The sequence below is a fragment of the Dipodomys spectabilis genome, unplaced genomic scaffold (assembly GCF_019054845.1).
Source record: "Dipodomys spectabilis isolate Male_0828 unplaced genomic scaffold, ASM1905484v1 ptg000499l, whole genome shotgun sequence".
In the NCBI taxonomy this organism is placed as follows: domain Eukaryota; kingdom Metazoa; phylum Chordata; class Mammalia; order Rodentia; family Heteromyidae; genus Dipodomys; species Dipodomys spectabilis.
Window position 1 is genome coordinate 533,090 of NW_024871176.1, and position 258,708 is coordinate 791,797.

The following is a 258,708-nucleotide window of genomic DNA, read 5'->3' on the forward strand; positions in this document are numbered from 1 at the left end:
GATGGAAGACAAGATTGATGAAATATTGCACTCAGATAATAAACTCAAAACTAAACCTGTAGGAACTGTGGAATATGATCAAAAAGCCTATACCTGCACGTTCATGAGATAGAAGAAGGAAGCGAAATACAAAGTAAAGGCATAGGAAACCTATTCAAGGAAATCATAGCAGAAAAAATTCCAAATTGTGGTGATGACACTGACACGTGTACAGGAAGCATTTTTTTTTTGTCATTCGTGTAGCTTGAACTCAGGGCCTGGGCACTGTCCCTGAGCTCTTTTACTCAAGGCTAGAACTCTACCACTTTGAGTCACAGCACCACTTCTGGTTTTTAAGTGGTTAGCTGGACATAAGAATTTCATGAGAACTTTTCTGCTGGGCTGGATTCAAACCATGATCCTAAGATCTCAGCCTCCTGAGTAGCTAGGATGACAGGTGTGAGCCACCAGCACTAAGCTTACAGTAGGAATTTTGAACTCCAAATAACATGATCAGAACAGCTCCATTTCCCATTATAAAGTGTCAAGAATAGAGAATAAAGAAATGATGTTGTAGTAATAAGAGATAGGAGCTTATGTACAAACACACAACAAACAGCACCAACCCTATAAGATAAGAAAGTATGCAATAATATATTTCAAGTCCTGAAAAAATAAGCCAACTAAGAATATTATATCCGGCTGGGAAGGTGGCTCAGTGGTAGAGCACTTGCCTTGCATGCTCGAGGCCCTGGATTCGATTCCTCAGTACCACATAAGAAAAAAACCAGAAGTGGCGCTGTGGCTCAAGTGGTAGAGCGCTAACCTTGAGCTGAAAAGCTGAGGGACAGCGCCCAGGCCCAGAGTTCAGGCCCCACAACTGGACCCAAAAAAAATTTTTTTTGAAAAAAAAAAAAAGAATATTATATCCAACAAAGATACCACTCAGTTTTGATGGACAAATAACCCTGTACATAAGAATAACACTGCTAAAGCAGTATTATCTCATAATGAAACCAGAGAAAGAAACAGCAACAAAGTAAATAGGCCAAATTATTTGATGAACATAGATGTAAAAACTCTCAATAAAATAATTGCAAATCCAATCCAACCATGCATTGGTTGGTTCCTCAAAATATGGTCTTGCTATACTACGCCTGTGCATATATCCAAAGGAGTAGCAATCAGTATACAAGAGAGATGCCCATATTTATTGTAGCTCTGTTCAATATATATATATGTATATATATATGAGAGAGAAAAAGGGTCTATATATAGTATAAATACAGATATATATATACTATAGAATATTACTCATTTGTTAAAAATTATGCCATTTGCAGAAAACTGGATGGAATTTGAGATCATAATGTTGAGTTTAGCCAAGTTTAAAAAGCCAAATGTCACCTTTTTTCACCCATTTGTGGTATCAAGACTTGAAAGGTATATACACACAGATATATAGGTAGGAAGACAGACAGACAGACAGATATATAGATTAGTGGGATAGTTGTGGAGATAAGGAAAAGAATGACAGAGTGAATCATATCAAAATAATGGCATTGCTGGGTGCCAGTGGCTCAGGCCTGTAATCCTAACTACTCAGGAGGCTGAGATCTGAGGGTTGCAGTTTGAAGCCAGCCTGAGCAGGGAAGGCTGTGAGACTCTTATCTCCAATAAAACCACCAGAAAAGCTGATAATAGATGCCTATGTGAAATACCATGGTGAAATCCCTCTATATAATTAATATACACTAAAAAGAAAAGTGACAGGAAAGTAAAACAGGCTCTGCTGGGGAATGAATACCAGCAGGAGGGTGAATATGATCAAAGTAATTTATATACATGTATGAAAATAGAATGCTGAAAGCCATTGAAATTGTAAGAAGGATGGAGGATGAGGGAGACTGGGGGAGGTAGGTTGACAAATTTGTTCAGGGTACAGTGTGTGCAAGTACAACATTGCTCAATTAACCAGAGTGTAGCAAAACCTTGTCTTTGTGGAGGAACTTCCTACCCCAGGACCTTAGCGATTCATGTTGCCCTTCACAGCCAAGGCAGTCTCCATGTTAATGGTCTATGCTTACTCCTTATCACACACCCCATGGCTGCCTCCTGAGGCCCAGCAGACATTTTCCCATCTACTAGCTGGCCATGCTGCTGGTAGCTCAGAGAATTTGTCTCTGGGTATAACATCTGTAAAGCTTAGCTGACTCCTGACTCTCAGAAGGTCTGATTGCATACCCCTCTGAATTAGCTTTTAATTTAGTTTTGTCGCTTGTAGGGCTTGAACTCAGGTCCTGGGCACTGTTCCTGACCTCTTTTGCTCAAGGCTAGTGCCCTACCATGTTGAGCCACAGCACCACTTCCAGTTCTCTGATGGTCAACTGGTGATAGTCTCACCGATTTTCCTGCGCAGGCTGGCTTTGAACCATGATCTCAGATCTCAGCCTTCTGAGTAGCTAAGATTACAGGCATGAGCCACTGTCAGCCGACTTAGCTTTTTATTTTTATTTTTCAGTTGTGGGGTTTGAACTCAGGGCCTGGGCACTGTTCCTGAGCTCTTTTTGCTCAAGACTGGCACTCTACCACTCTGAGCCACAGCACCACTGAAATAGCTTTTTAGACTCCTTCCTTCCCACATGTTTTTGAGGGATGGAAGGTTCACATAGATGCCAGGAATAAAACAAGTAGTCAAGGGTAGGCTTCTGCCTCTGGAAATAAAGCCCAGAGGATCTGAGAGTCAGGATAGACTAAGGAAAGTGAGGCATGGTACACGTAAGGTCTGCCCAGGAAGTGCAGGCCCCATGCAGCCGGCCTCCCTCTTCCTCTTGGTTAAGTACCTGCCCAGTACCTGCGTTACCTAGCTAACTGGCACACCTGGAGGCAGTTACCCCCCCTTTCTCTGACGTCACACCTCCCATCAGACCGTGGGAGAGTCCCAGCCTCTGAGGTCACATCCGAATTCCATGTGACATCACCTCCCCCCACCCCCACCTGGCCACACCTGGCCACACCTTCTCCCTGCCCCGCCCCACCCCCCTTTCCCTACTTCAATCCAGGTGGGCCATCCGCCAGCCCCCTTCAGCCATGTGAGTCTCTACCAAGCATGGCCCGGAAGCAATTCAGAAATAAAACTTCTCTCTGTGCCTAAATGCCAAGTGACGTTCTCATTCATCGGCTACCTAATTTAAACCGGACAGTAAGCAACTGCCAGGGATTCCAAAAGTCAAGCTTAAAGCAAATACAGGAGCTACTTAATTCATCTTGTGATTAGGGACCAAAGTCATTTAGGAGAAAATGAGGCAAATAAATTGAAGAAAATGAGGCCTAGAGAAGGCAACTCAGAAACACGGTATTTAGAAACAAAGACTCTCTTTGCTTCAAAGAGAGACAACTGGATGCATTCCTTCTGTCACTGGACAGAGGTGAGGTTTAGTGAATCTTCCCTTTAAATGTGGTCCCTCTTCACGCAGGGTCCTTGGCTGTGATTGCAGAATAAGAATTTCTGGACAATGGGGCTGGGAAGGTGGCTCAGTGGTAGAGCGCTTGCCTTGCATGCATGAGGCCCTGGGTTCGATTCCTCAGCACCACATAAGCAAAAAGAAAAAAGCCGGAAGTGGCGCTGTGGCTCAAGTGGTAGAGCGCTAGCCTTGAGCTGAAGAGCTAAAGGACAGCGCCCAGGCCCAGAGTTCAGGCCCCACAACTGGACCCCCCCCCAAAAAAAAAAAAAGAATTTCTGGACAAGTCACAATGGTAAGAAAACTTGGCGGAGCTTTATTAAGTAAACGAGACAGCTCAAACTGGCAAAACAGGCTACTTGCCACAAGTCCCCAGCTCACTACAAGTGCTGCTTTTACCTCACCTATAAAAGCTCTGCTACAACTATACTCAGTGCGACCTCTCTGATCCCCACCAGGGAGTTTGCCCTGGAGCATACCCCAATAAACTTTCCTATCAATCTTTTTATTCTTCTCTGCGTGGTCCCTTCCTCGCCTATAACCTTACAGGAGCAAGTGGACAAACACACAAGAAGGGCAGGAACACAAACTAACAGAAGGTGGATGCTCTCGTGGAGAGAGACACGCAGCTCCTTGGGCTGTTGGGGTACTTACAAGGTAAAGGCAGGGGGTCTGGCTTCAACGTTATGTCAAGATAGGTGCTTTGTTTTTGCTTAATCATACCTGGTGTTGCTGAGTTTCCAGGTAAGAATGCATCTACCATAAAACAGAGCCTTATCCTTGAGACAAGGAAGGTGTCCTACCATCTGCATTTTGGGGTAGGAGGTGGCGTACGTTTGGGGAAGCATTTTTCTCAGAAAGGCACACATCCTGTCAGACAAGTGTTTCCATTCTCTGAAAAGCACTGGGGTGGGGGGTAGAGGGGCGGGCAAGAGGAAGGAGAGTTGTCCTATCAGAAGACATACAGTGGTCTCTGCCCCATCCCTCCCCCCCACACCCCCCCCCCACCCCCAAGCAGAGGACAGTAAATACCTCCGCATCCCTGTCTGTCTCCAGCCCTTCAGCTGCTGGAAGACCAGGCTGAAAGGTACCAGGCAGCCTGGTCCTGCAAAGATGGAGCTCTCCCGGAACCTGTATGAGACCCCTGGGGATATGCTGGGCACCTTCCTGAGTCAAGACCTTCAGCCCCAAAGGGTTTGGAAGGAGGAAATTCAGGATGTATGGCATAGAATCGAGGGGTTCTTTCTTGAGCAGTGCTTCCGTGATGAGCTGGTTCTGGACCAAAAAGTCAAGGTCCTGAAGGTGGTAAAGGTGAGCATACAGGACTCTGGGGTTTAGGTCTTAGCTGGACTCCTGTGGGATCTTGGGGGGGGGGGGGAGGGGGCGGGGGGAGGGAGTGTATCACTTTATCTCTGAGCTCCGGTCTCCTAGGATTCTTATGAGCCATAAATAGAAAAAAGCTTGGGGAAGATGCAGTAAATGATTCCATAGAGCTGAGGGATTATGGTGGTGGTGGTGGCTGGCGGTGATGAATTCAGTGATCTCAATGCCAAGGAGTCTGGTGGAAAATGGGTAGCAGGACTCTATAAAATGTTATGCTTGTTTCTTGCTGAAGAAACTCCACTTTACCTTCAGTCATAAAAAAAAAAAAAACTATATTTACCTTATAAAATGGTACTGACAGGGGCTGGGAAGGTGGCTCAGTGGTAGAGCGCTAGCCTTGAGCTGAAGAGCTGAGGGACAGCGCCCAGGCCCAGAGTTCAGGCCCCATGACTGGACCCCTCCCCCCCCCCAAAAAAAGGAACTACCTTGCAATTAGGTCATACCAGAAGGCATTTGGTAAGTTAAATGGGTTTTCAGGGCCTGACCAGCTAATTCAGTATTCATAAATACAGTTTACCCTGACAAAGTACTCATTTGTAACTCAACATCTTTGTGTGTGTTGGGGTAGGAGGGAAGGATGGGATCCTGGGGCTTGAACTCAGAACTCAGAGCACTGTCCCTGAGCTGTCTTGGTGATTAATTAGAAATAAGAGTCCCTCAAACTTCTTGCCTGGGCTGGCTTCAAAACAGGAATATCAGATCTCAGCCTCCTGAGTAGCTAGGATTATAGGTGTGATACAGCACCTGGCTTATCACTCAGCTTTTTTTTGGTTGGTCATGGGGCTTGACCTCTGGACTTGGGCACTGTCCCTGAGCTCTTCAGCTCAAGGCAAGTGCTCTACCACTGTAGAGCCCTAGCAAGACCATGACCATTTTGTGCATAAAAACTCCAATTTGAGCCGGGCGCCAGTGGCTCACACCTGTAATCCTAGCTACTCAGGAGGCTGAGATCTGGGGATCGCGGTTCAAAGCCAGCCCAGGCAGGAAAGACCTTGAGACTCCTATCTCCAATAAACCACTAGAAAACCAGAAGTGGTGCTGTAGCTCAACTGGTAAAAGTGTTCACCTTAAGCTGAAGAACTGAGGGACAGCGCCCAGGCCCAGAGTTCAAGCCCCATGACCGACAAAAAAAAAAAAAAAAAACTCCAATTTGAGACCAGGCCTATTTCCAGCCTATGAGCTTAGGTCACTGAAATGACCACAGATGTCCCACTTGTACCCTACCCGATAAGTTCCACTAGCAACAGCCAATGAGCGAGAGTCCCCAGAGCCCTGAGACCACAAGCATTGCAATGCCAGCATATTTTTTGTGGTTTAGCTTGCTGCCCTATCTTAATGAGACTGTTACAAGGCTGTTGTAAAACACTGGCTAACCATCTGCTAAAACTGGTAAAGAATAACCAATTGTACTAGCCAATAAGAATGTGACAAAACCTTTTTTTTTTTCCTTTGCCAGTTGTGGGGCCTGAACTCTGGGCCTGGGCACTGTCCCTCAGCTCTTCAGCTCAAGGCTAGCGCTCTACCACTTGAGCCACAGTACCACTTCCAGCTTTTTCTGCTTATGTGCTGCTGAGGAATTGAACCCAGGGCCTCATGCATGTGAGGCAAGCCCTCTACCTTCCTAACCCCAATGTGACAAAACTTACTAACCCTTAGCTATGCAATTGTTAGCCAATCATGTAACTGCTAAGTTGGAAACCCCCTTCCTCCTGCTCTAATAGTGATAAAAACCCTGCCACCCTGGAAGGCGGGGCTCTCAATCGTGACCCGCTGCAGAGGTGACAGTTGGGAGTCGACTCTTGTGTGCTTGCATTAGAATCGGCTCCTTGGAGGTCTTTGGGGGTCCCTATCTGGGCACAACACCACTTGAGCCACAACGCCACTACATAACTCAACTTTTAACATCAATCAAAAATTAGCCAGGCACTAGTGAGAGAGGCTGGAATGTAAAAATCCTAGTTCAAAACCAGACATGACTTTAAGGGAGAGTGTGTTAAGGTCCTGGGAGGGGCAGGGAATTGTGTTTTACATTTCATTTAGATCCTTTGAATTATTTACCAGGTATTTAACTTTTCTAAATCAAGAGAAAGCCATAATATAGATTGACTAACCCTTACCCAAGACATTTATGGACTCAGAGAGTTTGGATTTTGGATCCCTGCCACCGAGTTTAGAATATTTACCTTGAGGATGGCACCTCAAACAAAGCATGAAGTGTGTGTGAATCTTTTCTGTGTACCTTTTTTTTTTTGTCGGTCGTGGGGCTTGAACTCTGGGCCTGGTCGCTGTCCTTCAGCTCTTCAGCTCAAGGCGAGTGCTCTACCACTTGAGCTACAGCGCCACTTCCTTTTCTGTGTACCTTATAAGCATCATTTAAAGCGGTTTAGAGTAATATTGTCAGTGCACCTGTATTCTCACTATAGCTCATCACTAGCTGGAATTCCTCACCTGTGTTGGTCAATACCCACAGTTTGAGGTTTGGGAGCATTTCACTTTTATTTTTTGGTCGGTCATGGGGCTTGAACTCTGGGCCTGGGTGCTGTCCCTCAGCTCTTCAACTCAAGGCGAGCGCTCTACCACTTGAGCCACAGCGCCACTTCGGGTTTTCTGGTGGTTAATTGGAGGTAAGAGTCTCACAGACGGTCCTGCCAGGGCTGGCTTTGAACCATGATCCTCAGATCTCAGCCTCCTGAGTAGCTAGGATGACAGGCGTGAGCCACCGGCACCTGGCTTGTATTTCATGTTGTTGAGGTTTAGAGTTGGGATGCTCAACCTCTTTCCACAGCAATGGCTGCTATGTATGATGGAGACCATCGATTCCTTTGGGCGGGCTGTACACAGGGCCCTACCCACGGGTGCTGCTGGGCTTCACCGTCACCCTGGGCGTCAAGTTAAAGCTACCTTTATCTTCCTCCACAGGGAGGTTCCTCAGGGAAGGGGACCATACTGAATCAGCACTCAGACGTGGACATGGTTCTGTTCCTAAGCTGCTTTTCCAGTTTCAAGGATCAGGCACAGCACCGAAAAGACATCATCGACTTCATTAAGGAGAAACTGGAGCGCTGCGGAAAAAGCCTGGCCTACAACATCAGTGTGGTCCAACACAGAGAGGGGAAAAGGACCCCGCGCTCCCTGACCTTAATGGTCCAGCCCAAGGAGAGCAGTGACGTCATGCGGGTGGATGTGCTCCCGGCCTTTGATGCCCTGGGTAAAGATGGCGCGGGGTTAGGCCCAGAGAAACAAGTTGGGGGAAGAAGGAAGAGAGGGTGGGAGAGAAGGGCAAGAGGGAGGGAGGGAGGTGGAAAGGAAAGGACAAGGCCAGGCGCTGGTGGCTCACACCTGTCATCCTAGCTACTCAGGAGGCTGAGATTGAGGATCACAGTTCAAAGCCAGCCAGGGCTGGAAAGTCTGTGAGACTCTTATCTCCAATTAACCCACAAGAAAAACGGAAGTGGCACTGTAGCTCAAAGCCATAGAATGCTAGCCTTGAGCAAAAGATTCAAAAGTTCCAGCCCAAGACCTATGGGAGAAAGAAGGGAAGGAAGGAAGGAAGGAAGGAAGGAAGGGAGGGAGGGAGGGAGGGAGGGAGGGAGGGAGGGAAGGGAGGGAGGGAGGGAGGGAGGGAGGGAGGGAGGGAGGGAGGGAGGAAGAGAGAAGGAGAAAGGGAGAAGGAGGGAGGGAGGGAGAGGGAGAGAGGGAAGGAGGGAGGGAGGGTAAGAGGAAGGGAGGGAGTTCCTGGAGAGAGTGTTGCAAGAAACAATTGATGCATATGTTATAATATGCTAGATGATATGCATATCTTCCTGTCTTCCTCTCAGGATCCTTTAACCCAAACTCTAAACCAGCACCAGAAATCTATGAGAATTTAATAACTAGCGAGGGCCACCCTGGCGAGTTCTCATCAAGCTTCACAGAGCTACAGAGACACTTTGTGAAAAGCCGTCCAGTTAAACTGAAGAATCTTCTTCTGCTGGTGAAGCACTGGTACCTGCAGGTAAGAAGGTGCTGGGCCAAGGGAGGGGGATGCAGGGACAAGTTGTGACTCGGTGGTAGAGCACCAACCTTGAATGGAAAAGCTAAGGGACAGCACCCAGGCTCCAAGTTCAAGCCCTACTAGTGGCACAAAAAAATTAATTACTTAAAAAAAAAAAAAGATAGCAAGCTAGATGCTGGCAGCTCACACCTGTAATCCTAGCTGCTCAGAAGGCTGAGGTTTGAGGATTGTGGTTGGAAGCCAGCCCATGCAAAAAAGTCCCTGTGAGATTCTTCTCCTCAATTAACCCACTCAAAAACCAGAAGTGGTACTTGACTTCATAGGTAGAGCGCTAGCCTTGAGCACAGAGAGGCTCAGGGACAGTGCCCAGGCCCTGAATTCAAGCCCTACAATGGAAAAAAAAGAAGAAAAAAATGATAGCAGATTAAAAAACTTAAAAAACAACAACACAACAAGGACTGGGAAGGTGGCTCAGTGGTAGAGCCCTTGCCTTGCATGCATGAGGCCCTGGGTTCCATTCCTCCACCACATAAGCAGAAAAAAGCTGGAAGTGGTGCTGTGGCTCAAGTGGTAGAGAGCTAGCCTTGAGCTGAAGAGCTGAGGGACAGCGCCCAGGCCCAGAGTTCAGGCCCTAAGACTGACAAATATACACATGTATATACATATATATATATATATATATTTAGCTCAGTGGAAAAGCACTTGCCTGGCAAGTGCAAAGCCCTGTGTTCAGTCCTCAGCTCTGCCAAAAAAAATTAATAATACTATTACCAGTCCAGATACTTCAGCCACTTCTAGCTCATTATTTATCTTGACATATAACTTAGGTTCAAAAAGTTAGAGAATGCTAGGTGCTGGTGGCTCACATTTGTAATCCTCAGGAGACTGAGAGCTGAGGATCACAGTTGGAAGTCATCTGGGACAGGAAAGTCTTGAGACTCTTAGCTCCAATTAACTACCAAAAGAAAAAAGAAATGGAGCTATGGCTCAAGTGGTAGAGCACCAGCTTTAAGCAAAAACAACCAAAGAACAACGCCCAGGCCCTGAGTTCGAGTCCTAGTACCAGGGAGGGAGGTAAGGGGGAAGAAGGGTATAAAGAAGGGATTTTATTTAAGATTGTGATATGTTTTGAAATTTTTTAGAAGGAGTTTGGGCATTTCACATTAATCATTTGCTTTCATTTTTCAGTTTGTTCTCTCTCTCTTTTTTGGGGGGGGGCTGCGGGGCTTGAACTCTGGGCCTGGGCGCTGTCCCTCAGCTCTTCAGCTCAAGGCGAGCGCTCTACCACTTGAGCCACAGCGCCACTTCTCATTTTCTGGTGGTTTATTGGAGATAGGAGTCTCACGGTCTTTCCTGCCCGGGCTGGCTTTGAACTGCAATCCTCAGATCTCAGCCTCCTGAGTAGCTAGGATTACAGGTGTGAGCCACCGGCACCCGGCCAGTTTGTTCTCTTATGTCGTCTGTGTGTTTTTGTTTTTCTCCAATGATGTCCTACATTTGCTATATTCTATGACTTCCTCCAACAGCATGGGTTGGTGAAGCCCAAAAGGTCCATTAAAAAAAAAAAAAACTTGTTGGGCTGGGAAGGTGGCTCAGTGGTAGAGTGCTTGCCTTGCATGCATGAGGCCCTGGGTTTGATTCCTCAGCACCACATAATCAGAAAAAGCCAGAAGTGGTGCTGTGGCTCAAGTGGTAGAGCGCTAGCCTTGAGCTGAAGAGCTAAGGGACAGTGCCCAGGCCCAGAGTTCAGGCCTCACGACAGACCCCCCCCAAAAAATTGTTCTTCTTTGGTTGAGATTTTAATTGCCAAGGTCATAATTCCCTCTAGATCTCACCATTTCATGGTTTGTGCTACATCAGAGAGCAGAGTGACCCTAAAATTCTAAGTCATCTCACCTGCCCTCCCTCCCTCCCCTATTCATATGTGCAGTACGTGAAACACAAATATCGAGCACCATTGCCCCCAAAATATGCACTGGAGCTCCTGACCATCTACGCCTGGGAGACGGGGACAGGTGAAGGAGAGAACTTCAAGTTGGAAGAAGGGCTTATAGCTGTGATGAATCTCCTCAGAAATTATGAAAACATTTGCATCTACTGGACCAAATACTACGATTTCCAAAACGAGGTTGTCGGAAACGCCATCAAACAACAGTTGAAGAGTTCCAGGTAACTGTGTTGATTGTATCACCTTCAGCTTTAAGGAAAAGCCTTAAAAAAATAATTTTAAAAAAAGAAAGAAACATACTAGTTTCTTTGCAGCTGAAAAGCTCAATGATTAAAAACAGCTTCAGGTATGGCATGATCCAGCTCCGAGTCCCTTCCCATGAATTGTTCCAATCTGCCCTCTCTAGGGCTTTACCATTACATTCAGGTTCACTCCTTCAAGGCTGTAAAATGGGAGGCAGTTCTAGACTTCTCATCTGGACACATACCTTCTGGTACAAGAAAGAGCAATCTGGCCAAAATGTGAGATGCACTCTGGGCAGACTTAGACAGGTTATGCCTTCTCTCCAGAACTAAGAGCTTCATATCACCATCAGCTCTTCCTGCATGGGGCATGCACAATCCCAGATATGAATGTCAGAGGTCACTATTTCCTTTCTCTCTCCAGGCCCATTATCCTAGACCCAGCTGACCCCACCAATAACTTGGGAAGGAGACAAGGATGGGCCCAGGTGGCTGAAGAAGCTGGTAACTGCCTACGGCAGGTCTGTTGCTTACAAAAAGTCCCCAGGCCAGGCTGGCAAGTACAGGTAAGACTCCATTCCATAATTAGGACTTAGTTCAGACCTCATACTAACCCTACATGAATTTTCCCCACAGCACCCCCTAAATTCCCAGGACAGGCAGCACGTAGACATCCCAACAAACCACGTGACATCCCAACAAACCACGCGAGCAATTCTTCCCTCTGCTCCAAATGCCCAGGCCTTGGTGGTGTGCTTTGTTTTGTTTTGTTTTGTTTGTCCATCGTGGGACTTGAACTCTGGGCTTGGGCACTATCCCTCAGCTCTTTAGCTCAAGGCGAGTGCTCTACCACTTGAGCCACAGAGCCACTTCCGGTTTTCTGGTGGTTTATTGGAGATAAGAGGCTCACAGCCTCTCCTGCCCAGGCTGACTTTGAACCGTGATCCTCAGATCTCAGCCTCCTGAGTAGCTAGGATTATAGGCGTGAGCCACCAGCACCCAGCTTGGTGGGTTTTTTTTTTTTTAATCTGTAAAATGGGAAGACAATCTTCCCTATTCTGTAGGCAATTCAGAAACATGATCTGAGAATTCCTCACATAAACCTATCCTGTGTTGCCTCTTTTGTGGTTAGAAAAGAAAATGCAGCTTCTTGTCTTCTCAACAAGAAATGTAACAGATCTTTCCACAGACACACGTGAGGATCACAGGCCTCCAAACAATCCTAGCTGCACAGGCTCCCTGGTATGGTTTTGCACACACACACACACACACACACACACACACACACACACACACACAGATAACTGCTGTCCTGGATCTGTGTTCAGAGGAATCCAGTGTATGAAGGAATTTAGTGTTCAGAATCCAGGGCTGAGCCTTCCAGCTCCCTGGCAGATTTTAATCTTCCCAACTTGCTACTTCGAGAGACTCTTGTCACTTTTCCCACAGCCCACAACCTCGTGGACAGCGAGGAAAGCAAGGCAGGTAACGAGAGCCTCGCTCGGACCCATCAGCCAGCCAACCATAGGCAGAGAGTGCAGCAGACCAGGAGGCTTCTGGGAGGGCAGCAAGAAATGATGTGCCTCCCATCACACCTCCTCAGTTCCCCAGAAATCCACCCCCAGGCATCCACTTACCACCTCCTTCCCTGGATCCGACAACCATCTGTGCCTGTGTCTGCATGTGTTTCCACTTTACTTAAAATGCAATGGGAAGTTGGGCACCATGGCTCCTAGCTCCTAGCTACTCAGGAGACTGAGATCAGAGGATCATGGTTCAAAGCCAGCCTGAGCAAACAAGCCCATGAGACTCTTATCTCCAGTTAACTACTAAAAAAGTCAGAAGGAGCTGGGCACTGGTGGCTCACGCCTGTAATCCTAGCTACTCAGGAGGCTGAGATCTGAGGATTGCAGTTCAAAGCCAGCCCGGGCAGGAAAGTCCATGAGACTCTTCTTTCCAATTAACCACCAGAAAACCAGAAGTGACACTATGGCTCAAGTGGTAGAGCCCTTGCCTTGAGCTGAAGAGCTCAGGGACAGTGTCTAGGCCCAGAGTTCAAGCCCCACAACCACCACCACCAACAAAAAACCAGAAGGGGAACTGTGACTTAAGTGGTAGAGCACTTGAACACAAAAGCCCAGGTCCTGAGTTCAAGCCCCAAGACCAGCACACCTAAAATAAATGAAGAAGAAGAAGAAGAAGAAGGAATAAAGGAATGGAGGGAGGGAGAGAGGGAGGGAGAAAAGACTTTTTTAACCACTACTCTGTAGACTTTTGCAATAACCATACACCCCAGAGCCTGACACAGATTTTTCCATTTGACCCCAAGCTCTAGTCTCTCAAATATCAGTACTGTAATGTGCCATCAGAGGTACTAATGTCATTACCACACGACAGGTGGAGACTTGGAATAGGTAGTTCCGCACAGGAGCATTATTTGGAGATCTGTTACCAGTTGTTTCTCCAGCTTGAGTGAGTCCAGGGACAAAGTTTGATTCAGTGCTCAAAGCTCAGTGTATATCTAGGATAACCAAATAGCTTCCTCTGCTTAGGATAGCCTTCTGCCTTGTTGTCTGTTGTAATTATTAATAGCTCCTCCTTTTTTATCTTTTTGTTTTTTGTATTGCTGTTGGGACTTGAACTCAGGACTTGGACCCTGTCTTTTAGCTTTTTCACTCAAAGCTGGTGCTCTGCCCCTTGAGCCACCCCTCTATGTTGGCTTTTTGCTGATCAATTGGAGATAGTCTCTCTGATTTGTCTGCTGAGATTGGCTTTGAACCGCAATCCTCAGATCTCAGCCTGCTGAGTAGCCGGGCTTACATGCTTGAGCCACCAGTGTCCAGCTCAGTCCCTTCTTTTATTTATTTTTTGACAGTGTCTCAGTAAGAAAATAAATTATATCACCAATAGGCAGAAAGGAGAGGCTTTGGAGAGAAGGGACCGTAGACGGCCCTGGCTCATCTGTTTCTCCCTCGCCTCCAGCCAGCAAGGGACATGCCGGTGACCGTTAAACAGAGAGACATGGAAGCACCCGGCGCCAGTGGCTCACGCCTGTAATCCTAGCTACCCAGGAGGCTGAGATCCGAGAATGGTGGTTCAAAGCCAGCCCAGGCAGGAAAGTCCTTGAGACTGAAGAATCCCAGCAGTCTTGCAAACCTGAATATCAAAGACTGTGACACCATCATTCTCATTAGGAGAAGCTGAACCTCCTCCCCCCTGCAGGGGTGCTCACATCTGGATGCTCAGGATGTAGCCTGCCCCTCCCCCACTCGATGATAACTGTATTCTCTCTAATAATGAATATATCAGATACATTGTACATAGGCCTCTATCCCTCTCTTGCTTAGAATTCACCTGTGTCTCCCCCATCACCTAGAGAATGAAGTTCACATGGCTTTGCTTGGCATTCGGGGCCCTGGATAATTGAGCCTGAGACCTTGCCTGTCCCTCTAGCGTCTTTCATTGCTCAAAAGCACATCAAATATTCCCAGGTGCTTGCGTTGCTGAATGCTGGGTCACAACTCCATTGTGCACAGTCAACTGCCTTTTCCCCATCTCTTGTATTTTTATCTTTCAACATTCCAACTCTCAAGTCTTTCCATCTCCAACTGTGAATCCCAGATCAACAGAATCATTGGTAACTTCTTAGACTGGCAAAATTTCAGCAAGCCGGGTGCTGGTGGCTCACTCCCGTCATCCTAGCTATTCAAGAGGCTAAGATCTGAGCATAGCAGTTCGAAGCCAGCCCAGGCAGAAAAGTCCCCATGAGACTCTTATCTCCCATTAACCACTCAAAAAACAGAAATGGCGCTGTGGCTCAAGCGGTAGAGCACTAGTCTTGAGCACAAAGAGGCTCAGGGAAAGTGCCCAAGCCCTGAGTTCAAGCCCCACAACCAACAAGAACAACAAAAAGTTTTGGCAATTCTCCCTGACTGACTCATATGAAAATCCCTTTGTACAATATATGTGTAACCGATGGCACCATACAAAAGGAAATGTACTTATTAATGATGCATGTAATTGTAACCACTCTGTATATCACCTCTATACTAACAAATTAATAAAAAAAAAAAATTTAAAAACTGTAAAGCCCTGTGAACATGAGCTGATATTTAAAAAAAAAAAAAAAAGTGATAGCTCAGGCTTGTAATCCTAGCTACTCTGGAGACTTAAATCTGAGGATCAAAGTTCAAGGTAGCCCAGGCAGGAAAGTCTATGAGGCTTTTATATCCAATTAATCATCAAAAAGCCAGAAGTGGCGCTTTGGCTTCAATGGTAGTGCCAACCATAAGAGAGGAAGAAGAAGAAAAGAGAAAAAAAAAAAAAGCAACTGAGGAACGAGTGCCCAGACCCTGAGTTCAAGCCCCAGGACTGACACAAAATGACAAATTGATATGGGCTAATTGGGAAGGCAGTCCTACATTGGATCCTCAGAGCCTAGAGGAGAGGGAAAACCTTGACATGGTCAAGAATTGGCAGAAAGGCTTTCTGGGAAGAGAGAAGTAGAGACAGGCTTTAGAAGGTTGTTGGTGGTCTAGGGAGACATGATGCTAGTTTGGGCTGGAGCTAGGCACAGGAATAAAAAGTGGATGCATTTGAGGCCCCAAATGATAGACTTTAAACCACATGAGCCAGCTATTATTAGTTCTCTCCAAGTTCCCCCTTTATAGCCCAGATCGGAATAGCAGGAATTCTGTTTTCCTGTCTGCATTTGGCAATTTACTCACTCCTAGTTTAAACAGCAAAAACAAATAATAGATGGGCATGCAGTTTCTATTTTCCTCCAATATCCTTTTCCCTTTCTTCTAAGAATTTTTAGGTAAGTACACTGCTACTACACTAAGTACACTGCTAAAGACTACATTTGCCAGCCTCGTTTGCCGCTGGCTCTAAGCCATGTGTTAAGTTCTGGGCAATAGAAGTCATTTCTGTTTTATCCACAAATTTTGCATATTCATCCTGACATTCATCATGACAATTTCCATTTATCTATTATGCCTGGAATTCCTAGGAGCAGTTTCCCTTCTGTTTTATTTCCAGGGAAGCAATGGAGAAATCTTGTAATATTAGGCACTAAAATAACATTTGTGAAAGTTTCTGACGTGTGTTAAGTTTCCTTCCCTAATTATTGCAGGGGAAAGTGTATAAAAATCCACAATCCTGGGAGCTGATCCTGCTTTGTTTGAATAGAAAGATGTGAATTTTGATGATGGGGCTCCCTAATTTGCTACCTCCCAACAGAGGATTTCTGGGAGCCTGTGGATCAAACAACCCAGTATCACTAGGGGAACCCAAGAGGAACTCAATGACTTTGATCAAGTGCCAAGGAGAGAATTATAGGGTTTCAAGGAGGAAGAACTTCGAACTGCTGACTCTTGGATTTCCTCCATACCCTGGCTTTATTCCTGTTTCTGTCCAGCCTGGGCCTGAACACCCTAGTGGATTCCTTCAACTTTGTGACCAATTATCCATTCACTCTTAGATCATAAAAACACAGGTTTACAAGTCACAGAGACTCAATTTCAGTTAATTTAGGTTAAAAAAAATTGAATGGCTTGTAAGAGTCTAGGGATAACCAGGTGCTAGTTTCATGCCTGTAATCCTAGCTACTCAGGAGGAGGCTGAGAACTGGGGATCATGATTCAAAGCCAGCCCGCAGGAAAGTCCATGAGACTCTTATCTCTAATAAACTACTCAGAAAAAACTCAAAGTAGCACTGTGGCTCAAGCGGTAGAGCACTAGCTTTGAGTACAAAGAGTCTCGGAGACAGCACCCAGGCCCTGAGTTCAAGCCCCAGGTCTGGGGTGGGGGAGGGGGAAGTCCAAGGATTTTAAAATTGGGCATAGCTGTAGGATTCCCCAGAGAACAGCTAATAAGAAATATATGTAGCTATGAAAGAGGGGATTGATTATGAGAATTGGCTTATGTGATTATGGAGGCTGGGGATATCCCATAATATGCCACCTGCAACCTGGTGACCCAGGAATGCCAGTGGTGTGATTTAGTGTGAGTCACACCAAGGGAGCCAATAGTGTGAGTCCAAAGACTCAAGAACCTGGAGTTGGGAAGTCTGAAAACTTTTCCTCATTCCTTCACCTCTCTTTAAGTCCATCATAGATGAAATAATGCTCACCCAACAGTGGTGAGGGCAGAGGTTTCTTTCTTACTCTAAAGCCAGTCTTTCCTGGAAACACCTTTATTTACTTATTAGTCTAGAATTCCAAATGATGTCAAAGGGGAGTGTCAGTTAGTTTGTGGTGAGTGTTGCACCACCCCCAAAATATTTATTTGGTGGAACCCCTAATCCCAGGATCATTCCCACTTCTCAGTCTCTGCTCTCTTCTGCCTGGCAGGATTCTTCATCTTTAAGATTCACATGCAGGTGGGGGACCAGGGGAATGTGGCTCAAATGGCTAAAGTGCTGCTGAGCAAGTGGGAAGCTTTGAGTTCAAACCTCAGTACTGCCAAATTAAAACAAACAAACAAAAAAGCCTGGTGCCAGTGGCTCACGCCTGTCATCCTAGCTACTCAGGAGGTTGAGATCTGAGGATGGAGGTTCAAAGCCAGCCCGGGCAGGAAAGTCTATGAGACTCTTATCTCCACTGCACCACCAGAAAACCAGAAGTGGTGCTGTGGCTCAGCCTTGAGCTGAAGAGCTGAGGGACAGCACCCAGGCCCAGAGTTCAAGCCCCACAACTGACCAAAAAACAAAACAAAACAAAAACAACAAAACCCTGTAATCCTCCGATGTGAACCTCCTAAGTAGCTAAGATTATTGCAGGTGTGAGCCACCAGTACCCAACTGGCAGAATGTATTCTCTGCCCAGTGTTCTCAACCCCATCAGCACAACAAGCTTAATGGGGGAGAGTTATTATTAAATCCACCTTTGGAATAAAGAAAGTGAAGATCAGAGAGGTTAAGAGTCTGGCAAAGGCCACACTGGAATGCAGAGTTGAAACTTCATTCTTCAACTCCACCATAATCCAGACCTTTCGCTTTCCAATCTTTGGTTTTTCTTATAGCAAAGCTGGGACAGTTGGAGATGATGATCTGGGCTAGATCTCCCTCCCTTCCTGACAGGTCAAACCAGAACCACTTTCAGTTTCCAAACATCATGAAAAGGAAACTCCAAAAGCTAAGAATCGAAACCTAAGACCCAAAGATTGGCTGGATGCCAACTCTGTTAAGGTGGCCTCAAACCTGTCACCCTCAGTCCCATGTCACTAAGCACACCTGACACAATAAAAGGTCTTCAAGAACAGCAACCCAGTCAGACAACTCATCCCCCTGGATCCTTTTCCATTCTGCTCCGTTATCCCACTAGGAGCTGAAAGCCAGCTGGAGAGGAGCCCCCTTAAGAAAGGAGGTGTGTACTGGGAGGCTGGGGAGTGTGTGGCTATATATGACCAACCAGCGGTGGTCCACTCCACAGAGATGGCCCTGGCCCAGGAGCTCTACAGCATCCCAGCCTCCAGGCTGGACTCCTTCGTGAGCCAGTGGCTACAGCCCAGACATGAATGGAAGGAAGAGGTGCTGGAGGCTGTTCGGACTGTGGAGCAGTTCTTGAGGCAAGAATGTTTCCAGGGAGATCGGAGCCTGGGCCAGGAGGTGCAGGTGCTCAAGGTGGTCAAGGTGAGATCTGGCTCTTCCATCCCCAGCCAGGCAGGGGATGCTGGGAACACCTTGCTTCCTTATCCCTACCATGCTACAGACAGCTGGGAACAGTCCAGCCTACCACATACACCTCACTTCACTGCTGTCTTGAACCAACCAAGGCTAATAATAATAATAGGTTGCAATTTGGGTTACAATAGCCTAATTCTGTCTGTGAAATTTTATCTTGTTCTTTTGCCCAAGTTACAGATGAATTCAATAGAAACACGGGCAGATTCCTAACTATCAAATGCAATCCAAGGTCTTTCGTTGGGTCCTGGCATGCTGTTTATAAAATATGGTTTGGGGACAGCTGGGGAAATTTTTGTTGTGATTTTTCCAGTACTGGTGCTTCAACTCAGGGCCTGGGCACAAACGCTTAGGTTTTTCACTCAAGGCTAGCACTCTACATCTTGAACCACAGCTCCACTTCTGCCTTGCTAGCAGTTAATTAGAAATAAGAGTCTCACAGACTTTCCTGCCTGGGCTGGCTTTGAACCATGATCCTCAGATCTCAGACTCCTAAGTAGCTAGGAGTACAAGTGTAAGTCACTTGGTACTTGGCCAATTTGGGAAATTTCTACATAATCTGGATAAAGTGAAGGAGTTGCTGTTGATTTTGTTAGGGGTAACAGTATTCTTGGGAGCACAAGAGAGAATGTTTTGTATGCTAACACTAAAATATTTCAGGACAAAGTTCCTAGATGTCTAAAAATGTTCTTTGGGCAGTTTAAATGTTGCAAACGTAACAAGTGTGGACCTGTTGGATCTGACTGGTTGATTCAGATGAATTATTCAGATGCATAAATGCTCTTTGCATTTTCTTTCTGGTTTTCCATATGCTTTATCTTTTTGATCATAAAAATATTTTTATAAATGGAGGCTCGCGGTGATTTGCACAGGCTCACATAGCTAGCATTGGAGCTAGAATTTGAATGTTAACTCAATGGTCAGGGATCAAGCCTCCTCGGCTGAGATTTGTCTCCAAGCTATATCCAGCTGCCCCACGTCACTTAACTAGGTTCAAAATTCAAGAGGGTCAGGCCTCAAAGTCAAAAGGCCCTGGAGAATTAGATAGTCTTAACCAATCCTTCTTTCTTTTCTTCCTTCCTTCTTTTTCTTTTTCTTTTTAATGTGCGTGTGTGCGTGTGTGTGTGTGTGTGTGTGTGTGTGTGTGTGTGTGTGTGTGTGTATGTATTGGTGTGATTTTGAACGTCCACTGTCAGCCACCACCTAGAATCTGATTCCTCCCCAGCAATTCCACCTCTCTACTCTGGGTAAGAAATAAGTAGGCCAGAGAAGGACAGGCGTTGTATAATAGGAACAGCAAGGCATTGGAGATCAGGTCTAGGAGACCTGAACATCTAAAAGGTACCTTCAAAATCATCCAGCTCGGGGCTGGGAAGGTGGCTCAGTGGTAGAGCGCTTGCCTTGCATGCATGAGGCCCTGGGTTCGATTCCCCAGCACCACATAAGCAAAAAGAAAAAAGCTGGAAGTGGTGCTGTGGCTCAAGTGGTAGAGCGCTAGCCTTGAGCTGAAGAGCTGAGGGACAGTGCCCAGGCCCAGAGTTCAGGCCCCACAACCGGACCCAAAAAAAAAAAAATCATCCAGCTCAATCTCCTGCTGTTACTGAAGCCAGACAGCCAAAGTATTTATCTGAGTCTATCTGATTAAAAAACAAACAAACAAATATGACAACACATAAATTGCTCACTTCCTGTGGGCCATCACCGTACCAAGCTCTTGGCATACAGTATTTAATCTAATCTTTCTAGTGATCCCATGATTCATTACTTTCATTTTATATATTTAGGGCTCTGAGGGATCATATGATAAGGGAAGAAGAAAAAAAAAAAAAACAGAACCAAGAGTCAAGTCAAGGTTAGGCCTTGAAGCCCAAGGTTGGGCATTGTAGAGCATTTGCCCAATGTGCTTGAGAATCTAAGAGCATTTACTGAACAAGTTTGAACATTTGGGACTCTATCCCCAGTAAGGAAAAGAAAAAGGAAACAAACAAAAGTCAAGGTCAAAGTCAGATGACTCATGACCCATTCTGCAGCTCATGGCTTGTATGCACTAATCCACGAGACCACACTACTGTGCTTTTTTTTTTTTTTTTTGGTTGGTCGTGGGGCCTGAACTCTGGGCCTGGGTGCTGTCCCTCAGCTCTTCAGTCCAAGGCTAGCACTCTACCACTTGAGCCACAGAACCACCTCTGGCTTTTTCTCTTTATGTGGTACTGCAGAACCAAACCCAGGGCCTCATGCATGCCAGGCAAGCACTCTACCACTAACCACCTTCCCAACCAAGTCTAAGTTCTTGCGAGACATGCAGTTGAATAGCCATGAAGCATGAAGCCAGGCATGGTAGTGCATGCCTATTATCCTAGCAATCACAAAACTGATGCAGAAAGATCACAAGTTTCTGGACAGTCTAGGCTAAAAGCTGCAGAGTCAGGCAGAAAACTGAGCAACTCCCTCCTCTAGGCATTTCATTTTTTCTGCCTGTTTAAGTGAGGATGTTGCAGTACATACCCATCCCTCAGGAGGGCGGTGTGCATGAATTAGCTATCTCCTGTGAAGTGCTGGGGTTGCCCTGGCATGCAGAGGGTCTCAGGGTTGACGGGGCTCTGTCTTCTGCAGGTGGGCTCCTTTGGGAATGGCACAGTACTCAGGAATGAAACGGATGTGGAGCTGGTAGTGTTCCTGAGCTGTTTCCACAGCTTCGGGGAAGAGGCCAAGATCTACCAAGCCATCAAACTCATGCAGAGGAGCGTATGGTGTTCCAAGGACCTGCTGGCCCTTGGGCTCAGAGACGCGAGGATGGAAGAAGTCCCCAGCGCTCTGGTGCTCACCATGGAGCCCATCAATGTCACCATCATGCCTGCCTTCAGGGCTCTGGGTAAGGGGAAGAGAAGCTTGCCACTCACACCCCTGCCCTCCACAGGAGACTTGAAACCCCTTCACTTGTCACATAAACACTTTCATTCCTTCCTTGTGCCCAAGTCCTGGGCTGGGGCTGAATGGCTGCCGTGCAGGCAGAGCTCACATGCATGGCGATCAATACACATGGTGATCAGTGCTTGGGGGTGAGGGTGAGAATGAGGAGTCCTAGTTAGTAGCTCTTTCTTCCAATTACCCAACACAAAAGCCAGAAGTGGAGGTGTGGCTCAAGTGGTAGAGAACCAGCCTGGGACCAAAAACAAAAAAAGCCAAGTGAGAGTGTGAGACCCTGAGTTCAAGCCCTAGTAACAGCACAAAAAAAGTGGGGTGTCCTAGGCAATTGCAGAAAGAACATTCAGGAAGGAGCTGTATGGAAAGGGGGAGGGGTTAAATTCATATATCTCCAGTGCTATATTTTATCCACCAACTTCCCACTGGTCATTAGCACTGACAGCTGCTTTCTGGACCAGTTTTGTTCACGCTCAGGCAGAGAGTCCTAGGTGTTTGAGTTAAGCAGTGTTAGTCAGCTTTCTAGCACTGTGACAAAATTACCTGAGAAAATCAACTTACAGAGCTGAAAGCTCATGTTTCCAGTCGTTTCAGTCTGTGGCCGCATCACACTTTAGAAGCATAGAACATCATGATGGAAGCACATGGGAGAGGAAGCCTCTTCACCCTCTGGGAGAAGAAGCTTGTTCACCCTCCAGGAAGGAAACCAGTGTCTCTGTAAACTCCTTCAAGAGCCTTCCCCAAATAACCTAACTTCCTTCCACTAGGCCCCGCCTCTTAAAAATACCACCACCTCCTCGTAGGCTGGCAACCAAGCATGAGCCTCTTACTATTATTGTATCTATTATCATATGGACTTTGGAGGATATTTAACAGCCAAACCATAATAGGGTTTGTCTCAGGTGCCATCTCCTTACTCACCATAGGACCACCTTGAGTTGTTCAATGAGGACTATGTAAGAGACAGGATTGTCTGCCCTAGAAAGCAGGAAAATCACGTGTCCCTTGGCCTGCCTCCTTCCTATGACTATTGAGAGGATCTAATTAATCACCTAGAAAGAGATCAAAGATCGATGCAGTAGCCGGATGCTGGTGGCTCCTGCCTATAATCCTAGCTACTCAGGAGGCTGAGATCTGAGGATCGAGGTTCAAAGCCAGCCCGGGCAGGAAAGTCCATGAGACTCTTATCTCCAATTAAAAAAAAAAAACAAAAACGAGAAAACCAGAAGTGGTGCTGTGGCTCAAGTGGTAGAGCACCAGCCTTGAGCTGAAGAGCTGAGGGACAGCCCCCAGGTCCAGAGTTCAAACCCCATCACTGACCAAAAAAAAAGATGCAGGAAACTGGAAAGGTTTGCGGGGAGGCCATTCCTAGAATGGCCTTAGGAAAGAAAAGACCAAAGCTGGCTTTCCAGAGTAAAGTAATCTCACAAGCAAGGCAGAGCCTTAGTGTCTGAGAACGTGAGATCTCAAGTCTCCCTGGAGAGCTTGTCCCCAATAAATGAGTGGACTCTCCTCCAAGGAGAGTTATTCCCTGACTGAGCCCCTTGACGGGCTTCCTGAATCCCCAGCGTCTGTCTTTGCTCGCTCCCACTTCAGGGCCTTCAGTTCAGCCACCCACTGAGGTCTACGTGCGTCTGATCCAGGCTTGTAGGTACCCTGGAAACTTCTCCCCCTCCTTTGGTGAACTTCAGAGAAACTTTGTGAAACATCGACCGACGAAGCTGAAATCCCTCCTGCGCCTGGTGAAACATTGGTATTATCAGGTAAGGGAACCGCCAGGAATGAGGGCAGGAAGGAGACTGGGAGGAGGGAGAGAAGGAGAGGAAGAGTTAGATTTCATTCTCGGAAACTGCATGGAGGGAAATGAATCCAAGTATTGGTGGCACCTCTAAATCCCAGCTACTTAGAAGGCAGAGTTCAAAACCAACCCAGGCAAAAGTAAACCCCCCCTTCTCCCCCTCCCCTGCCAAGCTCAGCAAACAAGCTGGGTATGGTCATTCACACCTCTACTCACAACTACTAGGGAAGCACAGGTAGGAGGATTTCAGTTATTTTCAGACTTTATCTGAAGATAACTAAAAAAGCAAAAAGAGCGGGTATGCTGATAGCTCACACCTATAATCTTAGCTACTCAGGAGGCTGAGATCTGAGGACCACAGTTCAAAGCCAGCCCAGGCAGGAAAGTCTGTGAGATTCTTTTCTTTTCTCCAATTAACTACCAGTGGCGCTGTGGCTCAAAATAATAGAGCACCAGCCTTGAGCAAAAGAGCTCAGGGACTATACTCAGGCCCTGAGTTCAAGTCCCATAAGTGAAAAAAGCAAAAAGGGCTGGGGGCCTGGCTCAAGTGGTAAAGTGCCTGCCTAGCAAGTGTGAGCTTATATTGAATTCAAATCCCAGTATCATCCAAAGATGGGACTCCCGGGGCTGGGAAGGTGGCTCAGTGGTAGAGTGCTTGCCTTGCATGCCTGAGGTCCTGGGTTCGATTCCTCAGCACCACATAAGTAAAAAGAAAAAAGCTGGAAGTGGCTCTGTGGCTCAAGTGGCTTGAGCTGAAGAGCTGAGGGACAGCGCCCAGGCCCAGAGTTCAGGCCTCACGACCGGACCCCACCCCAAAAAAAAGATATGGAAACAAAGATGGGACTCCCTAGACCAGTTGCCCCCCAACAAATAAGTGGGCTGTGTTCCTAAGTATCATGGTCATTCCTGAGTGAATAAGTTCATGGCAAGTTTTTGTTTTTGTTTTTGTTTTTTGCCAGTCCTGGGGCTAGAACTCTAGACTAGAGCACTGTCTTTGAGCCTTTTTTGCTCAAGGCTAGCACTCTACCACTTGAGCCACTACACCACTTCTGGCTTTTTTCTGTGTATGTGGTACTGAGGAATCAAACCCAGGGCTTCACACATGCGAATCAAGCACTCTACCACTAAGCCACATTCCCAGTCCCAATAACTTTTTTTTAAATTTCACACCCAGCACCCACACAGAATCAAATAGAGTTCAAAATGTCCCGATGAAGGTTTTTGTTTCTTTGGTTGGTTGGTTTCTATTCTATTTTTTGTCAAATCCTAAAATCATAGTCACAAATTAATGTCACCAGTAGAGACCGAAGTAGGCTATAAAACCAGCTAGGTGCTGGTGGCTCACACCTATAATCCTAGCTACTCAGGAGACTGAGATCTGAGACTCACAGTTCAAAGCCAGCCCCTGGCAGGAAACTCTGTGAGACTCTTACCTCCAGTAAACTGCCAAAAGATCTAGAAGTGGAGCTGTGGCTCAAGTCATAGAACTCAGGGACAGTACCTAGGCCATGAGTTCAAGCCCCAGGAACCAGCACACACACAAAAAGAAAGCAAGAAAGAAAGGAAGGAAGGAAGGAAGGAAGGAAGGAAGGAAGGAAGGAAGGAAGGAAGGAAGGAAGGAAGGAAGGAAGGAGAAAAACATAAACAAGAATCAGCATCACAAATAACATAGGTAAAAAATTGGATTTTCCATCTTCTGGCCCAGTACCATCTTTATATATAATCTTGGATCTCTCTGTCTGTCTGTCTGTCTCTCTCCATCTATTTCCACAGTATGTGAAAGCCAAATGCCCCAGGGCCAATCTGCCCCCTCTCTACGCCCTAGAACTACTGACAGTCTATGCCTGGGAAGAAGGAACAAAGGAGGAAAACAATTTCCGGTTGGAGGAAGGCCTCACCACGGTGATGGAGTTGCTCCAGGAATATGAACTCATCTGCATCCATTGGACTAAGTTCTACTCACTTCAGAACCCAATCATTGGTGACTGTGTCAGAAAACAGCTCAAAAAACAGAGGTACCTGCCCAACACGTCCCTTTGTGGGGGAAGATAGAGACATAGAGAGGGAGAGAGAGAGAGGGGGAGAGACAGACAGACAGGCAAGCAGGCTTCAGGGAAGCCTAGTTTAGAGTTTTATGGATCAACTTTATTAAGGACACAGTAAAGCTACCATAGCAGCTAGTGTTGAAATCTCCAAAGGAGAGTGTCTCAAGTTTGCAGCCTGTCAAGATCCTGGGGAAGGGAGCTTTCAGATGCTTTGTGCCTTTTTCTTGTTCCCAAAGCTAATCACTACTTTTCATTTTTAGCCCTCTTGCTCTCAGAAGACCATATCAGTGCTTTGTATTTTCTGTGCTGGTCCTGGGCTAGAACTCAGGACCTAATGCTGTCCCTAAGCTTCTCTTTGCTCAGGGCTAGCTCTCTGTATTTGAGCCACAGCACCACTTCCAGCTCTTTCTGAGTCATTTATTGGAGATAAGAATCTCACAGACTTTCCTGCCCAGGCTGGCTTCAAACTATGATCCTCAGATCTCAGCCTCCTGAGTAGCTAGGATTACAGGTGTGAGCCACCAGCACCTAGCTGCTGAGTCTTTTTATACAAGAGAAAAAAAAACAGGGATCCTACTAAAGGATTTATTATAAAGATATCCAGAAAATTGTAGTTAGAAATACCTTCGGCAACCTACAGACATTCTCTACTTGTTTCCTCTCCTTACTCTTCTCTTTTTTTCTCTCTCCTCTCTTTCTTTCCCTTCCTTCTCTCTACTTCTCCCAATCTCCCTCTCTCTCTTTCCTTCTTCCTCTCCTGACTCTCCCTACTTGTTCTTTGCTCCTCACTGCCTGGGCTTTTCTACCCAGGGTGGCTTTAAACCATGATCCTCAGATCTCAGTTTCCTGAGTAGCTAGGATTACAGGTGTGAGCCACCAGCACCAGGCTTAAAAATAATGCTTAGCCAGCTCAGGAGGCTGAGATCTGAGAATCGCAATTCAAAGCCCTTCAAAGCCAGCCCAGGCAGGAACGTCCTTAAGACTCAGAAAACTGGAAGTGGCTCTGTGGCTCAAGTGGCTTGAGCTGAAGAGCTGACGGACAATGCCCAGGCCCAGAGTTCAAGCCCCACGACCTACAAAATAATAATAATAATGATGATGATGATTATTTATTTATTCAATATTTATATAAAGGAGAGACGCTTGGAGGCTGACTAACCTCTTCTTGTGGAGGCAGGAGAACTAGAATGGCTGAGAGCCCCCAGCTACTGGCTGTGAGAACTTAGGGAAGTCTATGCCTCAGTTTCCTTACCTGTAAAATGGGGATAAGAACAAGAACAATCGGGCTGGGAAGTTGGCTCAGTGGTAGAGTGCTTGCCCCGCATGCATGAGGCCCTGGGTTCGATTCCTCAGCACCACATAAGCAGAAAAAAGCCAGAAATGGCACAGTGGCTCAAGTGGTAGAGCGTTAGCCTTGAGCTGAAGAGCTGAGGGACAGTGCCCAGGCCCAGAGTTCAGACCCCACAACCAGACCCCCCCCCCAAAAAAAGAACAAGAACAATTGTAATAATTGTCCCTCACCTTACAGAATTGTAAAGGTCAAACTTGATCTACATGGTTTGAAGTTCATCGAAGCCAGTTACTGATGGCTCACCCCTGTCATCCTAGCTACTCAGAAGGCTGTGATCTGAGTTTCAAAGCCAGCCCAAGCAAAAAAAAGTCCATAAGACTCATCTCCAGTGAACCACCAGAAAACTAGAAGTGGCATTGTGACTTGACTTAAAGTAGTAAAGTGCTAGCCTTGAGAAAAAATAGCTCAGGGACAGTGCCCAGGCCCTGAGTTCAAGCCCCATGACAAGAAAGAATGAAAGAAAGAAAGAAAGAGGAAGAAAAGAAAGAAAGAAAGAAAGAAAGAAAGAAAGAAAGAAAGAAAGAAAGAAAGAAAGAAAGAAAGAAAGAAAGAAAGAGGAAGGAAAGAAAGAAAGAAAGAAAGAGGGCTGGGAAGGTGGCTCAGTGGTAGAGCGCTTGCCTTGCATGCCTGAGGCCCTGGGTTCGATTCCTCAGCACCACATAAGCAAAAAGAAAAAAGCCGGAAGTGGCGCTGTGGCTCAAGTGGTAGAGCGCTAGCCTTGAGCTGAAGAGCTGAGGGCCAGTGCCCAGGCCCAGAGTTCAGGCCCACGACCGAACCCAAAAAAAGAAAAGAAAAGAAAAGAAAAGAAAGAAAGAAAGTAAGTCATCCTTGTTACGCTTATCCAAAGACACTTAGCACTCAATCTGACCTTGTATTTGAACAGCCCACTGTCCCTTTGAAAGGTCACCTCCCCAAATGCACATCTGTTATTGCTCCAATATGCCTCTTGAGGCCTCCCACTCCCCACTCCAAGAATTCTTGGAAATCTCATTGGCTTCATCCTCTTGCTCTTCAGCAATGTCTCTGGGCCCTCCTGGACCGCCAGCTCTGGGCTGCATAAAAGGTTGCTGAGAGGTATCTCCTGGCTTGAGCCTCCAAGCAGGAAGAAGCCTGGGCACCTCTCTTCCTGTGTTACAGGCCCATCATCCTGGACCCAGCAGACCCCACCCACAATGTGGCAGGTGGCTACAGATGGGACATAGTGGCTCAGAGGGCCAGCCAGTGCCTGAAACAGGACTGTTGCTATGACATCAGGGCGAGCCCGGTCCCCAGCTGGACTGTGCAGGTAATGACACTTCCCCACACTGTCAGGGGCTTGACGCTCTGAATACGATGACTGCAGGGTTGGCTTCTCCGTTTCTGTACTGATGACTTGCAGCTCGGAGGCAGGCAGCTTGAGGCCCTACTGCACCATCATCAATTCTGTGAGCTTCAGAAAATTCTTGAGATCTGTTTTATTTTTGTGCTGGCACTGAGATTTGAACTCAGGGCATGGGCACCATACCTTAGCTTTTTCATTCAAGGCTAATTCTCAAGGACTTCCTTGAGAATCTTCCAACTGCAATCCTCAGATCTCAGCCTCCTGAATTGCTAGGATAAACAGGCACGAGCTACCAGCCCCAAGCATTCTTGGGCTCTCTAACTTTACATTCTTCTTCTCTTTTTCCTTCTTTTTTCCCATTACCAACTGGAAAAGCAGTTGAATATTCCTGATCATTCTTTTTTTTTTAGGGGGGGGGGCCTGGTCGTGGAGCCTGAACTCTGGGCCTGGGGGCTGTCCCTCAGCTCTTCAACTCAAGACTAGCACTCTACCACTTGAGCCACAGTGCCACTTCCGGCTTTTTTCTTTTTGCTTATGTGGTGCTGAGGAATCGAACCCAGGGCCTCAGGCATGCAAGGCAAGTACTCTACCACTGAGCCACCTTCCCAGCCCTCCTGATCATTCTTTACATGAGCTAAACCCAGCCATGTCAATCCTATCAGCTCGGGTGCCAACCCTCCACTTGGAGTTGGAGGCTGGAGGAGGGGGAGGCCCAAGAACCTCACTGTAGGCTACTAAGAAACAATTTCATTAAATGCATTTGCACAAAACTGCTAGGAAAACTATCAGAGATACTTCTAGGTAAGGCAAAACACCCAGCAGATGAAAAAACTAATATTATATAATATTACATGATATATATTATATAATATATTATGTATTATATTATATATTATTATATAATCAGATATTATAATATCAGAGGCTTTATAAGGAATGGATTGCAAGTAGAGGACCCACTAACCAAATGAAGCCTATGAAAAATATGTCTCTAGATTTTTCTAGAATACAAAAAACCATCATGCATGGGGCTGGGAAGGGGGCTTAGTGGTAGAGTGCTGGCCTAGCTTGCATGAAGCCCTGGGTTCTATTCCTCAGTACCACATAAACAGAGAAAGCCAGAAGTGGTGCTATGGCTCAAGTGGTACAGTGCTAGCCTTGAGCAAAAAAAGCTCAAAGATAGTGCCCTGGCCCAGAGTTCAAGCCCCAGGACTGGCAAAAAAAAATCATGCAAAGACTGAACCCAAGACTTTGTGTCTGCAAAGCCAACATTCTAATGCTTGAGTTACAATCCCCAGTCCTTTGGTTTTTGAGACAGGATCTTCTGGCTACCTTTGCCTCTGCTGGTCTTGAACTCATCATCCTCCTGCCCCTCCTCCTCCTGACTGCTGAGATAGTCTTTTTTTTTTTTTTTGTCGGTCGTGGGGCTTGAACTCTGGGCTAGGGCGCTGTCCCTACGCTCTTCAGCTCAAGGCGAGCACTCTACCACTTGAGCCACAGCGCTACTTCCGGTTTTCTAGTCGTATATTGGAGATAAGAGTCTCACGGACTTTCCTGGCTTTGAACCTTGATCCTCAGATCTCAGCCTCCTGAGTAGCTAGGATTACAGGCGTGAGCCACCAGTGTCTGGCTATTTTTTTCTTTTTCTCTTTCTTTTTCTTTTGAGACAGTTTCTCCAAATAGAGCCTGGCCTTGAATTCACTATGTAGCCCAGGCTTCCCTCAAAGTCACAATCCTCCTATCTTAGCTTCCAGAGTGCTGGGGTTACAGGCATTGCCATCCTGCCTGGTGTTGCCAAGATTTTTGTCTTGAAATAGCAGAAGGCTTTGAAATGCTCGGATGCTGTTTCTGTGGCTGTGGCAAAAATGACACAGGTGAAGGAAATGTGTGTGTGTGTGTGTGTGTGTGTGTGTGTGTGTGTGCCAGAGCAGTGTGAGCTTAGCCTCTCTCTCTCTCCCCCCCATCCCACCTCTCTCCCCCCCACCACCCCCCTTCTGCAGACAGCACCAGACATCCAGGTGACAGTAAAGCAGTGGGGTCACTCGGACTTGATCCTCTGGGTGAACCCTTATGAATCCATCAAGAAAGTTAAAGAGAGAATCTGCCGGAGCCGAGGCTACTTGGGCCTGCAGCGCCTGTCCTTCCAGGAGCCCGGCAGCGAGCCGCAGGTACTCAGCAGTCACTGCTCCTTGGCCTTTTATGGAATCTTCTGCAGCACCCACATCTGCCTGCTGGACACAGTCTCCCCAGAGTTTCAGGTGTTTGTGAAGAACCCGGATGGTGAGAGCCACGCCTACGCCGTCCACCCCTACCACCCCATTCAGAGCCTGAAGCAACAGATCGAAGACCGACTGGGGCTGGGCAGCGGGCAGCAGCAGCTGGAATTCCGGGGTCACGTGCTGCAGGACTGGTTTGATTTTGCCTACTATGGCATTCAAGACAGCGTCACCCTCACCCTCTCCAAGAAGAAGGCGGAAAAAGCTCCAATTCCACGCGCCTAGTTTCCTCTAGAAAGTTCCTGTGCATCCCTGCGATGTCATCCTGAACTCATCCTCTCCTCTATCATTCCGGTTCTGTGCTGGGGCAGCCCTACGGCTCCACTGACTTTATTAATAGTTGTCCAGCCATGCCAGTAGGGCACCCAAAGAGATGTGAGACCAAATAGACAAATGGACAATGGCCAGACCCTATGTACCAGTAGAATTCTGGTCTATAACCTTCTTTAGCAACTACCTGAGAAAGCAAACCACAGCCTTCCCAAGAACCAACCAGAAAGCAAGTCAGGACTCAGTCAACTGCTTCTGGCTTCTCTAATTCCTCACTTCATCACTTCCAATTTAGGGCCAATCAAGGGAGACAAGTGAGCTCTCTAAACCTATCCCAAAGCAGCCCTCTCCTGGCTGGCCCACCTCCAACCTCCCTCCATCAACTCCATCAACTCCCTCCTTCCCTTGTTTGGACTGACTAGTGAGCTTTCTGTTCACCCTGCCTGGTCTTGGACTCTTGGTCAAATGTAAGGGATGGTGGTTGGTTCCTTCCAAGGTTTTTGTTTGTTTCTTTTCTTTTCTTTTCTTTGGTGGCTCAATCTTTTTTTTTTTAATTGTGAAAAATTGTGTATAGAGGGATTACAATTACATGGGCAAGATAATGAGTACATTTCTTATCAAGCATTGTTGCCTCCTCCTTTGTTTCCCTTTCCCATTCCCTTCTCATCTCCCACCCCCACCCCGCCCTCCCCCTTCCAAGATGTGAATAAAGAGCCCCTGTCTCATTTGGATGGTCCATTTCCATGAGTACTAATGCTGTTCTAATGGTTTTTACTTAATCATTTTGAGCCTCTCAACTCTGGAGATTTGAAGATGGAAGGAAACTGAAATAAAAAAGAGGCCAAGTCTGAGAGGCTGAGGTTGAGGCAGTTTAAAAACTCCCCTTAGGGGCTGGGAATGTGTCTCAGTGGTAGAGTGCTTGCCTTTCATGCATGAGGCCCTGGGTTCGATTCCTTACCACCACATAAGCAGAAAAAGCTGAAAGTGGCACTGTGGCTCAAGTGATAGAGCACTAGCCTTGAGCTGTAGAGCTGAGGGACAGCGCCCAGGCCCAGAGTTCAGGCCCCATAACCAACAAATAAATAAACAAAAATGAAAACTCCCCTCAATGGGGTAGGAATGTGCTTTAGTGTACCTTAGTGGTAGAATACATGAAGCCCTGAGTTCAATTCCTCAGTACAGCATAAACAGAAAAAGCCAGAAGTGGCACTGTAGCTCAAGTGGTAGAGTGCTAGCCTGGAGCAAAAGAAGCTCAGAGACAGTGTCCAGCCCTGAGTTCAAGCCCCAGGACTAGCAAAAAAAGAAAAGAAAAGAAACCCACGGGCCAGGAGCTAGTAGTTCACAACTGCAATTTTAGGCTGAGATCTTAAGATCACAGGCCAAAGCCAGCCCAGACAAACAAATCTGAGGGATGTGTGTATGTGTACACATGTGTGTGCATGCGTGCATTCATGTATTGGCATGCACATATGCCAGTCCTGCGGCTTGAACTCAGGGAATGAGTGCTGTCCCTGAGCTTTTTTTTTTTTCTCAAGGCTAGCACTCTGCCACTTGAACCGCAGCACCCCCCTCTCCTTTTTTTTTGGTGGTTAACTGGAGATATTCTTATCTTGTGAATATTTCACCTTCGAATTGGAATCCTCAGATTTCAGATCTCCTGAATAGCTAGGATTAGGCATGAGATGTGTACACCAGGCTCCGGTAACCAGCAAAAAGCCAAAAGTGGAAGTGGCTCAAGTGGTAGAACACCAATTTCTAGTAAAAAAAAACAAAACAAAAAAAAAATCCAGGCTAGAACCTGGCCCCTGAGTTCAAGTCCCATTATCAGCACACACAAAAAGCAAAACTCAACTCTTGAAACACGCACACAAACAGTATGTAATAGCCTACAGACTTTAAAAACATCTTTATTATCAAAGTACATCGTGTGGTAGAGTTTATGCCAATTGACGAAAGCTTCCCTTTCGCCCTCACGTTTGAGTACTGCAAGACAGCTCCTGGTCTCAGAGTAAGAACTACAATTCCCACAATGCCCCAGGCCAACAGCTCGCACCGGGTCACGTGGGAGTAACCACGCCGGAAAGCGTCCTCCACAATCCTTTGCGGCCGTCCATGATGGCGGCGCCCAGTGGCCCCTTGAGCGACGCAGAGAGCAGCAGCAGCAGCAGCAGCAGCGATGGAGAGGAGTTGGCGCGGTGCCGCGAGGCGGCGATGCCAGCCTGGGGCCTGGAGCAGCACCCGCGGGGAGCAGAGAAACCAAGAGCTGGTAGGGAATTGGGTTCGGTGAGACGTCCCTGAAGACGCGGGTTCTTCACCCGAGGGGCTCGCTCGCTGCGAAGGCCGCCACCTCCTCAGCGATCTGCAACGCCCCGAACGCTCACCTCCCTCCTTGCCTCGTCTCTGAGCTGCGCCCACGGCATACTGGCTTTTTATCATTCCTCACCTTTCTATAAGGCTCCCCTCCCCGGCGCTCCTCACCACTCTTCCCTGCTTCGTTTTTGGGTTTGGTTTCTCATAAACTTACCCCTCCTCCATCGCATGTGCCCTTTACTGGGTCTGTCATGAGTCTCTACCCATGAGGACGGGGATACTTTTGTCTCAGTTGCTCAGTACACCTGGTTATGATTGATAGGCGTTAGGTATTTGATTGTGTGAGACATGCAGACTGAGCATCTCGAACGTTTCGCTTAAAAAAAAAAAAAATGTGATCATGGACCCATTGCAACAATGAGACGTACAAGTCGTTATGTCGAAAACGAACTTTACAACTTTGGTGGGGGGGGGGGGGGAGGTAGAGGATGGGATGGGATGGGAAGAGAAGGGGAAACAAAGGAGGAGGCTACAATGCTTGATAAGAAATGTACTCATTATCTTGCCCATGTAATTGTAACCCCTCTGTACAGTATTTCCAAAATAAAATAATTTTAAAAAATGATCAGCACAAAAAGCCACCCTTTTTCTTCTTCCACAGCACTTAGCCCACAGGCAGGCATGGAGTAGGCACTCAGTAAATTGAGGGCCGGGCATAGTGGTTCACACTTGTAATCTCAGCTGCTTGGGAGGTGAAGATAGAGGCTAGCCAAGGTAAAAGTGTGAGAACCCCCCCCCCCCCATCCCCACCCCAATCTGAAAAAAACAAAACAAAAAACCTCTAAAAAAGGGTTGGGGGCATAGCTTAAGTGCTTTCCTAACAAGCATGAGACCATGAGTTCAAAACCCTGGTACCACCAAAATTTTTTAAAGTTCCATAACATTAAACTTGGACTTAACCTGTTCTACCTGATGATGAAGGGGCCTGGGTCCTCACCCCAGTGCTGTTTCAGGTAGCCACTAGACTCTGGCCAACATTAACTCTCCTTGACTCTTCTTCGTCTTCTGTAAAACGGAAATGGTGGCCAAATCTCCAGTGGGCTTTGGGAAGATCCACCAAGTCATAGGAATCACTTGAAATGCTGCCTGGCACTCACAGTTGTTTTTGTTCTCATATTCTAACTCCCATAAATGCTTCAATGTTCATCTTCCACAGATGCTGCAGGTAACCAGTTGCCAACCTGTCGGCCAAGCCTCAGGTACTGTGGGCTTTGGGTAGCAGCTTCATGCATTCATTCAACAAATATCCACCCCCGTGTATATCTAGTGCTAGGTGAGACCCTGGGATATCAGAAGAGAACAAGACTCATTTATAGTCCTTGTCCTCATGGGGGACAGCTGCTGATCACACAGGAAGTAACACGCTTTTGTGTGTGTTGTAGACACAAGGTGGATGAGCACGAGCAAGATGGCAATGAGCTGCAGACTACCCCTGAGTTCCGAGCCCACGTAGCCAAGAAATTGGGAGCCCTGCTGGACAGGTGAGGCGATTACCTCTCTGCTCTTACGCAAGCAGGAATTGGCATACGTAAGCTGTGACTTCTTGCTGTGTATCCCATATATCCTGTAGTGACCTCCGGTCCTATCTAGTGCCTAAGCCCCATGGCCTTTACCCTGCCTGAGCCTGCTACCATGAGAACAGGAGGAGTCCTGGGAAGCAAAAGCTTGCTCGCACCACAAGAGGACAAGGATGGCCAGACAGAATCTACCATTCTTCCTGTATGCCAGGCACAAAAGCCTGTTCTCTGCTGGCCATTGCCAGCACAGGGTGAGGGTAGTATGGGAAAGGGCTGGCTTAGGAAGGCCAACCTGTGCTCTGGGAAGGAAGGTTCATCTGTCCTTTAGGATAGGAATTTCAGGTGGAACATGGTCCCAAATTTTCATCTTCCTTTCCAAGCCTGCCTGGGCTCTGTTGATGAGGCATGAAGGTAGACCATTCTTAAAACCCCTTGGGGCTGGGAAGGTGGCTCAGTGGTAGAGCACTTGCCTTGCATGCATGAGGCCCTGGGTTCGATTCCTCAGCACCACATAAGCAAAAAGAAAAAAGCCGGAAGTGGCGCTGTGGCTCAAGTGGTAGAGTGCCAGCCTTGAGCTGAAGAGCTGAGGGACAGCTCCCAGGCCCAGAGTTCAGGCCCCACGACCGGACCCAAAAAAAAAAAACCAAAACAACAACAACAACAAAAAATGCTGCCAATACTACTACCTGCCACAATAAAATACCATGAGGGCTTATACACACAAGAGATATCTTCCTCGTGTTTTAAAGACTGAGGAGTACAGGATCAGGACACCTATAAACAACGCCTAGTGAAGGCCTCTTTGTCTTTCTCTTCTACAGCCAATGCCTCACCGTGTCCCTACATGGTAGAGGGGACAGGGAGTCTTTGTCATACGTCTTGTTCATAAAGGCTCCACCCCTGACTTACCTCCTAACACCATCACCTTGAAACTTATATTTTGACATAGAAACTTAAGAGGGACACAGACATTCGACCTTACTACTAGCTCAGCATATGGCTTTATAAAAAAGGGAGTCTAGCCAGGTGTGGCAAAGTGAGACTCTGTCTGAAAAAAAAGCTGAAAACAAAACAACTTAGAGGTGTGTCTTAAGTGGTAAATTACTTGTTTAGCAAACCCCAGTACCCTAAAAAACAGTGCTCCTTTGTGCAAACCCAGTGTTGCACTGAGTGCCTTTCCTACCTTCCCTCCATCTATGAGCTGAGTGTCACCAAAGAACCTAGAGAGGGAGGAGCAAAGCCATCCAGGCACCAGTCTCTGTTCTGACACAGGGTTGGTGCCAGTTCTTAGGGACATTTGGTTGTAGAAGATGGGGTGAGGAGTGGGGAAGGTAACTGAGGCTTGAACTTAGGGCCAAGGTATGCCAACTTGGGTTTTTTAAACTAGTACTCAGAAGGCTGAGGCAAGAGATGTGCCAGTTTAAGGCCAGCCTAAGCTCAATAACAAGTCCTTGTTTGAAAAGAAAAAGAAAGAAACATGTCTCCCCTGTTCCCAAGGCTGACCTCTGGACCCCCTTCTCTGAACTGGTCATATTTCCCTTTACATACTTGCTGCTAGGAAGCTCAGAGCAAAATCTGTGCTCTTTCACATTTCATGTTTCTGGCTCTTTCTACCCCTCGCACCATATTCCTTTTGCAGCTCAAAATTCTTCAATACTTTCTAGAATAAAGGCATTTAAACAAATGAGGCGCTGCAGTTTGAGTGGGCAGGGATTGTTGGGCAGGTTAGCGGGATTGGATTTAGGATCGTCTGTGTGTGTAGTATGTATGTGTGTATGCATGTATGTGTGTATGCATGCATGTATGTGTGTATGCATGCATGTATGTATGTGTGCCCAATACCCTCCACTTTAAAGCTTTTTTTTTTTTTTAATTTAAAATCACATTTGATTTTCACTGTTACCCTGCATGTCGTGCTGAGTCTGCCCGGTCCTCTCCCCTTAGCTCCATTACCATCTCAGAAGTGGTGACAGAGCCCAGGAAAGCTGAGAGGCAGAAAGTGGCCCGGGAGGATGATGGTGAGTAGCTGCACCCTTCATGATAGCTGGCGTTTGGCATGTGCCGGTGGCCTATGTGGGGCTCGAGGTGCAGCTGGGCCATTCCTGCCCAGAGATGCCCACCCAGTGCTGCCCCTCCCACCACCCAGGGAACTGAGGCCCTGAGAACCCCCAGCCGCCTTCTGCCTCCAAGCCCCCTCCTTCCAACTCAGGCCTCTGCCCAGCTCTTTAGCCTCTTTGGAGGCTGGCTTAGGTAGAGACTCAACCCCAGGTTTCCAAAGTCCTCAGAGGACCTGCCGTCCCTTTAGCCCCCTACCTTCTGCCCTCGGTGGTAGGTTGGGCAGACCTCACGGAGACCTCAGCCCTAAAGCAGAGTTCCTTTGGGACAGTGGCAGGCAGCCCCAGGCCCAGGAGAGCAGGGGAGCAGGGTCTCCCCAACTGACTGTCGCTGTGGATCCTAGGCTTCCGCCTCTTCTTCACATCCGTCCCTGGAGGCCCTGAGGAAGAAGCTTCTCCCCGACCCCAAAAGCGAAGACCCCCCAGCTCCAGGTAAGGAGCCCACCCTCTCCCTCCTTTGTTGTTTCTGTTCTGTTGTGGCCAATCTCTTGGAATAACCAAGCAAACCCCAGTCAGGTCTAGACCCGATGGGTCTGAAGTCACTGAATAAGTAATGACCAGCAGGAGGGGTTAGGTTTTCACTGCTTTCCAAGCACCTTCCTAGGCTAGATTCCTCCTTTTCTGTTGGCATCCTGTAATATCTCTGTTAAGACCCCTGTTTTACAGATACCAAGGGTCAGAGACCTATCACTCGATGAGGTCACGTGGCTGGTGGGCGGGGCCGTGGAGTGCAGGCCCACCCTCCCTGTTCAGCCTGAGTCCTCACTGTCTTCCTCTGGGCTTGGCTGAGGGAGGCTAGGAAGGGGAAGCCTTGAACCATCCTGACTGTGGCTGCCTGTCCCCCAAGCAGCAGCGAGGACAGCGATGAAGAGTGGCAGCGGTGCCAGGAGGCAGCCGTGTCCGTGTCAGACATTCTCCGGGAGTCCGCCATCCACGGCCCTGTCAAGGCGGAGGAGGAGTCCAAGCAGAAGAAAAGGAAGTTGAAAAAGAAAGCCACAATGGTGGCCAACAGTGACTGGGCCGTGGCCACCACCCCCACCAGTGGGCCCCAAGGCCAAAAGCAGGAAAAGGAATCAGGCAAGGCCAATGGGGACCAGGTGGCACTTGAGACCCAAAAGAAGAAAAAGGCCAAGAAGAAAAAGGCCAAGTCTTCCCCATGCCCAGCAAACTGACCCCACGCTGCAGGTGCCGCCGCCACCAGCTGCAAGGACCTGGCACCCCTGGAGGAGGAGGCATCTCCAGGCCACGCCTCCCTCCAAGGTCCAGGCCGGGACCTGCCGCTGCCACTCCACAAGGTCCCAATTGTGACTATGGTCTGTGCAAAGTCCCCATAAAGACATGGGAAAGAGATGCCTCAGGAAGACCTGTGCTTCTACGACATTCCAGGCCAAGTGGTAAAGCATCCAATATCGTCTGAGGGGAACAAAGTAAAGGAAGACCTCTCTTCTCCCAGGCCTCCTCAGCCTGGTGTGGAAAAGACCCAGAGAAACTTCCGTACATCTCCCTCAGCCACACACATTTGAAAAGACATTGCCTGGGAAAAAGAGAGCTTTTCTTCCTTTCCCCAGTTTTTCAGAATATCCTTTTTCTATATGTATGAATACGCAGAATGTGTCTAAGCCAATTAGCTTTTCAGAACTGGTCTGAGGGGTGGGAGGTAGCTCAGGGGTACAAGGCCCTGGTTCAACCAATAACATCAGGGGATGACAAAGAAAGAGAAAGTAAATTGTGAGAGATTAGAATGACTTGGATGCTGCCTTCCTGTCAATGCTCAATCTCTCTTTTTTTTTTTTTTTTGGGGGGGGGGGAGTCCTAGGACTTGAATTCAGCACCTGGGCACTGTCCCTGAGCTGCTTTTTACTCAAGGCTAGCACTCTAGCACTTGAAGCCACAGCACCACTTCCAGCTTTTTCTGAATATTTTATTGGAGGTAAGACTCTCGCAGACTTTCCTGTTTGGGGTGGCTCTGAACTGTGGTCCTCAGATTTCAGCCTCCCAAGTAGCTAGGATAACAGATCTAAGCCTCTGGCACCAGCTCTTTTTTTTAATTTTTGTTGTTTTTTTTCTTGTCACTGCAAGGATTATATTCAGGACCTTGTTCTCCAGTCCTTGAGCTGCATCTCAAGTCCTTTCTTTTTGTTTGTTTCTCAGATAGGGTCTCATGCTTTTGCCCAGTCTGGCTTCAGACTGTGATCCTCCACCTCCAGAGTGGCTGGGATTACAGGTGTGTGTGTGCACACACTTGGCTTATTTTTTTTTTTTTTTTGGAACAGTCTCAATGTGTAATTCACATTGGCCTTGAACTCATAATCCTGTACCTCAGCTTCCCAATACTGAGGTTATTAGTATGCACCATCAATGTTAAATCTTAACATTGTTAAATAACATACTTGGGGTCCTGCCCACGCCCTTGAGATATACTCCACTCCAGCTTCAGTACTTCAGGAAGCATCACAGCACTGGGACTAGGCCTTGTGCATCCGGGGTCTTCTAAACGCAGTAGAAGTTCAAGGCTAAGGTAATTCTGGCAGCATCCCCTCACCTCAGGTTCAGCAGAGCTTGAGAAGTAGGTGGGTGTAAACAGGTTTGGCTGGAGCCTGTTTCTCTGCACCTCAGTCCCCTGCCCCAATTCAGCCACCCTCTTCCTGCCCAAACCCCATCATGTACTCCTAGACAAGCAGGAACTTTCTCTGCATTTCTCACTGACTTTGCTAATAGTTAAATAATTGTACAGGCTCACCCATAACTGGCTGTATGCTGCAAGGGGACGCAGGTTCTCAGTGGCAGCCCTGAGAGATGAGGTCACGCGTACCCGGGGGTCTCACGGCTGCTCCTTCCAGGGCCACTCAGAACTTGAGGCTCCTCAGGGTGGCTGCTGGCTCCCTGCCCCCAGTCCTGAGCCAGCCACATTCCCAAGCTTCTGAACCTCAGTCCAGGGCATGCAGTTGCTCCCCACCTTCTTGTCCTCCGTCCACCTCGGTTCTGCCAGCTCCCAGGCCTTGCTACTCCTGAGCTCTGTGGTTTCCTGCCAGTCTTGGGGTCCAGAGACCAGAAGAGCTGCTACCCTGGGCCTGGACCTTGGATGAGTGGGCCTGACCTTTCTAGAAGGGGCAAAGGTAGCAACTTGGCATGAGAAGGCATGATGGTCAAGAGGAACAAATAATCAGGAAAATGGCCCTAGAATAAGCTCAGGATACGGGAGGCCAAAAGAACCCAGCCTGCTTTCCTGATAGCCCAAGTTCCCCAGTAGCTGGGCATTTGAACACCAGCCCTTGGCACACAGTAGCCACTTGGATAGCTAGAAGGACCGCAGCAGTGGTGTCAGGTGACTGTGTTGGTCTCTGGCTTCACAGTTCAGTGAGTCTGGTGTTGCAAGAAATGTGGCGCACCAGTGGGAGGCTGAGATCTAAGGATCGCAGTTTGAAGCCAGCCAGGAGAGTCCATGAAACTCTTATCTCCAATGAACCACCAGAGAACCGGAAGGGGCACTGTGGTTTAAATGGTAGAGTGCTAGCCTGAGCAAGAAAATCTCAGGAACAGCACCCAGGCCCAGAGTTCAAGCCCCAGGACTGGCACACAAAAAAAAAAAAAGAAGAAAAAATGTGGCTGCCAGCAATCCCTCAAGACCCCAGGGTTCATTGTAGACTGAGGCAGGGGGCTCCAGAGTCGAAGGCTGGCCCCTCCTGTGTTCTAAGTCATAAGGTCTTATCCTGAGCAGCAGGCATTGTCCTTCCAGAAAGAGGCTCTGCCTCCCTGTTTTCCACAGTCTCCCCTCTTGCTCAGCCAATACCGCCCTCCTCAGCAGGGGGCCTCTGGGAACTGTCCCTTTCTCATGCTGGCAGAGTGGCAGAGGGACCACGTGGCAGCAGATGCATGGCAGGCCCCAGTGTCTTCCAGGTGAATGGCAGTGGTCCTCATCACCCCCCAGGCAGGCTCCAGGGCCTGAGCCCTGGGAGGCGGTTGCCATGGTTACTGGGAGGAGGAGGCCATCTGTGTGGAGATGAAGGTCTCGATGACCCCGTGGTTGGATGGTAGCAGGTGGCCATGGCCGTTGGTGGCATCGGAGCTCTGATACAACACTAGGCTGCTGGAGGACACTGCGGAGAGAAACCGAGCTGCTGGCTGGCTGGCTGGACCCGCCCACCTGTCCATCCCTAGGGGTACTCAGACCTCGCCTAAACCCCAGAAGATCAACCAACCCCAAAGTCAAGCCTCTACCTTCATGTCTTAAGGGGACCCTCCCAGCTAGGCTCTGGGGCCACCAGGTGTGGCTTACCTCAGGATAGTTTGGAAGTTTGGGGCAGTATTGGGTTTTGAACTCACAGCTTTGCACTTGTGAGTCAGGTGCTCTACCACTTGAGCCCTGTCTCCATCCTTTTTGTTTTAGTTTTTTCAGGTGAGGTCTTGTATTTTTGCCCAGGACTGGCCTTGGACTGTGACCCTCCTACCAGTGCCTAACACATAACTAGGATTAAAGGTGGGAGACACTGAGCTCATAGAAGGCTTTGAATTTTTTTTTTCTTGCCAGTCCTGGGGCTTGAACTCAGGGCCTGGGCACTGTCCCTAAGCTTCTTTTGCTCAAGGCTAGTACTCTACCGCTTGAACCACAGCACCACCTCTGGCTTTTTTCTATTTATGTGGTACTGAGGAATTGAACCCAAGGCTTCATGCATGCTAGGCAAGCACTGTACCACTCGGCCACATTCCCAACCCAAGGCTCTGGATTTTTAAATGCTAGCCATTCAAAGAATAATCAGTCCTGAGCCCAGCCAAACCAGGCCCATCCATGAATTATTTCCGGCCTGCAGTAAGCCAAGTTAACTTCCTATTGTCTCAGCTGTGTCTCCCAGGTACTTCTTTTCTTCCCTCCACTGAGTGAAGGAGCTATGCCTGCAAATCCAGCTCCATTCTGCAGCGCACTCACTGCTTGGCACCTCATGGGTGCAAGGGCCGTGCCTGGGAGGCAGGAAGTACTGCCCCCATCTGTCCCTCCCAGGATACAGCAAGATGAGGGCGGCTCACCTGTGGGGCTGGCACTGAGCCGGTGGGCAGGCTGCAGGTGCTGGATGCTACCAGGGTCCTGGCTGGGGATGTGGATGGTGGTGGCTGGAGATGCCGGGGCATGCAGCCCAGACTCGCTGGAGGCCTCAGTGTCCGAGGTGAAGACCTGGGGACCAAAGCAAATCCCTGAGTTCCTGGGGCATGGAGTAGGGGCTTTGGGCGGGGCTGCCTGAGGACCAGGGCCTTACCTGCTTGGTGGGCGTGAGGCTGGCCAGGGCACTCAGGTTGGTGGTGTCGGTAATGAGCATGGTCTGGGGCAGGAGGCCTGTGTGCGTGTACTGAGCCACCTCTGGCTTGTGGCTGTAGAGGGCTGGCCGGGAGGAAGGGTGACAGAGGACAGACATGACACCCTGGACCAGGTGCCTGGCTGAAATGGCTTGATGGGCCAGGGTCCCAAGGAGGAATGGCCCACTCAGCTACAAGGGACCACCTACAGCTCCCTTTGTCTCCCAGAAGTCACAGGTAGGAAAGGGAATGAGAGGCATCGGTGCTGTGGTACTAAGCACAATTTTATACCAAAAACTTGGGTTTCTGAACTAAGTGAAGGTGCCATACTAAGTGTAGCCCCTTAGCATACTAGACATGAGCAGTGTTGTGCTTGGTACAAGTACTCCTTGTACTAAGCACAGAGGTTACTGTACTGAGTTCAGGCTCTTGTAATAAATACTGGTGCTGTTGGATTAAGTACAGGTGATGCACTAAGCATAAGTGCTACAGTACTAATTGCTTACACTTGTACTAAGCACAGGGCCTGTTGTACTAAGTGCAAGTACTTGCTGTACTAAACACGGGCTATACTAAACACAGAGGTTACTGTACTAAGTGTAGGCTCAGATATTGTACTAAGTGCAGGTCCTGCTTTACTAAGTAACAGGTGATACACTAAGCGTGAGTGCTACAGTACTAAGTGCTGATGCTATTGTACTAAGCACAGTCCCTTTTGTACAGGTGATACACTAAGTTCAGATACTGTTTACACCACAGGCCTCAGAAGAAAGGCACGAGGCCCCCATCAGCATGTGCAGGTCAGAGAGCAACAATTACTCCACCTCCAGACACCTCTAACATGTAACCCTACCTTTCCGCCCTGCAAAGGTATAGACCCCCTCACACCCTGCCTTAGAACCACATCTCCCCAGAGCCGGTAGGAGCATAATGTGGAGGCACAGACTGGTCTGCCCACCCTTGTCCCAGCGCTGAATCCCCGCAAGATCTGAACCCAAAGCGGCGGGAAGGTTGGCCCTGGGCCTCCCTCAGCCAGGACTGAGTCTCTGTGGCGGGGAGTCCTCTGCTGCCAAGCACAGGCTGGCATGGGAATACACAGCCCAGCCCGTGTTCATAGCAGTGCACATGTCCTCACCGCTGCCCATCCCCACACACACACGGCCAAGTGGTGGCCCACAGACATCTGTCACAGAGCCCCAGAGACCACACTTCCTGCCCTGCGTGCTCCCATAGCCAACCTCTACCTCCCCCACACACACGCCCACCCCCAGCGCAGGGTCAGGGGTACTCACCGTGGGGGCTCTGCAGCTGAGCCATGGTGGCCATGAAGGGACTCTGGGCCATGTGGCTCTGCACGGGGGGCATGAGAGGCTGCTGGTAGGAAGGGTGCAACGGCTGGGAGAACTGGACGGGCTGCAGGGTGGTCAGGCTGCTGCCCATGCTGTTGATGACTGGTACGCTCTGTGCCTGAGTGGAGGCCAGGCCTGGGGCAGGAGAGGCAGGAGTCAGCCAAGCCTCCTTCTATAACGACCCACCCCCCACATACACACATACACACACTATCTCCCCAGACCCAGCCCAGATCCCTGAGGCGGGAGGGGGTGAGAGGAGGCACCATCCGTTCTTCCCAGAGCCCAGGGGTTAGAAGAAGGAGTGGGAGGGGGGCGAACTACACACACAACCTGAGATGGGCCTGATAGTCCATGCCTGTAATCCCAGCTATGGAAGAGCAGAGATGGAGATGGAGGGAAGATCTAGCTCTGATGTCAGCCCCAGGCAAAAATCCATAATAGACCGGGCGCTGGTGGCTCATGCCTGTAATACTAGCTACTCAGGAGGCTGAGATCTGACAATTGTGGTTCAAAGCCAGCCCAGGCAGGAAAGTCCCTGAAACTTTTTGTGTGTTGGGAGGGGGAGGGGTCTTGAACTCTGGGCCTGGGCTCTTCGGCTCAAGGCGAGCGCTCTACCACTTGAGCCACAGCGCCACTTCCAGTTTTCTGAGTGGTTTATTGGAGAGAAGAGTCTCGCGGGCTTCCTGCCTAGGTTGGCTTTGAACCATGATCCTCAGATCTCAGCTTCCTGAGTAGCTAGGATTACAGGTATGAACCACCAGTGCCTGGCTCCTGAAACTCTTATCTCCAGAAAACCAGAAGTGGTGTTGTGGCTCAAGTGGTAGAGCCTTGAGCTGAAGAGCTAGTGCTCAGGCCCATGACCAACAACAAAAAATCCATAATAATAACTAAAGCAAAAAGGACTGAGCTTCAAGTGATAGAGTGCCTGCCTGGCAAGCACTAGACCTAGAGTTCAACTCTCAGTACCACCTGATACAGAGAAACAGCCCTGGCTCATAACTTCCCTTCTCTCAGCCTTTAGCTTATTATCTGGGCTGGTGATTAGTTCTCTGGGGTTGTCAAAGGATTCCCTGAAGCCTCGGGGTTTCAGAGTGTACAAATATCCTGGGCTTAGCTTTGTTCTCCTCACTTCTTCCTTCCTACAACTCCCTATATTTAACACTGAGTGGCTTTATTGTTTTGTTTTGTTTTGGTGAGCTCCTCTTCTGGCTTTTATTTTGGTGATTAATTGGAGGTAAGAATTTCAGACTTTTCCCAGCTTCAAATCATGATCCTCAGATCTCAGCCTCCTGGATTACAGGAGTAAGCCATTGGCACCCAGCCCTGAGCAATATTTCTTTAAAAAAACACACACACACAGTATTTTCACAATAAAAAAGACAATAAAAATAAATAAACACACACACACACAAAAACAAACTAGAAAATGCCAGGCGCACTGGTGGCTCACGCCTGTAATCCTAACTACTCAGGAGGCTGAGATCTGAGGATTGCAGTTTAAAGCCAGCCCTGGCAGGAAAGTCCAGGAGACTCTTATCTCTAATTAACCACCTGAAAACCAGAAAAAGTGGCAAAAAAAAAAAAACAACTAAAAAACATCAATTCCCCCTCTTCACCACTTTACCTGACTAATTTTCCCACAGACTTCTTGCCTTCTAAGATGTCCTGTCATCTCTATATTGTGTTCATTGCCTACTTCAACACTTGGAACCCTTAAGGTTTTGATCTGATTCTTCACATATCACTGATACAGACAGGTGCTTGGCCAAGAATAGACTCTACTCAGAAAACAGGTAGTGCATAGCCTGTAATCCTAGCTGCTCAAGAGGCCAAGGAAGGAAAAGAAAGGTCTAATGCTGGGACTGGGCAAAAGCACGAGACCCTATCTGAAAAGCAAACTTAAAAAAGCAAAAGGACTGAACACGGCTCAAGTGGTAACAAGTACAAGGTCCTGAGTTTTATCCCCAATACCAAAAGAAGAAAGGAAGGAGAGAGAAAAACAGGTGTTGTACACAAGAATGATTGAGTCCTGAGGGCTCTTTCTACTTCCTAGCTTCCATGAGCCCTCCCAGAACGCTTCCAGCCCTGACAGCTCACCAATGACCAGGGTCGAGGCACCGGTGTTGGTGAATGTGGGCCCCAGAGAAGCAGGCTCCCCGGGTCCAATGGTCATGACCCCGGGAAGCGAGGCCATGATGAGGTTCTGGGGCTGCTGGTTGAGACTTGGAGATGTCTGCTCCAAGCTGTGCAGTGCGGTCAGGGTGCTGACGGGAGGCAGGGAGCCTCCAGCGGCTGAGACCTGCGAGGGAGAAGCCAAGCTGAGTCAAGGGGAGGAGGGCCTCCCATCACCCCCACAACCCTTAGGACCACTTGAGAGCCTCCAGACATGGAAAACAGGCTCCCCGCCAAGAGGGGACACTCACCAGTTTGGCTTCGGTGCTCAGCAGGCTGTGGCTGGGCTCCAGACCTGTGGGGGACACTTGGTGCAAGGGTGTGGACACGGTCACTAAAGGAGCACCGCTGCTGGATGGCACCTCTGCCGCCTCGCTGCTCGCAGGCTGTCCGTAGCGCACACCTGTGGTAGAGACAGCATCCAGCCTCAGCGCCTCCTCCACGGCCTTACCCCATAGACCTCCTTGCCTCATATCATGCTGCTATGCTCAGGCCACACACCCACCTTTCCTCCCATAGCCAACACTGAGCTGTTACCTTGTTGGCTCAAGGCCCACACCCCAAGCTGGCTGTGCCCTGGTCCCTCCAGGATACTAGGACTGCTTAGTGCTGGCAAGAAGGTGCTCTATCAAACACAGTGTGGCCAGGTGCTAGTGGCTCACGCCTGGAATCCTAGCTACTCAAGAGACTGAGATCTGAGGACTGAGATTCAAAGCCAGCCCAGGAAGGAAAGTCTGTGAGCCTCTTATCTCCAACTAACCACCAAAAAGCTGGACGTGGAGCTGTGGCTCAAAGTGGTAGAGTGCTAGCCTTGAGCACAAAAGCTCAGGAATGGGGCTCAGGTCCTGAGTTCAAGCCCTATGACAGCCAAAAAGAAAAAAAGCTACAACAACAAACCAGCACAGTATAAACCAGCACTGTGGCTCAAACCTGTAATCCCAGCTATTTGGGATGCAGACACTGGAGGACTGTGGTTCAAGATCACCCTGAGCATAAAAGTTCACAAGACTCCATCTCAACAAATAGCTAGCCATTGTGGCCTGTGCCTGATATCCAAGCTACTGGGGGAAGCAAGCACAATGGTAGGAACAGTGGCACACACCAGTTATCCCCAGTGACACTGGGAAAGCACAAACAGGAGCATCACAGTCAGTGCCAGGGCCTGGGTATAAAGTGAGCTTGTTTTTAGTATCTGGGAGTTCCTGAGATCAATCTCCTGCAGACACCAAGGGAGGAACTTACACAACATGAACTGAATTCCACTGAACTTTGTTGCACGAGACTGCATGGGTTGGGTGGAAATTGGTTGAACGGTACCAAACTTCAATGAAGTGGGAGAGTTTGCAGGAGTGGGTAGAGTGGGTGAGGCAGAGCATGGGGTGGAGAAGAGTGGAGTGGAGGGAAGGGACTGTGGTCAGCGGAGTGAGTGGATTGAACTGGATGAGTGGGCATGAAGGAATGGACAGAATGCATGCAGTAGGGTGGAGCAGGTAGAAGAGGAGGAGACTACCATAGAATGCAACCAAACGTGCTGACAGACGAGGGTGGTGCCTGACAGTGGGGCCTCTTACCTACCCTCTGTCCCCTCCACATAGCCTCTGTCCCCTCCGCCTGCCCTCTGTCCCTCTGTCCCCTCTACCCACTCGCTGTCCCCTCCAGCTCCCAGCCCAGCCTTCCCCCCCCCCCCCCAGCACACTCACCGTGGACCTTGCTGGGGGAAAGAGCAGATGGGGGCAGGCCAGGGGAGCTGTGGGCCGGCAGTGTCGTCCCAGGGCCTGGCCCTGGAGGGGGCCCGCTGTAAGTGTCCATGGCCAGCTTGTGCCGAAAGGCTTCTTCCTTGCGTCGGTTGGCAAACCAGTTGTAGACGCGCACCTCCGTGACAAGGTTGGAGCCCAGTCCCTGGGCCTGCGAGGGGGACACGCCCCTCTGGATGCACTCCGCCCTGCAGAGATGGCCACCTGTGAACCTCCAAACCGGGCACGGAAGAGCCCTCGCCTGGGCAAGGGAGGTGGAGCCTGAGAGATGGAGCTCCGCCCAAATGTCTGAGGCTGGCAGATCTGGCTTCTAACCCCAGTTCTTCTGTGTGACCTTAGACAAAGTGACCTAACCGCTCTGATCTCAGCTGTATATGAACAGCATCACCATCAGATTGTCATTCACCTCAGCCCTCACCAAACCAGCACTCCAGCCATGTACCTATTGCATTCCTCCACCAACGTCTCACGTTCCTCCTTGCTGGGGTTCTTCTGCCTCTCGTAGGCCTGGAACAGGATCTGCTGGGACGCTGGGCCCCACTTGAAACGGTTCCTCCGCCCCTTCTTGGTCGGCAGCTCATCCCCTGTGGGCTCTTCGATCAGCCCACCCTGCCCTGCGTGGGTGAACTCTGGAGGAGAGAGAGCTATAAGTGGGGCACTGGCCACACCCACCTCCCCACATCAGCTCACTTGACCGAGACCTTGATTCTCTCTCATTCCAGTGCTACCCCAGAGGAGCCTGCAGCTAAACCTAGAAATCATCTGAACCAGTGATAACACACACACACCACACAACATACAAGCCATCCCTTTCTTAACCCGTGACTAAGGCAGACATCACTAATCGACCCCTGCACACTTTTCTAACAGAGCCAAGCTAGACGCTCTCGATTCTCAATACAAGATTCCAGGTAAGCAGTAGCATAAGTTCAAGCTTGGAGTATTTACTCTCCCCATTTTACTAGTAAGGAAGGTGAAACTCAAGGAGGTTACACATCTCCCCAACATCTAGGGGGTACACAGTAGAGCATTAACTTGAACCCTGTCTCCTGGGAAGATTCTGAGATATTATCAATTTTCTAGACTTGGAAATTGGACTTTCTAGGAAGAAAAAGACCTAGCCAGCCCTCATTAGCTAGTTGGTCCTCTGCAGATGATCCCTGAGAAAATCGCCTAAGGAATGGGGGAGACCCCAAAGCCAAGCCTTATCCCAGGCTAGAAGCTCACCTGTGCAGCCGTGGCTCATTCCCACCTACCCACCCACATGGCCTCTGAGACTCTATCTTGCCATCTACCTACTTCTGTGCTTGGCTCCAGGATGGCAGGCAGGGACAGGACCCAAGACCTGCAGTGAAAGACACTCCAGACTTAGCACTCCAGACTTAGTATATCCTCCCTAGCTGGGCACTGATGGTGGCTCATACCTGTAATCCTAGCTACTCAGGTGGCTGAGATCTCAATATTATTGTTCGAAGCCAGCCCAGGGAAAGAAAGTCTATGAGACTCTTATCTCTAGTTAACCACTAAAAAAAGCCATAAGTGGAGCTGTGGCTCAAAAGGCAGAAAAGCTCAGAGACAGTGCCCAGGCCCTGATTTCAAACCCCAGTATCCACACATGCATACACACGTACACTACCCCAGCAAGGACATCAAAATCAAGGAAATCCTAAGAAACCATAACAATCAAAGGGCCTTAGGAGACAAAACATTAAAATAAAGCAAGTCCACCCCGATGGGATCCAGAAACAGAAAAAAGACCTTAGAGAAAAGCTAAGTATATTAATAATATATTAATGTTGGTTTGGCAATTGTGACAGATGTAGCCAGTACAGACTGGGTAGGCGTAGTATATGAAAATTTTCAGGAATTGGAGGCATAGCTCAAATATCAGTGTGTGCATGCATGCATGTGCACACACACACACACACACACACACACACACACACACGCCTAGTCTAAAGGCCATGCTTGGCACCAGAACCCTCCTGAGACCGCTGCCTCCCTAGGTAGACCAGATGTCTCTTGTCCACAATCAGTTCATCACTTAGAAATATTTGTATTGCTAGGCACTAGTGGCTCACGCCTGTCAACCTAACTACTCAGGAGGCTGAGATCTGAGGATCACGGTTCCAAGCCAGCCTGGGCAGGAAACTCTGTGAGACTCTTACCTCTAATAAACCACTAAAACCCGGAAGTGGCACTGTGGCTCAAACAGTAGAGCACTTGCTTTGAGCTGAAGAGCACAGGGACAGCGCCCAAGCCCAGAGTTCAAGTCCCACAACCGACAGAAAGAAAGAAAGAAAAGAAACACTTTATTTTCTGTATTAGGCCTACCTAGCACATAGCAGGCGCTCAGTAAACACCATCCCACAAAAATGTAAGTCTCAGTGTCTTGTGCAGAGCAAGTGAGCAATGTTGCTGGAGTCCCACGGGCAGAGGCCCAGGCCCTGCCAGGGAGGACACAGGCTGGGGTGGTTACTTACGCTGAGCCACCTCTCGCTGCTTGCGGACGTACCAGGTGTACAACGCCGCTCGCTTCTGCGTCTTCATGGGGGTGCCCTTGTTGAGGTGCTGCGACAGATGGGACTGGTTGAGGCCGGTGGTATCCACCACCTCTCGCTGAGGGATGTTATGTTGCTGTAGGTAGGATTTGACCATCTTTGCCACACGCCATGGGTCCTCCCTGGGAGAAGGCAAGGACAGAGCCTGCTCAGTGGACACCCACTGGCCCTGTTGACCCTGCTGGGGTCCTGGGCCAGCTAGGGAAGGGATGGAGACTGTGGATGAAAGCAGGCATGGAGCCCTGGGCTGAGGAATAGGGAGGACCGGTCACCCACACTGGACACAAGCCCAGGTGCCCATAGATAGAGGGTCACACGTAGACAGGGAGGATCAGACAGGAGGACGATCACACCGGAAGTACAAACCAGATGGGGAGGGGTGTCTCCTTCATACCTCCTCTAAAGTTCCTCCCCTCTTCCTGTCTGGGGATAGTAAATATGTCTATCTACTGTGAGAAACTAAACGCAACTCTCTCACCAAGAGCACTGGCAAAGTATGTCCCTGATAAATATACAAATGGTACCGGGGGCCAGTGGCTCACATCGGTCATCCTAGCAACTCAAAAGGCTGGGATCTGAGGATTATAGTTCGAAGCCAGCCTAGGCAGGAAAGTCCATGAGACTATTATCTCCAGTTAACCACCAGAAAACTGGAAGTGGTGCTCTCTCAAAATGGTAGACCACTAGCCTTGAGCGCAAAGCTCGAGACAGAGCCCAGGCCCTGAGTTCAAGCCCCATGACCAAAAAAATCAATTGATTAATTAATTAATTTAATTTAATAACTACACAAATTAGTGGATAGATGGATGGAGGTGGATGGGTGGGTGGATGGATGGGTGGATAAATGAGTGGATAAATGGGCAGAGTATAGTCTATCTGGTATACCTGTTGTACTGTTGCCCTGCTGTTTCAAGGATTGCTTCCAACTCTCCACCCTCCTGCTTCAGCCTCCTCAGTGCTGGGATTATAGGTATTCTTTACCACACCTGGTTCCTCTCTTTACTTCTAATTTCCTGCCAGAAGCAGCACCACAGTGACACCAGACAGGCCCTCCTACCCGGCCCTTCCCTTGTCTCTTGCCTGGCACCCTGGGCAAAGCCGTTCTGCTATGGGAGGACACCAACTATTATCAGCTTTGTCCCCTCTCTGACTTCCTTTTATCTTTATCAGATGAGAAAAGAAGGTGGGGTAGATCAATTTAAATTGGTCGGCAGTAGATAAAGTCACACAGGAGTATTTGCTGCCCTGGGCCAGCCATTTAAGCCTTGCAGTAACTTGAGGAATCAGAGCTGACTCAGATACTCAGGCCACAGGACAGAACACTGAGGCTCAGAAGGGTGAAGCAGGTGACCCAAGGTGATGTAGTAAGGTCTCAAGAATATGTGTGTAGGGGCTGGGAAGGTGGCTTGGTGGTAGAGTGCTTGCCTTGCAAGCCTGAGGCCCTGGGTTCGATTCCTCAGTACCACATAAGCAAAAAGAAAAAAGCCAGAAGTGGAGCTGTGGCTCAAGTGGTAGAGCGCTAGCCTTGAGCTGAAGAGCTGAGGGACAGCGCCCAGGCCCAGAGTTCAGGCCCCACGACCAGACAAAAAAAAATAAAAAAGAATATGTGTGTAGCCAGGAACTGGTGGCTCATGCCTGTAATCCTCGCTACTCAAGAGGCTGAGATCTGAAGACCACAGTTCAAAGCCAGCCTTGTAAGGGAAGTCTGTGAGACTCTCATCTCCAGTGAACCACTAAAACACCGGAAGTGTGGCTGTGGCTCAGGTGGTAGAGCACTTGCCTTGAGCATAGAAGCTCAAGGACAGTGCCTAGGTCCAGAGTTCAAGCTCCAGGACCAGCGCGCAAGTACAGCTCCAGCTCCACCTCCCCTTTCTCTGAGAAGTGCCAGGCAGGACTAGGAGGGAAGGGCGGTTCAAAGTCCAGGTCTGGGCTTTGGGCAAACATGTTTATCTGATGGGCCTTTCTCCTCTCCTGAGGACACTCCCGCCCCTTCCTTCTCTCCAGGGAGTGTGAGTCACCTTTCCTTGTACAGAGTCTCTGGGAATCAAGAGGCCCAGAACTGAAGACTGACTATGTGCTCAGCTCCCTCTCTACGTCTTATCCTCCTCCCCCCCAAAAAAATCACAGAGGACAAAGACCAGCACATCCTCACACGCCCCATTACTGGCTCAATATAATCATCATAAAGTGGCAGATGCCACCATCTCGCATGTGCCTACCCTGTGTCTGTCCTGTGGGCTAATCTGTGGGCCTGCATTATCACCTTTTCCATTTTCTTCAGAGGCTTGGCCTCTGCTAATAGCTTGGAAAGGGACAGAGCTGTGTTTAGAACCCAGGCAGACTGGACACCCAGAGTGATGGCAGATACTCCATCTTACACCCAATACTACTGTCTTCCTGGGGCTCACCCGTGCTCTCGTGTTGCTTGATGGGAGGATCAGAGAGCTTTAATTTGGGGGTTTGAGCTGTTCAGAGACCAGGAGGACCCACAAAGGACTTTCACACAGAAAAGGGGCCCCAGGTCCCAGGTACTCCTATTAGCTGGAGGAATCCTAGGCATTCACTCTGTGGAAAGCAGACATCAGGAAAGATGGCTGTGAGGAGCAGGAACAGCATATGCAAAGGCCCTGAGTGGGATCCACTTATGAATATGTGCGTAGGGAAAGACAGCAAAGTCAGAGCAGAGTAGAGCAAAGTGAGGGAGAGAGAGAGGTCAGGGAAGAGATCAGGGAATGAGGCAGGGCTGAGAAGATGGAAGCAAGGCAGAGAATTTGGATGTCTTTCATTGTCTACTTAAGGAAACTGAGGCAGGGGAAGAAAAAGAACTCATCTAGTATCATACAGTAGACTCAGTGGGAAGATGTAGAGAAAAATATCTCCAGTTAGTGCAATGGGACTTCAAACTTGGGGACTGGGGGGGGGGGGCAGCACAGAAGACCTGAGACTTCCCATCTCTTATAGGCTGGCCATCTTTCCACTTGGTGCCCCACCTCCTCCTGCCTCAACCTCCCCACCTGACAAAAAAGGCCATCATCCAGGGTCCTCCCCATCCCCAGTCGCTTCCTTGGGGGACTCTTGCCCCTGCTCAGAGGCTAAAGGCCCCACGTTTTTCCCCCCTCTAGGGTGTTCACAGATCTCTTTTGTTACCTGAACAATAAGTAACCCAGGTAGTTAGTTATCAACTCCACAGGGACAAGGAGCTGGTTGATAATTTATAGCAACATCTCAAATTTAAATGGAAAGTAAATAGCATGCTGTTAGCATTAAAGAAAACCCAATTGGTGGGAGGGGAGCACTTAGAGCCTCCTCCGGCTAAGGGCACCTCATTCTCTCCCTTACCCCTTCTCCCCGCTGCTCGGGGACCCTCTCCCCTTCTGTTTGGCTTCCCTCCCTCCACCCTCCCCGGCTCTCCATCTCTTCCTCACTACCTATCCTCTGATCCTCATCTCTAGGTCTTTCTGCTGGTCCCCAAGGAGTACTTTGACCTCTGCTCCCCCCTTCCGTCAAAGGCTGTGGACCAAGCCTCCCCCTGCCTTACCACCCCACCAGAGGGGCTGCTGATCAAGAGTCCAGCCAGGTAAGAAGGAAGGCCCTTGGGCCCTGAGTCTTTAGTCTCACCCCTAAAGAAAACCTCCAGTCCCACCTGAAGCAGGTCAGGCCCAGCCCCGCCCTGTCCTGGTTACCCTGGCTGTAGGTCTGGCATGGTCTGGCTCTTTGCCCCACCCCTGAAATGAGGCGGCCTTTTGCCCTCCTCTTCCTGCCAAGTCAGGGGGCCTGACTGCTCCCCTGCCCCCTTCCCTAGGGCCTTATGAGTCTCCTGGACTTCTGGGAAGGCTAGATCCACTCCCGCCCCCCCCCCCACAACCCCCCATTCTAGGTCTGAATCAGGACCTTGGACAGAATTGAGGCATGCCCCCTCCCAGACCCCCCACAACCACCTCCACCAGGCAAAACATCTGAGCATTCCTTTTAAATCCTCTACCCCCCCCTTGGACCCCCCACCCCAGCCAGAGCTCCCCTCCCATTCTAAGCCTCAGTTTCTCCCTTGGGTGAAGCTAAATTATCCCCAGCTTCCCCTTAGGGCTCATCTCAATTGCCATGATGGGAAATTAGACAAGGAATCATCTAACAGTAGTAAGAATTCTCAGGCAGGTGGAGGTTGGGGGACATGCTAGGGCACCTTCTTTTGGAGGGGTACTCCCTGTAGCTGGCCCCCCCAACTCACCCTTCTCCCCCAGACTAGCATGCCCCCCCTTCTCCACCCCCACTGGGTGGGAGGTTGTTTGGCCCAGGTCTCACCAGGCCACTGGGCCTTACAAGTTAATGATCACAGGCCTTATCAGAGCCTTTTGCCATTTATAAATTTATAAAACAAAAGAGAAATAATAAAGTGCATGGGTAATTAGTAACCAGGTCAGTTCTTCTGAGGAGAGGGGAGACCTGGAGCTCCGGGACCCACCCAGTTCTCCTGGAGATGGGAAGGCAGACAGCAGATGGGGAGACCCTCAGCTCCCCCACTTCTCCCCCAAATGGAGTAAGGCCTCTCTTGCCAGCCTGTAGCCAGGTTGGGGGATTCTTGGTGGGGCAGGAACCCAAGGTTCCATCTACCTCAGGTAAGAAAGTCTCGGGCTTTCCCAACCAAATGTCTGAGGTCCTGGAAGATCAGAGAAGCTACCCCACCCCACCAAACCCCAGGTTTGGTCCAAGCCACCACTCTGCGCGCTTAGCAGGGAAATTACTTAGAGAAGTTCAAATGGCCAAAGGTTTTCCCCTCACCCTCTGGCTCTCTAAGGCGTTTGAATTGTGGCTCTCCCGACTCTGTCCTCCATCGGAAGGTACCTCTGGGGCCTGACCTATTTCCTAGGGACTGGACTGGAGGCCACCGGTCCATCCAGGTTGTAGACTTGGCCGACAGACAGGTTACAAGCTCCGGCCCCCAGCCTCCAGATCAAGGACCCTCTGGAGTTCACCTGGAACTTGTCCCCCTGTCACCCCTCCAACCCCTGCTCCCTCGGCTAAGCTGAAGGCCTGGCTGGAGTGGAGATGGCCACCAGCGAGCGTAGGCCCCTTGTGGGCTGGGCTGGGGGTGAGGGGGGGGTCCTTACTGCAGAAGGGTCTCCACCACGGCTTTCTGGTGGGCTGCCTCTTCGGGGCTGAGGGTCTCCAGCTCTTTGAGGATGGGTGGCGTGAAGTCTTCCCCATCGTCGTCCGTGTCGTCTTCCGAGCCCCGGGTCTCCCCTAGCCCATTGGGCAGCTCGGCCAGCTCTCCTCGGCTCCCTCCGCTGGACGCCCCCTTGTCCAGGGGGGCGTCCGCAGCCAGCAGGTAGGGACCCGGCTCCCCTAAGGCCTGGATCAGCGCCTCTTTGCTGAGCCCCGATTCCAGCAGGGCCGCCAGGAGCTCGCTCTGCAGCTGGCTCAGTTTCGACACCATGGCTGTTGCGGACACCCGGCCACGCGGCCACCCAGCCACCGCCTCCCCCACCCGCCACCCGGCCGCCCGGCGATCAGGAACCAAGCTCCAGGTACCCACCACCACCCCGATCCCCCCCCACTAGCCAAGCCCTAGTGGGCACCCCCCAACCCCCCAATCCTGGCCCCAGAGGCCAGTGAATCAGGGCCCCTGCCTGCTCTGTTTACATTGGAGCTGGGGAAAATTCTCCAAGGTTCATATTTATCCGTGTGCTTAGTGAGGGGACTGAACTTTGGACTTCAGCCCTGCAAAGTACAGGCCTAGCGTCTAGCCGGCAGGAGCCCCGGGGAGCCATGGCCTTCCATGGGGGTGGGCAGAGGGGAGGGTGGGGGAGGTGGGATCGGGGTCAGGGGGGCAACTGGACGCCAGGGAGCCCATCTGTGCACGAAATGCTAGGTCTCACTCCCTCCCCTCCAAGGGGCCTAGGAGAGGGGGTCAGGCCCAGGCCTGTGAACCCCTGAAGTTTGTTTCTTAGGAGAAACAGAAGCACCAGGAAGTTGTAGGCCTCTGGGCCAGTTCTCAAGGGCAGAGCTAGGTCAAGTCCATTTCAGGACCTTCTCATCCCATTCCACATCTCCTTCCAGGAAAAAAACAAAAAACACGTCAATCTGCTGTGGGCCAGGGACTGGCTAGGTCCGTAATGTGCGGAAGTTGATGGGAAGTCTACCTGCAAGCGGAAATCCAGGCTCAGATCCCCAGGTGTGATTTTTTTTTTCTTTTTTCCAGTGTGAGGCTTGAACTCTGGGCCTGGGTGCTGTCCCTGAGCACTTCAGCTCAAGATGAAAACTCTACCATTTGAGCCACAGTGCTCAAACCATCAGTTTTCTGATGGTTAATTGGAGGTAAGAGTCTCATGGACTTTCCTTCCCCGGGCTGGCTTTGAACCTTGATCCTCAGATCTCAGCCTCCTGAGTGGCTAGGATTACAGGTGTGAGCCACCAGAGCCTGGCTCCAGGTGATAATTTTAAGAGGTACCAAAAAGTCATGGAGACCAATACAACTTTTTTTTTTTAATTTACCCAATATAGTTTTTAACATTAAAGTTCATGCCAAGCCTTTTAGAATGAAAAGATGATGGTCCATACAAAAACACCCTGTACCACATGAGCCACAGCACCACTTCTGGCTTTTCCTGTTTATGCTATACTGAGGAATTGAACCCAGGGCTTCACGTATACTAGGCAAGCACTCTCCACTAAGCCACATTCCCAGCCCCATCTGTATGAAATTTTGTATGTGAATATTCAGAGCTGCATCATCCACCACAACCTAAATGAAGAGAAAGCCATGAGCACGCCCCCTAGGGGTGAATGAGGGATAACCATGCAACAGTAGGTCATTCTTCTGTTTAAAAAAAAAAAAAAAGGCAGGCTAAGTGGCTGATACCAGGCATCCTAGCTACTCAGGAGGCTGAGATGTGAGGATCGTGGTTCCAAGCCATCCCAAGCAGAAAATTCCCTGAGAAACTCTCATCTGTAAAAAAAAAAAATGTAAGTCTTTGGTCCAAATGGTACAGGACCAGCAGCTTTCTTTCTTTATTTTATTTTTCAGTCGTGGGGCCCGAACTCTGGGCCTGGGCGCTGTCCCTCAGCTCTTCAGCTCAAGGCTAGCGCTCTACAACTTGAGCCACAGCGCCACTTCTGGCTTTTTCTGCTTATGTGGTGCTGAGGAATCAAACCCAGGGCCTCGTGCATGCAAGGCAAACCCTATACCACTGAGCCGCCTTGAACAACAACAACAAAACTAAGTTGCAGAGCCTGGGTCCTGAGTTCAAGCCGCAGGACCAGCATGCACACATACACACAAAGATGTGTAGTGAAAGGGGGTAACTCCAGGGGCCATGTTCAATTTACATGAGATGTCCAGAGCAGACAGATCCATACAGAGAGAAACAGACCTCTTGCTTCAAGAGGCCTAGCTCTGATCAGGAGCAGGAAATGAGGAGTGGCCATTCCATAGGGATGAAATTGGGGGAGGTGAGAGACGATAAAAATGCTTAAGAGTTGCTTGTTGGCCTGGGAAGGTGGCTTAGTGGTAGAGTGCTTGCCCTGTGTGCGTGAAGCCCAGGATTCAATTCCTCAGTACCAAAGAAACAGAAAAAGCCAGAAGTGGCGCTGTGGCTCAAGTGATAAGAGCACTAGCCTTGAGCTGAAGAGCTGAGGGACAGTGCACAGGCCCAGAGTTCAAGCCCCACAACCAACAAAAAAAAAATTAGCTAGGTTTTGTCTGGCGAGGTATCCCAGGTAGCCCTTAGGAGTCTGAGGCAGGTGAGTTCAAAGGCACCTGGTCTATGGAGCAAGACTGAGGGAGGCCTGGGCTACATATTGGAACCCTGGGGAGGGTTAGGATGCTGTTCAGAGAGGGTTAAGTGTGCACATAAACACTTAATGCACCACCATTTCCCACCTGCTAACAGAAATGCTGGACCCACTGCGTGGTCCAGTGCTACAGCCTTCAGCCACGTGTGAGATGAGGCCAGTGGTTCTTGTGGAGTTGATCATGTTGTGGGGGAGGGGGTTTAGCTGGGAGTTTTGGTTTGGTTTTGAAATAGGATCTCACTATGCTCCTGCCTCTGCCTCCTTGAACTCTGGGCCTGGGCGCTGTCCCTGAGCTCTTCAGCTCAAGGCCAGTGCTCTACCATTTGAGCCACAGCACCACTTTCATTTTTTTGTTGGTTCATTGGAGATAAGAATCTCACAGACGTTCCTGCCCAGGCTAGCTTTGAATCGCAGTCCTCAAGTCTCAGCCTCGTGAGTAGCTAGGATTACAGGTGTGAGCCACCAGTGCCTGGCTCAAATAGCATCTTTTTTTTTTTTTTTTTGCCAGGACCTGGGCATGTCCCAGAACTTCTTTTGCTCAAGGCTAGCGCTCTACCACTTGAGCCACAGTGCCACTTCTGGTTTTTTTCTGCTTATGTAGTGCTGAGGAATTGAACCCAGGGCCTCATGCATGCGAGGCAAGCGCTCTACCACTCAGCCACCTTCCCAGGCCCCCAGCCTAGACTTCTATCCAATTTATTACAACCAAGAAGCTGGTATTGCAGACTCACACCACTGCACTTGGCTCATTATTGACTATTAAGGTGGAGCATCTTAATTTTTTTTTTGTGCAGGCCAGCCTCAAACCATAATCCTCTCAATTACAACCTCCTCAATAGCTAGTCTTACAAGCCACCCCATCTGGCAAAATTTAAATAATATTTAAATTAGATGGGTATGGCAGCTCACACCTGCAATCCCAGCATTTAGGGAAGCTGAGGCGGGAGGGTGATGCCAATTGAGCGACATAGCGAGACCCTGTCTCAGATATTTTGTTAATAACTGGGAGTGCTGGTGGCTCACGCCTGCAATCCTAGCTACTCTACTCAGGAGGCTGAGATGTGAGGATGGCTATTTGAAACCAGCCTGGAGCAAGACAGTGTGTAAGAGCTTTTATCTCAAATTAACCAGTAAAATGCTGGAAGTGGAGCTGTGGCTAAAGTGATAGAGAACCAATCTTGAGTGCAAAAAAGCAAAGTGAGATTACAAGGCCCTGAGTTCAACCTCCTATGCCAGCACAGAAACAGTTACATTGTATATGTGGTCTGGGGACTGTGGTTAAGTGGTAGGTACAGTGTCTGTCTATCATTTGTTAGGCCCTAGGTTCTATCCCCAGCCCTACCAAAAAGGAAACAAATCTGTATACATGGCTTCCATTTTTCCACTGGACATGGCTACCCTGTAATTTGCTTATGACATGGATGGGTTACAAGACTGCTTTTTCCCTGCCACACTCCCACCATCCCACGAAGCAAGGGCTTTCCTCTGCTTTTGCTTTGTGCCCTGCTGCGTAGCATCTTGAGCATACACACCCTAGGTGCGCAATAACTTTGTTAAATAAAGGAGTAACTGTATTTTATTGCAATTAACCGTGTGTGCGATTTTCTTTTTCATTTGTGTGTATGCTTCCCCGTGTACAAGAGCAAACCCAGCAAGCTATGGTTTGCATGCTGTCCTCTGGGTTCAGGTGCTGAAATGTGAACCCTCAGCAGTGTTGGGAGGTTGAGTCTAAGAAGCAGTGAGAAGCCAGGTGTGGGTCATCCTAGCTACTCAGGAGGCTGAGATCTAAGGATCGAGGTTCAAAGCCAGGCTGGGGAGAAAAGTCCCTGTGACCACTCAAAAGGGGAAATAGTACTGTGGTTCAAAGTGGTAGAGCACTAGCCTTGAGCAAAAAGATGCTCAGGGATCATGCCCAGACCCTAAATTCAAGCCCCACAACTGACCAAAAAAAAAAGAGGCAGTTAGGTCCTGAAGACCAGATGCAGGTGAATGGATTAAAGGCCTTATCTGGGAAGCAGATTAGTTAGGAGTGTTAATCTGGCATTCTTTTGCTTTTCTTACCCTCTGACAACGCAGAATATATATATATATATATACATATATATATAAAGCCAAATTTTTATGTATTTTATATATGTAAATATACAAATATATAAGTATATATCAAAAGCCAAATTTATATAAAAACATACAATCAAAAGTCAAAATTGTATATTATATAAATATATATCATATAAATATGTTGTTTTATATCAAATATAAATACATGATTATATATAAATATAGTGGCGGTTCTAGGGCTTGAGCTCAGGGCCTGAACACTGCCCTCGAGCTTTTTCACGCCAAGAAAGCACTCTATCACTTAAACTACTGAGCTCCACGTCTGCCTTTTTGGTAGTTAATTGGGGGTAAGAGTCTCATGGATTTTCTTGTTCAGGCAGGCTTCAAACCACAACCCTCAGATCTCAGCCTCCTGAGTAGCTAGGATAACAGGTGGGAGCCACTGGCGCCAGGCTGCTTCAGAGTTGCTATCAACTTTCTGTCATTCTCCCCATTCGTCCTTTCTCCTTAGGGGTGTAACTCTGGAAAGCCCCTGGTTTCTGCATCTCTGGAGAGAACCCCATGCTCCTCTGCGCCTCCAGGCCCTGGTCCCAGCCCATCACCAGAGCCTTGCCTCCTAGCCTTTGACAAAGGGACCCTTGCTCCCGCCCTTAGATCACTTCCTCATCCATCAGCGTCTCCCACAGACTGTGCACTAGCCAGAGTAGACACCACACAGAAATCACACTGCATCCCCAAACACCAGCATCCCACTTGCCCATAGCAGGTGTTCAATAAATGCTCCAGGGATTGAATGGATACAACTGGATAGTCAGAATTGTCTTCCTGAAGCTCAAAGCCACACCCCTGCTCAACAGCCTGTGAGAACTTGCCCATTTCCAGCCATATTTTCCCAACTGCAGGAACCTGCGCTATTTGGGTTTATTGCTTGTTTGTTGTTGCTATTGTTGGCTATATTTAATCACCACCTGAAGCATTGTTTTTGTTTGTTTGTTTCTTTTTTTGGTCGGTCGTGGGGCTTGAACTCTGGGCCTGGGCGCTGTCCCTGCACTCTTCAGCTCAAGGCTAGCACTCTATCACTTGAGCCACAGCACCACTTCTGAAGCATTGTTTACTTGGCAATTTTTCTCCTACAAACACACTTCGATTTAAACAAATTCATTTTAAAATTAAAAAGAAACAAATCCCTTGGCATAAACAGAAAGCAGTCACTGAAACATAAACGTGACTGCCTAGTACTGGTGGCTCATACCTGTAATCCTAGCTACTTAAGAGGTTGAGATCTGAGGATCCCATTTGAAAGCCAGTCTGAACAGGAAGTCCTGTGAGACTCTTATCCCCAGTTAACCACCAAAAAGCTAGAAATGGAGCTGTGGCTCAAAGTATTAGAGTGCTAGCCTTGAGCAGAAGGAAGAGAGGGAGGGAGGGAGGGGCAGGCAGGAAGGCAGTATCTCATGCCTATAATTTCAGCTATACAGCAGGATCCATAAATCCTCCCATTTCAACTATGGATTGTGGATCACAGATAATCAAAAACCCAGAACCATCTATTTTAGGGTGCCCAGCCTTTATAAACATTGATACTTACAAGCCTAGAACTCCATACACTACATATGCTCAAGAAATAGTTGCTGAATGGAGCCCAACAAACAATTTCTTGAGTTTTTTATGATTTCCTGAAGATATCTTATGGATCTAGTTAGACCTCAAACTCTGGGAGACGAGGGAAATGTTGACCTTTCTTTTACTCCCTTTTCTCCTGCCCATAGTACACAATCACCCTGAAATCCTAAAGCAAAGGTCTTATTTATTTGTGGGCTGGGAAGGTGGCTCAGTGGTAGAGTGCTTGTCTTGCATGGATGAGGCCCTGGGTTTGATTCCTCAGCACTACATACACAGAAAAAGTTAGAAGTGGCGCTGTGGCTCAAGTGGTAGGGCGCTAGCCTTGAGCTGAAGAGCTGAGGGACAGTGCCCAAGCCAGAGTTCAGGCCCCATGACCAAAAAAACGATTTTATGTATTTGCTTATTTTGTCAGTCATTAGTTTTGAACTCAGGGCCTGAGTGCTATCTCTGAGCTTATTTGTTCAAGGCTGGTGCTCTACCATTTTGAGCCATAGCTCCACTTCTGATTTTTGAGTGGTTAATTGAAGATAAAAAGTCTCATGGGGGACTGGGAAGGTGGCTCAGTGGTAGAGTGCTTGCCTTGCATGCATGAGGCCCTGGGTTCGATTCCTCAGCACCACATAAACAGAAAAAAAGAAAAAAAAAAGCTGGAAGTGATGCTATGGCTCCAGTGGTAGAGCGCTAGCCTTGAGCTGAAGAGCTGAGGGACAGCGCCCAGGCCCAGAGTTCAGGCCCCATGACCGGACCCAAAAAAAAAAAAAAAAAAAAAAAAGTCTCATGGGGACTTTTCTGCTCGGGCTGGCTTTGAACCAAGATCTTCAGTTCTCAGCTTCCTGAGTAGCTAGGATTACAGTTGTGAGACACTGAAGCCCAAGACTTTTTTTTTTTTTTTTTTGTCGGTCATGGGGCTTGAACTCTGGGCCTGAGCACTGTCCCTCAGCTCTTCAGCTCAAGGATAGTGCTCTACCACTTGAGCCGCAGTGCCACTTCCAGTTTTCTTGTGGCTTATTGGAGATAAGAGTTTCACACCTTTTCCTGCCCGGGCTGGCTTTGAACCAGATCTCAGCCTCCTGAGTAACTAGGATTACAAGCGTGAGCCACTGACACTGGACTAGGAGCCCAAGATTTTGAAGTAGGAAGAACCCCTGGTACAAAGGAATTAGAGCCTGGACATCCTTCTGTGTTGTGCCATCCTCTCTATCAACACCAGAGGGTGCTGGACTTCCATGCTCCATGCTGAAAAAGCAGCCTCACCTTTCACCCAACCAGTCATGAGGGGAAAATTCAGATACCAAGTTCTTGTGCCTGTTTTCCCTGGGTCATACTCACCAGCCAAATGCCAGAGAATCTCTCCTTTGAATTAATACCTCAAGCAATTTTTTTCAGGACCAAGCAAGTTGCATGAACTCTAGGCTCAGATGCCCCTAAACGTTTGCAAGACAACCTGCAAGACAACAAGGCCAAAACCAGAGGTGATAGGAACATGCAAATCAGATAAGAAAGTAAATAATGAGTACAGGCTCCTGAGGCAGATTGAAGGCACTGCCCACAGAACAAGCAATTGTGAGTTCTGCTTTGGGCTTGCTAGATAACCTTGAACCAATCCCACAGCCACTCTGAATTTGTTTCCTCATCTTCAAAGAAGAGATAGGATGGGTTTTGTTCACAGGGCTGCTGGGTTTGTACCATTTAAAACTTCATCTTGCCTGCTAGGCAAGGAATACATTAAAGCAGAAAGTTGGCTAGGATGTGAAAATCCAGCCTTGATCTACAAAGGGTTGGATACAACCATGCCCACCACAAGCTCATACTCCAACTCTCCTCCAGCGTACTAGGTACCAGGAGAGCCTGCAGCTCCTAGGGTGTGCAAAGCTACTCTGTGCCTCAGGACCTTTGTGCATACTGTCCTTTCTCTGAACCCTCCTCTCCCACACTCCTTTCCAAGGGCAATTTCTTTTTCATCCTTTCCTTATGCTATTGTTGAATGTGTGTGTGTGTGTGTGTGTGTGTGTGTGTGTGTGTGTGTGTCCCCAACAAATTCATATGTTGAAACCTAATTCCCATGAAGAGGTGAAACATTTGGGATGTAGGATTAATACTCTTACAAAAGAGATCCAAGCTCAGGAGGCTGAGATCTGAGGACTGCAGTTGAAAGCCTGCCTAGGCAGGAAAGTCTGTGAGACTTATCTCTAATTAATTACCGCAAAACTGGAAGTGGTGCTGTGGCTCAAGTGGTAGAGCACTGGCCTTGAGCTGAAGAGCTCAGGGACAGCACCCAGGCCCAGAGTTCAGGCCCCACAACTGACCAAGGGGGAGGGGGGATCCAAAGAGCTAGGAATGTGGCTTAGTGGTAGAGTGCTTCCTAGCATTCATGAAGCCTGGGTTCAATTCCTTAGCACTATATAAACAGAAACGGCCAGAAGTAGCACTGTGGCTCAAGTGGTAAAACACTAGCCTTGAGCAAAGAGAGGCTCAGGGACAGAGCCCAAGCCCTGAGTTCAAGCCCCAGGACTAGCAAAGAGAGAAAGAGATAGAGAGCGATAAGGGGGTGGGCCGGAAGGGAGTGGGAGAGGGAAAGGGAGGGAGGGAGAGAGAGAAAGAGAGAAACAGAGAGAGAGAGAGATCCAATTAGGCAGCATATAATCCCATTTGGGAGGCTGATGCTGGAGAACTGAGAGTTTGAGGCCAGCAAGTTCTAGGCTATCTTGGTCTACATAGAGAGACCCTCATCTTAAAAAACAAAATAAGGATGGGAAGGGGAAACAAATGCTTGATAAGAAATGTACTCATTATCTTGCCCATGTAATTGTAACCCCTCTGTACAGTATTTTCACAATAATAAATAAATAATAAAATAAAATAATAAAAAGGTCCAAGGGAGTATTTTCACTCCTTTTAACTAACCCAGGCAAAATTAATGAAATTGCTCCCTGCCAACTCAGAAACAAAATACAAACGAAGAGATGGGGACATCACTCAAGAGGTAGAATGCTCACCTTGCTGAGACTCCTGGGAAGTCTCCTATAGTACTTTTCACTCGTTCATGGAACAAAGTGTAATCATGTGTACGTGTGTGTGTGTGTGTGTGTGTGTGTGTGTGAACACACAAAATTCAATTCAACAACTTGTTACTAAGGAAAAAGTGGAAGAAACGTAAACCTTAAACATGCAACTAGCTGGGGCTGGAAAGGTGGCTCAGTGGTTGAGTGCTTGCCTTGCATACATGAGGCCCTAGGTTCGATTCCTCAGCACCACATAAACAGAAAAAGCCAGAAGTGCCACTGTGGCTCAAGTGGTAGAGCCTTGAACTGAAGAGCTGAGGGACAGCACCCAGCCTAGAGTTCAGGCCCCATGACCAACCGAAAAACAAAACAAAAACAAACAACTAGCTGCAAACAGTAAGAATATTTGAATAATGCTTCCAAAGTACCTACTGTGTGGCCACAGTGCAAACACTGAATCCACATGGCCAGTGTGAGCAAGACCGTTCCCTACCCTTGCTGTAGCCAAGGAAATCAGCCACCTTCGCAGGGAGGGGTTAATGTCCTTGCAGGACATAAAGTCAGGTCAGGATTCATGAAATTAAATCAAAATGTAGTGACTAGAAGGAGTGTGGAAATTCCCACACAGGAGTTAGAGGATCCCATTTTCCAGAAGGAAATTGATCTTCAGAGTTTGAGGCACGTTTTGATTTTAAATATATTGAGAGACACTCAGCCAGTCTCAAGCTCTACAGCTTGGAGAGCTGCGGCCACGCCCCTTCCGGTCTCCCTGAGGAATCCACAAATACGTGGTGAGGCCCCTAGTTCCTCTCTTCTGGTCAGCAGAACAGGGTAAAGAAAGGGAGGAGGCCCCCAATGGGCTCTGGGAAATGACTTCCTTTGCAGTTTACAAAAGGGGGTTCCAGGCTTTTGCTCTCCTTCCTTCTCCCCTTTCTTTTCCTCCCCTCTCCTCTGCTTTTTCCTCCTCTTCCTCTCTTCTTTGAGGACCAGCTCTTACTACCTTGAAGCCCAGGCTGACCTTGAACCCTCAATCCTCCTGCCTCGGCCTCCGGAGTACTGAGATTAAAGGTGTGCCTCACCACACTTGGCTTGCAATTTTGTCTTTTTTTTTTTTTTTTTAACACACAGGGTGGCTTCTCATGGGAAGTTCTTACTCCAGGACTGCAGATGGGGCTGGGCAGTCCTGAGGACCGATTGTCCTGGGCAAGACCTGGAGATGTGTGTTGGGGGGGGGGGGGGAGGGGGGAGAGACAAGATTCTAGATAGAATGTCAAAGTCAAGGTTAAGGGCACAATCTTCCCACCAGACTGCCTTGTCAGCTACATGTTTGGGAGAGGTCTCAGGCCATCTTCTGACAATCTGGCTCTGAATGTGGGGGTTCCCACCATCCTATCAGGCTCCATGCTTCACTGAAGCAGGCCCCAGCACTGAGGAAAGTACCCTGGTGGATTATCCTAGCAAACCTACCCACATCAGAACTTTCAGAGGAATGGGAAGGCACGGGGTGAAGGCTGGTGGTAGCTCACATGCACAGCTGGCCCTCATCTTGGGTACTGCTCCCTCCTCACCGCTCAGAGGGCTGGGCCAAGCTAAGAGGGCTCCCTGTGCCTTTGGGATCCAGAGAAGCCCCAGGTCTGAATCCCACGGTGTTCATGTCACGTGACTGGGCGTCTCTGTATCCAGCAGTTTGCATCAGGATGGACCTAGGGTGAGTTCTCAAACCCTGGTGATCAACGTGGTGGAGAGACTGCCCTGCAGCCCAAGTCCCCAGCCCAACAAGAACCCAAACTACTTCGCTTCCCAACAGAGCAATTCTGGGGCAAAGAGATCACCTGTGAGTCCTGAGTGCAAAGGCCAGACTTCTTTTTTGGGCAAAGATAATTCTTCAGTAGCTACCTTCTTCTTCTTCTTTTTTTAATTCCTCTCACATCTTCAGTGTTAAAGATTATGTCTTTAATGTGAAGCTGTGTGTTCCTTTTTCTTTCTTTATTTTTTTTAAAGTTAGTCAGGAGGCTTGCTCTCAGATCTTGGGCACTGTCCCTAGGCTCTTTTGCCCAAGACTAGTGAGCCACAGCTCCACTTCCAGTTTTCTGGTGGTTCATTGAAGAGAAGAGTCTCATGGACTTTCCTCTCTGGGCTGACTTTGTTTGTTTGTTTTGCCTCCGATCATCTTCAGGGCCAGGTGGGGGTCTTCAAAGATAGTGGCAAGAAGTCTGAATTCCGCAGGTAGAGCTCAAGTTTGACAGCCTGTTCAAATAGCATTCAAACCTTTCATGTGGCCAAGACTTGGGGGCAAGTTGTTCTCTGCCTAAACCTGTTTCCTCATTACTACAATTTTGTTAAGGTTCTTTAGAGTGTCTTGGAGCTAATGTGAAGATTAGATGAGCTAATTTATCATCATCTAGGGGTGCTGATTCATAGTCTTTCCTTCCCCACTTTGGAAGGGAGCAGGAGTCTGTCTGGCCAATCTCCATACCACTCCTTCCCCTCCCAAATGGACAAAATGTGCTGAATGCGAAAAACCTGGGGATCCTAGCTTCTCTGGGAAGAAATTATGAGGAAAAGAGTGTTTGTTGGTTTGTTTTTTTAATCAAGAACTTGCTGTGTAGTCCAAGTTGACCTCAAGCTCTCTATCTCCTGAGTGCTGGGATTACAGGCGTGTCACACCATGTCTAGCCAGAATGTTTTGAAAGTCTTACCCAAGTGGGTAAGAAGGTCATGTGTGCTGGGGATGGTCAGTCCTGCCTGTAATCCCAGCACTTGGGATGCCACGGGAAGAGGATCAAGAGTTAGATACCAGGCACCATGCAGCTCATGCCTGTAATCCTAGCTACTCAGGAAGCTGAGATCTGAGGATAATGGTTCAAAGTTACCCAGGCAGGAAAGCCCATGAGACTTATCTTCAGTTCACCACCACAAATCAGGGAGTGGAACTATGGCTCAAGTGGTAGAGTGTCAGCCTTGAGCAAAAAGCCAATCAAGGGGTAGGAGGCATGGCTCAGTTGGTAGAGCGCTAGTAAATGAGCTAAAGTGTTAGGTACTGAGTTTGAGTCCTGATCTCAGGCTAAAAAAGGTAAAAAGCCAAGCAACAGCTTGAGGCCCTGAGTTCAAGTCCAATATAGCGAGTGTGCGTGCATGCTCATGCACACACACTCACACATTCACACAGTGCCTGTAATCAGATGAGCCAAATCAGGTTTCACCAGCAGTCCAGTCTGGACTAGTCCCAGAATAGAGAAACTATACAATATTGGGATCCAGAAAATCTCCAATTTCGAGTTCTCTCCTTGCCAGCTTATTTGCTGTGTGTTCTTGGGTGATAATGTCTCCTCTCTGAGCTCTGAATGCAGTGGAGTTATGCATGTCTGTAAGGCCCAGAGCTGCCTTTACAGTCTTTCTTTCTTTCTTTCCTTCCTTCTTTCTTTCTTTCTTTCTTTCTTTCTTTCTTTCTTTCTTTCTTTCTTTCTCTTTCTCTCTCTCTCTCCCTCCCTCCCTCCCTCCCTCCCTCCCTTCCTCCCTTTCTCCCTTCCTCCCTTCCTTCCTTGCTTTCTGCTGGTTGTGGGGCCTGAACTCTGGGCCTGGGTGCTGTCCCTCAGCTCTTCAGTTCAAGGCTCTACCACTTGAGCCACAGTGCCACTTCTGGCTTTTTCTGCTTATGTGGTGCTGAGGAATCAAACCCAGGGCCTCATGCATGCAAGGCAAGCACTCTACCACTGAGCCACCTTCCCAGCCCCTTCATAGTAGTTCTTAACACATTGTAACCAAAATACGTTCTGACGGGGCTAGGAAGGTGGCTCAGTGGTAGAGTGCTTGCCTTGCATGCATGAGGCCCTGGGTTCGATTCCTCAGTACCACATAAGCAAAAAGCAAAAAGCCGGAAGTGGCGCTGTGGCTCAAGTGGTGGAGCGCTAGCCCACGACCAGACCAAAAAAAAAAAGTACATTCTGACATTCCCAATGCTGGCAACTACCTGAGTTTTCATGCCTCCTCCATGTGACTTCAGAGCTCTGCCTGGCTGTGTAACCCTAGCTCCTGTAAGGCTGCAACATGCTTCATTAGAAGGACTATTTCCTAGCCAGCTGCCATGGTGCATACTTTGGAATCCTCCTAGCTACTCAGGAGCCTGCAAATAATTTACTTCTTTTTTGTTGTTGGTGCTGGTGGTAGACCTGGGGCTTGAACTCAGGACCTGGGCACTGTCTCTGAGCTCTTTAGCTCAAGGCTAGTACTCTACTACTTTGAGTCATAGCCCCACTTCTGGTTTTCTGGTGGTTCATTGGAGATAAGAGTCTCAAGACTCTCTTGCCCTGGATGTCTTTGAACTTCTATCCTCCGATCTCAGCCTCCTGAGTAGCGAGGATTACAGGCCTGAGTCTCTGATGCCTGGCTTTACTTTTGCTTCTTTAGATAATAGCTATTCTTGCTTGGGTGAGATGATCTCACTGTGATTTTGCTTTGCATTTCCCTGATGATTAGTGATGTTGACCATTTTTCACATGTGTTCACCCATACGTCTATCTTTTGGGAAATATCTACTCTAGCCATTTGCTTAGGTTTAAATTGGATTATTTTGTTTGTTTGTTTTGTTTTGCTGTTGACTTGGGTTCTAGGGGTCTTTTTTTTTTTTTTTAACCTGTCCTGGAGCTTGAACTCAGAGCCTGGGCACTGTCATTAAGTTGCTTTTGCTGAAGGCTAGAACTCCACCACTTGAGCCACAGTTCCTGTATATATGGTATTGAGGAATGGAACCCAGGGCTTCATGCATGCGATACAAGCACTCTACCAGTAAGTCACATTCCCAGCCATAGGGGTCTTTATTCTGGAAGTTATTTAGTTTATTTTAGTTTTGTTTGTATATGTGTGCGCCAGTACCAGGGCTCAAACTCAGGGCCTGGAGTTCTCCCTTGGCTTTTTCTACTTAAGCTGGTATTCAACTAGCTTGAGCCACAGCTCCACTTCTGATTTTTTTACTGGTTAATTCAAGAATCTCATGGATTGGTCTGTCTAGGCTGGCTTCAAACCACAATCCTCAGACCTCAGCCTCCACTGTAGCTAGGATAACAGGCGTGAGCCACCCACTATGGAATATGAATAGGAGTGGGCAGGATGCCCGTCCACACCCCCTGATTTGAATAAGATGAAAGGGAGCTGGAGTGACACCCTGTGCAGGTGTGTGAACTTGGGATTCAGACAGGTCCAAACCCAGCCTGCAACTAGCCCAACAGGCTCCCCGAAGATGAAGGGAGGTTCCCAAAGGCCCCAGAGAAGGATGAAGGCATCGGGTGAAGACAGGCTGGGAAAGGTATGGAGAGAGAAAACAGGAGTTGAAAAAGTTACCAAAGCTAGGGGCTGGTAGCTCATCCCTTCATCCTAGCTACTCAGGAAGCTGAGATCTGAGGATCGAGGTTCAAAGCCAGCCTGGTAGAAAGGTCCTTGAAATTATCTCCAATTAACCACTAGAAAACCAGAAGTGGAGCTGTGGGTCAACTGGTAAAACACTAGTCAAGAGCAAAAATGCTCAGGGATAGCACCCAGGCCCTGAGTTCAAGCCCTGAGGCTACCAATAAGAGGGGGGAAGGATTTAAGGCTTACAGAAGTGGGAAGAGGGCTTTCAGCCTGCAAATGGCAAGTGAAGCTTCTGCTTCAGGCCTCGAGAGTCCTGCACAGAGCCTACATCCCCACCAGGCCTCCCAGCATCCCTGGGCGGCTCCGTGAAAGGCACGCAGGTGACTTTCTGCTGGTCGGTTGGCAGCTGAGGTGTGAGGATGATGCTTATGACTATGCCCTACGGTCCCTTTTATGCTCATGGCTCCTCTGTCCCTGCTCAGCATCTGTTCCGTGCCCTGCTGTGTTCCAGGGTGAACAGTGAGGAAGAAGAAGCAAGAGCTTCCAGGGGCACAGAGGTGACAAGAAATAATCAGAGGATTCAAGGCCAATGGGAAGGGCGGGACGTGAGTCCTGAATGGCTGAGATGGAGAGGGTGGGCAGGGGCAGAGGGAGTCACTTGTGATTCCTTTCCTTGGGAAATCAGGTCCCCCGATCAGAAGGGTGGGTCAAATCTATGGCTCTGGCATAGGGGTGGGGAGGGGGAGAATCGGGACCTCATTTTAGGAATGAGCAGGAGTGGGAAGGGCAGGTTAGCCTCTGATGCATTGGTGAGGACCGAAGGTATTTGGGATGTGCTCCTACGTGCCCCGGGATGCCCAGGAACGTCCAGGCTCCAGGCTGGGGTGTCACCTGTGACTCATCCTGGTGCCTCCTACCACAGACACAGCCCACAGTCCTTTGAACAGGCTCTGATCACAAGTGCTCGTGGCTCTGGCCACTGGAACATGCCCCGGCCCCCCTCCTCATTGCACCCCAGCAATGACCAAGATGATGTTTGAAGTTCATTTCTGCCTATTTGCAATGGGGAAGAGGGCGTGGTCCTTGAGGCCCTGGTGGCAGCATTTCTTGGGGAAGGAGCCTGTGGCCATTGACTGCATCTGGGACACTTGCTGTGGCCCCACAAGACACTCGTGGGCCTTTGTTCTTTTCCTCCCAGAAGCACCTCCTACACCGCCTGCTCAGTTTCTCCTTTTGTGCCCTCGCCTCATTTTCTCATAGACCCATTCCCCTTCCCCGGGGAGCCCTGTTCGCTGCATGCAAAGCCTGGACTCACTGTGTATGTAGCATTTATTTCCTATCTGCTTTTCATCCACCTTTCTTTCTTTCTTTCTTTTTTAAATCAGTCATGGGGTTTGAACTCAGGGCCCGGGTGCTGTCCTTGAGCTTGCTCAAGGCTAGTGCTCTAGCACTTTGAGCCACTGCACTACTTCTTGTTTTTGAGTGGTTAGTTGGAAATGAGTCTCTAGGGGATATTTCTGCCCATCCACCTTTTACCATTACAGGGTTCCAATTTTCTCTATAAGAACATGGGTAGAAAGACCTAGCCTTGGGGCTGGGAAGGTGGCTCAGTGGTAGAGTGCTTGCCTTGCATGCATAAGGCCCTGGGTTTGATTCCTCTATACCACATAAGCAGAAAAAGCCAGAAGTGGTGCTGTGGCTCAAGTTGGTAGAGTGTTGGCCTTGAACTGAAGAGCTGAGGGACAGCCTGCAGGCCGAGTTCAGGCCCCACAACCCACAAAAAAAAAAAAAAAAAAAAAAAAAGATCTAGCCTTGCTAGGTGCTGGTAGTTCATGCCTATAATCCTAGCTACTCAGGAGGCTGAGATCTGAAGATCGAGGTTCAAAGCCAGCCTGGGCAGGAAAGTCCGTGAGACTCTTATCTCCAACAAACCACTAGAAAATCAGAAGTGGCACTGTGGCTCAAGCGGTAGAGTGCTGGCCTTGAGCTGAAGAACACAAGGACAGCACCCAAGCCCAGAGTTCCAGCCCCAGGACCTACCAAAAAAAAAAAGCTCAAGGACAGTACCTAGACTCTGAGTAAAAGCTCCAGGACTGGCGCGCGCGCGCACACACACACACACACACACACACACACACACACACACACACACACAGAGATCTGGCCTGAAAGAGTTATCCTTTTGTTGTTGTTGTTGTAGGGCTTGAACTTAGGGCTTGGGCACTGTCTCTGAACTGTTTTTCCTCTAGGCTACTGCTCTACCATTTTGAGCCACAACTCCACTTCTGGTTTCCTGGTGGTTAATTGGAGATAAAGAGTCTCTCCTACCTAGGCTGGCTTTGAACTGTGATCCTCAGCTTTCAGCCTCCTGGGTAGCTAGGATTATGGGTGTAAGCCATAGCTCAGCTATCCAATATCTTCCCGTAGTTAAGAGATAGGGGGATCTTCTAAGGTATACAAGTGCTCAGTAAGTAGTAGCCATTTTCCTAGGATCAAACGTTTCGTGAGTATCCATTCTGCAAGGCCCTAAGGAGTCAGTGATAAGAAAACAGACACCATAGTAACAGCTAAGGCAAAATGAAGGCCCCTGGCCCAGGCAGAGCCTGCTGGAAATGCAGATCCTCCTCCTTCCTCTCCAGCACACCTGGGCTCGGTGAAGCCTCATGGGAACCTGTAGGAAACCTGACGTGTGATGGAGGCCGGCAGAACAGTCTTAGGAAGAAAACTCAGACAGGATAAGCTTTGACCTATCTTCTCTCCTATCTTCCACCTACCTGCTCTCCTAGTGTCTAAAATTGGGGTGTTGAGACTTTACCTTCCTGGGACCAGGTGTCTGTGGGTCACGCCTACAGTCATAGTCACTCTGGAGTCTGAGATCAGAAGATCACAGTTCCAAGTCAGCCCAGGTAGAAAAAGTCTTAAGAGGCTGGGTACCAGTGGCTCACACCTGTAATCCTAGCTGCTCAGGAGGCTGAGATCTGAGGATTGTGGTTCGAGTCCATGCCAGTCTCTAATTAAGTAGCTTTTTTTTTTTTTTTTTTGTCGGTTGTAGGGCTTGAACTCTGGGCTTGGGCACTATCCCTCAGCTCTTCAGCTCAAGGCGAGCACTCTACTGCTTGAGCCACAGCACCACTTCCGGTTTTCTAGTGGTTTATTGGAGATAAGAGTCTCAAGGACTTTCCTGCCCGGGCTGGCTTTGAACCATGATCCCAGATCTCAGTCTCCGGAGTAGCTAGGATTACAGGCGTGAGCCACTGGTGCCTGGCAAGTAGCTATTTTTTTAAGCCAGAAGTAGAGCTGTGGCTCAAGAGGTAGAACTCCAACCTTGAGCAACAAAATTCAGGGGGTAGGCCCAGACCCTGAGTTCAAGCCACAGCACTGGCAACCAAAAAAAAAAAAAAGGAAAGAAAAATGTGAGGGGTTGAACAGAAGAATGGTGAGTAGGAAGAACAGAGAATTTTTAGGACAATGACTAGCCCCTAGAACTCTGTGATGGTGGGTTCACACCATTATACATTTGTCTAAACCTAGACAAAGGGCAGATCTGAATACCACATATGTGTTATTCATCAATTGTAACAAAAGTGCCACACTAAGATTAGATGGAAACTATATAGGAAATTGTGTTGCAAGAGACTAGATGGGAACTCTCCACTTTCCCATCAATTTTTCTGTAAGCTGAAAACTGCTGTCAAAAATACTTAAAATAGGGGCTGGGAATGTGGGCTTAGTGGGAAAGTGCTTGCCTAGCATGCATGAAGCCTTGGGTTCAAATCTTCAGTATCACATAAACAGAAAGAGCTGCCAAAAAACCCCACAAAAACCCACACAAAGAAAAAAAACAAAAACAAAAAACTGTCCCCTAGCACATGAACTCAGGGCCTGGGCACTATCTCTGAATTTCTTTTGCTCAAGGCTAGCACTCTATCACTTGAGCCACAGTGCCACTTCCAGCTTTTTTGAGTAGTGTGTTGAAGATAAGAGTCTCATGGAGTTTCCTGCTCTGGGTGGCTTTGAACCATGATCCTCAGATCTCAGCCTCCTGAGTAGCTAGGATTACAGGCATGAGACACTGGTACCCAGCTTAAAATACATTTTTTGAGAAATGTATTTTAAGTCACTAGATAGATGTCTCCAGGTCTAATTTTTTTGTTATATTTTGTTAGTCATGGGGTTGGAACTCAGGGCCTGGGATCTGTCCTGAGCTTTTGTGCTCAAGGTGAGCACTCAACCATGTTGAGCCACAGAGCCACTTCCAGTTTTCTGTTGGTTAACTGGAGATAAAAGGCTCACGGACTTGTCTGCCTAGGCTGGCTTTGAACTAGGATGCTTAGATCTCAGCCTCTTGAGTAGCTAGGATTATAGGCGTGAGCCACCAGCACCTGGCTTCTTCTGTCTTTTCAATGCTACTAATATATAGATTTCTCTGTCCTCAAACTTCTCTCTCTCGCAGAGGAGAGTTGTGTGAGGAAAGTGACTTTTCTATCAAAGTATGAGAATCTTACTGACTTCTGCCTTGGCTAGCTTTGAATGCTGATCCTCAGAGCTCAGCCTCCTGAGTAGCTAGGATTACAGATATGAGGCACTTATTCCACAAACATTGACCTCTGTCCGAAGTCCTGTGCTGAGGATGTCAGCTGTCACAAGCCATGATTCCTCCCTCAAGGTATTCACGGTCTAACGGAGCAAATGACAAAAGAGGATGATAGTTCAGGATGCGGTGTCAAGAAAAAGGGCCTGGATTACACAAGAAGATTCTAAATTAAAAAAAACAGTTAATGGAGCCAGGTGCTGTGGCTCTTGCCTGTAATCCTAGCTACTCAGGAGACTGAGATCTGAGAATTCTGGTAAAAAGCCGGACTGGTCAGACAAATTGGAGAGATTCTTGCCTCCAGTGATCCAGTGAAAAAAGCTAGAAGTGAAGATGTGACTTAAATGGTAGATTGCCAGCTTTGAGTGGAAAAAGTTAAGCAAGAGCATGAGGCCCTGAGTTCAAGCCCTAGTACCAGCAAACACACACACACACACACACACACACACACACACACACACACACACACACACACACACACACACAGAGTAAACCAAAATGCCTTCTGGACTTGGTCAGAGACTTAATTTGCCAACAGGTTGGTGGAGAACATGGGTGCGTAAGCATGTGTGCAGTATAGGTGGGCAGGACAGAAATGAACAGTGTGCAGGTGCTGGGTGTGGTGACACACCCCTGTAATTCCAGCAATAAATTAAAAAAAAAAAAAGAGGACATTCAATCAGGAGGCCCTAATTTTGTGCCCCAGTGATGTATGTAGTGGGATGGGGGGAATTGGAGGACAGGTGGTCAGACCTGAGCCTTTGATCCTCTCAAGAAATAGCCCAGCCAGGCCTGGCCAGGGAGTCTACGCCTGAGGCAGCCAACGCTCCCGCTCCGGTTCCCAAGTCTCTTTTGAACACTCTAGGTGGAAGGAGCCAACCTGTAATTATCGTGGTGATAATTAGAGGCACTTCCATGGCTTCTTTTCAACAAACATTACACAAGCTATGGCTCTCTCCGTTGGGGTGGGGGAGGAGGAGAGCCAAGCACCCCTTGTGGGGGAAAGGGGAGCTAGTGTTCCTGTCTCCTGCCAAGTACACCTGATTCCCAGGCTGAGGCCCAGGTACCATAGATACGCCTGGGGCTGTGCCAGCTTGGAGTTGAGCGTTGCTGGCACAGGGACTGAACGTCACTCCCTGAGTGCCACAGGCTAGGCAGCCTCCAGATAAACCCATGGCTTCAGATTTACTCCATCCTTGTCTTCCCAGGGGGCTGGCAGCCTGTACAGCTTTCCCTCCTTCTCTCCCTCCCCTTCCTTTCCCTTCCCTTCCCTTCCCTTACTTTCCCTCCTTCCTTCCTTCCTTCCTTCCCTCCTTCCTTCCTTCCTTCCTTCCTTCCTTCCTTCCTTCCTTCCTTCCTTCCTTCCTTCCTTCCTTCCTTCCTTCCTGTCCTTTAGCTTTCTCACCCAAAGCTGGTGCTCTACCTCTTGAGCCACAACTCTACTTCCAGCTGTTTGGTGAGTAACTAGAAATAAGAGTTTCTACAGATTTCCCAGCCTAGGCTGGCTTGGAACTGTGATTGTCAGATCTCAGCCTCCTCCCTAGCGAGGAATGAACTACCAGTGTTGTCTTTCTTCTCTTCCAGCAGTGTTTTCTCTCTGGATAGATTGGCCTTCCCATCTGACAAAAAGCCTTGATTTTTGTTTCTCCACCACTCCAGGTCCATTCACCCAACCCTAAATGTCAACTTGGCTTAGTCTTTGATGACTCACTGGGAACCCAAGCCCAAGTGATTTGCCCAAAGGCACCGTATGTCATTTTTGTTTCATTAGAGACACCTCTGATCTGTTTTGTTCTTAGTTCCCCAGAGAACGAGCTTCTGAGCTTCTGCACTCTCCCTAAGCCATTCCTGCTCACGCCTTTCCCATGGGACCTGAAGTCTCAGTCCCACTCCTTTGAGGTGTAGTGTGGCTGCATGTCTTGTTTAAGGACACAGATGACATTCTGTAACTGCAGCTGGCAAAACTGTAAGAATTCAAAAAAAAAAAAAAAAGTCAAGAATTTAGGATGACCTTGGTGGTCACACCTGTAATTCCAGCTACTCAGGAAGGAGGATACTAGATTCAAGGCCAGCCCTGGAAATGTTATTAAGCCCCTTATCTTTAAAACTAAATATAAACACAAGGGAAGGTGTAGAGGATTTGCATAGAAAGGGTGAGGCTTTGAGTTCAATCCCTAGTCCCCCATGATCACACACATGTGCAAGTGCACACACATTATTTAGGCCTTCTCAACTCTCTGTAATGTCTGGTGGGATTTATAGCTGGACAGGTACTTGAATACTGGTATCTCTGTGAATGGGCTGTTTTTTGTGAGTGGCTGCTTGATCGTATCAGCCGGTCCTTTCCCCACGTTCTCTGGTGGAGTTTCAGAGGAAGTACATGGACCCTGACTAGTCTTGGCACCTGGCAATGAGGAAAAGAGGAAGACAGAGAGCTTGCTTCTAGAGGAAAAATGTACTTGGCTTTCTCATGAAAGCTTTCCCCAAGGGAAATAGGCAAGCAGTAGTTGTATGGGCAATGGCCAACTGATCCATTTGAAGATAGATTCAGGGTGTGGTGTTCTCTGTAAAGCTGGGAAGGCCCTGAGAAACTGGATCAGAGCTAGGACTTGGCTTCATGTTGGGAAAAGTGCAAAGGAGCCTGGATATGTCAGTTTCAGGTGTGAAAGCTTTGCTCTTTGTGAAGAAGGGGGCAGGGAAACTAAGGAGACTATAGTGTCTATTGCCTGAGAATGTTCCTCCAAATGTGGTCATTTTAATTTATAAACATAATACTTTGCAGTGAGGCCTAGCTAGGTCCTCAATGCACGTGTGTGTGTGTGTGTGTGTGTGTGTGTGTTTGTGTTTGTGTGTGTTAGCCCTGGGGCTTGTTGCCCCTAAACTTCTTTTGCTCAAGGCTAGTGCTCCACCACTAGAGCCACAGCTCCACTTTTGGCTTTTTTTTTTTTTTTTTTGATAGTCTAGTGGAGATAAGAGTCTCACAGACTTTCTTTCCTGCTCAGACTGGCTTTTTTGTTGTTGTAGGCTGTGGGGCCTAAACTCTAGCCCTGGGTACTGTCCCTCAGCTCTTCAGCTCAAGGCTAGCGCTCTACCACTTGAGCCACAGCACCACTTCCGGCTTCTTCTCTTTATGGAGTGCTGAGGAATTGAACCCAGGGCCTCATGCATGCAAGGCAAGCATGCTACCGCTGAACTACCTTCCCAGCACCTCACACTGGCTTTTAACCATGATTCTCAGATCTCAAGTAGCTAGGATTACAGATGTGAGCTACTAATGCTCAGCCAACAACCCACAAGTCATTCACCACAGGCCTGACCAAGCTCATCCTGAACTTTGCTATGTATAGGCCTTAGCATATGCCACCCTCTTGCTAGAATATTCTCTCCTATTCCACCCCCCTCCTGTATTGGTGTTTGAACTCAGGGCTTCGGTGCTGTCCCTTAGCTTTTTTTTTTTTTTTGGTTGTGGGGCTTGAACTCTGGGCCTGAATGATGTCCCTCAGCTCTTACAGCTCAAGACAAGCTCTCTACCACTTGAGCCACAGTGCCACTTCCGGTTTTCTAGTGGTTTATTGGAGCTAAGAGTCTCACAGACTTTCCTGCCCCGGCTGGCTTTGAACCCTGATCCTCAGATCTCAGCCTCCTGAGTAGCTAGGATTACAGGCGTGGGCCACCAGCGCCCAGCCTGGGCCTATTATTCTTGATCTTGCCCTCCTCTGTGTCTTAGTAGGGCCAGCCTGTGTCCTCCTTGGCATTGCACTCTGATTATCTTGTGTTATCTTCATAAAACTTAGCAGCCTCTGAAATGGTCTCCTTTTATTGGGCTCTCGGCCTGGGGCATCCATGTCTCTCCCTCTACCTGGAGGGCAACACTCAGCTGAATGAATTTTTTTTTTTTTTGGTCTGGTCGTGGGGCCTGAACTCTGGGCCTGGGCGCTGTCCCTCAGCTCTTCAGTTCAAGGCTAGCTCTCTACCACTTGAGCCACAGCACCACTCCGGCTTTTTTCTTTTTGCTTACGTGGTGCTGAGGAATCGAACCCAGGGCCCCAGGCATGCAAGGCAAGTGCTCTACCCCTGAGCCACCTTCCCAGACCCTCAGCTGAATGAACTGACATAGTTGTCACCACTAAGTATCTGTTGATTGGCTAAATGAAGGCAAACCTAGGATATTTGATTTGGCACCGAGCCTAGGCGCAATAAAGTTTTGCTGCACAGAATATTTGCTCAAAAAAAAAAAAAAGCCACGAAGAAATCAACGTGGGAATGAAAGAATGCTGCGCTCGGCCCGCTGATGGACAGCTTTGACTGACAGTTGAGGACCCGCGGCCAGCTGCAGATGGTTGATTGAAGCCTGACAGCTGAATGGCAGCCAGCGAGAACGTGCACCGAGGCTTCTGATTGGCTGTGGAAGCAGCCCCCCGCCCCCCTCGGGAGGGGGCGGGAGTTTTGGGGGCGGGGGGAGCGGCTCGCGGCGGCGGGACGCCGCTCAACAGCCAGCGGCTGCGCCAGCCACGGTTGCCTCGAACCCCACAGCCGACGTCTCCGCGCAGGGGCCGCGCGCGAGGGGCGGGCCGCGCGTCACGTGACAGTGTTTTGGGCACGTGACTCGCGCGGGCCCAGGCTCGTCCCGCCCCCTCCCTCCTGCCTCCTCCCTCGGCGGGTGTGATCCGAGCGGCCTCGCCTCGCCGCCTAGCGCCCCCCTCAGCTCCCGCCGCCGCCGCCGCCTCCGCCCGCCGGCCATGTCCCCGGGCCGCCGCCGCCGCCGCCCGAGTACGGCGTTCCCGCGGCCCGGCGCGCCCTGAGCGCGGGCCCTTCTTGCCGTTCGCCCGCCCCAGGGCCCCCTTGTTCTCCGCGCCGCCGCCGCCGCCGCCATGTTGGGTTCAGAGCCGCAGCGGAGCCGCCGCCGCCGCCGCGGGTGAGGGAGGCCCGAGAGCGGAGCCCGCCCCGCCCCGGGGCCCAGGGAGCGGGGCCGCCTCGGAGCCCGGCCTCTCCTCGTTCCGTCCGTCCGTCCGTCCGCCCGTCCGCCCGCCTGCCGGTCTGCGGTGCCAGCCAGCGAGCGCCGGGCCTCGGCCGCGCCTTCCGCTGCTCGGCCTGAGGGAGCCCGCCGCCGCGGGGCCCGGCCCCAGCCTGCCGCGGGGCCCCCGGGAGGCAGCGCCATGGCGGAGCAGACCTACTCCTGGTGAGTGCGGGGCCCCGGGAGGCCGCGGGGCGGGGGCCGGGGGCCCGCGGGTGCGGGGGGGGGGTGCGGAGGAACAGGTGCGTGCTGGGGGTTTGTGGGACCGGGGGGGGGGTGCACGCCCCCTTGGCACCCAGCGGAGGGGACAGCAGTGAACGGCCGAGGAGACCCGCGTCCAAAGAGGGAAGGGGGATGGAGGTGGCGGTGACGGATGTCATGCAGCCATGGGCGGAGCAGGTGATGGAGAAGGAAGGGGCTCTTGGACCCCCCCCCCCCCGAGAGTGAGAATCCCTGTCGTTGGGAAGTTGACTCCGACGAGCACCCCGGAACTGACCTGTAGGGGTGACGCCTGGGGCAGGAGGACTCGGAAGGGTGGAGAGAGGCAGACCAGGGCAAAGGTGGGTCACTACTGGGCTGGAAGGTCTGGTGAGAACAGGTGATCAGAGGCAGAACTTCCAAGTGGAGAGTGGAGCCACGGTTTCTACTCCACCACCATGGGGGGTGCTGCTTAGCTCCAGCATGAGCTAAGGCAGAGCTGGCAAGGTGGGCTGAGGCCCCAGGAGCCAGGCAGGGGAGCCTCCTTGGATCTCCTCATTTTGGAAAAGGAAGGCATGGCATAGGTCTGTACTCTGCTCCTAGGAATTAAAGAGGTCGGGTGCCCTGGGCCAATTACGGAGGTGGAGGATCTGCAAGTTTGGGCGTCCTCTGTGGGACTTGGGAAGTTATTGAGTAGGACTGGGGAGCATATTTGCAGTTTGTGGGGTGACAACAGATCTCTGGAAGGAAGAGTTCGATGGCGAGGAAAGAGGGGTGTAAAGATGCTCTCTTGCAGAGGACGAAGGTACGTAAGGGAAGAGCGTAGAGGGAAGAAGCAGTAGAAGATTGTAGAGTGGGAATGGGAAACTAGTTGCAATCTAGAGTGGTGATTTAAAGATGCTTCATTCTTTGAAGCATGTGTGGTTTGGGACACAATTGTAGACTTTGCCTTCTTCGAAAACAGCATAACTGAATGGAAGAGTCATGGCGTTTGAATTTGGAAGAGCTGGTTTGGAGATCCAGCCCCTTCACTGGACACTGACTGGACTGACTGTTTGCTTTATAACTGGACAGGATAGTGAGTTCTTCATTCCTTTTCCCTTATCTGTAAAATAGGTGGATTTCCTTTATCACAGGTTGTAAAGATTAAATGAATACCTTTCTTTACCAGAGTACTTGACAAACTAGTGTTGTATTTTACTGTGAAGTGCCAAAATTAAATTCTTATTATGCTTAATTATGCTTATCATAGGCAAGCATAAAGGAAACAGATATTTGAAGATAAAGAATGGTTATAAGACAAGAATTCATGTGTCTTCACATAGGAAAAGAGGGTTGATGTTGAAAGATGATTAAGTCAGAAGAGAAACTTCAGTGATATCTGCACAGTCTCAAAGAGAAGATAACAGTTATGACTGAACATGTGTTTTAAAAGGATAAACTAATTTGATAGTTTTAAACAGCATCTCAGTGGCAGATGGTATGGAACACAGATTACATTTCAAGCCTTTTTTTTTTTTTTTTTGGTCGGTTTTGGGGCCTGAACTCTGGGCCAGGACACTGTCCCTCCACTCTTCAACTCAAAGCTAGCACTCTACCACTTGAGCCACAGCGCCACTTCTGGCTTTTTCTGCTTATGTGGTGCTGAGGAATCAAACCCAGGGCCTTGTGCATGCAAGGCAAGTACTCTACCACTGAGCCACCTTCCCAGCCTTCAAGCCTTGTGGACAGTAAGAAATGAAGATAAAGGTGAACCTGTCATATCTCTCAGTAACTCCCTGGAGTCCTCCATGAGGACTCCCAGCTGAATCCTCACTTTGCTGTTGTTACTGTACTGAGGACCTTGAAAAAAGCAGGAAGCACAGTGGTCAAGAACTAGGAAAGCATCTGGGCGTGACAGTGCATCCCTGTAACTCCAGATTTACTGGAGGAGGCATTAGAAGGATCTTGGTTCTAGGCCAGCCTGGGAAGAAAGTTAGCAACCCCCCATCACAACAAAGTTGGCAAGCTACCCAAGAGGCAAGGCCTGGGTCTTGTCAGTATTGTGACCCAACCTAACCTCAAGGAAAAAATTTAAAAGATAGCTAAAAAAATCAAAAAGGGTTGGGGGGCATGACTCTAGTTGTAGAGTCCTGCCTAGCAAATCTGGCTTCCTTTTCTCCTTTTTTTTAAAAAAAAAAGTAAATACAAGTCTCACTAAACTCCTTGATATAACAACTTTGTGTAATACCTTTGTCCTCTTCGGTACAGCACTTTGTCTCGCACATAGACTTTGAGCGAATGCTAGTAAATTTTCAAATGGTTCGTCTTTTGTTGAGATGTTAAGTACAAGGACAAGTTACAGAAACCAAGCGAGTTTCTGTCTAGTCCATGTACTTGTAAAAGAGTGCTTTTGATAATTTCATTTTCTGTGATTAACTATAAGAATGGGGAATGCTATTCCTAAGTACAGATAAAATAGTTTGTAGTAACACTAGAATCTTTTTTTGTGTGTGTGATACTGGGGCTTCTCATGACCTGGCCTCTCTGTCTCTGATCTTTAATGCCTATGGCCCTCACTCTACCACTTGAGCCACAGTTCTACTTCCGGATTTTTTGGTAATTAATTGGAGATAAAAGTCTCATGGAAGCTGGGTGCTGGTGGCTTATGACTGTAATTCCAGATACTCAGAAGGCTGAGATCTGAGGGTTGTAGTTCAAAGCCAGCCTGAACAGCAAAGTCTGTGAGACTTTTTTTTTTTTTGGTTCAATCATGGGCTTGGGCCTGGGTGTGCTGTTGTTAGGGTTATTTTTGCTGAAGGATAGTGCTCTAACACTTTGAGGCACAGCTCCACTTCTGGTGGTTAATTAGAGATAGAGTTTCATGTACTTTCCTGTTCAGACTGTCTTTGAACCTCAATCCTCAGATCTCAGCCTCCTGAGTAACTAAGATTACAGGTATGAGCCAAGACTGGCCCAATCCTGCTGAGCCGTGTCCAGCTGTGTTTTACATAGATTATTATTATTATTTTTTTTTTATCGGTCAGGGGGCTTGAACTCTGGGCTTGGCCTCTGTCCCTCAGCTCTTCAGCTCAAGGCAAGCACTCTACCATTTGAGCCACAGCGCTGCTTCCAGCTTTCTGGTGTTGAGTGGAGGAGATAGGAGTCTCACGGCCTTTCCTGCCCGGGCTGCTTTGAACCATGATCCTCAGCTCTCAGCCTCCTGAGTAGCTAGGATTACAAGTGTGAGCCACTGGCGCCCAGCACATAGGTTATTTTTAGGATAGATTCTTGCTTCTAGTCAGGGCTTGTATGTGAGCTGAGATTTGGGACTTTGGGACTTACAGTTGTTGCTAGCATTACAGGCATTTACTACTGCATTCAGTTCAGCTCCCTTTATTATAGAGACAGAGTCTTGTAGACATTTCTTCCCTGACCTGCACCTGCGCTCCTCCTAGACTCAGCCTCCACATAGCTTGGGATGACAGGCTTGCACCGTGTGTGTCCAGCTATCAGTTAAAATAGATCTTAGGAACTTCTCTGCCTGGGCTGGCATTGAATTGTGATCCTTCTGTTCTCTCTCACTTTCTATTTTATTTATTTTATTTTACTTATTCTTTTGTCAGTCATGGGACTTGGACTCTGGGCCCAGGCATCCTTCAGCTCTTCAGCTCAAGCTAGAACTCTACCACTTGAGCTGCAGTGCCACTTCTGACTTTTTCTGCTTATGTGGTGCTGAGGAATCCAACCCAGGGCCTCATGCATGCGAGGCAAGCACTCTACAACTGAGCCATCTTCCCAGCCCTTACACCTTCTGTTTTAGAGATTTAAGTCTTTAATTTGAAGCTGTGTGTTCCTTTTTAAACACAAAGTTGGTGATAATATTTGTATTCCCTCCTCCTTTTTTTGGTGGTAGTGGAGTTGGAACTCAGGCTTTATGCTTGCTAAGTAGCCACTCTACCACATAAACCATGTAGGTTCCCAGGCCCTTTTGCTTTCATCAGTTTTCAAAGAGTCTCTCTGTTTGCCTGGGCTATCTTGGGTCTGAATCCTCCTGTTTGTGCTTCCTGATGACAGGTGTGTACCACCTGCCTGAGATAAGATGATTGTGAAATTTTTGCCTGTGTTGGCCTCAAACCATGATACTCCCTTTCTCAGCCTCCCAAGTAACTAGGATTAATCACATGATATTTTTACTCATACACTGAGGAAGCAAAATGATGCATGTAGTGTAAACTACATTTATTAATTTGAGAAAACACTGTTCATTGTGTATGAGTAATTATAATGCAAGTTCTATGAGAAACAGGAACTTTCCTCTTTTTTTTTTTTTTTTTTTCTGGTCATGGGGCCTGAACTCTGGGCCTGGGCACCGTCCCTCAGCTCTTCAGCTCAAGGCTAGTGCTTTACCACTTGAGCCACAGCACCACTTCCAGCTTTTTCTGCGTATGTGGTGCTGAGGAATTGAACCCAGGGCCTCATGCATGCAAGGCACTCTGCCACTGAGCCACCTTCCCAGCTCAGGAACTTGCCTCTTGATGAACTCAATGCAGTACTTATATATGATTCTACTTGGACTGTGTTGAAAGTTACATTTCAGTACTATTTGTATAGGGGGAAAGGAAAGGAAGATAGACTGAACTTATTGAGTATGTTTCATTACCAAAGTACTGTCATAATAATTTTTTGTGTATTTTTAGTGCCTTAAGGTTTTACAAGCCTTGCAAAGGCTCAAAGAGTAACTTGCCCAAGGATAGAAATGGTAAGAAGGGAACAAGTTTAATACAGATTCTAATAGTGAATCTGCCCACTATTGTTGCCCATCATCACACCTTTCTAGCATTCTCTTCAGATGTCCTCTGTTCTCTACACAGTGGTTATTTTCTCAGGCAAATTCTGGTAGTCTGATGGTAGTGGCTTTTTGCTAAAGTTGGAGTAAGATCCAAGTTCCTTAGTGTCATTTTTGGGGGTCCTTTCTTATGTTTATCTCTGACAGATGACAGATAATAAAATGAGTTACACAGCCGGGCGCCGGTGGCTCACACCTGTAATCCTAGCTACTCAGGAGACTGAGATCTGAGGATAGAGGTTCAAAGCCAGCCCAGGCAGGAATGTCCGTGAGACTCTTATCTCCAATAAACCACTAGAAAACCTGAAGTGGCGCTGTGGTTCAAGCAGTAGAGTGCTCACCTTGAGCTGAAGAGCGCAGGGACAACGCCCAGGTCCAGAGTTCAAGCCCCACGACCGATACACACACACACAAAAAAGAGTTACACAGGAACAAGACCCTTTCTGTTTTGGTACTTTTCTTCAGTGTCTGGCATTATAATAGGTGGTTGGTAAATTTTTACTGAACAAATGAATGATTATATCTTTGTTACCTATCTTAAGATCTGATTTCAGGGCTGTATTATATTGTGCTAAATTTGAGAATACAGATCAGCTAAACTAATGGAAGTCAGTCCTAATTTAAGATTATTGTTTTGTATCATTGTATCTGACATGATCATCTATGATCATCTGCAATTGCAGCTGCTGGAAGTTTTTCAGAGAGAAACTAGTTGAAAACATATGTCTAGGATTATAGACTTTAGAAGATTTGCTCATTATTTTAAAAGCATGTTTTGCCTATAGTTACAGTGCTATGATAATGTTGTTTGGGTGATGTGTGATTTAAACTAAAATTAGCAAAGCTCACACCATGAATTTGTATTTAAATCATTTCCCTCAGTGTTTATTATGAAGACTTTAAGGGGGAAGAGATGGAGTTTGTAACCTTATCATTCTGTAATTATCAAGTTGTACTATGAATTTAAATTCATGGTGTTGATATTTCTCAAAATTTCTGTATGATCATTTGTTTTAGAGATAACAAATGCTAGTGAGTTATGAGAAAGTGTATAGTTCTATGTAATTGTATTTAAAACATTTTTTTTATTATGTTTTGTTTGTCATGGGCATGGGGCCTGAACTCTGGGCCTGTCCCTCACTCAGCTCTTCGGCTCAAGACTAGCACTCTACCATTTGAGCTACAGTGCCACTTCCGGCTTTTTCTGGTTACGTGGTGCTGGGGAATTGGACCCAGGGCCCCATGCATGTAGGGCAAGCACTCTACCACTGAGCTACCTTCCCAGCCCCATATGTAATTGTATTTTAACATCAGTAACATTAATAAATTAGTTCTTAGCATTTGTTTTTTTCTGTGTGTGCTATTCCTAGGGCTTGAACTCATGGCCTGGGCACTGAACTTTTGTGCTCAAGGCTAGCAAGTGATCTACCACTTGAGCCACAACTTCTGACTTTTTGATGGTTCTGGAGTTTAACGGTACCTCCTTAGAAGTTAACACGCTATATATTGGGTGTATAAATAAGAAACAGTTTATAAAGTTTGAGTTTCAGTGACACATTTCAAATTCTGAGGCATGTGTTCTAAAATTTTAGTTTCTTGGATGTCTAGAGGGACTCTGGGTGACGAAACTCAGTTTTGGGTTTTTTTTGTTTGTTTGTTTTTGGTGCCAGTCCTGGGGCTTGAACTCAGGGTCTGGGCACTCTCCCTGATTTTCTTTTGCTCAAGGCTAGCACTCTACCACTTGAGCCACAGCGCCAGTTCTGGCTTTTTCTCTTTATATGGTACTGGGGAATTGAACTCAGGGCCTATGCATGCAGGTAAGCACTCTACCACTGAGCCACCTTCCCATATATTTATTCTATCTTTCTCTCTATTTATATTTTGCCAATCCTGGAGACTGATCTCAGGGCCCTGGGCACTGCCCCTGAGCTTCTTTTGCTCAAGGCTAGCACTCTACCCCTTGAGCCACAGCTCCACTTCTGACTTTTTCTGTTTATGTGGTACTGGGGAATCGAACCCAGGGCTTCATGTATGCTAGGCAAACACTACCACGAAGCCACATTCCCAGCCCTTTTTATATTTTAAATGTTTTCTGTAAATGTGTCCTAGTTGTTTTTAGGTGGTTGTAGATTAAAATAAGTAGACATAATCACTCAAGAAGTATTTAATTCTTAAATTTCCATTTGGAATCACTGTGTTCTGGTTCTGTGTAGGATCAGGAAATCACTAGTTCGAGAGCAGTTTCATCTCTGGTTAACTGGCCTGGCCTTTTCGTAGTCCCAGTGTTTTGTTTTATGCAGATGCTGTTCTGGTCTTCCACAGCATGTTGGAAGGTTCAATGAGGTAATGTTTGTAGAAGTGCTTTGTAAATTTTGCTAAGTGCTGAATAAAGGCAAGCTGTTTACTCTACATTATTTGTTAGATTCCCTTAGGTTATAGATGATGTTTAATTATAGGAAAGTTCAACCAGCATTTAAACTTTGGAGATGTCCGTTTTATTAAAAATGCCAAGTAATACCATATTCAAAGAAAAAGATTAGTTTGGAAATCATCATTGATTTATTATCTTTGTTTGTTTTGTTTTTTGGATCCGGTCGTGGGGCCTGAACTCTGGGCCTGGGCGCTGTCCCTCAGCTCTTCAGCTCAAGGCTAGCTCACTTGAGCCACAGCACCACTCCGGCTTTTTTCTTTTTGCTTATGTGGTGCTGAGGAATTGAACCCAGGGCCTCAGGCATGCAAGGCAAGCACTCTACCACTGAGCCATCTTCCTAGCCCGATTTATTATCTTTGAATAGTCATAAGGTCAACATCTTTTAGTTACAAGTTTCAGAATCCATCACATTGAAGAAAAGCAAGGGAAATCATGAATAAAGATTTTTTTTTTCAGTCCTGGGGCTTGAACTAAGGGCCTGGACACTGTCTCTGAGCTTCTTTCACTCAAAGCTAGCATTCTACCACTTCAGCCACAGCACCACTTCCAGCTTTTTCTGTGTATGTAGTGCTGAGGAATGGAACCCAGGGCTTCATGCATGCTAGGCAAGCGCTCTACCAGTAAGCCACATTCCCAGCCCTAAGATATTTTTTTATGTGATAGTTTTGTTTTGTTTTTTTGAAGATAGTTTTCAATTTCTTCAAAGAATAGTAAGTAGTGTGGATAAATCTTACCCTGAATTTCTCTGTAGTTGCACAGGAAAGTTTTCCACCTTTCTAACATCCCTGAGGAGGGGTGTGTGTAGCAGTTTCTTATCTGCTTCCTTATTCCATCTAGTCTGTGGGGCACACCCACTTCCCTTCTTCCAGTCTGGGCTTCCTTCTTGACCTAAATAGGCTATGTCCAGTGAAGTTTTTCTTTGTTTCTACAACCTGGTTATACCGTGGTCTTACCTAAGTACAGTGCCTGACCTTGTTTTGTTGTGTCTTTCTTAATTTTTTTCCCAGCATTGTCTAGATTGACCTTCAAAACTTGACTAAGTCTTTAGACTTTGACAACCTATACTTTAATGTGTGTGTGTGTGTGCACGCTTGTGTACACACACACACACACATACACACACACACACACGCATGCTTGTTCCCCAGTACTGGTTTATTTTTATTTTTTATTTTTATTTTTTGTTGTTGGTCATGGGGCCTGAACTTTGGCCTGGGTGCTGTCATTCGGCTCTTCAGTCAAGGTTAGCGCTCTACCACTTGAGCCACAGTGCCACTTAGATTTTTCTGCTTATGTGGTGCTGAAGAATTGAACCAGAGCCTCATGCCTGCAAGACAAGCACTCTACCCCTGAGCCACCTTCCCAGCCCCTCAGTACTGGGGTTTAAACTAAAGGCCTCTGTTCTACCACTTGAGCCACAGCTCCCCATGTGGTTTGCTGATTAATTGGAAATAAGTGTCGAGTGGACTTTGCTTCTCAGCCTGGCTTCAAACTGTGATCCTCAGATATCAGCCTCCTGAATAGCTAGGATTATAGGCATGAGCCACTCTCACTAAAATTTCAGTCTGTACTTTTTTTATTTTTTGTGCCAGTCCTTGGTCGGTGCTCTCCCTGAGTTTTTGTGCTCAAGGCTAGTGTTCTGCCACTTGAGCCACAGCTTTACTTTTGGCTTTCTGGTGGTTAATTGGAGATAGTCTCAGAGGCTTTCCTGCTTGGGGTGGCTTTGAACCATGATCCTCAAATCTCAGCCTCTTAAGTAGCTAGGATTACAGGTGTGAGCCATTAGCACCTGCTTTCAGTATATACTTTAAAAAAGAAATACTCTGCTTATATCTATAGCCCTTCTCTGATGTTATAAACTTTTAGATATTTATGGAAGTGGCACTGTATGAAGCTCAAGTGGTAGAGCACTAGCCTTGAGCTGAAGAGTGCAGGGACAGTACCCAAGCCCAGAGTTCAAGCCCCACGACCAACCAAAAAAACCCAAAAAACTTTTATTTGTTTTTTTTTTTTTTTTTTGGGTCCGGTTGTGGGGCCTGAACTCTGGGCCTGGGCGCTGTCCCTCAGCTCTTCAGCTCAAGGCTAGCGCTCTACCACTTGAGCCACAGCGCCACTTCCGGCTCTTTTCTTTTTGCTTATGTGGTGCTGAGGAATCGAACCCAGGGCCTCATGCATGCAAGGCAAGCGCTCTACCACTGAGCCACCTTCCCAGCCCCCAAAAAACTTTTAGATATTTATACTCACTTCTCAGAAATGCTTACAGAAATACTGTTAGTAAGCATTAGTTGTAAAGAACAGGTTCTCTTTATCTTTGCCTTTAAATTAGTGCAGACATTTTTAGAAATGCTACCTGGCTAGCAAAAGGTAGTTGAAGATTATAGATAGTCAGTTACTGAGAGGACAAAGAGTGAAGCACCACTATGGAAGCTTGGGAAAGTCAAACTGAGAATGGAGTGAGAAGACTTAAAAAGTTGAATCAGAGGTAAGGTAATTAGGAAAATGTAGCAGCTCAAGAAAATAAAAAGCACAAAAGATGTTCTAGGGGTAGAAGTGTTAAAAGCTGTGGGTTTGCAAGGGAATGAAGAAAAAACAGGCTATTGAATTTGTAAAGGAAGTCATTATTGAAAGTGTACTAATAAAGATCAGAGTAGTGAAGGTGAAAGCCAAATTAGGGGTGGGTAATGAAGACATAAAGGTCTCTTTTGGGTCCTGACCATTTGTTTGGGAAAATAGATCACAGGGAAACAGGATGCTTTTATAAGCGGCAGGATCTATAAAGATTTTTTGTTTTTTGCTTTTAAATAAGAAAGGAAATTGTATATTTGAAGGCATGGAGAAGATGATCTTGGAATTTTTTTTTAACTATAGCTTAAATTAGAGATGTTTATCCTTAATTATTATGGCTATTTAAAAGTTGTCAGCTTAGTGTGGGGGATGCTTAGTATGTGTAAGTCTTTTTTTTTGGTCAGTCGTGGGACCTGAACCCTGCTCCTGGACACTGTCCCTGAGCTCTTCAGCTCAAAGCTAGTGCTCTACCACTTGAGCCACGGCACCACTTCCGGCTTTTTCTGCTTATATGGTGCTGAGGAATTGAACCCAGGGCCTCATGCATGCAAGGCAAGCACTCTACCACTGAGCCACCTTCCCAGCCCCTGTTATCTTTTTTTCTTTTTATTTGCTACCAGTCTTGGGGTTTGAACTCAGTGTCTGGATGCTGTCCCTGAGCTATTTTGCTCATGGCTAGCACTCTTCCACTTGAGCCACAGCTCTACTTCTGGTTTTTTGGTAGTTAATTGGAGATGAGAGTCTCATGGATTTTCTTGCCCCAGCTGGCTTTGAACTGATTTCCTCATCTCAGCCTCTTGAGTAGCTAGAATTACAGGCATGAGCCACTGGTACCCGACACTAGTCTTTATTTCTTTTGGTTGTATGTGTATGTTTATGTGTGTCTGTGCACACATGCTCATGTGCATGTGTACTGTAGGTACATGCTAGTCTGTCCTTGAGCTTTTTGCTCAAAGCTGGTGTTGTAGCACTTGAGCCACAGCTCTACTTTGGCTTTTGGTGGTTAATAGGAGATGAATCTCAAGACATTCCTGTCTGGGCTGGCTTCAATCCACAATCTTTAGATCTCTGCCTCCTGAGTAGCTAGGATTATAGGCATGACCCATCACCACCTGGCTTCTTTTGATCTTTTTTTTTTTTTGTCACTAATTCTGGTTGTATTATATTTAGATGTTCTGGTTTCTTTTATAATGCCTGAGTATGAAGTTCAACCTCTCTTAAGTCTGACTTCCAATGCAATATGGCCTTGTGGTCCTGCTCTCTTTTCTTTTTTCTTCTGATCCTGGGATTTGAACTCAGGGCATGGGAACTGTCCCGGAACCCCTGAACCTCTTTGTGTTCAAGGCTAACATTCTACCACTTGAGCAACAGTGCCACTCCTGACTTTTTTCTGAGTAGTTTGCTTTGAACCATGATCCTCAGATCTCAGCCTCTGAGTAGCTTAAGTTCAAATGATATGGCCAGATTTGCCTTTCTAATAATCCTGACAGCACCTGGAGAAAGCAAATGGCTCAGGAAAGAACATCTAAGGGAAACAGACATTTGTTTGTAAAGGATTGGTTCTTGAGTGGTCTTTATTTAGTTCTGGTAGTTTTGAACTGGACCATAGACTGTTACCTATTTATTTGTACTTTATCTCCCACACAAGCATACATTAAATAATATGGCACATACTACTTTTTTTTTTTTTTTTTTGTCCGTCGTGGGGCCTGAACTCTGGGCCTGGACACTGTCCCTCAGCTCTTCAGCTCAAGGCTAGAGCTCTACCACTTGAGTCACAGCGCCACTTCCGGCATTTTCTTTTTACTTATGTGGTGCTGAGGAATTGAACCCAGGGCCTCATGCATGCAAGGCAAGCACTCTACCACTGAGCCACCTACCTTCCCAGCCCACTACTTTTTTTTTTTTTTTCAGTCGGTTGTGGGTCTTAAACTGTCCCTCAGCTTTTCAGCTCAAGGCAAGTGCTCTACTCTTGAACCAAAGTGCCATTTCCGGTTTTCTGGTGGTTAAATGGAGATAAGAGTCTCATGGCGTCCAGCTTAACCCACTTTTTAAGTGTTCTTTTCAAATAGTTGTGCAAAGGGATTTCACTTCAACATGTTCATTTATGTGTGTCATGCTTTTTTTTTTTTGACAATCATAGGGTTTGAACTCAGAGTCCTGGGTGCTGTCCCTATACTTTTGTGATCAAGACTAGCACTCTACTACTTTGTCTTTTTTTTTTTTTTTGTCGGTCATGGGGCTTGAACTCGGCCTAGGCGCTGTCTGTGCGCTCTTTAGCTCAAGGTGAGCACTCTACCACCTTGAGCCACAGCGCCACTTCCAGTTTTCAAGTGGTTTATTGGAGATAAGAGTCTCACGGACTTTCCTGCCTGGGCTGGCTTTGAACCTCGATCCTCAGATCTCAGCCTCCTGAGTAGCTAGGATTACAGGTGTGAGCCACCAGCGCCCAGCTGCACTCTACTACTTTGAACCACAGTTTCACTTCCAGTTTTGGGGTGGTTAATTGGAGATAAGGGTCTCATGGAGGGCTGGGATGTAGCTCAGTGCAAAACGCTTGCCTTAGCAAGTTCAACATCCTGTGTTCGATCCCCAGTACCAAAAAAGAAAAGACCAAAAAAAAAAAAAAAGGGTCTCACTCTCTGCCCAGGCTGGCTTCAAACTGTGATCCTCAGATCTCAGCCTGCTGCCTGGGCTGGCTTTAAACCGTAATCCTCAGATCTCAGCCTTCTGAGTAGCTAGGATTATAGGCATGAGCCACCAGCGCCTGGCAGTACAATGGATCTTAATGAATGTCAGGCTTTCCACCATTCTTCACTCTCACCGATCCCATCCTCATCTTTCTCCTCGTTTCCTATTCCACTGTAAGTGTGTACATTGAGCATTTATGGTTGTAATCAATCTTCTTTCCATTGTTAGGCCATCCCTTGTGGGAGTTTTAGGGTTACAGGCGTTAGCTGCTAGCGCCTGGCCCATCTTATCCTCTCCACACCCCCCCTTTTTTTTTTTTTTGCCTAGGGCTTTGAACTCAGGGCTTGGACACTGTCCCTGAGCTGCTTCTGCTCAAGGCTAGCACATGAGCCACAACACCACTTCGGGCTTTTTCTGTTTATGTGGTATGAGGAATGAACTCAGGGCTTCATGCTTGCTTAGGCAAGCATTCTACCACTAAGCCACATTCCCAGCCCCATTTTGTCCCTTTTAAAAAAAACACATTTTCTGGAGCTGGGAAGGTGGCGCAGTAGTAGAGTGCTTGCCTTGCATGCATGAGGCCCTGGGTTTGATTCCTCAGCACCATATAAACAGAAAAAGCTGCAAGTGGCACTGTGGCTCAAGTGGTAGAGCTCCAGCCTTGAGCTGAAGAGCTGAGGGACAATGTCCAGGCCCAGAGTTCAGGTCCCACAACTGACAAAAACAAACCAAAAAAACCAAACACATTTTCTGCTGGGCACTGGTGGTTCATGCCTATAATCCTCGCAACTCATGAGGCTGAGATCTGAGGATCGTGGTTGGAAGCCATCCTGCCTGGGCAGAAGAGGCCCCATGAGACACTTACCTTCAATTAACTGTTCAAAAACCAAGCTGCGCTGTAGCTCCAAGTGGTAGAGCAAGCACTAGCCTTGAGCAAAAGAGTTCAGGGACAGCGCCCAGGCATTGAGTTCAAGGCCCATGAGTGACCAAAAAAAAAAGAAAGATTTTGTATTCAAGTAATAGACTACCTCTTCAAGTTATGACCATTATACAAATATCTTGTTTTATTCTTTCTTTGAATTAATAAATTGATGGCCTCTAAATATTTAAAATACCTATATAGATATAAATGCATTTACAGATTTTACTTACAGTTTCACCCTTCCTAAATACGCAATTTTAGGTGCATATTTTCACCATCGCACATTTAGATTGGATTTAAAGAAATACTTTTTTTTTGGTTGGTCGTGGGGCTTGAACTCTGTGTTTGGGTGCTGTCCCTCAGCTCTTCAGCTCAAGGCAAGCGCTCTACCACTTGAGCTACAGCGCCACTTCCAGTTTTTTGGTAGTTTATTGGAGATAAGAGTTTCATGGACTTCCTGCCTGGGCTGCTTTGAACTGCTATCCTCAGATCTCAGCCTCCTGAGTAGCTAGGATTACAAGGTGTGAGCTACCAGCTCCCAGCTTTAAAAAAAAATACTTTTATTGTTATAATTTCCATTGTTAATTGTCTTGGTTGCTTTTTCTGACTTCTTGATTTGTGAAAGTGTTCTCTTCATACTTGTTAAATTTTTCTTGTAGTTTCAAATTTATAAATTCTTCTTGAATTCATTTAAACTTTAGAACATATTATCTCCCTTTATTTTTTATCAGCTTCTATGTTCTTGTCATAGTTTTTAATTTTTCCTATTTTTCTGTATAAATGGCATATATAAATCATGCTTTTTGTCATATTCTTCAAGAATTTTCAGTTGTGTTCTTTGGTAATAGTTATACATGTTTTTCTTGATACTTTTAAGGCAGCAGCATATTAGAAATGGAAGCCTCTTGTCCTCTTTATTTTTCAGTTTAAAAATTTTAATATACTTAGACATTTGAAAAATGGTATTTTAGCTATGTTGAAATTAACTGTGTAACGTGGTAGGGATGAGAGGTGTGTGTGGGGACATGTGAAGGAAGGGATGCCATTGCCCAACAAGCATTATTCTCATAACCTGACTTATGAAATTGTAGCCCCCTTTGAACAACTCCTTAAAAATAACGATAAACTAAATGCTGGGTGCCAGTGGCCTCATGCCTGTAGTCCTAGCTACTCAGGAAGCTGAGATCTGCAATTAGAAGCCAGCCTAGGCAGAAAAGTCCCCATGAGACTCTTATCTACAATTAACCACTCAAAACCCTAATGAGCACAAAGAGGCACAGGGACAGTGTCCAAGCCCTGAGTTCAAGCCCCACAACTGACAAAAAAAAAGAGAGAAAAAAAGACCCAGAAATAGTTCTTTAGAATGCTTGATAATTTTGACAAAATCCTGGCTCTCACCTCTTAAAAATTTTTTTTCTTTTCACAAGAAACTTCCTGTGAGGTATATGGAACTATACACTAGCTGGAAACTAGCCTCAGAGCAATATACTATTTCTCCTTTGTTGGCCACTGGCTCAGAAAATCACGTTCCTTGCATTTAAAGCTGTATTTTATTTTTTTTAGCTGGGTTGGAGATGTAAAGGTTCGAAGCTAGCCTGGGCAGAAAAAACAAGACTGTTTCCAATTAATCAGCAAGATGCCTGGCTGAAGGGCTGCCAGGGGCTAGAGAGAAGGTAGACTAGGGATGAACTCCTAACATGTACAGGTATTCTTTGGGAAAGAAGAAAACATTCTGAGATTGATTGTGGTCTCTGAATTCAAGCCCTGGTTTTTATCTCCAACACGCGAAATAGACTTTTTTTTTGGCCAGTCGTGGGGCTTGAACTCAGGGCCAGGTCACTGTCTCTGAGCTTCTTTTGCTCAAGGCTAACACTCTTATCACTTGAGCCACAGCACTACTTCCGGCCTTCTCTGTTCATGTGGTACTGAGGAATCGAACCCAGGGCTTCATGCATGCTAGGCAAGAACTCTACCACTAAGTCACATGCCCAGCCCCTTGACTTTTAAAAATAATAGAAGCTTGTTTTGCTGTTATCTTTCTTTCCTGGTCCTAGTGTTTTCATGCCCTTTAAATCATTTCTTGTCTCTTGTTGAATTAGTATTCAAAAAGGGGAATTTAATATATCTTGGCTTGATATGTGCATATTTTAAATTTTATAGACGTAGCAGTGCCTCAATCTTAGGTCAGAAGTAAGTAACAACATCATCTGATATAGGCATCAAAAAACTGGACAATTAGGAGACTATTCTTGCCAGTACTTTTTTGGGGGAGTACTGGGGTTTGAATTCATAGCCTTATGCTTATTAGGCAAGTGCTCTACTGCTTGAGCCAAGCCCTGGCCCTTTTTTTGCTTTAGTTATTTTTATTGATAGGATCTCATGCTTTTAGCCTGTGGTTGCTTCTCACAGGAGATGCAGTCCTCTCCCTATATCTTCTGCATGCTGAATTTGTTCTTTGAGTTGTGCTTTTGCTAACTTTTTTTTTGGCCTAGATTAGCCTCAGTCTCCCAACTAGCTGGGATTACAGGGTTGTGCCACCATGTCACTCTTTATTTTTGTCTTTGAACCTTTGCATGTTCCTTGGTGATTTAAAAAAAAACAACAACAAAAAACTAGAGGCGAAGGCTGGGACAGTAGCTCAGTAGTACAGTGTTTGTATTACATGCATGAGGCCCTGAATTCGATTCCTCAGCACCATATAAACAGAAAAAGTTGAAAGTGGTGCTGTGGCCCAAGTGGTAGAGCACTAGCTTTGAGCTGAAGAGCTGAGGAACAGTGCCCAGGCCCAGAGTTTAAGCCCCACGACCGACAAAAAGAAACAAAAACTATAGGCCTCTGGATGATGTATTAAGCTGGTAATTTATGATTTATGGGGTTTTGTTTTTTTGTTTTGTTTTGTTTTTTGGTTGGTCGTGGGGCTTGAACTTTGGGCTTGGGCGCTGTCCCTGCGCTCTTCAGCTCAAGGCGAGCGCTCTACTGCTTGAGCCACAACTCCACTTCTTAAGCTGGTAATTTATGGACAGCAAAGTTTTAAAGGCTAAATGCTATCAATGAACTTGAGAAAAAGCAATAACAAGTAGAAGGAAAAACAATGATTAGCAGATGTAATTAGACCATAGAGGCAGAGACAAAGATTAGAGTCCCACTGGAGCATGAAGTAGTGACATCAAATGGAAAATAAACCCAGTTTCTAGAGAATAGGTAACTAGACCAGTGTCATCTTACAGAAAAGGTACAAATGACCTTGGACATATCTGAACATCCAGTTTTGTGTTCAGTTTAGATTTACTACGTTGATAATGAATTAGCATTTAGTGATGGGTAGTCTTTGTTTCAATATTTATTTAGACCATCTTATTTGGGCTTTAGAGACCTTGTTTCTCATCAGTTAAGTTACGATGCCTCTCTCGCTCGCTCGCTCTTTCTTTCCCTGATTATGTATACACATACAAAATTTATAAGAATTTCTCTCTTGGGGGCTGGGAAGGTGGCTCAGTGGTAGAGCGCTTGCCTTGCATGCATGAGGTCCTGGGTTCAATTCCTCAGCACCACATAAGCAAAAAGAAAAAAGCCGGAAGTGGCGCTGTGGCTCAAGTGGTAGAGCGCTGGCCTTGAGCTGAAGAGCTGAGGGACAGCGCCCAGGCCCAGAGTTCAAGCCCCATGACTGGACCCAAAAACAAAAAAAGAAAAAAAAAAAGAAAGAATTTCTCTCTTGGATTATGGTAGTATGGCTCAGCGGTAGAGCACCTGCCTAGAAATCCGGAGGCCTTTCCTCCCCACTCCTTTAACGAAGAGTATAAAATATCAAGTGTGGTATAGATCAAGTCCTGTGCTTAGTAAATGAAAGTAGTATTGTTCATATCGGGCTGGACTTCTTTGGTAATAACCATTTAATTTATGAATTCTCATCCAAATACAGGATGAGAATGCTGTCACCACTGAAGTACTGCATATAACAAGTTACCCCCCAAACCCAGTGGCTGAAAGCAGCTACTTTTATGGAGCTACAGATTGGCTGGTGCAGTACTGCTGCTACCTTCAGAGCTATTAAGTTGTTTGGAAGGCCTTTTGAGCCCAGGTAGAAAGGCACCAGTCATCCCCGACAGTGGCCGGGATACCAGAGGCAAGTGGAAACCAACCTACAAGATTCAGGGCTCAGGGTTGGGACTGGCACATCGCTGTTCATGCTTCATTCTTGTGGCCAGAGTAAGTCCTATGACTGAAACCAAAGCTGGGTCCCTTGTAGTGAGAGGAACTGCAGGATCACATCTCTGAGGAGTGAGGAAGTTGAGGTTCTCTCTTTTCCATAGGCACCTTAGTCTGCTCTAGAGCAAAGCATTTCACATGGGCAGATTTCATGAAGCCCCTTTCAGGTAAGCATTGAGTTAAAATTCATATACTGTAATAACTCAGTCACTTAAATTGTACTGTTGAGTTTTTTTTTGGTATATTAACGGAATTGTACAGCCACCACCACAATCAATCTCAGAATGTTTTCTTCTTTCCCAAAGAATACCTGTACTTGTTAGGAGTTCATCCCTAGTCTACCTTCTCTCTAGCCCCTGGCAGCCCTTTTGGTTTTAGCTTTGCTTTCTTATTTCTTATTTCTTCTTCTCGGTTGTGGGGCTTGAACTCTGGGCTTGGGTGCTGTCCCTGAACTCTTCAGCTCCAGGCTAGCACTCTACCACTTGAGCCACAGTGTCACTTACAGTTTTCTGGTGGCTTATTGGAGATAAGAGTCTCACGGACTTTCCTGCCTGGGCTGGCTTTGAATCTTGATCCTCAACTTCCTGAGTAGCAAGGATTACAGGTTGGAGCCACCAGCACCTGGCTTTTGCCTACTTCTTATGGATAATCTTACATTATTTGGTCTTTTGTGTCTGTCTTCTTTCATTTAGCAAAATGTGTTTATCCAGTCTCCTGGTATATATTAGTGCTTCATTCCTTTTTGTTTGTTTTGATGATACTGGGGATTGAATTCAGGGCTTCATGCTTGCTGTGCAGGGGCTCTATCACTTGCACCATACTTCCAGACCCTATTTTTTGGGATAGGGTCTGACTTTCTGCCTACACCATCTTCAACCACAGTCTTTCTATTTTATACTTCCCGTGGTAGCTGGGAATGACAGGTGTGCTTTACAGTGTCCTGTGTTTTCTGTTGAGATGAGGTTTCCTGAACCTTTTTTTTGATCCTCTAGATCTAAGCCTCTCAAGTAGCTGGGATGACAGGTGCACACCATGGCATCCAGCTATTGATTGAGATGGAGTAACTTTTTGCCTGGGATGGCCTCAAGACTGCAACCCTTCAATCTTTAATTCCATGTAACTAGGATCGTAAGTGGGACCCACATATTTTGGTTTTGCTGTGTAAACCAGGCTGCCGTGGAACTCACAATTAATCCTCCTGTCACAGCTTTCTGAGCACTTGGATTACACACATGGCCTTTTTGCATTTTTTTCTTTTTGGGTGGGGGATAATTTACCATTGTAAGTATATACCAAATTATATTTATCCACTTATTTATTTGGTAGACATTTGGATAGTTTCTACCATTTGGCTATTTTGTGTTAATGCTGTTATCAGCATTTATTTATTTTTTGGTGGGTCGTGGGGCTTGAACTTTGGGCCTGTGCAATGTCCCTAAGCTCTTCAACTCAAGGCTTAGTGCTCTACCACTTGAGCCACAGCACTACTTCCGGCTTTTTCTGCTTATATGGTGCTGAGGTATCAAACCCAGGGCTTCATACCTGCAAGGCAAGCACTCTACCACTGAGCCACTTTCTCTTTTTTCTAATTCCAGTATTTCTTTCATGTACAGTCTGAATTTTTCTTCCAGATATGGCTCTTTTTGATTCTTTGCATGCTTGAACATTGTGAATTTTGTATTTTACATTACTGGACACTAGATTTTTACATTTTTTTAAAAATTCCTTAAAAGGTGTCCAGATTTTGTTCTGCCACTCAAGTAATTTTTGGATCTGTCTGGGTCTTGTTAAAAGTTATTATGACTGTAGATAGTAGCTACTGTCCCCAGAGTAAAGGGCAAACCTCTGTGCAGATGTGTAGAGGCTGTCTGTGCATGCAGCTGCTTCTCCCGACATCCATCCCATATTGCTGTTCTAGATGCCTCAGTTCTCCTCACTTAACCAGGATCCTCAGGTTCTCTTTCAGTGTTCTTGTTTTCAATTCTTCCCAGTTCTCATTTTTTTCACTTCTCTTTGCTTCTGTCCTTTTAGAACATTGTTTTTTAATTCTGAATCTGCAGGGTTTTGTTTTTTTTTTTTGAGGCGGGGGTCTGGTCATGGGACCTGAACTCTGGGCCTGGGCGCTGTCCCTCAGCTCTTCAGCTCAAGGCTAGTGCTCTACCACTTGAGCCACAGAGCCACTTCCAGCTTTTTTCTTTTTGCTTATGTGGTGCTGAGGAATCAAAGCCAGGGCCTCATGCATGCAAGGCAAGCGCTCTACCACTGAGCCACCTTCCCAGCCCGTATCTGCAGGTTTTTAAAAAATTGTCACCAATAGGATAAAGCAGAATGTTTCTTCTACAGTATATCTGGAAAAATACCAGCATATAGCTTTTTTTTTTTTATTGTAAAGATACTATACAGAGGGTTACAGTTACATGCGTGAGGTAATGAGTACACTTCCTCTTGAACATTGTTACCCCCTCCATTGTTTTCCCCCTACCATCCCCTCCCTCCCTCCCCCAGGTTCTTTTTTTTTTTTTTTTTAGCATATAGCTTTTTAATTGATAATTTTGCTACTTTTTTTTGTTTGTGAGCTTTAGTATTGGGGCTTGAACTCAATTCCTTGCTTGTTTTTTTCACTCACAGCACTTAGCTACACCTCTAGTTCCCTCATTTTTTGCTGGTTAGTTAGTCTCAATGACTGTTCTGTCCAGACTGGCTTTGAACATCAATCCTGTGGTTCTCAGCCTCCTATTAGCTACTTAGCTAGAATTAGAAAATGAGCCATCAGTGCCTGGTTTTATTACCCTTTAAAAGAATTCTTAACCACTTTTTAGAGTAATCCAAGTGATCTTGATTATAATTATTAAACCCTTTGAAAGTTTCAATAGTGTTTGACAGATTTTTCATTTTAAATACTATGCTGTGGTGAGTAGCTTGCAGGTATAATAAATCTAGTTTTCAGAGATTCTCATTTTTAGATGCATATTTGAAGTCACATTTGAAATTCGTTTGTTCTAGTACACATATATTCGTAATCTTGTTTGTACCTGAGTTGTATTTAATTACATATATTTATAATATGCTTCTATATTTGCATCTATGTTTATAACTACTACTGTGCTGATCCATTATAGTGAATTACAAAGTAATACTATACTATGAAATGCTAACTAAATAAGTACAGTGATTTTTTTAAAATAGCCTAGTCATGTATATGAGATCCACTGAACTCAGTGGTTCTCATCTAGTGTAGTAACCATCCTCTAGGGGACATTTTTAGAATTTGTAAGTGCATATTTAGTGATCAAAGAGGGTTTTTTATTTTTGGTGGGTAGGCTAGGTTTACTTCTTGCAGTCTGCAGAACAGTATGTATAAGGAGTAAGTTTATTCTGTCTCTTTTGGTGTTTAAATCTTTACCGGTCTGAAATATTTTTACATATTTACATATAAACTCAAAGTGTGTGTGTGTTTTGTTTTTGTTTTTGTTGGTCATGGGGCCTGATCTCTGGGCCTGCCCATGTCTTTCAGCTCTTCAGCTCAAGGCTAGTGCTCTACCACTTGAACCACAGCACTACTTCCGGCTTTTACTGCTTATGTGGTACTAAGGAATCAAACCCGGGGCCTCATGCATGCAAAGCAACCACTAAGCCACCTTCCCAGCTCCTCAAAGTGTATTTTTACACAATGCATTCTATATCAAGAGCTGTATAAATTGGAGTCAATCTCCTCTCATTTACAGATTTACTAAGAGCTTGATGTTTTGAAAAACATCACATACAGCAATACTCTTCATGGTATTTTAGTCGTCAGTCACCTGATTTAATCTGTGTAGCTTATACATTCGTGGAGATTCTTCATATCAATGCAAATACTTTATCTTACTTTTTTTTTTTTTGGGTCCGGTCATGGGGCCTGAACTCTGGGCCTAGGCGCTATCCCTCAGCTCTTCAGCTCAAGGCTAGCGCTCTACCGCTTGAGCCACAGTGCCACTTCTGGCTTTTTTCTTTTTGCTTATGTGATGCTGAGGAATCAAACCCAGGACCTCAGGCATGCAAGGCAAGCGCTCTGCCACTGAGCCACCTTCTCAGCCCATACCATATATATATATATTTTAGTGTACTGATGCTTAGGGTTTTTTGTTGTTTTTTTTTTTGTCAGTTGTAGGGCTTGAACTCTGGGCCTGGACACTGACCCTGAGCTCTTTGGCTCAAGGTGAGCGCTCTACCACTTCAGCTACAGTGCCACTTCCCAGTTTTCTGGTGGTTAATTGGAGATAAGAGTCTCACGGACTTTCCTTCCCCGGGCTGGCTTTGAACCTTGATCCTCAGATCTTAGCCTCCTGAATAGCTAGGATTACAGGCGTGAGCCACCGGCAAAGGATTAATTTCCTTTTCTTCATGCTGTAGTTACAGCCATTCTTTTTGACAAAATTTCAAGGCAATAAAGGTACTGTAAATTTAACTATATATCCTACACCCCCCCCCCCCCCCCCCCCCCCCCGCCCAAGTATCACTTACCTAAAGTGCTTGGGACAGAAGTTTCAATTTTGGAGAATGTGTATGTTTACTGGTCTTGTGGGATGGTAACCAAGTCTTATAAGTATGAGATTCATTGTTTTGTGTACAGTTTACACATAGTATGCAGTCTCATACACTTCTTATTGTTGTTTTTGGTTGTGGGGCCTGAAGTCTTGGGCTTGGGCACTGTCTCTCAGCTCTTCAGCTCAAGGCTAGTGCTCTACCACTTGAGCCACAGCACCACTTCCGGCTTTTTCTGCTTATGTGGTACTGAGGAATTGAACCCAGGGCCTCATGCATGCAAGGCAAGCACTCTACCACTGAGCTCGCGTGTGTGTTTTTTTTTTTTTTTTTTGGCCAGACCTGAGGCTTGACCTCAGGGCTTGGGTATTGTCCTTCAGCTTCTTTTGCTCAAGGCCACTGGATCCACTGGAACCACTCCACCACTGGAACCACAGCACCACTTCCAGCTTTTTGTATTTATTTGGTATTGAGGAATCAAACCTAGGACTTCATGCATGCTAGGCAAGCACTCTACTACTAAGCCACATTCCCAGCCCTCATATAATGTTTTTAAAATTATATGTGTGAAATCAAGTTTGTGTACATTGAAAGACATCAAAAAGTTAGTGTGTCTACCCCAGAACCCCCCTCCTCCCTGCACAAGGTAGACAGTATAGCTTTGTATCACCACCATCATTCTTTGCCCCTAAAAATATATGCTACTAATAAGAAATCATTCTTCTTACACATTGTTAGGTTTTTAAAAAGAGGTAGCCGAGTAAGAACAGCACCACACACGTGGTATTCAGGTAAGGGGTAGGTTTATTTAGTAGACCTGCTGGGACCAGGCAAGGTTGGCACTCCACACGGCTGGCAAAAGGGAGCGTCTGGCCCTGGGTTAGGCCTTATATACGGTAGGGGGGGAAGGGGTGTGTCCAGGTACAGAGAAGTGGGACCAGGTAAGAGGTGGGACCTAGTGGGAGAAAGGTGTGGCCACATCAGATTCAGATGTGACCTCTTCCAGGTGTCCCAGTTGCCTAGGTAACGCAGGTACTGGGCGGGGTCTACTCACCATCCAGGAATGGACCTTACACACATGAATACTTAACAGTACCAAACTCAACAAAATATGTCTATAGTGTGTTGGGAAAATGGAGGAGAATGGAAAAGGAATAGGCTAGACTAGATTGTCAACCTGCGAGTACTGTTCATTGAGGAACAGCAAGGGGCACCGATCTTCCTGCGGGTTTGGAGGTTGTGCTAGGGACTGGATTTTGGGGTGGGTTTATTAAGGGCTTAACAAGGAAGCTGAGAATAAAAAATGGGCTGTGGTCTCCTTGGGATCAAGGGCAATGTCCTTAGTCCGGCCCTCGGTAGAAGCGGGTGTGGGTGGCTATTGTCTCCTGGGGGCCAAGGTCAGAATGACCTGCCTGAGGACAAGTACGTGAGCATGCACCTGGGGCTTTGCTTGACCCTGGGGAATAAGGGCTGGACTCATGCTTTTTAGTGAATCAGTGATTTGTTAAAAGAATCTTAGGGCAGCATGGTGACAGGATCAGCAGAACACATGGATCAGCTCTCACACAGTAGCAACAAGCATAGTAGCTTTCAGACTCTACCTCTGGTGTTGCATTTTGATTAAATGTTTCTGTATACTGCTTTTTGTGTGTGTGTTTAAGTGAAAACAAATATCAGAAGCTATTGAGGACCATGAAGTGAGTCCTGTAGGAATAAGGAGACATTTGGCTTTAGAAGTATCTCTTTGGTTTAATAAGTTGGCATTATTTCTTGTTCTGTTATGAATGCACACTGCTCTAGTCAGTCCTTCAACAGGCCCACTACACATTCTCACAATGTCATTTATAGGCTCTGTTTCGCAGGGCCAAAAAATGTCATCTTCTTTGTCACCAGGGTTCCTCCCCATAGTGTTATCTAAGGCACTTTTTTGCAGTGTTTAAAAAAAAAACAAACAAGCATTATTTTCACAGTCACAACTTCTTGCCCATATTGCAGTGCCAGGCAGGATTAAATTTATTGTCAAACTCCTGAGAGAACAAAAAGAAAGAAAACATTAGGATTTTAGTGCTAACCTAGAAGTCAAGAGTTTGCCTACTGAAAAAAGCCACAGCCTACAAGGGCAGAAAGGAGAAGAGGTTAGAATTTGCAAATTCTTAGAATGAAAGAATGTTGCCCAGCTCTAAGTCGCCTACATAGTGCATTAATGCAAACATGTTTGCAGTCTGGCTAAGAGGAATGGGGGCAGGGGAGGTCAAAAGCAGAAAGGTCAGCCTCAAAGACTGGACATTTTGTTATATATCATGGTCATTACACAATTCTTGCCTTGTCTAATCTTCATTGACAGCAGGTGACGTGAACAGTTGTGGTTTATCATGTTCTGTGGGAACAGAACTGAACTCCTTCTACTATATTTGCAGTGCACCAAGTTCAAGAAAAAGTTAGAAGTTTGGCTCAGTACTTAATATGAACACATTCTTCATCCCAAAAACCTTAACTATTTCTGCACTACTATAAATAAGCAATATTTATTCAGGACAAAGCTTCAACCCAAACAGCCAGGTAACAATTTAAATTTAAGAGTACAAGATATTTAAGTACTCCATTGTTCCTGTTTAAAAAGAAAAAAATGGCAGCAGAGTCTTAACAGCTGTCAGGCCAAATTTTATCCCTGATTAGCATTTAAATTGCTCTCTTTCCTTAAGTCCTACCCTTGTTGAGCTACTTACAGTCTAGTCCACCAGGTTAACCAGTTGTTGGAACAACTCTTTGCCATTCCCATCCCCAAAAGATTCTAGGTACTAGATTGATTACCTACCTGTGTTAATTCCCCCCACCCCCTTCTTTTCTTCTCTTCTCTTTTCAGTGCTAGGGCTTAAATTCAGAGCCTGGGCGCCATCCCTGAGCATTTTTTGCTCAAGGCTAAGGCTCTATCCCTTTGAGCTGCAGCTCTACTTTCCATTTTCTGGTGATTAATTGGTGATTAGAATACCTTGGATGTTTCTGTTGTGGCTGGCTTTGACCTGCAATCTTCAGATCTCTGCCTCCTGATTAGCTAGGATTACAGGCTTGAGCCAGGTGTTAATTTCTTTACTAGGTTATGATGCAGGCAGAGGTAAATGGTAATCTTAGAAGACAAAAGTGGGTCGAATTAGGCAAAATTTGCCTATACTTACATGTAGTGCAAAAACATTTTAAATATATTAAGTAGCCCACCATCCTGACTGACTGTGGATACACACTGCTGTGAGTGAAAAAAAGGTATTCATTTCTGTTCTATCTGAAGTCTTCTGTCTTCCCATTCCTACTGGATCCCTCCTACAGCTGAGGTTCCCAGCTTCCTTCCCTTGCTGTAAACACAGCTTGAGAATTTAGCAGTCTGGCTACAAGCTTTCTACAAACTGTCATTTACCAGCACCCCAAGTACCAGTATCATCTACTTTGCCCTTAAAGACCACCCATGGAAGACTGGAAGGTCTCCTGGTCAGGAAGAAATGTCTCACTACTAACTCTTCCAAAACAGTCCATGGAGCTTCTGTGCAGGAGCTGCCAACACAAAGGGGTACTGATAGCTACTCACTGCTTTCCTGGTGGGGATCTTTGATGAAAACAAAAGAATTTAGGGAGCTGAGGCCTGGACTCAAGAAAATTCTTTTTTTGGGGGGGGGGGGTCCAGTTGTGGGGCCTGAACTCTGGGCCTGGGCACTGTCCCTCAGCTCTTCAGCTCAAGGCTAGTGCGCTACCACTTGAGCCACAGTGCCACTTCCAGCTTTTTTCATTTTACTTATGTGGTGCTGAGGAATCGAAACCAGGGCCTCAGGCATGCAAGGCAAGCGGCTCCACCACTGAGCCATCTTCCTAGCTCAGAGAAGAAAATTCTTTTGCAACTGTTCCGTAAACCTAATGCCAGAGCCACCCTGTTCTCCAACAGGCATCTGTTAGAAATAGCTTGGGATGTTGGATGTTGCATAGCAGTGAGGACACACTAACTAGAACTAGGCAAGGGGAAGTTTACTAATGCAGAAGGGTGCCACAATCAGCCCCAAATCTGGCAAGCAAGCATACAAAGCAGACAGGCTGCTCCCCTTTTATCCCCTAACCCAGCAGGCCCCGCCCCTCTGCTCACATTGGCTGAGCTCAGGTTCACAATCTGCAAAAGGATGTGGCTTCCTTAACAGGATGTAATTAAAATTCAAGGAAATTCTAACGGGATGTCTTAAAAGCTCTCAGGAAGAGGATGTGTGTAACTAAAATGTAAATAAGGGCCAAGCCACCTGTCCAAAGCAGGGACCATTCAGAAAAACCTCTCTCAAGATTAACAGAAAGGTAGCAAATTACTTTGATAGAAAAGACGATTTTTTTCCCTCACATCCAAGGAACGAAGCATCTGGAAGAAGGAACTGCCTGTGTGGAGCCCCGTGGTCCCACCTTGATCAGAGCAGCCATGTAATTCTCCAGTGCATGGGTGGCACCGAGTCTTGCTGATGCCTCGTCTGAAATGTCCACATTTTTTAATTGCCTTTGGGTCACTGTGTGCTTGAACCCAGAATGAGGATTCGCATTGTACTCCACCTTACGCCCTCAGAGCTGCTCAGAAAGTACAGCCTGGTGGTGAAGACCCTGCGTCATGGACCCTGGTGCAAGCGCTGGCTTGGCTCCTACGGAGAGGATGTGGGCCCACGCCAGACCCCACCTCTGGGCTCTCCCATTGGCCTCTGCCGCTGTGTGTTTCCAGCTGCTAGCTGACAGCTGTGCCCACACACCCAGAGGTGTTGGAGGTTGGGTGGCTAGGTCAGCTGAGCTTTGTGGAAAGCGGTTCTGAATCCAAAAAGGTGTGTGTGGGGGTGGGGTTGGGTGAGTGTCCAGGGAGTGTTCTTGAGTGAACCCCTTCGAGAGCGTGGGTGACCACATAACCCTGACTCCCACGTCAGAACCAAGTATCAATTTTGGCAGGAGACGTTTCCTCCATGGAATGGAGTATTTTTGTTTTTGTTTTGTTTGCCAGTCCTGGAGCTTGAACTCAGAGCCTGGGCCCTGTCCTCCCTGAGCTGCTTTTTGCTCAAGGCTAGCACTCTACTACTTGAGCCACTTCTGGCTTTTTCTGTATGTGGTACTGAGGAATCGAACCTAGGGTTTCATGCATGCTAGGCAAGCACTTTGCCACTGAGCCACCTTCCCAGCTGAATGGTATCTCTGAAGCGGGCTGTCCATATGGGCAAACATGTAGCACTGTAGTGCCCAAAGGGGAGCGATCCTCAGGCTGGTTCATTGTACTTGATTTTTTTTTTTTTAAGGGTGGCTCAGTGGTAGAGTGCTTGCCTCACATGCATGAGGCCCTGGATTAGATTCCACAGCACATAAGCAGAAAAAGCCCGAAGTGGCACTGTGCCTTAAGTGGTAGAGTACTAGCCTTGAGCTCTTCATGAAGAGCTGAGGGACAACACCCAGGGCCAGAGTTCGAGCCCCACAACCAACAAAAAAAGAAAAAAGAAACTCAGTTTCTGTTCCTGCCCTATATCATTGGGGGAGGGAGGAGCATGGGGAAAGCAGCCTTTCCTTCTGAATTAAGGGATTCTCTCCAAGTGAAGATCTGTCAGGCCCTGAGGATCGGATTTAGGAAAGAAGCTAGGGTGGATTTGGTAGTGCTGAACTAGGGATTGTGCAGGTTAGGTAGTCTTTTCCTACATAGATTTCTCTCTTCAGGGTGGGGCTGTCATGCTGGTGCTAAGAAAGTCATCTCTGGCCTGGCACCAGTGATTGGCTCACACCTATAATCCTAGTTGCTGGGAAGGCTGAGTTCTGAGGATTGAGGTTTGAAGCCAGCCTAAGCAGGAAAATCTTTTAGAGTCTTATCTCCAATAAGCCAGTCAGAAAAAGCAGGAAGTGCCACTGTGGTTCAAAGTAGTAGAGTACTAACCTTGAGTGAAAAAGTACAGGGACAGTGCCCAGGCCCAGAGTTCAAGCCCTAAGACTGGGGTGGGATGGATGGGTGGGGGAAGTCCTCTGAACAGAGCAGAAGGTTGAGGAGGGGTGGGGGGGTCAGATCAGGATTAAAATTCTATTGACATATAATAGCTGTTTGAACCTCAAGGTTTTGGATTTGTTGTTGTTTGCTTGCTTTTTCAATCTGTAAAGGGAGCAAATGTGAAAGAAAACCACTTAATAGATATAGGTCAGCTTAAAGTTCTCAGTACAATATGTGCACAAAATAAGTACTCAATGAATCTAGTCAATAATTCTCATTTGTGGGTTGGGGAGTGCTTGCCTAGGATGCACAAAGCCCTAGATTCAATGTCTAGAACAGGGAAAAAAGAAAGCAAGCCAGGCACAGGTAGCTTACATCAGTACTCTTAGCGACTCACAAGGCTGAGATCTGAGGATTGAGTTCCAAGCAGCCTGAGAAGGAAAGTTTATGAGATTCTTAATCTCCAATTAGCCAAAAGTGAAGCTGTGACTCAGATGGTAGAGGGCTAGCTTTGAGCTAAAAAGCTAAGATGCGGGGGATGGGAGGGCAGGGATGGTAAGGGGAAACAAAGGAGGAAGCAACAATGCTTGATAAGAAATGTACTCATTACCTTGCTCATGTAATTGTAACCTCTGTATAGTATTTTCACAATAAAAAAAAAAAAAACTTAAAAAAAAAAAGCTAAAGGACTGTGCCCAAGCCCTGAGTTCAAGTCCCAATACCAGCCGGCCTAAAAATAAATAAATGGAACTATGCCAAAGGGCATATGTAGGGTTTTAACAACCAGCACTTAATTATCTTTAACTTTGTGTGTGTGTGTGTGTGTGTGTGTATGTGTGTGCATGCATGCACACGTGTCCATGTGCACCAGAAAAAAAATGAAGTTACAACTTAAAAAGTACACTAACGGGCTGGGAAGGTAGCTCAGTGGTAGAGCGCTTGTCTTGCATGCATGAGGCCCTGGATTCGATTCCCCAGCATCACATAAGCAAAAAAAGAGAAAAAAGCCGGAAGTGGCGCTGTGGCTCAAGTGGTAGAGCGCTAGCCTTGAGCTGAAGAACTGAAGGACAGCGCCCAGGCCCAGAGTTCAGGCCCCAGGACCGGAACCCCCCCCCCCCAAAAAAAAAAAAGTACACTAACAATCTTTTTCATTAAGGCCAACAAGCATACAATTAGTAACTTGCTAGTAGAAAGTAAATTGCTAATGAATAGTAAAGATGTATGTCAATTTTTATTGCTGCTTTGAAAGAACAGTTACAGTCAAGAACCAATACCAGTGCTAAGTCATACTTGACACACCTCAGTTCTTGCTGTTACTCTGTTCCTGGAAAACTGATACATGTTTTGGGCAACTCACCACTTCATGCAGGTATTTTTGTAGATGTAGTAATTTTCTTTTTTTTTTTTTTTTTTTTTGGGGGGGGGGTCCGGTCATGGGGCCTAAACTCTAGGCTTGGGCGCTGTCCCTCAGCTCTTCAGCTCAAAGCTAGCGCTCTACCACTTGAGCCACAGCGCCACTTCTGGCTTTTTTCTTTTTGCTTATGTGGTGCTGAGGAATCGAACCCAGGGCCTCATGCATGCAAGGCAAGCGCTCTACCACTGAGCCACCTTCCCAGCCCTAGATGTAGTAATTTTCTGGTTGAGTATGCCAAATATTTTGAAGATGTACACTGACAGTGATAATGTGGATGTTCCTTGCTGGGTCCTGTGATGTGTTGTCATGTCAAAGACCCTGTTCAGTCAGTGACTGAGTACTTTTTTTTTTTTTTTTTGGGTCCGGTCTTGGGGCCTGACTCTGGGCCTGGGCTCTGTCCCTCAGCTCTTCAGCTCAAGGCTAGCACTCTACCACTTGAGCCACAGCGCCACTTCTGGCTTTTTTCTTTTTGCTTATGTGGTGCTGAGGAATCGAACCCAGGGCCTCAGGCTTGCAAGGCAAGCACTCTACCACCGAGCCACCTTCCCAGCCCTGACTGAGTACTTTTTGACTCTTAGGTGTTTTCTCCTGTGTTTAGAGTTAGTATAGCTCTTTATTACACACACACACACTTGCATGCACACATATGCATGCACACTATGCATGCACACATATGCATGCATACATATGTATGTTCATAGGTACATATACATAGTCTATCCAAATCTGCTGAACTAGAAGCTCTGGAATGGGGTCAGCAATTGTGTTTGAAGAGATCTTCTGGGTGACCATGATGCAACATGAGCTCTGAGAACCATTGATCTGGAAAATTCATGAATTTGAATCATTTTGGACAGACTGAAACTTTCTTTGCATGTGTTTTGGTTTGATTCATGTCTTCTAGCATTAACCTTAAACTTTATCCAGAAAATTAAGAGAGATGATAAATTTGTATTACCAGTGTGTATGGTTTTTCTCTGCTGTTTCTTAATTAGCATACATTATCTATACAGGGGGGGGGCTTCCTTGTGACATTTTCACACATGTATACAATGTATCCAATCAGTCTTGCCATTACTTTCCCTATCTCCTTGCCCTCTTTCTAATACAACTTCATGTTTCATTGTTCCATTTTTATAAATGCCAGCAATATCTTTCAATCATATTCATCCTCTTTTACCCTCCTACTAGAGTACCCCACACACAGCCCGTTTTCCTCTTCTCAGTCCCCTATTGATAAACAGATTTCATTACAGTGTATTTTAAAATTTATTCACTCTCTTTTTCCTTTTTTCCTTCCCTAAGTAGTCCCTTAGTTAGACTTACGTTCTATGTTTATGCATTTTTTTGGATGTTTGGTGTTAGGGTTTGTCTTTGTGACATTTTAATGTCAGTGGTTTTCAGCCCGCATATAAATATGTCAGTGTGTTTTATTTGTCCAACACAAGAATTCTCTGCGTGTAGTTGTAGTATAGTCCGGTAGACTTACAGATCAGAACTGTTACCATATGCAGTTTTCTTCGTCAGCCTGCTGTCTCAGGAGAAAAGTGGGTGAGGCAGATGAATGGCAGTAAAAAATGTCTTTAGTGGAAAATGTCAGTTGCATGTAATGGCAAACTTAAGAGTTCTCTATACTTGTCAGGACATATAATCTTGAAGCCAGGTATGCACTCTGTAAATCTAGGAACATACTTGTGCCAGAATTGGACTGGTGAATGCATGTGGTAGAGGAATAGGTCCACAGATTCGAATGACTGGGAGGAACAGCACACTCATGGACATACAAGAAATATTTCCAAATAAATCCTTTTTGACAGCGCTATATTTCAACAAGGCTGGGATTTTGACCTTTGCTGTAAACTAAAAGCAAGTACTGCATAAGAATGAGTGTGATGCAGGAAATGAAGATAGTAATGTCCCCAAATGATTCTAAGATTGAGAAGTTGTGAAGTGTCCAAAGTTGTTAAGGTATTAGGACATAAGTACTTTCTCTTGGACAGAACAGAGCCACAGGCGCTAGGCATTTCTGCTAGCCTAGGTTCTTCCACACACAAGAAAAGACTTGAGATTCTAAGGGAGCCATGACCTGAGAATATTCTAGAGATCTCTTTTGGTAGATGATAGTTTGGACAATATAGTATAAAAAAAAACTATGGTTTTTTAGAGTCTGAAGGCTCCTAAAATTTTCCTCCATAGGGAATAGGAAGTGTTTCATTTTTTCTTTCTCCCTACTTTAACCCTCCTACACTAAAATAAGTCCTTGCTAAAACTTTGAAAAAAAATTAAACACTATACAAGAAAATAGAAAACTGTAGGGACCCTGAACTGCGTGGTAGTGGAGGCTGTGGGGGACAGAAAGTTGTCTGCCGGTCTGTGTGCTCTGGTGTGAATCTTCACTCTTTGGTTATATATATGACAGGCTGGGACATTAACATTTCTAAACTACTTTCTCATTTATAAAATACGATTGGTAACACTTTATAAGGGTTAAATAGCATACTGTAGGTGGTAAGTATGTTAAAGACTTTTAAATCTCTTTATAGGTGTGTGATTAGGCTGAATCATAACCCTTCAAAGAGATCTATACATGAATCTCTGGAAGCTATGAATATAATAAAAGAGACTTAGCAGATGTAATTAAGATCTTTTTTTGTTTGTTTGTTTGTTTGGGTCTGGTCTGGGGCCTGAACTCTGGGCCTGGGCGCTGTCTCTCAACTCTTCAGCTCAAGGCTAGCATTCTACCACTTGAGCCACAGCGCCACTTCCGGCTTTTTTCTTTTTTGCTTATGTGGTGCTGAGGAATCGAACCCAGGGCCTCATGCATGCAAGGCAAGCGCTCTACCACTGAGCCACCTTCCCAACCCCAAGGATCTTCTTTTCCTTCCTTTTTTCCTTCCTTCCCTCCTTCCTTCCCTCCTTCCTTCCCTTCTTCCTTTCCTCCCTCCCTCCCTTCCGTTTGGCTAGTACTCTAGCACCTGAGCCACGCCTTCAACCCCTTAAAGGGATAGTTCTATTTCCCTCCCCCAACTCCCTTCTCTCTCTCCTCTCTCTCCTCTCTGTTGTCAGTCGTGAGGCCTGAACTCTGGGCCTTGGCCCTGTCCCTGATCTCTTCAGCTCATGGCTAGTGCTCTACCACTTGAACCACAGAGCCACTTCTGGCTTTTTTTGCTTATGTGGTGCTAAGGAATCTAACCCAGGGCCTCATGCATGCAAGGCAAAGCACTCTACCACTGAGCCACTTTCCTAGCCCCTTTTCTTTTTGTAAGTTAAGGATCTTGAGACATGGAAATTATCCCAGATTGTTTAGGTGTGCCAGATATATAGTCATAGAAGAGTGAGGCAAGAGATAGTAAGTTTGACAGTGGAAGCAAGAGGTTGAAACTATGTGACTATGTGAGTGTAGGTGGGCCTCTGAAAGCTGAAAAGGGCAAGGAACCAACTCTGTAAGGCTCATTCAGATTTATGATCTCCAGTACTGTAAGAGAATAAACTTGTACTGCCTCTTTAACCCTCTTCTCCCCTCCCTTTCTTCTTTCTCTTATACATGCATATATATACACACTTTACAATCTTACAGTAATAGTAGGAAACTAACACAGTGTTACTCAGATTTAAAAAGGAAAGGTTTCTTTGAGATCCAGTCCATTGTCAAAAGACCTATGGTATAGCAGCAGCATTTGTGATGTTCCTTTAACCGGTTAGTAGCTTCTTGATAGTTGAGGAAACTGTCCTACTAGGCATCGAAATTGCTGGTAGAAATTGCTACCATTTGTAGGAAATGACTTTAGACCTTTAGAAGGCTTAGATTACTTTTAGAGCACTAAGAAAGCTTTTTAATAGCATGGGTGATTCCATCTCTGGTAACTTTTTCAGAGGGAATAGAAAGTATCAAGTTATTGTACATTTAGTTGGTTTTAATATGAAAACATTTACATGGTAACTAAATTCATATTATGCCCTGGGTTCTGAAAGATGGTAGATAAAATTAAGAAGTTGATGGTCACTCTTTTATGTAAAGACTTTTTCTGTTGCTATTTGCTTAATTTTCTTACACTCCAGATGTAATAAGATCTGCCAGAAGAGAGGTAACTTAAAGCATCTGTGAGAAACCCAGCTTTTTCCTTTGTAACCTTCTAAGTGTGACTCTTGGAGATGGAACAATCAGAGTAGTAGTTATGAAATTATAAACTTGGCTTCCCTTATTAAGTATGTAGTTAGTTACACAAGTCTAAAATATGCCCAGTTAAAATATGCCTTTTTAAAGTACAATTCTTTTTTTTTTGGGGGGGGGGGTCCGGTCGTGGGGCCTGAACTCTGGGCCTAGGTGCTGTCCCTCAGCTCTTCAGCTCAAAGCTAGCACTCTATCACTTGAGCCACAGCATCACTTCCGGCTTTTTTCTTTTTGCTTATGTGGTGCTGAGGAATCGAACCCAGGGCCTCAGGCATGCAAGGCAAGCACTCTACCACTGAGCCACCTTCCCAGCTCCAAAATAGTACAATTCTTTTTTTTTATTACTATTTTTTTATTTTTTTGGGTCCGGTCATGGGGCCTGAACTCTGTGCCTGGGCGCTGTCCCTCAGCTCTTCAGCTCAAGGCTAGCGCCTTACCACTTGAGCCAAAGCACCACTTCCGGCTTTTTTCTTTTTGCTTATGTGGTGCTGAGGAATTGAACCCAGGGCCTCAGGCATGCAAGGCAAGCGCTCTACCACTGAGCCACCTTCCCAGCCCCAAAATAGTACAATTCTTAAAGCATACTTTTTAAGCTAGTTTGCTTAGGCAACGGACAGCAAATAAATTAATTAAAATAAAGCCTTGTTATTCTGCTAATGGTACCACTATTCTCAGAACCAGCAGTGAGCCAGGTGCTGGTAGCTCAATGCCTGTAATCTTAGCTACTCAAGAAGCTGAGATCTAAGGACCATAGTTCAAAGCCAGCCCCAGCAGGAAAATCCATGAGACTCTCATTTCTAATTAACCACCAAAAAGCCACAAGTGGAGCTGTGGCTAGAGTGCTACTCTTAAGCAAAAAAGCTTAGAGATAGTGCCAAGCCATGAGTTCAAACCTCAGGACTGGCACAAAAAAATGACAAAACTGTAGTGCTCACTTACATTGCCACCTCCCATGATGAAGCACTTCAATTTGAGGCACTCAAACCTGTCCCTCCAGGACTTAGGATCTAAGAACTGAGGTTTGCCTGTTTGTCATAGACCCCTTGACCTTTTTTTTTTTTTTTTTTTTGCTAGTCCTGGGGCTTGAACTGGCAGTGTCCCTGAGCTTCTTTTGTTCAAGGCTTAAGCCACAGCACCGCTTCTGGCTTTTTCTAGTTATGTGGTACTGAGGAATCAACAGGAATTCGTGCATGCTAGGCAAGCACTCTACCTCCAAGCCACATTCCAGTCCTTCTTGACCTTTTTATCCTGATCCTGGAACCTAAGCAAGTAGCTACTGGAGAAAATGAGATTGGGCCTTGTATCCTTGTATAAGTGCTGGTCAGAGCAGTCTGGAGATAATCTCTGTCAAGGCAGTGCTGCTCTTAGGTCAGGTGGAAAACAGCCTACATTAATTAGATCTGCTGTCATTTGTACCCTGTAGCACCTTCTTAGTGCCAGTGGTGGTGAACAAAAAAATAGATTAAAACTTAATGCCATGTCTTTTTCTGTTGCTATTTAACTGCTTACTAAAATTGCTCTTGGCTGGGCTTGGTAGCTCCAGCCTGTAATCCTACCTACTTGGGAAACAGAGATGGGGGGTTGGGGTTTGAGGCCAGCTTGGGAGGAAGAACAAAGAATTTCACCAGACTTCATCTCAACCAATGGCTGGGTGTGGTGGTACATGCCTGTTATCCTAACTATAGCAGGCAGTGTAAATAGGAGGATTATGGTTCAGGTCAGCGTTGGCAGAAAATAAACATCTCAAAAAGGCTGACTGGAATTATGGCCCTGTGTTCAGATCCCAATACTGCCTCTCCATATTTCCAGCCTCCCCAAAAGCAATAAGTAGTCTTTCTGCCTTCCTTCCTTCCTTCCTTCTTTCTCTCCCTCCGTCCAGCAATATTTGGCTTTAAAATCTTAGGTTCTCACATTTGCTAGTCAGGCATCCCACCACTTGAGCCATACCCCCAACCCTTTTTTACTGCATTTTTTTTTTTTGTAAGTGATGTGTTTTTTTGCTTGGGCTGTGTACAGACTGTGGTTCTTGTAACTGGGAACAGAGGTGGCCCTGCTCAGCTTGTTAGGTGAGATATAGGGCTCTTGTTAACTTTTTGCCTGGACTGGCCTCAGAGATACACTTGATCTCCACCTCCCAAGTAGCTATAATTACAGACATGAGCTGCTACACCTAGATTCCCGCCACACCTAATCCCCCACTTATCCCCCTTCACCTCCCCCCCTGGGGTGGTGGTAGTGTGTGTGTGAGTAAAATCAGTGTTTACACCTATCTTTTGGTTTATTTTGCTGAAGTCTCCTTACTGTCAATCTCCATAATGTCTGGTTCTGTGTATAGTGAAGCTTGAAGCTATTGGTGGTGTTTAGTAACATGAAACTTCATTTATTTGTGTTGAATAAGTCAGAATGCTATTTTGCTTCTTGAGCCTGGGGGAAATGTTAAAAATCCATTGAGATTTAAGTTATAGTAAGCACACCCCTTAATTACTGCACAGGCTTAACCACAGAGCTTGCTGTCACAACCTAATACCCCAGCAGAGGGCCTGAAGAAGCCTTCAACTTCCTCCCTACCAACTCTCTAGGGTTTTCTATTCCTGCCCTCTGCCTGGCAAACCAAAACATGGATCCCTTCCAAGAGCTTCTGTGAAGCCAGTTTAGAAATTTTGTCAGTGACTTATCTAAATCTCCAAGTCTCTACTGTTTACAATCTATTTCCCAGCTTTCTCCAAGTCTGTTTGAAAAAAGAATTTCATTAAAGAAAAATTTATTATTTTTCTTGAGAGCTTTGTCACTGTCTTAAGGAATTTGTCTTAATTTGTTGCAAATTTTAAAAGTTTCAATTGCTGGGCACCAGTGGCTCATGCCTGTACTCCTAACAAAGTACCTCTTCTTAATTTGTTATATCATTTTTAGAGGACTCAATGCTCTTGACCTCACATATGGTATATACATGTGTACATCTGAGGAGTACAGGCATGAGACCTGGGTGTTGTTATCCCTGAGCTCTTTTTGCTCAAGGCATGTGCTTTACTACTTTGAGCCACAGCTCCTCTTTGGTTTTTCTGGTTGTTAATTGGAAATTAGAGTCTCACAGACTCCTACTCAGGCTGGTTTTGAACCAGGATCCTCAGATCTCAGCTTCCTAAGTACCTAAGACTATGGACATGAGCCACCAGTACCCAGCTTGATAATGAATTCTAAGCAGAGAATTAAAACAGGTGATTCCAGGGTTGTAACAGCTCTGAAATTGGCTAGATAGGAAAGATCTGTCAACCATGAGGTGACATTTAAGTTGATTAATAAGAAAGCTGCCCATACACGAATATCAGAGGAAACACTATTCTAAGCTAAAGGAATGGTTCCAAAGTAGGATTGAAATCAGAACTGAGGAGGCCAGTGAGACTGAAAGACAGTGTTTGTTAGGATGGCACAAGATGGTGGTGATCGTTGGTGATCCCAGGAATAAGGACAAGATTAAGGTCAGATATCCATCTAGACAAGAGCTTAGATTTTTATCATATGATGTGTGATCATTGAGGACCTTATGCAACAGGGCATTGGAGGCAGGAGGGGTGTGTGTGTTGGGGAGAGAATAGAAGTATAGCCATTTACAGGGCTGTTCTAGGAGCTGCAGATATAGTTGGTAGTGACTTGAATTAGGGTGCTGATGATGGAGATACAAGTGGGAGGATTTGGGATGTTTTGGAGATGCTCGTGCTATGGATTTTAAGTACCTTGGTGTTATGGCACATTTACCAATATGGCAGCAACTGGTGGAAAGGTAGATTTGTGAGGAAAACAAAGATGTGTTCATTTTGAGTTTTGAAGCACTCATCCTTAGAGAGGTGGTTAGAGATTTCACAGCAGAATTGAACATAGAACTCAACTTTCAGGGAGAGGCGATGGTTAGCAGTCTATTAGGATTAAGCAATTAAAACTGTTGGACTGAAGGTGGAAAGGTAGTTCAGTGGCAGTGTACTTGCCTAGCATGCACCAGCCATAGGTGCAGTTAGTAGCTCTGGGGGAAAATATCCACCATGTTGGACTTGCTCATTAGGGAAGTTACATAGATTGAGAAGAGGAGACCAAGTACTCTGGGGATTCCAGGAACTGTTAGAGGGAACTGAGGAGGAACAGCCACTGAAGTAGAAAGAAGCTGATGGTTTGTAAGTCAGAAATCAAAAATTGAGATTTCAAGTAGTGGAAGCTGTCATATACCACCAAAAGGACAGGAATAGGGACATTGGTTTTGAGAGTTACTTATTCGTGCTGTTGACAGGAACATTCTCAACAGATAGGAATAGGTCAGGGGAGAACAAAAGTGAGGAAGGAGACAGCAGGCAACTTCTGAATCACAAAGGATTATATAGTAGGTAATGAGAAGTAGTTATATTACCTAAGAGAGAACAAAGTTAACAAACATGAATGTTGTTAACTTTATGTTGTGGCTATAGAAAGATCACTAATAGTACATGTGTATGTCCCCTACCTGTGGACCTGACATTATTAGAACTATGATCCATTCCCTTGTGAGTGCTGTTGAATGGAACGTGAACAAATAGGTCTTGCCTTTTTTTTTTTTTTTTGATCAGTGTGGGGCTTGAACTCTGGGTCTGGGCGCTGTTCCTGAGCTTCTTTTGCTCAGAGCTAGCACTCTACCATTTGAGCCACAGCGCCACTTCCAGCCTTTTCTGTTTATGTGGTACAAAGGAATCAAACCCAGGGCTTCCTGCATGCTAGGTAAGCATTCTACTACTAAGCCACCTTCCCAGCTCGTCACTCACATTTCTATGCTTTAATTTTCTCAACTGTGAATGACCAGCCCCTGCCTTCTTTCCTCTTTTTCTCCCTTCCTCCCTCCCTTACTCTCTTCCATTGTGCTGGGAATTTAACTCAGAGCTTTACATTCGTCAGGTAGGCACTCTACCACTTACGCCTCCCCATCCTTTTTTGCTTTGGCCCTTAGGATGGCACATTTATGTCTGGGCCAGCTTGGACCATAATCGTATTTACACTTACCTGTCATTACAGACACATTCAACTGCACTCAAACTTTTTTTGGTTGACATGAACTTTACACCTGGTTTCACCTCGACAGTCCTCCCATTTTCAGCTTCCCGAGTTGTTAGGATTATAGGAGTGAACCACAATGCTCAGCTCACCAGAGATCAGTCTGGTAGTTTTCATTCCTGGAAAGTACTAAGGAAGGCTCATGCTACTAACTCTAGGCTATAAGTTAGTATATTTCAAATCTGTGTGTGTGTGTGTGTGTGTGTGTGTGTGTATGCGTGCATGAATGGTAGGCATGCAAATGTGCATGGTTTCAATTCTCTTGATTTTATCTTGGAGTAGAATTGCTGGGTCATGATAATTCTGTTCAACATTTTGAGGAACTGCCAGACTGTTTACCAAAATGACTGCATTTTTTTACAGTCTACCTTACTGTTTCGTCTCCCCCCTCCCCCCTCCCCTCCCCTCCTCCCCTTTCCTCTCTTCTCTTTTCTTTTCATCGGTTGTGGGGCTTGAACTCTGGGCTTGAGCTCTTCAGCTCAAGGCAAGCGCTCTACCGCTGGAGCTGCAGCACCACTTCGGTTTTCTGGTGGGTTTATTGGAGATAGGAGTCTCACGGACTTTCCTGCCCGGGCTGACTTTGAACACCTATCCTTAGATCTCAGCCTCCTGAGTAGCTAGGATTACAGGCATGAGCCACCGGCACCCAGCAGACTTACTGTTTCTTGAGTAACATAACTGTAGCCTAGTCTAGTGACTAGTATGTGTTGGGAGTACATACTGAAAATACCATTTAGCCACAGTACTAAGGGTTTTAGTGTGCTTTTTCCCATCTCTGGTTATTTAAAGAGAAAGGCTTTTAAAGTTTAAGACAATGGCTGAGAGCTACTTGGATGGCAGAAATTGCTGTAATCTTGGTTCAAAGCCAGTCAGAACAGAAAAAAAGTTGAATGAAATCCCTTCTCAGTGAAGAGAAGGAGTGTACTCATCCCAGCTACTGGAAGCCTGACATAGGTTGATCTCTCCTGGGTACTCACTTGGACAGGAAGCAAGACCCTATCTTAAAAATAAGGACTGGTGGTATGGTTCAGCAGTAAGAGTGCCAGCTTAACAAGCAGAAGGCCTGGAGTTCAAAATCCCAGTACAGTCCCTCTAAAACATTTAAGATCCGTTACTAGAAAACTTAACTACTTGAGTGTGCCAAACTCCTTGGCTGTATGCATTGATAGTAGCACTAATTCTCATTTCACATTTGCTCTTTGATTGCTCTGATAATTTTTGTAAGTTGAATATTTACATGCAAATAACAGAACAAGAGCCTCAAGGTTTAAGCATTAATGAAATTTATCTAGTATAGTAACTGCAAAGACCTAGTAATTTGATTTTAGGCAAGAACTGATATCTTTGCTCCATCAAAGTACAGTTACCTGATGTCTTAAACAGAAGTCTCAGAATCACATTGTACTGGCCCTGAGTGATGTACTATATTCTGTGTGCTAATCTTTGATCAGTGTTAGGATAAGCTAGAGCTGAGACAATGACAATTCTACTGTAAACTGGCAGGAAAACTAGATGTTTTCATTGCATTGAGTCCATCTGGTCACCTAGTGATTTCCTTCAGGAAATCCTTTATTTTCTGACCTTTCTTGAGGATCCTTTATGTGTCTATACCTTATTATTCCTAAGTACTTACTTTGGTAAACTTGGTGTTTTTTTTACTAGTTAAAATGTTGTATTCCATATACTTTTGTTCAGCTAGGCAAAAGAAAATAAAAGTATTTGCTTGCCTCTACGTTCATGTTTCCAATAGTATAAAAATAAGAGTAAAATCAGAATTTTGGCATTAAGAGGATTTTTTGTTTTGTTTCCAGCAATAAAAATATGCTATATTTATAATCTCTCTGTCATGTCTAAAGACATGTCTGTCACAATTAAGAATGTTTTATTTCTTTAAGAATGTTTCAGTTGGGCTGGGAAGGTGGCTCAGTGGTAGAGCTCTTGCCTTGCAAGCATGAGGCCCTGGGTTCCTCAGCACCACATAAGCAAAAAGAAAAAAAGCCGGAAGTGGCACTGTGGCTCAAGTGGTAGAGCGCTAGCCTTGAGCTGAAGAGCTGAGGGACAGTTCTCAGGCCCAGAGTTCAGGCCCCATGACTGGACCCCCCCCCCCCCCCAAAAAAAAAAGTTTCAGTTTTGTTCACTGGTAGTCCTTTGCTTGATTTAGAAAAGGGTTGGGTTTTTAGTGCAATCTAGATTTTGTCTGAAGCAGCATTTCTGTTTGCCTTTTCCAGCTAATTCTAACAAGTAAGGGGACAGAGAAGTAACTAAGGAGACCTGAAACAATGTCCTTGGGATATCAGGAAGAAGAATGCAGATAAATATTAAGTGGGTTTCCAGTTACCATATGTACAGTATAAATGTCCAGTTTGGTAATTTTCCTTTTCTAGCTATTACTTTTTTCATATTGTGTAATAGACAACCTCAAAATCTCAGTGAATTATAGCCAGTAATTAACCTTCATTTTAGAGTCAGCGGGTTGGTGCAGTTTCCCTGATCTCAGCTAGGCCACACTGGGCTTTAAACTTCTGCCAGACTTGAAGTCTGTTTTCTAAGTTCTTATTCTGGAGCTTAGGTTAAGAAGCAGTGGTGTCCTGGGCGCATGGCCACACATTCTTCTCATACTGAATCACAGGAGAACCACAGGGTTGAGGAGAAACATGCAGTGTCTCTGGAGGCTTTCACTTGGAGCTGCTGGTACACTGATATTTCTGTCACATTTTACTAACCCAAGTCAGCTATGCGGCCAAGCCCAGTACTGCTCTGTGACAGAGGGCATTGCAAGTTCACCCAGCAGTGAACAGTGCTTCATACTTGTAATAAAGAAGAGAATGAAGAATTGAAAATGATATTACTTAGCCATATGCATTATTGTTGGGATAAATTGAGCTATTTATTGTTCATAAAATTTTGTGAGAAGTTGGGCACCTGTGGCTCATACTTGCCATCTACTTGAGGCTGATTACTGAACTCTTGGTTTGAGGCCAGCATGAGCAGAAAAAAATTATCAAGACCCTTTCTCAAAGAAGACCTGGAGGAGCAGGACGCTGGTGGCTCACACCTGTAATCCTAGCTACTGAGGGGGCTGAGATCTGAGGTTCAAGGGTTCAAAGATAGCCAGGGCAGTAAAATTTGTGAGACTCTATCTCCAATTAAGCACCAAAAAAGCCAAAAGTGGAGCAGTGCCTCAAATAGTAAAGCACTGTCCCTGAGCAAAGGGAGGGGTTGGGAATGTAGCTTAGTAGTAGAGTGCTTGCCTAGCCTGCATGAAGCCCTGGGTTCCATTCCTCAGTACCACATAAACAGAAAAAGCCAAAAGTGGAACAATGGCTCAAGAGGTACAGTGCTAGCTTTGAGCAAAAGAGGCTCAGGGACAGTGCCCAGGCCCTGAGTTCAAGCCCCATGACTGGCAAAAAAAAGAAAAAGCTCAGGAACAGCGTTGGAACCTTGAGTTCAAGCCCCAGCAGTGGACACAAAACATTTAACAACAACAAAAGCTGAAGACTAAAGTGTGTGCTTGTTGTCCAAGCCATCAGGAAACCTAACATAGAACGCACTCTACTGAGGCAGGAAGTGAGAACGAGTTTCTCCTTAAAGAAAATAAATTGCCTGGTGCCAGTGGCTCACATCTGTAATCCTAGCTACTCAGAAGGCTGAGATCTGAGGGTTGTGATTCGAAACTAGTCCAGATAAGAAAGGCTTCAGACACTTGTCTCCATTAAGAACTACTCAGAAAAAAACAGAAGTGGTGCTGTGGCTCAAGTAGTATAGCACTAGCCTTGAGCAAAAGAAGCTCAGGGACCCACATCCAGGCCCTGAGTTCAAGCCCCAGTACCACCCCTCCCCCCAAATAATAAAAAAATAAATTAAGATTATGGAGGCATGTAATTGTACACATTTCAATCTGACTTAAACCAGTAATAATGTTCAAACTAAACTAATAAATGCTGTTTAACTTATTGTTGCTTTTTTGATAGCAGCACTGTATTCAACTCCGCTAATCTCAGTGCCTGAATTTGTTAAATTGCTTATTGTGTTTTAATTTTTATTTTTATTTATTTTTATTTTTTCGGTAGTTGTGGGGCTTGAACTCTGGGCCTGAGCGCTGTCCCTCAGCTCTTCAGCTTAAGGCGAGAGCTTTACCAGTTGAGCTACAGTACCACTTCCGGTTTTCTAGTGGTTTATTGGAGATAGGAGTCTCACGGTCTTTCCTGCCCGGGCTGGCTTTGAACTGTGATCCTCAGATCTCAGCCTCCTGAGTAGCTAGGATTATAGGTGTGAGCCACCAGCGTCCAGCTCCTTTTCTTTTGTTTACAAGATTTTTTTTTGGCCAGTATTGGAGCTTGAACTCAGGGTTTGGGCACTGTTCTTGACTGCTTTTGCTCAAGGCTAGCACTCTATCACATGAACCACAGTGTCATTCTAGCTTTTTCTGTTTATATGGTACTGAGGAATCAAAGCCAGGGCTTCATGCTGTATGCTAGGCAAGCACTCTACCAGTAAGCCATATTCCCACCCCACGCCTTTTTTTTTGACTGGTCATGGGGCTTGAATTCAGGAATTGGACTGTGTGGTATCGCTGAGCCTTTTTTGCTCAAGGCTAGCATTCTACCATTTGATTTGCAGCTCCATTTCTGGCTTTTTTTGGTGGTTAATTGGAGGTAAGAGTCTCATGCCCCAGCTGGCTTTGAACCATGATCCTCAGATCTCAGTCTCTTTAGTAGCTAGAATTAGAGGCATGAGCCTCCAGTGCTTGGCTTATCCACCATTCATAATGTATTCCCTGTGACTATATCAACTTAAGAGAATTAAGAATTACTTTGGCCCACAGTTTCTTTTTTTTTTTTTGGGTCCGGTCGTGAGGCCTGAACTCTGGGCCTGGGGGCTGTCCCTCAGCTCTTCAGGTCAAGGCTAGCGCTCTACCACTTGAGCCACAGCGCTACTTCCGGCTTTTTTTCTTTTTGCTCATGTGGTGCTGAGGAATTGAACCCAGGGCCTCATGCATGCAAGGCAAGTACTCTACCACTGAGCCACCTTCCCAGCCCCTAGCCCCCAGTTTCAGAAGTCATGATGGGCTGCCTATTCCTTTGAGGTTTATGGTGAGGCAGAAACAGTGGAAGAACATTTAGTGAGAAGGCCGCTCACCTTGTCTCATGGCAGACAGGAAGTGGAGAGACAAAAAGCAGGGATAAGATAGACCCTTCAAGAACATTAGGTTGACTAGGTTGACATTAGGTTGTTTTTACAACCTCTCATGCCAGAAATCATAAATCCTATCAGTGGATCAGTCCATTCATAAGGACCGCAGTCTGTGGACTAAGCCTTCAAAACAGCAAACCTTTTGCAGGACACTTCATATGCAAATCATAACAGGTCCAATGTTTGTTGAGTTCAGTCCAGCATTGCTATGTTCCCTACAAAAAAAGGGAGAAAAAGGGCACACTTGCATTTAAGGAGACTTGATATAGTCCTGCACACTTCTGTGCCACCTTGGTATTGTTAGAATTTATTTCTGTATCTGCATATAGCTATAGGAAGAAGTTGGAAATGTAGGGGAACCGGAGTAAAGGTTAGTGCAGGAGCACTTGCCTAGCATTCATGAGGCCAAGGGTTCATCTGAAGCATTCTTTACTTCCTCAAAAAATAAAAATACGGGGGCTGGGAAGTGGCTCAATGGTAGAGCGCTTGCCTTGCATGCCTGAGGCCCTAGGTTCGATTCCTTAGCACCACATAAGAAAAAAACCGGGAGTGGTGCTGTGGCTCAAGTGGTAGAGCACTAGCCTTGAGTTGAAGAGCTGAGGGACAGTGCCCAGGCCCAGAGTTCAGGCCCCACAACCGGACCCCAAAAATAAATAAATAAAAATAAAAATAACTCAGGATTGTGTTACTAAAAGGAAGGAGAGAATAGGAGGAAGCAAGCAAGCTTATAGTCTCTGCCATATGATAGAATAACAACATATTGTTGTTATTCTAACCCATGTAAAACAAGAGGTAAATAGTTGAGTTGAATAATAAATTGTGATAGGGGGCTGAGAAGGTGGCTCAGTGGTAGAGCGCTTGCCTTGCATGCATGAGGCCCTGGGTTCGATTCCTCAGCACCACATAAGAAAAAAGAAAAAAAAGAAAAAGAAAACAGAAAAAAGCCGGAAGTGGCGCTGTGGCTCAAGTGGTAGAGTGCTAGCCTATGGCTGAAGAGCTGAGGGACAGCGCCCAGGCCCAGAGTTCAAGCTCCACGACCGGACCCAATAAAATAAAAAATAAAAAAATTGTGATAGTTCAAATTATCTGCTGACTTGTAGGAATCTCACTTCTACAGAGTTACTTCATATACATGTAAGATCCAAGTACATGATTCTCACTATCAGTAACTACACAGGAAAAATACAGGATTAAAAAGTCTTTTAGTTTTGGGCTGGGAAGGTGGCTCAGTGGTAGAGCACTTGCCTTGCATGCTTGAGGCCCTGGGTTCGATTCCTCAGCACCACATAAGGAAAAAAGCCGGAAGTGGCACTGTGGCCATTTGTGGCCTTGAGCTGAAGAGCTGAGGGATAGCACCCAGGACCAGAGTTCAAGCCCCATGACCAACATAAAAGAAAAAGAAAAGGCCAGAAGTGGCGCTGTGGTTCAAGTGGTAGAGCAAAAGAAACTCAGGGACCATGCCCAGGCCCTGAGTTCAAGCCCCATGACTGGCAAAAAACAAAACAAAACTGGCCGGCACTAGTGGCTCATGCCTGTAATTCTAGCTCCTCAGGAGCCTGAAATTTGAGGATCACTGTTTGAAGCCAGCTGGGCAGAAAGTCCACGAGACTCTTATGACTCTAGTTAACTACTAGAAAACCAGAAGTGGGGCTGTGGCTCAAAGTGGTAGAGCTCTAGCTTTGAACAAAAGAGCTCAGGTTTCAGTGCCCAGGCCCTGAGTTCAAGCTTCACAACCAACCAAAAACAAACAAGCAAACGAAAAGCTATCGGTTGTAAAGTATACTCTAGAATAAAGTAGAATGTGATGGTCACATAGTTTTCTGTTGCTAATGCCAATTTCACATAAAACAGTTGTGTTGCAAGGCAAGTTGCCAGAGTTAAGTTATCAACCAATTCTAAAGATTCCCAGTGGGCCTGTGGTATTTGCAGAACAAATGATTGTTCGAAGTGGCTGTGAGGAATGGTTCACCTCTCCTCCACTTTCCCAGACTGGCTGTTTCTTGTGCTCTTAAAATAGCAAGGACTTGTGCACATGGTTCCACATTTCCATAATACTAAGTTTGAGAGACCACACAGATTTCCTTCCTTTGCAGCAGGTGTTCTAGGTAAGGAATAGGAATATTGATTTTCAACTTAATGAAGAGACTTATTTTAATTTTTATTGTTATTATAAAGGTGATGTAGGGCTGGGAAGATGGCTCAGTGGTAGAGTGCTTACCTTGCATGCATGGGTTCGATTCCACAGCACCACATAAGCAGAAAAAGCCAGAAGTAGTGCAATGGCTCAAGTGGTAGAGTGCTAGCCTTGGGCTGAAGAACTGAGGGACAGCACCCAGACCCAGAGTTCAGGTCCCATAACCAACAAAGGGGGGCGGGGAGGGGGCGGAGGGAGGAGAAGAGATACTTTGCAGCTGAAGAATTGAAACCAACAGACTATGAAATCAGCAATAGAGTGGGTCACGTATTAGGTCCTAAACTTTTTTGACTGAATTCTTGATCATCTCTTGCAAGCTAACAGAGATTTTACTGTAGTACCATAATTATTATGTTGCTGTTAATACCTTATTTACAAATTAAACTTAATTTATAAATTAACCTTGATCATTTGTGTGTATACATAAGGACAGACATAGTATACATTTTTTATGGCTCATAACTACCTACATTTTCCTTTTCCCAGAATGTCACACAAATAGGATTATGTTTGAGTCTTTCCAGATAGCCTTCTTTTATTTAGTATAACACTTTTGAGATTCATTTAGATAGTATGCTTCAGTGATTTGTATCTTTTATTGCTAAGCATATTATTTCATAAAAGTATCACCAGGCTCCAGTGACTCACACATGTAAATACTAGCTACTCAGGAGCCTGAGGTCTGATGATTGTGGTTAGAAGCCAGCCTGGGCAGGAAATGTCTGTGAGACTATTATCTCCAATTAACCAACAAAACACATGATGTGGATCTGTGGCTCAAGTGGTAGAGTGCCAGCCTTTAGCAAAAAAACTAAAACGCAGTACCAGGCCCTGAGTTCAAGCCCTAGGACCAGCCCTCACACACACAAAAAAAGAAAAATCAAAAGCATTCCTAAAGATAGCCATGTCTTCTTTAGAATTTTGCTCACACAGTTTTACCTCTTCCTTTTCGGTTATCATTAATCTTCCCTTCTCTAAATACTTACATTTCTCTTGATTCCAGAGCAACACACTATTCTCCTGCTCTTTTTTTTTTTTTTCCTGGTCCTGGGGCCTGAACTCTGGGCCTGGGCGCTGTCCCTCAGCTCTTCAGCTCTAGGCTAGCATTCTACCTCTTGAGCCTCAGCGCCACTTCTGGCTTTTTCTGCTTATATGGTGCTGAGGAATTGAACCCAGGGCCTCATGCATGTGAGGCAAGCGCTCTACCACTGAGCTATCTTCGCAGCCCTATTCTCCTACTCTTAAATATGTTCCTCTAATGGCTTTTCACTCTGCTGTTACATTTTATTTCTGTCAGCTAGTACTAGGCTTCCTCAGGAAACTAAACTATGTCCCTTTTCTCTCCATCCATAATTTTGTTGACACTGTTTTAGAAAGTCACCTGTAATCTATCTTAACCAGACCAGATGACCTACTTACTCTCAGACACCATACTTCTACTTATATTAAGAGATAGTGTAGCATTATGGAAGTATAGGCCTTTTTATATTGCTTCTTTCTAGCAGAGTCTAGGGTTTTGGATCTTGCTACACATGTGCTGAATTTAATTCTCTTTGCTATTTCCCAAAATGGTCACTTAGCTCTCAGCCCTCCAAGTAGTATTTCCTAATTTTCATTGTGCCAGCTTCTCAGAAACAGTGAAACCAAGCCAGTACAGTGGCTAAACCTATAGACCTAGCTATTTGGGAGAGAGATCTGGGGATGGGGGTCTGAAATCAGCACAGACAAAAAACAGTTAAAGATACTCAACCAATGGCTGTGCACAGTGAAACTCATCTATTATCCTAGCTATTGGGGAAGCACAATGGCTGGAGTAGTGGCATGTACCTGTCATGTCCAGCAACCCAAGAAAGCACAGACTTGGCCGGCCTGGACATTAATTGAGATCTTTCAAAACAAAACAGGGCTGGGAAGGTGGCTCAGTGGTAGAGTGCTTGCCTTGCACGCATGAGGCCCTCAGCACTACATAAACAAAAAGAAAAAAGCCGGTTGTGGCGCTGTGGCTCAAGTGGTAGAGCGCTAGCCTTGAGCTGAAGAGCTGAGGGACAGCGCCCAGGCCCAGAGTTCAGGTCCCACGACCGGACCCAAAAAAAAAAAAAAAAAAACCCACAAAAAACTAGTGAGAAAAAAAAGGGCTTAGAGGCATGGCTTTAGCATGCAGCCTTGTTCTATCCAAAGTACTGAAAGGAAGGAGGGAGGAATGGAAGAAGGGAAATGTTGAGCCCTAAGTAGAAACACTTTTCTGTCCGAAGAGTCCAGTTCTGACTCCATAGAGTCAAGGCTCTGGATACAAAGTATGAAGAGGGAAAAATGGAAGGTCTTTTAAAGTGAAGTCAACAGAATGATACAGTTCCATATTACAGAGGAACAGTGCCTGGAGGTTACTGGTGCAGGTGCTTTTTGGTCTTGTTGATTACAAAATAATGGGCCATGGGCTAGGTACAGTAGAGAGGATGGGTGTCCAGGAGGTTCAGTTGTAGCTTCCTTCTGTCTTTTGGTACATAGGAAATCCCAAATCAGGATTTAGGTGTTCAGGTGTTCTTTGCTGTCAGTAGGCCTGGTCTGGTGGTTGGTTTGAGAAAGTTGTAACCCTCCTTCATTCAGGTCCTATTATTTCAAAATGGCTTGTAGATAGATACATCATCTCTTACTAGTCTAATCTAGGCCTTACCACCTAATGCCTAGATTGATTTCCTGATTCCAGTCTCTTCTGTTCCTTCTGCCTACACTATTTCTACCTGATTAATTTTCAAAAAATATTGTATCACTTAGAATTTTATGCCAATACTTGAAGAAAAGTAGCATTTTCAGATGAGGCTAAAACTTAAGAAGAGCCAGACACTGGTGGATCATGCCTATAGAAGCTACTTTGAGTTTACTTCTGAGGTTCTGCTTTTCCCTCTTCCCAGAGGATTAGGATCATGACTTTTGAACCTTTCAGATTTTCTTTTTCTTCCTCCATTCTCTCTTCCTTCTTCCAGAACAAACTCTCTTATGTTGCTCTTACATGCTGTGTAATAGTTTATAACACACACCAAATACCTTGTCTAAAGCCATCAGGCCAGTTCTATTGTAAATTCAGTTTGCTGAGTGGAGACTGATTTTTGTCTCCACTGTGGTGCAGTCATTTTTTCTTATCTTATTTTTCTGAGACCAGACTCAAGCTAAGTATTTGACACTTGCTTTTGCTCATTGGCTGGTGGTGTGCCACTGAGCTATGCTTCCAATCCTGATTATACACTTTCTAATTTAACAAAACTTTATTATTTTGGATTTAACAAATTAAAAGTTTGTAGCCCGGCACTGGTGGCTCACGCCTATAATCCTAGCTACTTGGGAGGCTGAGATCTGAGGACTGTGGTTCAAAGTCAGCCTGGGCAGGAAAGTCTGTGAAACTTACCTCCAGTTAACCACCAGAAAACTGAAAGTGGCGCTGTGGCTCAAAGTGGTAGATAGAGCAAAAGGCCTCAAGGACAGTGTTGAGAACCCTGAGTTCAAGCCCCATGACCAACAGACATTTTGGGGTTTTTTTTTTTGGTGGGTGGGGGGGAGAAGGGAGGTTTGGCCGGTCATGGGGCCTGAACTCTGGGCCTGGGCACTGTCCCTCAGCTCTTCAACTCAAAGCTAGTGCTCTACCACTTGAGCCATAGCGTCATTTCTGGCTTTTTCTGCTTATGTGGTGCTGAGGAATCGAACCCAAGGCCTCATGCATGCAATGCAAGCACTCTACCACTGAGCCACCTTCCTAGCCCCCCCGAAGGTTTTTTTTAATAAGTTTTTGAAAACAGCTCTGGATCACTTTGGCCTTTAAGCTTGAGTCTAAGTAAGATTTCATCTGTCACTAAATAGAATAACTATCCCATAGAATTTAGGTATGTATTATGTAGTAAAGAACATGCCATGGAAGAGGATTCAGGGGTGTTTTTACTCTTCAGTGCTTTTCAGTTCACCTGCAATAGAGCTTTCAGAGTATTTCTAGAAATGTGTTATGGTGGCCGATACCATAAATGTTAAGTTGCCTTGCCAAGAGTGAAATAAGAGTTTGTCATTGTTTCTTGTGTGAAAGGCAGTGCTCACCACCATAAGAGTAATTTGTTAGTAGCATGTATTGCTCAGTCAGGCTCTGGGCAGATCTGATTAAGTGGCTAAAAAGTAAAATCTAAATATGTAAAAGCATGTCAGGACTCCCAGCTCAGTTTTTGAAATAGGGTCTTGCCCCAGCTGATCTCCTTGCCTCAGCCTCTAGAGTGCTGCCATTCCAGGCCTGCACCAACAAACTGGGTTTAATGTTGGTACTTTGGAATGTTTAAGAAAACCATTACCTTTACATTCAGCAAGTAGTATTGTATGGCATACAGATTTTCAAATGGCTTTTTTCTTTAATAGTTTTTCATGCCATCCTTTTACATTTCTTTGTAGTAGTGAGTTATACAAAACACACAGTGACTAGTAACATGAATAAGACAGGTTGGTCCCTCTCACCATTTTATTTTCTTCAGTTTAAAAATGGGGATAATGTAAAGCATATTACAATACTTGACACACTCCTCAATAAAGAGTGTTATTATTTAAAAGAGCAGATATCAGCCTATATAGATGGTTACTGAAGACACAAGAGTGGACAGGACTATCCAGAGACAAGAGACCATTTAGACCATCTAGGAGATGTGACAAGATGAACGGCCAGAGAGAGGTGAAGAGATCTAGAATTGTGAGCACTGAGATAGTCTCAGGAAAAGGACCTGGTTACTTTTACGAGACACCGCATGTGGGGCATCTAATAGGATATTGACAAGGATTTCTTAGGCCAAGCAACAATAAGATTGTTAGTAATCTTGGGAAAAGCAATTTCTATACTGTTTTGGGAGCAGAAGCCAGATTGAGACACCAGCAAAGATACCAGATTTAACCTAAATTCCCTTTATAAGCTGGCTCTCTTCTCATTCACTGACTCCACTTCCCTCACCCACCTACATGGGTGCATGGTTTTGTTTACTCACCTTCTCTGCCATCACTAATCTTCCTTCTGTCTCTTGAGCTCTACTGGACTGCTTGATACCCCAGTAAGCCAGTCACATAGGCCTCCAGTCTGAACCCCCATACCCTTTAGTGACAAGGCTTAATTTGCTAGCTTATTTACACCTCTTATCTCCCCATTAAACTCTGTGTGTGGGGGGTGGGGGTAGTCCTGGGGTTAGAACTCGGGGCCTGGGCACTGTCCCTCAACTTTTTTGCTCAAGGCTAGTGTTGTACCTCTTGACTGGGCTGTTTGTTGGTTAGTTGAAGATAAGAATCTTACAGATTTTCCTGCCCTGGATGGATTTCAGCTGAGATCCTCAGATCTCAGCCTCCTGAGTAGCTAGTATTACCTGCCTGAGCCACTGGTACTTGGCTGTACAGTTCCTGGAGGATGATACTGAATCTTTATCATGGAGTCCTAGCACCTAGCAGAGTACTCATCAAGTAAGATGCCATGGAACAGTCACCTAAGTCAGTTATGCTAGTTGGAGTACCAGACATTAGATACAAGATGCTGAGGAAGATCTGTTTGGTTTTCAGTGTAAATTTGAGGTGACAACAGTACTTGCAGGCAGGGATCCAAGAGCATTAAGCTTTGCTAAAATTCGGTCTGTCATAGAAATTCAGGAGATACTTCTTTTCAGCTTTGTTTCTTTATTATGGAAGCACTGGGACTTAAATACTTTGGCTCCTTTCCACTTGTCCACAGAATTAAGATTGATGGTTAAGAGAGTTGAGTTCCCAAAAAGTATCTGAAGGTTAACTGTGGGATTGGTTTTTGTAAACGATTGGGATTGTATAGATGCTTCCAGACTCTGTCTAGGATCATTTCTTTTTTTTTTGGGTCCAGTCGTGGGGCCTGAACTCTGGGCTTGGGTGCTGTCCTTCAGCTCAAGGCTAGCGCTCTACCACTTGAGCTACAGCGCCACTTCCGGCTTTTTTCTTTTTCCATATGTGGTGCTGAGGAATTGAACCCAGGGCCTCAGGCATGCAAGGCAAACGCTCTACCACTGAGCCACCTTCCCACCCCGTCTAGGATCATTTCTAAACCTACTCCCCGCATTGAGTTGCAGGGAATACTTAACTCTTTTAGTGAGATTCATATGGCAAAAATAAGTTAAACCACAGCTTTTCATTGCAGTGTTTTTTTAATCCCTTTAAGATTTTTTGTTTTTGTTTTTTTTGGGTCCTAGGGCTTGAACTCTTGGCCTAGGTATTGTCCCTAAGCAAACTTCATTTGCCCAAGGCTAGCATTCTACCACTTGAGCTACAGTGCCACTTCTGGCTTTTTCTGAGTAGTTTATTAGAGATGACTCTCATAGACTTCCCTGCCTGGGCTGGCTTCAAACTGTGATCCTCAGATCTCAGCCTCTCTTGAATAGCTACAATTATAGGCGAGAACCACCAGTGCCAGGCTCTCTTTAAGTTTCATGATTTTTATTATAATATATGTCCATTTTTGAAATTATTAATCTTTTGGGGGGGAGGGTCAGTCATGGGGCTTGAACTCTGGGCCTGGGCGCTCTCCCTCAGCTCTTCAGCTCAAGGCTAGCACTCTCCCACTTGAGCCATGTCCAGTTTTCTGAGTGGTTTATTGGCAAGAGTCTCACAGAGTTTCCTGTCCAGGCTGGCTTTGAACCATGATCCTCAGATCTTTGAGTAGCTAGGATTACAGGCGTGAGCCACCAACGCCCAGCTTATTAATCATTTTAAGTGACATTAAATACATTGATATACCTATCATTGCTATCCATTTCCAGATCCTTTTCATTATCCCAAACAGAAGCTATACACTTCAGACGATAACTCCCCATTCCCTTCTTCCTGTTCTTTCTATTCTTATGAATTTGTCAATTCTCAGTTTTTGTTTAAGTGAAATACACAGTAACTGTCCTTTTGCATCTGGTTTATTTCACTTAGCATAGTTTTCAAAATTCACTCATTGTAGCATATGTGTAGGAATTTCTTTTTTAAGTCTGAATAATAGTCACTTGTATTTATGCCACCTGTGTTAATCCATTCATCCATAAGTGGGCATGAGGGCTGCTTTTACCCTCTTGTGAATACTACTATGAAAATTAGTGTACAGTGTGTATTTGAGTCCGTATTCTCAGCTCGTTGGGAGAATATGCCCAGACTTTAGATTATGCTTTATGATCGGCATGTAACACATGCCGATCTCTCTCTCTCGCTCTCTCTCCCTCTCTCTCCCTCTCTCTCCCTCTCTCTCCCTCTCTCTCTCGCTCTCTCTCCCTCTCCCTCTCTCTCCCTCTCCCCTGCTTTCTCTCCCAACTCCCCCTTCCTCCTGTTCTCCTCTCCCTCTTCCCCCCTTTCCTTCAACTAGGGTTGGACCTAAAGGCTTTGTGCTTGCTAGGCAGGCATTCTACCACTGAGCCATGCCTCCAGCCCTTTTAAAACTTGTTTTTGAGATAAGATCTCACTTCTTCTCCAAGTACTTGTCTGGAATGTGATTCTAATTTTCACTTGCCTCTGTAACTAAGATGTCTTGTGAATTTTTCTGTCTGGGCTGGTCCAAAACTGTAGTCTTTCTGATTTCAGCCTTCCATATACCTAGCACACCTGGCTATTGGCTGAGAAAGGGATCTCTTCATCTTTTCTGCCAAAGCTAGCCTAGAACCTTCCCACCCTCAGCCTTCCAAATAGCTAGGATTGCAGTCATGAACCACCAGCACCTAACAAGTTTTCACAAGTTTTATGTTGATTGTTTTTGTTGTGTGGGTTTTTTGGGTTGTTGGGTTTTTTTGTGTGTGTGCCAGTATTGGTGCTTGAACTCAGAGCCTCTAATGCTTGCCTATCCTTTTCACTCCCAGCCGAGTCTCTACTGCTGGAACCATACATTTATTCTGCCTTTTTGCTGGTTGTTTGGAGATATGAGTGTCAAAGAAATGAGTCTCACAAGCTGGGCGCCAGTGGCTCACGCCTGTAATCCTAGCTACTGAGGAGGCTGAGATCTGAGAATCATGGTTCAAAGCCAGCCCGGGAAGTAAAGTCCGTGAAACTCTTATCTCCAATAAAACACTAGAAAACCCGAAGTGGTGCTGTGGCTCAATTAGTAGAGTGCTTGCCTTGAGCTGAAGAGCACAGGGACAGCGCCCAGGCACAAAGTTAAAGCCCCACGACCGACAAAAAAAAAAAGAGTCTCACAGACTTGCTGCCCATGCTAGTTTTAAACTCCAATTCTCAAATCTCAGCCTCCTGAGTAGCTGGGATAATAGTCAAGAGCCCCCAGGGCCTGGCTGAAAGGTGTGTGTGTGTGTGTGTCTGTGCGTGTGTGCACGTGCGTGCACCTGGCTGGGAGGTGTGTGTGTGTGTTGCTAGTACTGAGACTTGAACTCAGGTACTGAGACTTGAACTCAGGCCGGGGCACTGTCCCTCACCTTTTTTTCTCAAGGCTAGAGCTCTACCACTTTGAGCTACAGCTCCATGTCCAGCGTTAATTGGAGATAATAGTCTCATGCTTTCCTGCCTGGGCTGGCTTAGTGATCCTCAGATCTCATTCTCCTGAATAGCTAGGGTTATTGGTATGATCCACAGGTGCCTGCAGATTTTTCTAAGTTTTTAAGAAAATTTATTTGACCAAGTTCTAAAGCAGTCTTGGATATTGATTCAAAAACTGCATTATAGGTTGAGTACATGGCTTAATTGGTAAAGTGCTTTGCTGGTGAGCCCAAGGCCCCAGGTTCAGTCCCTGGTAAAAGACAGACAGACAGACACACACACACATACACACAGCTGCATGCTGTATTCTTTTTTTCTGTAAATAATAAACCACTTTATTCCTGCTTATACATACCTACTTTGTCTGAGAGAACCAATCTCTTACTTTCCCCCTATGCCTTATAAATAGGTCTGCTTCCATCAATATCTTGCTTCTAGTGTCTGAACACAAGAGTCAGTTATGTTGCTGGATGGATTCTCAAATCATGGAAAACAAAATGTACATGCCTTTGAAACTGTGATCTGAAGACTAAGAAAGTCTTTCATAGGAAAAGGTTAAGTATTTTGCCACAGAAACCTTTCATGAGGGACCTCTTTCTGTTTTAACACCCTATAAATTCATTCTTTTTGTAGGCTATAAAATATATTTGAGGGACTGGGAAGGTGGCTCAGTGGTAGAGTGCTTGCTTTGCATGCATGAGGCTCTGGGTTCGATTCCTCAGCACCACATAAGCAAAAAAGAAAAAAGCCAGAAGTGGTGCTGTGGCTCAAGTGGTAGAGCACTAGCCTTGAGCTGAAGAGCTGAGGGACAGCGCCCAGGCCCAGAGTTCAGGCCCCACGACTAGCAAAAAATAAGAGAGGGGGGGGGGAGGGAGGGAGGGAAGAAGGAAGGAAGGAAGGAAATATATTCGAAAACAGAATGATTCTATTTCATCTTTACTGATGTGGAAACTAACACCTTTCTTTCATATGAACTTGCCCAGTCAGCAGCATCCTTGATGGAAGGTTTTTTCATTAAACATAGCTATTCACATATGGTGCTTTTTTTTTGGGGGGGGGGGGGGGGAGGGTGCGGTTGTGGGCCCTGAACTCTGGGCCTGGGCGCTGCCCCTCAGCTCTTCAGCTCAAGGCTAGCGCTCTACCACTTGAGCCACAGCACCACTTCTGGCTTTTTTCTTTTTTGCTTATGTGGTGCTGAGGAATCGAACCCAGGGCCTCAGGCATGCAAGGCAAGCGCTCTACCACTGAGCCACCTTCCCAGCCCATATGGTGCTTTTATTTAAAAAAAAAAAAGTTATTTTCATAAAATATTTGGTGCTAGTGGATAAATTAGAAAGGTTTTTTTTTTGTTTGTTTTGTTTTTAAGAAAATGTTAGAGCGGGCACTGTTGGCTAGCTGTAATCCTAGCCACTCAGGAGGCTGAGATCTAAGGATCGCGGTTCAAAGCCAGCCCAGGGAAGAAAGTCTATGAGACTCCTATCTCCAATAAACCACTCAGAAAACTGGAGGGGGTGCTGTGGGTCAAGTGGTAGAGCGCTCACCTTGAGCTGAAGAGCTGAGGGACAGCCCCCAGGCCCAGAGTTCAAGCCTCAGGACCAATAAAAAAAAAAAAAAGGAAAGAAAATGTTTGATACTAATGAAGGGATACTTGAAAAGTCCACCCCGTCTTCAGAGTCTTACTCTGAGATGTTGAGGGCTATTGATGTTCTCCACATATTCACCTCAGCATAAAGTAGATGGGGCCTTTCTGGCCCTAGGGGCTAAAGACTCACAAGAGCCACCTTTGTAAAGGAAAGAGTTGTCCCTCCCTCCGGTGATATCCCCTAGCCACTAGGACATGACCCTGCTCAGTAGACTTCGTGGCCCACATTATAAAGCTGCGTCCCTGGGAGGAAGGGGTGGCCTTTGTACCTTAGCATTCTCTGACTCTATTGACCAGGGACTCTTTTTTTTTTTTTTTGTCGGTCATGGGGTTTGATCTCTGGGCCTGGGCACTGTCTCTCAGCTCTTCAGCTCAAGGAGAGTGCTCTACCACTTGAGCCATAGCACCACTTCCAGACCAGGGACTCTTGTGCAGGAAATAATAGAGCAGTTCCAAATAATGTGTTTGTGGCCTGGTGAGCCATATAGTCTGTCACAAATACTCAGCTCAGCTGTTGAAATGTTACTGTAACCATAGATGGCACATAAAGGAGTGAAAGTGGCCATGTCTGTTGGAATAGCAGTAGGCCATACTTTGCCCATTTCCTTTCTTTTTCTTTTTTTTTTTTTTTGTCGGTCGTGGGGCTTGAATTCGGCCTGGGCGCTGTCCCTCAGCTCTTCAGCTCAAGGCGAGCGCTCTACCACTTGAGCTACAGTGCCACTTCCGGTTTTCTGGTGGTTTATTGGAGATAGGAGTCTCACGGTCTCTCCTGCCCAGGCTGGCGATCCTCAGATCTCAGCCTCCTGAGTAGCTAGGATTACAGGCGTGAGCCACCAGTGCCCGGCCCCATAGCATTTCCTATAGCACATTATCTTTTTTTTTTCTCCTTCCTTCCTTCCTTCCTTCCTTCCTTCCTTCCTTCTTTCCTTCCTTCCTTTCTTCTCTCTCCCTCTTTCCCTCCCCCCCCCTTTTAAAATTTTATTATTTTTTTTTTATTGGTGAGAACTGTACAGAGGGGTTACAATTACATGGGCAAGATAATGAGTACATTTCTTATCAAGCATTGTAGCCTCCTCCTTTGTTTCCCCTTCCATCCCATCCTCCCTCTGCCCCCCCACTCAACCCCCCCCCCCCACCAAAGTTGTAAAGTTCGTTTTCGACATAACGACTGTAGGTCTCATTGTGGCAATGGGTCCACCTGTATCCCTATTTAAACGATTTGTTTTTTCCCTTCCCCTCCACAAGTTATACCAACATCAAATACAGTGAAAGCAGAGGTTATACCGTGGGGGAGGGACATACAAACCAACAAAGAAATAATCTTATAAATGTGTTAGAAACAATCTCATGAAAGGAAAAAAAAACATTTGAATACATATCTTAGGGTTCATTTCCCTAACCATGGGACCTATGTTTCTTTGGGCCTGGTTTCTCCCTCCCTCCCTCCCTCCCTCCCTCCCTCCTTCCCTCCCTCCCTTCTTTCCTTTTGTCGGTAGTAGGGCTTGAACTCTGGACCTGAGCACTGTCCCTGAGCTCTTCAGCTCAAGGTGAGCACTTTACCACTTGAGCCACAACACCACTTCTGGTTTTCTGGTGGTTAATTGGAGATAAGAGTCTCACAGACTTTCCTGCCCAGGCTGGCTTTGAACTGCAATCCTCAGATCTCTGCCTCCTGAGTAGCTAGGATTACAGGCATGAGCCACTGGTGCCTGGCATATTATCTCTATTAATAATAGCAACTTGTTCTACAACCCTGTGTGAGGTGTTCTTACCAGACTATAACTTAAGTATTTGCCTTATTTACTTTTTGTAATGTAAATGGTTCTTCTATTTTACTTGATAAGACACCTGTTAAGCCTAGAATACAGCCTTGTATTGCTTAACAGCATATAGGTGTTGTGAGAAATGTGTTGTTGGGCATTTGTGTCATTGAGCAGACATCAAACATCAGAGGCTTTACTTCAGATCCTGCAGTGTTATGAGCCACCACCATATGTGCTGTCGTCTTTGATGAAAATGTCACCATACAGCATATCATGGTTCATATTTGTCCATCCAGAGTCCATGGGAACAGATAGCTGCTCAGTAGGAGGCATGAGGATTGACACACTTCTGTTGATTTGGTAAAATCTGAAATATAAAGAGAGGCTGTGAAATACGTTTTTGGGGCTCTCTTTTGTAAAATCATAGCTACTCAGGAGTTTGAGATCTTTTTTTTTGGGGGGGGGGGGGGGGGGGGGGTCCCGTCCTGGGGCCTGAACTCTGGGCCTGGGCGCTGTCCCTCAGCTCTTCAGCTCAAGGCTAGCGCTCTACCACTTGAACCAGAGCACCACTTCCAGCTTTTTTTTCTTTTTGCTTATGTGGTGCTGGGGAATCGAACCCAGGGCCTCACGTATGCAAGGCAAGCACTCTACCACTTAGCCACCTTTCCAGCCCCAGGAGTTTGAGATCTTTAGTTCATGGTTCGAAGCCAACCTGGGCAGGGAAGTCCATGAGATTCTTCTCTCCAATTAACCACCAGCCAAATAGAAATGGAACTGTGGCTCAAAGTGGTAGAGCTCTAGCCTTGAGCAAAAGAGTTTAGGGAAGCTGGGTGCCCAGTAGCTCAGGCCTGTAATTCTAGCTACTCAGGAGGCTGAGATCTGAGGATTATAGTTCAAAATCAGCCTGGACAGGAAATCCATGAGACTCTTCTCTCTAATTAATGACCAGAAAACCAGAAGTGGCGTTGTAGCTCAAATGGTAGAGTGCTCACCTTGAGCTGAAAAGCTGAAGGACTGCACCTAAGCCCAGAGTTGAAGTCCACAACCAACCAAAAAAAAAAGCTTAGGGACAGTGTCCAGGCCCTGAGTTTAAGGCTAATGACTAATCCCCCGCCACCCCCCCAAAAAAAAGATTTGGCATGATAAACTTCTAATACACACCATTGGCTCTAAGCTACTTGAGTTTTATACCTAAATGCCCAACTGTCAGTACATTCAAAACCTAACTGTGTCTTTTCCTCCTGTGTTGCCTTTTGTTTCTTTTGCTAAGTGGAACAGGCTTAGATTCAGAAAACCCAGGGGTCATCCTTACTTTTTCCATCTCCTGGTTCTTAGAAATGACCACCAAATTTAGTTTACTGTTTTATATATCTGTAGTTCATCTATTTCCCTAGGAAAGCTTCCCCACCTCGTTCTCAGATGGAAATTCATCCACCCTATACATTCTCATAGGATCCTACATCTCCTGGGCAACACTTTCCATAATTACATTATTTGCTAAAGTTATACTTTGAGAAAACACTTTTGAGGGCTGAGAGTGTGGCTTAGTGGTAGAGTGCTTGCCTACCATGCATGAAGCCCTGGACAGGACCACATAAGCAGAAAAAGCCAGAAGTGACACTGTGGCTCAAGTGTTGGAGTGCTAGCCTTGAAAAAGCAGCTCAGGGACAGTGCCCAGGCCTAAGTTCAAGCCCCATAACTGGCAAAAAAAAAAAAAAAAAAAAAGCACATTGAGGGTGACATTGTCCAAAAAGAAATGTACTCACTAACTGACTTAAATATAACAATAAAAATAAATAAAAAAAAATACATTCAGGCATTGACCAAGGGGTCTTTGCGTGTTTTTTTTGTTTTTTTTTTTTTTTTGGGTCCGGTTGTGGGGCCTGAACTCAGGGCCTGGGCGCTGTCCCTCAGCTCTTCAGCTCAAGGCTAGCGCTCTACCACTTGAGCCACAGCGCCCTCTTCCGGCTTTTTCTTTTTGCATATGTGGTGCTGAGGAATCGAACCCAGGGCCTCAGGCATGCAAGGCAAGCGCTCTACCACTGAGCCACCTTCCCAGCCCTCTTTGCGTGTTTTTAGATCCTCATTATCTACCAGATGATAGCCTGGCACACAAACTTCATTAAATACTTGCTTAATGAGAAAGATTTTGTTTTACTCAAGAATGGAACTTGGGGGCCAGGAATGTGGCTAAGTGATAGCTTGCTTGCCTACCATGCATGAAGCCCTGGGTTCGATTCCTCAGTACCACATAAACAGAAAAAGTTGGAAGTGGTGCTGTGGCTCAAGTGGTAGAGTGCTAGCCTTGAACAAAAGCAGCTCAGAGACAGTGCCCCCGATACTGGTGAAGGGAAAAAAAAAAAGAATGAAACTTGGAGCTAGGCGCTGATGACTCACGCCTGTAATCCTAGAATCCTAGTTAGGAAGCTGAGAGCTGGGCAGTAAAGTTTGTGACACACTTACCTCCAATTAACCACTAGAAAAGTGGACGTGGCCCTATGGCTCAAGTGGTAGTGTGCTATCCTTGAGCAAAAATATCTAAGGGACAATGCCCAGGCCCCAAATTCAATCCCCAAGACCTGGGGGGGGGGGGGGGAAGGGAGGTGAGGAAATTGTGAAGGGTGACCTTGAAAACAAGGTTTCCAAGAATAAAGCTGAAGCAGGAATCCAAAGAAGTAGATAGGAGAAGTGAAGGAGTTGAGGATATGGAAATTATGGGATTGGCTGAGGGATGTGTGGAAAATAAGAGAAATGGGTGTCAAGAATGGGCAGAGTCTATTTATTAGACATTATGTGGAAAATGAACTATGTAACTTATGGGCAAGGACTGGAGGGAGAAACTGGGGGAAGGAAGGAAAGGGTAACATTGTCCAAAAAAGAAACATACTTATTACCTGACTTAATGAAATGGTAACCCCTCTGTACAACACTTTTATAAATAACAATCATATTATACTTTAAAAAAAGCCAGGTGCCAGTAGGCTTACACCTGTAATCCTAGCTACTCGGGAGCCTGAGATCTGAAGACCATGGTTCGAAGCCAGCCCGGGTAGGAAAATCAGTGAGACTCTTAGGGCATCTCCAGCTTAACCACAAAAAGCTGGAAGTGAAGCTGTAGCTCAAGTGGTAAAGCACTAGCCTTGAACAAAAGATGCTCAAGAACTGGCACCAAGAAACAAAAAACAAGACTATAGCTAATGGAGGGTATTAAAGAATTCATCTCCCTCCCCCCAAAAAAAGAACAGAATATTTGGGGAGGAAGAATGATGATGATTCACTTTACACCTTTGGCTGTGAAGAGCCATAAGTAGAACCCATGTGGAGGTCATTGGCGGCAGGAAAACAAGTAGAATTCAGGAGAGAGATATTAATTCTGAGTAAAACCAGCAAAAATTATTATTTGTAATTCCAATATAAATGGATACAGATTCAATCACAAAGAATTGTGTGTGTTTGTCTGTGTGTCTGTGTATCGTGGGCTTTGAACTGGCCTGGGCACTATACCTGAGCTCAAGCACTCTACCACTTGAGCTACACACCACTTCTGGTTTTCTGATGGTTAATTGGAGATAAGTGTGTCACAACTTTCCTGCGCAGGGTTGGCTTTGAACTGCAATCCTCAGATCTCAGCCTCCTAAGTAGCTAAGATTACAGGTGTGAGCCCACCAGTTCCTGATTACAAAGACATTTTGTCAGTGGAATAAATTCGGTAAAATTTTGGAACTTTGGGGTTTGCTTTTTTTTTTTTTTAAATAAGTGCCATAAATGTATGCTATGAACCTTTTCATTTATCCTTATGCTAAGCCAACAAGCCTCATTTTTTTTTTTGGGGGGGGGGGGTCCGGTCGTGGGGCCTGAACTCTTGGCCTAGGCACTGTCCCTCAGCTCTTCAGCTCAAGGCTAACGCTCTATCACTTGAGCCACAGCTCCACTCCCGGCTTTTTTTCTTTTTGCTTATGTGGTGCTGAGGAATCGAACCCAGGGCCTCATGCATGCAAGGCAAGCACTCTACCACTGAGTCACCTTCTCAGCCACAAACCTCATTTTAGTTATGTAATTTTCCTAAGAAGTAAATTCTGAGCTCCATGAGGACTTGCTGCATATGCTTAACTCATTTCCTCTTATTTCTCTAGGGCCTATTCCCTGGTGGATTCCAGTCAAGTGTCTACATTCCTGATATCCATCCTCCTTATTGTTTATGGTAGTTTCAGGTAAGGGTTCTCCAAAAGGATTGAATTCTGTTGTAGCTGGAGGAAGTATTGCTCTAAAAATATTGGCACCAGAACTTTGTATTCTGTAAAGAGAAGTGGGACTTTGGCAGGATTTCCTTTAAGGCAGAATTGTTCTAGTATTGTTATTGAGTTGGCTGCTGATAATCTCATTTTGGTTTTTGCTTGTTAGTACAAACATGCAAATACTAATTGCTTAAAATTCTGGTCTGAAAACAATGACTCCCTAAAAACACTCATCATTGGGAAGGTTATAGAGAGATCCTGATGATGATTGTAGCAGGGAACAAATAAATATGGAGCCAGGTGCTGATGGCTTACACCTGTAATCCTTGCAACTCAGGAGGCTGAGATCTGAGGATCATGGTTCAAAGCCAGTCTGGGCCTAGAAAGTCTGTGAGACTCTTACTTGCAGTTAACCACAAGAAAACAGAAGTAGAGTTGTGACTCTAAAGTGGTAGGACAGGGGCTAGGAAGTTGGCTCAGTGGTTGAGTGCTTGCCTCCCATGCATGAGGCCCTGGGTTTGATTCCTCAATACCACATAAGCAGAAAAAAAACGGAAGTGGTGCTGTGGCTCGACTGGTAGGGCGCTAGCCTTGAGCTAAAGAGCTAAGGGACAGCACCCAGGTAGGCCCAGAGTACAGGCCTGTGACCGTCAAAAAAAAAAAGTGGTAGGGCGCTAGCCTTGCAGAAAAGAAAAGCTCAGGACAGTGTCCAGCCCCTGTGTCCAAACCCCGCGACTGATAGAAACAAAAGTAAATGGAAAGCCAATTCAAAATACAACAACAACAATAAAAAGCTTCCCTCCCCCCCAAATTTGAAAGCTAAAATTCAAAAACTAAATTCAATGTTGTATTTACCCTGACCTTAGAGAAATCACTCCTTCACTGTGCCCACTCCAGTATTAAAAATAACAAAAATATGGAATCCTTAAGATACTAAGATTAGGATAGGGAATGTGGCTTACTTGGTAGAGTGCTTGCCTACCATGCATGAAACCCTGGGTTTGATTCCTCAGTACCACGTACTCGGAAAAAGCCAGAAGTGGTACTGTGGCTCAAGTGGTAGAGCTCTAACCTTGAGCAAAAAAAGCTTGGGGACAGTGCCCAAATCCTGGGTTCAAGCCCCAGGATGAGCCCAAAAAAAAAAAAAATACTAAGATTAAAAATTATTTATTTTGGGGCTGGGAAGATGGTTCAGTGGTAGAGCGCTTGCCTTGCATGCCTGAGGCCCTGGGTTCGATTCCTCAGCACCACATAAGCAAAAATGAAAAAAGCCGGAAGTGGTGCTGTGGCTCAAGTGGTAGAGCGCTAGCCTTGAGCTGAAGAGCTGAGGGGCAGCGCCCAGGCCCAGAGTTCAGGCCCCACGACCGGACCCAAAAAAAAATAAAAATAAAAAATAAAAATTACTTACTTTGCCTTTCTCATTTATTTTTATTTTTTTTTTAATCAGTCGTGGGGTTTGAACTACTTGAGCCACAGCACCACTTCTGGAATTTTTCTGTTTATGTGGTACTGAGGAATCGAACCCAGAACCTCATGTATGCGAGGCAAGCACTGTACCACTGAGCCACCTTGCCAGCCCCCCCCTCATATTTCTTTTTTTTTTTTTTTTGTGCCAGTTGTGGGGGCTGACCTCTGGGCCTGGACGCTGTCCCTCAGCTCTTCAGCTCAAGGCTAGTGCCCTACCACTTGAGCCATAGCACTACTTCTGGTTTTTTTCTGCTTATATGGTACTGAGGACTCGAAACCAAGGCCCCATGCATGCAAGGCAAGCACTCTACCACTGAGCCACCTTCCCAGCCCCCCCTCATATTTCTTAAGTAGTAGAATGCTAGGCTTGAGCAAAAGCTCAAGAGACTGCACTCAGGCCCTTTGTTCAAGCCCCGGGGGCAGCATGCCCACCCCACCCTCAATTTTTTCAGCTAGAAGCCAACTTTTTAAAATTTAAAACTTAAGCCGGGTGCTGGTGGCTCACGCCTGTAATCCTAGCTACTCAGGAGGCTGAGATCTGAGGATCGCGGTTCAAAGCCAGCCCGGGCAGGAGAGACCGTGAGACTCTTATCTCCAATAAACCACCAGAAAACTGGAAGTGGCGCTGTGGCTCAAGTGGTAGAGCGCTCGCCTCGAGCTGAAGAGCTGAGGGACAGCGCCCAGGCCCAGAGTTCAAGCCCCACGACCGACAAAAAAAAAAAAAAAATTTAAAACTTTAAACTTTTAGTGTTGTTAAATTTTAAAAATATTTGAGGACAGGAGGCATGGCTCATGTGGTAGAGTGCCAGCCAGTGAGCAAAAGCGCCAGACATAAGTTTGAGTCCAAAAAAAGTTGCTCAGGTGAATTAGAAACTAACTGCTTATGTTAAGAACATAGACTCTCAGGCTGGGAAGTTGGCTCAGTGGTAGAGTGCTTGCCTCACAGGCATGAGGTCCTCGGTTCGATTCCTCAGCACCACATAAGCAAAAAGAAAAAAGCCAGAAGGGGTGATGTGGCTCAAGTGGTAGAGTGCTAGCCTTGAGCTGAAGAGCTGAGGGACAGCGCCCAGGCCCAGAGTTCAGGCCCTACGACTGGATCCAAAAATGAAAAATTTTTTAAAAATTTAAAAAAAAGAACATAGAGTCTCATAGACCAACATAAAAAGATACATTATTTTGTAGCTTTTCATAGTGGGCATTCAGTGTTTTTTGGATGACTATGTCACCTTTCAATGGAAGCTGGTGGTGTTGCATGAAAATGTGTTTCAGCAAAAACAATTAGGCTAAAGTTGTAGGTACACAGCAGATGACCATCTTGCCTTAGAAGTATGGCCTGAGGTCATAATAAAAATACAGTACATGGACTGTTAATTCTTCCACTGGTTATTCCTGACTGCTGGTCTCTAGATAAATATGGCAGCAGTCCAGACATGTATGCTGTTGCCAGCTGAATACAATCCCATAGTCTTAATACTCATGGCATGTTCCAAATTTTGTTTGTTTTGGCAGTACTGGGGTTTGAACTAAGGATCTAACACTTAACAAGGCTAGTGTTCTTCTACTGAGCCACACCTCCAGCCCTTTTTTGACTGCTTTTTGTTGTTGTTGTGTTGGTTGTGGTGCTTGAACTCTGGGCCTGAGTGCTGTCCTTCACTCTTCAGCTGAAGGCTAACACTCTACCACTTAAGCCACAGTGCCACTTGCAGTTTACTGGTGGTTTTTGGAGATTAGAGTTTCATAGACTTTCCTGCCTGGACTGGCTTTTGAACCATGACCCTCAGAACTCAGCCTCCTGATCGCGGTTCAAAGCCAGCCCAGGCAGGAGAGACCGTGAGACTCCTATCTCCAATAAACCACCAGAAAACCGGAAGTGGCGCTGTAGCTCAAGTGGTAGAGCACTCGCCTTGAGCTGAAGAGCTGAGGGACAGCGCCCAGGCCCAGAGTTCAAGCCCCATGACCGACCAAAAAAAAAAGAACTCAGCCTCCTGAGTAGCTAAGATTACAGGCCTAAACCACGAGTGCCCTGCTTACTTTTTCTTATATCTAAAAGTCCACTGTCAAATTCAAGATCACAGGGAATTACCCTGTATCTAAGTTTTGGCCCTTAGATTATTTAAGTTGTTTGAAATTAGTAATACATTAGCAGGAAATGAGCCAAGTAGGCAGGACAAGGTGGTTTCTGTCTGTAATCCCAGCATTTGAGAGACTGAGGCAGGAGGATCCTGAATTTGAAACCACCTTAGACTACATAGCAAGACCATCTTTAATAAAAGAAGAAAATGAAGCCAGGCACTGGTGGCTCACGCCTATAATCCTAGCTGCTCAGGAGGCTGAGATCTGAGAATCAAGGTTCAAAGCCCTCCCAGGCAGGAAAATTCATGAGACTCTTATCTCCAATAAACCACTGGAAAACCGGAAGCAGCGCAGTGGCTCAAGTGGTAGACAGCTTGCCTTGCACTGAAGAGCTGAGGGACAGCGCCCAGGCCCGGAGTTCAAGCCCCATGACCTACAAAAAAAGAAAGAAAGAAAGAAAATGAACCAAGAGCTAGCATAAGTAATTGAGAAAGGGGGAAAAAAAGAAATGGTAAGCTTATATGTATGGAATATTGTTTAATGAATAGTCGTAGATAATTCTATATCAAAGATTCAGTCACTACAGTGACTGTGCTTCTTATGTCTCCCTTCTCCATTGAATGTAAAATGCACATGTGTGAAATCCAGTGGTGCTTTACGCATGTTTGTTACCCCTGTAGTCCATAGATCTGTTCAGAATATAGAAGAGATTGTGTTGCTGGTTAAATCAAAGCTGATCTGGTGTAAAGAAAGCAGTATTTACCAGCAGTGCTGGAGATGAAATTGGCACACCCTTTCTGACCCTTTCCAGAAGCAGCTGTGTGCTATGAAGAAGGCTCTGTGTGGGTGTCCTTTGACATTCCTCCTTCCAGGTTTTTTGATTGTTTGGGTTTGTTTTTTGTTTTTGGGGGGGTTTCTTTTGTTTTATTTTTGCCAATCCTAGGACTTGAACACAAGAATCTGGGCACAATTCCTGAGCTGCTTTTGCTCAAGTCTAGCACTCTACAATTTGAGCCACAGTGCCACTTCTGCCTTTTTCTGTTTATGTGGTAAGGAGGAATCAAACCAAGGGTTTCATGCATGCTAAGCAAGCATACCACTAAGCTACATTCCCAGCCCCCAAGTTTTTATCATAAAGAAGTAATTATCGATGTGCACAGATATATAGCTGGAAGATGCACCTGGGCTGGAATGCTTTCATCTGCAGACAGGAAAGCTCTTGAACTGATAGACCTGAAGGAATGTAGTATATTTTTTTAATGTGGCAATAAGAACTCCTTCATAATTCAAAAGGCATTTTCTTTCTTTCCCAATGTTAGCAGCTTAAAATACTCTCTAAATACTTCTCTGACCTACTTTTTTTTTTTTTTTTTTTTTGGTCTGTCATGGGGCTTGAACTCTGGACCTGAGCTCTTCAGCTCAAGGCTAGTGCTCTACCACTTGAGCCACAGTGCCACTTCTCATTTTCTGGTGGTTCATTGAAGATAAGAGTCTTACAGACTTTTCTGGCCAGGCTGACTTTGAACCATGATCCTCAGATTTCAGCCTACTGAGTAGCTAGGGTTACAGGCGTGAGCCACCAGCACCTGGCTCTGACCTACTTCTTTCATAAGCAATAGACTACCTATAAATTACCTATAAATTTTCCCCCCACAGGTCTCTTAATATGGACTTTGAAAATCAAGATAAGGAGAAGGACAGTAACAATTCTTCTGGGTCTTTCAATGGCAACAGCACCAATAACAGTAAGAAATTATATTATGTTAGTTAACTTTGCTCCTGTAGCTCTTGATTTTTACTCCAGTTAATAAGTTACTGGGTTCAAGGTTCTGTGTTTAATATAACAATAAAATCAAATCTGAATTCTATAAATCTATTACCTTTTTATGTTCTAGATCTGAACCACTGATTTCTTTTTTTGCCAGTCCTGGGGCTTGAACTCAGGGCCTGGGCACTGTCCCTGAGCTTCTTTTGCTCAAGGATGGTGCTCTACCACTTGAGCCACAGCACCACTTCAGGCATTTTCTGTTTATGTGGTTTTGAGGAATCGAACCCAGGGCTTCATGCATGCTAGGCAAGCACTCTACCACTAAGCCACCTTCCCAGCCCTGAACCACTGATTGCTTTTTTTTTTTTACCAGTCATGGGGCCTGAACTCTAGGCTTGGGCGCTGTCCCTCAGCTCTTCAGCTCAAGGCTAGCACTCTACCACTTGAGCCACTTCCAGCTTTTTCTGTTTATGTGGTGCCTAGGAATCAAACCCAGGACCTCATGCATGCAAGGCAAGCACTCTACCACTGAGCCACCTTCCCAGCCCCACCATTAATTTCTTATATACAAAAAAGTCATGTCTAAAAGCTTGCTGCTGAGATTTTTGTTTCTCAAAGATCAGACTTTATTTAAAGACACTGATGAAGCCAGGTACTGGATGCTCATGCCTATAATCCTAGCTGCTCAGGAGGCTGACATCTGAGGATTGTGGTTTGAAGGGCAGGTGAATAGACTACAAAAAGAGCTGAAGTTAGAACTGTGGCTAGAACCCTAGCCTTAAGCCAAAAAAGCTCAGGGACAGTGCCTAGTCCCTAAATTCAAACTCCAGAGACCAGCACTAAATAAACACACACACACACACACACACATTGATGATAATTTTGTGTTGATCCCAAGTTCATTCAGTGACAGGCTGGGAGTGGGGGTTAGGCAGTGCGTGGGTCTGAAGCCAAGGCTTGCTAAGCTCAGCCATGCCCTTAGCTTTGTAATTCACTTGTTGTTGGTTGTTGTTTTTTTTTTTTTTGTCGGTCATAGGGCTTGAACTCTGGACTTGGGCACTATCCCTCAGCTCTTCAACTCAAGGCAAGCACTCTACCACTTGAGCCACAGCGCCACTTCTAGTTTTCTGGTGGATTATTGGAGATAAAGTCTCATGAGCTTTCCTGTCTGGGCTGGCTTTGAACCATGATCCTCAGATCTCAGCCTCCTGAGTAGCTAGGATTACAGGCATGAGCCACCAGTGCCCGGCGCAATCACTCATTTTTAAGATAGTCTCTCTTCTTGCCCAAGCACATGCTTAAACTGATTAACCTGTTTCAGGCTTCCTATAGTTGCTGGGGTCACTAGCATGTACTACCATGTCTAGATTCTATCTGTTGAGAAGGAGTCTTATGGACTTGCCTGCCTGGACTGGAATCACACTCCTCTCAGTCTCAGCCTCCCACGTAGTCAGGATTACAGGTTTGAACCACTGGCACAGAGCCATTCAGTAACTCTTAAAGAGAGCTAATTGAAGTACTTGTAAAAAACTAAGCACTATGAGTATCTCCCCTGACAGTTAATGCCTGAAAATGACTGCTTTTGGCTAGTCAAGCACTCCACCATTTGAGTCATGATCTCAGACTCTTTTACTTTCATTATTTTTCAAATAGGGTCTCACTTTTTGCCCTAGCTGACTTAGACCATGATCTTCCCAGTTTTAGCCTTCTGAGTAGCTATGATGCCCAGCTGAATACCTGGTTTTTGTTTTAAATAGAACTATATATTAAATAGCATATGTGCAGCAGATTTATTCAGAATATCTAAAAAATAGAAACAACCCATTGATGCATAAAATAAATTCTATCTCATACAATGAGATAGAATTGAGCATTAAAAAGAATGAAATGGGCTGGGAAGGTGGCTCAGTGGTAGAGCGCTTGCCTTGCATGCATGAGGCCCTGGGTTCAATTCCTCAGCACCACATAAGCAAAAAGAAAAAAGCTGGAAGTGGCGCTGTGGCTCAAGTGGTAGAGCGCTAGCCTTGAGCTGAAGAGCTGAGGGACAGTGTCAAGGCCCAGAGTTCAGGCCCCACGACCGGACCCCCCCAAAAAAAAAAATGAAATACTGATACATCTGTACTGATACACTGCAGATGTGCCTCAAAGTATTATGTCAAGTGAAAGAAGTCGACACACTGCATATTGTGAGTCCGTTTATATGAACCTCCCAAAACAACAGCTGTATCTAGACAAAACACAGATATATGGCTTCCTGGAACAAAAGAAGGAAACTAGCTATAAATGAGGGCTCTTGTGCAGCATTCAGATTGTTTAAAAATTAGATTATAGTGATAATTTTACAGTTTGTAAGTTTACAAAAATATTGAGTTATGTACTTAAGAAATCATAAAAAAAGAAATCATTGAGTTAATATACTTAAAGTTGAGTTATATACTTAAGTTTTTATGTTATGTGAATTATACCTCTGGAATTATAGAAAAAGTATGATGCTTATTATGGAAGAGTCAAGTTAGAAATGAGTCTTGTCAAGTGCTGGTGCCTGTTGTCTGTAATCTTAGCTACTAAAGAGGCTGAGATCAAGAGGTTCATAAAAGCCTGGTTAAAAAGCCAGGCTAATAACATGGTTCAAGTAATAGAAAACCAACTGAGCAAACGTAGGCCCTGAGTTCAAACCCCCCTCCCATATTACAATTTAAATCATAATGAAATAGTACTACACACCTGCTAGAATAAGTAAAATTAAAAACCCAACCACACCAAGTATTAATAAGGTTATTAACAAGAAAGAGCCCTTTTATATACTACTGAGTGTACATTGACACAGTCACTCTGGAAAGCAGTTGAACACACTTCGGCCCAGCAGCCTTGTCCCTACTTATATACCCCAATACAAGCATGTGCATGAAGCACACACAAGCACAAGCAAATCAGCATTATGTGTAATTGCCAAGTACTTGGAAACAGCCCAGATGTCAGGCTGGATAAATTTTATATTCATACAATGAAACTTAGTTCCTAACAGCATGGATGATTTTCATAATAAAAGAAGCCAGACACCAAGAATACATGCGCCACAGTTCAGTATACATGAAGTTCAAAAACAAGAAAAATAAGATGGGCGCCAGTGGCTCACTCCTGTAATCCTAGCTACTCAGGAGGCTGAGATCTGGGGATCACAGTTTGAAGCCAGTCTGGGCAGAAAATCCACCAGACTATTTCCAATTAAACACCAAAAAAGCTAGGGAACAGTGCCCAGGCCCTGAGTTCAAATGAAACAAAGCCACATACACTCCATTGTCTGACATCTTGAATTCCTTACTGAACTATAAAGCTTGTTGGACATGTGTGGGTGGGATTTTCTTTGTTAGCAGAGAAAATACACACACTAATACTGTGAAGTCCATTATATCTGGAAATTGCTTTTTGTGCCTTTTTTTTTTAAGATTTTGTACTGGGGTTTGAACACAGGGCCTTGAACTTGCTAGGCAGTCACTCTACCACTTGAGCCACTCCTCTGGCCTGAAAATTTCTTTGTTGTTGGTGGTGGTGGTCCTGGAGTTAAGAACGCAGGGTGTAGGTGCTGTCCCTTAGCTCTTTCGCTCAAGACTAGTATTCTACCACTCATCCACTTCCAGTTTTCTGGCAGTTAATTGGAAATAAAGTCTCACAGACTTACTGCCCAGGCTGGCTTTGAACCTCGATCCTCAGATCTCAGCCACTGATTAGCTAGGTTTATAGGCATGAGCCACCAGTGCCCAAACTGGAAATTACTTTCAATCCCTCCTATTGTGTAATTTATAAGGATTTGGTAAGCATTTAGGCAAAGAGTAAAAAGTCAGTTTAAAAAAAAATGGTCTACTTGGGGCTGGGAAGGTGGCTCAGTGGTTGAGTGCTTGTCTTGCATGCAGGAGGCCCTGGGTTCGATTCCTCAACACCACATAAACAGAAAAAGCCGGAAGTGACTCTGTGGCTCAAGTGGTAGAGCACTAGCCTTAAGCTGAAGAGCTGAGGGGCAGCGCCCAGGCCCAGAGTTCAGGCCCCACAACCAACCAAAAACAAAAACAAATGTCTACTTGCTCATGTAACAGTATTTTCACAATTAAAAAAAAAAAACAGTAAAAAGCCGGGCGCTGGTGGCTCACACCTATAATCCTAGCTACTCAGGAGGCTGAGATCTGAGGATCGAGGTTCAAAGCCAGCCCGGGCAGGAGAGACCGTGAGACTCCTATCTCCAATAAACCACCAGAAAACCGGAAGTGGTGCTGTAGCTCAAGTGGTAGAGCACTCGCCTTGAGCTGAAGAGCGCAGGGACAGCGCCCAGGCCCAGAGTTCAAGCTCCACGACCGACAAAAAAAAAAAAAAAAAAAACAGTAAAGTCTATTTTATAATCAGATGCTTATTTAGCTGTGTTTATAGAATACAAAAAAATAATGTTACTGTACATAATTTCTCATTCCCATATGTTTTTCTTAGGCTGCCTTTTGGCTTTAAAGATAGTGCAGTTGGATTTTCTTACTTCTTCCTAGCTTCAGCTGCTCTGTTTAGCTTTGCTCTTTGTTTTGCCAGTCACTGGAGTTTGGCTAAAATGGAGAGATTTTTGTATTCAGTTTTGCATTTTGGTTACACACTTAAAGATTGTTGTAAATATGTCTTACATAAGCTAGTCATTATAGATATTTTTGTTCATAATTTGTAATAGATTATAAAGATGTTTTGTTTGACAGAAGAGGGAAGGGTGGGGTGTATTTTCAGATTTATATATTTCTTTTAAGAGGTTTATTTCTTATTCCTACCAATGATCATTTATTTGAGAACCCATTGTTTTTTCTAGGCCCTGGCACCTGCAATATCTTGTACTTCTTTGAACTATTATAAAGCACTTAAGTTAAAAAAAAAAAAAAGCCTTAGATATGGCTTTAGTGGCAGAGTGCTTATCTGGAATTTGAGTGGCCCTGGGTTCTAGTCTCAGTACTACGGGGAGGAGGAGATTTAATAAGATGGCCCCACCCCCAGCACTTTTTTAAAATACTCTGCAGGTAGTTTCAGTGAGCAGCCAAAATTTGAGAACCTCTACTTATTTCCTATTTAGATCCCTTAAAATGTTCTCAAAATTTTTCTACTTTACTGTTTGTGGCTATGACTTACTTGCTCTTCCCCCTTCCCACCAAAGTGAAGTGAACATGAGTATATTGAATCCAGAGGGTAATTATGGCAGTCAGTGAATTTAAACTACCACCTCCTTAAATCATGCACAAAACCACAGGTACACTCAAATAGACTAGAGTGAGTTTTTATCACCTCTCTGTGTTTCTGGTTTGGATGTGTTGTGTGTGTGTTGTTTTTTGTATCCAGCCATCCACGTCAGTGGCATAAGGTACTAGCTCCATTCAGCAAGTAATTCTTGGCACTTACTATAGTGAAAACAGTGAGGAGAGCTAGGAGCTCACACTCTCACAGGGCCTTGATACTCCATACATCACATTTTGTTTTGTTTTTGTGCTATATTGAGGCTTGAACTCAGATACTCTCACCTAGCTTTTTCTCAGTCATGACTGCTGCTCTACCATTTGAGCCACACCTCCAGTTCCAGCTTTGTATCTGTGCATGTTTGCATGCACGCACATTGTGCATGGTACTGGGGCTTGTTCAAGGCTCGTGTTTACCACTTGAGCCATATCTCTACTCCTGGCTTTTTTGCTGGTAGGTTGGAGATAAGAATCTCAAACTTTTCTAACTGGGCTGCCTTCAAACTGATTCTCAGATCTCAGCCTCCTAAATAGCTAGGAGTTCAGATATGAGCCATCAGCATCTGGCATCAGTTCCAGCCTTTTGCTGTCTCACAGCTTTGTCTGCTCAGGCTTTGCCCAACCTGTCCTCATTTTGATGAATTTATATAAGTGCATGGGCACTGTGTTTGTTATCTAAGTGATGGTTAACATGTCTTATTTCCCTTCTTTCAGGTATCCAAACCATTGACTCCACCCAGGCTCTTTTCCTTCCCATTGGGGCATCTGTCTCTCTTCTAGTAATGTTCTTCTTCTTTGATTCAGTTCAAGTAGTTTTTACAATATGTACAGCAGGTGAGTCTCTCTAATTTTATTTAGCCTACTAATAAATGTTACTTTTTTTTATCAAAAAGATGGTATTCATCATATGCCAGTAGCTCACACCTGTAATCCAAGCTACCCCAGAGGCAAAGACCTGAGGATCACAGTTCAGAGCCATCCCATGCAGACAAATCCAAAAGAAACTCCAATTAGCCATCAAAAAAGCTAGAAGTGGAGAAATGTCCAAGTGTTAGAGGGCCAGGCTTGAGCAGAAGAGCCAAGGGAGAGCATGAAGCCCTGCGTTCAAATCCTGGTACTGGTATTTTTTTTAATACCAGTAAAATTAATATGTATATATCATGCCATACAAGTTTTTATTTGTAAATTTGTCTCCCTTCCTACCCATCTCTTCCTTGAACAGATCAGTATACATGTGTTCAAACCTGAAGAAAGCAAGGTAGAATGCTCATGCACTCTATGATACCATAGCTCCTTAAGTTACCAGATAGTCCTGTTTGGCATAGTGGTCTTTGGCTGCTTCTACCAATGTCTTTGAAGATAGAAATATTGATAGCTTATCAAAGTAATTCAACTATCAACTTTCTGATTTGTTTTCAAGCTGAGCAATGATAGAAATGTAAAAATTACCAGCAATATGCCATATGTTAGGAAATTTTCCCTAGCTCCTCTACTCATCTTTTCTTGAGTTAGGAAAAATGAGAAAATCTACCCATGTGTCTGCCTACTTCAACCTTAAGAGCTTGTCTGTGCCATAGTAAAGAGAGTCTTCTGGTGATGTGTTAAATGGGTGAGGCCCTGAGTTCCCCAAACCCAACACATACACAAACACACACAAGCGCATGCACGTTCGTTCTCTAGCTGTTTCCACTTGTCAAGTAAGGTATTTTAAAAAATTTATTGTGTAATAATGCCATATAATTGATTTAAAAAATTAAAAGCATTAACCATACATTTTTCTTTCTCTAGTTCTTGCCACAATAGCTTTTGCTTTTCTTCTTCTCCCGATGTGCCAGTATTTAACAAGACCCTGTTCGCCTCAGAACAAGTAAGGACTTGTGCCTTTGCTCGGAGTTTATAAACATGTGTGGCTTTCTCTCATTGGTGGTGGTGTCACTACTGAGCGTCGATACTAAGAACACAATGCGAAGAACTTTGCGAAGGGAGCTACGCGATCTTTATCACTGGCAGACAGTGTTTCCTTTCTCACCTTTCATAGCAGAGGAATACACAAACGTTAGGAAGTAGGGGCCATTGCAGTGTGCTTCCTGCTTAGATTATGAAAAGCAAAATAGTTTTCACTGAAGCCAAGCTTTCTTTCCTGGTGAAGTAATGGAATATAGGAATAGCGGTTCCGTTCACTCTGTTGTCTATGGTGACCCAGTTATGTCAGCTATTTTGGTTCACTGCCAAAATGCTCACCTCAGTTCCTGAAGCAACTGCTCCATGGAATCAAGGGCTCTGCTGATGGGGAAGGTGTGCACTTAGAAACCAGTCACCAGGGGGACCTGGTTTTCCCTGGAATGGAGAAACTTGCAAATACTTCATTTCTGCTAAATGAATTGAGTCATGGCCTTTCTTCATTTAGTTTTCCTCTTAAGATTGTTCTCCATGCTTAGTTTCTCCAAAAAGTGACTTTTGTCGCTTTGAATTGTTAAATACACATGTTGGTAATTTGATCAAAAAAGTACATTATCAAATGGGACCAGAAGTAGCATAATTCCTCTGGGTTTTTCTAGCTTACGCTGAGAGTGTCTTGGATCTTTTGCATTTCCACTGTTCAGGTATTGCTTACTGTTCTCATCCAGCCATGAATTCTGATCTTGAAGAACCGAAGGGAAGTAGTTTGGATTTTGAATGCCATGTCCCTGTGACTCTGTTTTTCAGGATTTCCTTCGGTTGCTGCGGCCGCTTCACTGCTGCTGAGCTGCTCTCGTTCTCCCTGTCTGTCATGCTTGTCCTCATCTGGGTTCTCACTGGCCATTGGCTTCTCATGGACGGTGAGTCTGAGATTGGACATTTGTTTTCTCACAGTGCTTGCTAGCATCGATGAGAGTTGTACAGGGCTTCGTTTTGACATGTGCATACAGTGTGCCTGACCAAGCATACCCCATGCCCTTCCATCACTCGCCCTTCCCAGCACAGCCTCCCCATGCGCCACTGTTGCATTTTCACACGGACATAAAGTCTTTAACACCCTCTCTGCTTCATCCTCCCCCACAGGACCTGCTTTTTGTAAGTGTATGCCAATTGTTCAGGGGGGTCCCTGTGGTATTTCACAGCTGTGTGTACAGTATTTTAATCTTCCTGACTGCTTCCTTTCCCCATCCCACTGCCCCTCCTTCAGCAGCTCTCGTCATCCATATATGCAACGCATCCCATACTGTGCACCTGCGAACGTTCTCTGCCTCTCTGCCACCAGTCCTCAATTTAAACATGTTCTAGGCCAGGTGCCGGTGACTTATGCCTATCTCCAATAAACCACCAGAAAATCGGAAGTGGTGCTGTAGCTCAAGTGGTAGAGCACCTGCCTTAAGCTGAAGCGCTGAGGGACAGCACGAAGACCCAGAGTTACGACTGACCAAAAAAAAAAAAGTGTTCTAGATACATACAGATTCTGTAGTTTTCCTCAACAGTTTTACAGATAGCTTATTCAGAGTTCTACAATATTTTTTATCCCTTACACACCTAAAATATACTCTTTTCCCCTTCTGCCTCAAGCATCTACCAGTCAGCTTTCTGTCTCTATAGATTTCTCTGTTTGGACATTCAAGTCTGACTTCCTTCATTTAGCAAGATGTTTTCAAAACTCATCAATGTCATCCTTTTTTTTGGTCAGTGTGGGGCTTAAACTCTGGGCCAGGGCTCTGTCCCTCAGCTCTTCAAATGAAGGCTAGGCTCTACCACTTGAGCCACAGTGCCACTTCTGGTTTTCTGTGGTTCATTGGAGATAAGAGTCTCACAGACTTTCCTGCCCGGGTTGGCTTTGAACAGTGATCCTCAGATCTCAGTCTCCTGAGTAGCTAGGATTACGGGCGTGAACCACCAGCACCTGGCAACGTCATCCTTTTTGTAACTGAATATTACACACTATAATATACCATTGCATATGTAGAATACAGTATACATTTTAATGGGGTGTATATAATATATTCCTTTTTATATAGAGATATAAACATCTGTATATACTGGTTTAAGGTATAACTCTTCTCTAATGACTCTACAGCATTTCATTGTGTATTGTTAACTATCTCAGTGTTCTTGATGGTTTTAACCTTAACCCTGATGTAAACTAAGGAGTAACTAAGTTACTACTCAATTTTTACAAGGCACGACACTAGGGTGGGTATGTTCGTCTCTAATGATTGGAAGTGTGCTAGGTAGAATTCAGTGCATACATAGTTTGAGAGTTTTTTTTCTTTTATGGGTCCGGTCGTGGAGCCTGAACTCTGGGCCTGGGCGCTGTCCCTCAGCAATTCAGCTCAAGGCTAGCGCACTACCACTTGAGCCACAGCGCCACTTCCGGCTTTTTTCTTTCTGCTTATGTGGTGCTGAGGAATTGAACCCAGGGCCTCAGGCATGCAAGGCAAGCGCTCTACTACTGAGCCACCTTCCCAGCCCCAAGTTTGGGAGTTTTATAAGGAAGAGATATTTATATATATATAGAAAATACTTGCAGCCAAGCACCAGTGGCTCACGCCTATAATCTTTAGCTACTCAGAAGGCTGAGAGCTAAGGATCAGGGCTCAAAGCCAGCCCCAGGCAGGAAAGTCTGAGAAACTCATCTTCCAGTTAAGCACAAAAAAACATAGGCCCAGAGTTCAAGTCCCATTACCAGCACACAAAAAAAGAAAAAGAAAAAATGTAAACCTTATATAGAGAACTAGGATTACCGACATATACCACTATTACCACTATGCTAAGCTTATCCAGAACTCTAGAGGACCTGTGCTATAGAAGTAGTCAGAGACATGGAGGTAGCTAGCAGGGAAGTGTTAATACAGAAGCATAGCGTATTTGTGTGTGGATAGAGGAAAGTCTAGTGGAGACGGAAGAGTGAATTGCTGAAGCATTTCTGCGTGAAGGAAGGGGGTGTGCGCTTTGGAGCGAGTTGACTAACCAGGGCAGTGCATTCCCGGCACAGGAGGGGCCCCAGTGGCTGCTCCTCAGTCCCCGTAGGTCCAGCTGGACGGACAGGGCTGCTCCCAGCTGGTCTAAGTGCCTGAAAGGGAGCTCAGGGCCACCTTTTTGTCAGAGCATTGCAAACACACAGTGTTCCCAAGCCTGGTGTCCACACACCTGATGCCTGGCCGTCTCCTTCCCAGCTCTGGCCATGGGTCTCTGTGTCGCCATGATCGCCTTCGTTCGCCTGCCGAGCCTCAAGGTCTCCTGCTTGCTTCTCTCAGGGCTTCTCATCTATGATGTATTTTGGGTGAGTGTCCACTGTTCCCCTCTGTGTTTGTATCCACAACCTGGCTGTCCGGTCGCTCACTCCGGTCCTGTGAGATGCATGCGTGGCAGCTGTGCTGCAGTAGCAGAGTGGGGGTGGAGACATCGAACCCTGCAGGTCCACCTGGGAGCGGGGTTCTCTTCCGGGAACAGCAAAGAACACTGACCCTGCAGAATTCTGGGCTCAGCTCTGCAGGATGACCACCAGTGCTTAAAGCAGGCTGCCTGAAGCTCCCGGTTAAACTGCCTTTCTCCACCTCGGCAGGTGTTTTTCTCAGCCTACATCTTCAATAGCAATGTCATGGTGAAGGTGGCCACGCAGCCGGCTGACAATCCCCTCGATGTTCTGTCCCGGAAGCTCCACCTGGGACCCAATGTTGGGCGAGATGTTCCCCGCCTGTCTCTGCCTGGAAAATTGGTCTTCCCAAGGTAAGAGCTAGCTGTTGGGCCTCGTCCCATAATTGGGAGCCACTGCCTTCCTGTTTCTGCCTTGGGTGGGTGTCTGTCCTGCCATCGGCTTTCTGATCCAGAATGGGAGAGGACCAAGTTACTGCTTCCTGTCTGAGAAAGTGAGGGTGGGAAAAATTACACTCCACTAGTGTCACACAACACTGGATGGCTCCTCTTTGCACCATTTTTAATTGGCTAAAAATAGCTAGGTGTCAGTAGCCCATGCCTGTGATCCTAGCTACTCAAGAGGCTGAGGTCTGAGGCTCACAGTTCAAAGCCAGCCTGGGCAGGAAACCCCATCTGAGACTCCTGCCTCCAATAAACTACAAGCAAAGTCAGAAGTAGAGGTATGGCTCAAGTCGTAGAGCACTAACCTTGAGCACATGACCTTTGGGCCTGGGTACTGTCCCTGAGCTTAAGACTGGCAAAAAAAAAAAAAAAAAGGCTGGAATTAATCAAATGTAGATCTTCACTTACAGACATTTGTTTTTTTTTTAAGTTCTTGCTGGGCGCCGGTGGCTCATGCCTGTAGTCCTAGCTACTCAGGCTGAGATCTGAGGATCGCAGTTCAAAGCCAGCCTGGTCAGGAAAGTCCATGAGACTCTTAGATCCAATAAACCACTAGAAAACCGGAAGTGGTGCTGTGGCTCAAGCAGTAGAGCGCTCGCCTTGAGCTGAGGGACAGCGCCCAAGCCCAGAGTTCAAGCCCCACGACTGACCAAAATAACAACTTACCGTGACAGTGGTTCATTTCTATAATCCTAGTAGCTATTCAGAGAGCTAAGTCTGAAAATGAAAGTTTGTAGCCAGACAGGGCAGGCAAGCCACAGGACTCTTCATCTCCAGTTAACCAGCATAAAGCCCAAAGTGGAGACATAACTCGAGTGGTAGAGCACCAGCTGTGAGCAAAAACAACAACCGAAGAGAGCATAAAGCTGTTTTAAGTCCCAGTACTCACTCTCACATTTACACACACGTTCTCTTTGTTATTTTTTGTTGGTCGTGAGCCTGAACTCTGGGCCTAGGCACTGTCCCTCAGCTCTTTAGCTCAAGGCTAATGCCCTACCTCTTCATACATTCTTTTTGTAAACTTACAATGTTCTGGTAAAAATTATACTGTTCGTGGTAATACAACCTTGTGAAAATTAATGCACTGTGTTAATGCCCTCTCTGATAGCTAAGTACTTGTTTGCAGAATGAATGTGACTTGGGCCTAGTGGTCCACACCTGTAATCCCAGTCACTCGAGAGGGGAAGGCAGGAAGCCTGAGTCAGAGGCCAGTATGGGCAAAGTTAATGAAACCTTATCTGAAGTGTGGGTAGAAATCTCTACTGTGTGAACACTGGCAAGAACAAATAGAAACAAAGGGCTGGGGGCACAGCTCAAATAGTAGAGCACTTGCGCAGAGGCCCAGGTTTAGTTGTAAAACTGGGGAAAGAATGAGTGACGTGCCTGGTGTTTGCAGAGGCGGTGGCTGTGCTGCTCACCCCAGCCTGCGTGTAGGCGGCCTTCTCGGAAGCGGCTCCCTCCTCAGTATACTGAGCCTTTTAAGCTGCTCCCTTCAAAGTTAGTGTTCAGCCAGGCACAGTAGTGTTGTGCACACCCTTAACCCAGCCCTCTGGTGGCTGACAGGAGGATTGAGACTGAGGCCAGCCTGGACTACGTAGTGAGAGCTTGTGTTGAAACAGTAGATTTCCGTGTGCCATTCACGGAAGTTCTTTGACCTCTTAAAAGGTGGGCAGACCCCACACAGGGTGGAAGCTGCTTGTCCAGCATGGCCTCCTAACATGCCGCTCTGCCTTGCAGCTCCACAGGCAGTCACTTCTCCATGCTGGGCATTGGGGACATTGTGATGCCTGGCCTCCTGCTGTGCTTTGTCCTCCGCTATGACAACTACAAAAAGCAAGCCAGTGGCGACTCCTGTGGCCCCTCCGGCCCAGCCAACATCTCTGGGCGCATGCAGAAGGTCTCCTACTTCCACTGCACCCTCATCGGGTACTTCGTAGGTAAGAGGCCAGTGTGCCCAGCCCAAAAGATGCCACCTGCTTGGTGCCCAGAGGCACACTGCACACACGTGCAATTGCTGAATGGATGGCAGAAATCCTCTGAGACTTCAGTGAATGCCTATTAGGTTCCTGCTTCCATAGACCTTCATGCATTCCAGCAGGTCTGTCACCTCTCACTCCCCAAAGGCAGACCTACAGGCAAACAGGAAGAGACTGTTATGCTAGGAATGGCTGTAACCACGCTCACACACACCTGCTGTGGCAGGGGATAGGGAAGAACACACCTCCCCTGAACTAGCACAGCACCGCACACACCTGCATCATTTCAGCCCAGGACCCTAAGGGGCCAGGCAGTGGCTCTACCCCCGTTGGGCACACTGAGAAACTCAGAGGCAGTGCAGAGCTGGAATCTAAGCCAGGTCTCCTGCTTGTGCAGCAGCGTCACACACCGCAGGAAAGGGCCAGGCATGTGCTGGGGGGAAGGGCGGACATGAACACTGGGTGTGCTGGCCAGGACTGGGGGCGGGGAAACGGTGGCTGGACCACAGGCAGCCGCAGGTGACAGCGCCTCTCACTCACAGTGTCTCTGCTCCTAGGTCTGCTCACTGCTACCGTGGCGTCTCGAATCCACCGAGCTGCCCAACCTGCCCTCCTCTACCTGGTGCCATTCACCTTATTGCCGCTCCTCACCATGGCCTATTTAAAGGTACTTGAGAAAGCAGTGGCTCTTGTCCAACTGGGGCGGAGTGTTGCTCACCTCGCTGCAGGCCGTTCTGCTTCAGCTCTGAGCTCTTGATCGCAACTGTGCTTCGCGTGCTGGACTCAAAACTCTCAGGACTCAGAGCCACTGGTCAGACCACTGTACCACTGGCTTGTGCATTAATGACCTCTACGCTAGTGTCCTGATTTTTCCTAAAGCAGTGTTGTAGGGCAGGCAAGGTGGCACCTGTGTGTAATCCCCTCTGTATGGGAGATTGAGGTGACTCAGGTTTGAGGATACCCTGGACACCTTAGACCCCTGCTTCAGCCAAAAAGGGCTGCGGAGGTTCCAGTGAAAGTGCTTTCTGGGCATTTACAAGGCCCTGGGGGGAGCTCAGTGAGGCTGTTTCCTCCCCTGTACCAAAGAGAAAAAAGCAGTGCCCTGTTGCCGCCTACCGCTTTCTAAACCCCATGCTAAATTCATGTGTGGAGCAAATTAAGAAAGAGTACTGGTCCTGAGGCAGTACGTGATTTTATAATGAGATTTACAGAGATAAGCAACTCCCATTTTACAACCAGGAAGCTGGACAGGTTTGTTGACTTGTCTAGATTAACTCACTGTGCAGAACTTGCATCAGGACCGAGCGCGGACAGAACTCCTAAAAGGAGCTTCTCTCCTGGAGCTCCGGTTTCCCGAAGCGTTCGGTGCCCATGTCAATCTGTAACTCAGCCCAGTCCCTTGTTTCCCAGGGTGACTTGCGGCGGATGTGGTCTGAGCCGTTCCACTCCAAGTCCAGCAGCTCCCGGTTCCTGGAGGTATGATGGATCCTCAGACGTGACCACAGTGGCCGTCGTCATCCTTTCCTCACCTCGTGGTTTTGTTTCCTTTTGAAGCTGGCCTGGTACGGAGCGTACCTGCCCCGGGACTGCGTGTGCCTGGCGCGCATCTGAAGGAGCCCGGCTGCAGGAGAGGGTGCCGAGGCAGCCCCCGCGGCGCGCCGCCTCCATTTTTGTGGATCTGCACTGACTGTAACCCTGCGGGGAGATGGAGCTGTGACTCTAAAAGCTACGGACGGCGAGGAGTCGTTCTGGCGCTTTGGAACACTAAAAGGATCAAAAATGTTAGCAGAGGAAGCTTCTTCAGTGACCCTCCAAAACTCTGGGACCAGCGTCCCGTGGGGTTCAGCCTCCGAGAACCAAGACAGAAGCGCTTCTGTCTGATACTCTTCTTTCCTTTTTTTGGATTTATTAAATATTTTCTGTGGTGTGAAGTGACTTATTAAATCCACAGACATTGTGACTTCTTACAACACACACGTAAGGATTTGTTGTAATACGTTCATGTCCACCCAGCGTCGTGTTGGCAGTGAACAAGGGCACGGTTTTTATACAAACGTACAGATACATATATATATATATATACACACACGTCTATATAGACACACACACGCGCGCGCATAGATATATACGAGTAAACAGAAGACAGCCTGCCAGGACGGTGCGGCGCGAGCCAGGCTGCTGGAACTCTGAGCATGTAGAGCAGTCCGCGTGGCCTCCCCGTACGAGCTGCGTCTCCCCACAAGCAAGCGAACCTGTGGGCACCGCACCGCACCCGGACTGGTGGACTCGTGGGCTGCAGGGGACTTGTACTCTGAGCAGTGTAGCAAACTAGGGATGAAAAGTTGAAGACTTTTTGGCCCTTTCTTTTTACAGCTTCTCCCTCGCAGGATTTTTCGTAGTTTCTTCTTGAGCCAATGCATGTATGATAGCGGCCAGCGGCCTTGTGCTTTCTGATCATAGTCATGTACTCCCTGTAAATACATTTTTCTATTTTATATTTTTTTGTATTTTTTTGGCATTTTGTTTCATTGGTGTGCTGTATTTTCCATGCCCTCAGTCCTTTAAGAAAAAAAAAGAAAAAAAAAAGCAACACAGTCCTGTCCTTGCCATTGTGATTATAGTCTTGCTTTCCCTGTGGTGGTGGCTGAGTGCTGGGGACAAATGTCACTGCTCCTTGTCAGGCATCCGCGGCTCACGCCTGTAATCCTCACTACACAGAAGGCTGAGATCTGAGGATCACAGTTCAAAGCTGACCCACCCAGCCAGGCAAGTTTGTGAAACTCATGTCCAGTTAACCACCAAAAAGTTGGAAGTGGTGCTGTGGTTCAAGTGGTAGAACACCAGACTTAAGCAAATAAACTTAGAGACAGCACTCAAGCCCTGAGTTCAAGCCCCAGGACCAGCACACACAGGCATCCATACAGACATAGCCACTGCTTCTTTGAGACTGGCACCAAAATGCTAGGACTTGGGGAAAGCACAGGTGGGCCTGGCCCGCAGATTCTGAGCCTGTGCAGCGGCCTCTGCTGGCAGGCATTCATTATGACCAGCCTTTGTCACTTCAGCCTCATGGTGGCGGAGCACCTAGGCATTTCCTGCCGCAGCTCTGGTTCAGTTGTGAAGATGTCAAGGCATTGAAACTGGTTCACCAAACTGAAGGCAGAGCTGAAGACAGACTTGAAGTGTGGCTTCGTCAGTCTTCAAAGGACACAAGTAGCTAAACAGGATGGAGCTGAGGGGACTTGAGGAAAAACTCAGCTGAAGGACAGAGAGCTGTAATTAAATGGTGCCAGTTGCAGTGGCCCCAGCCTATAATCCCAGCTACTCAGGAAATAGAAATCGAAGGATCATGGTTCAAGGGCAGCTGAGAAAAAAATGACCAAGATCCCATCTGAAAAAAGGCCTAGTCCTCTAAAGGTTGGGGGGGGGGGGGGAGAGGGTGTTCCTTCTTTTTGTCCACCTGTTAAAAATAGAACCTGCTTTGTCTGTTCTCATGCTACAGCTAACTACACCCAGCCTGCTGCTGATGGCAGAGCCTGAGAAGAAAGTAGCTGGCTGCTGTGAAGTAAACTCATCAGTAAGAGCCAGAGGTGGGAGACAGGAGGAGGGGGCAGGGGGAAGAGAGATGGTGGGGGGGGGGGGGGCGTTGTTAAACCTCTTTGTATAACTAAGTAATGAAAGAACAAGAACTGGTGAGAGGGAAGTGGCGCTGTGGCTCCAGTGGTAGAGCGCTCGCCTTGAGCTGAAGCGCCAGGCCCAGAGTTCAAGCCCCATGACCAAAAAAAAAAAAAACAACTGGTGAGAGGTATTGGAGAGTGATTCAAATAGTAGAGTGCCCGTTTAGCAAGTACAAGGTCCTGAGTTTAAATCCCAGTACCACCAAGGAAAGAAAATAAAATCTTGCTGGTGGCTCAACCCTATAATACTTAGCTACTTAGGTGGCTGAGATCTGAGGATCATGGTTCAAAACCATCCTGAACAGGAAAGTTTGAGACTTTCTCTAACCAGCAGAAAGCCAGAAGTAGAGATGTGTGGCTCAAGAGGTAGAGTACCAGTTGTCAGTGAAGAGCTGAGACAGTGCTCGGGTCCTGAGATCAGGGCCCAGCACCAGCACACACAAGTTGGGGGGGGGGGGGGGTGCGTGGATGGCTAGGAATGTGATTTAGTGGTAGTGTTTGCCTAGCATCCATGAAGCACCCAGGCCCAGAGTTCAAGCCCATGACCGACCAAAAGAAAAAAAGCTCAGGGACAGTGCCTGGGCCCTGAGTTCAATTCCCAGGACTGGCAAAAAAAAAAAAAAAAAGTTTCTCTACTTCCAGCAGTGAAATTGCATCTGGACCAATGGCTTTCAACAAGTGCCAACCTCACCAGACCTGGCACTCAAGTCTAGCCAATCCCAGTCACAGAACTTGAGCCTCTTCCTTCTGGAAGGGACAGACCAAGTGAGACTTCCATCCAGAAAAAAAATCTCCATGTCTGTGCAATTTTTACAATTAACTGGAGATTCCAGTAGGTTCTGACCCATGTTTGCATGCAGGCAGACCCTTCCAGAGCAGCACCTTGCTCCCTGTCCTTACCACCCCAGCCACACTGGCCCCCTCAATCTTCCCTTGGGGTTTAAGGCCCTCCCCAGGCCTCAGAGGCTTTGTCAAGTCCACGCGCGTTAGACGGGGACGCAGGTGCTTAGCAAAGCTCCCGCACCGCCTGCTCCCGCCGCCCTGTGGGGCTGCACTGGCCGCTGCTTTGGTTCGCTTGCTAGTGGACGTGGCCGCCTGTGGTCAGACACCACACTAACATACGAGATCGTGGTTTGAGACTAGGAGGGCAGGAAAGCCCAAGAGACTCCTCTCCAGCTAACTGGCAGAAAGCCGGAAGTGGAGCTGTGGCTCAAGTGCAGGGTGCTAGCCTTGAGCAAAAATGCAAAAAGTGCCCACACCGCCCTGAGTTCAAACCCCAGGACTAGCAAAAACAAAAGCATCAAGTAGCAAGCTCAGGCTGGCATGGCTCCTTTGGCTCCTAGTCCATTTCTCTGGCAAGTTACGAGACTTCCCTGTGCAGTCGAGCCTGTGAGCCTGGCACTGGGCTGAGGGTACCAAGGTGGCAGGATAGGTTCACTTGCTCATGAGCGCCCCACCTAAGCCCCACAGAGTCCAAGAAGGAGCCTCTGCTACAGGGGCACAAGGCTTGGGAGATGGCCCAGGAAGTGTGCCAAGCAGTGGGCAGCAGTGAGGCATGCCTGCGAGGCGTGAAGGGCAGGGAGCAGGTGTCCACAGGACGAAGCAAGCTGCTGGCAGCCCAGCCCAGGGCTCCCAGTGCCACTCCCCCAGCCTAGCTTAGAGATTCCCACCTTCCAATGCGGCATTGCCCCGCCCACCCACGTCGCGTGGGTGTGGCCAGCCAGCACCGGCCCTGAACTGCATTCTGTTTGTAAACGGATTCTACCATTGGAGACGGGGTCCCCTCACCAAGGCAGTTGGTGGTCTTGTTCCAGATTTAGCCCACGTGGAGAGAGCACCGGGCAGAGCAGAATGCAGTCTCAGAAGGCTTGGGGTGGAGGTGACGGCATTCTGTAGATGAGTGGAGCCTGCCCCCACCCCTCCACAGCCACCAGGAACTCCCTCCGAGCTCTGCCCTGGGGCTTGTGTCCTTGGGCACCAAGCCCTGGCCTCCTCACCTTCCCCGGCCTGTTTCCCAGAGCAGACTCCGCCTGGGGCAGCCCTGCCGAGAGATGTGACAGCTCTGTGCTTGCTAGGCAGATGTTCTACCACTTGGGTCATGGCCCCAGCCCTCTGTACTAGAGCTTAAACAAGGCCTGGGTGCTGCCTCTTAGTTTTTTCTCTCAAGGCTGGCATTCTACCATTTGAGCCACAGCACCACTTCCAGCTCTTTGCTGGTTAATCAAGGATAATAGTCTCACAGAATTTCTTGCCCTGACTCCAAGCTGGGATCCTCCGATCTCAGCCTCCTGAGGAGCTAGGATTATAGGCGTGAGCCACTGACTCCCAGTTTTTTTTGAGACAAGGTCTTGCTATGTAGCCAGGCTGGCCTCAAACTCATGACCCTACTGCCTCAGCCTCTCCAGTGCTGGGATTAGAGACGAGCACGACCACACTCACTGTAACCATCTTCTAACATGTCTGGGGTCTACGATCTGAGTTTCTTGGGGCACCAACATCTCCCGTCTGTGGTTGGATGCTGGGACGAAGGCCCGTGGGCACCTGTGGCTGATCTGCTCTGGGCCTCCCGGGCTGCGCGTCTCCTGCTGGTCCTACACAGTACTGCTCAGTGACCTGGCATCGGATCACATGCACCCTTCGGCCAAAGTGGGGGATGCTCATAGGATCCCCACTGTTCCCTGTCGCTGTCTCTTTTATATTTACAACCACTTTCCTTCACTAGAATTTTCTTAAAGTCTTTACCATGTTTACATCAATCTGTTTTTAAACATCACAATGTTTTTCCCTAATCTCTTGTCTTCAAGAGTCCCGCTGTGTAACCCAGGCTGGCTTAGAAGTTAGGATCCTCCTCCTGCAGCCTCCTGAGTGCTGAGATTACAGGCATGCTCTACCACGCCCAGCTTCCTTTAATTTCTGTAGCACTTAAGATTTGACTGAGGAAGGGACCCAGCAAACCTTGCCAGCGCAGGATCTTTGGGGAAACTAGAAGTCATCTAAACATACACACACACACAAACTGTTTCTTGCTGATTGATAAAGGTTGTGTTTCCTGAGTGTTATGTTCTTTCAATAGTATGGTCTACTCAGAAAGGCTAAGCCAATTAAAGCAAATAATGGTCTCTGCAATGACTGCCCGGCCTTCAAGACACAGAAACAGCATGAGAAATGCAGAGAAACAGCAAGCCCCATCTGTGTGAAGAGCAGATAAGAACAGGAGTAGCAGGAGGCTGGGGCTCAGGGGTAGAGGACTTGCCGGCATGTGCGAGGCCCTGGGTTCTACCCACCACCACAAGTAAGTGAATCCGTGGCTGGCTGGGTGCGGCAGGTTATGCTGGCACGCACTGTCATCAGGCGGATGAAGCGAGAGGCCGCTCTGAATAGCACAGTGGGAACACTGACTCGAACACAAAAGAAGCCGGGTGCCAGTGGCTCACGCCTGTAATCCTAGCTACTCAGGAGGACTGCGGTTCAAAGCCAGCCTGGGCTTGAAAGTCCATGAGACTCATCTCCAATAAACCACCAGAAAACTGGAAGTGGCTCTGTGGCTCAAGTGGTAGAGCGCTATCCGTAAGCTGAATTGCTCAGGGATAGTGCCCAGGCCCAGAGTTCAAGCCCCATGACCCACAAAAAAGAAAAAGACATCAGGAGCAGTGATCCAAGCCCTTCAGCTGCTTGGAGGATCACTGTTGGAGGCTAGTGGCTGGGTGTGGCGGTACACACGTACTATTCTAGCACAATAGCTCCGCCTAGTGGCCAATTCCTGTCATCCCCAGTGACAGGAGAAAGCATGAGAGTCACAGCCCAGCCCGTGGGGCATCAAGTGAGACCGTACACCAAAAACAGCCAACACAACACAGGCTGAAAGCATGGCTCAAGAGTGCAGTGCTCAAGTTCAATCCCCAGGACCATGGAAAAAAATTAAAACAAGGAGCAAGGCATGGTGGTCCACAACTATAATCCCAGCTACTCAGGAGGTGGAAAACAGGAGGACTAGTTTAAAGCTAACAGTCAAAAAGACCCCATCTCCAACCAACAAACAAGGAGTGGTGTTCCATTGTCTATGGTCTCAGCTACTCAGGAAGCCTATGGGTGGGCGGGTCATGGCCCAAGGCTAACCGGGGCAAAACCTTGGAACCCTATGTGAAAGGTAAAGCAGAAAGGCCTGGGGGTGTGGCTTAAGTGGTAGAGGGCCTAGCTAGCGAGTGGAGGGCAAAAAGTAAAAATTATAGACTAGCTGGATGCTAACAACAAGGCTCTCCTCTCCTACTGCCCGAACACTCGCTGGCTGGGTGGCTGGGTGGCTGGGTGGCTGGGTGTGGGGGAGGGGTGAGCTTTTAGTGGAACAGGTGTCAGGTAGGTAGTGAGTGAGAGGCACAATGGCGTTCAGCTGGGCTCTCAGGCAAGCCTGTTGTGGCTGAGTTTAGCCTGTGAGCTCCCTGCCCCCCTTGAGGACAGCGCCTCCCCCTCTTTAGACCTGATCACTGGCACCCTCCGGGAAAGATGAGTTCCCAAGCAAAACTTGGCAGCCATGGGTGCCAAGTGTGAGGCTGTGTGAGATGAACCAGGACTGACGCACACCGACAGCTCACCAGACTCTGGTCTACTAAGATAAGGAAGAAGCAAAGGTCACACAAAGCATGATCTTGAAGGGCCGAATGAAAACACTAAATTTGGAAAAGCAAAAAAGCTGAACACACAGGTGGGAGAAAGAACATAATAGGATAGACAACAAAAGGAGAAAACGACAAACCATCCGGGCTGAGACAGTCCCAGGAGGCTCTGGGGAAGACAGGAAATAGAAAAGACAAAGATAAACCATCAGCATTAAAAAAAAAAAAACCAATAAGGGGCTGGGAAGGTGGCTCAGTGGTAGAGCGCTTGCCTTGCAAGCCTGAGGCCCTGGGTTCGATTCCTCAGCACCACATAAGCAAAAAGAAAAAAGCCGGAAGTGGCACTGTGGCTCAAGTGGTAGAGCGCTAGCCTTGAGCTGAAGAGCTGAGGGACAGCACCCAGGCCCAGAGTTCAGAGTTCAGGCCCCACGACCGGACCCAAAAAAATACAAAATACAATAAGTCAGGCCACTGAGGCTCATGCCCATAATCCTAGGTACTCAGGAGGCTGACATCTGATGATCATAGTCAAAACCATCCAGGAAGACAAATCTGAGAAACCATTATCTCCTGTTATGTCCATTTAACCAGCAAAAAGCCACAAGTGGAGGTGTGGCTCAAATGATAGAGTGCCAGCCTTGAGCTGAAGAGCTGAGGGACAGCGCCCAGGCCCAAAAATCAGGCCCCATGACCAACAACAACAAAAAGTATAAGACCCTTGTCAGGTGCCAGTGGCTCACACCTGTAATCTTAGCTATGCAGGAGGCTGAGATCTGAGAACCATGATTCAAAGCCAGCTGAGTCAGAAAAGTCCATGAGACTCTTATTTCCAATCAACCACCAGAAAACTGGAAGTGGTGCTGTGGCTCAAGTGGTAGAGCACTCTCCTTGAGCTGAAGAGCTGAGGGACAGCGCCCAGGCCCAGAGTTCAAGCCCCACAACAGAAAAAAAAAGTGTAAGACCCTGTTTAAGCTCCAGTAATGAACACACATGCACAAATACAGCTGCATAATAGTGTCTAGAAAGGAAAAAAAATAGACCAAAAGGAGAAAATATTTAAAGAATACTATAAAATTAAAGAACAGTAAAAAGACAGAGTCCTTGGCACAGCTCTAGGCTGTGAAACTCCAGAAGATTCGAGGCCATCTAGAGATAAAGGGCAAATGAAAAAGCAAGGTCAATATCCAACTTTTCAGTCATAGTATCGTAGCAAGAGGACGGTGAGCCATCATGTCCTAGGTTGAGACCTGGCTGACTTCCCCCAACCAAAACATATGTAGCCACATGAATACATATAGAACACACAAATCATGTCCCAAGATCTGAGGATCCTAGTTCTGGGCCATCCCAGGCAGAAAAGCCTGAGAAATTCTTATCTCCAGTTAGCAGAGACAAAGCTGGAAATGAAGACTTGGCTCAGGTGATAAAGCACCAGCCTTGAGGGAGAAAAAAAAGCTAAGAGCAGGAAACCAAGAATTCAAGCTCCAGTACTAACACAAAGACAGAACACCAATCTATTCACACATGTGTGCTTCTCCATCTGACAGCCTGGGCATTTCACTTTCAAGGGAAAAAAGTCCACTAGACTCCATCTCCAATTACCAACAAAGCTAGACTGATAGCATGGCTGCGGTGGTAGAGCGCCAGCTGAGTAAGCCAGCCCAGGTTAGTATGAGGCCCCAGAGTTCCAGCCCTAGTACTACATCCACCAAAAAAGAAAAAAAAACAAAAACAAATCTTAACCTTCTTGAGATCCACACCACAGCACCTGATGTCTAGTGCTGGCCCCGGTGTGGGGAGCAAGCCCCTCCCAGTGGCTGGTGGGAGTAGAAATTGGAGAGGAATTAGAACTTAGGCAAAGTGAATGCCAAGAGCAGTTGAAGAGTCATTTTAATGCACTGATATGGAAAAATGTAAAATGGAAGGAAAGAAAACGAGCACACAGAGTACTGGTCCCATGAAAGGTTAGAGATGAGCGCTTCGTGGATGCAAAGGAAAGATCTGGAAGTATGTCCCCCTGAGCCAGCTCCAAGAAGGCAACCAGAGAACATATTTGAAACATTTTCAGAAAATAAAATTTCTAAAACTAGTGAGTGTGTGCAGGTGTTGGAGCTTGAACTCAGGGCGTAGGTGCTATTCCTGAGCTTCTGTGCTCTACTACAGCACCATGTCCACTTCTGAGTAGCTTATTGAAGAGTCTCACAGACTTTTCTACCCCAGCTGGCTTCAAAACCACAATCCTTAGCTCTTAGCCTCCTGAGTAGCTAGGGTGACAGGTGTGAGCCACCAGCGCCCAGCTAAGAAACTAGATATTTAAAAAACAGAAGTGGCTCACGCCTGTCATCCTAGCTACTCAGGAGGCTGAGATATGAGGATCACAGTTCAAAGCCAGCCTGGGCAGGAAAATTCATGAGACTCTAGCTGAGATATGAGGATCACAGTTCAAAGCCAGCCTGGGCAGGAAAATTCATGAGACTCTAATGTCCAATAAGCCACTAGAAAACTGGAAGTAGTGCTGCGGCTCAAGTGGTAGAGTGATTGCCTTGAGCTGAAGAGCTGAGGGACAGCCCCCAGGCCCAGAGTTCAAGCCCCATGACCACCACAACAAAAAACATAAAAGCACTTTGCTTGTAAGAGACAATAGGATGCCTTCCTTATTTCAAGGAGAAGCACGTGGTTTATGGTGGGATGCATTCTTAGCTGGACATCTAGGAACTCTGAAAGTATAATAGCAGGAGTAATTAAAGCAAAGGCAAAACACCTATTCTTGCAGAACTGTGAAGTCAGACCCATTGCCTTTACCATATAAATAGCTCTAACAGCCAAGCAGCACGGCTCCTGTCTCTCTCCTTTGAGAGCGCCCACACCCAGAGTGCGCCTCTGCCTTTTTTGTTGTTTGTTTGCCTGCTTACTTAATAAAGCTCCACCACGTTTTCCAACCATTATGACATCCAGAAATTCTTATTCTGCAATCAAAGTCAAGGACCCTAAATGAAAAGTCTCTCTCTTAGAGGGAAATTTCACAAAACTTCACCTGCATCTGGTGACATAACCAAAGCACCAGGAGCCTTGGAGACAGAGAGTGCAAGTCTGCCAGCCTGGGCATGGCCAGCACCACCACAGCCAAATCTAGGAGTCTGGAGTGTGCACACGTGGCTTCACAACCAGAACACAACACCTGCTCCCAGCGCTTGCCAAAAATCACAAGTCATGGAGGTGTGCGTCAACACCTGGGTGGTGACAAATTCCAGTTTCCCGTGTGTCCCTCCGGTCCTGTAGCTCAATGTCCTGGCTGAAAGACACATGCACTGGCGAATATAGGAGCAATGGGGCAAGATGTCCCCAAGAGTCAGGTGCAGATGGACACAGGGGTAGAGTTCAGGAGGGAGACTGCAAACAGGCCAAAGCCAAGGACTGGGCCGGGAGGGTGGGGGTGGGGGGTAGCGGGGGTAACTCAGCACAGGTCTTCAAGCACTCCAGTGCCCAGGCTGGACCTTGGCTGTGGCCTCCATGGTCTGCCCTTTGCCCCAGGCCTGGCCAGTCCTGAGAGGCAGAAGCCCAGCTGGAAATGTGTGGCTCAAGCTGTCCTTTGACCCCCAGACGCCTCTCAGTGGGTGCCGGGATGGACCCCAGGCCCTCAGATGGGGCGCTGGCTTGGGTGAGGACAGCTGGGTCCTGAGCCTGGGCCCAAGCTCAGATGGGGCTCCCTTGTTCCTCTCTGAACCTCCCCCATGCTCCTCCCCTGCCCCCTAGAGGACTGTGTCCCCCGCAGTGGCCCTGGGGAAAAGCGTCAGAGCCCCCACAGAGCCCTGGCTCACAGAGGCCCCTCAGGGAGCCTCGCCTGCCCCCCAAGTTGGGCAAGTCCAACTTGGCAGCTTCTCTCCCGCCCTGCCCACTGCACCTCTGGCTGGCAGCTGAGCACAGATCCGGGGGTACATCAAGACCCACAGAGGCTCGGAGCCGAGACACTTGGTGCTTACCTGGAGCTGGGAGAAGAGCAGACACGCAAACGCCTCCAAGCTACCCGGGTGGAAGAAAGTGGCACTGGGGGCAGGAACAGGTGCAAGGCCTTATGGAGGAAGACACCACGGGGCCCCGCCCTGCCCCAGCCCCAGCGCGGGAGCCCACCTGAGCAGGATCAGCACCTCAACTCAAGGAAGCGCAGCCTTACTCGCTGAGGCCCTACCCACCCCTCCTTGGCCCCTCCCCCGGCCCCTCCCCCGGCATGGGCTGGGGGGGGGGACCCTCTGGGACCAGCACAGCAACCCCCGCATGGTGATGGCTTCTCCAAGCGTCCTCCCCACGGTCACCCAGAGCCCACGCATCAGTACTGACAGGCAGCTACCCTTCCCGTCCCCACCTCTTCCCAACTGTTCTAGCTGCTTCCCTCAGGCCATTGGCTCACAGCAGACCAAAGCTCAGGTATGCACCGGAGCCAGCCCCACCGGGCGGCGGGGCCCTGGACGGCGGCAGGCTCTGGCACACTGACCACTGTCCTGCGGCTGCCCAGAGGCCTGGCTGGCCCAGGGCCTGTGCCTGCGGCTGGCCCGGCTCTTCCACACACACACCGGCCGCTCCGCTCCCTGACCCTCCAGAGCTGCCTCCAGCCCTTCCACCACAGCCTGAGCTTTTCCCATATACGGGTGGGGGCTGTTGGGCGGCACAGACAAAAGACTGGAGAGCCAGGACACAGGGCGGGGTCAAGACACAGGTGTGCTTTATTGGCTAGTCAGTGCACACGTGACCAGGGAGCACACACCTGTCCTCTGTTGACCACACGGAGACCGCAGGGTCTAGGCACAACTTCTGCCCCAGGGGCCTGGTCATTCCGCCAGCCCTCCTCCTGACTGGGGAGCCCCCCGCCCCCCTAGGTCTTCACTCCATCAGCAGGAGCATGGGGGGGGGGTCATTGGCCCCCAGAGCCCCGCCTGCAGGCCACAGGAAATGAGGCACGGCTGGTGACTCGTGAAGAGGTAGCAGAGCCCAGAATGGAGGCTGGAGACGGGTCTCCCCGCCTCTCCTGCACAGACTCCCACCGGCTGCACGGGAGTGGCGGGAGGTGAGGGGCAGGGCGGCCTGGCATGAGGAGGCAGGCCCCTGCCCTCCCATCTGACCAGGCAGAAGTGGAGGCCAAGCCCGGGTGGTCGTGCCCTTCCCCACAGTGCACAGGGCGCTGGGCTGTGCGGGCTCAGCTCCGGTAGCTCCGGAGCAGGTGGTTGGCAATCACCAGCCTCTGGATTTCACTGGTGCCCTCGTAGATCTCGGTGATGCGGGCATCACGGTAGTGCCGCTCAGCTGGCATCTCGGTCACGTACCCCATGCCGCCCAGGATCTGGATAGCCTAAGTTGGACAGCAGGTTCTCAGAAGACCCCCCCCCCCCCCACACACACACACTCACACGCCGCCCATGGGGCAGGGCCGGCTGCGGGACGGAGCCGCCCGAGGCTCACCTGGTGGCTGATGGCAGTCGCAGCCTCTGATGCAGCCAGTTTGGCCATGGCCGACTCCTAACCTCAGAGATGGCAGAGTGAGCGCCTCAGGGCAGAGCTCCTGGCCCCGGACCCATAGGAGCAGCAGACCCACAGGCCCAGCTGGGCAAGGACCCACCCGGCCTCTCCCTCAGGGAGTCCCTCGGCCCGACAGGCACCTTGATGAAAGGCTTCTTGTTATCCTTCAACATGGCGGCACGCCAAGTCAGCAGCCGGGCACTCTCCAGGGCCAGCGCCATGTCCGCCAGCTTGAACTGCAACAAGCCGGCCCGCCAGTCAGCAGAGAGGAAGGAGGCCCAGAGGCACAGGAGCCCGGCCCCCCCTTACCTGGATGCCTTGGAGCTTCGTGATGGGTGCCCCGAAGGCCCTGCGGTTCTCAGCGTAGCTCACGGCGCAATCCAGGGCGGCCTGGGCGATGCCCAAGGCCTGGGAGGCAATGCCGATGCGGCCCATGTCCAGGGTTTGCTGTGGGGACCAGCGGGTGAGTGGCTGCAGGCTGGGGCCTGGGCCGGGGCCGGGGGGCCGCCGCCCCCCCCCCCCCCCCCTGGGCTCACCATGGCTATCTTGAAGCCCATCCCAGGCTCCCCGAGCAGGTTCTCCTTGGGGATGCGGCAGTCCTCAAAGATGAGGTTGGCTGTGGATGAGGCCCGGATGCCTAGCTTGTCTTCCTTCTTCCCCAGCGTGAGCCCGGGCGTTGGCATGGGAACCAGGAAGGCACTGATGCCCTGGAACGGCAGAGAAGCAGAGTGATTTGAGGCTACCAGCACGCTGGCCCGGGCTCGCCTGCCGTCACGGAACCCATGCCGCAGGGCTTCCCACCGGGGCCCTGCCGTGTGTGTGCATGCATGTGTGTGTGCACGTGTACACACACGTGTGTGTGTGTGCAGACTCCCCAGCGGGCAGCTCTGGTAGAGCTGAGGTTCCATCTACAAATGGCAAGAGCCAGCCCACAGGTCGGCCTGGCCTGCCCTCGGCCCCCACCTTGTTCTGCCGCTCCTTGTCTGTGCTGGCGAACACCACGGTGGCCGAGGCCTCCCAGGAGTTGGTGATCCAGGCTTTGGTGCCGTTCAAGACCCACGAGTCACCTTCCTCCCGGGCTGTGGTGGAAGCGGCTCCCGCATCGCTGCCATTTCCTGCCCCACACACAGACTCAGGATCAGAGCCCCCCACAGCCCGGCCAGCAGGTGTGCTCAGAGACCCCGCAACCTGCTGCAGGCCCTGCTAGGTCCCAGAGCCTCAGGCACTAGCCTGCGGGGAGAGGCATTTTCAAGCTGAAAGGTCCCCAAAGCCACACGGTCCCATGCCCCCCAGGCAGGCTGTGGAGGTCTCCCCAGGACTGGGCAGCCCAGCCCAGTGCCCACATCAGGGGCCTCTCCCTCTGGGGACACCCAGCCCCCCTCCCCCAGAATCCAGGTGGAGAAGGGGCGCCCCTGCCCCTGAAGTACCTGGCTCACTGAGGGCAAAGCAGCCAATTTTGTCACCAGTAGTGAAAGGGGGGATCCACTTCCGCTTCTGTTCCGGGGAGCCGAACTTCAGAATGGGCCCCAAGTACAGAGACTGGAAGGGAAAGAGGGGCGCATTTGGAGGCCACCCCGCGCCTGCTCTTTGCAGACTGAGTGCACGGAGGATGCCGTGGGCTGAGGCTGAGAGGCGGGGCTGTGCGCAGCCAGGGGACCCGGGCCCCCACCCTGGGCTCCCACCCCACGGGGTTTCCCCAAGCGGCTCACGTTGTTGACGCTCATGATGACGCCGGTGGAGGCGCAGCCGCGGCTGATCTCCTCCATGGCGATGGAGTAGGCCAGGTAGTCAAGGCCGGCGCCACTGAGCTCTTCGGGGACGTCCATGGCCAGCAGCCCGAGCTCGCCCATCTTCTTCACCTGGCCCCAAGAGAGCAGGTCAAGTCCTGAATCATGCACTCTGGTGACTCTGGTGCAGCTGTTACCATGTGCCTGACCCCCACTGGGGATTGGATACACAGCTGTTTGGTGGCTCATTGGCAGTAAGAGACGCTTGGATTTGTCTGCCTGGGCTGGCTTCAAACCATAATCCTCCGATCTCAGCCTCCAGAGTAGCTAGGATGACAGGCATGAGCCACCATCCCCTGGCAACATGTTCTTGATAGTCTTTCTCCTTGTCTGTGAGAACAGATTTTTGCCCTTTTCCTCGGTGCTGTAGCCCCAATGTCAGTGACAGAATGAAGGAACCGTAAGCCTGGAACTTCTGATTTTCTGATTTGGAAAAATAACAGTAATAGCAATATAATGATTAATTTAAGGGCCTACCATGTGCTAAACTCTGGGCTAAATGCTTTTTGTGCATTGTTTCATTTGAGTCTCTCCAAAGCATGATGAAAAGCAACTTAAATGCAGCCCTGTGTGTTAACCTCATAGTAAGGTGAGAAGGAGTGGAGCTCCCAGCCGGGCCACAGAGCATCAAAGTGGGATGGCTGGGATTGAAGAGATTCTTCAGTGCTGCAGTGTCTACAGGGCTGCCAGGTTTCCTGCAGGAGCTCAAGTCCCTTGCAGAAAACAACACAGGACTGCATGGAACCAAAGCACCTTTTCTCCAGTACCCTCGCAGAAAACTTATCACAGCCAATACAGTACAAATACTATGAAAACAGTTGTCATGCCGCATTAAAAAATAATAAGAGGGCTGGGAAGGTGGCTTAGTGGTAGAGTGTTTGTCTGGCATGCACGAAGCCCTGGGTTCGATTCCTCAGCACCACATACATAGAAAAAAGCTGGAAGTGGTGCTGTGGCTCAAGTGGTAGAGCGCTAGCCTTGAGCAAAAGAAGCGCAGGGACAGTGCCCAGGCCCTGAGTTCAAGCCCCAGGACTGGCAAAAGAAAAAGAAAAAGAAAAAAAGAAGAAGGAAAAAAAAGTGCACATGCTCAGTACAAAAGCAGTTTCTCTCCTGAACATATTCTTTGCTTCTTTTCTTTTTCTGGAGCTTCTGGGAATCAGGTCCTAGGCACATATGTTACCACATGAGCTGCTGCCCAGTCCTTGTGCTTTTTGTTTTGTTTTACAGATAGGGTCCTGTGTGCTAACTTTGCCAGGACTGCCTTTTAACCCAGACACTCCTATCTCTACCTCCCAAGTGTCTGGGAGTAGAGGCATGGACCACCGGGCCCAGCCTTTCTCATTATTTGGTCTGTGGCTGGTTGCAACCACCAGGGCAGAGTCCACAGATCTAGAAGACAATTGACCTTTCTTACTGTAACCGTGCTCTCAAGCTGCTTTGACTGAAGAGATGTACATCACAAAGAATGCTTGCGGAGTTTTCTTTTCTATAGTGGTACTCCTGTGATTGTAAAAGTTTCACCTCCCTACTCCTCCCAAAATAAATGCCTCATAAAGCTTGTCAAAGGCTTGTTAAGATGATACACAGAAAACACAGCCTGGGCCTGGCTCAGACTGAGTATAGGTGAAAGGTGCCTGGCGTTACCAAGTGGTGGACAAGCTACTCTTCCGCAACCATGCACAGCCCTTTGTGAAATGGCTTGTCTCCTCCTTGACACTGGCTTACAAGACCCTAAGCCATGGGCTGGGAAGGTGGCTCAGTGGTAGAGCGCTTGCCTTGCATGCATGAGGCCCTGGGTTCGATTCCTCAGCACCACATAAGTAAAAAGAAAAAAAGCCAGAAGTGGCGCTGTGGCTCAAGTGGTAGAGTGCTAGCCTTGAGCTGAAGAGCTGAGGGACAGCGCCCAGGCCCAGAGTTCAGGCCCCACGACCAGACCAAAAAAATAAAAAAAAAAAAAGAAAGACCCTAAGCCTGACCTGGCCTTCCCCCTCTCCAGGTCTTCCCTGCATAATGCAAGCCACTGCATACACTTCTCTGCTGAGCAGCAACAAGCTGAGACCTGCAAATGAGATCCAAGCTCCACACTCCATCCCCTGGGTAGATGCTCTGCGGGAAGGAGGCCCCTTGACAGTGCTCTAATGTGACCACCTCACACGCGCCTGGGCAGGGCGGTCCTGCTCAGAGCGTGCATGCCTTCTGTGGCAGGCCTGGCCCAGGAGAGGCCATGGCATGTTCCTGTGCTCAGGTTCTAAGCTCAGCTTTGGCACAATGGTAGCCTGGGACAGAGGGGCTCCCAGCCACACTCAGATTTACCCCAGGAAGATAGAGTGACTACCAGGTGTTAAAAACACATAGATTGGGCTGGGCACCAGTGGCTCACATCTGTAATCCTAGCTTCTCAGGAGGTTGAGATTTGAGGATCGAGGTTCAAAGCCAGCCTGGGTAGGACTCCAATTAACCACCAGAAAACAAAGTAGTGCTGTGGCTCAAGTGGTAGAGCACTTGCTTTGAGCTGAAGAGCTTAGTACAACGCCCAGGCCCAGAGTTCAACTCCCACAACCAAAAACAAAACAAAACAAAACAAAAAACACCAGGTTGGACCTGGCGCCTGGTAACTCACACGTGTAATCCTAGCTACTCAGGAGACTGAGATCTGAGGATCAAGGTTCAAAGCTAGCTCAGGCAGGAAAGTCCGTGAGACTTATCTCCAATCAGCCACCAAAACGCCAGAAGTAGAGCTGTGACTTGAGAGGTAGAGCACTAGCTTTGAGCACAAAACTCAGAGACAGCACCCAACACACACACACACACACACACACAATGAAAGTTACAAAGCCAGCCATTGAAGCAGAAATTGGCACTGGCTTTCCTCCTGATTTTTTATTTCCCTCACTCACAATTCTCCTCCCCTATATAATACTGCTTTTCGGGGAACAAGAAATTCTTCAGGAATTGAGCTGCTCAATTAGCAAGAACCCATCACTGCTCCTCATCCCCCATTTCTTCAGCTGCAAATGAGGTAATGAAGTGCCCCCTCATGGAGTTGTTCTGAAGATTAAATGAGTTAAATATATGTTCACAGACCTGGGAAGTAAACCTCTAGACATTACCTACTGATGGCATTACCATTAGGCTGTGGGGGTTGTTTTCCTTTTGGCAGCATTGGGGATGGGTTCAGGCCTTGAACGTGCCAGGCAAGCATTCTACCATACACTCACACTGTACCCGCTATCTTTTCTTTTTTTTTTTTTTTGGTATCAGTACTGAGGCTTGAACTCAGAGCCTTGTACTCTCTCTGAGGTTTTTCTTTTTCTTTTCTTTTTTTTGGGGGGGGGTCCGGTCGTGGGGCCTGAACTCTGGGCCTGGGCGCTGTCCCTTAGCTCTTCAGCTCAAGGCTAGTGCTCTACCACTTGAGCCACAGCGCCACTTCCGGCTTTTTTCTTTTTGCTTATGTGGTGCTGAGGAATCGAACCCAGGGCCTCATGCATGCAAGGCAAGCGCTTTACCACTGAGCCACCTTCCCAGCCCCTCTCTGAGGTTTTTCACTCAAGGCCAGTGTTCTACCACTTGAGCCACAGTTCCACTTCTAGCTTTTTGGTGATTAATTGAAGAGTTTCTCAGAGCCAGTGGCGCATGCCTGTAATCCTAGCTACTCAGGAGGCTGAGATCTGAGGATCTCAGTTCAAAGCCTGCCCGGGCAGAAAAGTCCATGAGACTCTTATCTCCAATAAAAACCACTAGAAAACTGGAAGTGGCTCTGTGGCCAAGCAGTAGAGCACTCACCTTGATCTGAAGAGCGCAGGGACAGCACCCAAGCCCAGAGTTCAAGCCCCTCGACAGACCAAAAAAAAAAAAAAAAAGTTTCGTAGCTTTGTCTACCCTGGCTGGCTTCAAACCATGATCCTCAGACTTCAGCTCCTAGAGTAGCTAGGATTACAGGGGTGAGCCACCAAGCTCTGCACCCTGTGACTCACTCCTACCATTCTGATCCCAGTGTCCCCATTGTAGGATTTGGATCTTTGCAAATGCACTTTATTATCTATGTTTCAGTTCTCTGAAGTAGAAACTGCCTGTTTCAGTCCTGTTTTCCTCATGTAACTGGGAACTTAGCCCTAGAAAAGCAAAAGGCAAGCAAACCTAGCCCTCAGTTTAGAGAAGCAAACACTGGAGAGTAACGCGTGCATCCCACAAACCAGCCCCGCTCAGGCAGTACAGTGTTAAGACTAGGAGACTGGGCACTCCTCCACCCAGGGCCGAAACCTGAGGCCATGACTATCGGGTGAACAAGAGCAGATGTGGAAACTCTTGGCAAAAAAATAAAACAAGCACTGAGCCTTTGTCCGCTGTGCTCCCCTCCCTGTTCAGGAGTGTTAAGGAAATCTGTGTACAACAGCCCAAGGCCACTCCTAGCCACTCCCTATGGAGAGGCGGACCTGCAATGTCCCGCACTCCACAGAGCAAGCGCCAGTATGCACTGATGGCTAGCAGGCTTATCCCCCAGCACAGCTCCAACCAAACAGTGTCCACCAACACACACAGACAAGGACATTCCTTCCATCTGCATTTGGAATGAGCACATGCTGGAAACAACCCAAACCTCTGTCTGCAGAAGGGAAAAGATTCATAGGCTCTGAACTTGGGTTGTAGATGTGGTTCAGGTGATGGAGGCTTATCTGGCATTTGTGAGGCCTTGGGTTCAACTTCCAGGACCACAAAAAACAGACAAACCAGTGAGGGGCTGGGAAGGTGAACATAAATTGTAATCCTGGGCTGGGAAGGTGGCTCAGTGGTAGAGCGCTTGCCTTGCATGCATGAGGCCCTGGGTTCAATTCCTCAGTACCACATAAGCAAAAAGAAAAAAAGCCAGAAGTGGCGCTGTGGCTCAAGTGGTAGAGCGCTAGCCTTGAGCTGAAGAGCTGAGGGACAGCGCCCAGGCCCAGAATTCAGGCCCCATGACTGGAAAAAAAATTTTTTTTAATTAAAAAATAAAAAATAAACTGAGGGAACACAACAATATGGTGGTACTGGGGATCAAACTCAGGACCTTGCAGCTGCTTAATCAAGGGCTCTACAGCTTGAGCCATGTCCCTACCCTGTTATTCACTCACTTTTTTTTTTTTTTTTTTTTTTTGCCAATCCTAAGCACTGTCCCTGAGCCTCTCTGAACTCAAGGCTAGCGCTCTACCACTTGAGTCACAGCACCACTTCCAGCTTTTTTTTTTTTCATAATTTTTTGTGTGTGAAAATACTGTACAGAGGAGTTACAATTACAAGGGCACCACTTCCAGCTTTTTCTGCTTATGTGGTGCTGAGGAATCGAACCCAGGGCCTCATGCATGCAAGGCAAGCACTCTACCACTGAGCCACATTCCCAGCTTATCACTCACATTTCTATGCTTTAATTTTCTTAACTGTGAATGAGCATATTACCAACCAGGTGCTGGTGGCTCACGCCTGTAATCCTAGTTACTCAGGAAGCACACACACACACACACACACACACACACACACACACAAATAATGGTAGCAACAGCTACCATTCAGGCACTGGGCATTTAGTATACATTATCTCACTTAATCCTATAATCATTGCAGCAGGCAAAATGATTAGAGTAAGTAAGGATTAAAATAAGATGACTCATGTCTCGAGTCTACCAGTGGATCATCTGGTTTTGGTAACTCTAAAGCCACTTGCCTACTCAGCTCGAGTTTGTGAAGTCTTCCCCCAGTCCAGGGAGATGCTCAGGACACCAACCACACAAAGTCATTAAGCAGGGAGAGTGGCCTCAAGCCACTCTTGTGGTCCAGGGGACACAACTCTTGGCTTTCTTGCATTGGAAAACAAGCAAGGAGGGCTGGGGATGTGGCTCAAGAAGTAAAGTGCCTGCTCGGCAAGTGTGAGGCCCAATCCCAGGATGGAAGGAAGGAAGGAAGGAGGGAAGAAGGGAGGGAGGGAGGGAGGGAGGGAGGGAAGGAAGAGAGGAAGGGAGGGAGGGAGGTGACACTGGAAAGGTTTGTCCTTTCACAAAGCTTTGATTTAAGGTGTTACTGAGCTGGTACAATGCACCAGACATCTTGCTAGATCAGTGGATACAAAAGAAACATCTTGAACATGTCATTACAGATGGGCTGAATATAAATTGAAGCAAACTGGAAGGACTATTGGTGGGCATCTCAGAGTATGGGAGAAAATAGACCTGGGTTCAAGTCCCTGGTCTGGAGGTGATGAGTTCCATGACTTTGTTGCATTATGTAATAGCTTATAAGTTTCATCAACCACTGAGTTTCATCAGAGGTCCAGTATGGGCTTCATAGGACAGGTGTTCAGAATAAGATAACCCATCAGAGGCTTAGGATGGTGTGTGGCACAAGGCACACACTCGGCCAGCTGTAACTAGTCCTGTGAGCACGCAGCCTGGCACATGGTAAGCATGTCAGCCATCGGCTGTGTGCTGTTACTGTTTTGGAAATCAAATCTTTCCTCGAGGCCAGTGGTGGACAAGGGAAGCCTGTGTAGAGTATTTTCAGGGTCCCAGGCTTGGCTGTGGGGTTCCCTGACAGGGGTCTCGGTGCGTCACAGTCACTACTCAATGCGCGAACAGACAGTGTCATGGGCTGCTGAGGCTGGCGCGCTCTCACCTGAGCCTTGGGGAAGAGATGCTCCTTGTCCAGCTGGGCTGCAATGGGAGCCAGCTCTTTCTCAGCGAAGTCACGGCATGTCTGACGCAACATCTGGTGTGTCTCGGGCAGCTCCACTGACTGGTAGATGGTATGTAACCTCCTCCAGTCCCTAGGACGGAGCGCTGCTGACAGGAAGCAAAAGGAGACTGGAATCAATAGTACTGTTAATAACAATAAGAATCATAAGGGCTGGGAAGGTGGCTCAGTGGTAGAATGCTTGCCTCACATACATGAGACCCTGGCCTGGGTTCGATTCCTCAGCACCACTTAAACAGAAAAAGCCAGAAGTGGCGTTGTGGCTTAAGTGCTAGAGCTCTAACCTTGAGCTGAAGAGCTGAGGGACAGTGCCCAGGCCCAGAGTTCAAGCCCCACAACTGACAAAACAAAACAAAACAAAAAATGAATCATCATCTGGCTGGGAAGGTGGCTTAGTGGTACAGTGCTTGCCTAGCATGCAGAAAGCCCTGGGTTTGATTCCTCAGTACCACATAAACAGAAAAAGCTAGAAGTGGCGCTGTGGCTCAAGTGGTAGAATGCTAGCCTTGAGCAAAAGAAGCTCAGGGACAGTGCCCAGGTTCTGAGTTCAAGCCCCAGGACTGGGAAAAGAAAAAGAAAAAGAAAAAAAAAGAATCATGGGGGCTGGGAGGGTGGCTCAGTGGTAGAGCGCTTGCCTTGCATGCTCAAGGCCCTGGGTTCGATTCCTCAGCACCACATAAGCAAAAAGAAAAAAGCCGGAAGTGGCACTGTGGCTCAAGTGGTAGAGTGCTAGCCTTGAGCTGAAGAGCTGAGGGATAGCACCCAGGCCCTGAGTTCAGGCCCCACGACCGGACCCAAAAACAAAAAAAAAAAAAAAAGAATCATGATCCACTCACTTAGAAGTTCCTTTACCAGGGATGATATTCACCTACCCACACCACAAGCTAGGGACATCTGGCTAGATCAATGGAGATACTTTTTTTTTTTTTTTGCTAGTCCTAGGGCTTGAACTCAGGGCCTGAGCACTGTCCTTGAGCTTCTTTTTGCTCAAGGCTAGCATCCTACCACTTAAGCCACACTGCCACTTCTGGCTTTTTCTGTTTATGTGGTGCTGAGGAATGGAACTCAGGGCTTTGTGTATGCTAGGCAAGCACTCTACCACTAAGTCACATTCCCAGTCCCTGGAGATACTTTTGGTTGTCACCACTAGAAAGCCATTGATATCCAATGGGGAGAGGCCAGGGATATTGCTATACATCCTATTGTTCACAAGCAGTCCTATCACCAAGACTTGCTCACCCATGCCAGGTGCAGTGACCCATGCCTGGCAGTCCTAGCTATTCAGGAGGCTGAGGGCCAGGAACTCATTAAAGAATGAGACTGTATTTAATGTCAATAGTACTGCTGTTGGAAAGCCAGGCTGACTGAGTGCTTACTATGATCTCCAAACGCTTTACTGCATCTCTTTGTATATGCACTGGATGGCAATAGCCCTTGGCTCTTGGGCGTGGGAGGATCAAAGGCATAGTAAAAGTAGAGTTAGTCTGTTCTAGGCCAAGGGTTCCCCGATTCTTCCTACTTAGGGTGAGTAGGTACAGTTGGCCAAAGACGCCTCAAAGGCATATGGCACTGTAGTTACAGCTGGAGTCAAAAGACAAATCGGAAACACTGCTGTATTAAATAATCCGTTATTAAATAATCTACAGGCTGGGTGTGGTGTGGGTCAAGCCTGAAGTGCCAGACACTACGGATGGGGAGTCAGGCCCAGTCTCAGAACCTCAGGCAAAGTAAGCCAGACCTTATCTCCTCTGGACAAAATAAAAAAGCTAGGGAGCTGGGGTCAAGTTAGCTCCGGGCTCCGGGTTTATTCCTCACCACTGATTTTTAAAAAGCCAACTTCCTGGGAGCTAACGTTCCGAAGCACCCGTAACCTACCAGGCCATGGCAGTGCTGAACGTGCCCGGGGGGGGGGGGGGGGGGTCACCCCACGGCCCTTCTGCACTTGGGACAACCGAGGCTGAGAGAGGCTGCGTCTGGTCCAAGGTCACAGATCTTAAAGTTCAAGGCTGGGCCTGGCTCGGGAAGTAGCCAGTGGTGGGGGGACAGGCGGGGCTGCAGGGAGGGGGGCCCGTCGGGCCAGGCGCGGAGCGGCCGCGTCCCTGCGCCCAGGCCCGTCCGGCACCCGGGGCAGGCCATCTGGGGCAAAGGCCGCGCGGGAGCTCCAAAGGGATGCCGCTGGCCCGGCTGCCGGGCTGGGGCAGGCCCGACCCCCCCGCCCGCCCGGCTCCGTGCTGCGCAGCCCGAGCGCACTCACCTCCGCGGAGGGGGCCCCAGGCCCGGGCGAGCAAGGCAGCAGCCATGGACGACGGAGGACGCGGGCCTTACGCCTCCCGCAGCCCGCAAGCGGTTCCGGACTGGGGGGGCGGGGTCAGGGCGGCGGGGCGGGGCCTAAGGGCAACGACGGCGGGCACGCCCCCGTGGGGGCGTGGCTTCGACGCTCTCAGGCTGGGCGGCCGGCCTCCAAAGCTGGCTGGGCTGGAGGGGATCTTTAGTCCCAGCTGCGGTGAAGTTTGGCCCGCCGCGCGGCGACACTCCAGCTCACAAAGAAGAAAGAGGAGAAATGAATATACACACACATACGCCTATCTTTCCTATGTTTGCAGTGCTTCCTCCAAGGGCCTAGCTCTTAAAATCCGGTTCTATGGCCCGAGGAGCTCGAAGACCTGCCCCTATCCCTTCCCGTGCCCAGGCCCACAGGTGCCTGGCTATTTTCGCTCCAGCTACCCGACTGTCTCTAGGATCTCTAGCTTGTTCCTGACTCGGGATCTTTGCAGCTACTTCCTTCTACCTGGAAGCTTCTCTTCATTCAGAGGTCCCCTGACAGTGTTTCTGCGTCTCCCCACCCATGCTGCTTCTATTTATGAGGCCCAGAGCCTGGTCTTGCTCTGTGCTCAGCAGAGCACAGAGTCTGGGAAAGTGAGGCGCAGCTGCAGCTTCTCTTGAGGGGCACTTCTGCTTAATGCTGTGGGATTTGACCCCTCACATTCTCTGGATCCTTCACCCAGCAACTTACCCCAAGAGGGTCTGCCCTTGACACAGTTCTGAATCTGGCTTCCAGACACTCCCAACATTACCTGTCTCTCAGCTGCCTTTCTCCTTTTACCCCAGCTAGAACCCTGTATCCACCACTGACCTCCAAAAGTCATGGTCCTCCAAGATCCACCTCTATTTCCTAGAGAGCAATCAAAAGATGTAAAGTCCTCAGCATGTTACCTTCAAAAAAAAAAACATTTAAAAGAAAACTCTTTCAATTGATGAATAAAGACACTGGAGTTTGTATGCAGAAAGTTTTATTCAGTCAAAAAGCCAAGAATAAAACCAGACCTCAGTGGTTGACACCTGTAATCCTAGCTACTCAGGAGTCTGAGATCTGAGGGTTGCAGGTTGAAGCCAGCTTGGGAAAGAAAGTCTGTGAGACTCATCTCCAATGAACCATCAGAAAATGGGAAGTGACGCTGTGGCTCAAGTTGTAGAGCATTAGCCTTGAGCTGAAGAGCTCAGGGACAGCGCCCAGTCTGAGTTCAAGCCCCGCCACTGACACACACACACACACACACACACACACACACACACACACACACACACGGAGGTTCCATGCTTTTCTACCCAGGTTGACCTCTGGACCTGCATTCCTCCTGTTCTTGGCTTCCCAAGCAGGTAGGATTACAGATCAGAACCACCAGTGCCAAATTTCTTTTTCTTTTTTTTTTTGTCAGTCATGGGGCTTGAACTCTGGGCATGAGCACTGTCCTTCAGCTCTTCAGCTCAAGGCTCGTGCTCTACCACTTGAGACACAGTGTCACTTCCAGTTTTCTGGTGGTTTATTGGAGATGAGTTTCCTGCCCTGGCTGGCTTTGAACTGTGAGCCTCAGATCTCAGCCTCCTGAGTAGCTAGGATTACAGGTGTGAGCCACTGGTGTCCAGCTAAATTTCTTTTTTCTGAGATAGTCTCACTATAGTCCAGCTTTACCTAAATTTGATTCTCCTGACAGCCTCCTCAGTGCTGGGAGTGTGCACAACGGGCTCCAAAATGTACTGTGTGGGAGTGTGTACCAACCAATCTGGGGCTTGAACTCAAGGCCGGGGCTCTGTCCCTAAGCTTTTTTTTTTCCCTTTCATTAAAAAATATTTTAGGGGCTGGGAAGGTGGCTCAGTGGTAGAGGGCTTGCCTTGCATGCCTGAGGCCCTGGGTTCCATTCCTCAGCACCACATAAGCAAAAAGAAAAAAGCCGGAAGTGACGATGTGGCTCAAGTGGTAGAGTGCTAGCCTTGAGCTGAAGAGCTGAGGGACAGCGCCCAGGCCCAGAGTTCAGGCCCCACGACCAGACCAAAAAAAAAATATTTTAATTATCTTTATTTAAGTAATTGTACAAAGAAGTTGCCATTCATCGAAGCAGTTTATGAATACAGTGAATCTTGATCAAAGTTACCCCTTTCAACGTTCTCACCAGCCCCTCCCTACCCAGCCCTTCCCTTACTTAACTTTAGGTTATATAATACATTTTTTGACATTTAGCAAAGCAGTTTATTTCTACAGTGCATCTTAATCTCTGTCATCACATCAAAATCTTCACCATTGCGTTTAGGCACAGGGTGCCTTCCCTCATATTTTTCAATGCTGTTGTATATACTAGAGATTCTTGCCCGAATTCCTTCCCCTTCCCCTCTTAATTCTTCTAGCCTCTCACCGGAATTCCACAGTCTGCGCTCTCCTTGGAGTCTTTCAGACTTCAATTATTTCATTTCTAACCCCTTAGGTACCACCCAAAGTGTTCACTTGCAAAGTCATTTGTAACCCCTTCTTTACCACCCAGTGTGTTTACTTGTAGAGTTATAAGCAACATTCTAGCTACCACAAATGAGAGAAACCCTGCAACCTATGTTTCCTTGAGTCCGACTTACTTCACTTAATATATTTTTCCCCAAGGCTTTCCATATTCTTACAAAAGATGCAATAACACTCTTTCTGATGGAAGCATAGAATTCCATTGTGAATATACCACATTTTCTTGACGTGTTCATCCACGGAGGGGCGTTTGGGTTGACTCCATGTCTTGGCTATGGTAAATAATGCTGCAAGGCTGCACTAAAGCTACCTTCACAACCATGTTCATTAAAACGAATGAAACTTCAAGTAAACCCATGAACCCTCAGTGGAAACAACCACATCTATGAAAAATGTAAAATAACAAATACAAATAAATCTTTGGAAAGATTCATAAGCACAAGCCAATAGAAAAATAAATGCTAACATAGGAAGTGTTCATGGGTTAAGAATACTGAAGAAGTTTTTAATTTATTGACTATATAACTAGAAGACTACTCTAGAAGGAGTATTTTATTATCGCTCCACTTAAAATGAATGAAAACAGGAAGGGATGCTCTCTCTCTCTCTCTCCCTCTCCATCTCCCTCCCTGTTTTTCTCTTTGTGTGTGTGTCTCTCTGTGTTTAGGTGTAGGTTGTGTTTGTGTATGAGTTTGTGGGTGTGTTGAATAAATGAATAAATAAAATGAAGGAGTCAAGTATGAGTGGATAAAGGGGAAAGTTGAGCAAAAAGGAGAATGAGAGAGCAAGAAAGAGAGAGATCAAAGCATTATGTCTTATGCAAATGAAAACACTGCAGAAAGCCTTCTTCATTAGCAGAGGAGACGGAACAACCACTCACAGTGGTTCTCAAGCAGGATGAATGGACACAGGGAGAGCTACCACTTAACTGCAAATTCACCACAGGAGCCCAGTGCCAGTGGCTCCAGCCTAAAATCTGACCAACTCAGGAGGCTGAGATCTGAGAATCTCAGTTCAAAGCCAGGCTGACAGGCATAAGACTCTTATTTCCAATTAACTCCCCAAAAGCGGGGAGTAAATCTGTGGCTCACATACTAGAGTGCTAATTAAGGACAAAGGCTCAAAGGCAGCTCCTAGACTCTGAGATCAAGCTCCAGAACTGGCACATACCTCAACACAACAAACTACATCTCCCAAACTCAACTCTCCTGTCTACTTAAGTAAGGGCCCTACTGAAGATAGATGAGCAATCGCCAGTCAGAACCACACAGGATTAAGACACTGCTTCTATTCCAAGCCCCATTCCTAGAAGCTATTCTATCTAAGGCCCCTCCTCCACATAGGAGAGCTGAAGACTGAGCCACACCCTCTCACCAGAGCCATTCTTCTCCCCGTGCTCTCGTCCCTCTCAGTCCATCATAATGCATCATAATCACAGTGGAGATTATCTCAACATGAGAGCAGCTGTTCAGGTAGCCGCAGCTGGACTTCCCTTGGCTAGCAGGAGATGATTCTTTTCAGTTAACTGACATTCTGAGACCCCTTGGACAGACCGAGAAGAACCACAGAGGGCTGCAGTCATGTGTCTTTGCACTCAATGTCCTCATTTTAAGGCAGTGCCAGCCTCTTGCCCTGCGTTTGTCACAGGGAATGTGGAATCCAGGATAAAAAAAAAAAAAGCCTGTTAGGGCAAGGATTGTCTCACATGTTGAAGGCCCTGGGTTTCATCCTTCTGAATGAAGCCATAAGCTGCCAACTGCATGCAATGCAATGGGTGTCTCAAAGTACTACTGTTTAGGGATTGGGGTTGCATGAGTTGCTTTATTATGTAGAAAATGAAGAGGCCTACTTTGCATAAACATCCATAAGTGTACCTTTCCCAGAGTTCTTCCTTCAGACCTCTAAGGAATGGTTAAGAAAGTAGAACCCAGTTGTTCAGGGCAGAACTGTAGGTAGAAATAAATTCCGCAGTGTTTGTGTCACTTCTGGGGGACCCAGACGCTGGAACAACTACTGTGGACAAGATTTTGGGTTTGATCATTAGTATGTTCGGGGCTGAATAGATTGACCTACATCTCTCTGGCTTCCCTTGTTTTTGATGAGAAAATTAATGGTAAGCTTCTAGGAAATCCTGAAGGGTATCTTTGCCTTAGCTAGATACAGCACAGTTCACAATGAATCTGCTTATATATTCTTTTTTTTTTTTTTTTTTTTGGGTCCGGTCGTGGGGCCTGAACTCTGGGCCTGGGCGCTGTCCCTCAGCTCTTCAGCTCAAGGCTAGTCCTCTACCACTTGAACCACAGCACCACTTCCGGCTTTTTTCTTTTTTGCTTATGTGGTGCTGGGAATCGAACCCAGGGCCTCAGGCATGCAAGGCAAGCGCTCTACCACTGAGCCACCTTCCCAGCCCCTCTGCTTGTATATTCTAAATATCCTATCAGACACGTGTTTGACATCCATCCAAACAGAATGAAAAAATACTGTGTTTAGAGTAGCCCTCATGTGATCATTCGACTTAAAGATAATGTCAATATTAAAGCAGAAGCAACAAGTATATTGAGGAATAGGAGAGGTTTGAGTTTTGATGAAGCGTTTGAGCTTAAGCTGACCTTATAAACAGTGAGTCATGCCATATCTGTGCTGGTGGTCATCATTTGTTCTTCTTCTTTTAAATTTTCCTGTAAAGGTGATACACAGAGAGGGTGCAGTTACATAAGTTAGATAATGAGTACATTTCTTACTGAACAGTGTTGTGCTGGTAGTTTTTGAGAAAGAGATTTGCTTCTGTAGCAGGCAGCAGCGGAACCTTCATCTTATTTGTCACTTGCCACCTTGGCTGGGATGACAGGTATGCACCATGATGCCAACCTGCTCCCTTGTCATGGGCTCTCATGGACTATTTGGCCTATGCTGGCTTCCAACTGCAATCTTCCCACTTCCAACCCCACATGTAACTAGGATTACGGATATGAGCACTCTAGGAGTCTTGATATCGGCACTCTCACTAGACTGCCATCGGTTGAAATATTAAATATCAATCTACATAACCACCTAAGAAAACTTAGAGTAGACTCTTATTGAACAGAACCTAAGCTCTGTTTAACATAAGTGTGTTGTAAGCATGTGGCTACTGTAAGGCCTGTAATCCTAGCTAAACAGGAGGCTGGCATATGACGATGCTAATGCAAAGGCAACATGGGCTGGAAAATTCCCTGAGACTATTATCTCCCATGAAGCACCAAGAAGATAGAACTGGGGCTGTGGCTCAGCTGATAGAGCACCAGCTTTGAGTATCAAAGCTCAGGGACAGGGGCTAGGAATGTGCTTAGTGGTAGAGTGCTTGCCTGGGTTCAATTCCTCAGTAACACAGAAAGAGAAAAAGCGGGAAGTAGGTCTGTGGCTCAAGTGGTAGAGTGCTAACCTTGAGCAAAAAGAAGTTCAAGGACAGTGCCCAGGCCCAGAGTTCAAGGCCCAGGGCTGGCACTAAAATGAAAACAATAATGAAATCAATCAAAGTCAAAATGCTAAAGGACAGTGCCCAGGCCCTGACTGCAAGGCCAGTCCAGGCATGCTCATCTAAGAAGCGTCCTGAAGGCCAGGAACTGAGATGGGCACAGGGGGCGACGCCCACATGGGCAGAGACGCTTGGCAGCTCTGACATCACAGACACCTTCGTGAGGTCACAATAACCCTGGCTAGATATATATCGCGTGCTGACTGGTGGACTCTTTTTTTGTTGTTGTTGTTGGCCGTGGGGCTTGAACTCTGGGCCTGGGCGCTGTCCCTCAGCTCTTCAGCTCAAGGCGAGCGCTCTACCACTTGAGCTACAGCGCCACTTCCGGTTTTCTGGTGGTTTATTGGAGATAGGAGTCTCACGGTCTCTCCTGCCCGGGCTGGCTTTGCACCGCGATCCTCAGATCTCAGCCTCCTGAGTAGCTAGGATTACAGGCGTGAGCCACCAGCGCCCAGCCTGGTGGACTCTTGTAGGTAGTGGAAGGGTGGAGTTCAGGTGTTTGGTGGTTGGTGAGTGATTGATTTTCGGGATTTGGTTTATTGATTTGGCTTTGATTTTCGGTGTTTGGATTTGTATTGCGATTCAGCTTTGACTCTCTCGGACTTGGTTTCTCTTTTGCCTCTTTTACTTTTTCTTGTCTTACTTCTTTCTTCCTTTTTCTTGACTTTTTCCTCTACTTTTCTTTTCTTTTTCTCACTTTTCTTCTTTTACTCTTCTCTTTCACTTTTCCTTTTTCTTTTATTGCTCTACTTTTTTCTTATACTTTGTTTTTCACTAGATGGCATTTTAGATAGCATTTTAGCATATTGTTCATTTATTATTCTTTCTATATTTACATTATATTGTTAGATAGATAGTTTGTTAGGTAGTAGTTACATTTTATTATTCATTTATTATACTTATTCATATTTTACTTACATTGTATTCCTTTATTATACATTTATACATTTTATTTCATTGTTTGATTCTATTTTCTCCCTAGACAGCATCGCTAGGGTGCTGTGTAGGATGAGTAGTGAGAGGAGAGAGGAGAGGTCCCGGCAGGGCCTTGAGGCCAGTTCCTCACACGAGGAGCTCCTCAGGGCTCACTACCGGGTGCTGAGAACCATCGGCGAGGGGGGCTTTGCCGCAGTCTATCTGGCAAAGCACCTGCCTACAGACAGCCTGGTCACCGTGAAAACGATCACCAAGGAGAACTGCCCGTCAGTGGTCAGACTGAGGGAGGAGGAGGCCAGGCTTCTGTTTAGGCAGATCGTGAGGGCGGTCAATTATTGCCACGACCACGGCATCGTTCACCGGGACCTTAAGGCTGAAAACATCCTGCTGGACAGGGCACAGCTAAGCTATGCGACTTTGGTCTCAGTATGCGGTTCCAGCCCCAGCAGGAGCTGGACGGGTGGTGCGGGACCATGGCCTTTTGGCCCCCCGAGATGATTAAGCAGCAGAAATACCAGGGTCCCAAGGTGGACGTCTGGAGTTTAGGGATCCTACTCTACTTCATGGTGATGGGCGACGTCCCTTTTGACGACAGGTCCTGGCTCGTCCTAAAACACCAAGTGTTAGCGGGCAGGTTTCAAATACTAAAGCACTTTTCCGCTGAACTGCGAGATATCTTAGGGTATCTGATGACACCTGACCCTCAAAAGAGACCTGCTGTGAGGCAAGTGTTGTGCCACCCTTGGTTGAAGGCAACACAGGCACGCTCACCACGCCCCAGCCAGAGTGCCCTGGCCCAGCCAGATCCGGCCATTCTAAACATGGCCTATTTCCTGGGTTTTGACCCAGACCAGATTGGGGCAGCCCTGTCTGCCTCCATGGCAACCTATAAAATCCTAAAGCAGCAGCAAGACCAGGGCCAAGACCTGACCGGCCTGGTGAGGCATGCACTGCCTGCGCCTCCGCCTAAAGGAGCTAAAGGGATAGACTTTCAGAAAGGGATTGTGACTTGTTAGGTGTTGTCCTGTACAATTCAGTCCTGAGTTCCCTTTCTTCCTTCAGCTCCAATGGAAAGGCTGGAAACACATCGCTGTGGTGCTCGCCTGGAGCAGGTGCCATTCCGCCTGAACATGCCTGGAGAGACAATGGTTCCTGCCTCTGCTGCGACCTCCAACAAGCTCCACAGACTTCTTTAATTTTTTTCATATTGGAAATGATATTTAATATTTTTTCTATATTTTTTTGCTTCTCACCAAGCTTATTAAATTGATTTTCTCAAAACTTGATCATATAGGTTCTGAGTACTCTTCATTTCTGCATTGGGTACTGATGTTTGGTGGGAGTTCAAGAATGTGACAGTGACACTAATTTGTGGATCTTGTCTGTACTCTGAGCTATTCAGAGGCCAGAGGCCTTGGAGGATTGATGCTCAAAGAGAAACAGCACACACATAAGTCCTTTCTCCAATACTGCCCCCACACAGGAGGGATTGAGGGAGGAACTCCAGCAGTACATGGTTGAACCTATTAAGCACAGCTAACTGCAAGGTCCTGAGTTCTAAACACTAAGACAAGGACAAGGTGACTCCATGAGTAGCAACCAATTAACAGTGTATCTCAAAAAAGACCTGAGATGCTTTCAGATCAGAAAGGAAGCCTTGAACTCTCCTCCTAGTTTAGGGGTGATGTGTTCTCTTTGGGTTTTCTTTTGTACAAGTCCTAGAGCTGACATTCAGGGCCTGCACACTCTCCTTGAGCTTTTTGTTTGCTTTGTACCAAATCCCTTTATTTGACGAAATGGTACAAGTTGAAAGAACTTAGGAGGTTTTGTAAAATGTATAGAAAAGGTAATAATAATCGCCAACATGCATGCACTGCCTTTGTGACCGGAAGTCATGTGTGGCTTGGGGGTCAGCTCAAGGCTTCTCTCTCATCACTTTCTCCCAGAGGGAGCTTGTCAAAGAGACATTCTGCCATGCCAGATTGGGGCTTCCTCCTGTGCAAGTTGTTGCCATGGTCACCCAGTTCTTTGATGGACGTCACCTGCTCACTCAGGTAATGAGTCTCAATGAAGTCCCACAAGTGGGGATCATTTTTGTCAGTGGCCAGTTCGTGCAGTTCCAGCAGTGACTGATTCACACTCTCTCCCAGTGAGGTGCACACTCCGTCAATTTCAGCCCGCTTTCCCCGACATCACACTCTGGTTTCTAGATCTCCTACAGGAAGATGCGGCCACCTCTCTGGTTCTGCAGCTTCATCCGTTTCTCTGCATGTTCTCTCTCTCATGAGACTAGCAAAAAAGTACTTGGCAAAGTTCTTCAGAGCCACACCATCTCGGCCAAAGTCCCAAGACATGGGCAGGTAGACATAGGCGGGGTAGAGCTCCAGATGGATCTGGTGGTTGATGGTGGCCTCTGAGTCCTGGTAGCAGTTCAGGCACACCTGGCGGGAGACTGCAGTCCTCAGGGCAGCAGTTAAGAGAGATGGAGTAGCAATGGGTTAGCACTGGGCTGACCACAGAGGCCTCGGGGCAGGTTGACACGGTGAAGAGGTGGCACAAGGTTGGTGGCTTGGAGCAGGTGACCCAGAATTGTGGTCCAGCACCTGGTTCCCCTCAAGCACTGTTGAAGCAGAAAACCCCAGCAGCTCTCAGCAGGGATCCTCTGGCCTCCTTGAGGGTTTTTTGGCTTTTTTCTCTAGGCTACTTCTCTACCATGCAAGCCATGGCTCCACTTCTGGCTTTACTGGTGTTTACTTCAAGAAAACAGTCTCACACCCTGGCTGGCATAGAACTAATATCCTCAGATCTTAGCCTCCTGACTTGCTAAAATTACAAGTGTAAGATACCAGCACTCAGCAATCTTTCTCTTTTTTTTTTTTTTTTTAGAAGGATAAAGAAACTTCTAGGTAGAGAAAACAGCTGTCCTAACTCGGCCTGGAAGTGTGCAATAGTTGGTAAACTCCAGTAACAGGAACAGAGACCTACGCATGTTCACAGCTCAGGCATGTTACTCACCTACATCCTTTCTGTTAACCATCTTTACAGAAGAGAGAACTCAAGATTGAGTTCCAGAAATTAACAGTGCTAGGGTCAATCCACTACCTCATGACTGATAGAAGAACACATTACAGACAGGGTGCTGGCCACTCACACCTGTAAATCCCACTACTTGGGATGCTAGAGTCTGAGGGTGGAGGTTCAAAGGCAGGCCAAGCAGAAAAGTTTGAGACACTCATATCCGCATTTATTCTGCAGAAAGACCAGAGGTGGGGTTATGGCTCAAATGACTAGTGCTAGTCATGAGCCACTAAATCCAAGAGAAAGCACAAGACCCTAAGTTCAAGCCCAACTCCTGGCACAAACCAAAGGAAAATACTATGCCACAAAGCTGCTGCCTCAGCCCCCTTCTAAGTGTTTCCACCAAGGGTCTCAGAAAGTTGGCCAACATGGAGGAGCTATTTCACCAAGAGACATACTCAGAGGATACAAGAGAAACTCTTCAGAAAGACAAAGAAGCTGATCGACTCCACTTCCAAAATACTTGAGCTGATTCAAAACTTTGGCAAAGTAGCAGGGTAGAAAAGCAATGGCTTTTCTGTATGCCAACAAGGAGAAGAGTTTGGATGAAATCAGGAAAGCTACTCCTTTTGTAATGGCCCCACAAAAAATAAAATTCCTAGGAGGTAACTAAGAAGTGAATGACCTCTACAATGGAAACTTTACACATCTGAAAAAGGAAATCAAAGCAGAAATCAGGATGTGGAACAACCTCCCATCCTACTGGATTGGGAGGATTAACATGGTGAAAATGGCAATACTTCCAAAGGCTAGGCACATATTCGATGTGATACCTATCAATAACCCAACCTAATTTTTCATGGAAATAGAACTAGTCCAAGAAATTATATGGAACAATAAAAGACCCTGAATAGCATAAACAATCCTTAGCAGCAAGAACAGCGCTGGAGGAATACCAGTACCAAATTTCTGGGCTGGGAAGGTGGCTTAGTGGTAGAGTACTTGCCTTGCATGCATGAGGCCCTGGGTTCGATTCCTCAGCGCCACATAAGAAAAAAGCCGGAAGTGGCGCTGTGGCTCAAGTGGTAGAGTGCTAGCCTTGAGCTGAAGAGCTGAGGGACAGCACCCAGACCCAGAGTTCAGGCCCCACGACCAGACCCCCCCCCAAAAAAAAAAAAAAAACAAAAAACCAGTACCAAATTTCTAACTCTACTACAAAGCCATAGTAATCTGGCACAAGAACAGACCTGAGGACCAATGGAATAGCAACAAAGACCCAGAAATGAGCATGCAGACCCATAGCCACCTAATCTTTGATAAGGGAGCCAAAAAATAGAATATAAGAAAGACAGCCTCTCCAGTAAATGGTGCTGGCAAAATTGGTTAATCACTCTGCAGAAAACTAAATCTAGAGACTTATATATCCCCTACACCAGAATCAACTCCAAATGGATCCAAGCCCTCAACGTCAAAGCAGACACCCTGAAAACATTAGAGGAAGCAATAGGAGAAACTCTAGGGCTCCTTGGCATGGGCCAAAATTTTCTTAATAGAGACCCAGAAGCACAACAAATCAAAGAAAGGTTGGAAAAATGGGATTGCATGAAACTGCAGAGCTTCTGCATGGCAAAGGACATAGCTAGCAAGATCAACAGAAAGCCCACCGACTGGGAGAAAAATCTTCACTGCCATACAATGGACAAGGGTCTCACATCTAAAATATACTTAGAACTCAAAAACCTAAATCCCCCCACAACAAATCCTCAAAGGAACAACTGCCTGCTTATCAAATTGGATAAAGTCTTAAAGAGAAACTTCTCTGAAGAGGACATAAGAATGGCCAATAGACACATGAAGAAATGCTCAACTTCTGTAGCCATAAAAGAAATGCAAATCAAAACAACATTAAGATTCTACCTCACTCCAGTTTGACTGACTATGCTCAAGAAATCTAGTAACAACAGATGCTGGACAGGTTGTGGCCAACAGGAAATCCTACTGCATTGTTGGTGGGAGTGTAAACTTGTTCAACCACTTGGGAAAGCAATATGGAGGTTCCTCAAAAGACTCCACATAGCACTTCCATATGACCCAGCAACCCCTCTTTGGGGCATTTACCCAAACAAGGATCACATACAAGGCCATACTAAAGGTACCAGCACAACTATGTTATCACAGCATTATTCACCATAGTTAAGCTATGGAACCAACCCAGATGCCCAGGTGTTAAGGGGCAGGTCTATCATACTGAAAGGCTTTCCCCCTGAAGTCTGAGAGAGCTTAGCCTATCTGATGACACTGGATCCTCAAAGGACACCTGCTGCGAGGCAAGTGTTGTGCCACCCTTGGTTTAGGGAAACAGAGGCAGCCTCCTGAAGCCCCATTCAGAGGGTCCTAGCCCAGCCAGGTCCAGCTATCCTGCACGTCATGGACTCTTACCTGGGCTTTGACCCAGACCAGGTCTGATCAGCCCTGTCTGGCTCCAAGATAAGTTACCGAATTCTAAAGTAGCAGCAAGACCTGGGCCAAGACCTGTCGGGCCTGGTGAGGCATGCACTTCCTTGGCCTCCACCTTGCCACTCACCTGCATGCCAGACCTGCCAAACACTGCACTTAAAGAAAGCCAGTGCTCCTGTGTGTCACAGGACTGCAGTCTTGCCTGCTGAGCACCAGCAGGAGGGTGGTGGCAGGAAAGGCAGGAAGTCTCTGTGCCTACCCTACCTCTTCTGGAGACTCCGCATTACCAAAACAGGAGAAGACTGAGAGAAGCAGCAGTAGCAGTGGAGGCAGCAACGCTGACAGCGGCGGCAGCAGCAGCAGCAGCAGCAAATACAATCCCTATGGCCAACACAGTGAAAAGACTAGCCGGGTCCCTGAGCAGAGGAGGCAGGTGGGAGGCAGGTGGGCAGCAGGCTCGACTCTCTCCAACTTATATTATGCAATATCTGGACGTCGAGATATTTGGAGGCCAGAGTCCTTGGAGGATTGATGCTCAAAGAGAAACAGCACACACACACAAGTCCTTTCTCCTATACTGTCCGCACACAGGACGGATAGAGCTCCAGTTAAGCACAGCCAACTGCAAGGTCCTAGTTCTAAACACTTGAAGAACGATGCTCTGGTTTATTTCGCTCGGCCCGGGCCCGGCGCGGCCCCCCGGCTGGCGGCGCTCGCGCAGCTCTTCCCCCTTGTCGTCCCGCCGCCGGCGCTCCGCCAGGGGCGAGCGGCGGCCCCCGCGCCCGGGTCCGTGCGGGTCTGCGGGTCCCCGGCGCCCCGCGCCCGCGCCCCCCGGGGCGGCCAGGCGGCTCGGAGCCCAGGTGGCGGCGGTGATGGCGCGGTCGAGACCCACCACCCCGGCGGCCCTCCACCTGCGGCGGGCGGAGCCTCCCCGCCTCCCGGGCGCGCGCGGGCGGCCTTTCCCCGGCCCGCTCCCAGCCCTCCTTCCCTTTCCTCTTCCCCTCCCGCCCTGCACACTGGCGGCCGGGAGGCGAGCGATCCGGCGGGCGCGGGCCGGCCTCGCCTCCCCATAAGCTTTTTTTTTTTTCGGTCGTGGGGCTTGAACTCTGGGCCTGGGCGCTGTCCCTCAGCTCTTCAGCTCAAGGCTAGCACTCTACCACTTGAGCCACAGCGCCACTTCCGGCTTTTCTTTTCTGCTTATGTGGTGCTGAGGAATCGAACCCAGGACCTCATGCATGCAAGGCAAGCGCTCTACCACTGAGCCACCTTCCCCCCCCCCCCCCCCCCCCCCCCCCCCCCCGCCCCCAAGCTTTGTTGTAGTATGGTTGTACTCTACCACTTGAGCCACAGCTCCACGTCTGGCTTTTTTGTATTTAAGTTGGACATTCCACCTTGGGCTGGCTTTGAACTACAATCCTCAGATGTCAGCCTCCTGAGTAGCTAAGATTACAGGCATGAATCATTAGCACCTGGTTGGTCCCATTGTTGCGTATCTTAGGTAAGTATACCTACCTTTGAAACAAATCATGTAAATATTCAACTCTTAAAAGCCCTCTGGCAAACAAAAATATTAAACATGCAAGGCACTGGTGGCTAATGCCTGTAATCCCAGTTATTCATTCAGGACGCTGAGATCTGATGACTGTAGTTCAAAGCCAGCCAAAGGAACAAAGTCCCTAAGACTCTTACCTCCAATTAATCACCAGAAAAAAACAAAGTGAAGCTGTGGTTCAAAGTTGTAGCACAGGGGCTGGGGGTTTAGCCCAGCAGAAGGGGGCCCACCCGGCGCATGCAAGGCCCTGGGTTCGGTCCTCAGCCCTGGGGAAAAAAAAAAAAAAGCTACAAAGTGGTAGCACAGCCAGGCTCTGGTGGCTCATGCCTGTCATCAAAGCCCACTCAAGGAGAAAAGCTGTGAGACTCTTATCTCCAATAAACCACCAGAAAACCAGAAGTGGCGCTGTGGCTCAAGTGGTAGAGCTCTAGCCTTGAGCTGAAGAGCTGAGGGACAGCGTCCAGGCTCAGAGTTTAAGCCCCATGACCAACAAAAACAAACAAAGCATTTGGCTTGAATGAAAGAGCTCAGGGACAACACCCAGCACAAAGTTCATGTCCCATGACTGATCCTTACCCCACGCCCCAAAGAATTAAATGTAAAGCATAACACTGATCCCAAATCACCTTAGAAACCCAGCTTAGCTCAATCACCATAAAGGCTATGTAATGGACAAGAGAAGAGACTCTGGGGTCCCACCCTGCCCTACCCCCTAAATTCCAACAATTTGATTGGCCCAATCAGAAGACAGGGTAGACATATTGTGAAAATCATTTATTACTGTCTCTTGTGACAAAATAACATTTTACTCAAATAAAGTCACATAGGTTACTTTGGACACAAAGACAACACAAACTGGAATGTGAATCTTGGGAAGATGGAAGATCAGGTCATTGATGTTTCTTCTATTTATAAAAAATAGATTTACAGGGAAAAATAGACTTTCACAACCTCAATGACTTTACATGATCCTTTGTAAAAGCAAGGGTGGATCCACCTGCACTCAATGGCCCAGGCTAGGGAATGTGTGTAACAGGATGCTCAGTGAGGTCCCACACCTGGTGCAGTGGCACCCTTTGTCCCAGGCCCAGGCCCAAACCTCACTGATGTCATGGTGACAATGGCCACCAGATGGAAGTGACTTTATGGAGGAGAAAAGAAAAGTACTGAGGGAGCCTGCCAAAACAACAAGAGCCATTCAGGCAGGCCTCTTCCAGCTTACACATTAGACACGGCATTATTAGATCCAGTCCAGAAACAGGTTCCAGTCTACGGTCAGCCCAGGACATCTGCAAATCAGTACCCAGGCACTGGAAATCAGATGCCCAAGTCTAAGGAATCTTAGGAAGCGCCTGCCCTGAAGAATGCTTTCTCTAGCAACAGCTCTGAGCTAACACAGGACAACTGACTTCAGCTCCAAACTCTGTGTAGCCGTTATTTCCTATGTCTACAGTTTAAAACACAGAGTGAAACCAGGAGCATCTTTGGAGAAGCTGGTAGGGCAGTGGAGCCCAAAGGCTATACAGGAAAGGAGAGGACCTCTCCAGATTTCAAGGCAAAGGGGCAGTGGAGGGTGGTGGGCCTGCTGGCTGCTGGAACGAAGCTCCAGAAGCACAACTCTGCTATTGGTCCACTCCAGCAGCCAGCATGTGTTTTCCCTGTCATGTGACCCACAAGATAACTGCTATCAACAGTTATCTTGACAACATGGCCCCTCCTGATTTAACTTCTGATTGGTTTGGTTACTTTCAGAGAAAGTATCATTTAATTTAGGCACAAAAGCCTGAATTTCAAAATCATCCCAGCCAACACCCAGTGGCAAAAAATGCTTCTCAAGATTTCCCAAGGGCTGGGAATGTGGCATAGTGGTAGAGGGCCTGCCTAGCATGCGTGAAGCCCTGTGTTTGATTCCTCGGTACCACATACACAGAAAAAAGATGGAAGTGGTGCTGTGGCTCAAGTGGTAGAATGCTAGCCTTGAGCAAAAGAAGCTCAGGGACAGTGCCCAGGCCCTGAGTCCAAGCCCCAGGACTGGCAAAAAAGGAAAAAAAAAAAAAATTCCCAAGCAGCTAGACACAGGACACCAGAGCCCAGACAAAGAACTCTGGGCCTTCGGCAGCAGGAATAGCAAATTCCCATGTTGCTGGGCATGATGGACTTGAAATGGTCTTGGTGAAGACAAAGGCAAGCTCACAGGGAAGGAGTAGAGTACCACTCACAGTGCCAGGGTGCAAACTCCTCCATCCTAGCAAAAGTCAACACTGTGAGTAGACAGTCCACTCATGTATACCTCATGGATTTCAAGACACACACTGCCAAGCAGAGCTCTGGGAAGATATGGAAAACACACTCTAGGTAGTATTTTATATATCAAATTACAGAAAGTCCCAACTGAGCTTCTGCCGCAGAGAAGAGAGCTTGCAAAGGGAGAACACAAATCCCATTAGAAGAGCCAGAAGTGATGTCTGTCTGCAGGCAAGGAGGAATGATGGAACTGTGGCCTTGCCCAGCAGCAAGCAGACAGATGGAATCACATGTAAGGCACCGGGGTTAGAGCTGACTCCAGTTCTGAGCTTCACCAGACTGCTGATAAAGTGGCAAAAGGATGCTTCTCTTTTCTCCCTCATGCTGCCAGCATGTGGCAGCTCTGATTCTCTGGCCAGACAGAGCACTAAGCCCTAGAAGAATGCAGAGGAGCGTTGGGACAAAGTGTCAGCTTAGCCTCCCTGGCCCCACAGGGTTTTTCCCTAAGTATGTTAGGGCACAGCCCTGGTACTGAGATGCCTCACTGTGACTAACCTCAGATCTGCTCCCTACCCGCAGACAATTTTCAATCAGGACTTTGGTCACATGGAGGGTCATGACATCTGGGCTCAGCACCTAAAGCCATCCACATGGATAACCTAGGGAGCAGAGAAGGGGAGAATCTGTCCAGTGAGGATCTGAGGACACACGTAGTCCACAGGAAATACCAGAAGCTGTTCCGAGAACATACGGTTCTAACAGGCCTCTCCTAACACCTCAAACAACTGCCCACAGCACGAAGGGTTACTTAGATCTGACCTACCAGATGGTTCTAGAGACTACTTCAGTTAGAAAGGGAAATCCCTATCCAAAGCCAAAGCTCCAGGCTCTGCTCTGTACCAAATATTACATCTCTTTACAACAGATGGTTTGCAACTGTATTTCAACCAATGTGAGCCAGATTAACCCAAGAAGGCAATTAATACTATTATAAATTCTAAATACACTTCACAGGTGCTGGGACCCGCCACTGACATCTTGTAAAGACTCCCCAAAAGCAGCCTGAAAACATAAAAAATCCAAAATATAAGAGGCCTGCTCTGGTCTCAAGCGACAGTAGGTTCCATGATCAAAACTGACACATTCTACTTCAGGGGATGTTCTAAAATCAAGACCTGAGAAGCAGAGCAGAGCAAGCTCGTTATGTCCTCTGGAGTGAAAGTAGAAGGCACTGCCAGGCTAAAACCTCAGCCTGGCTGAGGATCCTGTGAAGTCACACACATCGGTCACCTCTGCACAAAACAGGCTTTTCAGTTTGCCAGCATCTCCTGGTGCCTCAGCTCTTGCACTACCTTCTCTCCAGCTGCATTCAAGTTTCTTCCGGGTGTCTGAGACGATATGCAGGCTGAGGGCAGGCCCCAGTGACGGCAACACTGGAAGCAAGTGGAGGAAGTACACAGAAGAGGGCCAGCCAGAGACTTTACCAGCAGCAGCTTTGTCTAGAGACAGCTTGTCAGGATAACCAGCAGGCAACTAGAACTACAGGGAAACAAAACTTTTCTCTTCTTACCCGGATTCCAGGAGCCTTACTCTAATCCTTTACTATAATAGCTCTGTGATCTAAGGGGCAGGGGGAAAAGGGAAGAGAAATCCTGGGGAAGAAACAGTGCTGCTTGGCACTTTCTTGGAGCACAGAAAACTGTCACCCTGGCTATAGCTTCCTGGACCAGTCTCCAACGGGTGTTGACAAAACAGTAGCTGCAATTCCCTTCTTGTGCTAGGACCACATGGCCACAGTAAAGTGCGACCCCTGTCTACTCCCTCAACAGTTACTGGCCTCCATTATAGGCATAATCGGCCTTGTTGTGCATAATCAGCTTGTTGTCAACAAAGTAGAAGCTGTCAGAACGGGTCTCATAAGGATTTTCAATCATCAGACGAACTGCAAGTCAAGGGGGAAAAAAATAAAAAGCAAGTTAGGTATGTGTTCCAGCTAGATAGGAAAAACAATACTCCTTCCAAATTTCACAGGTCAGGACTTCTGGAAATTGTGACTATCCTCTGCCAGAATAATGAGGTCAGGGGGTAGGAAGGTGGCTAGAGCGCTTGCCTTGCATGCATGAGGCCCTAGGTTTGATTCCTCAGCACCACATAAGCAGAAAAAGCTAGAAGTGGTGCTGTGGCTCAAGTGGTAGAGTGCTAGACTTGAGCTGGAGAGCTGAGGTACAGTGCACAGGTCCAGAGTTCAGGCCTCACGACAAAAAAAAAAAGAGGGCTGACTGCCTTGGGATCTAATTTTAAGTGTTCCATTTATCCATATCTCCTTTACTGTACTAGAGTAAGAGAACTAGCAGTCACTACTTTCATCAGTTAACTGCTTATGCCATCTTGACTCCTCAAAAAAATGCTCTGAGCTCACCACTGATCTTAAAAAGTGATGCTGATTTTTCAAGTTCCTTCAGTCCATCCTGGCCAAAGCTACTTGGTTTACATTCAGATAGACTATTAACCTCCAAACTTTTTTTTTTTTTTTTTGGTCGGTCATGGGGCTTGAACTCAGGGCCTGGGCACTGTCCCTCAGCTCTTCAGCTCAAGGCAAGCGCTCTACCCCTTGAGCCACAGCGCCACTTCCAGTTTTCTTGTGGCTTATTGGAGATAAGAGTCTCACGGACTTTCCTGCCTGGCCTGGCTTTGAACCTTGATCCTCATATCTCAGCCTCCTGAGTAGCTAGGATTATAGGCGTGAGCCACTGGCACCCAGCATAACCTCCAAACTCTTTCAGCTTATTTAGCTTCATGGGTAAATTTTTCTTACAAGTATCTACATGGTCAGGCCAACTGGGAGGTGAGGCTTGAGCTGGAAGCAGATGCTATTATTAAGACCATCCCACACCAGGCAGTGCTCACTTCACCTGGAACATGCCATCTTTAAGGACTTGGGATTCATAGAAAACTGGCCAGTGGATGGGGACCCTTCCCTACAACACAAACAATGGCCACTGTTCACATTTGCATCAATGTTCTGAAGAGCTAGCTAGACTCAAGTCCCAGGAACTGATGATCCCACTCTTTCTCTCTGGCTCTCCTAGCTGCAAAGCAGTCTCTTCCTTCTGGAGCTCTCCCAGTTCTGCCTGCATGAACTGTGCTACTCCTCTTAAGATGCTTCCACCATCTCCCTCCTCCTGCTCCCAGGCCTGCAAGAGCCCTTGGTTCCTGCTTCATTTTTTCTAATGGGTTATCTCACCAACCCTGTATCCAGCTAGGAATGAGATTTGGTCCACAGCCCTTTAAGTCTATGCAGTCTAGTAGTCTATAAAGTTTTTCATCTGAGTCTATGGAAGAAAGCGAAGGTCAACAACCAGGCTACAAAGGAAGACCTAACAGTGGAGAGATTTTTGGCTGAGGCCCAGGGATGGTCCCTGGCCTCCTGGACCTTTCTCAGGCACTCCCTTTCCTTCGCTGCTCCATAGAGGAGCTGTAGGTCAGGTAACTGAGAATACAACATGCTACTACTACCCTCTTTAAAGTCAGGCACTGACCAGATGGGTTTTGAGGTTTATTCCTTCCAGCCTCAGAAACTACAACGTATAAGTTAGGAGATACGTACTGACATCCTCAGACAGCTGTGGAAATTCATAGATATGTTCACAAGTGTTCCTACTGCTGGGGATACAGAACCCGAAGTCAAAGTCAAAGTTTTTCAGCAAGCGTTCCCGGAAATAGTGTCGCTCAATCATCCGGAAATTTGACACAGGTTTGTCTCCCACTGTGAACTCCACCCTGCAAAATACATCTCTGTGAGCTTGATTCTGTCTCCCTCCTTCTACAACCAACCCCTGTGATCAAGCAGAACTTTGTCCTCTCAGGAAATAATGGTACTCACGTGGCACCAACTGTCCGGAGGCGGAGAAATGCTGGTGTGAACTGATAGCGGACGAAACGCCCCGCGCTGATATCCACCTCTGCACCCTCCTCTTCATCTTCCTCTTGGTCTGAAAGAAGACACAGAACTTTCAGCAAACCATTTGGGTACCATCAGTCCACAAAGCATGATGAGAGCACAGCCCTTATTTACTGTGCACCTGCATCATGCCGGGCTCTGTGCCAATGGTGCAGACTCCTCGTGGCAGTCCATTTCACAGAGGAAACTTCAGTTCAGAGAGGTTAAGCAACATGCTTCAAGTCCCGAAATAATACATAAAGTGTGGGGCCATCTGACTGGAAGCCTACTCAAGCATAAGTTACCATGGTATACCACTGCATCCCATTTAGGGGCTTGGGAATATCCTAAAGAACCCTGAACACGGGGCTGGAAAGATGGCTCAATGGTAGAGCGCTTGCCTTGCATGCACGAGGCCCTGGGTTCAATTCCTCAGCACCACATAAGCAAAAAGAAAAAAGCCAGAAGTGGCGCTGTGGTTCAAGTGGTAGAGCGCTAGCCTTGAGCTGAAGATCAGCACCCAGGCCCAGAGTTCGGGCCCCACAACCGGACCCAAAAAAAAAAAAAGGAACCTGAATACAACTAGGTAGCAGGCCTCTGACACAGTCTATATCATAGACGACGTCTGCTGTTGATGATGTTGAAGTGCTAGACACTAACCAAAAATTCCTTCAAATAAGCATACACATTTCTGACAGGCAACAAACAACTGGACATAATTGTGTAACTTCAACTGAAGTTGCTGATATACAAGCCCTGAGACTGTGCTTGTTTGCACTGGTGTCTACCCTGGCTATTCCAGGCCCAGCCTTCTGACCACCTGGAAAAGCATGGAACAGATGTGCAACAAACCAACATGCAGATCCACAAGGTTTATGCAGGGCTCTGGTCTAGTTTATTGTTAAACTCAGAGGGTTAAAGTTGTGGAACATAGTAGAGAATGGTGATGAAGTGGGAGGTAGTGCTCCAGTGTTCAGGACGGGTACTTCTCCAGGATGAAGCCGAACACGGGTGCTTTTAGCATCCAGCACCTCAGCCTGTATGATGTTACATCTGCAACATCCTAGCCTTACAGAAGTTCATACTCAGAGGCTGAGTGCTTTGGCTCCACCAATGTGATCCAAATTCACCAGGACAAGTGCTTCAAGAAGGCAGTAACATGTTAGGATATGAGTGAACCAAGATCCTCAACTGTGGAGACTGGGGAGGATAAAAACCCAGAAACTTTACAGCATCTGTAGCTGACTTGAGGTGGCAGAGTTTGTACTGTGATATCTAACTGAAATCCACACACCTCTAGCAGACTTGGGGTCTTGGACTGCCCTAGGTACTGGGATGTGCACCTTAGAATTGGGACCACCAAAGACCCAGGAAGCTAAATGACCCTGACCAAACCGCCCAATACAAGGTAAGTATTCAAAAACCAGGTGTGATGGCTCACACCTATAATCCTAGCTACTCAGGAGGCTGAGATCTGAGGATCTCAGTTCAAAGCCAGCCTGGGTAGGAAAGTCCATGAGACTCTTATCTCTAACAAACCACTAGAAAACTGGAAGTGGCGCTGTGGCTTAAGCGGTAGAGCCCTTGCCTTGAGCTGAAGAGCGCAGGGACAGTGCCCAGGCCCAGAGTTCAAGCCCCACGACCGACCCCGCCCCCCCCAAAAAAAAGATAACCATCCACAAGTTTAAGCTTTTAGGTGCTTTGGTCTGTACTGGACATGTTAGCATAAATACAGGGTGGAGGTTTGTCCTGGGATTAGCCTTGGCTTTGGAATTGACTTAAGCTGAGACTTGCTCAGGAAAGTTGTTTTTATTTTGCTCTTTTTTAGTCCTGGGGCCTGAACCTACAGCTTCACTCAAGTGGGGTATTCTACCACTGAGCCATATCCCCCAGTTCAGGAAAGTTGTTAGGATAATAATACCTACATTACCAAATATTCAGGCTAAATGAGTAGAAATCAAATGAGAAAAACTTTACCAAAAAAATATTTTTTTTACAATTACAGACAACCATGGCTGATATGGAGAACATCTGTGCTGGTATTCTAGTAACTAACACCAGAGGGCGCTAAATCTCCAGTAATGTGGCACAAAAACTTGTGGTCAGACAGAAATGAATGACACTGCAACTGCATCACAAGCACAGGAAGTGGCTACTCAAGGCTAATTTAAAGAACCCCAAGTAGATGAGTTCATGATTCTGTTCTTCCAGATAATGTTGGATATTAAATCCAAAGTAGTGTTTTTAATGGCAGAGTACAGTGGTGCAGGATATGGAAGACATGGAGGTAGAAAGTATGAAGGCAGAGTATGGCAGGTGGCAGGTGCTATGTCTGATGATAAAGGTGGCAAGAAGCAGGTCTGAAGCAGCCAAGAAACAGGCCAAGGAGACAAAAATGGAAGATGTGATCTTCAAACAGAAATGAGCAGCAGAGGAAAGTCAGGGCTGTAGAGAAAAGTCCCCTGTTCACAATTGGTATGGAAAAAAAATCTGGCAAGCCATGCAGGTGACTCACCCCTATCATCCTAGCTACTCAGGAGGCTGAGATACCAGGATCAAAGTTCGAAGCTAGCCTGGGTAGTTAAGTCCATAAAACTCATCTCAAATTAACTACCAAAACAGCCAGAAGTGCAGCAGTAGTTCAAGTGGTAGAACACTAACCTTCAGCACAAATGCTCAGAGACAGCGCCTAAGACCCTGAATTCAAGCCCTAGGACTAGAACACATACACAAAAATCTGGAATATTCCTTATGACTAAGAGGATGGTAATCTTTGATTCTTGCTCTAATTGAAACATTTGGATTCCCTGCCATATCTTTGATCACCTAAAGGGAGGAGAAAATGTTGTCTGAAATCCTGGAGAAAAAAAAAAAAGGAACACTAAGATCTGAGGATCACAGTTCAAAGCCAGCCTAGGTAGAACGGTCTATAAGATGTTTGTGTTCAATTAATCACAAAAAAGCTGGAAGTGGAGCTGTGGCTCAAGTATCTGAGCATCTTGAGCAAAAAAGCTTAGGGAGAATGCAAGGGCCTGAGTTGAAGCCCCACCACCAGCACACAAAATAATCCAAGCCAAACATGATAGGATATGTTTTACTCTCAGTGTTCAGGAGGCTGAGGCAGGAGAATGAGCTTGAGGCCAATCTTGGTTACACAGTAAGATTTATTTATTTATTTTTTGGTCGTGGGGCTTGAACTCTGGGTTTGGGCACTGTCCCCATGCTCCTCAGCTCAAGGCGAGCACTCTACCACTTGAGCCACAGTGCCACTTCCGGTTTTCTAATAGTTTATTGGAGATAAGAGTCTGAGTTTCCTGCCTGGGCTGGCTTTGAACCGACATCCTCAGATCTCAGCCTCCTGAGTAGTTACAATTACAGGCGTGAGCCACCAGTGCCCGGCAGTAAGATTTTTGTCTAAAAATAAAATTTTGTGGTATACACATGCATACATGCATGCATGTGCACACACGCGCACACACAACCTCCAAACCAGGACTTATGGGAAACCCAACGTACTGTTGAGAAATGAATAAGATGGATGAAAAAGCTCACTATCCCCTTCCCGAGGATCAAGGCTTAATGAATGTTCCTCACTATAACTTAATTTCCAGGATTTCTTTCCTGAGGCACTATGCTACAATAAAACAGTCTTAGGGAAAGTATCACTTGGAAATTGTGGATCTCAGCTTCTTCTTCATAAAATGGACATCATAACTCCTCAGAGGCTTGAGAATTACACAGGTGATGTGCAAGGAAGATGCACAGTGACCAGCACAGAGTAGACATCTTGTTTTTGTTGTTTTGTTTTGTTTTTGTTGGTCGTGGGCCTGAACTCTGGGCCTGGGCGCTGTCCTCAGCTCTTCAGCTCAAGGCTAGCGCTCTACCACTTGAGCCACAGTGCCACTTCCAGCTTTTTCTCTTATGTGGTGCTGAGGAATTGAACCCAGGGCCTCATGCATGCAAGACAAGCAGTCTACCACTGAGCCACCTTCCCAGCTCCAACATAAGCCTCTTAACATAGCTTCAAACTAGCTCAGTTGACTGGCCAGGTCACAGTGGTCATGGATATGGTCACAGAAGTAGGACACAGTGAAATCCAAAAACCGGGATGAAATGGCAAATACTTGACTTTTCAATATTTCGCTCACACTGTCAAGTGAGCCCTTTAACATTGAGACTTACCTGAAATGCAAGGTTTGGCAATCTCAAAAAGCACTGTTCCTGTCTCCAAATCTCGAATTTTGAAACGAGTAAAGTCAATACTGTACACGTTGTCTTCAGGTTTACATAAATAATCTGAAAATGAGAAAGAAAATCATTAATATCTCAAAATTATCACTTCTCAAGTGGCTTTTTTTTTTTTGGGGGGGGGGGGGGGTCCGGTCATGGGGCCTGAACTCTGGGCCTGGGCACTGCCCCTCAGTTCTTCAGCTCAAGGCTAATGCTCTACCACCTGAGCCATAGCGCCACTTCTGGCTTTTTTCTTTTTGCTTATGTGGTGCTGAGGAATTGAACCCAAGGCCTCAGGCATGCAAGGCAAGCACTCTACCACTGAGCCACCTTCTCAGCTTTTTTGTTTTTGCTTTTTTGTTTTTTGTTGTTGTTTGGTGCAAGTCCTAGGGCTTGAGCTCAGGACCTGGGCACTGTCCCTAAGCTTTCTTGCTCAAGGCTAGTGCTCTACTTTCTAGCTTTTTTGATGTTTTTAAGTGGAGACAGTCTCATGAACTTATCTTGGCAGGCTGGCTTTGAGCCATGATCCTGAGATCTCAGCCTCCTGAATAGCTAGGTGGCCTGAGCCACCAGCAACCTGGCTAATTTTCAAGTTCTGAAGAAAAGTGGGTATTTTTCCTTTAATTTCAGACTTCCCCACCAAATACTATAGGCAAAAATTATAAGGACACTATAAAAGATCTAAGAAAAAGGCTGGTGACTCACACCTGTAATCCTAGCTGAGGCTGAGATCTGAGGATCAGGATTCAAAGCCAGTTTGGGCAAGAAAGTCCATGAGACGCTTATCTTGAATAAACCAGAAAACTGAAGTGGCGCTGTGGCTCGAGTGCTGGCCTTGAGCTGAAGAGCTCAGAGACAGTGTCCAGGCCGAGTTCAAGCCCCATGACCAACCAAAAACCAAACCAAAACAAAAAGGACTACCTTTGAATGACAGATTAGCAGAAAACATTCAGAAAAAGGGGATGTCTTAGAAAACACAACTTCATCATTATCGGTGTGGATATAACAAGATTTTTTTTTTTTTAAGAAGTCCATTTTATTTATTTTTTGTTGGTCATGGGGCTTGAACTCTGGGTCTAGATGTTATCCCTCAGCTCTTCAGCTTAAGGCTAGTGCTCTACCACTTGAGCCACAGCACCACTTCTGGTTTTCTTGTGGTTTATTGAAGACAAGTCTCACAGACTTTCCTGCCCAGACTGGCTTTGAACCGCAATCCTCAGATCTCAGCCTCCTGAGTAGCTAGGATTACAGGTGTGAGCCATGGTGCCAGCTAAGAAATCTATTTTTAAACAAATATACTACTCAAGCACTGGTGGCTCATGTCTGTAATACTAGCTACTCAGGAGGCTGAGATCTGAGGATTGAGGTTCAAAGCCAGCCCAGACAGGAAGATCTATGAGACTTATCTCCAATTAACCCTTAGAAAACTAGAAGTGGAGCTGTAGCTCAAAGTGGTAGCATAGTAGCCTTGAGCACAAAAGCTCAGTGACAGCACAGAGGCCCCAAGTTCAAGGCCAGGACTGGCAGGCACCCATACATGCATACATACACACACATACTAATCTAACAGAAAATATAATGCTTGTTTGTTGATTAGATGAAAAAACAGATCAGTGAACTTTTCTGTAAAGGGTCAGGTTATAAATAATTTAGGCTTTGTGGCCACATGATCTCTATCAAACTACCCAACTCTCACTGTTGCCCAAAGCCTACATGAACAAATGAGCAAAAGAGTGGGACTGTTGCCAGTAAAATAACTATGGACATTGAACTATGAAGTTTACACAATAAGCACCTGTCAAAGAGACTCTAAAATGTTCAACCACTTAAAAATGTGAAAACCATTCTTAGTTTGAAAGCTACACAAAATCACACAATGTGGCATTCATACAGGCAACAAGATCAAAAGAAGAGCCTAGGAGCTAATATAGTACCACCATAGGAAATGTTATATTGCTTTCTACAATGACAGTATCCTTTTGACTTTTGTCTTAGGTTGCTTCCTTGTATTAACTGTTCCATGTTTCACAAGCTATGTCTAGTAAAATGGCAAACTTGAATGCTCCTGATTGTTCTGTAATTGTAAAACAGGCTGACACTGGCTCTGCAACTGTGGAGAGTACTCAATAACTTGCAGAACAAAACAGAGAGGACGTTAAGAAGACTAACAAAATCCAGAGGTAATATATCTCAGACATGGGGCTTTGCAGGAACAGCACCACTCCCAAGCTCCCAAGTGAGACCTCAGGGCCCTCTGCTAATGGGCTGGGCATTAGGAGGTCTTAATTCACCCCTGGTATAAGGAGCAAGGAGAATAAGTATGAGGTTAGAGGTCAAGTGCTGGACATTCTTTGCTTTCAAAGCCTAAATGAAGCTCAAGTACCCATGGCTCATATCTGTAATCTTAGCTACTTAGGAGGTTGAGATCTGAGGATCATAGTTTGAAGCTAGCATGGGTAGGAAAATCCATGAGACTCTTATTCTCCAATTAACCACCAAAAAGCCAGAAATGGAGCTGTGGCTCAAGTGGTAGAGTGCTAGCCTTGAGCAAAAAAGCTCAGGGACAGTGTCCAGGTCCTGAGTTCAATCCTCAGGATTAACACCAATAAACAAACAAACCTAGAAGTGGAAATGTGGCTCAAGTGGTAGAGTAGCTAACCTTAAATAAAAAAGCTCTGGGATGGACAGATGGATGGATGAACAGACGGGGACACGGACACACACACACGGACACACACACACACACACACACACACACACACAAAAAGCTTGAACAAATGAAACCAGAAGCTGCAGAGGCTGCTTTTGACTGAAATAGATGTACTTCAATGGAACTGAAGACTCCCTACAGATGCAAAGGACTGTCTCCACCTAAACAGTGATCAGGGATGGAAAATAAGATTATCAGTATATCCCAAACAAATTAAGACTAATTTAGAAGTCTGGGAATCCCTCTGGCACAGGCTAAACCAAGACCCACATTCCCCAAACTCCAGCCACCTGACATACACCTGAGCAGCCCTGAGCTGAGTAAAGCATTCAGCAGACACCCTGGCATTCTTCACGCAGGCAGCGTTAGAAGTCTACAGGGTAGGAGGGGTTGGCAGGACAAGCCAGGCCTAAGCAGGTGACTGCAAACTCCTGAGGGAAAACAGCAAGAGAGTGAGTGTCAAATCAGGGCTTGGCTTAGGAGGAAGCAGAAAGGGGTCAACACGGAGTGCACAATACATTTCCTCTCACCCTTCCTTGCATCAAGGAAAAGTTAGAATTCTTGCCTTTTATGCAAGAACTGCATTTCTGAGACCCTGACACAACTCTTCGTTCACTAGGAAAGAATGTCAAGAGCGAAATTCACGTGCTCTGTGAGGTTTTGTACACGCGCTGAAACTTTACCCACAATTTTCTCTTAGTTTTAAGACTGGTTCCAAGCGGCCCAGCCAAGCGGTTTGAAGCAGGACGAGCCCACCTGGCACACAAAGGCGCCACACGGGACCCGAAGGCGGAAGGGGCCCGAGCGGGCGGGGAGGGCCGGGCGCGGGGCGAGGCGGAGACGGCAGGTAAGGAGGCCGCGGCCCGGCGGCGGGCGGCGGGGAGCCGGGCTGGGCGGGAACCGCGGGCGGCGGGGGCGGGGCGGGGCGGGGTGCGGGGGGGCCCTGGCTGGCGGGGAGGCTCCGGCCCGCGCGGGGGGCGGCGCGGCCGCCTGGCACTCACTCTCGGTGACCCGGCCGAGGCGGAGGACGTGCTCGGGCCGGATGGCGTCCAGCGCCAGCAGCTCCTGCTCCGTGACCGCGGTCCCGCTGCCGTCGTCCGCCGCGGGATGGGGCGCCGGCCGTCGCGCCTTCAGCCGGTTCAGGACGCCGCCGCCCGTCTTCTTTTTATCCTCCTTGCCAGTCACCAGCCCCCCGGGCCCCGCCGCCGATCCTGCGGCCGCAGTCTTCGGGTTCGACCCGTTCATCGCTCCGCCGCCAAGATGGCCGCCGCCTCCACAGCGCCGTAACTATGGAGAGCGGGGGCGTGGCCTGGCCAGGGGCGTGGCCTGGCCTAGGGGCGGGGCCTGGACCGGGGGCGGGGCCTGCGGCGAGCCGAGCGCCGGTTTTCCCCACCCTCCGTGCTGTCAGGTGTGGGCCAGGGCAGCCGGGTGGGGGTGGAGGCCTTTAATTTCTTCCTGCCTCCTCCACCCAGCGAGCAAGGTCACACCCAGGTATTTAAACTGCGGATCAGGCATCTGGAGAAAATGTTCATTAATATCTTTGACCTAGAACGCCAGTTGAAACAGTGTTTACAATGCAAAGGCAGCTTCAAGATAAGCTTTGCCATGAGCTGGCCACCCCCAAGACCAGGCCTTGGCCTAGACACTTGGCTTGGACTGTAGAAAATAAAACGCTGGAAGCCGGGCGCTGGTGGCTCACGCCTGTCATCCTAGCTACTCAGGAGGCTGAGATCTGAGGATCACGGTTCAAAGCCAGCCCAGGCAGGAGAGACCGTGAGACTCCTATCCCCAATAAACCACCAGAAAACCGGAAGTGGCGCTGTAGCTCAAGTGGTAGAGCGCTCGCCTTGAGCTGAAGAGCTGAGGGAAGCGCTCAGGCCCAGAGTTCAAGCCCCACGACCGACAAAAAAAAAAAAAAAAAAAAAAGAAAAGAAAACGCTGGGAGCAGGAATTAAGTAGGCCTTTGTTTGCTTCTATATTTCTGGTAATATAGTAAATACCCGAAATAGGGTAAGTGCCCAAAAATAACGGAAAAGCCTGAATTGTGTGTGTGTGTTCATTCCCTCAGTGGAGAAGCTCCTACTTTGTCAGGGAAGATTTCGAGGTCCATCCACCGTGTACCATGTGACCATTTCTCTTGCCCAATGGGGAAAGGAGGAACTGAGTGCTGTTTGTAGATAGGCACGCTCAGGCTGACCAGGTTGGGGTGTTCAGGGAGAGCTACAGCTGCACTGACAGCTGTCCTGGAAGTTAAGTATGATTCCACCAAGGGGATTGTTAGTGGCAGGGTTTAAAGGCGCTGTCTACACCCAGAGCAGTTCCTCCCCTGGAGACTGCATCTACTCTCCTGTGTGGGAGGCCTAGGCCTGCCTATGCAAAGTGTCTGGTTCTGTTGTCATCTCTCAACCAGGGTGAAATTCCAGCCCTCAGCAGACAGCAAGTTTTTTTGTTTTGTTTTGTCAGTGATGGGGCCTGAACTCTGGGCCTGGGCACTGTCCCTCAGCTCTTCAGCTCAAGGCTAGCGCTCTACCACTTGAGCCACAGCACCACTTCCAGCTTTTTCTGCTTATGTGGTGCTGAGGAATGGAACCCAGGGCCTCATGCATGCAAGGCAAGCACTCTACCACTGAGCCACCTTCCCAGCCAGAGACAGCCAGCTTTTGCCAAACTCTGCAAGGTCCACCTGATACAAGGAGCTTGGGGATGGGCTGCCAGAGCTCACCTGACTTCCAGACAAAGTTCAAACCTAACCCCTCCTCGGCCACCTTGCTGGAGGGAAGAATATATAGCCAAATTCCTAGTGTTGAGGTTAGGATCCAGTGTAGTAGAACCATCCCAAGAGATTAACAAATGTGTAAAATGAAAGTCCTGGGATGAAGAAGGAAAAAGAACAAAGCTTTTCCTTTGCCAACAATGACTTTAACATTACTATGGAGAAATAGGTCTTTGGCCATTTCAACGATGACTTTTAAATCACTCAACAGTGAGTAGTTACTAAAACATTTCTGCAACTTTTAATATGCTATCTGAGATTGCTGAAAGGATGGCTTAGCTTACAGTCATTTCCACAAATTCCCTCACTGAACCTTTGCTCTCAGAGCACGGGGGCAGGAATTGCCTGGGGTAGCTATTTTCCTCCTAGGGATAATGACAAATGCATTCATTCCTGCTATTCTACATCCAGGGATTTAGCCTATACGTATTTATACACAAAGATGCTTATTACAACACTTGGTATTATCGTTAGCTGATTCTCTAGGGGTTGGGAAGGTGTCTCAGTGGTAGAGTGCTTGCTTTGCAGGCATGAGGCTCTGGATTTGATTCCTCAGGACCACATAAGCAGAAAATGCTGGAAGTGGTGCTGTGGCTCAAGTGGTAGAGCGCTAGCCTTGAGCTGAAGAGCTGAAGGACAGCGCCCAGGCCCACAATTTAGGCCCCATGACTGACAAAAAAAAAAAAAAAAAAAAATGGAGCCGGGCGCTGGTGGCTCACGCCTATAATCCTAGCTATTCAGGAGGCTGAGATCTGAGGATCACGGTTCAAAGCCAGCCCAGGCAGGAGAGACTGTGAGACTCCTATCTCCAATAAACCACCAGAAAACCGGCAGTGGTGCTGTAGCTCAAGTGGTAGAGCGCTCGCCTTGAGCTGAAGAGCTGAGGGACAGCACCCAGGCCCAGAGTTCAAGCCCCACAACCGACAAAAAAAAAAAAAAAATGGTGCTCTACCTCTTGAGCCATAGATCCACTTCTGGTGGGTTTTTTTGTTTTGTGATTAACTAAAGAAGAGTCTCAGATCTTCCTGCCTGGGCTGGCTTTGAACCATCATCCTCAGCCTCCTGAGTAGTTTAGGATTACAGGTGTGAACCACAGGCACCTGGTTTCAAAGATACATTAAGTGGAAGGAAAAGGAAGGCACAGAATCCTAGCTGTTAAAAGTATATGAACATATATAGAAATGTGTTGTTTGTTTCTGCCGGTCCTGTGGCTTGAACTCAAGAGCCTGCGCACTGTCCCTGAGCCTCTGTCCTCAAGGCTAGAGCTGGAATCTCATGAGCCACAGCATGGCCAGAGCTGTACCAATTGAGCCACAGCACCAATTCTGGATTTTTCTAAGAGTCTCACAGACTTTCCTGCCCCGGCTGGCTTTGAACCATGATCCTCAGATCTCAGCCTCCTAAATAGCTAGAATTATAGGTATGAGCCACTAGTGTCCAGTTGAGATGTGTTATTTGTGACTGTAAAGAAAGATGTATGCATTACAATGTTTATCTTTAGGGCTGGGAAGGTGGCTCAGTGGTAGAGCTTGCCTTGCATGCATAAAGCCCTGGGTTCGACTCCTAAGCACCACATAAGGAAAAAGAAAAAAGCCAGAAGTGGCGGTGTGGCTCAAGTGGTACAGTGCTAGCCTTGAGCTGAAGAGATGAGGGACAGCGCCCAGGCCCAGAGTTCAGGCCCCACAACCGGACCCAAAAAACAAAAAGCAAAACTAACCCCCCCCCCCCCAAAAAAAAAAAAAGTGTCTCACAGACTCTCCTGCCCAGGCTGGCTTTGAACCATGATCCTCAGATCTCAGCCTCCTTAGTAGTTAGGATTGCAGGCGTGAGCCACAGAAAGGGTCTCCTTTAATGTTACAGATTTTGTCATCTGAGAAGCTCAGGCCACTAGCCAGCGCCCAGGCCCAGAGTTCAGGCCCCACACCGGACCCTAAATAAATAAAATAAAATCTTAATCTTTATTACCTGTGGAGAGAAAAGTATTAGAAGGAGCTAAAGGGGAACTATTCACTTTTGACATTATATTTAACATTATTTCACAAGCAGATGACATTATCTTGACATAAACATATTATCATGGGCTTCTTATATAACTTTTTTATGCAATAGAGGTTTTATTTTTTAATTTATTGTAAAGGTGATGTGCAGAGGGGTTGCAGTTACATAAGTAAGCTAATGAGAAACTTTTTCTTTTCATTGTTACCCCTCTCTCATTTCTCACATTCCCTCCCCCCCATATACCTTTTTAAAAATAAAATGTCTTAGAGCCAGGAATCAGTGGCTCATGCCTGTAATCCTAGCTACTCAGGAGCCTGAGATCTGAGGAACACAGTTTGAAGCCAGCATGGACAGGAAAATTCTGTGGAATTCTTATCTCCAGTTAACTGCCCCCAAAAAGTCAAAGGTGGAATTGTGGCTCAAGTAGTAGAGTGATAGTCTTGAGCAAAAAACTGAGGGGCAGCACCCAGGCCCTGAGTTTGATCCCTATAACCAGCACACACGTGAGTGCATGAGCACATGCATGTGCGTACACACACACACACACACACACACACACACACACACACACACACACACACACACACACACACACACACACACACACACACACACACACACACACACACACACACACACACACACACCCCAAATAGAAAATACCTTAGAATCTGCCTGGGGGGAGGGGGGGAGGGAGGATGGGAAGGGATGGGAAGGGTAAACAAAGGAGGAGGCTACAATGCTTGATAAGAAATGTACTATCTTGGGGCTGGGAAGGTGGCTCAGTGGTAGAGCGCTTGCCTTGCATGCCTGAGGCCCTGGGTTTGATTCCTCAGTACCACATAAGCAAAAAGAAAAAAAAAAGCTGAAAGTGGTGCTGTGGCTCAAGTGGTAGAGTGCTAGCCTTGAGCTGAAGAGCTGAGGGACAGCGCCCACACCCAGAGTTCAGGCCCCACGACCAGACCCCAAAAAAAAAAAAAAAGAAAAGAAAAGAAATGTACTATCTTGCCCATGTAATTGTAACCCCTCTGTACAGTATTTTCACAAGAAAAAAAAAAAAAAAGAATCTGCCTAGAGGGGTAGAATCTATGCCAAATAGGCTAACATTTTCTCTAAGTAAGCAACTAGTGCTGGAGGTGTTGTCAGCGGTGCCTAGCATGAACCAAATGCCCCTGGATTTGATCATCAGCACTGGGGAAAATACTGCAAACTGATACTTGACCACCTTTTTTTCTGCAAGAAAGAAACACATTTTGTTAAGTAAACACATTCATATGTTCATATGAAGGAGTCAAAGCCTGTACTCTGACCCTATTTCCTATGCACTGTAGTTAAAATAGGTCATCATTTAATAAAATAACAGAAAGCTGAAACATGTTTTTGAAGTGGGAGGGAAGAAGGATGAGCAAACAGTCATTATATTCAATGTATATTACGTAAAACTTGAGCTACATAACTGTGAGGGTAGGGATGAGATAGGGGAGAACAATGGGGCGACATTGATCAAGATGCACTGTATTCATAACCTGACTTATGGAATTGACATCTCCTTGTACAGCTACTTAAAAATAATAAAATGGGCTGGGAAGGTGGCTCAGTGGTAGAGTGCTTGCCTTGCTTGCATGAGGACCTGGGTTCAATTCCTCAGCACCACATAAGCAGAAAATGCCAGAAGTGACACTCTGGCTCAAGTGGTAGAGCTCTAGCCTTGAGCTGAAGAGCTGAGGGACAGCACTCAGGCCCAGAGTTCAAGCCCCAGACCAACCAAAAAATAAATAAAAAATAAAAATAAAATAGCCAGGCACTCTTGGCTCACGCATATAATCTTACTCAGGAGGCTGAGCTCCGAGGATCTCAGTTCAAAGCTAGCCCAGAGACTCTTACCTCTAATTAACCACTAGAAATCGGGAAGTAGAGCTGTGTATCATATTGGTAGAGTGCTAGCCTTGAGCAAACAAAAGCTCAGGTACAGTGCCCATGCCTCAAGATCAAGCCCCAGAACCAACCAAAAAAAAAAGTCCTCCTTAAAGACATCTTCAATCATTTTTTTGTGTGTGTGTCTTGATTTTGTTTTTTTCAGTTGTGGGGCCTGAACTCTGGGCCTGGGTTCTGTCCCTCAGCTCTTCAGCTAGTGCTCTACCACATGAGCCACAGCACCACTTCTGGCTTTTTCTGCTTATGTGGTGCTGAGGAATCAAACCCAGGGCCTCGTGCATGCAAGGCAAGCGCTCTACCACTGAGCCACCTTCCCAGCCCTGACATCTTCTCTTTTTTTTAAACTTATACATACTAACGCCCCATTCGGGGGAAGAAGGAAAACAGAATTACTAGATTAAATAGTACCAGCAAAGTTTATCTGAGCTAGACACTGAAAGCTAAGAGCAGAAGAGCTGGCCTCCCTTTCACCCAGCTCCATGCTCTGGGCCTGCGAGCCACTGCTAGAGGTGTGGCAGTGGCTATTTTCCAGCTTAGTCCCAGAGTACCCAGGCAGTCTGCCTCAAATCAGGCCAGGCAGGTGGGGACCCAGGCTGATGCAGCCAAGATAAGCAAGACATCAGAGGGCTTTTCTTGGCTGAGAAAGGGCAGGGCAGTTTTCCCTTCTGCCGCCTCCCCAAAGATGGCATATATCAAATCAGCAAGTCATGGCTGGACAGCAGGCACGCCTTGTGGTCTGAGACTGAGAGCTAGTAATTGCACTAGTACCAAGTCACTTCACTCCTTGGCTGAGGGCTATTTTTAAAAAGCACTAATGTATTATTTATATCCAACCTGTTTCCAAGCTCATACAGTATAGTAAGTAAAAATTCATATAGCCTTACAGAAGACAGTGTTTTCAAATTTTTAAATACATGAGGTTTTGAGCCTGTAATTTCTTAACGCACAAAGAGACAGGTATGAACATGTTCTCTGCAGTAGTTTGTAGTAGCAAAAAAATGAGTCCTCTTGGCTAGGTGTTGTATAGACCTGTAATAGACCTGTAATCCCAACTACTCAGGAGGCAGAGATAGGACCATCAAAGTTTAAGGCCCAACTAGCCTGGGCATAAATTAATGAGACCCTGTCCCCCAATACAAGCTGGGCTAGTGTCATATGTCTGTAGTCCCAGCTACTTAGGAGGTAGGATGCAAGACCAGGTAAAATCATGCGACCCTTTCTGAAAAACAAATTAAAAGCGAAAGGACTGGGGGTATGGCTCAAGTGGTAAAGCAGTGTCTAGCAAATGTTTAGTTGAGTTCAATCCCAACACTGCCAAATGAGTACTTTTTTTTTTTTTTTTTTTGCTGGTCATGAGGCCTGAACTCTGGGCCTGGGCGCTGTCCCTCAGCTCTTCAGCTCAAGGCTAGCACTCTACCACTTGAGCCACAGCACCACTTCCAGCTATTTCTGCTTATGTGATGCTGAGGAATCAAACCCAGGGCCTCATGCATGCAAGGCAAGCAAAGAGTACTCTCTTAATTACCAGAGGATTGATTAGTAAAATAAACTACAATCTAACTTTAAAATACTGTGCAACCCTTCAAATTAAAGAAAGTCTTGACAGGAGCTAGTGGCTCAGGCCTATAAGCCTAGCTACTCAGGAAGCTGAGATCTGAGGATCACAGCTCAAAGTCAGCTCTGGGAAGTGGTGCTGTAGCTCAAGTGGTAGAGGGCTAGTCTTGAGCTGAAAAGCTGAGGGACAGCACTCAGGCCCAGAGTTCAAGCCCTACGACTGACAAAAACAAACAAACAAAGCCAGCTCTGGCAAGAAAAGCCATGAGATTCTAACTCCAATGAACCACCAGAAAACCTGAAGTGGCGCTACAGCTCAAAGTGGTAGATCACTAGCCTTGAGCAGAAGAGCTCAGGGATAGTGCCCAAACCCCGAGTTCCAGTCTTATGACCCCACCCTCCACCAAAAAAAGTCTCCCTGGGTACTGGTGGCTTATCCTAGCTACTCAGGAGGCTGAGTTCTGAGGATCGAGGTTCGAAGCTGGCCTGGGCATGGTCCCCATGAGACCTTATCTCCAATTAACCACTGAAAAAACCAGAGGTGGAGCTGTGGCTCAATTGATAGAACACTAGCCTTAAGCACAAAGAGGCTCAGGGAAAGCACCCAGGCCCTGAGTTCAAGCCCCACAACTGACAAAAAATAAAAAAAATAATGTCATGGTATGAACAACACAGGGTCAGGGATGGGTTCCAGTTCTTGCTCTGCTACTTACCAGCTATGTAACTTTGAGTAGGTTGTTGGAAAGAGATGCAAAAGAACACTATGCACATGGTAAACATCTAGTGCATGGCCACCATGGCAGGTCTTTCTCAAGGACTCCTCTGCAAACAAGTCTAGGCAAGAGAAGCCATGGAGCTGGGGGAAGAGGCTGGGGCTGAAGAACACTCAAATCAGAGCTGAGAGGACAGGAGTTGAGAGCCCAGGCCTGGAGAAGGCAGCACACAGACTCAAGGGGAGGCAATGAGGAGGTCCAGGATGGCAACTCTGAGCCAAAAAAGCAACCTTTTACTAATGCTAAGGAACAAACAAAACGAAGAGTCTTGGGCCCGCCAGTTCCAGGACCTCCATGCTCCACACCCTCCTGCCTGACCCCTCACCACTGCTCCAACTAGAAGCTTTCCAGTAAGTGTTGGAAAATACATCTCTCTTCCTCTATGGGGGATGGGGGATGGTGTTAAGTATGGAGAAAGGTCTGACACACTGGCTCCAGCCAACCGGGAGCCTGATTTCCTTAGTAAGATTAAGATCTGGACCCACAGAGTGGTCCAACCCAACCCCGGCACTTGGCCCAGAACCTTCTGTCAGACAATTTCCCTCCCTGCAACTCCCTAGAGCAGACCTTCTTTAGGTCTCTTCCCCATTTGGCAGCTCGTGCAATGCTACTTGAAATAGTAACAGCTAAGTCTGAATTAGTAAGTACTGTAGCTAAGGGTGGGCTCAACCTAAAAAAGAGGTTTTGTGGGCCTGGTGGCTTTCTGGGACCCTGCAGACAGACACCATCAACACTGGTCTCATTCTTGGAGCTAAGCACTTGAATTCTGCCCTTCAAGGTCTCAGAAAGGCAGGCTAGCCCACCCCCCACCTCCCCCCCAGCTTACAGCCTCCTCCTCCAATACCAGCAGCTCCATTCTTTTTTTTTTGGTTGTGGGGCTTTAACTCTGGGCCTGGGCGCTGTCCCTGAGCTCTTCAGCTCAAGCTAGCTTGCTACCACTTGAGCCACAGCTCTACTTCCGGTTTTCTGGTGGTTCATTGGAGATAACTTTTCTGCCAGGGCTGGCTTCGAACCATGATCCTCAGATCTCAGCCTCCTGAATAGCTAGGTTATAGGCATGAGCCTCCAGCACCCAGCTAACAGCTCCATTCTTACTTGCAGAGGTATGGCAGGCAGGTCCTGGAGCCATGTCTCATAGCAACCTGAGGAAACAGAAGGCAATGGATAATAATCAAGAACAAGAGTCCTGGTTTAGCTGGGCGCTGGTAGCTCACACCTGTAATCCGAGCTACTCAGGATGCTGAGAGCTGAAAATCATGGTTCAAAGCCAGCCCAGGCAGGAAAGTCTGTGAGACTCGCATCTCCAATTAACCACTAGAAAACCAGAAGTGGAGCTGTGGCTCAAAGTGTTAGAACACTAGCCTTGAGCAAAAGAGCTCAGGAACAGTACCCAGGCCCCGGAGTTCAAGCCCCACCACTGACCAAAAAAAAAAAGTCCTGGTTTAAAATCCAAGCTCTGTAAGGCCTTACTTAGGCAAGTCACCATCTCTTAAGGTAGTAACACTAACCGGGTGTAGGAGATTAGGAACAGCATCTATAAAGCACTTGGTTGGGGCTGGGAAGGTGGCTCAGCAGTAGAGTGCTTGCCTTGCATGAATGAGGCCCTGGGTTCCATTCCTCAGCACCACATAAGCAGAAAAAGCCAGAAGTGGCGCTGTGGCTCAAGTGGTAGAGTGCTAGCCTTGAGCTGAAGAGCTGAGCGACAGCACCCAGGCCCAGAGTTCAGGCCCCATGACCGGCAAAAATAAATAAATAAAGCACTTGGCTTTGTGCCCAGCCCATTTCAAAGGTTCACTGAGGATACCTACAATTCTTTTTACAGCCTTAGAAAGAGCATGATCTTTAATGGCAAATAGACCGGGTTAAAACCCTGGCTTGACCACTTATTGACCGGCCTAGGGAAAATTCCTGAACTGTTTTTGAGCTTCCTGTTCCCCAGCAGTAAAACACAGCTGATAAATTTTCAGGACAAAGATCCTTTCTGCATTCTGCCCTTCACACTGCAAACTCAACACTGACTATACATCTGAAAAGGGAAAAATCTCCAAGTCTATTGTGGAGGGTATGTGGACAGTAAAGGGAGGCTGGAGCTGCTGGGCCTGGGGAGGAAGACAGGAAGCACTTTGGTACTCCACTGAAAACTAGAAACAAAGCCAGGCACTGGTGGCTCAGGCCTGTAATCCTAGCTACTCAGGAAGGCTGAGATCTGAGGATCGCAGTTCAAGGCCAGCCCAGGCAGGAAAGGCCTTGAGACTCATCTCCAATGAACTACCACCAGAAAACGAAGTAGAGCTGTGGCTCAAATGGTAGAGTGCTAGCCTTGAGCTGAAGAGCCAAGGGACAGCGCCCAGGCCCAGAGTTGAAGTCCCACAACCCACAAAACAACAACAAAATTCCCTTAGCCAAACACCCTAGAGCAAGAAGAGCATGCAACAAACCAAATGGTAACAGCTCCCAGAGAACTCAATCAACCAACTCCCCCACTGCCCCTACTTCCCATCATCACGTTATCTCATTGCAAGAGTCGAAATTCAATCCCAACACAGAGTGTCACTGCAAATTGTTTATTAAAACACAAAGCAATGGACAGTGAAAAACATCCTGATTTTTTTTTTTTTTTTACTTTTTTGGTGGGAGTGGGGTGGGGCGTGGAAGGGGTCAGGATAGATGGAGACAGCCCATTCCACCCCTACTGCTTCCCTGGCCAGCCAGGTTCAAAGCCCCTCAAGTACATCTCGCTGTGCTGCTGTAAATGCAGGCTGTGGCTGCAGACAGGCTCAGTTTGGCCTCTGCAGGGAGATGATGGGAAACGAGAGCAGGAGCTACAAGGGCTACTAAGAACTTGACACTTTTTCTCCAATACTTGGTACCACACAGAGCAGGATAGGCCCAATTTGTGGGAATGGGGTTCATTTTCCTGACCAGCCAGGTGGGGGGCAAACATGGTTGGAGAGGCTGCCCTGGGCTCAACACACACAGCAGGCCCGAGCCTGGGGGAACTCCTTGGAAAGGGAAGGTGGCGTTCATTAATTCCAAGAAGGAACTAATTAATCCAGGGTCAAATTTCTTTTCATTCCCTGGATCTGACACAGCAGGGAAGAGAGGAGTTCAGAATGTCTCTTTCCTGGTTTTGCCATGAGAGTCTCTCTCCTTGCCAATTCTCCCCTCCCACCTGGCACCTCAGCTCTCCTTTCCCGACAGTTGTCCCTTGAAAGGACGGAAAGCACACTTCAGTTTGTTGTTGTTTTTCCTCGTACTGAAATAAAGCACTGAAGCTCAAAATAGAGGTGAGGATGGAGTTCTGCTTTTTCCTGGTGCGATGTGCTCCTATCGCACGAGACTGCCTGGATGCGCATGGTGCCAAGGCCCCCTCTGCCAACTCCAACAGGCACTACTGTTTTCCTGGCTGCCAGTACAATCCTGGCTTCTTGTTTTTATCCTCCTGAGAGGAACCCGTCCCAAGAGATTCATCCTGCTCTTTTCCTGCCAACCCAGCCACTCTCCCAATCATCTGCCCTTCCCGAAATGATGTGGCCATCCAAAGCAACCAAGAAAAGGCAGCTGGAGGACAAACCAGATCAGCAGCAAGCCATACACATGTGCAAAGAAACCGTCTCTCCCTGGGCAGCTGACCTGTTCAGAGACAGGCTGGTTTAACACCATGAGGAAAACTAGCCCTCTTGCCCCAGCAGATGTCAAAATACAGAAAGAGTCCTAGCTCAAACACAAAGGGAGAATTGCTCTGATTCTTCTGAAGCAGCTTGAACAGTTAAGGCTTCTTTGCAATTTTCTTGGAGCTCTTTGATCCCCGATTGTATCTTTCACTAGAAGAGAGACCTATTTCTTCTGAGATTGCTAAGCAGATCCTGGGTGGTTCTGGTTTGGTGTGCTCACTCTCATTTAGCCTTACAAACCCAGTCTTCTTCCTTGGGGGGGCCATGGCAGGAGGCAAGGCACACCTCCCCCAGTTCTGTCTTTTTAAAAAACAGGAGCATCTATCTACTGATCTCCTAGGTGGGGGTGGGGGTGTGTGTGTCAGTGATGTATGTTGCCACTTGATGCCATTTAGGCTCCTCAAGGCAAGAAGACACTTGAGTTATATCAAGGTAGGCCAGCAAAGAGAGGAGGGATAGGGAAGCGGTCCCACGGCAGGGACTATAAGACCCCTGCCCAGACCTGAATCTACAGGGAATGCCTACCCTGGCTCAGGCAGGAGAGGAAAAGGCACTGTGCTGACCGGGGTAGGTCCTTCCCCAATCCTTAGGGAGGGTAGAGAACCTGATTCTCTCTTGGGCTTTTCAAGGTGAGACAATTTCTAGGGAAAAGGGATCTAAGTGCTAGGAAAAGGACAACACTGCTGCTGCTTGCTTAAGTTCTCGGCTGAGATTCTAGAAGCCAGGGGGGGAAGCCTGCCCAGATAAGACAAAAAAAGAGAAATTCCTTAAAACAGAAGCTTCTCCAGAAAGATAAAGAAGTCAAACCACACTTCTAAAACTGGGACAAACAGGCACAGAAAGAGGGGGCTAAGCTTAACTCAAACTTTACCCCATTGCTTTGAAGCTTGTGTGACTTCTAATCTAACCCTCAGATCTCCTGGTCAGAGGGAACAAGAAAACAAGATCACAGCCCCAAACAACACTACAAGTGGGAGCCAGTCCTCCTGGGAGTCTGCCACCACTGGAACTTGAGGGTTATCTTTTATCAAGTCACCAGAACTCAGGGCCTTAACTGAGCAGCAGGAGTTGAGGCTCTCCAGGCAAATGGTGGTTTAGAGAACACAGATCCCACAAATCGTTTCTTGGCACAATTTTTCAGTTAGCATGAGTAAGACCTAGGAGTCCAAATAGAGAGCATTGATTCCTAGCCCAAACCAGACCAGATTACCGATTCTCAGCCCATTTCAAGAAGATGTTTTACCTTGGTCATCCCAGAAATTTCATCAATGCTACACAACTGGCGAAAAGTTTCACCTGTCTGCCTGTAGTTGTCTCTGGAGGCCCTAACAAACCTGGGATGGGTGAGCACCAGTGCCTCACACCTGTAACCCTAACCTACTGAGATCTGCAGACTGGGGTTCAAAGCCAGTCTGGGCAGGGAAGTCCATGAGACTCTTACCTCCCATTAACCACCAAAAAGGTGGGAGTGGAGCTGTGGCTCAAGTGGTAGAGCATTATTAGCCTAGAGTCCAGGCCCAGAGTTCAAGCCCTCAAAAAAGGAGAGGGGACACAGACACAAAACAAAACCTAGGACAGAATAGATCCTGTAGAAGAGAGCCTGGACCTCACCTCAACAACCTGACTGGCACCAGTCACACTGGGCAGACCCCACCCCAAAGCCTCTCAACCCTTGCACTAGCTCAAAATACAGGGAGGGCAATGAACAGTGCAAAAAGCAAAAGATGAACAGCGTAATTTAAGACACATAATACAAAAATAAAGCGTGCCCCGTCCCACCTTTTTAACCGGAACTTCATGTACCTATAGTCATAACTTCATGTACCTATAGTCATCTTGAAGGGGGGTGGGGAGCTTTCAAGTTCAGCTCTAGGCAGCCATGCTGATTGGGCGGGTGTGGCCTCGACTCCAGGAGAGTCTATCCCAGCCCAGGTTTCCTCACTTTCCCTTTAAGTGTTTGCTAGCCATAGACAGATGTTCCATCCTTTCTGACACAACCAGAGAGGAACACACTCATCCCTACCCCAGGGGAATGGGGTGGGCTTGGAAACAGAGGCAGAAAAAGCTGCCTGCCTTACAGTACCATTAGGAAATGGCCCCAGGAGTCTGGGTTTCCTTCTGAGACTCTTGAGTCACCGAAGGGATGGGTTGAGGTGAGGAGGCAAGACCCCTCGGTTCCTCAGAGACCCAAGCAAACTAACAAACAAGGCAAATGGAGGTGGCTAGTCCTCCTTCATCTTGTCTAATCTGCTGACAGTGGCCCACAGCTTTGGGAGTTGTGATGGAATTGGAATCAAACCACAATCAGAATCCTAATGAGTCAGGACATTCCCCCTTGCCCCAGGCAAGGGGTCCCCAAGACCAAGGCTATATATATAGTACCTCATCATTAGAAGCAAAAAGGGGGTAGGGGGGCTTAAGAGTGCTCTTCTGGTGGCGACCTCAGGCCATAGTCAGCCAGCTACCCAGTCAGTACCCTAGGATTGAGGTCCAAGTCCCAAGAAAATAAAGGGCTACAATTCTCAAACAATGAAATAATGCTGGCCTGGAGTAATCATTAAGAGTCAGAGTCAGGAGGACAAAAAGCTACCTGCTTTGTCACACAAGGAACAACTTGAATATAGAGAGCTCTCAAAAAAAAAAAAAGGATACAGTAAGACAAACTCAAAGTAACACATTCTGGAAAAAAAAAAATGGGCTTGGCCTGAGACTGTATACAGCTCCAGCCACGCTGAAACTAATCCTGTGGCCTCTCATTCCCCCCTGGCCCCAAATTCTTACTAGCTTGACTGGGTTCTTCCTTACTGTTGCCCTAACTGGGAAACAGATAAAGGTGACCAGAAAGAAAGGAGACAGGGAAATTTCATTTCCAACTGAAATGTTTCAAGAAACACACTTAGATGCTAAGGTTAGCTTCAGAGCTGTCAGGACGATGGCTGACTGGGAATCTTTCAGCCCATCACACCAGGATCGCTGACTGCTGCTTGGATAAGGAGACGAAATGAGAGAAGGGGATACTTACTAGTGAGACCAATGAGAAACCTCACGGGGCTGGTGTAGCCAGTCTAGTTCCTTGGGAGCAAACTCTAAGCGTATAGTAAAACTGGTTAAAGTATGACACAGAAGATCTGGGGACAAATGAACATCAGACACTACACATTCTGAACTATGGTCTGTCACTGAATAGGGCTCAAGTCTCTGAGGTTGCTCTTAAATTATGCTAACATAAGCCTTTTCTAATCCAAAGACCAGAAGAGACTTTTTTAAGGTCAAGTGTTCTGTTGCTGCCGGCTGGAAAGCATTCCTGTCCCTGGCAGCAAGACCCTACAAAGGGGCCAGTAAAGACCTGCTGGGTCAGGTTCTCTTGGCTGTTGGCTCAGAGATCCAGGGAGGGAGGTACCAACAAGGTAAGGGAATAGATGAGAAGACATTCAAGCAGAAGAGAGCCCCAATCCCATCTCCTTTCCTTCTTGGCAATAACTTAGTGGGATGATTCAGAGGGAGAAGACATTCCAAATGAGCCAGATTAAGACAGAAAAAAAAACCAAAACACCACAAAACTGAAAAGAAATCAAGCCCCCAATAGGCACTGAAAATAAAATGATTTGTTGTAGTGACAAGTCAGAGGCAATTTGAGGACCCGATGTAAACTAATTGTCTTGGATACCAGACAATCCTCTAACTGGCACATCAGGGAAATAAGCGATAACAAAGCTCAGATGCTGGATTAATCACTGGATTAATCCAGATCAGCTTTCCAGTAAGGAAACATTTACTTTTTTTTTTCTTCTTCCTTTTTTGGATCTCCTCCTCCTCCTTTTTTTTTTTTGGCTTTACATCTTTCTTACTTTCAATCCTAGGACACCTCAATACTTATCTGGACATAACTTCAGAACATACCCAACTCTCAGTGCTGGTCTTCTCAGGAAATAAGACATGTCCCTGTGTTAATTTCTAACCTAAAAAAGGGAACCATGACTGCTCAGAGTTCAGAGTCCTTTCCGCTAGGTATACAAAGAGGATCCTGGAAGAGGAAGGATCCATTTTCCCTAAGTACCCCAGAAAGGAAAATGACAGCCAGGTGCCAGCTACGAAGAGAGGACTAAGACTGAAGCGGGTCTGGAACTAGGTGGTAGGTGAGAGCTGCCCTCCACTCACTCTGCCTCTTTTTTGTCTCCTTTAATTACTGTGTGGAGAGGTCTGGGTTTTGTTTGCTTCTCGGGGAGTTTCCTTATCATGTTGTTATCACTATGAAAAATACAGAAACCCAAACGAACATGTTTGGTTTCTTTCCCACTCCCCTCCACCCCATCAGGATGGTCATTTGTTCTCACAACCGGCAGAGGCAGAAGAGGGTTGGAATGAAGACTCCAAAGGCCACCAGGATGGGAAACATGAGGCTGCTGTTGTCCGAGGCATAGGGGTTGGGTGTGCGGGGGCCTGACTGCACCCGGTTCTTATTGGTCTGTCTTTTAAGGTTAGACCCTTCATCATATTCTTCTTCTTCCTCCTCCTCTTCTTTCTTCTCCAATCCTGGATGGGGCTGTAGCTTTGGTACATCTAACACAAAAAAGAAAGCTTATTAAACAAGGCCCACAACATTTAAGTGAGACCATTAAGAGCAACCAACAACTCACACCAAAATCCAGCGACCCAACAATCCACAACAGAATCCAGAGACCCAATCAGGATCCACAACAGAATCCAGTGACCCAATCAGACTCTACAGAAAGGAGCAACAGTAGAGCACTGGGAACACTAGTCTTCTTCAGATTTAACTAAAGCAATGGAGAGAAAGCCCTCTCTTCCCTGTCCCAATTCTTCAGAGTCCTAAGAAGTCCAGATCTGGACAGGAATAATGACCTGACACCCACAACTTAACTTTTTAAATCCCTCCTTTTCCCTACCACAATCCCACATTCCCTTTTGATTCAGAGACTGAAGAACTGATCTACAGAGTTCTGGGCTCTCAGCCCACACTAACCCTCTGTCCCTCTCTTCTTCATCAGGGACTTGAGCTGTGTTGGTGAAAGGTATCATCTTCCTAGGGTGATAACAGTATTTGGGGTCATCAATATAAAAGGCTGATAGCCTATGTATGCCAGACAAGGTGAGAAAAGGTAGGTTTGGGGAGAAGTCACTAAGACACCAACTTTCCTGGCAAAAATCAGCCTAGGAAACTGGCAGCCAGGAAGATCTAAACCCTGGGCAAGAGATACACCCTAAGGCTCAATCTCAAAGAGATAAATAAATGAACTGTCCCAGTGTCCTTCAGCAATACTGGAATCTTTCAGACTACCAAAACTTGAAGGATTCTCCCAGGTTCCCCCTTTTCCTCCTAAGAAATAGATGCAAAATTTCAAGCAATTCTAAATAACTAAAAAGGTCAGACACTCCAATAGGAACTATTATCAATTGATAATGTAATTTTTTCTTTCTGGTCCACTGACTTGAATTCAGGGCCTGGGCACTGTCCCTGAGCCTCTTTATGCTCAAGGCTAGTACTCTACCATGGCTTTGAATAGTTTACTGAGTGAATCTCATGGACATTCCTGTCCTTGCTGGCTTCAAACTGCCATGTTCAGATCTCAGCCTCTTGAATAGCTAGGATTACAGGCTTGAGCAGCCATTGCCCAAGGACAATGTAATTTTTGTTTTGGTTTTTTTTTTTGGTCAGTCATGGGGCTTGAACTCTGGGCCTGGGCGTTGTCCCTCAGCTCTTCAACTCAAGGCTAGGGCTCTACCATTTGAGCCACAGCACCACTTCCGGCTTTTTCTGCTTATGTGGTGCTGAGGAATTGAACTCAGGGCCTCATGCATGCAAGGCAAGCACTTTACCACTGAGCCACCTTCCCAGTCCGGATAATGTAATTTTATTGAAATAAAATTCCTCACAGAGCCGGGTGCCGGTGGCTCTCGCCTGTAATCCTAGCTACTCAGGAGGCATCGCAGTTCAAAGCCAGCCCCGGCAGGAAAGTCTATGAGACTCTTATATCAATAAACAACCAGAAAACCGGAAGTGGAGCTGTGGCTCAAGTGGTAGAGCACTAACCTCGAGCTGAAGAGCTGAGGGACAGTGCCCAGGCCGAGTTCAAGCTCTTCGACCCACCAAAAAAAAAAAAAATTCCCCACAGGGAAGTTAAAGGAATTTATCCAAGACCAAACAGCTGATTAGATGCTGCTAGCAAGATACAAACACAGGCTGGACAAAGGGGCTCAAATCTATAATTCTAGCCTCTTGAGAGGCAGAGATAGGGGATCATTTTAAGGCTGGCCAGGGCATAAAAGCTTATAAGATGCCATGTCTTGGCATGGTATGTCTGTTAGCTCAACCAAAGGGGAAGCACAATCGCCAGGCACAGCGTCATGTACCAGTGAAACCCAGTCATGTAGGTACACAAGTAGAAAAATTGTAGCCCAGCCAGCATGATGATAAGAAATACCCTATCTTGAAAATAACCAATGCAAAAACAGGCTGGAGACATGGCTCAAGTGGTAGAGCTACCACCTTGGAATGATAACCTAAATTCAATCCTCAGTACTGCGATTATATTCAATGTACATTATGTAAAAAACTTGAGGGTAGGGTTAGAAGGGAGGAAAATGAGGGAGAATGATGAACGGGCTGGTATTGATCAAAATGCATAACATGACATATGGAACTATAACCTCTTTGTATAACTACTTAATAATAAAATTTTTTTTAAACAAAAAGGCCAGGCACTGGTGGCTCAAACCTTTAATCTTAGCTACTCAGGAGGCTGAGATCTGAGGATCACAGTTCAAAGCCAGCTAGGACAGGAAAGTCCATGAGACTCTTATCTCCAATTAACCAAAGAACTGGTGGAAGTGGAGCTGTGACTCAAAGTGGTAGTACTAGCCTTGAGAGAAAGAGCTCAGGGAGTGCACCCAGGCCAAGTTCAAGTCCCACAACCCACCAAAAAAAAAAAAAAACACACCTAGGCAATGTGTGTGTGTATATATATATTTATATGATATATAAAGTGACTAATATATACAGTATGTAGAACATGTTGTATATGTAACATATGTATGAAATATAGAAACATTACTTCAAAGTTTATGGCTAGTACCATCAGATACTTCATCCTCATCCATCTAACTCTGAATTCCCCACTATTTGACTCTAACTTTAAGTATTGCGAAAATAATGATCAACAAAGTTATCTCCCAAGTCTTTCCTCACCGTATCCTTCAGTTCAAGTCAAAAGGCAGCAGGTAGAAAGCGTAACTTACCATCTACCGTCCCCGCCATGATGTAGAGTGCACAGACTTTGGGGTTGTCATAGTATCCCTAAGGAATGGGAAACTTGTCAGTCTTATGAGGTAGCAAACATCTTCCCCCACCCACTCTTCTGGGCTATCCCTAAGCTATGAGGCAGAATAGCAGTGTTACCTTGACAAACTCAATGTGGAGCTTCCCTGTGAAAGTGGATACTTCTCCCTGGACGCTCAGCTTCCCCTTTTTGATGCTCATAGGGATGATTTCATCATGGGCCGTGCTGTGCCCAACGCGATCAAAGATATCCAAGTCTTTCACCACAACATGGCCATTTAATCGTACATCAAACACCTTCCAGGATTAAAAAAGGAGGCAATGTCAAGAAAAACATCAGCTTCACACCCCCTCAAGGATTGGATGTCACGTACCTGCCCTTAAAAATACTTTAAGAAATGATGGCTCTGGACATTATCCAGCACGGCTAGAGTCCTTTACCTTTGCCAAATGAAAACCATGTTGCTTCTGTGCCAAGCTCAGCATGGAAAGGAAGAAATTTAGGGGAAAAGAGTAAGGCTATATGAAGATGCTGCTAGCTGGGCACTGGTGGCTCATGCCTGTAATCCCAGCTCCTCAAGAAGCTGAGATCTGAAGATTGAGGTTTGAACCCAACCTGGGCAGGAAAGTCCATGAGATCTCATAGCCAATTAAACACCAAAAAAGCTGAAAGTGGACCTGTGGCTCAAGTGATACAACGTTATCCTTGAACACAATAGCTCAAGAATGGAAATGGTACTGTGGCTTAAAGTGGTAGAGTGCTAGCTTTGAGCAAAAGAGCTCAGGGACAGTGCCCATGCCCTAAATTCAAGCCCCAGAACCAGCACAAAAGAAAGAAAAGAAAAGAAAAAGCAAGGCACTGGTGGCTTACACCTGTAATTTTAGCTATTCAGGAGGCTGCGATCTGAGGATTGCAGTTCAAAGCCAGCCCAGGCAGAAAAGTCCATGAAACCCTTATCTCCAATTAGCCACCAGAAAACTGGAAGTGGCGCTGTGGCTCAAGTGGTAGAGCAACTGCCTTGAGCTAAAGACCTGACGGACAACGCCCAGTCCCAGAGTTGAAGCTCCACACAGACAGACAGACAGACAGACAGACAGAAAGAAAGAAAGAAAGAAAGAAAGAAAGAAAGAAAGAAAGAAAGAAAGAAAGAAAGAAAGAAAGAAAGAAAGAAAGAAAGAAAGAAAGAAAGGAAGGAAGGAAGAAAGAAAGAAAGAGAGGAAGGAGGGAGGGAGGGAGGGAAAGGAAAGAAAGAAAAAAGGGAAAAGGAAAAAGAAAAAAGATGCTGTTAAAAACCCAAGGAAGGGAAGAAACCAGGAGGGCCTTCACACGATCAACTAGTCACCATGAACTAGGATTCTGGAATGCTTTTTGTTACTAACCCCAGGGCAAGTATAGTCACACCAGCATCTCTGGATGCTAGAAGGCATCCATCCAGCTTTTCCTCTGGCCCCATGGCAGAGGACTGTCCAGGAGTAGCAATGGCCAACTGGTCACGGAGGGGCCTGATCAAGCCTTACCTTCTGCTGGGACTGTGCAAAGTAGACCTCAGCAAATTTCAACACCAGCACATAGTCTCCCTCCTCCTTAATGGGCACTTCATAGCCAAAAGTCTCCTCGTTGTACCGCTCTGTTTGATACAGGATCTGGTCCTCGGGATTGGAACGTAGAATTGGCAGTTTCATGCCATAGTCTGAGGCTAGGGACAAAAAGAGAAAGTACATCAGAGGCGAGACATGAAAGAATAGAGACCCCAGAACTGCTAGAAGCAATTCCAGGGCAATGCTAACCAATAACCCTCCCAGTGGAAGGGGCCACCCCCGCTGCACCTGGCTCCAAAGAGGCTAACACAAAGGCAAGAATCAGAAAGCTATTACCATGGAATAGTAACATGAAAGGGAAGAGTAACATGAAAGAAACTACAACACTAATCACTCCAACAGCCTTGTATAACCTATACACTGAACTTTTTGGAAGGCCATTCACATGACTTTGCCAGCTGTCTGGAGGATAGGAAGAGAAAAACTCTTAACTCATTATGTGAATACAAATCTATATGGTGAGTGCTTGGTTTCCTGAGAGGGGGCGCTTCGGAGAAGCCTCCTGCAGTCAAGGGAGACAGCTGGGAACACTAATTTAGGTGTTGTTTTTTTTTTCTTTGTCAGGAAAGCTCAGAGTCTAAATCAAAAAGGATGTCTCACTAGGAAAGTCATTTTTCATTGTCTTTACTACAAAGATTGCAACTATACTTTTTTTTTTTTTTTTTCAAAATTTTCATTCAAATAAGTTCCAAGGCTGACAAAGCAGCTCATAAAAAGAAGGGTACTGCTCTCCAATTTCCTGCCTGCCTCACCTACTCTGCTGAACATTTTTCCTCAGTTCAAAAGACTGAAGAAAAGAGTTCTATTGTAGCTCCAGTGCCTGAGACATAGTAGTCATTTGATGTAGCCTACTGAATAAACTTCAGAGGAGACAAAGCCAAGCCTTGTTCTCAACACCAGGCACCAAAGATGCCTAAATCCACGAGGCACTGGGGGGTCATGCTGGTAATCCTAGCCACTCAGGAGGCTGAGATCTGAGGACTGCAGTGAAAAGCTAGCCTGGGCAGGAAAATCCATGAGACACTTACCTCCAATTAGCTTTTTGATGAGATGTGGCTTAGTGGTAGAGTGTCAATCTTAAGTGAAAAGCTAAGGGACAATGTCCAGGCTGAGTTCAAGCCCTAGTACTAACACGTATACACAAAAAAAGATGGCTAAATCCCAGGGAGCCACCTTCCATTTCACAAACTGAACAAGAGTAGGTTATAGACATGAACACTGGTGGATCATGCCTGTAATCCTAACTACTCAGAAGGCTGAGATCTGAGGATTGTGGTTCAAAGCCAGCACAGGCAGGAAAGTATGAGAGACATTATCTCCAATTAACCACTAGAAAATTGGAAATGGAGCTATGGCTCAAAGTGGTAGAGTGCTCATCTTGAGCAAAAAAAGCTCAGGGACAGTGTCCGGTCCTGAGTTCAAATCCCATGACCAAAAAAAAAGAAAAAAGAAGGGTATATACATATTCTTCTTCGCACATAATAAAGTAGGGCCTTTCCACAACTACATCACTTTCTGGCTCCAAAAGATACTTCTGCTTTCTCTCTCAGAGCACAGCCTAACTCCTCCAGTGTTATACTCATCTACCTTCTAACCTCCCGAGCGAACTGTAGGGTAGTCTCTCCTCCAGCATGGACTGGAGACTTCAAGATGGCCTTCTACTCTCACATAGTGACCCTGGTGACATTTGGCACCTAGATCCTTGAGGAGATGCTTAAGAGTAGTCATGGCAAGAGCTATATCCTCTGAATCACCAAATTTTCAAGGGAGAGGACATAACAAATCAACTGAAAGACTCAGTAGTTGAGGTCAAGCCCTCAAAAAAATAAACATGACTGTTAACAGTTCCTGTAAGTGACATTCACCAGGAGATCAGATGGGCTGATGAGACAATAGGACAGGAAACCCAGTGCATTTTTATCATCATACTGTTGTCCTCAGACTTTTTTCTTCCGACATCTCCTCAAGAAATCAAAGAAGGGTCATGCTGCAGAGGATGTACGGCTAACACCCCAGCTTTTTCCCAGGCTCAAAAACCCCTGGAACATAAACCTCTGACACATAAAAGATTGCTAGTTCTCTTCCAACTGGGCTCAAAGAGTTTCCTTCGGGCTGGGGTGGCTCAGTGGTAGAGCGCTTGCCTTGCATGCATGAGGCCCTGGGCTCAATTCCTCAGCACCACAGAAGCAGAAAAAGCCAGAAGTGGCGCTGTGGCTCAAGTGGTAGAGCGCTAGCCTTGAGCTGAAGAGGTGAGGGACAGTGCTCAGGCCCAGAGTTCAGGCCCCATGACCGACAAAAAAAAAAAAAAGTTTTCTTCTTCCAATCTTCACAAACTTGGAACATTAAGTAGATTTGACTTATAGATACCCAGAAAATTTGTACACATGTGAACCAATCTTTTTTTTTTCTTCCATCCTTGTCAAACTGAAAAAGAAACTGACAGCAATATAATCTGTGGCTGTCTTAGTTCCACAGCTGAGAAGTCAGTCCTGTGAACCAAAACTGCTCACCAAAGGGCTGGGAAGGTGGCTCAGTGGTAGAGTGCGTGCCTCCCATGCATGAGGCCCTGGGTTCAATTTCTTAGCACCACATAAAGAGAAAAAGCCAGAAGTGGCACTGTGGCTCAAGTGGTAAAGCACTAGCCTTGAGCTGAAGAGCTCAAGGACAGCACCCAGGCCTAGAGTTCAAGCCCCAGGACCAAGGGGAAAAAACTGCTTAATAATCGTGGGCTCAGCTTTAAATATCTTCCTTTTAAAGCGTAAGAACCCATCCTAAGAGATCTGCCACATGCAAAGTTGCATTTGTGTTTTTATTTAGGATCTCAAATCCCAAGAGATGCTGCAGCAAAAGGCAAATTTTTTCCTTCCCTCCTTGGCCTTTATGGATTCACAGCAGCTGTGAATCTACAAAGATACAATGAAGCTTACAGTCAGCATACTGCTGAAGTTGGCACAATATAGCCCAGACAGTTAACCAAAAAAGGAGGCCAAAGGTCCTACATTGCATCTGCTGCTGCTCAGCTGTAGACAATAGAGAGACTGCGCTCCTTGGAAAATTCAGCCCCACTTTCAGATTAAGACAGGTCTGGATTTGAATCTTGGCTGTCACTCTACTATATGATGCTAAGCCAAGTGTTGCTGGGTTTTGTTGGTATTGAGGTTTGAACTCGGAGCCTCAAATGCTCTACAACATGAGCAGTCTCCAGCAATTAAATTGTGGGTTTTTTTTCCCCCTAGATGTGTTCTCCCAACTATAAAGCAGGCCTATCACCTACCTCCCAAAGAGTTTGCTCACAAAGAATAAAAGTGCCTGCCAAAGCTTAAGAGTATCTGATGTGAAGAAAGACATGTTGGCATGCTAGCAGGGAAAAGATATGCACTATGCACACAGCAAACACTAAATAAATGCTTTCATTCTGGGGAGCTTAGAAAATGGACTTAAAAAGAAAATAAAAGGAGCCAGTCATTGGTGGCTCGCGCCTGTAATCCTAACTACACAGGAGGCTGAGATCAGAGAATCACAGTTCAAAGCCAGCCCAGACAGGAAAGTCTGTGAGACTCTTATCTCCAATAAACAACTCAGAAAACCGGAAGTGGCGCTGTGGCTTAAATGGTAGAGCTTTGGCCTTCAACTGAAGAGCTGAGGGACATCACCCAGGCCCAGAGTTCAAGCCCCATGACTGACAATAAGTAAGTAAATAAAGTAATAAATTGGGAAACTACAGCTGGGAAGCCCACGAGTAGGAAAGCTAGAATAAGCAGGAACCTATCAGCCTGAAACCACCACCATAAAGCTTCACCGTGGCTAAGGGTCACCTTTGGGTCTCCTCACGACATACTTTTGAGTCACTTTTTCTCAAGGGAGGTTAGTTCCTAAAGAACCATCCTAAAAGGGCAGGAACTGTGACCTAAATTCACTACCTGTGAACCTCCAGTACTTGGCTGAGGGTCCACATATGAACTGTGACAGAGTAAGGGGAGAATTCTGAGGCCATAGGCAAATCAGAGGCTACAGTGACTGGCTGACTCATCTTCTCGTGCAAGCTCTTATCTCCTCAGGGTCAAAAGGAAGAAAGCCTAGGAAAAGAATCTTTTTTCTTTTTGTCAGTCTTAGGGCTTAAATTCAGGGCCTGGGTACTGTCATTCATTGAGCTTTCCCCCTCAAGTCTAGTGCCACAGTACCACTTCCAGTTTCCTGGTGGTTAATTGGAGATGAGTTTCACAAGCTGGTGCCAGTGGCTCACGCCTGTAATCCTAGCTACTCAGGAGGCTGAGATCTGAGGATCTTGGTTCAAAGCCAACCCAGGCACAAGTCTGTAAGATTCTTATCTCTTAACTATCAGAAAACTGGAAGTGGAGCTGTGACTCAAAATGTTAGAGAGCTAGCTTTGAGCAAAAGTGCTCAGGGACAGTGCCCAGGCTGAGTTCAGGCCCCATTACTAACCAAAAAAAAAAAAAAAAGTGTCTCACAGACTCTCCTGCCCAGGCTGGCTTTGAACCATGATCCTCAGATCTCAGCCTCCTTAGTAGTTAGGATTGCAGGCGTGAGCCACTGGCACTCAGAAAGGGTCTTCTTTAGTGTTACAGATTTTGTCATCTGAGAAGCTCAGGCCACTAGCCAGCACTTTTCTCCTCTGGAGCCATGTTCTGCCCTATTTTTAATTCCCTGTAAAAGGTCATCAAGACAAAAAAAAAAAAAAAGAGAAGAAAAGAAAAAGAAAGAAAAAAAAGTAACACTTTATCCTACACTAGAATTGAGGTTTTTTGTTTGTTTGTTTTGTTGGCAGTGGGGCTTGAACTCTGGGCCTGGGCGCTATCCCTTAGCTCTTCAGCTCAAGGCGAGCGCTCTACCACATGAGCCACAGCACCACTCCTGGTTTTCTGAGTGGTTTTTTTGGAGATAAGAGTCTCACAAGCCAGGCTGAGCCAGGCGACGATGGCTCACACCTGTAATCCTAGTTACTCAGGAGGCTTCGTTCTGAGGATCATGGTTCCAAGCCAGCCCTGGCAAGGAAAATCCGTAAGACTCTTATCTCCAATAAACCACTAGAAAACCAGAAGTGGAACTGTGACTCAAAAGGTAGCACACTGGCCTTGAGCTGAAGAGCTAAGAGACAACACCCAGGCCCAGAGTTCAAGCCCCATGACCGACCTATAAAAAAAAGAGTCTCACAGACTTTCCTACCCATACCCGGGCTGGAGTTTTTTTTAGAGTCATATCAGAGATTTCTAAAGCCAGAGTAGTAGTAGGGTGTGTGTGTGGGGAGGTAAAGCTAGGTGTGTGTGTGTATGTGTAGTATTGGAAAGGCTCTGATAACGCTAGGGGGTGTGTGTGTGTGTGTGTGTGTGTGTGTGTGTGTGTGTGTGTGTGTGTGTGTGTGTGTGTGTGTGTGTGTGTGTGTGTGTGTGTGTGTGTGTGTGTGTGTAGTATTGGAAAGGCTCTAATAAAGCTAGGGTGTGTGTGTGTATGTGTAGTATTGGGAAGGCTCTGATAAAGCTAGGGTGTGTGTGTGTGTAGTATTGGAAAGGCTCTAATAAAGCTAGGGTGTGTGTGTGTGTGTGTGTGTGTGTGTGTAGTACTGGAAAGGCTCTGGTAAAGAGCTAGGGTGTGTATGTGTGTGTGGTATTGGAAAGGCTCTGGTAAAGCTAGGGTGTGTGTGTGTGTGTGTGTGTGTGTGTGTAGTACTGGAGAGGCTCTGGTAAAGCTAGGGTGTGTGGGGGTGTGTGTGTGTGGTATTGGAAAGGCTCTGGTAAAGCTGGTGTGTGTGTGTGCACACGTGAGCACGTGCTGGAGCTTGAACTCAGGACCTGAAAGCTGTCTCTCAGCTTGTTCTCTAAAAGCTAATGCCTTACCACTTTGAGCTATACCTTCGCTTCTGCTCTTTTGCTGATTAATTGGGTAAGCATTGGATTTGTCTGCTCAGCTGGCTTCAAACTATGAACCTTACACCTCAGCCTCCTCAGTACTGGGGATTACAGGTGTGAGCTACCTTTGCCTGGCTATAAAGCAAGTTCCTTAAGGTCATACAACTCCAGCAGATATGCTTCCATGCAGAGGAAAGGAAGTAAGCCTTTCCCTAAACTCAAGCCAAGATCTGTGCCCTTAAGCCAAAAAGCAAGCAGGTCTTTTCCTAGTCAGAGTCAAAAGGAACCAGCCAGAATAACTACATTCAAAGAATCTGTAATACACAGTCTGCCAAAACCCTGGTGAGCACTGCTGAAACACTTTCTATAGTGGTCCTCCCATCTGTTGAATCAAGGTATGCAGATTAAAAACTCCTTTTCCAGGGGCTGGGAAGGTGGCTCAGTGGTAGAGCGCTTGCTTTGCATGCATGAGGCCCTGGGTTCGATTCCCCAGCACCACATAAGCAAAAAAAAAAAAAAAACAAACAACTCCTTTTCCAGCCAGGCACCAATGGCTCATGCCTGTAATCCTAGCTACTAAGGAGGCTGAGAACTGAGGATCGCAGTTCAAAGCCAGCCCAGGCAGGAAAGTCTGAGACTCTTATCTACAATAAACCACCAGAAAACTAGAAGTGGCACTGTAGTTCAAGTGGTAGAGTGCTAGCCTTGAGCTGAAGAGCCCAGGGACAGTGCCCAGGCCCAGAGTTCAAGCCCCGACAAAAAAACAAACAAAAGAAACTTCTTTTCCAAGCCATAAGCGTTAGCCATTCTCAAGGCAGAGATGATAAGCAATAAATATTGTGAAAGAATAAACTACCAGGTGCCCTGCCTGGGCTGCTCAACTCCAAGAATACAACACTACAAAAGACTATAAAGATTATCAAAAGAAGGCCACATCCTTATCTGGACTAACTTGGCAACAAATACCTGAATTATTCAACATACAAAGAACTTTCCACAGAATCACAAGCATGCGGGCAAAGAAATGGAGCAGACAGCTCCTCCTGCAATTAGTGTAAATAGCTGCGGGAGCATAAGGCAAAAGGGTCTCCAACTACCTGGCACACCCTTATCCAAACAGGGCCAAAAAAGGAATAGAGGTATGAGCAGCTGTACTTCCTGGACCCGACTGACTCCTAAGCACAGAAGACACCAGAGAGCTGACTCCTGCCTGGAAACTTAAAGCACATTTCAGCCTCAGACCTAATGCCAGCAAAATGCTACTCTCAGGAACCTGCTAAGTGCAACGTTGCAACAAGGCCAGTCCAAACTTCAGCTGAAAACCCACCCCCTCTTCTCCCACAGAGTAGAGCCAGGGACCCTCCACTTATACAATGCCCCAAAGGCTAGTATCCAAAACAGGTCTCCAATACACATGAGCTCTAACTAGGGCTCATGTAATTTTACCTGCTTCAATAAACTCCTCCCAAGGAACAGCAACTATGAGCCAATAACCCAAGGACAGAGAGCCTGGCTGACTGCTGACCAGGCCAAAACAACAAAATCACCAGCACCAGCAAAATTAAAACTGGAATTTCTGAATACAGGCAGTACCTGGAACTAAAACTCTTGTGGTCTTTGTGAGCTTTATCCTCCACACAAGGGAACCTAATAGAACAATGTAACCCAGTGGAAATCAGTTATCTACTAAGTGAAACAAGCCATCTGCCCCTAACCACAGTTATCTCAAGAGTCAAAGTCCACAAACTGTCTCTAGTTTCTTCAAGGGCTCCTTCCTCCATGTCCAGGAGGAGGAAGGATCCAGGATAGATAGTAGTAACTTCCAATTATAACATCTAGTTAGGGCCCAACATGGTGGTAACAAGCCTGTAATCCCAGCAGGCTGAAACAGGAGGATTACAAATTCAAGGCCATTCTGGGCTACATAGCAAGACACTTCTCACAAAAAAAAAAAAAAAAAAAAAAAAAATGCCAGCTCTATAAAATTTGGGTTTGGCTGCTACACAACTAGAACCCTGGCTTAACTGAACCTTTGGCTACTGAACCCTACATGCCAAGGCTAACCAACTTCCAAGACAAACATAGCTTTAGAAAGCAGCTTTGGGTCCCAAGACTTCACATGCATAAAGCAGACTTCACATGCATAAAGCAATAAACTCCTGATACCGAAAACTTTCAGGCAACTGCAAAGAACTTGGATAATACTAAGTTAAACTTTTTAGTAAAGTCAAGAGCCAAGATCTAAGCATTGTGGAAAGAGAGTGGCCCATTGCCAATTTGGCAGCCTCTAAACCCAGCATACAACATAAATCTCCTTCCAACACATGAAGCAAAGGAACTTCCTTCTAAACCTGTTTTCCAATCCTACTTACAGAAGAAACAAAGAATCTAGAGTAGATTCTAGATACCTCTCCAAAGAGGTATCTGGGGGTGATCTACATCTAATGAACCCCTGGTGCAGAAACCCAGGTAGGAGCAAAGGGAAACAGACCAAAGCCTTATCGATCAGGGTTGGGCTGGGGACCAGGAATCTGCCTTTTTAACCACCTGCTCTAGCAATTCTTATGCCATCTTTCCGAACTGTGTAGCTCTGTAAACAGCACTGTTGCCCAACCAGTTAAGTCACAATCACTTTGTTGTTCAAGTGGATCATACCTTTTGGGACCGACCACCTGGGGAAGACAGTAGCACTCTGAAGTTCAGATCTAACACTGGTTGACCCAGTTGACACAATGCCACCACCACTCATCTATGCAGGATGGCTTTAACATAACCACCCTCTGGGTGACTTTTACTTTTTTAAAAATAAGCATACAGATCCCTCACTCCAAACGAGGGCGGGGTGGGGGTGGGATGGGGAGGCAGCCACAACCAAACTTTCCTGGCCCATCCCCTTCGAAAGATTCCTCGCTATTCTGGCTAAGAATCAAGGCCCGTTCCTACACTAGGAGCAAGGAAAGCAACCGATTTGTGGGTGGGTATGAATCGATCAGGGACCGTCGCGATAAAAGAGGGCACCCTGTGAAGCCTGAAAAGATTGTAAAGCTGGGGAGGGGGCAAAAGGCCGCCCTCGTTATTACTTTCCCTGCTGGGGGGGGGAGGGGGGGCGGGGAGGATGAAGGGTGTGAGATCATGCAGGGTTAAGGATCCCAATATAACTCCTCTCGCCAACTCTCTGCCTCGACGGCCCTTGGTAGCTTTGAACCAACGCTAGGCCCCGGGCTGTGACCAGATCCTCCGAGCAAACTGCATGCAGTGGGAAACTTCGCTGCAGAGCCCATGGGCCCCCGGAGTGGAGAAAGGGGGCTCGGGGCCTGCAGCTATCGGCCTGCTGCACCCAGCACGGCCAGGCCCCGGATCCCACGGCTCGGCCGAGGGGCTCTCACCTCGGCCCACCCGGCCTTCCAAGGGGTCCTTGCGGAAGTGGATCCCGTGCACGTCCACATGCGCCTCGCCGCCCGCGTTGACCGCCCAAATGACGCTATCGGGCAACCCTGCCCCGGCGGCGCCCGCCACGCCGAGCCCCGGCTCCCAGATCACCGGCGGCAGCAGCAGCAGCGGCAGCAGCAGGCGCAGGAGCGCCACGGCGGCTCCTTCAACTGCCCGGGGCCCCAGCATGGCGGCCACCACTGCGAGGGCAGCCCCCCGCCGACCCTCGTCCTCGGCCAGCCGCCAGGCCGCCCCGGACTCAGTAAAACAGCGCCACTGGCTGCTGTGCCTCAGCCGCCGGGGACATGTCGCTCTCGGGCCTCCTTCTCCTCCTCCTCAGCCACGGGTGCCGCCTCCCACCTCAGGAACAACCTACCCCGTCGCCCAGCCCCCCAGCTAGGACACTGCAGCCAACCAGCGCCCAGCCCTCATTAATTACCCACCACCCCGCCGGGAACTGTGCGCTCATTGGCTATAGGTCTCCGAAAGGGGTGTGTCCACTGCCAGGTTCTGGACCAATCACCGAGCTCAAAATGGAGCGCGCGCAGAGGGAGGGAGTTCGGTTGAAGCAGCGGTTCGATGCGGAAGTGGCGGGTGCAGCGTCCAGGCGGCCCCGGAATCCCACAGCTGAATGGGAAAGCTGGCAAAGAGGAGGGGGTAGATAAAAGGAAGGCGGGGGAAGGAAGCGTGGGGGAAGATTTAGGAAAGGGCGCACGGACACGTCGCCAGCATTTCCGGTGCTCCAGTTCTAGCGACCGAATAGGCTCCGAAGGGGGCGTTACTGTCTTTCCCGCCCCCACTTGAGCATAAGCTCTTGCAGGAGAAGCAATGGAGACTCTCCCGATCGAAGAGATTCAGTCTTTTTCCCTCAGATGAGGCAGAGAACCTAGCCTATTCCGGACAGGCCAATAAGCACACGTCTGGAGACCACGAGTCCCTCGAGGACGAGGTCCCGCCCCCACCCCTTAGTGGGGTTCCGGGCGGGGGTGGTAGCGTCCAGGCGGCCGTCCAATCAGGAGGCTCCAACGCAGCGGAAACGCGTGGCTCTGTGGAGGAGGGGCTCCTGGCTGCTCTCGTTTCCACGGTGACAGCCTCTGGCCGGCCTGAGCGGCGTTGGGGCGAGGGAGGGGCTCCCTTGGCCTGGGTGAGTGCGGTGCGGGCGCAGGCCAGCCTGGGCACCCGGGCTGCCGGGCGGTGGCACAGTACTCTCCCTGCTCCTTGCCGGTTCTCCCAGCGCTCCCCTGCCCTAGCCGTCGCTGCACTCAGAACGCTGCCCCGTCTCCCCATTTTTCCAGTGGGAACGCAGACTAAGAAAGGCTGAGTGTTTCCCAAACCGTATCCCCGTAAGTTTAGAGCTCAGGCCAGGCGTGTCTCTGTGTGTGTGTGTGTGTGTGTGTGTGTGTGTGTGTGTGTCATTCCACAAATACTTATCCAGCCCTTTCTATTTGATTTATCAGATTTATCAGGTAAAATACTGGAAGCACCAAGGGATGGTGGCTCACGCTTGTCAGCTACTCAGGAGGCTGAGATCTGAGGATTGCAGTTCAAAGCCGGCCCTGCTGGGAAGTTCGAGAGACTCTTACCTCCAATAAGCTACTCAGAAAAAGCCGGAAGTGGTGCTGTAGCTCAAGTGCTAGCCTTGAGCAAAAGCATCTCAGAGACAGAACCCAGGCCCTGAGTTCAAGCCCCAGGTCCCGCAATAAATAAATATACAGAAAGCCCAACTGAAGTTCAGTTTGAGGCAAACAAATGGAACAAGCCAGGCACCGGTGGCTCACTCAAGCCTGTAATCCTAGCTATTCAGGAGGCTGAGATCTGAGGATGGTGGTTCAAAGCCAGCCAGAGCCGGAAGTGGAGTTGTGGCTCAAGTGGTAGAATGCTAGCTAGCCCTGAGCAAAAGTGCTCTGGGACACTGCCTAGGTCCTGAGCTCAAGTATCAGGACCACCACCACACACACACACACACACACACACACACACACACACACACAGAGTTATTGCTTAGCACATAAGTAGAGCTATGAAAATTCAAGTCAAGTTTGAATTTTAAACTGCCTGTGGTGGTGTTTTTTGTTTTGTTTTTGCTAATTGATTGGAGATAAGATGGGCTGGGAAGGTGGCTCAGTGTTAGAATGCTTGCCTTGTATGCATGAGGCCCTGGGTTCAATTCCTCAGCACCACATAAGCAGAAAAAGCCAGAAGGGGCGCTATGGCTCCTGTGGTAGAGCACTATGACTGGCCAAAACAACAAACCACGAAAAAAGACTCTTTTTTGTTGTTGGTCGTGGAGCTTGAACTCTGGGCCTGGGCGCTGTCCCTCAGCTCTTAAAAACTTCCCTGCCTTGGTTGGCTTCTAGCACCAAGATCCTCGGATCTCAAACCTCCTGAGTAGGTAGAATTACAGGTGGGAGCTACCAACACTTGGCTAAGCAAGTGTTTTGGTTTTTTTCCTGGTCCTGGGGCTTGGGCACTGTCCCTGAGCCTCTTGGAGCTCAAGGCTTATGCTCCACCACTTGAGCTACAGTGCCACTTTTTTTTTTTTTTTTTGGGGGGGGGGTCTGGTTGTGAGGCCTGAACTCTGGGCCTGGGTACTGTCCCTCAGCTCTTCAGCTCAAGGCTAGCACGCTACCCCTTGAGCCATAGCACCACTTCTGGCTTTCTTTTTTCCTGCTCATGTGGTGCTGAGGAATCGAACCCAGGGCCTCATGCATGCAAGGCAAGTGCTCTACCACTGAGCCACCTTCCCAGCTCTACAGTGCCACTTTTAAGCAGTAACTTTTGTTATCCCTGAGCAAAAACACACCTTAGACACCCCTGCCACCTATTCACACCAGAGTCATAGACTTTGAGCACTGTGTGACCTAATTACTTATTTAGGACAGTGGCAAATGCCATAAAGAAAAATGGAGAATAGTAGGAACTAAAATGCAGCAGAATTCCTTCCCCCATGGAAGTAGTTCTGATTCCCTATTAAGTATGAATTCCCTGCCAGGGTTCAATCTCCAGAACCACCAAGAAAAAGAAAAACAACTTTATTCTCCAGGCCCCACAGGGATAATATTTGGAGGCTTCCCTTCTTGCTTTCCCCCGGTTTTGGAAGCCTCTGCTCTTCTTTTCTCCCATAGATTCTGTGGTTCCCAAGGGCATCTGCTCCTGCACCTGGGGTTTAATTGCTATACTCCACTCCCTGAACACTCAATTTTAGAGGACCCTGTCAACATGGAGGCTTAAACAGCTCAGGGGCATGGTGCAAATGGAGAACAGAGGCACAGAAAAGCGCTGGGGGTTTGTCTTTTCCAGGCAGGTGGCTGAAGAGTCCACACTCTAATCACGTGACTATCCTAGCTGCAGCAACTCAAAGTTACATTATTTCAGTCTAGAAGAAATAATTTGAAAAATGAATTAAGCCTAGCTAGGCATGGTGGCACATGCCTGTAATCCCAGTCCTCAGGAGGCTGAGGCAGAAGGATTGAAAGTCTGAGGCTACATAATAAGACTGGTCCTGGATTTGATTTGATTTTTTATTTTTTTGGGGTCCAGTCATCGAACCCAGGGCCTTGAGCATGCAAGGCAAGAGCTCTACCACTGAGCCACCTTCCCAGCCCCCTAGGTCCCTTTTTTGAGATCCAGGGGTTTGGGATTACAAGCATGTGCCACCATGCCTAGCTAGGCTTAATTCATTCTCTTCTGTAAAACATAAATTCAGAGACCCTGGAGGCAAGATGAGCATGGGATATGAGTCAGGTTGCCAGGGTGCTATGTCTAGGTCCACCATTTATCCACTATGTAGCCTAAGTATTGTAAGTTTGTGTCCAGGACCCTGAATTCGACTTCATGCCTGCTTGTAAGGCAGGTGCTCTACTGCCCCGACAAGTCACCTTAAACAGCTGTTTGCTTCAGCAACAATAGATGACAATCAATTTAGAAAAAAGGTCCAAATAATCCCTCTCTTGTGTTTTATAAATTGTGCAATAACTCTTGTATGGTTTTTTTTTTTTTTTTGGGGGGGGGTCCAGTCGTGGGGCCTGAACTCTGGGCTTGGCCTGTCCCTCAGCTGCCTGAACTCTGGGCCTGGCCGTTGTCCCTCAGCTTGAGCCACCTCCAGCTTTTTTCTTTTTGCTTATATCATGCTGAGGAATTGAACCTAGGGCCGCAGGCACGCAAGGCAAGTGCTCTACCACTGAGCCACCTTCCCAGCCCTCTTGTAAATAGAGACTTCTTGCCAGTGTGCAGTCTCCAGTTCGGTGGACTGTTCTTTTGTATGAATAATAAACTCTTTAACATTTTTGTTGTTGCTGTTTGTTTTTTTGCCAGTCGTGGGTCCTGAACTCGGCCTGGGCACTTTCCCTTGGCCCTTCAGCTTAAGGCTAGCATTCTACCACTTGAGCCACAGCACCACTTCCAGGTTTTTCTGCTTATGTGGTGCTGAGGAATCGAACCCAGGCCCTCATGCATGCAAGCCAAGCATTCTACCACTGAGCTACCTTCCCAGCCCTCTTTAACATTTTTAAGTTTATCTGATTTTAGTTTTGAAGTAGTGCCTTGCACAAGCCAAGCCATCAACCAAATGTTATCCTGAAATGAAGAGGTGTACCCTACTCCCTCCACATACTAAAAGGTTGTTTGGTCTGTAGTTTTAGAAATGGCCTCAGAGCTCAGTGTGCTTTGGTTTTTGTTTGAGATAGGGTCTCCCTAGCCCAGGCTGTCCTTGAACTGGTGATCCCCTGCCTGCACCTTCTGACTGATGGGATTACAGATGTATACTGCCATGCTCAGCTCCCAGAGTTTTCCATTTAAACAAAGAAAAAATACATGCTTCCTTCTCTTTTTCTCTTTGTGCCAGTACTGGGGGCTTGAACTTAGGGCCTGGGTTCTGTACCTTAGCTTTTTTTTTTTTTTTTTTTTTTGTCAGTTGTGGGGCTTGAACTCTGGGCTTGGGCACTGTCTCTGCACTCTTGAGCTCAAGGCATGCTCTACTGCTGAGCTGCAGCCCCACTTCCAGTTTTCTAGTGGTTAATTGGAGATAGAAGTCTCACGGACTTTCCTGCCTGGGCTGGCTTTGAACCGTGATCTTCAGATCTCAGCCTCCTGGGTAGCTAGGATGACAGGCATGAGCCACCAGCGCCCAGCCTTGTCCCTTAGCTTTTTGACTCAAGGCTGGCATTTTATTTTTTTTTTTGCTGAACCTAGGGCTTGAACTCTGGGCCTGGGGACTGTCCCTGAATTTCTTTTGTTCAAGACTAGCACTCTATCACTTGAGCCACATGCCACCTCTGGCCTTTTGTGAGTAGTTTATTGGAGATGAGTCTCAGGGAATTTCCTGCCAGGGATGGCTTTAAACCATGATCTTCAGATCTCAGATTTCCGAGTAGCTAGAATTATAGGTGTGAGGCACCAGCACCAAACTGCACACCCCTTTTGGCTGAAGGACTCTATGTCCTTTGTGGGTCTGAGACTATACGCAACTGCTGCAGGGGCTAGTGAGATTTGTAGTATATTTAACAAGGAATTTCCTGACCAAGCCCTTTCCCTTTGCTTTCTTCATGAGTTCTCACAGCATACGTAAACCTCTTAATTTACTATCCTAGTTACCTGAGGAAAATTGAATTGCTTGAAGACAGGAGCCAGCTGTTTTCAAATGCCAGGCACTGCTCCTAAGAGCAGAAATTTATTCCTACAGAACAGTCTGGTTGGAGACGTGGCTCAAGTATGAGAGGAGCCCTGAGTTCAAACCCCAGTACTATAAAACCAACAAACCAACATAGGCTCATCTGAGAGAGCCTGGTTTAGAGGGAAACTCCAGGACTAGCCAGGAAAGTCAAATTTCTAGCAGCTGAGGAGCTAATCCTGCTCAGGACTGAGATGGGGGTTAGGGAAAGAGTCACAGGGGCTTGAGGAGGTGAAGAAACAGACTCATAGCCTAGCTCTACTTCTTAGAGCCATATTGTTTCTAGAAAGTCATCTCTCCTCTCTGGCCTCGGCGTCTTCATCTGTTAGTGGATATAACAAAAAGACCCAATATGAAAGGTTATGGGAGCCCTTCACTGAGTGTCTGGAAAAGCTTTTCAAGCACAGTAGCTATTCAAGCCTTAAGGAGGAATAATTATACCTGGCAATCTGATAGGAGAAAATTCCACCACGAAGAACTCAGGCTAAGGAGTTGGGAAAAACCCTGGAACTCATGGGGAGGGCAATGCCCCCCAAAGGAACCAGAGTTCAAAAGTAGAAGATGGAACAGCTGTTTATGAGCCCCTGGAGGCAATTTCACCTTGACCCACAACACTGGAAAAGAAGTGTGTCTTCCTGTTACAGATAAAGATCTGAAGAACAAAGCATGCTATTAAATCTTGCCTATTTTAAGTTAATGGGATATCCCTCCCCCGCAAGGAGCAGTTCACAATAAAAGTTCAAAAGGTAAACACGAAGAAGTGGGTGGGGACCAGCCTAGCCTTCTACTTGGCTGGTGTGTATTCCTGGGATGCTGAGGTGGGTGGTCCAGTCCCAGAGCCAATTGTCCTCACCTTGAGCCTCTGGGAGTCAGACCACGGGGGAATCAGAGCCATCCCCAGGAGCAGGGAGCCTGCCCAAGGGGGCTCTAACCTTGGCCCCCATTGGGCAACTTGAACTCGGTAATCTAGCCAGGTTTCCAACTTCAGGGGAAAGAGAATGGACTTGGCATATGTTTGTTTCCCCCAGGAGGATGTGAGTCACAGAGAAGAAGGCAGCCATGTATAGCATGGCTAAGGACACAGGCAGAAAACACAAGCCCTTTCCCAGCCAGGTGCTCTTGGGAAAATCATTTTCCTCCTGCATGGCCTGGTTTTTCTCCCCTGTGAACAAGGCACGTTCAGAGTCACAAGGGTTTTCCTACCCAGGCTGGCTTCAAACTTGGATCCTCAGACCTCAGCCTCTAACATAGGTCAGCTGTCTCTGTTATCCCTCCTAGTTTTGTTTTTTTTTGGCAGGATCTTGCTGCATAGCCCAGGCTGACCTTGAACTTGTGATCCTCCTGCCTCAGTCTTCTGAGAGTGGGATTACAGGTGTATACCTCCACACTTGGCCTTCTTCTACATTTTCTTTGTATTAAGGATATAATTCACTGGAGTCAGGGACACCATGAACAATCTTTGTGTGTCTTATTTTGGGGGTTGTGGTGCTTGATCTCAGGGCCTGGGAGCTATCTCTCTGAGCTTTTTTTTTTCCTGGTCCTGGGCCTTGAAATCTGGGCCTGGGTACTGTCCCTAAGTCCCTTTTGCTCAGAGCTAGCACTCTGCCACTTGAGCAACAGCACTACTTCTGGCTTCTTCTATGATTAATTGGAGATAAAGGTCTCATGGACTTTCTTGCCCAGGCTGGCTTTGAAACCACAATCTTCAGTTTCAGCCTCCTGAGTAGGTAGGATTACAGGTGTGAGCCACCAGCACCTGGCTCATTTTTCTTTTTGAGACATCATCTATGTAGATCAAGATGGCCTGCTACTCTCTCTGTAGTCCCAACTGACCTAGAACTTGTGATCTTCCTGCCTCAGTCTCCCAGGTGCTGGGATTACAGGGTTGTGCCACCACATCAGGTTTCAGAGACAATTTTCATCATCTCCTATATTCCTCTCCTGTATGCAGCTTCTCCTATAGCTTGTGAAGTTCTCTTCCCCTCTCTCAATCTCAGTTTCTTTATCCATAAAATGGAGTAAGATAATTAATGGCACACTTACCAAGGCTGCACACACAAAGAAAGCAGCTGCTCTATTCTTTCCAGTCTCCTCCCTACAGCTAGGCAAATGAAGGAAGCAACCAGATGGAATATTTACAACTAACATTTGCACTTAGGATACGAAATAGTCGGTTTACTTGTCGGCAGTCCCTCTAGACCAGAACTTCCTGCCGTGGTGGAAAAGTGCTATATCTGTGCTACAAGTGCAGTTGGGTTGGTGGGTTTTTGGTTTTTTTTTGGTTGCTATTTGTTTTTTCTTTTTTAATTTTGTTTTGTTTTGTGGCTACTAGGGCCTCAGCTTGCTTAAATACCTCCAAGCTGATTTTTTTATTGGTTAATTGGCGATGGAGTCACACAGACTTTTCTGCCAGGACTGGCTTTTAATTGTGATTCTCCAGGTCTCAGCCTCCATAGTAGGTAGGATTACAGGCTACATGTGGCCATGTAACACAAAAATTGTGGCTGATGTGCCCCATGGTGTGTGTAACTGAAAAGACTATCAGAAGGAGTGTCTGGGTAAGGAAAACAGTTCACAATAGCTATATTATGATACTCTGGTGGGGCTTGAAAATAATAGCAATGCCCTGGTTCTGGTATTCTGCCTTGGTGGCTCCAGCCAGTGCCAATGAAATCTACATTAAATTTTAATAGATTTAACTCTTTCTTTTCTTGTGTGGTACTAAGGATTGAACTCAGGACCTCATCCTTGCTAGACAAGTGCTCTACCACTGAGAAAGTTCATGAAGTTAAACTTCTGGGGCCACGTGTGGCCAGTAGCCATTGGACTGGACAAAGTAGTTGAGACTATAAGCTACATGAAAGCAAGGATCAAATCTCTTTTTACCTTGACATCTGCTAGTGGAGCTAGCAGATAGAAAGTGCTCAGTGTGAGCTGGGAATGTGGCTTAGTGGTAGAGTGCTTGCTTAGCATGCATGAAGCCCTGGGTTCAATTCCTCAGTACCACATAAACAGAAAAAGCTGGTAATGGTGCTGTGGCTCCAGTGGTACAATGCTAGCCTTGAACAAAAGAAGCTCAGGGACAGTGCCCAGGCCCTTAGTTCAGCCCCCAGGAATGAAAGAAAAGAAAGAAAAGGAAAGGAAAGAAAGAGAAAAAGAAAAAGTAAGTGCTCAGTGTTTGGGTACTAAAGAAAGACCAACTAGGCCAGCGTCTGGTGGTTCATGCCTATAATCCCAGCTACTCAGAAGGCTGAGATCAGAGGATCCCAGTTTATTTATTTATTTATTTGCTTCTTTTGCTCAAGGCTAGCACTCTACCACTTCATTCACAGTACCAATTCCAGCTTTTTCTGCTTATGTGGTACTGAGGAATTGAACCCAGGGCTTCATGCATGCTAGGCAAGAACTTTACCACTAAACACATACCCAGCCCCCAGTGGATCCCAATTTAAAGCCATCTTGGGTAGACAAATCCAAGCAATTTTTATCACTAATTAACTAGCAAAAAGCCAAAATTGAGGGTATGACTCAGGTGGCAGGGAACCAGCCTTACGTAGAAAAGCTAAGGAAAAGTTTTAGGCCCTGAGTTCAAGTCCCACTACTGGCATAAAAGAGAGTAAATTATGAGAGAGCCTGGTGCCGGTGGCTCACGCCTGTTATCCTAGCTACTCAGGAGGCTGAGATCTGAGGATCATAGTTCAAAGCCACCCTGGGCAGAAAAGTTCATAAAACTCTTAGCTCCAATAAACCACTCAGAAAACTGGAAGTGGTGCTGTGGCTCAAGTGGTAGAGTGCTAGCCTTGAGCTGAAGAGCTGAGGGACAATGCCCAGACCCAGAGTTCAAGTCCTATGACTGACCAAAAAAAAGAGAGAGAGAGAGAGGAAGAGAGAGAGAAAGGGAGAGAGAAAGAGGAGAGAGAAAGAAAAGAAAGAAAAAAAGGAAGGACGAGCAAGCAGAAGCAGGAACTAAACAAAAATATCCTACAATTATTCCTCCTCTTTCCCTTCAAGTGTCCAACACTTGTCTGTAAAATGGGGAAATTAGTGTTTCCTATATCATAGGGTTCTTAGGAGAATTAACAAGTTAATTAATTAATATGTGTGAAGGGCTTAAGAGAATGCCTGGCTCATAGCTAGTAAGTGCTTGTTAATTAAAAATAAAACTCAGCCAGGCATGGTGATTCATGCCTATAATCCCAGTACTCAAGAGGATGACGCAGAAGGATTGCAAGTTCAAGAATAGCCTGGACAATATAGTGAGGCTCTGTTTCAAAAAGCCAACCCTTCCTACCCTAAAACACACCCACACACACACACACACCCACTTTCATTTAGACTATGAATTCTCCCCCTTTTTTTTTTTTAATAAATCCAGTTATATTTAAGCTAGATGGCAAGGATTATATGACCCAGAGCAGGGAAGTCCATAACAGCTTTATCTCCAGTTAACCAGCAAAAAGCCTGAAGTGAGCCAGGCACTGGTGGCTCATGCCTGTAATAATCCTAGCTATTTGGGAGGCTGAGATCTGAGGATTGTGGTTCAAAGCCAGCCAGGGCAGGAAAGTCCTTGAGACTCTTATCTTCAAGAAACCACCAGAAAACCAGAAGTGATCCTGTGGCTCAAGTGGTAGAGCACTAGCCTTGAGCTGAAGAGCTGAGGGACAGCACGAAGACCCAGAGTTCAAGCCCCACAAATAACAACAACAAAAAAGCCAGAAGTGGAAGTATGGTGCAAGGGGTAGAACACCAGCTTTAAACAAAAAACCTAAGGGACACCACCCAGTACCCAGTCCTGATACCAGCGTAAATGAGCACGTGCACACACGCACGCATACACACACACACACACACACACACACACACACACGATTGATCAGAGAGTACACTCTTGGTCTCTCAAGTCCAAATCCTTTGCCTTTTTCCCAATTCCGTAGCAATTAGTATATATAAGGAGACCTCCACCACACAAGGAAATGGTCCCAAAGACCCAAAACCAGAAGAGCCAGAATGGGCAGGAGGGGCAAGGCCTAGAGTCCTTCCTGCCCCTGAGATCTGTGTCCATAAATGGCTGTCACCTTCTACATCCCTGACCTCACAGCCATATAATGTAACAAGGTTTTGTTGTTGTTTTGTCAGTCATGGGGCTTGAACTCTAGGCTGGGTGCTGTCCCTGAGCTCTTCAAGTCAAGGCTAGCGCTCTACCACTTGAGCCCCAGCGCCACTTCCGGCTTTTTTCTTTTTGCTTATGTGGTGCTGAGGAATCGAACCCAGGGCCTCATGCATGCAAGGCAAGCGCTCTACCACTGAGCCACCTTCCTAGCCCCAAGGCCATATATTTTATGTGTCTGCAGAATAAAAATGAAATGTGATGGTGTCTTCCTTCCTTTCATTAATTGGTCAGTCAAGAGGGAGACACTGAAGCCCAGGTCTAAGAAATGAGAAGGACCTGACTATTTGAAGAATAGAAGGAGGGGGCTGGGAAGGTGGCTCAGTGGTAGAGCGCTTGCCTTGCATGCATGAGGCCCTGGGTTCGATTCTTCAGCACCACATAAGCAAAAAGAAAAAAGCCGAAAGTGGCGCTGTGACTCAAGTGATAGAGCGCTAGCCTTGAGCTGAAGAGCTGAGGGACAGCGCCCAGGCCCAGAGTTCAGGCCCTGTCATCCCAGCTACTGAGGATCCAGAAGTAGGAAGATCACAATCAGGCCAGCCAGGGCAAAACTGGAAGACCCTACTGGAAAAACAAACTAAAACACAAAGGACTCTGGGGGGAGGTGGGGAGATTGGCTCAAATGGTACCACCTTTGTCCAGCAAGTATAAGGTCTTTAATCCAATCCTTGGTATCAGAGTGAAAAACATAGTAGATGGAAAAGCATTCCAGGCATAGGAAATAGAATGTATGAAGCACTGAAACCAAGAGCTCTACTAAGCATAATGAGATATTTCCTCACAACCACCAACAGGAAGGTGAAATTATTGTGAATAGAGAGGCTTAAGGTGTTAAGGTGGAAAAGAAATTTTTCTTTTTTTTCTTTTTCTTTCTTTCTTTTTTTCTTGTAGGTCATGGGGCTTGAACTCTGCGCCCAGGCACAGGGGAGCGCCCTACCACTTGAGCCAAAGTGCCACTTCCAGTTTTTTGGTAGTTTATTGGAGAGAAGAGTCTCACGGACTTTCCTTCCCAGGTTGGCTCTGAACCACAATCCTCAGATCTCAGCCTCCTGAGCAGCTAGGATTACAGGCATGAGCCACCAACACCTGGCAGGAATTTTCTTCAACACATATAACCTACACACACATCCTTTACCTTAAGTGGCAGAGATGAGGTCAGAACCAAAGGCCTGTCGGACACCAGTGGCTCATGCCTGTAATGCCAGATGGCAGTTTGATGCCAGCCTGGGCAGGAAAGCCAGTGAGACTCATCTCCAATTAACCACCAGAAAACTAGAAATAGAGCAGTGACTCAAAGTGGTAGAGTGCTAGCCTTGAACAAAAAAGCTCAGGGACAGTGCCCAGGCCCCAAATTCAAGCCCTACAAACAAACCAAAAAGAACCCAGGACCTTTTTTTTGGGGGGGGGGGAATCTGGTTGTGGGGCCTGAACTCTGGGCCTGGGTGCTGTCCCTCAGCTCTTCAGCTCAAGGCTAGCGCTCTACCACTTGAGTCACAGCGCCACTTCTGGCTTTTTTTCTTTTTGCTTATGTGGTGCTAAGGAATCGAACCCAGGGCCTCATGCATGCAAGGCATGTGCTCTACCACTGAGCCACCTTCCCAGCCCCCCCAGGACCTTCTTAACACCAAAGCCCAGGTGTCAATCACGATGCTCAGAGACAGAGGTGTCTCTTTCTAGGAAAGACAGCCAGCCATTAGCTTGAATGCAGGAGCAGGTAACAGGTCCCTGGGAGAGGAGAAAGGGTGAGCCAGATGGGCAGAACAGGATCAGGACTGTGGTCTTATAGGACCAGGGCAGTGCAGGTGGCCGCTGCCCAGTCATCAAGAGCCAGATCCCAGATGTAAGCCATGATTATCTCATCACTGTCAATGAGAGATTTGGGCGCAGATATTAGTGAGCGCTACGTCCACTCACCAGTCCCTGTTCCACGAAAGGAAATCACTGAAATAGGCGGGCACATGGAGGCACTGCAAATCACAAAAATCAGAGCAAAAGTTGTAATAATGCTTACTGTATGCCAGGCACAGTCCAAGGGCTTCACATATTACATTCTTATCTCAGTATTCATTGGCGGGGGGAGTTCAAGGACCCCCACAAATACTAAAATTTGAAGGGGCTTAAGTCTCTCATCTAAAATGGCATTGTAAATCTGGTGTTGGTGGCTCACGCCCATAATCCTAGCTGTTCAGGAAGCTGAGATTTGAGGATACTAGTTTGAAACCAGCCTGGGCAGGAAAATACCTGAGATTTTTTTTTTTTTTTTTTTTTTGCCAGTCCTAGGGCTTGAATTCAGGGCCTGGGTGTTATCCCTGAGTCTTTGTGCTCAAGGCTAGTCCTCTACCACTTGGGCCACAGCACCACTTCTGGATTTTTCTGAGTGGTTTACTGGAGATAAGAATCTTACAGACTTTTCTACCTAGGCTGGCAACGAACTGCATCCTCAGATCTCAGCCTCCTTCCCAAGTAGCTAGGATTACAGGCATGAGCCACTGGCACCCAGCTTGCCTGAAACTCTTATCTCCAATTAGCCACCAAAAAGCCAGAAGTGCTCAACTCGTAGAGCACCAGCTTTGAGGGAAAAAGCTAAGCACAAAACTCTGAGGTCAAGACCCAGTACTGCCATACACAAAAAAGCACTTTTTGCCTAGCATGTACGGTCTTGAGTTCCATCCCTAGCACTGCAAAACATAAATATCAGCTGAATAGCTACATGAATGAGTGAATTCAACTTTAAGTGGCCCAAGGAGGCAAAGACCTTTCCAGCCAGAAAGAGCTTTTTGAGGATGCTCCACAGCATCATAAGGTATTAAATCAGGGGTATGGGACTCTGGGAGAGAACACTCTTGGGACCCAGCTAGTCCCTAACTCTACCCTCTCCTTGTGGTTTCCCAGAGGCCCCTCAATGCCAGCTGCCAGACCTGTCTCCATCGGCCTTCTTTGTACAAATTGCCTTCCGAGCCACTACATTCAGAAATCTGTGGCGATCTAGCGTCTCCCGGGCAGAGCTAAGCTGAGTGGGGTAGGCGGGGGGGAGGTGGGGGTGCTACCAGCCCGTATGTCGAGGACCAGAGCCAAGGGCTTAGTCTCAGAATTGGATTATTCGAGTGAATTTGGAGCCCCAGTCCTGCTGGGCTGAAGGACACGGGGATTACACAGGTCTCTGGCTGGAGGCCGGGGCCCACAGGGTTTCCCACATTGCCTGCCAGGTCTGAGAACAAGCATCCTCCACGGCTGCGGCACGAGCCACTGGCTCTATCCCTTAGCCTGATAGCCTGTCTCAGCTGCCGGGAAGCATGCCTCCTCCCACATATCTGGGACTTAGGATGGAGTTCTATGGCCCACGGACAAGCAGCACTAGCTAATCCTGGGAACTTGTTAGGGAGGCAAATTCATCAGCCGCATCCTAAATAAAGACTAAGAATCATTGGGAACAGGTCTAGATTTGTGGCTTGAAAAAAAATAATCCTCCAGGTAAGGCTGGGTGCAGGTGGCTCACATTTGTAATTCTATCTACCCAGAGGCTGAGCTCTGAGGATCATGGTTCAAAGCCAGCCTGGGCAAGAAAGTCATTAAGACTCTATCTTACAATTATTGTTGTTCTTTTGTGTCAGTCCTGGGGTTTGCACTTAGGGTCTGGGCACAGTCCCTGAGCTTTTTTGTTGTTGTTCAAGCCTAGCACTCTACCATCTGAGCCACAGCTCTGCTTCCAGTTTTTTTGGTAGCTAATTGGAGATGTCTCACAGATTTTACTGCCCCGACTGGCTTCAAACCACAATCCTTAGATCTCAGGCTCCTGAGTAGTTAGGATTACAGAGGTGACCCACCAGTGCCAAGGTCAATTTAATCACCAAAAAGGCAGGAAGCAGAATTATGACTCAAGTGCTACAGTGCCAGCCTTGAGTAAAAAAGCTTGGGGACAGTGCTAAGGTCCTGAGTTTAAACCCCAATACACACACACACACACACACACACACACACACACACACACACACACACACACACACACTAGGTGATTTTTTTTTTTGTCAGTTATGGGGCTTTTGTCAGGCACTGTGCCTGAGCTCTTCAACTCTACCACTTGAGCCACAGAGCCACTTCCAGTTTTCTGGTGGTTAACTGCAGATAAGAGTCTCACGGAAGCTGGGCACCAGTGGCTCACACCTGTAATCCTAGCTTCTCAGGAGCCTGAGATCTGAAGATCATGGTTCAAAGCCAGCCTGGGCAGGAAAGTCTGTGAGACTCTTAGCTCCAATAAACCACTCAGAAAACTGGAAGTGGCACTGTGGCTCAAGTGGTAGAGTGTTTGCCTTGAGCTGACGAGCTCAGGGGCAGTGCCCAGGCCCAGAATTCAAGCCCCAGGACTGACAAAAAAGTCTCATGGACTTTCCTATCCAAGCTGGCTTTGAACCATGATCCTCAGATCTCAGCCTCATGAGTAACTAGGATTATAGGCGTGAGCCACCAGTGCCTGGCCCAGGTGATTCTTATTCATAGTAAAGAACCAGTAAGTTGGCATATACTGGCTACCTTGCATATCCAAGTATGTCCCGAGCCTACCCACAATTCTCCTGGGCTCCAACTCTTCATTTGCAGAAGTTAATTGCAATGCCTACAGTGGCTCTATTTTATATGACCCCATTGCATAATCCCAAAGTTGCCCACATCTGGCAGCCCCAGGAGCATACAATCCAATGCCTTGTGTTTACTCTATATTAATCCTTTTATCAACTCTGCCACATGACACTTGAGGTTCAGAGAAGGCACACAACTGGCCCAAAGTCACACAGCAAGCAAACTCAAGGCCTGAGCACTATATATCCGCTTCCCACCTCAGGAGACATAGCAGCTGTTTTGACACCTGTCTCTTCAAACAGTTAGGACTTCCTCCAGGGAAAAGTCCTTGATGTCACTTCCTCAGGAAAGTTCTCCCTAGAGCAATCTGGCCTCCTAATTCTACCCTGCTTGAAGGTCACACCAGATGTGTTTACGCCATGTCTGTCTCCCTAACCAGTATGGAGTAGGAGCGAGCCAGGAAACGGTCCAGCCCCGTGAGACGCTCCCCAGCAAGCCTCCTCCCTAACTACACAATCACTCTCCCCAACCCCCTCTTAGAGAAGAGCACCAGGTCTTGGAAGTTGCCGGGTTATGTTACTGAGCAGGACACTCCGTAACTGCATGCAGGGTGCAGGGGAGACCAGCCAGTTCTGGGAGTACAGGTGTTATATCCAGTGCATCATCTAACCAGGCTCAAGAAGCAAAGCA

The 258,708-nt window shown here is 47.1% G+C and overlaps 7 protein-coding genes and 1 pseudogene across 12 annotated transcripts; 3 read left to right on the plus strand and 5 right to left on the minus strand.

Moving 5' to 3' along the window:
- The first annotated feature begins 4,553 nt into the window (after positions 1 to 4,553).
- On the plus strand, positions 4,554 to 31,243 carry Oasl (2'-5'-oligoadenylate synthetase like). The gene is made up of 13 exons (XM_042669590.1): positions 4,554 to 4,751; positions 7,743 to 8,031; positions 8,642 to 8,817; positions 10,748 to 10,986; positions 11,432 to 11,573; positions 13,990 to 14,061; positions 14,629 to 14,644; positions 18,333 to 18,640; positions 21,305 to 21,563; positions 23,210 to 23,376; positions 25,185 to 25,426; positions 27,945 to 28,092; positions 30,129 to 31,243. Exons 1-13 carry the CDS (start codon positions 4,554 to 4,556, stop codon positions 30,627 to 30,629), a joined length of 2,757 nt encoding a protein of 918 aa, XP_042525524.1. The 3' UTR covers positions 30,630 to 31,243.
- CUNH12orf43 (chromosome unknown C12orf43 homolog) lies at positions 18,421 to 38,447 on the plus strand. Of its 5 annotated transcripts, XM_042669608.1 has the most exons (7): positions 18,421 to 18,424; positions 32,721 to 32,940; positions 34,201 to 34,243; positions 34,427 to 34,525; positions 36,506 to 36,579; positions 37,020 to 37,107; positions 37,523 to 38,445. In XM_042669608.1, the coding sequence occupies exons 2-7, from the start codon at positions 32,787 to 32,789 to the stop codon at positions 37,845 to 37,847; spliced, it is 783 nt and encodes a 260-aa protein (XP_042525542.1). In that variant the 5' UTR covers positions 18,421 to 18,424; positions 32,721 to 32,786; the 3' UTR covers positions 37,848 to 38,445. The 5 variants fall into 5 exon arrangements, with proteins under 5 accessions (XP_042525542.1, XP_042525546.1, XP_042525543.1 ...); XM_042669612.1 differs by lacking the exon at positions 18,421 to 18,424 and having other exon boundaries at positions 32,638 to 32,940; positions 34,201 to 34,278; positions 34,396 to 34,525; positions 37,526 to 38,446; XM_042669609.1 differs by lacking the exon at positions 18,421 to 18,424 and having other exon boundaries at positions 32,638 to 32,940; positions 37,526 to 38,444.
- Positions 38,448 to 40,230: 1,783 nt separating this feature from the next.
- Hnf1a (HNF1 homeobox A) lies at positions 40,231 to 55,274 on the minus strand. The gene is made up of 10 exons (XM_042669640.1): positions 54,906 to 55,274; positions 49,723 to 49,922; positions 47,682 to 47,868; positions 47,186 to 47,427; positions 45,737 to 45,888; positions 45,411 to 45,612; positions 43,254 to 43,445; positions 41,925 to 42,046; positions 41,698 to 41,842; positions 40,231 to 40,772 (listed from the first exon to the last, which is right to left on the minus strand). Exons 1-10 carry the CDS (start codon positions 55,229 to 55,231, stop codon positions 40,645 to 40,647), a joined length of 1,896 nt encoding a protein of 631 aa, XP_042525574.1. The 5' UTR covers positions 55,232 to 55,274; the 3' UTR covers positions 40,231 to 40,644.
- Positions 55,275 to 79,149: 23,875 nt separating this feature from the next.
- On the plus strand, positions 79,150 to 162,631 carry Sppl3 (signal peptide peptidase like 3). Its single transcript, XM_042669633.1, has 11 exons — positions 79,150 to 79,390; positions 141,608 to 141,685; positions 146,906 to 146,994; positions 152,981 to 153,100; positions 154,055 to 154,133; positions 154,973 to 155,085; positions 157,411 to 157,517; positions 157,800 to 157,963; positions 159,791 to 159,990; positions 160,587 to 160,696; positions 161,440 to 162,631. Exons 1-11 carry the CDS (start codon positions 79,368 to 79,370, stop codon positions 161,509 to 161,511), a joined length of 1,155 nt encoding a protein of 384 aa, XP_042525567.1. The 5' UTR covers positions 79,150 to 79,367; the 3' UTR covers positions 161,512 to 162,631.
- A 10,132-nt stretch (positions 162,632 to 172,763) lies between these two features.
- On the minus strand, positions 172,764 to 184,690 carry Acads (acyl-CoA dehydrogenase short chain). 2 transcript variants are annotated; one of them, XM_042669625.1, is made up of 11 exons: positions 184,583 to 184,690; positions 182,251 to 182,414; positions 175,534 to 175,683; positions 175,252 to 175,363; positions 174,788 to 174,939; positions 174,361 to 174,531; positions 174,134 to 174,271; positions 173,965 to 174,060; positions 173,768 to 173,824; positions 173,477 to 173,657; positions 172,764 to 172,775 (listed from the first exon to the last, which is right to left on the minus strand). In XM_042669625.1, exons 1-10 carry the CDS (start codon positions 184,626 to 184,628, stop codon positions 173,505 to 173,507), a joined length of 1,239 nt encoding a protein of 412 aa, XP_042525559.1. In that variant the 5' UTR covers positions 184,629 to 184,690; the 3' UTR covers positions 172,764 to 172,775; positions 173,477 to 173,504. The 2 variants fall into 2 exon arrangements, with proteins under 2 accessions (XP_042525559.1, XP_042525558.1); XM_042669624.1 differs by lacking the exon at positions 172,764 to 172,775 and having other exon boundaries at positions 173,012 to 173,657.
- Positions 184,691 to 193,474: 8,784 nt separating this feature from the next.
- On the minus strand, positions 193,475 to 201,453 carry LOC122099022 (annotated as a pseudogene).
- Positions 200,928 to 213,008, minus strand: Unc119b (unc-119 lipid binding chaperone B). Its single transcript, XM_042669587.1, has 5 exons — positions 212,717 to 213,008; positions 208,958 to 209,071; positions 204,719 to 204,827; positions 204,443 to 204,615; positions 200,928 to 202,777 (listed from the first exon to the last, which is right to left on the minus strand). The coding sequence occupies exons 1-5, from the start codon at positions 212,958 to 212,960 to the stop codon at positions 202,665 to 202,667; spliced, it is 753 nt and encodes a 250-aa protein (XP_042525521.1). The 5' UTR covers positions 212,961 to 213,008; the 3' UTR covers positions 200,928 to 202,664.
- A 13,192-nt stretch (positions 213,009 to 226,200) lies between these two features.
- On the minus strand, positions 226,201 to 242,980 carry Mlec (malectin). Its single transcript, XM_042669548.1, has 5 exons — positions 242,569 to 242,980; positions 233,238 to 233,416; positions 231,840 to 232,016; positions 231,680 to 231,737; positions 226,201 to 228,982 (listed from the first exon to the last, which is right to left on the minus strand). The coding sequence occupies exons 1-5, from the start codon at positions 242,798 to 242,800 to the stop codon at positions 228,753 to 228,755; spliced, it is 876 nt and encodes a 291-aa protein (XP_042525482.1). The 5' UTR covers positions 242,801 to 242,980; the 3' UTR covers positions 226,201 to 228,752.
- Positions 242,981 to 258,708: the final 15,728 nt, after the last annotated feature.

Coding starts and splice junctions, on each gene's coding strand:
- Unc119b (XM_042669587.1), bottom strand. CDS start 212,960: ATGAACGGGTCGAACCCGAAGACTGCGGCCGCAGGATCGGCGGCGGGG. Junction 209,072..212,716: donor CCTCGGCCGGGTCACCGAGA/GTGAGTGCCAGG, acceptor TCTCATTTTCAG/ATTATTTATGTAAACCTGAA. Junction 204,828..208,957: donor TGCCAAACCTTGCATTTCAG/GTAAGTCTCAAT, acceptor GTCTTCTTTCAG/ACCAAGAGGAAGATGAAGAG.
- CUNH12orf43 (XM_042669612.1), top strand. CDS start 32,787: ATGATGGCGGCGCCCAGTGGCCCCTTGAGCGACGCAGAGAGCAGCAGC. Junction 32,941..34,200: donor AGCAGAGAAACCAAGAGCTG/GTAGGGAATTGG, acceptor CATCTTCCACAG/ATGCTGCAGGTAACCAGTTG. Junction 37,108..37,525: donor CGAAGACCCCCCAGCTCCAG/GTAAGGAGCCCA, acceptor TCCCCCAAGCAG/CAGCGAGGACAGCGATGAAG.
- Hnf1a (XM_042669640.1), bottom strand. CDS start 55,231: ATGGTGTCGAAACTGAGCCAGCTGCAGAGCGAGCTCCTGGCGGCCCTG. Junction 49,923..54,905: donor GTGGTGGAGACCCTTCTGCA/GTAAGGACCCCC, acceptor GCCTTCTCCCAG/GGAGGACCCATGGCGTGTGG. Junction 47,869..49,722: donor GCAGCGAGAGGTGGCTCAGC/GTAAGTAACCAC, acceptor TCTCTCCTCCAG/AGTTCACCCACGCAGGGCAG.
- Mlec (XM_042669548.1), bottom strand. CDS start 242,800: ATGCTGGGGCCCCGGGCAGTTGAAGGAGCCGCCGTGGCGCTCCTGCGC. Junction 232,017..233,237: donor TTGCACAGTCCCAGCAGAAG/GTAAGGCTTGAT, acceptor TAATCCTGGAAG/GTGTTTGATGTACGATTAAA. Junction 231,738..231,839: donor TCCACATTGAGTTTGTCAAG/GTAACACTGCTA, acceptor CCCATTCCTTAG/GGATACTATGACAACCCCAA.
- Oasl (XM_042669590.1), top strand. CDS start 4,554: ATGGAGCTCTCCCGGAACCTGTATGAGACCCCTGGGGATATGCTGGGC. Junction 21,564..23,209: donor GCCTGCCTTCAGGGCTCTGG/GTAAGGGGAAGA, acceptor CTCCCACTTCAG/GGCCTTCAGTTCAGCCACCC. Junction 28,093..30,128: donor TCCCCAGCTGGACTGTGCAG/GTAATGACACTT, acceptor CCCCTTCTGCAG/ACAGCACCAGACATCCAGGT.
- Sppl3 (XM_042669633.1), top strand. CDS start 79,368: ATGGCGGAGCAGACCTACTCCTG. Junction 141,686..146,905: donor ATTGTTTATGGTAGTTTCAG/GTAAGGGTTCTC, acceptor TTCCCCCCACAG/GTCTCTTAATATGGACTTTG. Junction 157,964..159,790: donor GGAAAATTGGTCTTCCCAAG/GTAAGAGCTAGC, acceptor TCTGCCTTGCAG/CTCCACAGGCAGTCACTTCT.
- Acads (XM_042669625.1), bottom strand. CDS start 184,628: ATGGCTGCTGCCTTGCTCGCCCGGGCCTGGGGCCCCCTCCGCGGAG. Junction 174,532..174,787: donor ACAAGGAGCGGCAGAACAAG/GTGGGGGCCGAG, acceptor CTGCCGTTCCAG/GGCATCAGTGCCTTCCTGGT. Junction 174,061..174,133: donor CGAAGCTCCAAGGCATCCAG/GTAAGGGGGGGC, acceptor GGCTTGTTGCAG/TTCAAGCTGGCGGACATGGC.